Source organism: Ranitomeya imitator, chromosome 5, assembly GCF_032444005.1.
Source record: "Ranitomeya imitator isolate aRanImi1 chromosome 5, aRanImi1.pri, whole genome shotgun sequence".
Taxonomy (NCBI): domain Eukaryota; kingdom Metazoa; phylum Chordata; class Amphibia; order Anura; family Dendrobatidae; genus Ranitomeya; species Ranitomeya imitator.
In genome coordinates, this window is record NC_091286.1 from 513,045,850 (window position 1) to 513,323,613 (window position 277,764).

A 277,764-nucleotide genomic window follows, 5' to 3' on the forward strand; every position below is an offset into this window, starting at 1 on the left:
ACCTGATGGGCACACAAGTATGCGCCAGTATGGGTACTAAGAGCCTTTCCACATAATAATGAAATATTTTAAAAATGTCATAGAACATAACAATATACATAGTTATTAGTAGTGTATAGTTCATAGGTTTCGTCAAACTCAATCTGACAGGTGCCCCGCCCCCTATCAAAGTGTATCAAAGTGTGTAACCCCTCCCCTCCCCTTGTCTGACGGCTGGTATCCAGCTGTCCCTCCTTGTTTGATTCCCCCTTTTGATATAGTTTAATATAGTTTAATTTGTTGTAGTTTTGATATTATTCCCGTATTTTGTGGAATAACACATGTTTATAATTATAGCCTAGTCGTGTATTTATTTTACACGTGGTTTATAACACCTTTCTCATTTGTTTTATAATAGATTTTATACGTATCCCCGAGTTTGATTCTGTAAGCTTTTGTTTTATTCACAGTGTATTCATATAGTGGAGAACTTAAAGCTGTTTATATGTGTCTCTACTGAACACTATGGTGAACATTAACTAAATGTTTATTTTCCCAAACAGAGAATCTGCTGTGGGTATTTGCAGTGTATTCATATAGTGGAGAACTTAAAGCTGTCTATTTGTTTTTGTAAATGGTGAACACTAACTAAATGGTGAACATTATCTAAATTAGGTTAACTGCGGTTCAGAGGTTCATAACACCTAGGTCAATTTATAGCACCTAGGTCAAGCAATTGTTGTTGTATTTGCGTACCCCATAAATGTTTATTCTCACAAACAGAAAAGTTATTGTGTCCTGAAGATGGCATCTGAGGTTATTTGTTTTTTGTATTAGCTTTCTCAGAAAACAGCTGTGTTATCTGAGGGTCAGATATTTTTGTACAAACTCATGCTGTTTGGTGATCTTTGTGAAGCAGAACTTTGTTTTATAACACATTTGTACTTGTATTGTACCTGGATTGATATTTGCTTTCTCTTTTTTGTGTCCTGAAGATGGCATCTGCAAAGTTATTTGTTATCTACTGAGGCCATTGCAAGTTGTGTTTATTCACATTGTAGCAGGTTTTATCCTTGTGGCTGCCTTATATACACAGAAGAGATATGCACCAATGTCACAACACAAGTTATAATATGACCCAATGTTACAACACAAGTAAGAAGCGGCGTGTTTTATACGAATAAAAACCAAAGACACGATATTGTAAAAAAAAAAAAATTTAAAAGATTTATTTCTCACGATAAAACAGCATCTCAAAGACATTTCAACACTATAAAAAATTCTTACAGAATATAAAAAGTAAAAACATTAAAATAGTACAATGAACAATTACACTTCTTACAAAATAATTAATATAGAGTTACAAGGCGAGTACAGCATTTTAGCCAGTACATTCTTTACATCGTGAGCCACATGGTTTGCAGCATCGGTAGAGACCTTATTTAGGTAGCAGAGTTCCACGTGTGGAACCTAAGGAAGGGGAATGTAAAGATTGAATTGTACGGGGAGCCGCCGCTAACTTCAGCGGTGTAGATACAGAGCGTGTCTCACTGTTGGTAATTTTTAATTCATCTAAAAGCTTCCTAGTAGCGGTATTACCCACAACTGTAGACGCCATATTTAGTTCGGCCATAGCCTGCATAAATGAATCCCAACTCGGCGGTAAATTTCTACTGTTCAGAGCATGGCTCTGCGTTGTACTACGTACCAAATCCAGTAAGTTAGGCCCTGGTATTACGGATCCTTTGAAAATAAATTCAGCATTATTATTCCATGCTGTGACATTTTTATTCTGCAGCAGCCTGTTTAGTAAAAATTCAGCATTCTTTTTATATCTTTGGTTTATATTATATTAGCTTTTTGTCATAGGTCAGGGATTTTTTTTTTTTGCACTTTATTAATATGCGGTTATTAGTCATTTAGGACTTATGTTATCATGTTTTTTGCACTTTATTAATATGCGGTTATTAGTCATTTAGGACTTATGTTATCATGTTTTTGCACTTTATTAATATGCGGGCCACATAGGTCAGTGATTTTTGCACTTTATTAATATGCAGGCCACATAGGTCAGTGATTTTTGCACTTTATTAACATACAACACACAAGAAATAGACATTTAGAACTTATTTATGTTATTATCTTTATGCACGTTGCCTGTGCTGTCTATAATTTGACTCTATCCTTGTTTTGTTGAAAATAACTGGACATACATAAGAAACCGGGCAATATATCTTTATAGAAATAACACTTCTGCACTCTTTGTGCATTTCTATCAGTTTTATTCATGCATTTATAACACACCATGTTTGATATTGGTAATTTGATTCTGGGAACACATTTTAAGTTACTTCTGCACATGTATTACTGTTTTTAGGCCATATAAATAGAAAATTATGTAGAAACCCAAAGTTTTGATAAGTGTATGAAAATACACCAATATTAACTATTTGTGCTATTTTAGGCGTAAATTTGTCCTATATGTATAGCAGTCAGGAGTTGGGGCGATGAAATATGTGTTACAAGCGTAGTGAATTGCAGATATATTCTACAGTGTATGTCATTTTGAGAAATGTGTGGCATAACCAATGTATACAGTAACAGGCGGAATGACTGAGTGTAATATTGCACTCAATACTGTGCAAAGGGTCTGAATACTTATGACCGTGTGATATTTCAGTTTTCTTTTTAATAAATTCGCAAAAAATCTACATTTCTGTTTTGTTCAGGCATGATGGCGTGCAGAGTGTACATTAATATATATATATATCTCAGAATGCAACTGAATAGTATTGCTAATTAGGCCATATAAATAGAAAATTATGTAGAAACCCAAAGTTTTGATAAGTGTATGAAAATACACCAATATTAACTATTTGTGCTATTTTAGGCGTAAATTTGTCCTATATGTATAGCAGTCAGGAGTTGGGGCGATGAAATATGTGTTACAAGTGTAGTGAATTGCAGATATATTCTACAGTGTATGTCATTTTGAGAAATGTGTGGCATAACTAATTACCTATTACGGCCACATTTCTATGCAGTGTATTTTAGAACCAGTGTTTCTGGCTGCAGACTGTAATGTGTAAGGTATTCTCATTTTTATATATTGTATTTTATAACACACCATGTCGTTTATATAATAATCACAGTTGTGTCTCTACAGGACAACGTGGCTTACAAAGACATTTCATTAATATAAGTGTGAAACTGACAGACAAGCACAGCTGTGTCTCTACAGGACATGCTGGTCACTAGACAGCCAGAGTTTCTGTGGGGGAGATATACTAACAGAGGTTCTGTTGACCCAATAAACCGGTGTAGAACGTACACAGAGAGCAACTTACAATATTTACTAAGGTAGCGGAAATGAGTTTACTGCAGTTATCAGAGCATTGTATTTTATTTGACAGCCACAAGTCACACAGGTCATGATGATAGTGTATCTGCAGCATGTTATTTGGAAATAAAGAAGCCTTTTTTGTATTCGCCCGCATTTTATATAAAATCTGCATAAAAAAATCTTCTTGGCTACACCAAAACACGTAAGAAACAAATGTATAACTTTTAGATCTACCGCATCCACAGATATTATTCCAGCGTTCTTTAATTCTACATTATTTTAGCACATATTAATTTCACAACTTTTATATGATATTTATAACACTCATTTTATATGAGTTTTCTAACACATTTTCACGGGAATATTATATATATATATTTTGTGTTTTGCGCAATTATTTGACACTGTAATTCGCATTTTATATAAAATATGCATAAAAAATCTTCACATTCTCACGGGAATATTATATATATATTTTGTGCTCTGCATCATTATTTGACACTGTAATTCGCATTTTATATAAAATCTGCATAAAAAATCTTCTTGGCTGCACCAAAACACGTAAGAAACAAATGTATAACTTTTAGCGCTGTCGCATCCGCAGATATTATTCCAGCGTTCTTTAATTCTATATTATTTTATCACATATTAATTTCACAACTTTTATATGATATTTATAACACATTCTCATTTATAAGGGATTTATAACACAATATTGTAAAATCATTTATTGGTTCGCGGCCTTACTAATATCCTTTGAAAATAAATTCAGCATTATTATTCCATGCTGTAACATTTCTATTCTGCAGCCTCCTGTTTAGTAAAAATTCAGCATTCTTTTTATATCTTTGGTTTATATTATATTAGCTTTTCGATAATCCCGGGAGTGCCATCTATCTAGCCCGAGTATTTTTGTTATCTCAAAAGGGTGTGACACAGTCCCATATATTATTCCAGCATTCTTTAATTCTACATTATTTTAGCACATTAATTTCACAACTTTTATATGATATTTATAACACTCATTTTATATGAGTTTTCTAACACATTCTCACGGGGATATTATATATATATATATACTGTATATATTTTGTGTTATGCACCATTATTTGACACTGTAATTCGCATTTTATATGCCGCTGCTTTTTCTTGTTTTTGTGTAAAAATCTCTGGCAGACAGGCACAGCTGTATCTCTACAAGACATGCGGGACACACCAGAGACATTGGAAATTGGGGGTTATAATGTCGAATTCAGAAAATAACCATTTTATATTGAATGACTAATGATTTCTATAGGCCTACTTTACTATGAAATTATGCATAAAAAATCTTCTTGGTTAACCCAAAACCGTAAGAAACAAACGCATAACTTTTAGCTCGAACACATCAGCATATATTATTACAGTTTTTTGCTGAATTAAAAATTATACAGTTATTTCATATTTTTGGGGCTTCATGACAGGAGAAATTATTGATAGAAACCCAGAGTTTTGATACGTGTATGAAAATACACCAATATTAACTATTTGTGCTATTTTAGGCACAAATTTGGTCTATATGCATAACAGGCAGGAGTTGGGGCGAAGAAATATGTGTTACATGCGTAGTGAATTGCAAATATATTCTGAAGTGTATGGCATTTTGAGAAATGTGTAGCATAACCAATTACCTATCACGGTCACTAGATGGCAGAATATCATATTAATTATACATTGGGGTTTACTTTTGGAAGCTTATAAAGGCGGTGTGTATGTGCACAGGATGACTTATTTTGTTTTTATAGTCACTAATATCCATATTAAATGACTCTTTAGCTTTATGAGTAAGAGACAACATACAAATAGAATCCTTTTCCCTAGTAGTTTTATATTCTATGTCTGATATATTTCTACACAAAGCTACAAAACTATTTTGTAGTTTATAATGTATCACAGTAGTTTCATGTGAAGTTACATCTTAGGTTCTGTTCAGACTATTGTAATATCTATAGCTTAAAATAGAGCCAAATAGCTACTTTCAAACACGGACATACACCATTGATTTTCGTCACAAATGGATCCAATATATCTCGTGTCACGGTTTATTTTTACCGCGTTGCGGTTTAAAGTTATAAGCATTTAAATAATAATTTTCTCATTAGATATGTGACTCGCGATATTTATTTGCTTAGGTTAGATCATTTTCAGTTTAACAATACATTTTATCACAAAAATGACCTTATCTGGGGCCCTAGAAACAACATAGCAGCATTAGTAAGCCCCTTTCTTTTTACATTATCAAGAATCCTTGGGTTAAGATAACGTCAGTTTATATGCATAAAGCATTTAATATAGTGCACCAAACATGATATGGTTTTTGATTTCTATGAACTGTCGCGGTCTAAAATGTAAGCGCACTATACACTATGTGTGTTGTGTGTGATGCATGTGTTGTATGTGTTCTGTGTGTTGTGTGTGTATGTGTGTTCTGTATGTTGTGTATGTATGTTTGTTGTATGTGTTGTGTGTTTTCTGTATGTTATGTGTGTTTGTTGTGTGTGTGTGTTTGCCTGCAGCCATCTCCTTTCTGTAATTCTCCTCTCTCTTTACAGCGCCATAAATCTATAATGGCCAATTCAATTACCCATATTTATATAGAAAAGGTAAAAATCACAACTGAGGAAGAAACCAGTAGTACATGAACAAAAGTAACACCCGGAAAATAAAATACTGTAAACAATAGTAAAACATTATATTCAATAAGTGTGTGATGCATGTGTTGTATGTGTTCTGTGTGTTGTGTGTGTGTGTGTGTATGTTTGTCGTGTGTGTTGTATGTGTTGTGCGTGTTTTGTATGTTATGTGTGTTTGTTGTGTGTGTGTTCTGTATGTTGTGTATGTATGTTTGTTGTATGTGTTGTGTGTGTGTTTTGTATGTTATGTGTGTTTGTGGTGTGTGGGTTCTGTGTTGTGTGTGTGTTCTGTATGTTGTGTATGTATGTTTGTTGTATGTGTTGTGTGTTTTCTGTATGTTATGTGTGTTTGTTGTGTGTGTGTGTTTGCCTGCAGCCATCTCCTTTCTGTAATTCTCCTCTCTCTTTACAGCGCCATAAATCTATAATGGCCAATTCATTTACCCATATTTATATAGAAAAGGTAAAAATCACAACTGAGGAAGAAACCAGTAGTACATGAACAAAAGTAACACCCGGAAAATAAAATACTGTAAACAATAGTAAAACATTATATTCAATAATATTCATATATTTAACCTTATATGATTTGTTCGCGACAGTTCATAGAAATCAAAAACCATATCATGTTTGGTGCACTATATTAAATGCTTTATGCATATAAACTGACGTTATCTTAACCCAAGGATTCTTGATAATGTAAAAAGAAAGGGGCTTACTAATGCTGCTATGTTGTTTCTAGGGCCCCAGATAAGGTCATTTTTGTGATAAAATGTATTGTTAAACTGAAAATGATCTAACCTAAGCAAATAAATATCGCGAGTCACATATCTAATGAGAAAATTATTATTTAAATGCTTATAACTTTAAACCGCAACGCGGTAAAAATAAACCGTGACACGAGATATATTGGATCCATTTGTGACGAAAATCAATGGTGTATGTCCGTGTTTGAAAGTAGCTATTTGGCTCTATTTTAAGCTATAGATATTACAATAGTCTGAACAGAACCTAAGATGTAACTTCACATGAAACTACTGTGATACATTATAAACTACAAAATAGTTTTGTAGCTTTGTGTAGAAATATATCAGACATAGAATATAAAACTACTAGGGAAAAGGATTCTATTTGTATGTTGTCTCTTACTCATAAAGCTAAAGAGTCATTTAATATGGATATTAGTGACTATAAAAACAAAATAAGTCATCCTGTGCACATACACACCGCCTTTATAAGCTTCCAAAAGTAAACCCCAATGTATAATTAATATGATATTCTGCCATCTAGTGACCGTGATAGGTAATTGGTTATGCTACACATTTCTCAAAATGCCATACACTTCAGAATATATTTGCAATTCACTACGCATGTAACACATATTTCTTCGCCCCAACTCCTGCCTGTTATGCATATAGACCAAATTTGTGCCTAAAATAGCACAAATAGTTAATATTGGTGTATTTTCATACACGTATCAAAACTCTGGGTTTCTATCAATAATTTCTCCTGTCATGAAGCCCCAAAAATATGAAATAACTGTATAATTTTTAATTCAGCAAAAAACTGTAATAATATATGCTGATGTGTTCGAGCTAAAAGTTATGCGTTTGTTTCTTACGGTTTTGGGTTAACCAAGAAGATTTTTTATGCATAATTTCATAGTAAAGTAGGCCTATAGAAATCATTAGTCATTCAATATAAAATGGTTATTTTCTGAATTCGACATTATAACCCCCAATTTCCAATGTCTCTGGTGTGTCCCGCATGTCTTGTAGAGATACAGCTGTGCCTGTCTGCCAGAGATTTTTACACAAAAACAAGAAAAAGCAGCGGCATATAAAATGCGAATTACAGTGTCAAATAATGGTGCATAACACAAAATATATACAGTATATATATATATATAATATCCCCGTGAGAATGTGTTAGAAAACTCATATAAAATGAGTGTTATAAATATCATATAAAAGTTGTGAAATTAATATGTGCTAAAATAATGTAGAATTAAAGAATGCTGGAATAATATATGGGACTGTGTCACACCCTTTTGAGATAACAAAAATACTCGGGCTAGATAGATGGCACTCCCGGGATTATCGAAAAGCTAATATAATATAAACCAAAGATATAAAAAGAATGCTGAATTTTTACTAAACAGGAGGCTGCAGAATAGAAATGTTACAGCATGGAATAATAATGCTGAATTTATTTTCAAAGGATATTAGTAAGGCCGCGAACCAATAAATGATTTTACAATATTGTGTTATAAATCCCTTATAAATGAGAATGTGTTATAAATATCATATAAAAGTTGTGAAATTAATATGTGATAAAATAATATAGAATTAAAGAACGCTGGAATAATATCTGCGGATGCGACAGCGCTAAAAGTTATACATTTGTTTCTTACGTGTTTTGGTGCAGCCAAGAAGATTTTTTATGCAGATTTTATATAAAATGCGAATTACAGTGTCAAATAATGATGCAGAGCACAAAATATATATATAATATTCCCGTGAGAATGTGAAGATTTTTTATGCATATTTTATATAAAATGCGAATTACAGTGTCAAATAATTGCGCAAAACACAAAATATATATATATAATATTCCCGTGAAAATGTGTTAGAAAACTCATATAAAATGAGTGTTATAAATATCATATAAAAGTTGTGAAATTAATATGTGCTAAAATAATGTAGAATTAAAGAACGCTGGAATAATATCTGTGGATGCGGTAGATCTAAAAGTTATACATTTGTTTCTTACGTGTTTTGGTGTAGCCAAGAAGATTTTTTTATGCAGATTTTATATAAAATGCGGGCGAATACAAAAAAGGCTTCTTTATTTCCAAATAACATGCTGCAGATACACTATCATCATGACCTGTGTGACTTGTGGCTGTCAAATAAAATACAATGCTCTGATAACTGCAGTAAACTCATTTCCGCTACCTTAGTAAATATTGTAAGTTGCTCTCTGTGTACGTTCTACACCGGTTTATTGGGTCAACAGAACCTCTGTTAGTATATCTCCCCCACAGAAACTCTGGCTGTCTAGTGACCAGCATGTCCTGTAGAGACACAGCTGTGCTTGTCTGTCAGTTTCACACTTATATTAATGAAATGTCTTTGTAAGCCACGTTGTCCTGTAGAGACACAACTGTGATTATTATATAAACGACATGGTGTGTTATAAAATACAATATATAAAAATGAGAATACCTTACACATTACAGTCTGCAGCCAGAAACACTGGTTCTAAAATACACTGCATAGAAATGTGGCCGTAATAGGTAATTAGTTATGCCACACATTTCTCAAAATGACATACACTGTAGAATATATCTGCAATTCACTACACTTGTAACACATATTTCATCGCCCCAACTCCTGACTGCTATACATATAGGACAAATTTACGCCTAAAATAGCACAAATAGTTAATATTGGTGTATTTTCATACACTTATCAAAACTTTGGGTTTCTACATAATTTTCTATTTATATGGCCTAATTAGCAATACTATTCAGTTGCATTCTGAGATATATATATATATTAATGTACACTCTGCACGCCATCATGCCTGAACAAAACAGAAATGTAGATTTTTTGCGAATTTATTAAAAAGAAAACTGAAATATCACACGGTCATAAGTATTCAGACCCTTTGCACAGTATTGAGTGCAATATTACACTCAGTCATTCCGCCTGTTACTGTATACATTGGTTATGCCACACATTTCTCAAAATGACATACACTGTAGAATATATCTGCAATTCACTACGCTTGTAACACATATTTCATCGCCCCAACTCCTGACTGCTATACATATAGGACAAATTTACGCCTAAAATAGCACAAATAGTTAATATTGGTGTATTTTCATACACTTATCAAAACTTTGGGTTTCTACATAATTTTCTATTTATATGGCCTAAAAACAGTAATACATGTGCAGAAGTAACTTAAAATGTGTTCCCAGAATCAAATTACCAATATCAAACATGGTGTGTTATAAATGCATGAATAAAACTGATAGAAATGCACAAAGAGTGCAGAAGTGTTATTTCTATAAAGATATATTGCCCGGTTTCTTATGTATGTCCAGTTATTTTCAACAAAACAAGGATAGAGTCAAATTATAGACAGCACAGGCAACGTGCATAAAGATAATAACATAAATAAGTTCTAAATGTCTATTTCTTGTGTGTTGTATGTTAATAAAGTGCAAAAATCACTGACCTATGTGGCCTGCATATTAATAAAGTGCAAAAATCACTGACCTATGTGGCCCGCATATTAATAAAGTGCAAAAATCCCTGACCTATGTGTTCAGCATATTAATAAAGTGCAAAAACATGATAACATAAGTCCTAAATGACTAATAACCGCATATTAATAAAGTGCAAAAAACATGATAACATAAGTCCTAAATGACTAATAACCGCATATTAATAAAGTGCAAAAAAAAAAAATCCCTGACCTATGACAAAAAGCTAATATAATATAAACCAAAGATATAAAAAGAATGCTGAATTTTTACTAAACAGGCTGCTGCAGAATAAAAATGTCACAGCATGGAATAATAATGCTGAATTTATTTTCAAAGGATCCGTAATACCAGGGCCTAACTTACTGGATTTGGTACGTAGTACAACGCAGAGCCATGCTCTGAACAGTAGAAATTTACCGCCGAGTTGGGATTCATTTATGCAGGCTATGGCCGAACTAAATATGGCGTCTACAGTTGTGGGTAATACCGCTACTAGGAAGCTTTTAGATGAATTAAAAATTACCAACAGTGAGACACGCTCTGTATCTACACCGCTGAAGTTAGCGGCGGCTCCCCGTACAATTCAATCTTTACATTCCCCTTCCTTAGGTTCCACACGTGGAACTCTGCTACCTAAATAAGGTCTCTACCGATGCTGCAAACCATGTGGCTCACGATGTAAAGAATGTACTGGCTAAAATGCTGTACTCGCCTTGTAACTCTATATTAATTATTTTGTAAGAAGTGTAATTGTTCATTGTACTATTTTAATGTTTTTACTTTTTATATTCTGTAAGAATTTTTTATAGTGTTGAAATGTCTTTGAGATGCTGTTTTATCGTGAGAAATAAATCTTTTAAATTTTTTTTTTTTTACAATATCGTGTCTTTGGTTTTTATTCGTATAAAACACGCCGCTTCTTACTTGTGTTGTAACATTGGGTCATATTATAACTTGTGTTGTGACATTGGTGCATATCTCTTCTGTGTATATAAGGCAGCCACAAGGATAAAACCTGCTACAATGTGAATAAACACAACTTGCAATGGCCTCAGTAGATAACAAATAACTTTGCAGATGCCATCTTCAGGACACAAAAAAGAGAAAGCAAATATCAATCCAGGTACAATACAAGTACAAATGTGTTATAAAACAAAGTTCTGCTTCACAAAGATCACCAAACAGCATGAGTTTGTACAAAAATATCTGACCCTCAGATAACACAGCTGTTTTCTGAGAAAGCTAATACAAAAAACAAATAACCTCAGATGCCATCTTCAGGACACAATAACTTTTCTGTTTGTGAGAATAAACATTTATGGGGTACGCAAATACAACAACAATTGCTTGACCTAGGTGCTATAAATTGACCTAGGTGTTATGAACCTCTGAACCGCAGTTAACCTAATTTAGATAATGTTCACCATTTAGTTAGTGTTCACCATTTACAAAAACAAATAGACAGCTTTAAGTTCTCCACTATATGAATACACTGCAAATACCCACAGCAGATTCTCTGTTTGGGAAAATAAACATTTAGTTAATGTTCACCATAGTGTTCAGTAGAGACACATATAAACAGCTTTAAGTTCTCCACTATATGAATACACTGTGAATAAAACAAAAGCTTACAGAATCAAACTCGGGGATACGTATAAAATCTATTATAAAACAAATGAGAAAGGTGTTATAAACCACGTGTAAAATAAATACACGACTAGGCTATAATTATAAACATGTGTTATTCCACAAAATACGGGAATAATATCAAAACTACAACAAATTAAACTATATTAAACTATATCAAAAGGGGGAATCAAACAAGGAGGGACAGCTGGATACCAGCCGTCAGACAAGGGGAGGGGAGGGGTTACACACTTTGATACACTTTGATAGGGGGCGGGGCACCTGTCAGATTGAGTTTGACGAAACCTATGAACTATACACTACTGTTATTGATACATATTATTTATTTACATTATTGTTCTTAAGCAAAGAACCGTTGTTGTGGCATTTGCCACAACACGCAAAGTTGTCGTCTGATGTCTTTCATCCCTCCCCTCATAAGCATGTTCATGGATCCTGTGTAACTGTACCTTAAATAACAAGAATTGTCAAGAGCTGGTGAGTGCAGCCATTTTTTGTTCTTTCTTACTATTATTTATTAATTGTATTATTCTTACATTTGAATAAATAAAGTATATATGGATTCTAGACTCCCGATTCTTTAGAATCGGGCTGCCATCTAGTATATATATATTTGTACAAATCATTACATGCGGCCTCACGCCCCGCTCCTGAGTGATGGCGGCAATGCCGGGTATTACCATGCAAGACTCGGACGTATTTCTCGCATGTGTGATCCCGGCCTCATTCTCATTTGCAGATGGAAAGACGAGAAGTAATGGAATGAAAGTGAACAGGAAGTGATACATATTAGATTGGAAAAAACTTTTTGAGAGTGATCAATGAGTGGAACAGGCTATCATTTGAGGTGGTGAGTAGTGATGGAGTATATTCATTGCTCAGGTTTTCCCGAGCACACTCGGGTGGTCTCTGAGTATTTGTGACTGCTCGGAGATTTAGTTTTCGTTGCTGCAGCTGCTAGACAGCTTGAATACATGTGGAAATTCCCTAGCAACCCCCATATGTACTCAGGCTGGCTAGCAGCTGTAAAACATGCAGCCAGCATCAACAAAAGCTAAATCTCGAGCACTCACAAATACTCGGAGACCACCCGAGCATGCTCAGGAAAACCTGAGCAACGAGTATACTCGATCACCACTAGTGGCGAGTTTGCCTTCATTTGAGGTCAACAGAGGCTGCACCGACATCTGTCTGAGATTGTTTAATGAATCCTGCTCTACATTGAGCAAGGGGTTGGACACTAACCCTTGAGGTGCTTTCCAACTCTGCGATTCTTTGATAGTCATGGACAAAGGCAGTTGACAAATTCTACAAAGAACTCATGGCTGAAAGTCCAAAAGTTCCCTCTGAAAACTGTGCGGAGGTGGGGTCATCCTTTTTGGTGGAGATTTTCAACAAATCTTTCCTGTTGTACCACATGGCAGAAGAACAGAAATAATTTAAGCATGCATGAAGAACAGCAATTGCTGGAATATTCAAGTCCTCAAATTGGATCAAAACATTCATAGCCAAGGAGGACAATGACCCTGAAAAACATCAAGGCTTTTCCCAAAGTTTGGAGATGGATAACTTCAAGAACCAGGACTTGAGGAAAGTATCTTTGAAATTCTTTCCATTTGCATTGAAAACTGATGTATTGCGGATGCCGAAAGCATTGCAAACTCTGCAATCATAACTCCAAAAATCCAATATTCACATGAACTGAATGAAAGTTTTCCAAGACAAATTCGGTCTGAATTTAAATGCTACATGATTCAATTCAGCAAGACACTGGAAATGATGAGGAAGCAGCAAATGGAGTTCTTAAACACCTTAACTCCTGGCGATATTCCTCCTCAGACTAAATTTACAAGTTAGTGCCGTATTCATGAGCAACCTTAACTCAACAAGAGGTCTTTGCAATGGCACCAGAATGGTTGACAAGCAAATTGGGTTAAAATTCATTGACTAAAACCATAGCCAGACCATTTAAAAAGGTACAAAGGTATTAATTCAGAGAGTTATTCTGGCATCAACCGACCCTGATCTTCCTTTTACTTTAAAACTAAAAAAACAGTTTCTCTTAAGACTTGCTCACGCTATGATCATCAACAAAAGTCAAGGGGAAACATATGCCTACTGAATCCACTATTTGCCACATCCAGCCTTCGGCCATGGCCAACCTGGTTTCCCGTTTAAGAACAAAATCTTTAGAGCAAGTCAAGGTAAAAGTTTTCACTACTGAACAAGGCAGCTTAAAATGAACCTGCCAGCAGGATTTTGCTCATTAATCGGTATAACAGTGCCAACCTAACAGTGTCTGTAGTTTAAACTGATACCTTGGTTGATTAAATTGATTAAAGGTTAACAGCCTTATTTCTGGTTACAGTTTCCCTTTAACATAGCACACAAATGTACCAATAAAAATGCTTGTCAACCAGGTGTAGAACAGGTTTAATAGCTAGCACAATATATAGCCTGTGTATAATTGCAGTATCACCTATACAATGTATATACAGCAGTCAACGTACCTTATACAGGTAAAGCTGCAACTGCTGTATACACATTAAAAAGGTTTCTCTCTTGGCACTCACCCTGATCGCTGAGATTGAGGGGGGAGGGGAGAGGAAGGATGAAGAGCTGCAGCCTTGCCAGCGCATGCAAGCAAGAACACGCGCACACAGGGGCTTAATTCAAAAGTTTTAAAAGGCCAGCGGCCAACTTTGCACCTCAGAGCCACCAGCTAACTGGGCAAATGTCAGACTTGGTAGATTGCCAGTTGTGGCCTGTGTGACATTCTCAAATGAACTTTTGTCTCCACTTTCATTGCATGCCAATGGAAGAGGTTTTCCTCTCCTGTACAGCTAGTACACATTACATTTACAAGCCAATGTAAAAAAGTTTTTGCCCTTGTTTTCTTAGTCATACAGCTTCTTCAGGTTTCTTTAGGAACTGAGGATTGATCCATTCTAGTAGTCTCCAAATATAGTTAAGCGATAGCCATGCTACCCATGTGATAATTACTTTGATTTCAAATGGATAATGTCAAAAACAATTTAATGGCAAATGAATACAGTCGATTTGAAAAGACAGTTTGAGAAAAACAAGACATAACATTTATGGCTCTCAGGTTTCAGTAGGTAGAATTGACACGTAATACATTCAAAAGTTGAATTATTTTTGGAAGACTTGTCACAAATTAGTATCGAGCCAGTGTAAGTAATTTTCTACTATTCGATCTGCTATAGAAAGAGTGAATGGTTCGGTGTTCATTAAAAGTATACCATGGAAGGCACTGTCATAATTTTCATGTACTACATGTACACCAGCATTTCTAAGTCGGGATACATACATAAAGCCATCATCTCTAAGCACATCATACATGCACGTGATTACATATGTCAATGGCAGACCAGTTAACTTTTCATCTTCTGCCAACAAAGGAGATGCTCTAACATCCAAGAGTCCTGGATACTTTTTCACAAACAACGAATTCTGGTTGTCAGGCATCTGGTACACATGATTCTTTTTTAGATCTCCTGGCAATAAAGTGCTCCAGTTTACATATTTAAATAAGTGAGCATATTGAGATGGAATATGCTCGTTGGCCATCATGGCATCAAACAGCGATCGATCCGTAGTGTAGTATTCACTCCAGAAGCGGACCATCAGTGTCTTCGGCAGTATTGGCATGTAGGCATTTTCTTTATAAGATGGAGTATTTAAATCAAGGCTTTGGAGAACTGGGTATATTAAAACTTGAATCTTGAGATTCACCTTGACTTCTGGGTCATGAAGCAGCTGTAAAAATCAAATTCATATTTAAATAAATAAACACCTTTCTGCTTAGGAGTCAGCAAGTATTTCATGACGTGGAGTCTACATGTTTAATTTTTACAATGGACATTGATATACTTATAGGAGATGCAGATTACATTGAAACATTTCTATCTATTCTGTACGGATGAGAAAAACTCACTATGACAGGCAGTTTTACATCCTTTCTATATACAGAGTGGGCAATTTATATGGATACACCTAAATAAAATGGGAATGGTTGGCGATATAAACTTCCCGTTTGTGGTACATTAGTATATGGGAGGGGGAAAACTTTTCAAGATGGGTGGTGACTAGGGTTGAGCGACTTTTAGTTTTTTAGGGTCGAGTCGGGTTTCGCGAAACCCAATGCAAGTCAATAGGGGAGCATAGTCGGCAGTGAGTGGAGGCCAGGAAAACACCTACAGTGCCCATTTTAATGGCAAAAACATCCATTCTTGTTACTGAAGCTTGTCAATCTTAATTTACCTTATAATAGTTAGGCATTGGAAATTGGGGGTCATTTGGCTAAAGTTGTGGGTGGTAGGGCTGGTTCAAGTATTTAGTGGGCCCAAGAAATCTGGACCATGTCACGGCAGTGGAGCAGGGAGAGGTAAGTATTTCAACTTTGCAAGTGCTGTGATCCTGAGCAAGCAGGGGGGGCCCACTCGGCATTGGCACTGGCACAGGGCCCCTCAAAGTACGGCGGTGTGTTTGCACGGCGGGGGCGCCTCCCACCGGCAGCGACACTTTTGCGTACTATGAGGGGCCCTGTGCCAGTGACGTCGCCAATGAGTATCCCCCCCCCACCTGATGAAGGAACCTGCACTTTCATGTGCACCTTCCTCTTTGTCCCCGTGTAAGGTGGTATGGTATGCAGGAAGGGGAACCTGACTTTCAGCAGGGTCACATTCTGGCTGTGTAGCATGCACGGGGAATGTAGCATTCTGGGTACCAGCAGACTCATCACTGGCTGGGCAATGGGCAGGATAAGGAGGAAACACAGGTATAGGCCCAAAGAATAAAGTGGGCTAAATGCAGTTCAAAATTGGTAACAGGACTAACCAGGGGGCATTGCTTTGTTCAGTGGAGTACAACTGTAATGAGACACAGTGAGTAGGCCCAAATCAGTAAGTAGGCTAAATGCAGTTCAAAATTGGTAACAGAAGTAAACAGGCGCGGCACTGGTTTGTTCAGTGTAGGAGAACATCAAGGAGCGGCTGACACCGTTAGTAGGGCCAACAAAACAAGTAGGCCAAATGCAGTGTTATATTAAAAACAATTTAATGAGAGCCTGAAGATAGAAGTTAGGGAAAGGCAACCTGGAGAACACCTTGGAGCGGAAGACACCGTTTGTAGAACCGAGACCCAACTTGCAGGCCTAATGCAGTGTGGTTTTAACAACTACTTAACAAGAGCTTCAAGATAGAAGCGAGGGAGAGGCAACATAGAGAACACCTTGGAGCGGAAGACTCAGTTTGTAGACCACAACGACACTTGTGGCCCCAATGCAGTTTTATAATTCTGACAAGCTGAAAATCAGCCTTTTTTTTTTTTTTTTTTTTTTTAAATAGAGGACAGCTGTATTAAGTGGCGCAGACAGACACTGCTAGTAGGCCTTACACCACAAAGTAGGCTCACTGCAGGTTGAATAAAGTTACATGGGTACACGGTCGGCATTGGTGTGCTCAGCGGAGGACAAATGGAAGGAGGGACCGCAAACAGACTTTGAATTATTTTAGGCCTACTAAGTCTGTCTGCGGTCCCTCCTTCAAATAGTCCTCCGCTGACCACACCAATGCTGCCTGTGTACCCCTGCAAGATAAAAAAAATTAGGCTCAATGCAGTTTGAATTATTTTAGGCCTACTAACTGCATTGAGCCTAATTTTTTTTTTATCTTGCAGGGGTACACAGGCAGCATTGGTGTGGTCAGCGGAGGACGATTGGAAGGAGTGTCTGCCACAGTTAGTACTCCCAAAAAATAAATAGATGTTAATGTCTCGCAAAACAACAAAACCAAAAAACAAAAGGGTGGCATACTTAGGTAGAGGGGTGGGCTCCTCTGCTGAGTTTCAGACATAGTAATTTGGCACTAAGTATTTACTGGTGTCAATATAGGACACTGACCCTGACTATTTTAACTAGCATCATACATGTCAACAAATTGGTATTGTCAGTGCCAGGCATTGAAGGATGTCAGCGCATAGACTAAACATTGGTGGAGCTGTGAGATAATTGTGCAAGTGGTAGAGCAGTGTTTGAGCTGGGGGGGAAACTTGTGGCCGGCGGTACAAGCCCAGGGCCCCTCATGTTACAATGCTGTGTCTGACGTTGGGTGCGCGCCACCGCCAGAGACACTTTATTGTACTATGAGGGACCCAGTGGCAGTGCCATCGACCAAAAGCGGGCACACCCACCTCTTCAGACAAACGGCACTCTCACGGGTGCTTGCGCCAATTGGCGAGAACACGGCCCCGTGGGGGGAGTTAGCGCATTTAGGGAGGTGTAAACATGTCGTATGCTGGACAAACAGCTGCTGCAGATTAAGAGATTGGAACAGTCAGTAAGACCAGTCCACAAGCAAGACCTTTTTATAGGAAAACTAGGTGTCAGCTGGGAAAGGTGGGGCAAAATAATTCGAAATCCATGAGTGGTTCATTTTAATGAAGGTTAGATCATCAACATTTTGGGTAGCCAGACGAGTCCTTTTTTCGGTCAATGTTGAACCAGCAGCACTGAATACTCTTTCTGATAGCACACTAGCTGCTGAGAAAGCAAGCTCCTGCAAGGCATATTCTGCCAATTCAGGCCAGGTGTCTATTTTGGATGCCCAGTAATCAAATGAGAATGACGGTTGAGGGAGAACATCGATAAGGGATGAAAAATAGTTAGGAGACAACATTTGTCCAGTATGGTTACTGTCACTTTGAATTGATGCTGCAGTACCTGTCCTGTCTGCGGTCATTGCGAAATCACTCCACAACCTGGTCAGAAAACCCCTCTGTCCAACGCCACTTCTGATTTGTGCACCTCTAACACCTCTGGTCTGCTGCCCCCTGCAGCACGTGTGAGAACGATCACCGGCGCTGTGTGCTGGGAATGCCTGAATCAAACGGTCTACTAGAGTTGCTTGTTTGGTTGCTAATATTTGTTCGAGGTTCTCATGTGGCATGATATTTAGCAATTTGCCTTTATAGCGAGGATCAAGTAGGCAGGCCAACCAGTAATCGTCATCGGTCATCATTTTATTAATGCGTGGGTCCCTTTTGAGGATACGTAAGGCATAATCCACCATGTGGGCCAAAGTTCCAGTTGTCAAATCTGCGGTTGTGCTGGGTTGAGGGGCAGTTTCAGGCAAATCTACGTCACTTGTCTCCCTCAAAAAACCTGAACCCGGCCTTGCAATGCCACCAGTTTCTATTGGCCCCGGAGAAGCTTCCTCATTCAAAAAATACTCATCCCCATCATCCTCCTCCTCTTCGCCCGCTACCTCATCCTGTACACTGCCCTTACCAGACAATGGCTGACTGTCATCAAGGCTTTCCTCTTCCTCGGATGCAAACGCCTGCTCCTTTATGTGCGTCAAACTTTGCATCAGCAGACGCATTAGGGGGATGTTCATGCTTATTATGGCGTTGTCTGCACTAACCAGCCGTGTGCATTCCTCAAAACACTGAAGGACTTGACACATGTCTTGTACCTTCGACCACTGCACACCTGACACCTCCATGTCTGCCATCCTACTGCCTGCCTGTGTATGTGTATCCTCCCACAAATACATAACAGCACGCCTCTGTTCGCACAGTCTCTGAAGCATGTGCAGTGTGTAGTTCCACCTTGTTGCAACGTCAATGATTAGGCAATGCTGGGGAAGGTTCAAAGACCGCTGATGGTTCTGCATACAGCTGGAGTATACGGGCAAAGGGCGGATATGCATGCAAAGTCTGCGCACTTTGAGGAGCAGGTTGGGTAACCCCGGATAACTTTTCAGGAAGCACTGCACCACCAGGTTTAAAGGTGCGAGCCAGGCAAGGAATGTGTTTCAGTTGGGAAAGGGCTATGGCAGCCATAAAATTCCTTCCGTTATCACTCACTACCTTGCCTGCCTCAAGATGTACAGTGCCCAGCCATGACTGAGTTTCTTTCTGCAAGAACTCGGACAGAACTGTGTGTGTTGTCGCCCAAACACTTCATTGCCAATACAGCCTGCTGACGCTTGCCACTAGCTGTCCCATAATGGGACACCTCGTGTGCAACAGTGGCAGCTGCGGATGGAGTGCTCGTACGACTGCGGTCTGTGGACGAGCTCTTGCTTCTGCAGGAGGACGAACGCCTACAGCCAACTGTTTCCTAGACCGTGGGCTAGGCAGAACTGTCCCAATTTTGCTGTCCCCTGTGGACCCTGCATCCACCACATTAACCCAGAGTGTCATGATGGACACGTAATGTCCCTGGCCATGCATCTATTATCAGGTGCACCTTTGTACTCACAGATTGCCTGAGTGCATGGACGATGCGGTCTTTTACATGCTGGTGGAGGGCTGGGATGGCTTTTTTCGAAAAGTAGTGTCGACTGGGTAGCTCGTAGCGTGGTACAGCGTAGTCCATCAGGGCTTTGAAAGCTTCGCTTTCAACTAACCGGTAGGGCATCATCTCTAACGAGATTAGTCTAGCTATGTGTGCGTTCAAACCCTGTGTACGCGGATGCGAGGATGAGTACTTCCTTTTCCTAACGAGAGTCTCATGTAGTGTGAGCTGGACTGGAGAGCTGCAGATCGTGGAACTAGTGGGGGTGCCGGTGGACATGGCAGACAGAGGGTTGGAGATGGTATTCTTGCTGATTCCCTACATGCAGTGTTTCCTACTACGAACCTGGTGATTCCCTTACTGCTTTGGCCTGGCGACGAAACCTGCACATTTACTGCAGGTGGTGCGGGAAATGGTGGGCTTACAGTGAGGGAAGGGATGTAGCGTTGCTGACTAGCTTCATTTGCCGAGGGTGCTACAACCTTAAGGGACGTTTGGTAGCTAGTCCAGGCTTGCAAATGCATGGTGGTTAAGTGTCTACGCATGTAACTTGTATTTAGACTTTTAAGATTCTGACCTCTGCTTAAGGTAGTTGAACATTTTTGACAGATGACTTTGCGCTGATCATTTGGATGTTTAAAAAAAATGCCAGACTGCACTCTTTCTACTATCGGATACCTTTTCAGGCATTGCAGACTGAGCTTCTTTAACCGGATGGCCTCGCTGTCCTACAACTTGTTTTTGGTTTTGCCACGCGTTTTTGGCCAGATACGGGCCCAGCTGATGGAACCTGTTGCGATGTTGATGCCTGCTGCGGCTCCTCCTTCAGAGCTATTGCCGCCTACACACTGTTCCCCCAATGACTGCCAATCGGGGTCAACAACTGGGTCATCTATGACCTCCTCTTCTATCTCGTGTGCAACTTCGTCTGTGTCACCGTGTAAGCCGGTGGTATAGCTTTCGTGACGGGGCACCATAGTCTCATCAGGGTCTGATTCTGGATCAGTACACTGCGAGGGCAATGTTCTGGTCTGAGTCAAAGGAACAGCATAGTAATCTGGCTGTGGCTGTGCATCTGTGCACTCCATGTCCGATTCAACTTGTAATGGGCATGGCCTGTTAACTGTTTAACTTTCTAACCCAGGAACGGTATGTGTAAAGAGCTCCATGGAGTAACCCGTTGTGTCGCCTGACGCATCCTTCTCTGTTGTTCTTGGTGAAGACGACAAGGAAGCGACTTGTCCCTGACTGTGAACATCCACTAACGACGCGCTGCTTTTACATTTAGAAGTTTCAGAAGAGGAGGCGAAAGAGCTAGAGGCTGAGTCAGGAAGGAAAGCCAAAACTTGCTCTTGCTGCTCCGGCTTTAAAAGCGGTTTTCCTACTCCCAGAAAAGGGAGCGTTCGAGGCCTATGTAGCCAGACGACAAACCTGGCTCAACAACTCGAGACTTAGGTGCTATTTTGTTTTTCCCACGACCACCTGATGCTCCACCACCATTACCAGCTGGCAATGACCACCCAGGGCCACGACCTCTTCCACCAGACTTCCTCATTGTTTGCAAAACGTAACCAAACTAACGGTATTTGTTACTGTAAAACCAGTTACAAGGTGAACTCAAACTTCTGTTGGATTTATATATCCCTTTATAGGTGGGTGAGACTGCAGGGAAAATCAGGCCCAATGTATAACAGGACACAGCTTCAGTGGCAGACAGATATGCCACTAACAGGACTGACGCTGATGCAGACACTACCAATAAAAATCTCCCCCTTTTTATTTTTCTGGGAGAATATTGAAGAAATGTGGCCCACTCTTATACAGTATATGTTCTCTGGCACAAAATTAGAGACAGATGCCACACAGCACTGGGAATGAGGCAGAATTGCCAATCTTAATCTCCCACTATTTTTTTTTTCTGGGATAATTTAAAAAAAAAAAAAAAAAAAAAACCTGGCCCACTATTACACACTAGGTTTAATGTGGCACACAATTAGAGACAGATGCCACACACAGCACTGGGGCAAAATTGCCAATCTTAATCTCCCACTATTTTTTTTTTTTTATTTGTGGGAGAATTGGCAAGAAATCAGGCCCACTGTTAGACTGTATGTTTTCTGTGCCAGAAAATGAGACACAGATGCCACACACAGGATTGCCACTGATGCAGATTTGCCAATTTTCATCTGCATTTTTTTTTTTCTTCAGGGAGACTAGTGAATAAATCTGGGCCACTGTATTAGAGTATATTTTCTGTGGCAGAAAGTGGCTTGAAGAGATGTAACGAAAAAAAAAAAAAAGTGACTGTCCTACAATTACTATCTCCCTGCAGTAATCTCAGCAATGTACGGCAGGCAGCAATAGGAGTGGACTGCTGCACAAAAAAGTCAAAAGTGTGGACAAACAAACAAGATAGCTGTGCAGAAAGGAAGGAGCAACAAGATTTGTGCTTTGAAAAAAGTAGGTGGTTTGCACAGCAGTGTACAAACAGCAATGCAGCTATCAGGGAGCCTTCTAGGGCAGCCCAACGAGCTACAGCGCTGAGGAAAAAAAAAAAAATGTAGCCTCCACTGTCCCTGCAAACAAAAGGTGGTGTTGGACAGTGGAAATCGCTACAGCACAAGCGGTTTGGGGGTTAATGTACCCTGCCTAACGCTATCCCTGCTTCTGACGAAGCGGCAGCAACCTCTCCCTATGCTCAGATCAGCAGCAGTAAGATGGCGGTCGGCGGGAACGCCCCTTTATAGCCCCTGTGACGCCGCATAAAGCAAGCCAATCACTGCAATGCCCTTCTCTAAGATGGTGGGGACTGAGACCTATGTCATCACGCTGCCCACACTCTGCGTCCACCTTCATTGGCTGAGAAATGGCGGTTTTCGCGTCATTGAAACGCGACTTTGGCGCGAAAGTCGTGTACCGCATGGCTGACCCCACACAGGGATCGGGTCGGGTTTAAACCCGACTTTGCCAAAAGTCGGCGACTTATGAAAATGACCGACCCATTTCGCTCAATCCTAGTGGTGACTATGGCAGCCATTTTGAAGTCGGCTATTTTAGATCAAACTTTTATTTTTTCTAGTGGGAAGAGGGTCATGTGACACAAACTTATGAGAATTTCACATGGAAAGCAATGGTGTGCTTGGTTTTAACGTCACTTTATTATTTCATGAATTATTTACAAGTTTATACCACCTATAAAATGTGTTCAAAGTGTAGCCCATTGTGTTGGATTGTCAGCATCATTGACCGCGTCATTTAACAAGTCCTTCCAGCCAGAAATGCGTGCAGCGGTGACCCCCGTCATGCGATCAGAGGGTCATTGGCACATGTGCATAACCAGTGGTCTCCTTGAGACCTCTATGGTTGTCAGATTGCTATGAGCGCCACGCTGTGGTTAGCACTCCTAGCAATGCAGTAATTCTGCTACATAAGGGTGATCTGAGCTGATTAAGTTGTGACAGCTTATAGCCTCCCAAGGAGGCTATTGAAGAATGCCAAAAAAAAAAATAGACTAACCTGATCGCTCAACAGTGTAGTGATAAAAAGTATATATACACTAAAGCCAACGGTGTTGTTCAAAAGTGCAACTCGTCCCGCAAAAAATAAGCCCTCACATGACCATATTGATGGAAAAAATAAGAAAAGTTATGGCTCTCGGAAGGAGGGGAGTGAAAATACAAAAACAAAAATACTCTGGGTCATTAAGTGGTTAAAATGTCAAAATACTTAAAATGGTGCAGAGAGTGGGCCAAAAGGGAAAATAAATTAACATACTCGTGTACAAGCAGTTTTTCAGCCCTTTTTTGTGCTGAAAACACCCCCTCGGATTATACACTAGTCATTGTCCCAAAAAAGACAGCGGGGGGGAATGTGAGCGGCAAAGCAGCATTTGACAGAGTAAGGAGCCGGCAGCTGCGGCCAAAGCCTTGTGCCCGCTGCTAAAGAGAAATGAATGTTCACTGCAGTGGCAGAATATTTATTTCCCTTATAGAGCGCACAGCTACAGCCACAGAAACTGGCTTCCAGCAGCAGCTGGCCTAGCTTGGGTGCCACCTCATTAAGGTAATGAATATTCACCCGACTACTCCCAGAGGCGTGGAGCATGCATACAAGGACATGAATGGGGGCCTATTTTTTAATTTTATTTATTTTTTTTAATTCTTAGGAGGTCCATTTTCTTTTGGTGTTGAATAAGGGTACCGTCACAGTGTGCCATTTTGATCGCTACGACGGTATGATTCGTGACGTTCCAGCGATATCGCTGTGTCTGACACGCAGCAGCGATCAGGGATCCTGCTGAGAATCGTACGTCGTAGCAGATCGTTTGGAACATTCTTTCGTCGCTGGATCTCCCGCTGTCATCGCTAGATCGGTGTGTGTGACACCGATCTAGCGATGCGTTCGCTTGTAACCAGGGTAAACATCGGGTTACTAAGTGCAGGGCCGCGCTTAGTAACCCGATGTTTACCCTAGTTACCAGCGTAAATGTAAAAAAAACAAACAGTACATACTTACATTCCGGTGTCCGTCAGGTCCCTTGCCGTCTGCTTCCCGCACTCACTGACTGCCGGCCGTAAAGTGAAAGCAGAGCACAGCGGTGACGTCACCGCTGTGCTTTCACTTTATGGCCGGCAGTCAGTGAGTGCGGGAAGCAGACGGCAAGGGACAGATACCGGAATGTAAGTATGTACTTTTTGTTTTTTTTTACGCTGGTAACCAGGGTAAACATCGGGTTACTAAGCGCGGTCCTGCGCTTAGTAACCCGATGTTTACCCTGGTTACCGGGGACTTCGGCATCGTTGGTCGCTGGAGAGCTGTCTGTGTGACAGCTCTCCAGCGACCACACTACGACTTACCAACGATCACGGCCAGGTCGTAGTGTGACGGTACCCTAACATTCAGACCAACATTTCAGAAAGGTTTTGCAGTGAGCATCTCTTCCCCCTGACTAGTCCTGCCTTGGATCTTCTGACCACACCTGCACGGCAGGACTGTTATGCAGGTTGTCAATCACACAAAGATGAATGAAGAATCTGAAGCAGAACTAGTGCTAAGAGGAGACCCGACTCCTTTGTACATGTGAAATCCTTATGTACACCACTATATTAGCAGAACCAACATCCGAGAAAGCAAATATGAAGCAACATAGCCATAAAATTAGTCAAATTTTATTAGAACATATATCAAAATACAGAACAACAAGTTTATAAAAACTGGGGTAGAAAATATGCAAAAGAAATAACCACCGTAAGGAAAAATATAAGGCGAATGCCAAATATACAGAAATAATTAATGAAAAAATAATTCATAAAAAAAGTCACCAAATATGATAATCTGCGCGTACTAGACTACTATCAAACATGGCAAAGGCCTATGTCGCGCAAAAGTGAAAAAAGAAGAAGAAAAAAAAGAAGAAAAACCGGCATGCTAATTAGTCCTATCAGACAGTATTCACCTGGAGCATATGCAGTGCAATTAGAAAAATGGAAATCCTCTATAGTAAACCAAAATTGGTTAAAAAATACGCTACAAGAAAGTATATCAAAGTATATGATAGGAAAAACACTCCTAGGAAGACTGGGGCCATCCTCAAGAAATCTCCAAAAAATGCTTTCTCCTGCATAGAAGTCAGTGCCCGCAGCAAAAAAACATGGTATTAAACCTATGTCTATGATGTAACCAGATGGCTTAAAAAGTGCATGCAACTGAGCAAAAACCTCTAGGAATGATAGGATGGAAACCCATCTAAGCTCCAACTCATATATGCTAAATGTGCAATGATACAACAAATGGGGAATTAGCAGCCATAATAATTACCCAACGGTGGTAGCAGCAACCCGACGCGCGTTTCGCGTGTAGCTTCGTCCAGGGATGAGTACATTTTTTTATTTGTGGGAGAATTGGCAAGAAATCAGGCCCACTGTTAGACTGTATGTTTTCTGTGCCAGAAAATGAGACACAGATGCCACACACAGGATTGCCACTGATGCAGATTTGCCAATTTTCATCTGCATTTTTTTTTTTCTTCAGGGAGACTAGTGAATAAATCTGGGCCACTGTATTAGAGTATATTTTCTGTGGCAGAAAGTGGCTTGAAGAGATGTAACGAAAAAAAAAAAAGTGACTGTCCTACAATTACTATCTCCCTGCAGTAATCTCAGCAATGTATGGCAGGCAGCAATAGGAGTGGACTGCTGCACAAAAAAGTCAAAAGTGTGGACAAACAAACAAGATAGCTGTGCAGAAAGGAAGGAGCAACAAGATTTGTGCTTTGAAAAAAGTAGGTGGTTTGCACAGCAGTGTACAAACAGCAATGCAGCTATCAGGGAGCCTTCTAGGGCAGAGGAGACCCGACTCCTTTGTACATGTGAAATCCTTATGTACACCACTATATTAGCAGTTTGGGATAGTTTGATGATCTGACAACCCATTAGTTTTAAGAATCCCTGACAGACTTCCCCATTATATTGGGCAGTATCAGCAAAACCTTTTGATTTCAAATCTTCCATTTAAAGCTAAAAACAATCAATTTCTACAACAAAATTCCAAATCAAATACTGATTCTTTAAAAAAAATTTGCAGTGACCTCCAAGAGAAAACTTCTATACGACTTAAGGTCCTCAAATCGATTAATTATTTTCTTACTTTGATCCACACAGATCAGTAATACTGTTCAGTGTGCATAAGGTCATGGCAAAAAAAACAAAAAACTGAACAAACGAACAATATACACAGTATAAAGATATTCGAGACTAAAAATTGGCAAATCGTATATTAACATTCATACCATTTGTGCTAAAGCTGCAGCTAGATTTCCTCCAGCGCTGTCTCCAGACGCGGCTACTCGATTAGGATCTACAGAATACTTTTCTAGAACATTCTCCTGCAGAAAGAACTTTGCTGCATTGTACACATCATCAAACTGGATTGGGAAATGAAATTTTGGTGCTAGGCGGTAGCTGTGAAGGAAGAAGTCATATTAAGTACAACCTGGACCTTCAGAAAATAAAAGCAAAAAAAGCATTTTCATATTTCTTTAAGGCTGCCGTCACACTAGCAGTATTTGGTCAGTATTTTACATCAGTATTTGTAAGCCAAAACCAGGAGTGGAACAAATAGAGGAAACTTCTAATAGAAACATATGCACCACTTCTGCATTTATCACCCACTCCTGGTTTTGGCTTACAAATACTGATGTAAAATACTGACCTAATACTGCTAGTGTGACGGCAGCCTAAGCTGAAAAAAAATATAAAAAAAATTCTAAAGCTAGCATTGTTAGTATAATGCAGATGTGCATGTCATTAGTAGTTATATAAACTAGATAAATACTGTAGGAAAATAGCACAGCAAACCATGGAGAGAAACCTTTATATTAAAAAAAAAAAAAAAGAAGGATTGATCCAGATACTGGTCCTACACACCTCACTCAGGTGAGCACAATGCCTGTAGAAGCTCTAATGGTTGCTACTGCCTTACTACTCAATGATCAACTCTGTCAGGATGCTTGCTAGTTTAGAAAAGGCCTGAGCAAGCCGTACCCCTCCCCCCACGGCATAGGCGAAGGCCTGCATGACAATGGGGGGAGAGGGGCAGGAATTATGGTAATGAGCGGGGGGAAGGTTCTGGCCTGAGTGGGTTTATGGGAAGATAGGGGAGGGATCTGTCACTTCCCGCTCTTTGAGGATTGCGAGCAGACATACCTGAAATGTCTGGCGCGGCCGCGATCCTCGAGGGCCTCAGGGCGGCAGCAGCGTTACATCCCCCTGGTTGGCTGCAGGCGCAGGTGGCCCACATCATGTTGGATGGTGCAGGGCCGTCCGGCGCTGCCGTTCCGACCGGCAGTGCGGTGCCGCTGGAGCGGTGGTCTCGGAGGACGCAGCCCTCCCGAGCGCCTTTCACCTGACTCTGGTCCATGAGCCCCCCGAAGGCACAGGAGCCCCTCCCGGGACCCTCCAGGCCAGGCGCCAGTAAGATCAGCGGCTGTGCGGCCCCGGCCTGGGAGGAATCTATCTTCCGGTCGGGGCTCAGCGGAGGTGGCGAGGCCTACACCTTGCAGTTCAGCGGGGGCGGGGCTTCGGCGCGCCGGGCAGCGCTTGGGGCCTGTTTGAGCGGTAGGCCGCAGCGGTGAGGCTCCTGCCGTGTGGCCTGCCTCGGCCACATCTGGGAGCATGGCAGTTACGGCAAGTGACGTGGGGGCGGGTGGCCCGAGGCTGGACGGATCCGGGCTGGCTCTATCTTCAGCGGCAGGGACCTCTCCTGCATCATGTCGGCAGGACAGCGTAATGGCGGCGGGAGCAGACACGAGCTGGTGCGCTGCCAGCTCATCCACGCAGGCACCGTTCCCATCGGGAAGACAGAGTCTGGGCCCCCTACCTGCCGTGCCTGTACCTGGCAGGATGACCTCCTGGGGGGTTCACCATCGGCTGGATTCGGGCGGATCTTTCGTGGACGCGGCGAGCCAGGGACATCTGGATGCCAGCACTTTGTCTGGGGGGGGGGGGGGGGGGGGGGACTACAGATCCCTTGCAGCCCGGTGAGTATATGTCTATGTCGGGTCTTTGTACACCTAATTTGGCATCGCCCGCTTTCATGAGTAGTTGGGGGGTTGGTAGTGTCGAAAGGGTCGCGGGCGATGCGGGTTCAGGGGGGGTTCGTGAGCTTTTGGGTAGCGTGCAGGATTTGTTATCCAGGTTGGAGCAGGGTATGGCCGCTCAGACATTTAGGGGCTTGGTTGAGCCCACAAGAGGGGGCTTTTGGGGCAGTGGTGGCCCCAGTAGCGGCGCCTGCACCAATATCTGTCTCAGTGCAGACGGAGAAGGAGAAAGTGTAGGGTGCATTTAGAGGATAGGGCTCATGGCAAAGTTTATGTGTGTTTCGAGGGCCCTTTAAGGGTGCATCTTAAAAAGGAAGTTAAAGAAAAGATTGCAATGGATGAATATGTTGAAATATTTTCATTATTTCCGTTAGAGAAATTTAATTTGGATAAGAAGAAGAAGGATGAGGGTAAGAAGGAGGATGAGGAAAAGCGGCGGTGGCGCTTGATTCCTCAGACGTTTGCTAACTGGCTGCAGGCCTTTGCCATTCTGGCTAGCGTGATTGGAGAAAAGGCGCCCGAGAATTGCTCGGGTTTGTTCTGTTACTTGGATTCTATTAGTGAGGCTCATAGGGTTTATGGTGGTCAGGCGTGGCTCAGGTATGACGAGCAGTTCAGGCAGAGGAAAGTGGTTCGGCCGGCAATTCGCTAGGATCAGAAAGATATTGGGCTATGGTTGCGAATGATGGCGCAGTACAAGTTCGGCCATCCCTTTCACGGAGGGGCCGGAAGTTCCAGCCAGGGTTTTCAGACCGGTGCCTCAGGGTCCTCTAGTTCCGTTAGTCAAGCAGGGGGTCAGAATTGGGGGTCTGCTGGCAGTTTAACGAAGGTCAGTGTAGATTTGGGGTTAACTGCAAGTTTAAACACTTGTGTTCCCATTGCAGCGGCTCCACACATGGGGCGGCAAAATGTTTTAAAAAGGGTAGAGGGAAGACAGGAAGCGGTAATACCCATGGGGATGACACCGGTGAGCTGGGAAAAGATGGTCCTCTATCCAAGTAGGTATCCAGATAGGGAAAAAGCGGAGTTATTGTTGTCGGGTTTTCAAGAGGGTTTTGTAATCCTGGCTCCTCCGTTTGATGTTCCTTGTGTTAGGAAGAATTTGCGGTCGACTTTGTTACACGCCGATGTGGTTTCCGAAAAGTTGCAAAAGGAGGTTGTGTTGGGTTGGATGGCGGGCCCGTTTGAGGCACCGCCTTTTTTGGATTTGGTAGTTTCCCCTTTGGGGGTTGTGCCTAAAAAAGGGGAAGGGAAATTTCGTTTGATTCAGCATCTGTCTTATCCCAGAGGTATGTCGGTTAATGACGGGATTGACCCTGGGCTTTGCTCGGTGGTTTACGCTTCGTTTGACATGGCGGTAGAATGGGTTCAAAAATCCGGAAAAGGGGCTCTGCTAGCTAAGACAGATATAGAATCCGCCTTCCGTTTGTTGCCGGTTCATCCAGATAGCGTTCAGCTGCTGGGTTGTTTTTGGGAGGATCGCTTCTTAGTTGATAGGCGTTTGCCTATGGGGTGTTCGCTATCCTGCGCGTTGTTCGAGGCGTTTAGTTCCTTTTTGGAGTGGGTGGTTCATGATGTTTCGGGTTGTGATTCTGTCATTCATTATCTGGATGACTTTTTGTGTGTCGGCCCGGCTGGGACTGACCGTTGTAAAACGATTTTAAGAACAATTGAATGGGTGGCGCATCGCTTTGGAGTAAAACGGAGGGCCCGAGTACGTGTTTATCTTTCGTTGGTATTGTAATTGACACCATTCAGTGGGAGTTCAGGTTGCCCATCGACAAGGGCTTGTCGTTTGCGTAAGTTGGCATTAAAGGAGTTGCAATCGCTCCTTGGAAAGCTAAATTTTGCTTGTCGAGTTATGCCTATGGGCAGGGTTTTTTCTAGGCGATTGGCCATGGCTATTGCAGGAGTTCATGCTCCTCATCATTTTGTGCGTTTGTCAGCTGAGCATAAAGAGGCTTTGGCGGGGTGGAGTAGTTTTTTGCAGAACTATAATGGCTGGTCGTTGTTACAGGAGGGAGTGGTTGATAACGAGTCGTTGGATTTGTTTACGGACGCAGCCGGGGGGGGGGGTCAGGCTTTGGTGCATATTTTCAGGGGCAATGGTGCGCAGCAACGTGGATTTCTTCTGGCTTGGTTCGGAATATCGCATTTTTGGAAATTTTTCCTATCTTGGTGGCAGCAGGTTTTTCAGAACAGGCGTGTTCGCTTTTAATGCGACATGGGGGTGGTTTGTGCGATAAACAATCTGTCAGCTTCGTCACCCCCTGTTGTGCGGGTGTTGAGACAGTTTGTCTTATCGTGTTTGAATTTGAACGCGCATGTAACTGCGACGCATGGTCCTGGTGCTCATAATTCCATTGCTGACGCAATCTCTCGTTCACATCTCGAACGTTTTCGGTCACTGGCTCCGGATGTGGAGGTCGTTGGGTTGGAATGCCCTGCAGAACTTTGGCTTGTGGTGTCCGAGACGCAGAGGCGTTGATCAAGTAGTCGTTGGCTCCCAGAACGTGGGAGGCCTACCAGGCTACTTGGCTGGATTGGGTGGAGTTGTTGCGGGCTGCTGGGTGTGGGCCGAGTGAGCAGGAGCAAGCTGGGGTGTTGTGGTCTTGGTTGAGTCGGGGAGCTGCAGCGGGTTGGTCTCCTGCGAAGGTGTCACGTGCTATGTCAGCTTTGGCATTCGGTTTTAAATTACGTGGTCAATCGGATTTAACTAAGATCTTTCTGGTGAAGCAAGCGGTAAAGGGGTTTTGGCGGCGGCCACAGCGCATGGATGCCAGACGTCCCGTGTCTTTCAGCTTGTTGGAAGGATTGGGCGGGGTTTTGCCTTCGGGCTGTGTGTCGGGTTTTGAATTGTGTTTATTCCGGTTAGCTTTTTCTTTAGCCTTTTTTGGGGCATTGCGGGTTGGTGAGTTGGTTTCACCTAGTAAGAATGTTATGGGAGGTTTGTTGGCTCGCGACGTATTTTTATCTGCAGGCAGGGTCGAGTTGTGGCTGTGGCGGTCTAAGTCTGATCAGGAAGGTAGGGGCAGCAGGATCGTGTTAGGTTCGGTGCCGGGGTCGGTTATGTGTCCGGTTGCCTGTTTGGTGAATTTTTGGGAATTGCGGCCTAGTCGTGACCGGTCGTTATTATGCCATAGGGATGGTTCCTTGTTGTCCCAGTATCAATTTACGGTGATTTTTAGAAAAGCAATTGGGTTGCTGGGTCTCGATGAGGATTGTTTTGCTCCTCACTCTTTCAGGATTGGGGCAGCAATGGAAGCAGCGTTGGGGGATTGGGGATTCCGGCAATTCAGCGCATTGGTAGGTGGCGTTCTGATAGATATTGGAGCTACGTGCACCCGTAAATTTAGGTGCATTTGGCAGGTGTGGGCGGTATGGACGCTGGTACAGTTGTGTTGATTTTGAGTTTTCTGCTTTGTGCTTTTTCAGGTTCCCCTCCTTTGTTGGTGTGGATCTCCGGCCATTCGTACATCCATTGGGGAGCGCAGCGTGCCGACGTGTGGAACAAATGGAGGCAATTGGGTTTTGATCGAGGTGGCGGTAATTCATTGGTTGGGTTTTAGGGGGTTGGTATGGCGGAGAGTTTTAAAAGAAATTAATGACAGTGTCCGGTTGGACAGGGCTCCAGATATTTTAGCGTTGCACGTCGGGGGTAATGACTTGGGTGCCCGACCCTTTAGGGATTTGATAAAAGACATTAAGCAGGACTGTTTGCGTTTGTGGGTCCTGTACCCCGGTTTGACCATTGTGCCACGAAGACGATGGAGGAACATGAGGTCATTGGACAAGTTTAACAAAGCCCGGCTAAAGGTTAATCGGGCGGTGTCCGGTTTTGTGGCCAGGAATGGAGGCGTGGCGGTGCGGCATTTTGAGCTGGAAAAAGGCGAAGGGACTTTTTGGTTGGCTGATGGGGTCCATTTGATCGCGGTAGGAATGGACTTTTGGGCCCTCGCTATTCAGGATGGGCCATATTTCTTCGGAATGGTGGGGTCTCGGGCCTTTGAGGGGTTCAAAGGGCCTCTTGTTGTGGCGGCTGGGGGGAGTCCTGGGAGTTGGTAAAAATTGGTTTTGGGATCCATTTTGGCATATGGCTCCTCTGTTTTGGTGTTGGTATCTTTTGAATCTAGTGAATGGTGGTTGGGGAGTTCCGGCAGGGGTGGCCGGATCTCCTGGGATTTTTAACCGTGAACAGAACCCTCGTTTGGGTTTTTTGGTGCTTCCGAGCCAGGGTTTGTACGGCTGGGAGTAAAGTTGGTGTTATGTACGTTCACGGTATGGCTTGTCAATCACCAGATTCTTGGGGCTCCTAGGACTCCTTCTAGCCTTTAAAATGTTATTATTGCTTTGTTATCAATCTATTTATTGTTATGTTTTAATAAAAAGGCTACTGTGGCCTATATCATTCCAAAGAATTACAGTGGTCGTGTTTTAATTGGGTATAGGAATGATAGCTATTAGGCCACGGGTGGGGAAAGAGGGTTGGGGGTGGGTTACCGTTAAAGACTACACCGTCGACAATACCAGGGTCATGAGCTGCACTAACTGGTACATTGAACTGGCATCTTTCTCAAGTGTCCCAGTTGGCAGTTTAGATGTGTTGTGAACAGGGGGTGAACCTAGCCTCTCTGCTGCCTGAGGCAAACAGCAAAATGGTGCCCCCTCCCCTCCCCCCCCCCCCCCGTAGTAAATTTTTAAAATTGGTAGACAAATCTGGTTCATACTGATTTATATCGATCCTGTAAAACTGAGTACAATAGTGGACACTTTTTTCTATTTATCTAAATTAAAGTGTCCAGACACAAGGATGTCATCACACACACATACAAAAACCTCACAGAAGAATCCAGAAGAAGAGTCATTCATGGCTATGGCAGGCTTGGCACAAGCATACAGACAATGCTGGCTGCAGAGTGGTGGCAGTCCTGCATTTTTATTGCTCAGGAGGCAGCACTGATTGCCAACCTATTATCTCTGGCACACACCTACAGAACTCTGGGCAGCTGCAATGTGGTTGCTGCCTGGCACTAACTAGTCAGACATATCCACCATGCAGCATCGTGCACACACCACATGCAACGACTTGCAGTCTGAGCATCAACAAGCCACTAAGCTGGTAAAATGGTACGTCTTCCCAACAGACCATGCCTCCTTCTCCTGAAACACTTCGCTCCGGACAGGTCTGTGTGTGGTGCTTGTGATTGGCTAATAGCAGGGGCCTTCCAGTTGTGAGTAAGGGATGTGGGAGTGGGAAGAGCTCCACCGATAAGCCACCGCTTGTGAAGGGAAACACTTGAGCGATTACTTGGGGAGGTATAATGGAGACTAAAAAAAAAATCCATACCTATGATGGGTATAACTCTCCTGGGACGCAGCTATGATGGGGATAACTCATTGGTCAGAGCTATGATGGGAACAGAATAATGTGGCACAGCTGTGATGGGGACAGATTAATGGAGAATATTGATTAGCGAATATACTCGTTACTCGAGATTTCCCGAGCATGCTCGGGTGTCCTCAGAGTATTTTTTAGTGTTTGGAGATTTAGTTTTCCTCACCTCAGCTGAATGATTTTACATCTTAGCCAGCATAAGTACATGTGGGGGTTGCCTGGTTGCTAGGGAATCCCCACATGTAATCACGCTAGCTAAGAGATGTAAATCATTCAGCTGAGGAAAACAATCTCCGAGCACTAAATACTCAGAGGTCACCCGAATGTGCTCGAGAAATCTCGAGTAACGAGTATATTTGCTCATCACTAATGGAGAAGTGCTGCGACCGGGACAGAGTAATGAAGGCATTTGAAGGTACACAGGCTCACTTGTCACATTGTGAATATATAGAATCTTTGTGCACTTGTGTTACACTCACGACTATTTAACATACAGTCCCAGATGGTCTAGTATTACAGCTCAGTCCTATTTATTGCTCAAAGGCCAGAGTCACACGAGCATATAAGTATTACATGGCTGAATGCTATGTGATAAATCACATAGCACTTGGCCCAGTGTTATCCCATGTTGCAGCTCAGAACCGTGATTTTCTCGATTCAGGAAAACAGAACAATCGCTGCATACTGCTATTGGCACCGACACTCGGCTCACTCACACCCACACATGTCTATGGATGCATGTGAAACAGACTGCACTCGGATGTCATTCCAGTGCAGTCCGATATACGTCGAGACAGGTAATGGAGGAGATGAAGGAATTACTTTTCCCGTCACCTCCGCTGCTGTGCTCCGATCCAGTCATGCGAGAGCATCGGAGCACAGAGCACTTCACATTACGCTTGCAGCAGAGCTGGAGCTGAGGGTCTTTGGTATATCGCATCCAGTGCTGTCGTATCAGATGTTATACGCTTGTGTGATTCCAGCCTTAGTTGTAGTACCACAAAAAGTTACTACTTTACACAGAGAGGGGTCTCGTAGATAATGAAGATGAAGCTGGGCTCGCAATAGTGCTACGGTCTGGTCCAAAGTGGCCACATTAGCTATATTTTGCCTCTATGGGAAAAATGTGCACAGAAAATTTAGCATATCTACAAGAAAAATTGACATGGGTGCGAATTTGAAGCACGCACTGCAGGTCAGTTTACACGGTATAAAAAAGCCCACTGGGCAGGAGATTTTTATATGGTAAATCCCATCCACATTGATGAACTGTAAGATGCTGCATTTTTCATGCAACAAAAACTCACCAAAATCTCATCGTGGACACGGAGCCTAAGGCCGCAGTTTTCCCCCCATTGTGAGACATTGGATGAGATATGCCAAAGACCCTCGGTTCCTGCCCTGCTGTGAGCGTGATCCGAGTGTCAGTGCTCTGTGCTCCGACACACTCATGAGAGAATCACCGCACTGAAGCAGAGGAGACAGAAAATAATTTCTCCGTCTCCTCCATGGCCTGACTCGGTGTATGTCGGATTGCACTGGTGTGGTAACTGAGTGCAGTGTGAGGTTTCACTCAGACTTGTACGGGGTGCGAGTGAGCAGAGCACGCTGCCAATTACAGCATGTTGCCATTGTTCTATCATGCCGAATCAGCATGAGGAGAAAAAATAAATTATAAAATATATCTATAATATAACGGTGGGAGCGTCACTCTGTCCGAAGCCTTTATAGACTTCGCAAGCGCGACGCACCGCACCTGCGTAGTCTGGACCAGAGTGACGCTGCCGAACTTACTTACCCCCCCCCTCCATAATATACCGGCCATGGGGGCTCCACACACCCGCGTATCCCCCATAATATAGCGGACATGGGGGCTCCACACATCCCTGCATCCCCCCCTAATATACCGGCCATGGAGGCTCCGTGCTCTGCAGCTCCAGTCAGGGTAGCTGCAGAGCCCAGCGGAGCTCCAGGACCTTCCATGATGTCACCACAGGCATGTGACCAGTGATGCGAGTGGGCGGAGTCAGTCCTCGCTGTGCTGGCTGCAAGCGTGCTGTATCTATTATAGCCAGCGCCGCACTCAGGCAGTAAGTACAGCCGCCCCAGCACAGCCACAGCCGCCCCCAGCACAGCCACAGCCACGCACAGCCGCCCCCAGCACAGCGACGCACAGCCGCCCCCAGCACAACCACGCACAGCCGCCCCCAGCACAGTCACAGCCACGCACAGGTGCCCCCAGCACAGCCACGCACAGCCGCCCCCAGCACAGCCACAGCCACGCACAGGTGCCCCCAGCACAGCCACGCACAGGTGCCCCCAGCACAGCCACGCACAGGCGCCCCCAGCACAGCCACGCACAGGCGCCCCCAGCACAGCCACGCACAGGCGCCCCCAGCACAGCTGCTGCCACGCACAGCACAGCACAGCCGCCCCCAGCACAGCCACGCACAGCCGCCCCCAGCACAGCCACGCACAGCCGCCCCCAGCACAGCCACGCACAGCCGCCCCCAGCACAGCCACGCACAGCCGCCCCCAGCACAGCCACGCACAGCCACCCGCACTCGGCTGAAGAGCCGGAGAGAGAAAGATGGGAGCAACATATGGCAGAATGGAAAAAGGAACAGGCAGAATGGGTGCAGCACATTACAACAGAATGGGGACACAGGATGGGAACAGCACATGACAGAATGGTTGCGCACCATGGGTGCAGCACATGACAGAATGGGGGTGCAGGATGGGAGCAGCATATGACAGAATGGGGGCACACACATGACAGGATGGGGACGCAGGATGGGAGCATATGACAGGATGGGGACGCAGGATGGGAGCATAGGACAGGATGGGGACACAGGATGGGAGCATAGGACAGGATGGGGACGCAGGATGGGAGCATAGGACAGGATGGGGACGCAGGATGGGAGCATAGGACAGGATGGGGACGCAGGATGGGAGCATAGGACAGGATGGGGACGCAGGATGGAGCAGCACATGACAGGATGGGGGTGCAGAATGGGAGCAGCACATGACAGGATGGGGGCGCAGGATGGGAGCAGCACATGACAGGATGGGGGCGCAGGATGGGAACAGCACATGACAGGATGGAGACCATATACTAATATAAATGCTCGCCACCCCAGCGTAGAACGGGTTCAATAGCTAGTATATATATCTGAACTGCTCTGCCGCATAGAACACTGGGCTGAGTGGTATTTGATAAAGTCACATGGCACTACCCCCCACGTTGTTTGCTTGAAAAAAAAAAAAAAAAAACCTGCCTTATTCACTCCGCAGATTCATCATATGTATACTATAGATCTATATAATTTAGGTTTTTTTAACCTTCGTCAGGCTGCATAATTTTACAACGTTAACAGGCTGCAAAGGTACAATTGTACCTTCATATATATATATATATATATATATATATTGAAATTTGGCCAATATATTCTGGACCAAAACTGCAGAGATGTCACGAAATTTCAGCCCTCTACGGCTTTTCGAAAAAAAAAAAAAAAAAAGTTATTTCAATTTTAAAAATGGAATAGTTACAATTGTACCTACTCAGCCGGACGAAGGTTAACCCCTTCAAGAAGCAGCCCTTTTTCGTTTTTGCTCCCCTCCTTCCCAGAGCCATAACTTTTATTTTTCCGTCAATATGGCAATATGAGGGCTTGTTTTTTGCAGGACAAGTTTTACTTATTAACATCACTACTGGTTTTACCATGTCTTGTACAAGAAAATGGGAAAAAAAATTCCAAGTGCGGTGAAATTTCAAAAAAAAGTGCAATCCCACACTTTGTTTGGTTTTTTTGCTAGGTTCACTACATGCTAAAACTGACCTGCCATTATGATTCTCCAGGTCATTACGAGTTCAGACACCAAACATGTCTAGGTTATTTTTTATCTAAGTGGTGAAAAAAAGTTCCAAACTTTTCTAAAAAAATATAATAAATAATTGCGCAATATTCGATTCCTGTAGCGTTTCCATTTTTTCGGTATCTCTGGTCGGGTGAAGGCTTACTTTTTGCATGCCGAGCTGACATTTTTAATGATACCACTTGTGCGCAGATATGTTTTGTTCGCCTGTTATTACATTTTAATGCAACGTCGCGGTGACAAAACAAAAAAAAAAAAAAAAAAAAAAAACTTAATTCTGGCGTTATGGGTCTATATGATAGAAAATACCCAAGTGTGACACCATTCTAAAAACTGCACCCCTCAAGGTGCTCAAAACCACATTCAAGAAGTTTATTAACCCTTCAGGTGTTTCACAGGAATTTTTGGAATGTTTAAATAAAAATTAACATTTAACTTTTTTTCACACAAAATTTATTTCAGCTCTAATTTGTTTTAGTTTACCAAGGGTAACAGGAGAAAATGGACCACAAACGTTGTTGGACAATTTGTCCCGAGTACGCAGATAGCCCATATGTGGGGGTAAACCACTGTTTGGGCGCATGATAGAGCTCGGAAGCGAAGGAGCGCCATTTGACTTTTCATTGCAAAATTGACTGGAATCGAGATGGGACGCCATGTTGTGTTTGGAGAGCCCCTGATGTGCCTAAACATTGAAACCCCCCATAAGTGACACCCTTTTGGAAAGTAGACCCCCTAAGGAACTTATCTAGAGGTGTGGTGAGCACTTTGACTCAACAAGGGCTTCACAGAAGTTTATAATGCAAAGCCGTAAAAATAAAAAAAATTCACACAAAAATTATTTTTTAGCCCCCAGTTTTGTATTTTCCCGAGGGTAACAGGAGAAATTGGACTCCATAAGTTGTTGACCAATTTGTCCTGAGTGCGCCGATACCCCTTATGTGGGGGGGGAACCACCGTTTGGGCGCATGGGAGGGCTCGGAAGGGAAGGAGCGCCATTTGGAATGCAGAATTAGATGGAATGGTCTGCAGGCGTCACATTGCGTTTGCAGAGCCCCTAATGTACCTAAACAGTAGAAACCCCCCTACAAGTGACACCATTTTGGAAACTAGACCCCCCATGGAACTTATCTAGATGTGTTGTGAGAACTTTGAACCCCCAAGTATTTCACTACAGTTTATAACGCAAAGCCGTGAAAATAAGAAATTTTTCCCACAAAAATTATTTTTTAGCCCCCAGTTTTGTAGTTTCCCAAGGGTAACTGGATAAATTGGACAACAACCTTTGGGGTCCAATTTCTCCTGAGTAAGCTGATGCCCCATATGTGGGGGTAACCCACTGTTTGGGTGCACGGCAGAGCTCAGAAGGAAGAGAGCACCATTTGACTTTTTGAGCGCAAAATTGGGTGTCTTGTTTGGAGACCCCATGATGTACCTAAACAGTGGAAACCCCCCAATGCTAACTCCAACCCTAACCCCAACACACCCATAACCCTAATCCCAACCCGATCCATAATCCTAATCACAACCCTAACGATAATCACAACCCTAACCCCAAAACAACCCTAATGTCAACCCTAACCATAACCCTAATCAATACCCTAAATCCAACACACCTCTAAACCTAATCTCAACCCTAATCTCAAACCTAACCCTAATCCCAATACACCCCTAATCCCAACCCTAACCTTAACCCTAATCCCAAGTGTAACCCTAATGCCAACCCTAATCCCAACTTTAGCCGCAACCCTTGCCCCAACCCTATCTTTAGCCCCAACCCTAAGGCTACTTTCACACTTGCGTCATTTGGCATCCGTCGCAATCTGTCGTTTTGGACAGAAAACGGATCCTGCAAATGTGCCCGCAGGATGCGTTCTTTGCCCATAGACTTGTATTGCCGACGGATCGCGACGGATGGCCACACATCGCGTCCATCATGCACTGGATCAGTTGTGTTTTGGCGGACCGTCGGCACAAAAAAAAACGTTCAATGTAACGTTTTTTTGTACGTCGCATCCGCCAGTTCAGACCGCGCATGCGTGGCTGTAACTCTACCCCCTCCTCCCCAGGACAGACTGGGCAGCAGATGTGTTGAAAAACTGCATCCGCTGCCCACGTTGTGCACAATTTTCACAAAGTGTGTCGGGCCGACGCATTGCGACGGCCCCGTACCGACACAAGTGTGAAAGAAGCCTAACCCTAAATTTAACCCCAACTTATCCCTAAATTTAGCCCCAACCCTATCCAAGTTTAGCCCCAACTGCTCCACCTGCTGGCCGGCAGAATATGGCGGGCGCACTGTGAATGCACCCGCCATTTTCTTACCAGATGAAGCCGGTGGGCAGGAGAGGACGCAGGGACACCGGTAAGTATGATAGGGTCCCCGAATCCCCCTATTTCTCTGTCCTCTGATGTGCGATCACATCAGAGGACAGAATTACATTGCTTTTTTTTCCGATCGCCGGTAAACAGTTAATTACCGGCGATCGCAAAATGGGTTGGTAAAAACCAACCCCGATCGTGTTCTTTGGGGTCTCAGCTACCCCCGGCAGCTGAGACCCCAAAGATCCTCTGGGTGCCAGCCGGCGGGAGCACTGCGCATGAGCCCGCTTTTTTTTATTGGCCGGAACTTGATGGCGGCGCCCATCGGGAGCCACGAAGAGTACCGGGGAGACTGTTGAGTATTGGGGGGCTATTGGGGACCCCATTTCTCTGTCCTCTGATGTGCGATCACATCGGAGGACAGAAATTAAATAGGAAATAGTGTTTTTTGTTGGTTTTTTTTTTTGCGATCGCCGGTAAACTGTTAATTACCGACAATCGCAACCCAGGGGTTGGTGAAAAAAAAACCCGAATCATGTTCTCTGGGGTCAAGGCTACACCCAGCAACTGAGACCCCAGAGAAAATCCGACTCTGGGGGGCGCTATTCACTTTTTCCACAGCGCCGTTAATTAACGGCGCTATGGTTTAAGTACCCTTAACTGCCGCCGTTAAAAAGCGTATCGGTGGTCGTTAAGGGGTTAAATAGAAAAATTTAGATATTACAAAATGTTTTCTTCCATCTATTTCTGAAGACTAGAAGAATAGACAAAACTATTAACTATTGTTTAGGTATTGTTTGATCCTCTTCTTCAGTTTTTATACTTCAATGCAATTTCAAAATTTGTTAATAAGTCAAATTGTTGACTTTGTACTTCAACGTGATCCAGGATCAAAAGTCTGTTGCACATATTTGATGTGGGGCACAAGGTCATAGTATGAGGCAAGGCACAAACTAACAATGGAAGCTTGAGAACAGCACAGTACCTACTTCATTGACACAATTACTGCATTCAGTTTATGTGCAGATTGTTTTGATAGAAGATCATATGGCTTCATAGCTGCAAGACATCAAAACAAGGAACTTGATTAATTCTTCATGTGAGGGAATTGCAGAAGAGTTTACTATATTTGTAGACATAAAAGCATCCTCAGGATGCAATGCAGGTTAAATTATATAGTAAAGAGAGAAGAATGGATTAAAAAGCTGTCAATCCAGAAAATCGACAATTTTGAATAATTTTATATTCCAAATCAAATTGCAAACATTGTAGCAGCCACATAGTGGAATCCTAATATCTGGTGTGGAAATGTGGGCTTCACTTAATGTTTTGCAGTCATGACTAGTGATCGAAGTGATATATTCGGATTCTGGAAAATCTGCATGAATAATTTGCGTGTTCGTACAGAATAATGAATCCAATGCAAGTCAATGGGAAGGCCGAATATTTTTCCGCTGGACCCAAACAGGTCTGGGGGCACGAGAGAAAAGCTGAAATGGATGAGCATTGAAACTAAAAGGGAACAGCATGGAGAAGATGCCTACGTGCCTTTGACTCATATGGTATTGCGCCAGTTTCAGATTTTTGAAAAGACCTACCAAACCAAAAATATATGAAAAGGGGGAAAAAAAAAAAAGTGCGAAGAAACCCAATTTCCTTCATACACTGTGTGCAGAATTATTAGGCAAGGTGTATTTTGATCACATGGTACTTTTTATACATGTTGTCCTACTCCAAGGTGTTCAGGCTTGAGAGCCAACTACCAATTAAGTAAATCAGGTGATGTGCATCTCTAATGAGGAGGGGTGTTCTAATGACATCAAAACCCTATATAAAGGTGTGATTAATTAGGCAACTTCCTTTCCTTTGGCAAAATGGGTCAGAAAAGATTTGACGGGCTCTGAAAAGTCCAAAGTTGTGAGATGTCTTGCAGAGGGATACAGCAGTCTTGAAATTACCAAACTTTTGAAGCGTGATCACCGAACAATCAAGCGTTTCATGGCACACAGCCAACAGGGTCGCTAGAAGGAGCAAAATAACTGCCCATGAATTGAGGAAAATCAAGCGTGAAGCTGCCAAGATGCAATTTGCCACCAGTTTTGCCATATTTCAGAGCTGCAATGCTACTGGAGTAACAAAAAGCACAAGGTGTGCGATACTCCGGGACATAGCCAAGGTAAGGAAGGCTGAAAAACGACCACCCTTGAACAAGAAACATAAGAAAATGTCAAGACTGGGCCAAGAAATATCTTAAGACTGACTTTTCAAAGGTTTTATGGACTGATGAAATGAGTACTGATCCAGCCTCTGGCGCATCAAGAGTCAAAGGGCAGAGAGCTCCACTTCAACTCAGATGCCAGCAAGGTGGAGGTGGGGTACTGGTATGGGCTGGTATCAAAGATGAACTTGTCAGACCTTTTTGGGTTGAGGATGGAGTGAAGCTCAACTCCCAGATCTACTGCCAGTTTTTGGGAGACAACTTCAAGCAGTGGTACAGGAAGAAGTCGGAGCATTGTCCTGCATGAAAATCATGTTTTTCTTGAATGATACCATCACATGCATCCAACTACTCCACAGTGTGGCTGGCCAGTAAAGGGCTCAAAGAAGAAAAAAAATAAGGACATGGCCCCCTTGTTCACCTGATCTGAAACCCATAGAGAACCTGTGGTCCCTCATAAAATGTGAGATCTACAGGGAGTACACCTCTCGGAACAGTGTCTGGGAGGCTGTGGTGGCTGCTGCACGCAATGTTGATCTACAAACAGATCAAGCAACTGACAGAATCTATGGATGGAAGGCTGTTGGAGTGTCATCATAAAGAAAGGTGGCTATATTGGTCACTAATTTTGGGGGTTTTAGTTTTTGCATGACAAATGTTTATTTCTAAATTTTGTAATAAACAAGTGAGATGGGAATATATTTGGTTTTTATTAAGTTGCCTAATAATTCTGCACAGTAATAGTTACTTGCACAAACAGATATCCTCCCAAGATAGCCAAATCTAAAAAAAACCCACTCCAACTTCCAAAAATATTTAGCTTTGATATTTGTCTTTTGGGTTGATTGAGAACATAGTTGTTGATCAATAATAAAAATAATCCTCTAAAATACAACTTGCCTAATTCTGCACACAGTGTAATTACATGTACATAATGTTGGGGGAGCTGTATGAGCAATATCAGTAAGTTAGAATTCTTTTGGTGTCTGGTAGAATCTAATTAAATTATAAATACAGTGCATTCAAGAAAGGGCCTGCATTGTGTCAGTCTGGCAGGCCTGAAACCCATGTTGAGAGCATGTATAAGCCTCATTTTACTTGGAAACAGCCTCCTCAAGGGAAAGACAGGAGTGCGATTGACCAATATGCACAAGCCTACGCACTTCTGTAAACTACCCAAGCAAGCAGAATGTATCTTTTGCATGGTTTGATATACAAGGGAGTAATTACAGGATATGTCCCACTCCCAGAGAATGATGAGGTGTGTGGAGCGTATTACTTTGTGTACAGAAACTGGCCAATATCCCACCACTTTTTTTGTAAGGATCAAAATTTAGAAAATGTAAGGGAAGGGACAGGTTAAGAAAGACAAATGTCTTGGTCAACAATGGTCAATGTCCAGCATCAGACAATGTAAATTGCTAATGAATATGTATGCGCCAACTAACAATTTGTTAACAGATGTATGCTGACAAGGGACAACTGAACACTGTGCTGGGACAATGAACTAGATGTGGTTTCTGACTGGCGTGTCTGTACAACTGCAGGTTGTGGATTGGAGGCCTCAGCGCCTCCTTCCTGCACAGCAGAGTGGGAATGGCCACACAGGGGAAGGGCCAGTGGTGTAACAGTCAGACACATTTTGTACCCAGGTGTTCAGCTCACCTACTGGGTGCTGCATAAATGAGTAGGATATAGCGTGTGCTAACAAAAGTATTGTGTCAAATTTCCCTTTATGAAGGAATGTGTGGGTAAGATTTTTTAACTAGCAATATATTATACATCATACATATAGGATTTATTATGTCCAGCAAATATTGGGTTGCTGTTCTTGGAATAGCTTTGCGTTACTTGGCACCAAATGGCATCTAGTCCTTTTTTTGCACCTTTAACTTGTTTTGTTGTAATAAGTTTAGTTTGTTATTTTTATTAAGTACCTTTTGTTACCAGTGTATTAAATATTTTGGTGACATAGGCTGACTCTTCTAAAATTGATTTCATTCACCATGTCTTCATTTTCCGTTGGCAGGAGTGTGCACCTATCCTTTATGATTGCACCTGCCGAACTAAAAACCTGCTCAGATAACACTTGTGGCAGGGCAAGGCAGCACCTCCAAGGTGTACAAAGAGTGGTTGGGGAATAGTTAAAGGGCACTAAAGAATCAGGAAGGACGCTGGTATAGTCACGTAGTCCTTCACCATCTTTGTCAACTCCTCCCTCCTTGACAGTCACACCCACAAATAGCCCTTGCTAATGTGACAGTTTCATGAACATTGCCCAGTTGGTGGACCCCCCCCCCTACTTAGTTGCACCTGGTGATTATGACCCTCCCCTGTAATCCTTGGGGGGCAAAAAGCCAGTACCTCTGCCACCAGCATAGTCTGATGGTAATCTTGAGCAAGTGTTACACTATAGTCCACTGGCATGCATGCATTGAAAGTGGCACGCCTGCCTCTGACAGATGTAAATATCTCCTTGTACTTACTGTGGGTCAAGAAAAGTGCACAGCCAGTATTTCATGGTGGACAAAAAGGTCTCATGCGAGGGTCTTAGGAAAGCCATCTGAACATGAACTCTGACTCTTTGTAGTCTGCCACACATGACAAACGTTCAGTGTCCTCACCAGGAATACTAACCATCCTCTCCTCCTCATGATGCACAGCCTCATCCTCCTCTTGAGGCAATCCATGCTTGACAGGCATGGAGCTAGGATTGGGTGTCCCCTCTGTAGCACAGAGCAAAAAAATTGTTCTTCCTCCTCCAGTTTCTCATCACCCAATGTTGCCTGATATTGTGTGAGGCTGGGTTGTGTGGTATCAGCCTCTGTACAAATCTCTCTTCATAGCCACCTGCTCGGCATTCAAAGCTTTCTCTTTCAGATTCTATAGCAAACGTTTTAATAGACAGAACAGTGCAATGGTTACGCTTCTAATAGCATCATCAGCGCTCACCATCTTGGTGCAGTACTCAAAGTTTTGAAGAACCACCCACATAGGTCAGCGATACACACCTATTCGGCATTTGTTCTTTGGGGTCTGAGTTACTCTGATGGGCATTGAGATGTTGGAATTCTGAGACAGCCCTCTGCTGCACACTAAGCCTTGCCAACATATGGAAAGTTGAATTCCAGTGTGTGGGCAGGTCACAAATCAGTTGGTGACGAGGCAAATTAAAGTGTTGCTGCAGCAAAGCTAGACTGGCAAACGCCTGAGATGACTTCCGAAAATGTCCGCTGACATGACGTACCTTGGCAAGTAGGTCAGGCAAGTCAGGGCAGGTTTTTAAAAGCCACTGAACAACAAGTTCAGCACATAGGTCATGCATTGGAACGGGTAACAGCTTGCCAAGCTTTATATCCATCACCAAGTTCCACCCATTATTGCACAAAACCAGACCTGATTGGAGGTTCAGCAGGGAGTGCCACCTATTGGTCTGTTTTTGTCCCAGGAGAATAGATGATGAAGATGAAGAAGATTAAGATGAAGGTGAAATTTTATGGCGACAAATGGAAATTAGGCCCGCTATTCTTGGTGTGGATAAGATGTGTGATATCCCAGCCTCTGACTGAACACTGACTGTCCCAGACAACCTGGCTAACTCAGGGAAATGTATCATCCCTGTACACAAGAACTTGTCCATGTGTCTGTTGGGCAGATCTTGGCTAATATTGTGTAACATGATTATTAGTGATGAGTGACTATACTCGTTGAGATTTCCAGAGCACGCTCAGGTGACCGAGTATTTTTATGTGCTCTGAGATTTAGTTTTCCTCACCTCAGCTGAATGATTTACATCTGTTAGCCAGCTTGATTACATGTGGGGATTCCCTAGCAACCCGTCAACCCCCACATGTACTTATGCTGGCTAACAGATGTAAATCATTCAGCTGCAGCGATGAAAACTAAATCTCTGAGCACTAAAAAAATACTCTGAGTTCACCCGAGCGTGCTCAGGAAATCTCGAGTAATGAGTATATTCACTCATTACTAGTGCCTATGTAACGTGAGGACGGCACACTGGGAAAAATAGTGACAGCTGGGAATAGAGTTCTGTAGGGCTGCCACCACCAACAGGTTGTAGAAAGGCTCAGTTCCCACAAGTTGAAATGGCAACATTTCCAGAGCTGGCAATGAGACAACATGGGTGTTTAGCATTTGGGCCTGTGGGTGGGTGGGTGGCTGGATATTTCTGCTTTCTAGTAAATGTCTGTGGCAGGGACAACAAAAGTGGATGTGGTTGCTGGACTGTTGTGTGTGCAACCATTGGTTTTGGGCAGGAGGCATCAGCACTTGCTTCTTGTTCAGCAGTTTGGGAAGGGGCAATGGTTTGACCCTCACACAGATTTGGTACCCAGTCATGCCACCCACCTACTGGGGTGCTTGGCTGTGATTATGCTTTTGCATGCTGGTGGTGCTCAGGTTGGCAATGTTCTTGCCCCTTAGCTTTGTTTGGAAGATGCTGCAAATTAGTTTTATCTGAAGGACTTTCAGGAAAAAAACAAAACTGCCAGATCAGGGAACAACACACCCTTGGCCTGTTGGAGAGTTGACAAAGTTCATTTTAGGGCAAGCCACTACCTCTTCCCCATTTTCTTGCCATGGATCCTTCCCTCTACACTGCTTTGCTCGCTAGGCATGCCAGATTGAGGAATTGACAGATGTGGTTGAGGCCACTGATCCAATCTGATCCACCTTCTGAGCTGCCATTTGCGGCTGATTTAATCGCAACTGTGCCTCATTCTCCACTGCTTCAGACAAATGACTTTCCAATGTGCCTTTCTCCTGGCCTTGGCAGCTTAAATGTTTGGGCATCACTGCACTATCTCCTCATGACCCTCCAATGGTGCACGTTGAGAGACCTGACAAATCACAAGGGAACGTAAAGAGTTCCACAGAGTAGCCAGGGTCGCGGTTACAACAGGGGTCAGTATTGGGCCCTCTTTTTAACATAATTATTAATGACCTTGTAGGGGGCATTCAGAGCAGAATTTCAATATTTGCAGAGGACACTAAACTCTGCAGGGTAATCAATACAGAGGAGGACAATTTTATATTACAGGATGATTTATGTAAACTAGAAGCTTGGGCTGATAAATGGCAAATGAGCTTTAATGGGGATAAATGTAAGGTCATGCACTTGGGTAGAAGTAATAAGATGTATAACTATGCGCTTAATTCTAAAACTCTGGGCAAAACAGTCAATGAAGACCTGGGTGTATGGGTGGATGACAAACTCATTCAGTGGCCAGTGTCAGGCAGCTGCTACAAAGGCAAATAAAATAATGGGATGCCTTAAAAAGAGGCATAGATGCACATGAGGAGAACATAATTTTACCTCTATACAAGTCACTAGTTCGACCACACTTAGAATACTGTGCACAGTTCTGGTCTCCGGTGTATAAGAAAGACATAGCTGAACTGGAGCGGGTGCAGAGAAGAGCGACCAAGGTTATTAGAGGACTGGGGGGTCTGCAATACCAAGATAGGTTATTACACTTGGGGCTATTTAGTTTGGAAAAACGAAGACTAAGGGGTGATCTTATTAGCAATCGGCTAAGAGTCAGGATCAGCTTTCTTCTGTGAAAAAGATATATGTTGACAACAGGAAGTTTACTGTATAAAATTTGATCACTTACTTGCACTTCCTAAGCACCATCCACCACCATGAATGTAGAGAATTGCTCTTCTCAATGTGTTGGATTTCCCTTTAGGTATATACAACCGAACTGGAACATCGCTAAACACAGTGTCCGTGACAATAACGTGGTCATCTGATATGGGCTCTGTGTGTTCAGCGTAGGTTAAAAGCATCATAACATCCATGTAGTGCTTCACTCCGAACATCTCTGCGAAGGTACTCTGTGATTGAGATACAAATGTCCAAACAGTATGAGCGAGATGTAATATAAAAACACCATCACAAGAGGAACCGTAGCCACTGCAGGCGATATGTGCAATATACAGCAGCTGGAATGTATTTGGACACTTAGTCTACTCTAGAGCTCAATTCCCCATTAGAGATTTTTCCTGGAGTTAACAGGATATTTGGCTTCATTCTAGATAATGACATGAAAGTGTTAAGGAATTTTGTGGCCAATTTTTTCAGTTTGCTTCTGAAGCTGGCTCATTTAGGATTTCTCCAAATCCCACCATCTGCAAGGTGTTTGTATGTTCTCCCTGTGATAACATGAGCCCATGTATCACTTGTCCTGTACATCTGTAAGTAACTGACTGTTTAAGACTGTTTATATAACCCTAAATAGTGAAAAGAAACCTGTAACGATGAAGATGCAGTCCAATCTTCAGGCACCATGTTATAGAGCAGGAGGAGCTCAGTAGATTTATATTATGTGAGAAAATATTCACTATAAGCCGTTTTAATCTTCTGCTCTGGGATTTTAGATCCATTGGGGGCATTTATCAGTGATTTACTGACGTCTCTGTAGGAATACATACAAACAAAGCTAATAATAAACAATCTACTATGGTAAGTGCAATATAGAGAAGTAACAGGAAACAATATTGCTAAAATAATATCTTTAATTATCAATCACATAGAAATAAGCTAAAAACACAGGGCAAATACAAAGAAAGCCATCAGTCACTGATTGGACTGAATACCACAAAGAGCAGAGAATTAAATTATTAAAGTACACGCCATATTAAATATTCTCACTAAACTATACATCGTTTTACTCAGCCCTCCCTGCTCTATAACATGGTGTCTGCAGATTCGACTGCATTTTCATGGTGCCAGGTTCTCTTTAACCCCTTCATGACTCAGCCTATTTTGACCTTAATGACCTGGCCGTTTTTTGCAATTCTGACCAGTGTCCCATTATGAGGTAACTTAGGAACGCTTCAACGGATCCTAGCGGTTCTGAGATTGTTTTTTCGTGACATATTGGGCTTCATGTTAGTGGTAAATTTAGATCAATAAATTATGCATTTGTGATAAATACGGAAATTTGGCGAAAATTTTGAAAATTTCGCAATTTTCACAATTTGAATTTTTATTCTGTTAAACCAGAGAGTTATGTGACAAAATAGTTAATAACTAACATTTCCCACATATATACTTTACATCAGCACAATTTTGGAAACAAAATTTTTTTTTGCTAGGAAGTTATAAGGGTTAAAATTTGACCAGCAATTTCTCATTTTTACAACGAAATTTACAAAACCATTTTTTTTTTAGGGACCACCTCACATTTGAAGTCAGTTTACGGGGTCTATATGGCTGAAAATACCCAAAAGTGACACCATTCTAAAAACTGCACCCCTCAAGGTGCACAAAACCACATTCAAGAAGTTTAACCCTTTAGGTGCTTCACAGCAGCAGAAGCAACATGGAAGGAAAAAATGAACATTTAACTTTTTAGTCACAAAAATTATATTTTAGCAACAATTTTTTTGATTTCACAATGGTAAAAGGAGAAACTGAACCACGAAAGTTGTTGTCCAATTTGTCCTGAGTACGATGATACCTCATGTGTTGGGGTAAACCACTGTTTGGGCGCACGGGAGGGCTTGGAAGGGAAGGAGCGCCATTTGACTTTTTGAATGAAAAATTGGCTCCACTCTTTAGCGGACACCATGTCACGTTTGGAGAGCCCCCGTGTGCCTAAAAATTGGAGTTCCCCCACAAGTGACCCCATTTTGGAAACTAGACTCCCCAAGGAGCTTATCTAGATGCATAGTGAGCACTTTAAACCCCCAGGTGCTTCACAAATTGATCCGTAAAAATGAAAAAGTACTTTTTTTCACAAAAAAAAATTATTTTAGCCTCATTTTTTTCATTTTCACATGGGCAACAGGATAAAATTGATCCTAAAATTTGTTGGGAAATTTCTCCTGAGTACACCGATACCTCACATGTGGGGGTAAACCACTGTTTGGGCACATGGTAAGGCTCGGAAGGGAAGGAGCGCCATTTGACTTTTTGAATGAAAAATTATCTCCATCGTTAGCGGACACCATGTCGCGTTTGGAGAGCCCCTGTGTGCCTAAACATTGGAGCTCCCCCACAAGTGACCCCATTTTGGAAACTAGACCCCCCAAGGAACTTATATAGATGCATATTGAGCACTTTAAACCCCCAGGTGCTTCACAGAAGTTTATAACGCAGAGCCATGAAAATAAAAAATAATTTTTCTTTCCTCAAAAATGATTTTTTAGCCTGGAATTTCCTATTTTGCTAAGGGTAATAGGAGAAATTGGACCACAAATGTTGTTGTCCAGTTTGTCCTGAGTACGCCGATACCCCATATGTGGGGGTAAACCACTGTTTGGGCGCACGGCAGGGCTCGGAAGGGAAGGCACGCCATTTGGCTTTTTAAATGGAAAATTAGCTCCAATCATTAGCGGACACCATGTCACATTTGGAGAGCCCCTGTGTGCCTAAACATTGGAGATCCCCCACAAATGACCCCATTTTGGAAACTAGACCCCCAAAGGAACTAATCTAGATGTGTGGTTAGGACTTTGAACCCCCAAGTGCTTCACAGAAGTTTATAACGCAGAGCCATGAAAATAAATACGTTTTCTTTCCTCAAAAATAATTATTTAGCCCAGAATTTAATTTTTCCAAGGGTAACAGGAGAAATTTGACCCCAAAAGTTGTTGTCCAGTTTCTCCTGAGTACGCCGATACCCCATGTGTGGGGGTAAACCACTGTTTGGGCACACGTCGGGGCTCGGAAGGGAAGTAGTGACTTTTGAAAAGCAGACTTTGATGGAATGGTCTGCGGGTGTCACGTTGCGTTTGCAGAGCCCCTGGTGTGCCTAAACAGTAGAAACCCCCCACAAGTGACCCCATTTTGGAAACTAGACCCCCCAAGGAACTCATCTAGATATGTGGTGAGCACTTTGAACCCCCAAGTGCTTCACAGACGTTTACAACGCAGAGCCGTGAAAATAAAAAAATCATTTTTCTTTCCTCAAAAATGATGTTTTAGCAAGCATTTTTTTATTTTCACAAGAGTAACAGGAGAAATTTGACCCCAATAATTGTTGCGCAGTTTGTCCTGAGTATGATGGTACCCGATATGTGGGGGTAAACCACTGTTTGGGCACACGTCGGGGCTTGGAAGTGAGGGAGCACCATTTGACTTTTTGAATACAAGATTGGCTGGAATCAATGGTGGCGCCATGTTGCGTTTGGAGACCCCTGATGTGCCTAAACAGTGGAAACCCCTCAATTTTACCTCCAACACTAACCCCCCCACACCCCTAACCCTAATCCCAACTGTAGCCATAACCCTTATCACAACCCTAACCGTAACACACCCCTAACCACAACCCTAACCCCAACACACCCCTAACCCTAACCACAACCCTAATTCCAACCATAACCCTAAGGCTATGTGCCCACGTTGCGGATTCGTGTGAGATTTTTCAGCATTTTTGAAACATCCGCGGGTAAAAGGCACTGCGTTTTACCTGCGGATTTACCGTGGATTTCCAGTGTTTTTTGTGCGGATTTCACCTGTGGAGTCCTATTGAGGAACAGGTGTAAAACGCTGCGGAATCCGCACAAAGAATTGACATGCTGCGGAAAATACAACGCAGCGTTTCCGCGTGGTATTTTCCGCACCATGGGCACAGCGGATTTGGTTTTCCATAGGTTTACATGGTACTGTAAACCTGATGGAACACTGCAGCGAATCCGCAGCGGCCAATCCGAGGCGGATCCACTGCCAAATCCGCACCGTGTGCACATGGCCTAATTCTAAAGGTATGTGCACACGCTGCAGAAAACGCTGCGGATCCGCAGCAGTTTCCCATGAGTTTACAGTTCAATGTAAACCTATGGGAAACAAAAATCGCTGTACACATGCTGCGGAAAAACTGCACGGAAACGCAGCGGTTTACATTCCGCAGCATGTCGCTTCTTTCTGCGGATTCCACAGCGGTTTTACAACTGCTCCAATAGAAAATCGCAGTTGTAAAACTGCAGTGAAATACGCAGAAAAACCACGGTAAATCTGCCATAAATCTGCAGCGGTTTAGCACTGCGGTTTTATCAAATCCGCTGCAGAAAAATCCACAGAGGACCAGAATACGTGTGCACATACCGAAACCCTAACCCTAGTTCTAATCCTAACCCTAACCCTAGCCCTAGTTCTTACCCCAACCTTAGTGGGAAAAAAAAAAAAAAAAAAACTTTATTTTATTATTGTCCCTACCTATGGAGGTGACAAAGGTGGGGGGGGGGTCATTCAGTATTTTTTTTTATTTTGATCACTGTGATAGGTTTTATCGCAGTGATCAAAATGCACTTGCATGCGCCCGCCATTTTGGAAGATGGCGGCGCCCAGGAAAGAAGACGGACGGACCACAGGAGGCTCGGTAAGTATGATGGGGTGTGGGGGGGGGAGGGAGCACGGGGGGGGTGGATCGGAGTATGGGGGGGTGGATCGGAGTGCAGGGGGGGGTGGTTGGAGCATGGGGGGTAGGATTGGAGCACGGGGGTGAGCGGACAAGAGCACGGGAGGGAGCGGACAAGAGCACGGGAGGGAGCGGACAGGAGGACGGAGGGGAGCGGAGCTGTGTAAAGGACAGATCGGTGGCTTGGGGGGGGCACATCAATGTTTCCAGCCATGGCCGATGATATTGCAGCATCGGCCATGGCTGGATTGTAATATTTCACCAGTTTTTTTTAGGTGAATTACAAATCGCTCTGATTGGCTGTTGAAAGTGAAACTGCCAATCAGAGCGATCGTAGCCACGGTGGGGGTGAAGCCACCCCCCCTGGGCTAAACTACCACTCCCCCTGTCCCTGCAGATCGGGTGAAATGGGAGTTAACCCTTTCACCGGATCTGCAGGGATGCGATCATTCTGTGACACAGCATATGCGTCACAGGTCGGATTGGCACCGACTTTCATGACGCATACGCTGTGTCACAGGTCGGGAAGGGGTTAACCCCTTCAAGTCGCGGCCCTTTTTCATTTTTGCGTTTTCGCTTTTCACTTCCCTCCTTCCCTGAGCCATAACTTTATTTTTCCGTCAATATGGTCATGTGAGGGCTTATTTTTTGCAGGACAAGTTGTACTTTTGAATGACACCATTGGTTTTACCATGTCTTTTACTAGAAAACGGGAAAAAAATTCCAAGTGCGGTGAAATTGCAAAAAAAGTGCAATCCCACACTTGTTTTTTGTTTGGCTTTTTTGCTAGCTTCACTAAATGCTAAAACTGACCTGCCATTATGATTCTCTAGGTCATTACGAGTTCATAGACACCTAACATGACTACGTTATTTTTTATCTAAGTGGTGAAAAAAAAATTCCAAACTTTGCTAAAAAAAATAAATGAATAAAGTGCCATTTTCCGATACCCGTAGCGTCTCCATTTTTCGTGATCTGGGGTCAGGTGAGGGCTTATTTTTTGCGTGCCGAGCTGATGTTTTTAAAGATACCATTTTTGCGCAGATACGTTCTTTTGATCGCCCGTTATTGCATTTTAATGCAATGTCGCGGCGACCAAAAAAACGTAATTCTGGCGTTTCGGATTTTTTTCTCGCTACGCCGTTTAGCGATTAGGTTAATGCTTTTTTTTAATTGATAGATCGGGCGATTCTGAACACGGCGATACCAAATACGTGTAGGTTTGGTTTTTTTTTATTGTTTTATTTAGGATGGGGCGAAAGGGGGGTGATTTAAACTTTTATATTTTTTTCACATTTTTAAAAACATTTTGTTTTTACTTGTGCCATGCTTCAATAGCCTCCATGGGAGGCTAGAAGCTGGCATAGCCTGATCGGCTCTGCTACATAGCAGCGATCATCAGATCGCTGCTATGTAGCAGAAATGCAGGTGTGCTGTGAGCGCCGACCACAGGGGGGAGCTCACAGCAGACCTGCATCAGTAACCATAGAGGTCTCAAGGACCTCTATGGTTACCTTCCTGATGCATCGCCGACCCCCGATCATGTGACGGGGGTCGGCGATGACGTCATATCCTGCCGCCCGGCCGGATGCGGTAGTTAAATGCCGCTGTCTGTGTTTGACAGCGGCATTTAACAGGTTAATAGCGGCGGGTGAATAGCGATTTCACCCGCCGCTATTGCGCGCACATGTCAGCTGTACAAAACAGCTGACATGTCGCGACTTTGATGTGGGCTCACCGCTGGAGCCCACATCAAAGGGGGATTCACGGCATGCGCAGTACTAGTACGGCGCATGTCGTGAAGGGGTTAAGGTCATTTGTTTCAATTTTTATGTATATTTTACACGCACCATGCATGTTAAAGACGCACTCCCAAAGTTTTTTTCTGATCATCGTCATATATTGCAATCATGTATTAAGGCACTGTACTTACACTTGCTCATTTTCCACCCAGTTAATTCTATTTTTCCAGTAGGTCTATGACATCGCATGATTAAAAACTGACTAGCTGAATCCTTCTAAGTGAAGAAACCGGAAGTCTTCTCCCTGCATGAGCCCTCCCTCTTCAACTCCTGACCCAGCTGCTCCACTCCTCTCCCCCCGACCACTAGGGATTTTCCAGTCATAGTATTGTAGTTCTAGGGATGACTCATGCAGAGAAGAGACTTCCTGTTTCTACATAGATCTTAGATACAGTGCCATAAAAATTTTTACTGCAATATATTAACCCCTTAACCAGAGGTATTTTCATTTGTTTTGCAACCCTTCTTCCCAGAGCCATAACTTTATTTTTTGGTCAAAATGGTTATATGAGGACTTGTTTTTTTGCGGGACAAGTTGTACTTTTGAAAAACTTCATTGGCTTTAACATAAGTACTGGAAAATGGGGGGAAAAAAATTCCAAGTGTGGTGAAATTGCAAAAATACTCCAATTCCACAGGTTTTTTTTTTTTTTTTAAACCCCTTAAGCCCCAAGGGTGGTTTGCACGTTAATAACCAGGCCAATTTTTTACAATTCTGACCACTGTCCCTTAACCCTGCTGTTCTGTTGGTCAAAAATGACCGACTTTGAACTTCAATATTCTTTAAAATATTCAAGATGCGGCTCTGAAACCCGTGGCCGACCGACCCATCCTCATTTAAGTCAATCAACCACAAGTTTCAGAACCGCATCTTGAACACCCCAAAAAATACCAAAGTTCAAAATAGGTCTCCCCAGACCGAACAGAACAGCAGGGTTAATGAGGTTATAACTCTGGAACGCTTCAATGGATCCCAGTGATTCTGACATTGTTTTCTCGTGACATTGGGCTTCATGATGGTGGTAAAATTTCTGATATTACCTGCATTTATTTGTGAAAAAAATAGAAATTTAGTGAAAAATTTGAAAATTTTGCAGTTTTCCAACTTTAAATTTTTATGCCCTTAAATCACAGATATGTCACACAAAAATACATAAGTAACATTTCCCACATGTCTACTTTACATCAGCACAATTTTGGAACCAACATTTCTCTGTGTTAGGGAGTTATAAAGGGTTAAAAGTTGACCAGCAATTTCTCATTTTTTACAACACTTTTATAGGGGACCACATCACATTTGAAGTCATTTTGTGGGGTCTATATGATGGAAAATAACCAAGTTTGACACTTCTAAAAACTGCACATCTCAAGGTACTCAAAACCACATTCAAGAAGTTTATTAACCCTTCAAGTGTTTCACAGGAATTTTTGGAATGTTTAAAAAAACAACGAACATTAACTTTTTCACAAAAAAAAAAAAAATTTGAAACAACTTGGAGCTGAATTATTTTACCAAGGGTAACAGGGGAAAAAAAAAAAAAAAAAAAAAAGAACCCCAAAAGTTGGCGTACTCAAGACAAATTGTACAATGATACCCCATATGTGGGGGGAAGCCACCGTTTGGGCACATGGCAGAGCTCGGAAGGGAAGGAGCGCAATTTGACTTTTCAATGCAAAATTGACTGGAATTGAGATTGGACGCCATGTTGGGTTTGGAAAGCCCCTGATGTGCCTAAACATTGAAACCCCCAACAAGTGACACCATTTTGGAAAGTATACCCCCTAAGGCCGGTTTCACACGTCAGTGGCTCTGGTAAGTGAGGAAACTGTCACCTCACGTACCGGAGACACTGACTCAAGTAGACACATTGAAATCAATGTGTCTCTGCACATGTCAGCGTGTTTTCACGGACCGTGTGTCCGTGTGCAAAACACGGAGACATGTCAGTGTTTGTGGGAGCGCACGGATTACCCGGACCCATTAAAGTCAATGGGTCTGTGTAAAACACGTACCGCACACGGATGCTGTCCGTGTGCAGTCCGTGTGCCGTGCAGGAGACAGCGCTACAGTAAGCGCCGTCTCCCCCATGTGGTGCTGAAGCCGCCATTCATATCTTCTCTCCAGCAGCGTTCGCTGGAGAGAAGATATGAATATTTTTTTTTTCATGTTTAAAATAAAGATCCCTGTCCCCAACCCCCTCCCACCCCCTGTGCGCCCGCCCGCTGTTAATAAAATACTCACCCGGCTCCATCGCAGCGTCCTCTCCGCACCCTCTCCTGCATGAGCACTCACATGGTGCCACCCATTACAGTCATCCTATGGGAGGTGGAGCCGCATATTCATGACTGTAATGGGCGGCAAAAGCGTGACCGCTCATACAGGAGAAGGTGAGATGCAGAGAGGACGCTGCGAGGGAGCCGGGTGAGTATTTTATTAACAGCGGGTGCACAGGGGGTGGGAGGGGGGTGGGGACAGGGATCTTTATTTTAAAAACACGAAAAAAAATAATGGATTTTTCATATCTTCTCTCCAGCGAACGCTGCTGGAGAGAAGATATGAATGGCGGCTTCAGCACCAGATGCAGGGGACAGCGCTTATCTCTAGCGCTGTCTCCAGCACGCTCCGTGTGGTACCCAGTCGGCATACGTGTGCCACACGGATGGCCTACGTGAGCTCACGGACATACTGACAACTCCGGTACCGATTTTTCTGGTACCGGAATTATCTGGACGTGTGGGACAGGCCTAAGGAACTCATCTCGATGTGTGGTGAGCGCTATGAACCCCCAAGTGTTTCACTACAGTTTATAATGCAGAGCCATGAAAAAGAAAAAAAAAAAAAATAGTTTCTCCACAAGTTTAGTACTTACCCAAGGGTAACAAGACAAATTGGACAACAACTTTTGGGGTCCAATTTCTCCTGAGTATGCGGATATCCCATATGTGGAGAGGGGAGAACCACTGTTTGGGCACATGGCAGAGCTCAGAAGAGAAAGAGCGCCATTTGGAATGCAGACTTAAATGGATTGGTCTGCAGGTGTCACGTTGCATTTGCAGAGCCCCTGATGTACCTAAACAGCAGAAACCCCCCCCCACAAGTGACCCCATATTGGAACCTAGACCCCCCAAGGAACTTATCTAGATGTGTTGTGAGAACTTTGAACCCCCAAGTGTTACTACAGCTTATAATGCAGAGCAGTGAAAAAAAAAAAGATTTAAAAAAAATTATAATTTTTTCCCAAAAATGGTTTTTTTTAGCCCCACAAATTTTTATTTTCCCAAGGATAACGAGAGATTGGACCCCAAAAGTTGTTCAATTTGTCCTGAGTACGCTGATACCCCATATGTTGGGGTAAACCCCTGTTTGGGCACACGGGAGAGCTCGGAAGGGAAGGAGCACTGTTTTACTTTTTCAATGCAGAATTGGCTGGAATTGAGATCAGACGCCATGACGTGTTTGGAGAGCCCTGATGTGCCTAAACAGTGGAAAACCCCAACTGTAACCAAAACCCTAACCCAAACACACCCCTAACTTCAACACACCCCCAACCCTAACTTTAGCCACAACCCTAACCCCAACCGGAAATTGGAAATACATGTTTTTAATTTTATTATTTTTCCCTAACTAAGGGGGTGATAAAAGGATGGTTTGATTTACTTTTACAGCGGGTTTTCAGCGGATTTTTATGATTGGCAGCTGTCACACAAAGACTTTTTATTGCAGAAATTATTTTTTTTGTGCGTCTCTACATTTTGAGAGCTATAATTTTTCCTCATTTTGGTCCACAGAGTCATGTGAGGTCTTGTTTTTTTGCGAGACGAGCTGATGTTTTTATTGGTATCATTTTCGGGCACGTGACATTTTTTGATCACGTTATTTTATTCCGATTTTTGTGAGACAGAATGACCAAAAACCAGCCATTCATATGAAGTGTGTGTGTGTGTGTGTGTGTGTGTGTGTGTGTGTGTGTGTGTGTGTGTGTGTGTGTGTGTGTGTAGTTTATACCATTCCATGTTTGGTAAAATTGATAAAAGCAGTTTTATTCTTTGGGTCATTACGATTACAGAGATACCTCATTTATCTAATTTATTTTATGTTTTGTTGCTTGTATATGATAAAAACTTTTATAGAAAAAAATATTTTTGCATCGCTTTATTCTGAGGACTAACTATTTTTTCACTGATGCTGTATAGTGGCTCGTTTTTGGGGGGACAAGATGACGTTTTCAGCAGTACCATGGTTATTTATATCAGTCTTTTTGATCGTGTGTTATTTCACTTTTTGTTCGGCGTATGATAAAGTGTTTGCCTAGTTTTATTTTTTTTACTGTGTTCACTGAAGGGGTTAACTAGTGGGACAGATTTATAGGTCAGGTCGTTACGGAGCGATACTAAATGTGTACTTTTATTGTTTTTATTTAGATAAAGAAATGTATTTATGGGAACAAATTTTTTTTACACATTATCACATTGTCCCAGAGGGACTTCACATTATAGTGACAGGTCACTGATCTGGCGCTTTGCAGAGCACTGTCAGATCAGCGGTCTGACGTGCACTGCTCCAGGCTTACAGCCACCTCCCTGCAGGACCCGGATGTAGCCTCGTGGCCATTTTGGAGCACATCGCCTTGTACTGAGGGTCTCAGGGAAGCCTGCAGGGAGCCCCCTCCCGGAACGCTGCAATCATTTTTGATCGCAGTGTGTTGGGGGTTAATGTGCCGGGGGTGGTCCGTGACTGCTCCTGGCACAGTGCCGGATATCAGCTGCGATAGTCAGCTGACACCCGGCCACCATTGGCCGCGCTCCCCCCGTGAGCACGGCCGATTGCATATGACGTATTATCCCATCACTGGGAATTAAGTCTTAATTCACCTCGATGGGATAGTAAGTCATATGGGATTAAGGGGTTAAACACCATGTTCACCAAATGGTAAAATGGACCTGCGATTATAATTTTCCATGTCATTATAAGTTCATAGAAACCAAACATATAGGTTCTAATAAATATATATATATATATATATATATATATATATATATAGAAAAAAAATGCAATGATCAGAATATTGAATATACACAAATTGGGTCGAAAACAAAAAACTTTTTTTTTTAAAGAGATTCTGAACATGACAATACCAACTATGTATGTTTGATTTTTTTTAATGGTTTTATTTTGAATGGAGGGGGGGGGGGTGATTTGAACTTCTATTTTTTAATTTGTACAAGTTTTTACTTTGCATGTTTCAATAGTCTCCATGAAAGACTAAAAGTTGCAGTACTTTGATCAGCTCTGCTACATACAGGTAATGATCAGATCGCCTGCGTGAGAGCGGAAATGTTCACTTGCTATGAGCCCTGACCACCAGGAAGTGCTCATAGCAATTCGGCTATGACAACCATAGAGGTCTACAGGAGACCTCTGGTTGTCATGCCGACCCATCAGTGACCCACGATTAATTGCCGGGGGGGGGGGGGGGGGGGAAGTGGGGTGTCACCGATGGGCGGGATTTCTGGCACGCTTCCGGAAAGTACAAGTTAAGTTTAACTAGTTAGCAGGTTGATCAGGATTCCAAAACAACCGACATGTGTTGGGAAAGATGTGGGCTTAGTGTGGGAGCCCACATCAAAGGGAGGAATTCCGAAGTGGGCGTACTATTACGCCCAACGATGGAAAGGGGTTTGGGGGATAATTGATAAGCGTTCAAAAAAAATAAATAAATAAAAAAAAAAAAAACAGGATAAATTCTTGTTCAGACATTAGTGTTTCAAATGTGTGCTCAGTGTTTTTTACAGAAGGAAGACTAAGGCTAGGGTCACATTGCGTTAGTGCAATCCGTTTAGCGCTAGCGGATTGCGCTAACGCAATGTTTTTAAAGGGTCGCGTTTCGGGGTCGCGTTAACGTCCCCGCTCTCGCAGATCCCCGATCTGCGAGAGCGGGGAACGGACCTCGGGCGCGCCGTGGACGCTGCAAGCAGCGTCCGAGGCGCGCTACAAAAGACCGGCGCGTCGCTAGCGCGTGCCGAAAATGACACGCGCTAGCAATGCACTGGTACATTGCGGGCAATGGGAGTGCTAACGGACGCGTTGCATGGCGTTAATTTCGCCGTGCAACGCTGTCCGTTAGCGCTCTGACCAAAACGCAATGTGACCCCAGCCTTACACATTACAGTCCATCTTCATAAGATAAGATTAGATAAACACTGACACTAGGACAAGTTTTTAAGACATGAAAAATCACATCCATCTGAATGAGAACCAAGTCATAATTATGACAAATGAGATACTTGCCTTCGTTAGAGATATACAGTTAGGTCCATATAATTGGACAGAGACAACATTTTTCTATTTTTGGTTATAGACATTACCACAATGAATTTTAAGCAAAGCAATTCAGATGCAGTTGAAGTTCAGGCTTTCAGCTTTCATTTGAGGGTATCCACATTAAAATTGGATGAAGGGTTTAGGAGTTTCAGCTCCTTAACATGTGCCACACTGTTTTTAAAAAGGGACAAAAAGGTAATTGGACAGATTCAATAACTAAATAAAACATTAATTTTTAGTGCTTGGTTGAAAACCCTTTGTAGGCAATGACTTCCTGAAGTCTTGAACTCAGGGACATCAACAGATGCTGCGTTTCCTCCTTTTTGATGCTCTGCCAGGCCTTCACTGCGGTGGTTTTCCATTGCTGTTTGTTTGTGGGCCTTTGTCTGAAGTTTAGTCTTTAACAAGTGAAATGCATGCTCAATTGGGTTGAGATCAGGTGACTGACTTGGCCATTCAAGAATATTCCACTTCTTTGCTTTAATAAACTCCTGGGTTGTTTTGGCTTTATGTTTTGGGTCATTGTCAATCTGTAGTATGAAATGACGACCAATCAGTTTTGCTGCATTTGGCTGGATCTGAGCACACAGTATGGCTCTGTATACCTCAGAATTCATTCGGCTGCTTCTGTCCTGTGTCACATCATCAACAAACAATAGTGACCCAGTGCCACTGGCAGCCATGCATGCCCAAGCCATCACACTGCCTCCGCCGTGTTTTACAGATGATGTGGTATGCTTTGGATCATGAGCTGTACCACGCCTTTGCCATACTTTTCTCTTTCCATCATTCTGGTAGAGGTTGATCTTGGTTCCATTTGTCCAAAGAATGAACTTAACTATGCTGGCTTTTTTAGATGTTTTTTAGCAAAGTCCAGTCTAGCCTTTTTATTTTTGATGCTTTTGAGTGGCTTGCACTGTGCAGTGAACCCTCTGTATTTACTTTCATGCAGTCTTCTCTTTATGGTAGATTTGGATATTGATACGCCGACCTCCTGGAGAGAGTATTGTTCACTTGGTTGGCTGTTGTGAAGGGGTTTCTCTTCACCATGGATATTATTCTGCGATCATCCACCACTGTTGTCTTCCGTGGGCACCCAGGTCTTTTTGCATTGATGAGTTCACCAGTGCTTTTCTTCCTCAGTATGTACCAAACTGTAGATATTGCCACTCCTAATATTGTAGCAATTTCTCAGATGGGTTTTTTCTGTTTTCGCAGCTTAAGGATGGCTTGTTTCACCTGCATGGAGAGCTCCTTTGACCGCATGTTTACTTCACAGCAAAACCTTCCAAATGCAAGCACCACACCTCAAATCAACTCCAGGCCTTTCATCCGTTTAATTGAGATTGACATAATGAAGGGATTACCCACACCTGTCCATGAAAGCCTTGAGTCCAATTACTTTTGGTCCCTTTAAAGACAGGATGGCACATGTTAAGGAGCTGAAACTCCTAAACCCTTCATCCAATTTTAATGTGGATACCCTCAAATGAAAGCTGAAAGTCTGATCTTCAACTGCATCTGAATTGTTTTGTTTAAAATTCATTGTTGTAATGTCTAACCAAATTTAGAAAAATGTTGTCTATAACTGTATTTTCACAAAATTTTTCCAATGTCACTAGAAAATGCACATAAGTGTAAATATTATTCGCTCTGATACATAAGGCACCTACTTTGATATCGGAAGCACATGCTATAAATCTGTTAAGGCTATGTGCACACATTCAGGATTTCTTGCAGAAAATTCCTGAGAAAAACCTGAAATTTTCTGCAGGAAATCTGCAAGCATTTTTTGCGCGTTTTTTGGTGCATTTCTGGACATTTCCCAATGCATTTTATAGTGGGAAATCCACAAAAACAACCCGCCAAATTAATGAACATGTTGCTTTTACCACGATGCGTTTTTTTCATGGAAAAAAACCGCATCATGTGCACAAAACATGCGGAATTCATTCTAAATTATGGGATGCATATTGTATGCTTTTTTGTGGTTTTATAGCGTTTTTAATCGCGACAAAACAGAATGTGTGCACACAGCCTAAAGGTCCCCATACACTGATAGTTGTTGGTTAAACAAGTAAAAAAAAAAAAAATCTTTGCCTTGCAAACACATCATCTGACTCTTCTGTACCAGGAACACTTGCTCTGGTGAGTGGTCCTGTGGTCTGGCAAAAGCCCTCAGACATTTCTGCTACTTAAGGTACCGTCACACTGAGCGACGCTGCAGTGATATAGACACCGAGCCGATCGCTGGAGTGTCGCTGTTTAGGTCGCTGTAGAGACGTCAAACACAGGAACTCCAGAACGATGCAGGAGCGATCCAGTGACGCAACGACGACTCACTTATCGTTCTCGCTGGTTGTTAGCTCCATGTAAAACATTGCTGGCATCATTGCTTTTGATGTCAAACAGGACGATACACGCCGACCAAATAAAGTTCTGGACTTCTAGCTCTGACCAGCGATGACACAGCGGGATCCAGATCGCTGCTGCGTGTCAAAAAACACAACGAGATCGCTATCCTGGACGCTGCAACGTCACGGATTGTTGTCGTTCTTGTTGTAAAGTTGCTGAGTGTGACGGTACCTTTACAGAACAAAGGATAAGCAGTCCATAATCAGGTGTGCAACACCTCATTTTTTCTCTAATAATTCAGCCTCCATACACATTAGACTCAGTCAAACCTATTAATAAAATCAGCAGGATAAGTGTTTATGGAGGCGTCAAGTACCAAACTCGCAGCAGAGACCCTTGCTCAAGCTCTACAGGTAAATGAGCTACATCACATGAAGTGAAAAATAGAATTATTCTTACCGTTAATTCGGTTTCTAGGAACCTTCCACGACGGCATATGGAGGTTGTCTCTTTGCACTAATGGGGAACAGGAAACACAGAGGTTTAAAAGGACCTCCCACCTTCCAGTGACTTACAACTGAAACCATAGCACCGGTTTACCTTCTGAATCCCAGAACTAGTCCATGAATATGTATCGGGTGGGAAATTAGTGCAGTCATGGAAGGTTCCTAGAAACCGAATTAACGGTAAGAATAATTCTATTTTCTCTAGTCACCTTCCACGACGGCATATGGAGGAATACCAACCAATTTGGCACTAGGAAGGGACAACGGCCTGGAGAACTTTACGGCCGAAGACTAAGTCCTTATTGGACAATACATCTAATCTATAATGTTTAGAGAAGGCATGGAGTGAAGACCACGTTGCTGCCCTGCAGATCTGCTCCGGGGATGCACCTGCTCTTTCTGCCCAGGAGACTGACGTAGATCTTGTTGAATGGGCCTTGATCCCTACTGGAGGTATTTTGTTTTGAGCAAGGTAGGCTTCCGTTATGGCTTTTTTTGATCCATGTAGCAATGGTACTTTTAGCTACTTTTTTCCCCTTACTTTGCCCAGAGAGATGGACAAAGAGGTTATGATCGATTCTGAAAGCACGGGTCTGATCTAAGTATTGTAGCAGAATACGTCGGACATCCAGAGTGTTAAATCTTCTTTCTTCCAAGTTTGCAGGATTATGGCAAAAGGTCGGTAGAACAATCTCTTGGGAACGATGAAAGTCAGAGACTACCTTCGGAAGAAAAGAAGGATCTAGACGAAGTACTATTGAGTCATCTCTCACTAGAAGATACGGCTCTCTTATAGATCAGGCTTGTAGTTCACCCACTCTTCTAGCCGAAGTTATGGCTACCAAAAACACAGTTTTATAGGGAAGATTTTGAAGAGAGCAGGAGGACAAAGGTTCAAAAACATTGAACTTTAGGAAGGCAAAGTTTGAACAGCTTAGAGATGCCCTTAATCTGGTAGACTGGGACAATATCCTCAGAAATGAGAATACAGATAATAAATGGGAAATGTTTAAGAACATCCTAAATAGGCAGTGTAAGCGGTTTATACCTTGTGGGAATAAAAGGACTAGAAATAGGAAAAACCCAATGTGGCTAAACGAAGAAGTAAGACAGGCAATTAACAGTAAAAAGAAAGCATTTGCACTACTAAAGCAGGATGGCACCATTGAAGCTCTAAAAAACTATAGGGAGAAAAATACTTTATCTAAAAAACTAATTAAAGCTGCCAAAAAGGAAACAGAAGCACATTGCTAAGGAGAGTAAAACTAATCCCAAACTGTTCTTCAACTATATCAATAGTAAAAGAATAAAAACTGAAAATGTAGGCCCGTTAAAAAATAGTGAGGAAAGAATGGTTGTAGATGACGAGGAAAAAGCTAACATATTAAACACCTTCTCTACGGTATTCACGGTGGAAAATGAAATGCTAGGTGAAATCCCAAGAAACAATGAAAACCCTATATTAAGGGTCACCAATCTAACCCAAGAAGAGGTGCGAAACCGGCTAAATAAGATTAAAATAGATAAATCTCCGGGTCCGGATGGCATACACCCACGAGTACTAAGAACTAAGTAATGTAATAGATAAACCATTATTTCTTATTTTTAGGGACTCTATAGCGACAGGGTCTGTTCCGCAGGACTGGCGCATAGCAAATGTGGTGCCAATATTCAAAAAGGGCTCTAAAAGTGAACCTGGAAATTATAGGCCAGTAAGTCTAACCTCTATTGTTGGTAAAATATTTGAAGGGTTTCTGAGGGATGTTATTCTGGATTATCTCAATGAGAATAACTGTTTAACTCCATATCAGCATGGGTTTATGAGAAATCGCTCCTGTCAAACCAATCTAATCAGTTTTTATGAAGAGGTAAGCTATAGACTGGACTACGGTGAGTCATTGGACGTGGTATATCTCGATTTTTCCAAAGCGTTTGATACCGTGCCGCACAAGAGGTTGGTACACAAAATGAGAATGCTTGGTCTGGGGGAAAATGTGTGTAAATGGGTTAGTAACTGGCTTAGTGATAGAAAGCAGAGGGTGGTTATAAATGGTATAGTCTCTAACTGGGTCGCTGTGACCAGTGGAGTACCGCAGGGGTCAGTATTGGGACCTGTTCTCTTCAACATATTCATTAATGATCTGGTAGAAGGTTTACACAGTAAAATATCGATATTTGCAGATGATACAAAACTATGTAAAACAGTTAATACAAGAGAAGATCGTATTCTGCTACAGATGGATCTGGATAAGTTGGAAACTTGGGCTGAAAGGTGGCAGATGAGGTTTAACAATGATAAATGTAAGGTTATACACATGGGAAGAGGGAATCAATATCACCATTACACACTGAACGGGAAACCACTGGGTAAATCTGACAGGGAGAAGGACTTGGGGATCCTAGTTAATGATAAACTTACCTGGAGCAGCCAGTGCCAGGCAGCAGCTGCCAAGGCAAACAGGATCATGGGGTGCATTAAAAGAGGTCTGGATACACATGATGAGAGCATTATACTGCCTCTGTACAAATCCCTAGTTAGACCGCACATGGAGTACTGTGTCCAGTTTTGGGCACCGGTGCTCAGGAAGGATATAATGGAACTAGAGAGAGTACAAAGGAGGGCAACAAAATTAATAAAGGGGATGGGAGAACTACAATACCCAGATGGAGAACTACAATACCCAGATAGATTAGCGAAATTAGGATTATTTAGTCTAGAAAAAAGACGACTGAGGGGCGATCTAATAACCATGTATAAGTATATAAGGGGACAATACAAATATCTCGCTGAGGATCTGTTTATACCAAGGAAGGTGACGGGCACAAGGGGGCATTCTTTGCGTCTGGAGGAGAGAAGGTTTTTCCACCAACATAGAAGAGGATTCTTTACTGTTAGGGCAGTGAGAATCTGGAATTGCTTGCCTGAGGAGGTGGTGATGGCGAACTCAGTCGAGGGGTTCAAGAGAGGCCTGGATGTCTTCCTGGAGCAGAACAATATTGTATCATACAATTATTAGGTTCTGTAGAAGGACGTAGATCTGGGGATTTATTATGATGGAATATAGGCTGAACTGGATGGACAAATGTCTTTTTTCGGCCTTACGAACTATGTTACTATGTTACTATGTTAAAAGGCGGGCCTGTAAGACCTTGGAGCACCACATTAAGATCCCATGGGGGAACTATGATCTGTTTTCTAGGATTCATCCTAGTTGCAGATGTTTAGAACCTTTTGATCCAGCGATGACCTGCCAGATCTTGATCAAAAAAGGAGCTAAGTGCCGAGACCTGGACCTTGAGAGTACTGGGTCTAAGACCCATTTCTAAGCCTTTTTGTAAAAAAATCTAAAATGTTGGGTATATTGGGCTTGAGAGGGTCTGGAAGGTTAGGCAAACAAAACGACGAAAACTTTTTCCAGATTTTGTTGTAGATGGCGTTGGTTACTGGCTTTCTCGATTTTTGGAGCGTAGCTATGACAGGGTCCGATAGTCCTTTTGCTTTCAAGACTTGGGCTTCAGTAACCACGCCGCTAAGTTCCAGTTCTGAGGGTCTGCGTGGAGAATAGGACCCTGAGAGAGGAGATGGTTTTTTAGAGGTAACATTACCGGTCCATCCACTTGTAGTTGGATGATCAAGTTGAACCAACTTCTTTTGGGCCAAAAAGGAGCTTTCAGGATAGTCTGAGTCCCTTCTATTTGTATCTTCCTTAGAACTTTTGCAAGGATTGGGATTGGTAGAAATGCATAGGCAAGCTGGAAGTGCAAATCTTGGACTAGGGCATCCACTCCTCTGGGATTGCCTCTTGGGTTCAAGGAAAAAAAGGTTTTGACTTTTGCGTTCTGGTGAGAGGCAAAGGTCGACCTCTGGAAGACCCCACTTTTGTACTAGCATGTTGAACGTTTGAAGATCCAGGCTCCATTCGCCAGGATGAATGTCCTGGCGACTCAGGTAGTCTGCTTGAATATTTGCAGTCCCTTTTAGGTGAATTGCCATCAGGGACAGTAAGTGTTTTTCGGCCCAATAAAAAATTTGAGCGGAGATCTTTTTCAAACTGAGGAATTTTGTACTGCCCTGGTGCTTTGATATGAGCCACCGTGGTCATATTGTCCTTATAGATCTGGACATGTTGACCAGAAATCTGACGGCTTGCTGCTAACAGGGCCTCTTCCACAGCTTTGAGCTCTCTGAAATTTGACGATTTCTCGCTAATTGACTGGTTCCAAAGACCTTGGTAAGGAACGTGATTTATTATGGCTCCCCAGCCCCTCCTGCTGGCATCTGTCTTGATCGTGGTTAGCGGAAGCTGAATCCAGCTCACACCCTTCAGGAGGTTTCTGGAATTCATCCACCATGTTAAGGATGCTTTCACTCGACCGGGTGTGTGAATCCTTTTTGTTAGAGTGCCAGGTCGACCATCCCACCTGTCTAGAATGTGGGTTTGGAGAATTCTCGAGTGAGCTTGAGCCCAAGCCACCGATTGTATGCAGGCTGTCATGGAGCCTAAGAGACATTCCTTCTCGAAGAGTAGGAAATCTCGTCTCCTTGAATCTTCTGACTTTTGCTACTAATGGTAGCCTGTGATCGTCTGGGACATCTGTTTTGTTGAGTCCAGAACCACACCCAAGAACTTTCTGTTTTTTGAGGGTTGAAGCTGAGATTTCTTCATGTTTGGAATCCAACCCAGAGACTTCAATATCTCCAAAGTGGTTGACACATGGGACATCAGGGTCATCTCGGTGGGGGCTACTATCAGGAGATCGTCCAGGTAGGGCACTATACAGACACCTTGACTCCGGATAAATGACACGGCCTCTGCCATGATCTTGGAGAATACTCTTGGTGCTGAGGAAATGCCGAAGGGAAGGACTCCAAACTGATAGTGCTCCACTCGATGACTCCCGTGTATCGCAAACCTGAGGTATTTTCTGTGTCTCGGGTGGATAGGAATGTGAAAATATGTGTCCTTTAGGTCGATGGTTGCCATAAAGGAGTGATGTCCTATCAGAGGAATTGCAGATCTTACAGACTCCATCTTGAACTTGCGATATTTCACGAGTTGGTTTAGACCTTTTAGGTTTATAATAATTCGTACATCCCCTGAGGGTTTGGGTACTAAGAATAGCCGGGAATAATGTCCTTTTCCCTGTTCCAGATGTGGAACTGGGGAGATCACATTTGATTCCATAAGATCCCTGAGACCCAATGTCAACAAATTGTGATCTCTTGAGGTCGGAAGGGTAGTAACTTTTAGACCCTGAGGGGGGAAGAGATTAACTCGATCAATAGGCCCTCCTTGATGACATTGAGGACCCAGTGGGAACTGGTGATATTTTCCCACTGACCCACATATTTTGAGAGTCTCCCCCCTACCGGGTCGGAGTCATTGCTTGTCCTGTTGGGACTGTTGCTGCTGCTGCGGGGGGACAAAAATATTTTTCCCTCTACCCTTTGCGTAACTCCACCTGCCGGTTTTGCCTTTCCCTCTTGCTTGAGGGGGCTGAGACTGTGGGGCACGAAAAAACCGTTTCCTCGGTTGTTTTTGCTCCGGGAGTGCCTTTTTCTTGTCAGTAGCCTTGTCAAGAATATCGTCTAAGGCCGGACCGAAAACAATCTCCCTTAAAGGGTATAGCACACAATTTGGCCTTTGAGGTGATATCACCGCTCCATATTTTAAGCCAGAGGGCTCTTCTAGCAGAGTTGGAGAGTACGAGAGATCTGGCGGCCACTCTAACGGATTCTAGAGAAGCGTCAGCCAGAAACCCAGAGGCTCTATGCAGGATGGGAAGTGAATCTAATAATTCACCTCTTGGGGTACCCTGAGATATATGAGACTCCAATTTCTCCAACCAGCAGGAGAGGGCCCTGGCAACACAAGTGGAAGCGACATTGGCCTTAAGGATAGACGTAGAAGTTTCCCAAGACTTTTTTAGGAGGCTTTCAATCTTTCTGTCCATAGGATCCTTTAATTGTGAGGAATCCTCAAAAGGGAGTGCTGTTCTTTTGGCGACTCTAGCCACCTGCACATCAACTTTAGGAATGTCCAATTTGATAGTTTCGCCCTCTAGAGGAAATCTATGCTTCATTTCTGAAGGGGTACTGAGGCGTTTCTCAGGCTGTTCCCATTCCTGATCAATCATACTAACAATGTTAGCATGCACCAGGAACCCCACTCTCTTCTCCGATCTGAGCCCACCAAACATCTGATCCTGTACGGACTGTGGTTCATATTCCTCTTCTAGGCCCATAGTATTACGGACAGCAGATACTAGATCCTCAATGTAATCTGAGGAAAAGAGGTATTTCCTGACCTCAGCTTTAGGTGATACACGATCTTCCCAGCCCACAGAAGAAGTATGGGAGAGGTCTGAATCAGAGTCCGATTCAACCACCTGAATTTTTCTCTTTTTAGCTGGGGAATGTGGTGGCGGAGGCGTAGGTGGAGGTGGAGGAGTAAGAGCTGCTAACGAAGATTGCACTTCCTGTTTTACTAAGGAGCGAATTTCATCCAGCAGAGATGGTTGCTTAAGCTTTTACAATCCTGTCAGTACATGGCTGGCAGAGCTTTTTGTCCCAGTTAGGAGGGAATTTAGTAGAACAGACTGGGCACTTTTTAATAGCGGCTTTAGGGGCAGACTTTTCTCCCTGAAATGAAAAGGGAGAGAGGAGTGAGGACACTAAACCCCCTATAGGTACTACCTCCCGGATCCTATCTCTGCAAAACACTCACTGTAGCAGGGGTAGCGCTGGGCTCCGCAGACGCAGGGCACAAGGAACCATCCATACTGGGGAAATAGCCTTACCTCAGTGGTGGTTCAGCAGGGTTTAAGAACGCTGTCCTGCACCTGCCTCCAGCAATCAAGAGTTCCCCCTCCCCCTCCAGGATCCATGTGAGGGGACGCCATTAGTCTGACACGCCGGCCGGCGATCCCGGAAGAACCGGCTTCCAGAGGTATGAAGGACCGGAAGTGACGCGCGAGACCGCCGACGTCACATCCGGAACGCGAGCAGTCGATGGAGGGGGAGAACGCTGGGCAGCTCATGGAGGAGCCCGGTGAGGGATCCCAGGCCTGCTTTGCCCTCGTGGGGGCGCGGGAAGGCCGGGAGGGGGTCCCGAGGCACCTGCAAGAAGGACGACGGGAGCAGCAAAAGGAGGAGGCGGAACGCGACCACAGCTGCCCGGCTCTGACAGGCAAAGCCTGCATAAAAGGTACCGCAGTCGCCGGCCACTACAGCAGATGGAGACCTCTCCCTGTCCCATGGGGAACAGGAAAGACACTGGCAGGTGGGAGGTGAGAGGTCCTTTTAAACCTCTCTGTTTCCTGTTCCCCATTAGGGCAAAGACACAACCTCCATATGCCGTCGTGGAAGGTGACTAGAGAAAACAATATCCACAGAACCTCATGCATGAGACAAGGATGACTTCGAAAAAAAAAAAATTATAGCTTTCAAATCTAAATTGAAATCAGAGCCAAATCTGGACAATAAATATCAGCAATGAATGCTCACATACAAGCCAATAAGAGGCCATAGAATAGTTACTGTGTACCACATGTCAAGTACACAAGATGACAAAGAAAATGCATTAATAAGTATTGCTGCACTCAGCAAGCCATCCAATCTGACCCAAAATGTGCCATTTAAAATACAGGAATAAATACAGAAAATAGGTATTAAGCTTACCGTTAATTATGTTTCCAGGAGTCCATACTGACAGCACCCTGGAGGACGTCCTCCTCCCCTTGCTGGGACAGGAAACACACGAGAGTTTAAAAGGTCATGTCCCACCCCCAATCCTCAGTGTTGTAACAAGAACCTCCACATGGAATGCAGAAAAAAGATTTATTTAATGATAGTGTTGAGCATTCAGATACCGCAAGTATCAGGTATCGGCCGATATTTGCGGTATCGGAATTCCGATACAGAGTTCTGATATCGGGAATTGGTATCGGGATGAAGATTCATGTGTAAAATAAAGAATAAAAAAAAAAAAAAAAATATTGATATACTCACCCTCGGACGCGCCCTGGTTGTAACCGCTGCAACCGCCATGCATCCGTTCCCAAGAATGAGCGCGTGAGGGACCTTCGATAACGTCGCGGCTTGTGATTGGTTGCGTGAGCAGTCACGCGACCAATCGCAAGCCACGACATCATCGAAGGTCCTTCACGCGCTCATTATTAGGAACGGAAGCATGGCGGTTGCAGCGGTTACAACCAGGGCGCGTCCGAGGGTGAGTATATCAATATTTTTTTTTTTTATTCTTTATTCTTTATTTTACACATGAATATGGATCCCAGGGCCTGAAAGAGTTGTAATCGGATATCGGTATCGGCGATATCTGATATTTTTCGGATATCGGCCGATACAATCCGATACTTTCAAATATCGGAAGGTATCGTTCAACACTAATCATAAATAGAACATATTACATCATATGTCATATGATATAAGACATTCCTGACAAGAGACATATTACATCATATGCCAGAAACGTGATACACCATATGCCAGGGTTACACTGCAACATGATATAAATATTACCAGGGAGGGAACTACCAGTGCTGTCAGTATGGACTCCTGGAAATATAATTAACGGTAAGCTTAATATCTATTTTCCAGGACGTCCCTCCTGACAGCACCCTGGAGAGTACCAAATCACCTCATCAGGGTGGGATTACCGCTTGGAGAACCTTTCTCCCAAATGCAGTATGTTGACCAGACAAAACATCAAGCTTATAGTGTTTACAAAAGGTGTTGGCGTTAGCCCATGTTGCCGCCTTACAGATCTGCTCAAGAGAGGAGCCTGCCCTCTCAGCCCAGGAAGTAGCCATCCCTCGAGTAGAATGTGCATGGAGACCCTTTGGAGGAGGGAGCCCTTCTGACTGGTAAGCCTCAGATCACTGAAGTGCGATAGAGGCCTTCTTTCCCTTATGCTTTCCTCCAAATAAAATGAATAAATTTGGGTCAATGCGCCATGAGTTGCTGGCTGCCAGGTAGTCAAAGTGCCTGTCTGACATCGAGAGAATGGAGAGCTTTTTCTTTTTCGTTAGCCGGGTTATTACAAAAGGACGGTAACAACTTCCTGATTTCTATTTTTAACCGTTCCCATTTTTGGAATAAAAGAGGGATCCAATCTAAGGATTAGACCATCTTCTCTAATCTGAAGGTACGGGTCCCTAGTGCACAGGACTTGAATTTCCCCCACCCTTTTAGCCATGGTAATCGCCACTAAGAATGCTGTTTTACGAGTGAGGACTGGAATGGGCATATTATCGGCCAAGGCGTAGATGTTTTTACAAAGGAACTTGAGGACCAGATTAAGGTCCCAGGACGGCGACAATTGTCTAATGGTGGGGCCCAACCTCTGGGTGGCTCTGATAAAGCTAACTATACACGGGTGGGATGCTAGGGGATAGTTGAAAAGAAAAAAAAAAAGCTAAAGGTACCGTCACACTAAGCGACGCTGCAGCGATACCGACAACGATCCGGGTCGCTGTTTGGTCGCTGGAGAGCTGTCACCGCTCTGCTTTCCGGCCGCTGTGCTTACACAGGGCAGAGAAGCAGAGCGCCGAGGGACAGACAGCGGAAGGTAAGTATGTAGTGTTTTTTTTTTTTTTTACTTTTACGCTGGTAACCAGGGTAAACATTGGGTTACTAAGCACGGCCCTGCGCTTAATAACCCGATGTTTACCCTGGTTACCAGCAAAGACATCGCTGAATTGGCATCACACACGCCGATTCAGCGATGTCAGCAGGAAGTCCAGTGACGAAATAAAGTGCTGGACTTTCTGCAGCGACCAACGATATCACAGCAGGATTCTGATCGCTGCTGTGTGTCAAACAGAGATATCGCTAGCCAGGACGCTGCAACGTCACGGATCGCTAGCGATATCGTTTAGTGTGACGGTACCTTAAGTGTCGAGATCTGCACTTTCAAGGTGCTTGGTTTGAGACCTTTGTCAAACCCAGCCTGCAGGAAATCTAGAATTCTGGGTAAGTCGGGAGTGCCTGCCGTAACCTCAGACCTTCCACCCTCCAGACAGAAATGTTTCCAGATTTTAAAATAAATTGCCGATGTTACTGGCTTCCTGCTGGATTTAATAGTAGCCATCACGTGAGCCGATAGCCCTCTTGCCTTCAGGATGTTCCTTTCAGGATCCATGCTGAGAGATGGAGATTCTCTGGGTTCGGGTGGTACACCGGACCCTGGTGGATTACATCTGCCCTGAGAGGAAGCTCTTCTACTGGGCTCTGGATTGCCAGATCCACTAGGAGAGAGAACCAGCTCCTTCTCGGCCAAAATGGGACAATCAAAATGACTCGGGCTCGATCAGCTTTAATTTTTCTGATAACAGCTGGAATCAGTACTAGAGGTGGGAATGCGTACGAGAGGGGTTCCATCCTTTCCTGGCTCAGACCATCTATCCCTTCCGGGAGATCGAGGGTTCAGCGAGAAGAATCTTGAGACCTTTGAGTTTCTCCTGTTTGCAAATAGGTCTATACTGGGAGTTCCCCAGCGAAGATATAGATCCTGGAAGATTTTCTGATTGAGTTCCCACTCTGTTGCAAACACCCGTCTCCTGCTCAGATAGTCTGCTATGACATTCTGAGAAACTTCTAAGTGAGTTGCCGAAATGGATAGGACCGAATTTTCTGCCCAACAAAATATTCTTCCCGCCAGCTCTTGAAGCGGATGGTGTCTTGAGCCTCCCTGATGCTTCAGGAAAGACAGTTGTAACGTTGTTGGACAGTATCCTGATATGGCAATGTTTGAGGGTGTGTCAGTTCCTTCTTAACACCTCCCAGACAGCATACAACTCTTTGAAGTTGGAGGAGCTGTGAACAACATCTGCTGGGCACCTCCCCTGTAGGATCCTGCCTTTTAGATGGGCTCCCCAGCCCCAGGCGCTGGCATCTGTAGTTACTACTACATAGGGATCGGTAGACCACAACACCCCGACTCTTAGCTTCTCTGGTTGTTTCCACCAGAGGAGAGATCTTCGTACTGGATACGTCAGCCTTAAAGTACTGTCCAGAGAAGACTGACGATGGTCCCATTTGGAGAGGATTAACCTTTGCAGAGGTCTTGAATGGAACTGTGCCCATCTTATACACGGTATTCAAGCAGTCATCAGGCCTAGTACTCTCATGGCCGTCCTTATTGATGCTCTGCATTCTAATAGGAGCCGGAACTGGATTGCCTCCAGCTTGTTCTCGGGTAACAGGGACATCCTGTTTCTTGAATCCAGACATACTCCCAGGAAGATATTTTAGCATTACGGAGTAAGGTCGGATTTCTGCCAGTTTATGATCCATCCTAACTGCTCCATCACTGATACAGTTCGGTTCCTGTGATCTGACCATCTCTGGCGTTCTTGCGACCAGGAGAAAAATCGGCGAGATATGGGACTATTTTGATCCCCTGGTTTCTCAGGAAAGCGACAATTTCTGACACCAGCTTTGTAAACCCACGAGGTGCTGAGGCAAGCCCGAACGGAAGGCATTGGAACTGGTGGTGACTAGGGTTGAGCGACCTTGACCTTTTTAGAGTCGAGTCGTGTTTCGCGAAACCTGACTATCTTAGAAGTCGAGTCGAGTGGAATCGGCCGATTATGGCGAAAAGTCGGGTATCGCCCGAAACACGAAACCCAATGCAAGTCAATGGGGGAGCATAGTCGGCAGTGAGTGGAGGCCAGGAAAACACCTACACTGCCCATTTAAATGGCAAAAACATCCATTCTTGTTACAGAAGCTTGTCAATCGTAATTTAGCTTATAATAATTGGAAGGCATTTGAAATTGGGGGTCATTTGGCTAAAGTTGTGGGGGGTAGGGCTGGTTCAAGTAATTAGTGGGCCCAGTAAATCTGGACCACGTCACGGCAGTGGAGCAGGGAGAGGTAAGTATTTCAACTTTGCAAGTGCTGTGATCCTGAGCAAGCAGGGGGGGCCCACTCGTTGGCATTGGCACTGGCACAGGGCCCCTCAAAGTACAGCGGTGTGTTTGCACGGCGGGGGCGCCTCCCACCGGCAGCAACACTTTTGCGTACTATGAGAGGCCCTGTGCCAGTGACATCGCCAACTAGTATTCCTCCCCCCACCTGATGAAGGAACCTGCACTTTCATCTGCACCTTCCTCTTTGTCCCCGTGTAAGGTGGTATGGTATGCGGGAAGAGGAACCTGACTTTCAGCAGGGTCACAATCTTGCTGTGTAGCGTGCACGGGGAATTTTGCGTTATGGGTCAATGTACCAGCAGACTCATCTATCACTGGCTGGGCAATGGGCAGGATGAGGAGGAAACACAGATATAGGCCCAAAGAATAAAGTTGGCTAAATGCAGTTCAAAATTGGTAACACAGGACTAACCAGGGGGCATTGCAGTGGAGGACAACTGGAATGAGAGGCTGACACAGAGAGTAGGCCCAAATCAGTAAGTAGTCGAAATGCAGTTCAAAATTGGCAACCGTAGTAAACAGGCGGCACAGCTTTGTTCAGTGGAGGAGAACAGCAAGGAGTGGCAGACACCGATAGTAGGCCCCAAACCAACTAGTACGCCAAATGCAGTTGTTCCATTTAACCACAATTTAATGAGCGCCTGAAGATAGAAGTTCAGGAAAGGCAACCTGGAGAACACCTTGGAGTGTAACACCATCTCTCTACACCCCATACCCAATTTGTAGGCCTAATGCAGTGTAGTTTCCAACAACTACTAAACGAGAGCCGGAAGATCGAAGCTCAGGAAAGGCAACCTGGAGAACACCTTGGAGTGGAACACACCATCTCTCTACACCCCATACCCAATTTGTAGGCCTAATGCAGCGTCGTTTCCAACAACTACTAAACGAGAGCATGAAGATCAAAGCAATGGAGAGGAAACCTGGGGAACACCTTGGAGTGGAACACACCATCTCTCTACACCCCATACCCAATTTGTAGGCCTAATGCAGTGTAGTTTCCAACAACTACTAAACGAGAGCATTAAGATCAAAGCCAATGCGAGGAAACCTGGGGCACACCTTGGGGAGGCAGACACCGTTAGTAGGCCCTACCAAAGTTGTACCCCCAATGCAGTTTTAAAATTCCTAGAGGCTGAAAACAAGACTATTGACGCTCAGCTTTTTTCAAAGGAACACAGCTGAACTGAGTGGCGCAGACAGACACAGGTAGTAGGACTTAAACCAAAAGTGTGGCTCACTGCAGCTTAAAAAAGTTACTGGGGTACACAAGCAGCAGTGCTCTGGGCAGTGGAGGACAATTTCAATAGTGGACCGCAGACAGACTTTGTATGCCTACTATTAAAAAAAGGATGCTCTATGCAATTAAAAATAGGTTCCAGGGGTCCACGGGCAGCAGTGGTGTGGTCAGTGGACGAGTATTGGAAGGAGGGACCGCAGACAGGCGTAGTAGGCCTAACATAACAAAATTAGGCTGTAGACACTGTAAAATTGGTTCCAGGGGTACACGGGCAGCAGTGGTGTGGTCAGTGGAGGCCTAGTGGAAGGAGGGACCGCAGACAGGCTTCGAAGGCCCAACATAAAAAAATAGGGCTGTTGGCAATTTAAAATTGGTTCCAGTGGTACAAGGGCAGCAGTACAATGGTCAGTGGAGGCCTAGTGGAAGGAGGGACCGCAGACCGGCTTCGAAGGCCTAACATAACAAAAATGTCAATACAATGGTATTGTCAGTGGCAGGCATTGAAGGATGTCAGCGCATAGACTAAACATTGGTGGAGCTGTGAGATAATTTTGCAAGTGGTAGAGCACTGTTTGAGCTGGGGGGGGGGGAAACTGTCTTGTGGCCGGCGGTACAGGCCCAGGGCCCCTCATATTACAACGGTGTGTCTGACGTTGGGTGCGCACCACCACTGCCAGAGACACTTTATTGTACTATGAGGGACCCAGTGGCAGTGTCGTCGACCAAAAGCGGGCACACCCACCTCTTCAGACAAACAGCACTCTCACGGGTGCTGGCGCCAAGTGGCGATACCACGGCCCCGTGTGGGGAGTTTGGCCATTTAGTGAGGTGTAAACATGTCGTATGCTGGACAATCAGGTGCAGAAAATTACGAGATTGGAAAAGTCATTCAGAATAGTCCACAGGCAAGACCTTTTCATAGGAAAGCTAGGTGTCAGCCGGGCAAGGTGGGGCAAAAGATTTCGAAATCCAGTTGTGGTTCATTTTAATGAAGGTTAGATCATCTACATTTTGGGTAGCCAGACGAGTCCTTTTTTCTGTTAGTATTGAACCTGCAGCACTGAATACTCTTTCTGATAGGACACTAGCTGCCGGGCAAGCAAGCTCCTGCAATGCATATTCTGCCAATTCTGGCCAGGTGTCTAATTTGGATGCCCAGTAATCAAATGGGAATGACGGTTGAGGGAGAACATCGATAAGGGATGAAAAATAGTTTGTAACCATACTGGACAAATGTTGTCTCCTGTCACTTTGAATTGATGCTGCAGCACCTGTCCTGTCTGCGGTCATAGCAAAATCACTCCACAACCTGGTCAGAAAACCCCTCTGGCCAATGCCACTTCTGATTTCTGCCCCTCTAACACCTCTGGTCTGCTGGCCCCTGCAGCTCGTGTGAGAACGATCACGGGCACTGTGTGCAGGGAATGCCAGAAGCAAACGGTCAACAAGAGTTGATTGTTTGGTTGCTAATATTATTTCCAAGTTGTCATGTGGCATTATATTTTGCAATTTGCCTTTATAGCGAGGATCAAGGAGGCAGGCCAACCAGTAATCGTCATCGTTCATTTTAGTAATGCGTGTGTCCCTTTTGAGGATACGCAAGGCTTAATCCGCCATGTGGGCCAAAGTTCCAGTTCTCAAATCTGCGGTTGTGCTTGGTTGAGGGGCAGTTTCAGGCAAATCCACGTCACTTGTGTCCCTCCAAAAACCAGAACTCGGCCTTGCCGCGCCAACAATTTCCAGTGGCCCCGGAAAAGCTTCCTCATTAAAAATATAATCATCCCCATCATCCTCCTCCTCTTCGCCCGCTACCTCGTCCTGTACACTGCCCTGGCCAGACAATGGCTGACTCATCAAGGCTTTCCTCTTCCTCAGCTGCAGACGCCTGATCCTTTATGTGCGTCAAACTTTGCATCAGCAGATGCATTAGGGGGATGCTCATGCTTATTATGGCGTTGTCTGCACTAACCAGCCGTGTGCATTCCTCAAAACACTGAAGGACTTGACACATGTCTTGAATCTTCGACCACTGCACACCTGACAACTCCATGTCTGCCATCCTACTGCCTGCCCGTGTATGTGTATCCTCCCACAAAAACATAACAGCCCGCCTCGGTTCGCGCAGTCTCTGAAGCATGTGCAGTGTTGAGTTCCACCTTGTTGCAACGTCTATGATTAGGCGATGCTGGGGAAGGTTCAAAGAACGCTGATAGGTCTGCATACGGGTGGAGTGTACGGGCGAACGGCGGATATGTGAGCAAAGTCCACGCACTTTGAGGAGCAGGTCGGATAACCCCGGATAACTTTTCAGGAAGCACTGCACCACCAGGTTTAAGGTGTGAGCCAGGCAAGTAATGTGTTTCAGTTGGGAAAGGGAGATGGCAGCCATGAAATTCCTTCCGTTATCACTCACTACCTTGCCTGCCTCAAGATCTACAGTGCCCAGCCACGACTGCGTTTCTTTCTGCAAGAACTCGGACAGAACTTCCGCGGTGTGTCTGTTGTCGCCCAAACACTTCATAGCCAATACAGCCTGCTGACGTTTGCCAGTAGCTGCCCCATAATGGGAGACCTGGTGTGCAACAGTGGCAGCTGCGGATGGAGTGGTTGTGCGACTGCGGTCTGTGGACGAGCTCTCGCTTCTGCAGGAGGACAAGGAGGAGGAGGAGGAGGAGGAGGGGGTGCGAACGGCTACAGCCAACTGTTTCCTAGACCGTGGGCTAGGCAGAACTGTCCCAAACTTGCTGTCCCCTGTGGACCCTGCATCCACAACATTCACCCAGTGTGCCGTGATGGACACGTAACGTCCCTGGCCATGCCTACTGGTCCATGCATCTGTTGTCAGGTGCACCTTTGTGCTCACAGATTGCCTGAGTGCATGGACGATGTGCTCTTTAACATGCTGGTGGAGGGCTGGGATGGCTTTTCTGGAAAAAAAAAAAGTGTCGACTGGGTAGCTCGTAGCGTGGTACAGCGTAGTCCATCAGGGCTTTGAAAGCTTCGCTTTCAACTAACCGGTAGGACATCATCTCTAAAGAGATTAGTCTAGCTATGTGGGCGTTCAAACCCTGTGTACGCGGATGCGAGGCTAAGTACTTCCTTTTTCTAACCATAGTCTCATGTAGGGTGAGCTGGACTGGAGAGCTGGAGATCGTGGAACTAGCGGGGGTGCCGGTGGACATGGCAGACTGAGAGACGGTGGGAGATGGTATTGTTGCCACCGGTGCCCTAGATGCAGTGTTTCCTACTACAAAACTGGTGATTCCCTGACCCTGACGGCTTTGGCCTGGCAAAGAAACCTGCACAGATACTGCAGGTGGTGCGGAAAATGGTGGCCCTACACTGCCGGAAGGGATGTTGCGTTGATGACTAGCTTCATTGGCCGAGGGTGCTACAACCTTAAGGGACGTTTGGTAGTTAGTCCAAGCTTGCAAATGCATGGTGGTTAAATGACTATGCATGCAACTTGTATTGAGGCTTTTCAGATTCTGCCCTCTGCTTAAGGTAGTTGAACATTTTTGACAGATGACTTAGCGCTGATCAATTGGATGTTGTTTAAAAAAATGCCAGACTGCACTCTTTCTAGCATCGGATACCTTTTCAGGCATTGCAGACTGAGCTTTAACCGGATGGTCACGCTGTCCTCCAACAGGTTTTGGCTTTGCCACGCGTTTTGGGCAAGATACAGGCCCGGCAGATGGAACCTGTTGCGATGTTGATGCCTGCTGCGGCCCCTCCTCCGCTTCAGAACTGCTGCCGCCTGCACCCTGTTCCCCCAATGGCTGCCAATCGGGGTCAAGAACTGGGTCATCTATTACCTCTTCTTGTAGCTCGTGTGCAACTTCGTCTGTGTCACCGTGTCGGTCAGTGGTATAGCGTTCCTGATGGGGCAACATAGTCTCATCAGGGTCTGATTCTTGATCATTACCCTGCGAGGGCAATGTTGTGGTCTGAGTCAAAGGACCAGCATAGTAGTCTGGCTGTGGCTGTGCATCAGTGCACTCCATGTCAGATTCAACTTGTAATGGGCATGGACTGTTAACTGCTTCACTTTCTAAGCCAGGGACGGTATGTGTAAAGAGCTCCATGGAGTAACCCGTTGTGTCGCCTGCTGCATTCTTCTCTGTTGTTGTTTTTGCTGAAGAGGACAAGGAAGCGACTTGTCCCTGACCGTGAACATCCACTAACGACGCGCTGCTTTGACATTTACCAGTTTCACGAGAGGAGGCAAAAGAGCTAGAGGCTGAGTCAGCAAGATAAGCCAAAACTTGCTCTTGCTGCTCCGGCTTTAAAAGCGGTTTTCCTACTCCCAGAAAAGGGAGCGTTCGAGGCCTGTGTAGCCAGACGACGAACCTGGCTCCACAGCTCCAGAATTAGGTGCAATATTTTTTTTCCCACGACCACCTGATGCTCCACCACTACCACTACCCTCATTACCAGCTGACAATGAACGCCCCCGGCCACGACCTCTTCCACCAGACTTCCTCATTGTTTTAAAAACGTAACCAAACTAACGGTATTTGTTGCTGTCACACAACTTACACGGTGAGCTATAACTTCAGTATGATTTAGCTACCCCTTTACAGGTGGGTGAGACCACAACGAAAATCAGGCACAATGTTACACACTGTTTTTGGTGGCACCAAATGAGAGAGATGCCACACACGCCACGCAGGACTGTCACTGAAGCACAAATGTAAATATTAATCTCCCACTTTTTTTTTTAATTTTTTTTTTTTTTTTCAGGAAGAATTTAGAAACCAAATAACATAAAATGATTTTTCCAATGACAATTTAGAAACCAAATAAAAAAAAAAAAAAAAAAAAAAAGGCTTTCTATGCTCCACTGAGTGAGAGATGCCACACACAGGAGTCAGGAGTGGCACACAAGCCCTGAGGCCAATATTTTTCTCCCACTGATTGATGTAGTGATTTTCAGGTAGATTTTAGAACCCAAATCAAGCAAAAAAATAAATAGGCTTTCTATGGCCCACTGAGTGAGATGGCACAGACAGGGATGGCACTCTAGCAGAAATGCCAATCTTAATCTCCCACAAAAAAAAAAAAAAAAAGGAACTGTCCTTCAATTACTATCTCCCTGCAGTAATCTCAGCCAGGTATGGCAGGCAGCAATAAGGAGTGGACTGATGCACAAATTAAATAAAAAGTGTGGACAAACAAACAAGATAGCTGTGCAGAAAGGAAGGAACAAGAGGATGTGCTTTGAAAAAAGCAGTTGGTTTGCACAGCGGCGTACACACAGCAATGCAGCCATCAGGGAGCCTTCTAGGGCAGCCCAATGAGCTACAGCGCTGAGGAAAAAAAAAAATGTAGCTTCCACTGTCCCTGCACACCGAAGGTGGTGTTGGACAGTGCAAATCGCTACAGCACAAGCGGTTTGGTGGTTAATGGACCCTGCCTAACGCTATCCCTGCTTCTGACGAAGTGGCAGCAACCTCATCCTAAGCTCAGATCAGCAGCAGTAACATGGCGGTCGGCGGGAACGCCCCTTTATAGCCCCTGTGACGCCGCAGACAGCAAGCCAATCACTGCAATGCCCTTCTCTAAGATGGTGGGGACCAGGACCTATGTCATCACGCTGCCCACACTCTGCGTTTACCTTCATTGGCTGAGAAATGGCGCTTTTCGCGTCATTGAAACGCGACTTTGGCGCGAAAGTCGCGTACCGCATGGCCGACCCTGCACAGGGGTCGGATCGGGTTTCATGAAACCCGACTTTGCCAAAAGTCGGCGACTTTTGAAAATGAACGACCCGTTTCGCTCAACCCTAGTGGTGACAGGTCCTGGATGGCAGCACCACTGCAAACCTCAGAAGCCTCTGAGATGAGTGGTGGACGGGGACCTGATAATAGGCACTCTTCAGGTCGAGAGTGCACATCACGGCACCCCGATCTATAAGGAGAATTGCTGAGCGTATGGACTCCATACGGAACCTCTTGTACCTGACCCAGGCATTTAGAGGTTTCAGATTTATTATTGTGCGAGAGTCGCCGGATGGTTTTGTTATGGGAAAAAAAAAAAAAAAGAGGAGTAGTGACCCTGGCCTATTTCTAGTGGTGGCACCGGAATTATTACTTCTGAGGAAAGCATATCCTTTAAGTATCATCATGGGAGAATCTCGCATAACCATCGTGGGCGCGATGAATCTGTCTGGTGGAGGGGAGTAAAGTTCGATCCTGTAGCCTTCTGACACCGTCCGAAGGACCCACTGATTTTGAGTGACCCGTGCCCAATTTACCACAAAGTGGCGAAGCCCTCCCCCGATAAGAGTGGCGTCATTGCGTCTTAGATTTAGAGGAGGGGCTGAAGAAGAAACTCCTGTTCTTATTGCCCTGGCTACGGGAACCTCCATTGAATCCTCTACTGGATCTACCCCCTCTGTAATCGGGCTGTCTCCTGAAGGGAAAACCTCTCCGAAAGGACTGAGGCCTTTTAGGCTTGTCCTCAGGAAAACCCTTCTTATCAGAGGCCAACTCTAGAATAGTGTCTAGTGAAGGACCAAATACCCTTGCTCCTTAGAAGGGAATTGAACATAACTTGGTCTTAGAGGCATTATCCCCTGACCATGATCTTAGCCAGACTGCCCTCCTAGCTGCGTTGGATAATGAACCACTTCTAGCTGAGAACCTGACAGATTCAGCTGTCATGTCAGATAGAAAGGCCGTGGCAGATTTCATGATAGGGAGAGAGCTTAGAATATCAGACCTTGGGGTTTTATTGGATAGGTGCTCTTCCAATTGACCCATCCATAGATACATAGACCGAGCTACTGAGGTAGCTGCTATGTTAGTCTTAATTAGGGCTGTGGAAGATTCCCAGGCCCTCTTTAGCAGTATGTCAGCTTTTCGATCCATGGGACCGCGCAGATTTGATGAGTCCTCGAATGGTATGGCTGTCTTTTTGGCAACCTTTGCCACCGGAACATCTACTTTGGGTATTTCTTCCCATAGTTTGACTTCTTCCGGCTCAAAAAGGTAGACGAGCTTTGAAGTCTTTAGATAATACCAGCCGACGTTTTGATTCCTTCCACTCCTCCAGAATCATGGCCTTGATATGCTCACTAACTGGGAATACCGTCTGCCTACGTGACATGAGACCCCCAAACATCAGGTCCTGCCTGGATTGAGGTTTAGATGTCTCTTCTATTTGCATTGTGCTCTGCACAGCCTGCAAAAGATCATTCGTCTCCTCCGCCTGGAAGAGGTATTTCCTCTGGTGATCCTGACTCCCTGAAGGAAGTTCACCCTCTTCTTCTGAGACATAGTCCTCGGAGTCAGAATTATCCTCAGAACTATACACCGGCTCTCTGAGGTCTCGCTCCCGTCTGGCTCTTGCGGCTGGGAACGGGGCTGGATTTCTCCACAATACTGGACAAAGAAGCCTGAACCTCTTCACTTATTAGGGACCTCATTTCAGACAAGAGTGCCAGCTGTTCGTCTCTCATAACCTTAGATGTGCAATCTGCACACAAGGCTTTTATATCAGTGTCCGGAAGTTTCACGTTACATAACGGACATCTACTGGTTTTCCCGGAGGCCTTGCCAGACTTTTTAGCTTGACCAGAGGGGGCAACAGGGGTTTCCTTATCCTTAAAGGACATAAGGTAGGGAGTAAGTAATGGGTATACACCTGCGTGCAGATAGGGAGGACTGCGCTATGCGCACTCACCCCTTCCTCTGCTGGCATGTTTCCTTCCATGGTCCGGTGTAGCAGGTCCCCGCAGCTCTCCACGCTAGACAGGAGCGCTTCAGCTGCTGTGCGTTCCACGCTTGGCGGGCACACACTTCCCCCGCTCTTACAGCGTCACCGGAAGTGACGGTAGCGGATGCCGCGAAACCGGAAGTGACGCGGTTCCCTGGAACTTCCGCCCGAAGATGCCGTGCAGGATGCCGTACCACGCTGGACACCGCAAAATCCTGCCGCCTGGAACCGCATCCGCAGCCGAGAGCCTCCCACCGGGAGGAGCGGCTGTCACCAGGAGCTTCGCCACTCCTGGTCTTTGGAGCAGAGGGACCCCCCTCTGGAGGGTTTCTGCCCTGAGCCTCTTGACAGGGGGAAGGATATTGGCAAGCCGCACGATCCCCCTGAGCTCCGGTAAGCTGCGCAGCTTCTCTCGTGCCTCCCTTGCAGGGACAGGAAAAACACTGAGGATTGGGGATGGAACATGACCTTTTAAACTCTCGTGTGTTTCCGGTCCCAGCAAGGGAAGGAGGATGTCCTCCAGGGTGCTGTCAGGAGGGACGTCCTGGAAAATAAAAAAAATAAATAATTAAGAACAAGAGGGGACAGAAGCAAATTTTTTTTTTTTTTTTTTTTTTTTAAAGACTCATTGAAAAAAAGTGGGCTAAAAAAAAAAAAAAAAAAACCACATTCTACCCAAACATAAATTTTAAAAAATAAAATATCAAGTACACAAAAAAAAACCCTATGCTTTTCTATCATAAAAAAAAAAATGGAATAAAATACGATCAAAAAGATGAATGTCCATAAAAATTGTATTGCTGAAGATATCTTATCCCTTAAAAGCAAGCAGTCAAAATTCCATCAGGGAAAAATAAAAAAAATAAAAGTTGTAGCTCTCAGAATATAGTGTAAAAGTAAGTGATGGTAATCGCACTGGCCCAATGAATAAAGTAGTCTAAGCATTTATACCACACAAGGAACGGCATAAATAAATAAAATCAGTTCTTGACCAACAATTATTTTGTCCATTTTGCATCCCAAAGATTGCAATAAGGCTCTGTTCACATTTATGCTGCGCTGTACGCTGAGCAATTATGCGATGCCCACGAGGGCCGTGAGGTACTTGGAAGTGAGCCAGACCGTTCTTTGGGGGTGTGGGGGGGGGGGGGTAGGGGTGGTTAGTCACAGGGCCGTGACCCAAATTCATGGCCCTGGGTGTGCAACAGAATAGAAGGAAAAAAAATAAACAAATTATGCAAAGGGAAGTTTTATGGGATTGAATTGTGACACCACCCGTGGTGTTCGGCTAGAGATGTCTGTTGTAGTACAGGGCAGGTGACAGTAAAATAATTCTGAGGACACAACGGGGGTGCAGTCTACACTTTACTCAGTTTTAAGAAACAATTACCAGCAGGGTGCCGTGTCCTCCAGGACAGTGGTCCAGCAAGCTCTAAGGTAGTTGGATGCTCTTTTCCGGGACCCCCTTGTGTACATGCCCAGGTCGTCTCTCTGCGCTGGCTCACACCTTCCTGCCCTGTACCTTACACAGTGTCCCAAGCCAGCAGCCTCAGGTCCTGTCACGCAACAACCTCCTGGTACCCTTGACCCTTAATAGCTGCCTTTTCAGTGATTGTGTGTAGATTTGGCTTTTCTCCATACAGATACTCCAGCCTCCGGTTCACTAGCCGAGTCTCTCCACTAGTCTGGGACCGGTCCTGTTATGATAAGGTAATTCAGTACCACAATGGACATAGAGGTCAGAGCACATACAGTGACCTGACAATAACCCAAAAACATAGAACGAGCTCTGAGACGTGGGAACTCTGCTGACCGCAATCCCTAATCCTCTCCAACCACACTAGAGGCAGCCGTGGATTGTGCCTAATGCTCCCTATGCAACTCGGCACAGTCTGAGAAACTAGCTAGCCTGAAGATAGAAAATAAGCCTACCTTGCCTCAGAAATACCCCAAAGGAAAAGGCAGCCCCCACATATAATGACTGAGTTAAGATGAAAAGACAAACGTAGAGATGAAATAGATTTAGCAAAGTGAGGCCCGACTTTCTGAACAGAGCGAGGATAGGAAAGGTAACTTTGCGGTCAACACAAAACCCTACAAAAACCACGCAAAGGGGGCAAAAAGACCCTCCGTACCGAACTAACGGCACGGATGTACACCCTCTGCGTCCCAGAGCTTCCAGCAAGCAAGAAAAAACAAATAGACAAGCTGGACAGAAAAAAAACAGCAAACAAAATAGCAAAGCGGAACTTAGCTATGCAGAGCAGCAGGCCACAGGAACGATCCAGGAGGAAAACAGGTCCAATACTAGAACATTGACTGGAGGCCAGGATCAAAGCACTAGGTGGAGTTAATAGAGCAGCACCTAACAACTTCACCACAACACCTGAGGAAGGAAACTCAGAAGCCGCAGTACCACTCTCTTCCACCAACGGAAGCTCACAGAGAGAATCAGCCGAAGTACCACTTGTGACCACAGGAGGGAGCTCTGCCACAGAATTCACAACACGGTCCCCACTGTGACCTGGTCCCTGCACCGGATTACGGTCAGAGTGGATTTTGGTGCCAAGGGTGGATTCTTCACTTCCCTGGCCCCTAGGACCCCTTCAAGAGCTCTTAATTTCTCTTTAACTCCCACTACTTCACATAGTCTCTACCTAGTTCTCACTCCAGCCCGAAATAGGGCCCTCCCTAAATAGGGTCCACCCAGATACCCTGGCCTTGAATGGTGTGGTGTTGGATGCTAGTGTGCGGGTACTGGTTGGTGCCCCCTCCTTACCCGGGAGTCGGGTACCTCTGGCTGAGGTGCAATACCTCTGGTGACTGGACCCTCAGGGGCACCACCCTTGCACCCATGTTTTTATGCAAATTTCTGAAATACATGATTCATGCATAAACCCCTGCTGAAAACAGTGCCTTCATCTGTTTTATTATAAGCTATGAATGCTGCCTGGCCTATGATGATGTGCCAGTGTCCATCTTTTTAGGTGTGCATAAAAAAAGTGTTGTCAGTTACAGTAAAAAATATTCCCAATAAAATCTTCAAAAAAAAAAAAAAAAAAAAAAACCACCACAAAAGCAAGTCCTTGCTCAAGTCTATCATTGCTCGTATTAAGGCTCTGGAAAATGAATATGGCGCATCACCAAACAAAACAAATTCTGCTCTCCCAAAACCCAAATGCCTCAGCCACACATTTCTGTAGCGTTGAAAGCCCGTCTAATTTACTGGTACATGTTTTTAGACGCACAAGCTGGGCATAACAGCAGATTTGCCATTTTCCACTGCTGCTTGTTTCTGGAAAACACCCATGGGGTCAAGTCACCACTATACCTGTAGATCTACTCATTTTGGAATTTAATTTCCAAAATGGGGTCTCTTAAGAGGAGTATTCTTCTCTTAGCACTTACGGGCTGTGTAAATGGAGTGTGCAAACTACTCTAAGAAAATTTGCTCTCCAGGAGGCAAATAGCACTCCATCCTTCGAGTCACGTGTGGATAAGCAGTACTGTACTGCCACATGAGGCATTTCCATGTTCAGCAGAAATTGTGGGACAAATTTTGGTGCCATTTTTTAACCAATTACCTCATGTGGAAATGAATAATCTGGAGCCAAAACTAAATTTGTGGTAAAAAAAAAAAATGTAATTTTTCTTCACTGCCCAAATGGTAAAAAAAAAAAAAATATATATATCATGGTGTCAATATGATCACTTCCCTTAGAGGAAATCATTGAGATGTGTAGTTGGTAAAGTGGGGTTACTTATGGGGCAGTTCAGCTAGTGTTCTCAGGGGTTTTCCTAGTGGGTCAGGGCACCTGCAAACCATAACAGTAAAATCTGCACTATAGTGTGACGCGCCTTCCCTTCTGAACTTTGTTCTGTACCTCAAAAACTGGGATTAGACTTTCCGGTTATTAGGTTTCCATAATTCCATCCTGACCACACCATGGAGGTAGTCATTCTTTCAGGGGCAGGAAACCTGAGGTTGAAAGGCCGTCCCACTCACCTCCTTCAGTGCTTTTGCCAAGTACCATATCAGGATTGATGCAACTTATGTTTTACTAAATTCCCATACAATCTTAAATCACAGTAGTAATAGGAAATCAGGGAGGGAACGAACCATGCTGTCAGGATGGACTCCTGGAAACAATGGTAAGTTCAATCTCTGTTTTCCAGGACGTCCCTCCAGAGAGCACATGATAAATACTAAAGTACCTACTTCTAGGGTGGGACCACTGCCTGGAGAACTATTCTTCCAAAAGCGGTTTGTTGACCTGACATCAAATTTAAAATAAGGCGCTTCTTTTGGTTTTTAGGAGGTTGACCAAAAGGAGAGCAAAACCATTTCCTGATTTATGTTCTGGGCAAATACTACCTTTGGCAGAAAAGCTGGATCAAATATAAAGACTATCCAATCATTCACAATCTGAAGATATGGATCCTGGATCGACAGAGCCTATATCTTCCCCATTCTTTTGGTGGAGTTAATGGCTACTAAAAATTCTGTTTAAAATGTTAAGCATTTCAAGACTGTCCTTTTTGGGCATGTAAGGGAGCTTACATAGGGCATTAAGAACTAAGTGTAAGTCCCATGGGGCACAGATCTTATAGTGGATCTTAGCCTCTATATTGCTATAGTGAACCTGCTCACACACGTGAGAGGCTAGGGGGATGACAGAAGAACTCAGCTCTTCGTGTTATCTGGAAATTTAGTGTGCTGGTCAAACCTGACTTGTAGGTAATTAATATTTTAGGCGTATCCAGTTGGGAGGTGTCTTTGTAAGAACTGCCACCCTCCAAACAATCTTTTCCAGATTGTTATTAATTGCGAGGTGACCCTCTTTCTACTTGCATGGTTTTTAGTTATCACCTGATCAGACAGTCCCCAGGACCTTAGGATGTTCCTTTCAGGATCCATGCCAACAGATGGAGTCTCCAGGTCGTGGTGAAAAGCTTGACCTTGATAAATTAGTTCTTTCCTCAGGGGAAGCAAGAGACTGGCTCTTCTAGGGCCATGATCTTTAGAAGAGGGAACCAACTTTTTTTTGGCTAAAGGGGATCTATTAGAAGCACCTTTGCCTGATCTTCCCGAGTACTCAAGATTAAGGCCTGGAGTAAAGGTGTAAGATAATGTCCTGCTCAAAACCTGGTTTAAAGAGTTGATACCTCCTGGGTTGTCCATGGGATTCAGAGTGTAAAACCAGTCTACCTTTGAATTTTACCCAAAAAAATATTTACTGACAAACCAGTCGTTGAATATTAATCAAATTTTATTTTTAAAAAAGGACATAACACAACAAATAACACTTTTTTATAAAAATCAATATATATCAATATTAATTTTTAAAAAGAATGAATGAATAAAAATGCAATAAGTATGTGAGGGGGCCAGGGCACGCCAAGTCTGATTGGTAAAAAATAAAACACAACATCAATTAAGTATACATAATCAAAGAAGAAACCTATATAATCAATATAATAATTACACGGCTGAAAAAACAAGTTAATATATTCACACAATGAAACACCGTAAAATTATAAATATTAAATAAATAATATTTCATGTGATGATAAAAAACAATATCTATATTAATCTATACACCTGATCACTGCCTATGAATTTTATATAATTGGTAACATGATGTAAAGAGGTAATATCATTAAAGGAATAAAAAAATATATATAAAAAATAGAATAAAAAAAATATATATGTGTATAAAGTGAGAAAATATGTAAAAAATTATGTAAACACAATTAATAAATATTATTGAAATTATATGTAAAACTAACAAAATATCAAAAAGTGATGAAGCATATAAAATATTAGGATGTTTTGTCAGTAAATATTTTTTTGGGGTATATTTCTTATGAGTAATACCGTATTTACTAAATTGGTTATATTTTGAATATTTGGTAATTCTTTTCTATATAGGATTTATTTACCTTTGATTTCTTCCTGGTTGAGAACAGGTCTATTTGAGGAAGTCCCCAGTGCTGACAACTGCTGGAACAACTCCCCATTTAATTACCACTCAGTAGGGCACATCTTCCATCTGCAACCTTGTTCTGGGATCCTTCCAGATGAACAGCTGAGATTAACACTGTCCTTTCTGCCCAAGTGAAGATTCTTGAGGACAACTCCTGAAATGAACGATGCTTCATGCTTCCCTAGTGTGGTAGGAAAAATAAATAAGATATACTGTTGTCATGTTGTCCGACATGATATTTTTGTAATGACCTTCAGCAATGATCAATTCTGTCTTAGAGAATCCCATACTGCATAGAGCTCCCTCTAATTTGAAGACTGGGACTGGATCTCTGAAGACCAAATCGCCTGAAGTATATTCCACTCCAGATGTGCTCCCCATCCTTCCTTGCTGGTGTCCATGGTAACCTTAATGCAGGGAAAATCAATACATGGGATTCCCAACCAAAGGTTCTTGGGGATAGTCCACCAAAGCAAGGATTTGCTTAATGCTAGCAAACAGGGATAAGGACATCTCCGTTGAGCATTTGCCATCTGTCCTAGAAGACCATTTCCTGCAGTTCCCTGGAGTGGAACTGGCTCCAATGGACACAGGGAATGCACAATGTCAGAATGCCTAGTATCTTCGGTGCTGTCCTGACTGAACAGCGGTTTCCCAAAAACAACTGGACTCATTACGGTCTTACGCTTTTCTGCCTGTAAAAAGGTAACCCCCCCCTCCCCCAACAAGAATACCTTTCTTGGCCCTGGCACCAAATCTGATTTTTTTTTATATCCTATATATTCCAATGTTGAGCTAGGCCTCTTCATGTGGACCTGAAGTTCTACCGAGTTGGGTACTAGCAAGAAGACGGTAAGGGATTATAATTATGCCCATCTTTCTTAAATAGACCATGATATCTGTGATTAGACCTGGGGATCTGAGGCCAGGCCAAAAGGAAAACACTGAAATTGTCATTGTCTCCTTAGACCTAAACCCGAGCCAAAAAAGGGAAATTAAACCCCTCCCATCATTGTGGTAGTGCCACCTGCGCAAGTTCCCTGTCCCTGGGACTGGGAGGGCCTAAGCCTCTGAAAGGGTCGAAAGTTTCTAGCGCTAATGTTTAGGGAATCTTTATCCAAAGCAGTCTCTAAAATCTCACAAAGACAGCCTGAATAATTGCAACCATGCACAAGGAATAGAGCAAAGTTTATTTTTCGATGAATTGTCCCTTACCATGTCTTCATCCAAATGGCTTGGCAGGCCACGTTGGATAAATAAACTATTCCAAGCAGTGACAGATTGCGTGGATGCAGCTGCCATAAACCCTGTGGCTGCTTTCATTTGTGGGAGGGAAGCTAGGATGTCCTCCCTAGGTGTCTTGTAGATCGGGCAACAGGAAGAACATTTAAGCAACAAGAACATGAATCTGCTACGATGGTGACGGCTATGTGGATTCTCATTATCGCCGATTATGCTTCCCAGGCTCTTATTCGAAAAGTTGTCTGCTCTCCTATCCATCGGCTCCCTACAGCTTGAAGAGTCTTCAAATCATATTGAAGTCTTTTTAGTCACTTTAGTGACTGGTACATCAATCTTAGGGATTGCTTCCCAATTCTTATCCTCAGGCTCAAGAAAGGGTAACCGAATCCTGAAATCACTGGGTATGACCAGCTGTTTCCACATCCTCCCATTCTAGGATCATTACACAGATATGCTTATTTACTGGAAGCACCCTATGCTTTTGGGATCTGACCCTCAAACATTTCATCCTGGATTGACTCTGGCTTCTGATCGTCCTCCACCTGCATAATATTCCTGACTGCCCAAATGAGCTCATCAGTATCCTCCAAGGAGATTAGATATATTTTACTCACATCTGGGGGTTTTGAGACTGTTCTCCTGGTCCAAGCCTATAGATTAGATTGTAGCTCTTTGTCCGAGCTCAACTCCATTTCTCATCTTGGTCTTTTAGCCCGCAGACCTGGTTTGAGAGTCTGGAGGAATGAAGCTACAGATAGAGGCCTGAATATCTCCTCAAATCATGGACCTCCTTTGTAATAGAAATGTTGGCTGTTCATCCCTCACAATTTTAGTGGTGCAGCCTTCACATAACAGGTTTCCATAGGCTTCGGGCAATATTATGTTGGAAATTGGGCATCTTTGGCTTCCAAGAGGCATTGGCCGACCTCTTTGGTTTAGGGAGTGATGTAGCAAGAATTTCCTTTTCCTGAATTGTAACAAGGAGAGGGGAGAAGACTAACAGTATTCTGCATAGCTAGTGAACCTGTATTTATTTCCTACTCACCATGCAGTCCTGGCCGTCTTACCCTGCCTGCTTCTTCCATCGTGTCCTGAATGTGTGCAGTGTGACCCCATTAGACAAAGGCAGTGTTCTTATTACACAGTCTTCAGCTGTTCCGGGCACAGTGCGCGTTCTACAGTGGAATGTGGAAGGGAGATGCTGGAGTGTCCCGTTAAGTCAACGCATATGCGCCCATCCATTATGTCGCATGGCTGCCTGGAAAATGCAAATCACCGGCTAGCACTGTAGCCGAGAGCCCCTTTGCAGGGAAGTGGCTTGAAACCCAGAAGCTCTTCTGCTCTACTGGTTTTTGACTGAGGGACCCCAACTTTCAGGGTGCTGGCAGCAGATCTCTTGACAGGGGGAAGGAGAGGATGAACTGCCGATCCCCATGGGCCCAACTCAAAGTCTGATCCTCTTCTTCAATGTCACCTCTCATGTGTCCTTACAGGGGCCTTTTAACCTCTAGTGCGTTTCCTCTCCCTGAAAGGAAAAGCATGACCTCCATGTTGCTGTCATGTTGGACATTCTGGAAAGTAGTTTGACCACATGTGGTTTCTGTATACTCAGGAGCAAAACGAACCATATAGTTTGTTGTACAATTTCTCCTGTTACCTTTGGGAAAAATAAATGTGTGTCAAAACCAACATTTGAGGGGGAAAAAAAAAAAAAAAAAAAAAAAAGTCACAGTTCAACGTCAAACTTTTGTGGAGCATCTGGGGATTCGATGTGCTCACCACTTATCTAGATACATTTCTTCAGAGGTCTAGTTTTCAAAATGGGCTGAATTATTCCAGCAAATTTTGCACTAAAAAGTTGAATTGTGCTCCTTCCCTACCGAGACCCTGCCATGCGCAAAAAGGAGTTTTCACTCTACATACTGGGTATCATACTTAAGAGTAACTACATAAATTATATTGTGCATTTTCTCATGTCACTTGAGAAAATGCAAAGTTCGGGGCCAAATTGAAGTTGTGGTGCAAAAAAGTAAAATGATAATTTTTCCTTCCACATTGCATTAATTCTAGTGAAGCACATGAAGGGTTAATAAAATTATTCAAGGTGACTGAAGGGTGCACTTTAGGTAACTTTCTGTAACAGGCCCCCCCCCCAAAAAAAAAATCACTTTAAATGGGGTCCTTAAAAAATAAACACATTTCAAAAATTGGGCTGATGTTAAGTAGACATGTGAATTTTATTAACCATTTTATTAGAAGGTTGAAAATTGAGACACTCCAAATTTCCATGTTTCAGAAATAAATGCAAGGCATAGCAAACATTTTACAACTTTTATGGGGTACATACAATATGTTAAAAAAATAAAAATAAAAAAAAATCTCACAATCAGTGGTATTCATTGAAGCTTTCCAGAGTTATGACAGTGTTATTGGTCAGAGTTGTAAAATTTGGCTTAGTCGTGAAAGTGAAAGCAGGCTGGGGGGAGGGGGAGGGGGAGGAGAAGGAGTTAGAACACATCACTAGATTTTTCCTCATATAAAAATGTATTACCACCACCATTAGAGACACTTTGAACCCCTTAGTGACATAGCCAATTTTTGCAATTCTGACCACTCACTTTATGAGGTTATAACTCTGGAACGCTTTAACGGATCCCGCTGTTTCTGAGATGGTTTTTTCGTGACATATTGTACTTTATGTTAGTGGTAACATTTCTTCGATATTACTTGCAATTATTTATGAAAAATTGGAAATATGGCAAAAAAATTTTTGCAATTTTCAAACTTTGTATTTTTATGCCCTTAAATCAGAGAGATGTCACGAAAAATACCGTATATACACTAAATTATAAGCCGACCCGAGTATAAGCCACCCCCCTAATTTTGCCACAAAAAATATCTGGGAAAAACTTATTGACTCGAGTATAAGCCTAGGGTAGGAAATGCAGCAGCTACCGCTGAATTTCAAAAATTAAAATAGATGCTCCATACCGTTCATTATTGCCCCAAAGATGCTCCATATAAAGCTGTGCCATATATAGTGCTTTGCACCGTTGATTATTGCCCCATAGAAAGCTGTGCAATATATAATGCTGCTGCAATAAAAAAAAAAAATAAATAAAAATACTCACTTCTCTTCGCTCATGATGCCGGCGCTTTCAATATTTACCTGCACCTCGTATGGCTCTGTCTCCAGCACTGACGCTCAGCAGAGGGCACGCACTGACTACGTCACTGCGCCCTCTGACATGAGAGTCACTGCCATAGGATGATGAAGACGGAGCCGCACCGGAACGAGGAGCAGTAAATATCGCAGCGCTCCCCTCCCCGTATTCTTACCTGCTCCTGGTGCGGTCCCTGCAGTCCCTGCTTCTTCCAGCGCAGCATTTTCTTCCTGTATTGAGCGGTCACAGTTACCGCTCATTGCAGACATGAATATGCGGCTCCACCTCAATGGGAGGTGGAGCCGCATATTCATGACTAATGAGCGGTACCATGTGATCGCTCAGTACAGGAGGAAGCTGCAGCGCTGGAAGAAGCAGGGACTGCACCGAGAGTAGGCAAGTATAACTCCCCCTCCCCTGCCGACCCCCGGGTATGACTCAAGTATAAGCCGAGAGGGGGACTTTCAGCCCCCCCAAAATGGGCTGAAAATATCGGCTTGTACTCGAGTATATAGAATATATTAACTCCTTAATGACCAGAGGTATTTTCATTTGTTTTTGCTACCCTTCTTCTCAGAGCCATAACTATTTTTTGGTCAAAATGGTTACAAGAGGAATTGTTTTTTTGCGGGACAAGTTGTACTTTTGAACGACTTCGTTGGCTTTAACATATGTACTGGAAAATGGGGGAAAAAAAATCCAAGTGTGGTGAAATTGCAAAAATACTCCAATTCCACATTTTTAACCCCTTAAGCCCCAAGGGTGGTTTGCACGTTAATGACTGGGCCAAATTTTACAATTCTGACCACTGTCCCCTTATGAGGTTATAACTCTGGAACGCTTCAATGGATCCCGGTGATTCTGACATTGTTTTCTCGTGATATATTAAGCTTCATGATAGTGGTAAAATTTCTGATATTACCTGCGTTTATTTGTGAAAAAAAAAAATGGAAAGTTGGTGACAAATTTGAAAATTTCGCTGTTTTCCAACTTTGAATTTTTATGCCCCTAAATCACAGATATGTCACAAAATACATAAACATTTCCCACATGTCTACTTTACATCAGCACAATTTTGAAACAAAATTTGTTAGGGAGTTAAGGGTTAAAAGTGGACCAGCAAATTCTCATGTTTACAACTTTAAATTTTTTTTTTTTAAGATTACATCACATTTGAAGTCATTTTGAGGGGTCTATATGATAGAAAATAACGAAGTGTGACACCATTCTAAAAACTGCACCCCTCAAGGTGCTCAAACACACATTCAAGAAGTTTAACCCTTTACGTGTTTCACAGGAACTGAAACAATGTGGAAGGAAAAAACAAAACATTTAACTTTTTGCAAACATTTTAATTCAGAACCTTTTTTTTTTTATTTCACAAGTGTAAAAACAGAAATTTAACCATACATTGTTGTGCAATTTCTCCAGAATACGCCGATACCCCATATTGTGGGGGTGTAAGAGAGTGAACTGTAGTCCCACTGAGAGGGCACTAGGACCCTGTGGTTTTTGCCTGCTGCAGCAGAGGACAGACCCTGCAAAACTCCCTGAGACAATGTGTGCTGGGGGGTGGGGTCTGGTGTCTTGTGTGTAAAGTGAAACAAGGAAGTGAGAGCTGAGAGAGAAAGGCGGGAAGAAAAGGCAGAAGCTGCTGTGATATCTTAACAAGAGACTGTGTGTGGATTTACTGCGAGTGTGTTTGGAGGAAAAGAAGCTTTTGAGAGACTTTTGTTGCTAACGTTTCCTGGAGAAGAGCTAACCCTTTATCTAAGAAAAGACTGAGACTTTACTAAAAACCCAGTATGTATTTGGAAGTCTGGATTCCCTGTGCGTTGAGTGGAGAAACAAGTCTGGGCAGACTGCTGATACAGAGACGGACGGGTTGTCGTGGAAGCATTCCTAGGAGCTACAGAAGCAGAGACTACATCGTGAGATCACTAACTAAGTCCCCGGCGTTTGGGCTCGGCATCGGCCGACAAGACAAGAGGAGCTTGCTGTAACTTATTGGCGCTGAAGATATGGACTGGCTGCAGCCTGTGCGGATTCCTGCCTGAGAGGAAATCCATCTCAGGATACGGTACCATAGTTATAGATACCCGGGTATCTCTGCTCAGAGTGTTTAATTGTTACTTTAGAGGTGTATCTTATATTAGAGTTGTGTAAGTTATACTCAGTGTGCCGTTCCAGGGGCTCCCTTGATAACACTACATTCAATTTACACTTGTTTCCTGTTTTTTGTTGCCCTGTTAGGTAAATTTCTTACTAGTCTGTTGTAGTATACAGTTCTCAGGAGACCTTGGAGTGGCACAGTGATTTCAGCTGCTGCTGAGCTAGTGTATCTTTGGGGTGCATCTGCCTTAATATTCTCCATATTACCTTTATTATTTTGCTTGAGTAAATACCGTTGGAGATTTCTGCCTTGGTCTTGGTTTGTGACTCACTGGATCTTATTCGGACCTCTGGTCATTACAGGGGTAAACCACTGTTTGGGTGCATCGCAGAGCTTGGAAGTGAAGGAGCGCCGTTTGACTTTCAATGCAGAATTGGCTGGAATTGAGATTAGATGCCATGTCACATTTAGAGAGCCCCTGATGTGCCTAAACAGTGGAAACCCCCTACAAGTGACACCATTTTGGAAACTAGACCCCTTAAGGAACTTATCTAGATGTGTGGTGAGCACTTTGAACCCCCAAGTGCTTCACATAAGTTTATAACGTAGAGCCGTGAAAGTAAAAAAAAAAAAAAAAAAAAACGCAATCTGATTTTTAAATCAGACTATTAGTCCGATTTAATCATAATTGGGAGCGAGCCCTAACACACCCATCACCTGAAATTGGCTCACTGCAATGATTGAAACTTGATTCGGGGTTATTATTGGAATTCTAGATTTCTAGATTTTTATTTATATACCCAGCAAGAGGAAATGTGCAGGCATTTTAATACATCAATCTGTTCAACTCCAATCTTCATTCAGGGCAGTAAAGCTGGTTTCATACATTAAGGACACATTCACATGTTGAGTATTGGGTGGCTGACATGTCAGCACTTAAAAACCAAAACCAGGAGTGGGTGATCAATGCAGAGATGGTGATGTGTTTCTATTATACTATTCCTCTTAGGCCAGTTTCACACATCAGTGTCTCTGGTACGTGTGGCAAGTTCTCACGTACAGAGACCCTGACACACGTAGACCCATTGAAATGAATGGGTCTATGCACATTTGTTTTCACGGACTGCATGTCCATGTGCACAACACGGAGACATGTCAGTTTTCACATGGACCACAAGACGTGCCACACGGAGAACAGTGCACACCGTCCTCTGTGTGCACGGATGACCACTGGTGAAGTAGTGCTACTGTAAGCCGCTGTTCCCCAGCAGCTGGTGCTGAACGCAGCTTTCATCCATTCTCCCCCACTATGCCTGTGAGCAGGGGAGAAAGAATGAATGACCGTATGTGGGGTCTCCCTTCATTTTTAAACTCACCCTGCAACACTCTGCAGCCCGCAGCTGCCCAGAAAAGGCACATCTATTAGATGGAGTTTTGCTGGGTTTTTCCCCATTTGCCCTGTAGCAGTGGCTAGCGGGGTAATGGGGAGTTAGTCATCTTCCTATTGTAAGGTGACATTAGGCCAGTCTTAGTAATGGAGAGGTGTCAAGAAACCTCTCCATTACTAATCCAATAGTTAGAGGGTTAAACAAACACCACAGTAAGAATAAAGTCTTTATGAAATCATACACCAGTTTTGTCAACTTTATACTGGTAATCCCTGCAAAATAAATAAAAAAAAAAAAAAAAAAAAAAAAAAAATTTATATATATATATATATATATATATATATATATATATATATATATATATATATATATATATATATATATACACACATATACATACATACATACATACACCCACCCTTGTTTTGCAGTCCGTCAGTCCCATACTGTAATCCATATCCAGGGGATACAGTTTACAACCGGGAGCGGTGCCAATGCAACCAGCCTGGCTGTTAACAACTGGGGAATTAATGATAAGCAGAGGGCACAGGCTCACTGCCAGCATGAACTCCTGTGACCTCAGGACCGTGGGAGAATGCAAGTGATGAGGTCACTGGCAGAGCTTGAACTGCTGTGACCTCATCACTTGCATTCTCCCACAAACTGAGGTCACAGGAGTCCATGCTTGCAGTGAACAAAGACTCTGATGTTAGAGCTAGTTACTGGAGCTTGTGCTCATCATTCATTCTTCCCTGCACATGCTGCTCACCGGCCGAGCAGATGACAGCCGCATTCAGCACCAGCTCTTACAAGTAGCTCTAATTCCACAGCGGCCATCCGTGTGGTACTGATGTGGCACACGGTTGCCACATGTGTAGGAGGGTGGCTCTGTTATGGACAGTAAGGAACACGCTGTTACTTTAAGAGACTGCACCCCCTTGTCTGGCAGGATGCCATGTTCTGCTTCTCCCCTGGGATATACTGTGTGAATGAACTGGACTGTGCAGATGTCAGGGGTGGAGTCTGAACATTGTGTGTGAGCTGAGGCTGCTGCAGAGAGAACTTTGTGCTTATAGCTGAAAGAGAGGAGCCCCGGCCTGTAACGGAGTGGACTTGTGAGATTTCAGACTTTTCTGGGTGCAGCGAGCGTGGCTGTCCAGTGTTAGTTCGAAGAGCCACGAAGATACAGAGAAAGGGATTTTACAGTTTGTAGGAGCACCTAGAGGACCCCAAAGCAAGGATAAGACAATGTTTCACAGAGCTGGCAGAAAGCCATGTGCACCACTCTACTAGATTCTACGGGGCCCCCTGGGACTGGATCCGAGTCCCCAACGTCACCGTGAGTTTCCCGTTTTGTGCACGTCAGGGCCTAGTGTAAGCTTCAATAGTCAGAACACGGCAGCCGTGTGGCCCTCTTAGTAAAGGCCAGGGAGGTTATATGTAGAGTAGCATCATTCTTTGCTTATTGTTTCATTTACTTGTGTGACATATTGAGTCTGTAACAGTTGGAGCACTGCTATTTTACGGACAAGCTAAAGAATATAACTCTTGTAAATTATCTTTTGCCATTGCATAACCCTGTTTGCAATCTTCCTCATCCACTTCATTCTTTGCCATCCAATAAGCCTACCCTTTGTTTGCACCTCATCTTGTGTACAGTAGTCTTCCTGCACTGTGGTGGTCCCCCGGCCATTGCTTCACACGTGTGCCGCATGTTGTACACACGGACACTGATATCTCTGGTGCCGGAAATATCAGGACGTGTGAAACCAGCCTTACTGTTCCATTCCTGGTTTTCACTGATATACTGTATGCGAGATACAATACTGATGTGAAATACTGAACATGGTCTAAGAGAATCACCTCCAACGTTCTATACCTGCAGATTTAGTAGTACAGTGGCTTTCTACGCATGCGCATACTTCCCTTTACTCAGTATGGGGGTCACATTACTGTATGCTGCTTCTGGTCTCAGTCACCTGAAAACCTGATGGTCCTTTCAGATCATTTAGGCCATGTTCACATGTTCAGTATTTGGCCAGTTTACCTCAGTATTTAGGGTATCTGCACATGTCAGGATTTCTGCCAGAAATCTGCATACTTTTTTGCGTGGTTTTTCCAAATGCATAGAATAGTGGAAAAAAAAAAAAACGCAAAATTAACCCCTTCATGACCCAGCCTATTTTGACCTTAAAGACCTTGCCTTTTTTGCAATTCTGACCAGTGTCCCTTTATGAGGCAATAACTCAGGAACGCTTCAACGGATCCTAGCGGTTCTGAGATTGTTTTTTCATGACATATTGGGCTTCATGCTAGTGGTAAATTTAGGTCAATAAATTATGCGTTTATTTTTTATAAAATGGAAATTTGGCGAAAATTTCGCAATTTTCACAATTTGAATTTTTATTCTGTTAAACCAGAGAGTTATGTGACACAAAATAGTTAATAAATAACATTTCCCACATGTATACTTTACATCAGCACAATTTTGGAAACAAAATATTTTTTTGCTAGGAAGTTATAAGGGTTAAAATTTGACCAGCGATTTCTCATTTTTACAACGAAATTTACAAAACCATTTTTTTTTTAGGGACCACCTCACATTTGAAGTCAGTTTACAGGGTCTATATGGCTGAAAATACCCAAAAGTGACACCATACTAAAAACTCCACCCCTCAAGGTGCTCAAAACCACATTCAAGAAGTTTATTAACCCTTCAGGTGCTTCACAGCAGCAGAAGCAACATGGAAGGAAAAAATGAACATTTAACTTTTTAGTCACAAAAATTATATTTTAGCAACAATTTTTTTGATTTCACAATGGTAAAAGGAGAAACTGAACCACGAAAGTTGTTGTCCAATTTGTCCTGAGTACGCTGATACCTCATATGTGGGGGTAAACCACTGTTTGGGCGCACGGCAGGGCTTGGAAGGGAAGGAGCGCCATTTGACTTTTTGAATCAAAAATTGGCTCCACTCTTTAGCGGACACCATGTCACGTTTGGAGAGCCCCAGTGTGCCTAAAAATTGGAGCTCCCCCACAATTGACCCCATTTTGGAAACTAGACCCCCCCAAGGAACTTACCTAGATGCATATTGAGCACTTTAAACCCCCAGGTGGTTCACAAATTGATCCGTAAAAACAAAAAAGTACTTTTTTTTTCACAAAAAAATTATTTTAGCCTCATTTTTTTCATTTTCACATGGGCAACAGGATAAAATTGATCCTAAAATTTGTTGGGCAATTTCTCCTGAGTACACCGATACCTCACATGTGGGGGTAAACCACTGTTTGGGCACATGGTAAGGCTCGGAAGGGAAGGAGCGCCATTTGACTTTTTGAATGAAAAATTATCTCCATCGTTAGCGGACACCATGTCGCGTTTGGAGAGCCCCTGTGTGCCTAAACATTGGAGCTCCCCCACAAGTGACCCCATTTTGGAAACTAGACCCCCCAAGGAACTTATATAGATGCATATTGAGCACTTTAAACCCCCAGCTGCTTCACAGAAGTTTATAACGCAGAGCCAAGAAAATAAAAAAATAACTTTTCCTTCCTCAAAAATGATTTTTTAGCCTGGAATTTCCTATTTTGCCAAGGGTATTAGGAGAAATTGGACCCCAAATATTGTTGTCCAGTTTGTCCTGAGTACGCTGATACCCCATATGTGGGGGTAAACCACTGTTTGGGCGCACGGCAGGGCTCGGAAGGGAAGGCACGCCATTTGGCTTTTTAAATGGAAAATTAGCTCCAATCATTAGCGGACACCATGTCACGTTTGGAGATCCCCCACAAATGACCCCATTTTGGAAACTAGACTCCCAAAGGAGCTAATCTAGATGTGTGGTGAGGACTTTGAACCCCCAAGTGCTTCACAGAAGATAATAACGCAGAGCCATGAAAATAAAAAAAATTATTTTCTCAAAAATGATCTTTTAGCCTGCAATTTTTTATTTTCCCAAGGGTAACAGGAGAAATTTGACCCCAAAAGTTGTTGCCAGTTTCTCCTGAGTACGCCGATACCCCATGTGTGGGGGTAAACCACTGTTTGGGCACACGTCGGGGCTCAGAAGTGAAGTAGTGACTTTTGAAATGCAGACTTTGATGGAATGGTCTGCGGGCGTCACGTTGCGTTTGCAGAGCCCCTGGTGTGCCTAAACAGTAGAAACCCCCCACAAGTGACCCATTTTAGAAACTAGACCCCACAAGGAACTTATCTAGATATGTGGTGAGCACTTTGAACCCCCAAGTGCTTCACAGACGTTTACAACGCAGAGCCGTGAAAATAAAAAAATCATTTTTCTTTCCTCAAAAATGATGTTTTAGCAAGCATTTTTTTTATTTTCACAAGGGTAACAGGAGAAATTGGACCCCAGTAATTGTTGCGCAGTTTGTCCTGAGTATGCTGGTACCCCATATGTGGGGGTAAACCACTGTTTGGGCACATGTCGGGGCTCAGAAGTGAGGGAGCACCATTTGACTTTTTGAATACAAGATTGGCTGGAATCAATGGTGGCGCCATGTTGCGTTTGGAGACCCCTGATGTGCCTAAACAGTGGAAACCCCTAAATTCTACCTCCAACACTAACCCCAACACAACCCTAACCCTAATCCCAACTGTAGCCGTAACCCTAATCCCAACTGTAGCCATAACCCTAATCACAACCCTAACCCCAACCCTAATTCCAACCCTAACCCTAAGGCTATGTGCCCACGTTGTGGATTCGTGTGAGATTTTTCAGCATCATTTTTGAAAATCCGCGGGTAAAAGGCACTGCGTTTTACCTGCGGATTTACCGCGGATTTCCAGTGTTTTTTGTGCGGATTTCACCTGCGGATTCCTATTGAGGAACAGGTGTAAAACACCGTGGAATCCGCACAAAGAATTGACATGCTGCGGAACATACAACGCAGCGTTTCCGCACGGTATTTTCCGCACCATGGGCACAGCGGATTTGGTTTTCCATAGGTATACTTGGTACTGTAAACCTGATGGAACACTGCTGCGGATCCGCACCGTGTGCACATAGCCTAATTCTAAAGGTATGTGCACACGCTGCGGAAAACGCTGCGGATCCGCAGCAGTTTCCCATGAGTTTTCAGTTCAATGTAAACCTATGGAAAACAAAAATCGCTGTAGACATGCTGCGGAAAAACTGCACGGAAACGTTCTGCAGCATGTCGCTTCTTTCTGCAGATTCCACAGCGGTTTTACAACTGCTCCAATAGAAAATCGCAGCTGTAAAACTGCAGTGAAATGCGCAGAAAAACCGCGGTAAATCTGCCATAAATCCGCAGTGGTTTAGCACTGCGGATTTATCAAATCCGCAGCGGAAAAATCCGCAGAGGACCAGAATACGTGTGCACACACCGAAACTCTAACCCTAACCCTACCCCTTACCCCAACCTTAGTGGAAGAAAAAAAAAAAAAAAATCTTTATTTTATTTTATAATTGTCCCTACCTATGGGGGTGACAAAGGGGGGGGGTCATTCAGTATTTTTTTTATTTTAGGTTTTATCGCAATGATCAAAATGCACTTGAAACAAATCTGCCTGCTGGCAGATTCGGCGGGTGCACTGCGCATGCGCCCGCCATTTTGGAAGATGGCGGTGTAAGAGGGTGAACTGTAGTCCCACTGAGAGGGCACTAGGACCCTGTGGTTTTTGCCTGTTGCAGCAGAGGACAGACCTCCCAGAGACAATGTGTGCTGCGGGGTGGGGTCTAGTGTCTCGAGTGTAAAGTGAAAGTAGGAAGTGAGAGCGGAGAGAGAAAAGGCGGGAAGAAAAGGAGAAGCTGCTGTGAAGTCTTAAAAAGAGACTGTGTGGATTTACTGCAAGTGTTTTTGGAGGAAAAGAAGCTTTTGAGAGACTTTTTGTTGCTAACGTTCCCCTGGAGAAGAGCTAACCTTTTGTTTAACTCTGTGAGAGACTTGTGTTGCTAACGTTTCCTGGAGAGGAGCTAACCCTTTATCTAAGAAAAGATGGAGACTTTGCTAAGAACCCAGTACGAATTTGGAAGTCTGTGGATTCCCTGTGCATTGAGTGGAGAAACAAGTCTGGGCAGACTGCTGATACAGAGACGGACGGGTTGTCGTGGAAGCATTCCTAGGAGCTACAGAAGCAGAGACTACATCGTGAGATCACTAACTAAGTCCCCGGCGTTTGGGCTCGGCATCGGCCGACAAGACAAGAGGAGCTTGCTGTAACTTATTGGCGCTGAAGATATGAACTGGCTGCAGCCTGTGCGGATTCCTGCCTGAGAGGAAATCCATCTCAGGATACGGTACCATAGTTATAGATACCCGGGTATCTCTGCTCAGAGTGTTAAATTGTTACTTTAGAGGTGTATCTTATATTAGAGTTGTGTAAGTTATACTCAATGTGCCATTCCAGGGGCTCCCTTAATAACACTACATTCAATTTACACTTGTTCCTGTTTTTAGTTGCCTGTTAGGTAAATTTCTTACTAGTCTGTTGTAGTACACAGTTCTCAGGAGACCTTTGAGTGGCACAGTGATTTCAGCTGCTGCTGAATTAGTGTATATTTGGGGTGCATCTGCCTTAATATTCTCCATATTACCTTGATTAATTTGCCTTTGAGTAAATACCGTTGGAGATTTCTGCCTTGGTCTTGGTTTGTGACTCACTGGATCTTATTCGGACCTCTGGTCATTACAGCGACGCCCAGGAAAGAAGACCACGGACGGCTCGGTAAGTATGATGGGGTGGGGGGGGGGGGAGCACGGGGGGTGGGGTGGATCGGAGCACGGGGGGGTGGATCGGACTGCAGGGGGGGTGGTTGGAGCACGGGGGGGTGGTTGGAGCACGGGTGTGAGCGGACAAGAGCATGGGGGGAGCGGACAGGAGGATGGAGGGGAGCGGAGCTGTGTAAAAGGACAGATCGGGGGGGCGATCGGTGGGGTGGGGTGGGTGCACATTAGTGTTTCCAGCCATGGCCGATGATATTTGAAGACACAAAAGAGAATAGTAAAACCAAAAACACTCAGTTTGAAAAAATGTTGCAGTAATCCGCAAGTGCTAGTAAAAGATGTAAAAAACAGGGTATTTGGTTGATACGTTTTTTGCAAAAAATGTATACTAAGCTGCTCTACCAATCTTCACGGCCATGGCTGGATTGTAATATTTCACCAGTTTTTTTAGGTGAATTACAAATCACTCTGATTGGCAGTTTCACTTTCAACAGCCAATCAGAGCGATCGTAGCCACGGGGGGGTGAAGCCACCCCCCCTGGGCTAAACTACCACTCCCCCTGTCCCTGCAGATCGGGTGAAATACGTACGCTACTCACCTGGTAGCAGTGTTTTTCAGGAGCCATGACAGCACAACGAGAGAGGGGATCCGCCCTTCAGGGACAGGAAACCTACAGACATAAAAAGGGCGGTACCTCTCTCCCACGTCAGTTTTGTTTCCAGAGCATGAGAGGACCACCTTGGTTAATAACACAGATGCAGTATATACATAAATACTTTTTATTATGCAAGTGAACATAAACTAACTCAAGATTAACAGGGTGTTGCATCATCCAAAAATATAGGGTAGGGAATCTAAGGGTGCTGTCATGGCTCCTGAAAAAACACTGCTACCAGGTGAGTAGCGTACGTATTTATTCAGTCGCCATGACAGCACAACGAGAGACTTTCAGAGACGAAAGATTTAGGGGGGGATAATAGCTTCTAGCACTCTTCTCCCAAACGTAAGGTCTGAGGAACTACCCAGATCTAATCTGTAATGTCTAAGAAAGGTAGAAGGGGAAGACCATGTGGCCGCCTTACATATGTCTTCGATTGACACTTCTGACCTCTCCGCCCAGGAAGATGCCATGGCCCGCGTGGAGTGTGCCTTTATACCATCTGGAACTTCGTTGCCACCTGCGGTATAAGCGAGAGAGATCGCCTCCCTAATCCATCTGGCTAGAGTGTTTTTAGATACTCTAAGACCTTTCCTTACCCCCTGATAACTCTTTATTTGTAGCCTCTCTTTTTTCCAGGAATTTGAAACTAATATATTTAAGGAGGCATCTCCTCACATCTAAGCAATGGAATTTACGTTCTTTATCGTTAGTAGGGTTGGAGCAAAAGGAGGGTAGGACTACCTCCTGAACCCTGTGAAATTTAGACGCAACTTTAGGCAGATATAGGGGATCGGGTTTCAATATGACCCTATCCTCCCTAACCTGCATGTATGGGGGATGTCTGGAGAGTGCCTGCAGATCACTAACCCTTCTAGCAGATGTGAGCAACTAACAGGGCTGTTTTGATTGACAGGATCTTCAGAGGAATAGTATCAATGGGCTCGAATGGGGCTATCGTCAGGGCTGAGAGTACCAAATTTAGGTCCCATGGGACTAACCTTTGTTTAATAATTGGTCTAGACCTGGTGACTGCTTTAAAGAATCTAGAAATCCAGTGATTACTGGCTAAATTAAGATTATATAATGCTCCCAGCGCTGACACCTGAACTCTAAGAGTACTTGTGGCCAAGCCCATTTCCAGGCCTTTTTGTAAAAATTCAAGAATCTGGTTAATACATGGTTCTTGGTCAATTTGAGCCCCAGAAAAGGATAAAAATTTTCTCCATACTCTCACATAAATGCCTGTTGTAGATGGTTTCCTACTTTTAAGGAGAGTATTAACCAGATTCCGAGAGAATCCTTTCCCCCTCAGTAAGGACCTCTCAAGTTCCATGCCGCTAGGTGTAAGTTGGCTACTTGAGGATGGAGGATTGGTCCCTGGGAGAGCAGATCTGGTAGCTCTGGAAGAACCCATGGTTGGCAGACAGACATCTTCCTCAGCCAAGGAAACCAAGCCCTCTTGGGCCAAAATGGAGCTATCAAGATTACCCGGGCCTTGTCCTCCCGAATCTTCCTCAGGACTAGGGGAATCAGATTTAGAGGGGGAAAGGCATACGCGAGCCTGAAGTGCCAAGATATCAGCAGAGCGTCCACACCGTATGGGTTGTCTTTTGGATTTAGGGAACAGAATTGGAGTAATTTCTTGTTCTCTCTGTTGGCAAAAAGGTCTATCTCCGGACAACCCCATAACTGGATGATCTGACTGAAAATGGCTGGATTTAACGACCACTCCCCCTGTCTGAGCATGTTGCGGCTTAGATAGTCGGCTTTGGTGTTGATACTTCCTTTTATATGAAGCGCCGTCAGGGAGAGAAGATGTACTTCGGCCACCTGAAAGATATGATTTGCGACCTCCATCAATGTACTGGATCGCGTGCCACCTTGACGATTAATGTAGGCCACAGTTACCCGATTGTCTGACAAAAGCCTGACGTGTCGACCCTGTAGGGGTACAAGGAATCTATTTAAGGCATGTTTTACTGCCAACAGTTTTCAAGTTGGAGGAAGAGTCGTGTTCAGACTGAGACCATAGTCCCTGAACCCAATCCTCCCCTAAGTGAGCCCCCCACCCTTTGGGGCTAGCGTCCGTAGTCAACACCCTAGATACGTGATTTATCCAAGGGACCCCCCTGTGCAGATTTGAAGTGTGAGTCCACCAACCCAGCGAATGTACAGTCTCCGTAGAAAGTGTGAATTTACTGTCGAGGTGAGCATTTAGACGACGGGAATTGTGTAACACGTCCCACTGTAAAGCCCTTGTGTGGAACTGTGCCCAGAGAACTGCCGGGATGCAGGATGTAAGAGAACCCAAGATTGACATCGCACTCCTGACTGATACTAAGGGATTATTTATTGCCCTTGTGACCAACTGCTTAATCTTATTAACTTTTGCGTCCGGCAGGCGACATTCCTGCTGACTAGAGTCAATAACATATCCTAGGAATTCCTGTATTTTTAGGGGCTGAAGGCGCGATTTTTTTATATTGATCATCCAGCCCAATTTGTGTAACGCATCCATGACTTTCTGTAGTTGGTCTGTGCAATGCGACTCAGAATGACCCACAATTAGCAAATCATCCAGGTACGGGACTATTAATATATCCTGTTCATGCAAGTGCGCCATAACCTCCACCATGATTTTTGTGAACACCCTGGGTGCAACTGCGACTCCGAACGGAAGTGCCTGATATTGAAAGTGTTCTACTGTGCCAGCTAGTGAAACCGCCACCCTAAGAAATCTCTGATGATCAATATGAATTGGTACATGGTAATAGGCGTCTTTGAGATCTAAGACAACCATAAAACAGTGGTGAAAGTAATTTTATTGCTGTCTTGACCGACTCCATTTTGAAGGAGGGTATGAACAGAAAATTATTCAGGCCTTTTAAATTAATAATGGTGCGATATGAACCATCGGGTTTTTTGACCAGGAACAGAGGGGAATAAAACCCCCTACCTTCCTCGCCTGCAGGGACTTTGACTAGAACATTCTTCTGTTGGAGCTCCCGGACCTCAGACTCCAGCGCCAACTGCTCTGTAGAGGAGGAACGAACAGGTGTTAACATAAATTTGTCCCGAGGAGTATGGTGGAAGTCTAAGGTTAGGCCTTTCTCCACAATGCCTAGAATCCATGGATTGTTTGTAATCCACACCCAGGCTGGGTAGAAGGCCGAAAGCCTACCCCCCACCTGGTCCGCTAGTCATTGTGGTTTCTTGACCTCTCGTGAAGGATTAAACATAAATCCTCTACCCCTCCTTCTGCTGTTGTCATATCTAGTAGATTCTCTGTTGGAGTCTCTATATGGTCTTCTGCGGTTGGACCATCCTCTATTATAGTCCCGTCTGTAGAAGGGTCTTCCTAGGAAGGGAAAGCGTTTCTTACTATCCCCTGCTTTTTCCAATAGCTCGTCTACGACTGGTCCGAACAAGTGAGCTCCTTCACAAGGAATGCTACATAATTTTGTTCTAGCTTGTAAGTCCCCTGGCCAGCATTTTATCCATAGTGCTCTCCTGGCTGCATTGGATAATGCCGAGGACCTGGCGGCCAACCTGACTGAATCTGCTGAAGCATCTGAAAGGAAGGCTGTGGCATCCTGGATTGTGGGCATAGAGGACAATATTTCCGACCTAGGGACTTTATCTCTGAGCTGATCTTCGAGGTGGCCCAACCATACCATCAAGGATCGAGCGGTACAAGTGGCTGCTATGGCTGGCCTCAAGGACCCCGCTGAAGTCTCCCAAGCTCCTTTAAGGAAGATGTCGGCTTTCCTATCTAACGGGTCTTTCAAATTCCCCAAGTCGTCGAAGGGGAGAGACGACTTTTTGCATGCCTTAGCGACTGCTGCATCCAGCTTCGGGACTTTATCCCATGAGGACGAAGCCGCTTCTTCAAAGGGATACCGTCTTTTAAAGGCTGGCGGAAGCGACCCCTTCCTTTCTGGTTTCTTCCATTCTTTTGAGATTAACGATTTGATCTTGTCAATCACTGGAAAGGCTCTTCGGGATTTTCGCTCAATACCCCTGAACATAACATCCTGAATGGAACATTCCGACTGGGTATCTATCCCCATTGTGCTGTTAACTGCTTTGACCAGATGGTTAACCCTCTCTAGGGACAAACAGGCTCGAGCAGACTCCTGATCCTCAGAGGAGGAAGTAGACGGAAGAGACCCTGAGCTTAGCTCACCCGAGTCCGAATCTACCTCAGATAAAGGGGGATGACCTTTTAGCTTCTGCTCCCCGAGACTTGGATCTCTCGGCACCTTTAATTTCCTGTCTCACCATCTCTCTTATCGTAGAGGTTAGATCAGGCGCCTCCTCCTCCAATAAACGTTGAACACATTTTACATAACTTCCTCAAATGCCCATCTGGAAGCGGCTCTGCACATTCGGCACACTGCCTATGTTTGGCTTTGGACAAACTTTTCCTCCCCTGATAGAGGAAAAAAGACAAGGGGAACACAATCATCACTAAGTGGACTTTCACGAAGCTCACTTACCCCGTCCAGTAATGAGTGGTACTGTAGATGGGGGGTCCTTCGTAGCCGGCAAATCCTTACGGCCTGAGGACTTTGGTATAGAGATCCGTGCCTCCTTAGCTCCACCAGCGCGGCTACTGCCACTAGACCGACGCTGGGAGCTTCTACGAGGCTTATCTGACTGCTGCTGCGGCGGCTCCTGCTGCTGCTGGCTGGTAGTTCCTTCTGGCGACTCCATTATGGAATGGGTGAGGAACTCTGACCAGCTTGCCGCATTAAATACCCCCAAGGTACCGCCCCCGGATGGGGGCCAGCAGGGAATCCCAGGTGGTCATTAGACCGTCTGCCGCTGTGCTGCGCTACCCCTCCCTGAAGCCCAGACCGTTCCCGCAGCTGGGCGCCGCCATTAGCCAGAGATGACGCTACTGCGCATGCCCAGCCGCGCCATCCGGACACGCCCCCTTCAGGACGCGGCGGCGGCGCCAAGCCGACACGCGGACCAGGACGCCAGCAGACCCCCCGGACCAATGCCGCGTCCCCGCCCGGACCAGCGTGACCCCCGGGCGAGTAGCCAAGCACCTCTACATAGGTATGAGCTGCGGACGTCCGAGAAGCTAGCCTATGCCAGAGGCTGCTTCCTCCTGCTGTCACCTACACCGCGCAGTGCCCCTGCCGTGTGGTGCTTCCTGTCCCCTGGACGGGCCGAGGTAGGGGACCCCCGCTACCTGTACCGGGCCGCCAGGAGTGGGGAGTTTTCTTACTTCGACCCTCTTGTCAGGGCCTGTCTGCAAGAGGTTCCGCTGTCAGGGACAGGAAACCAAACTGACGTGGGAGAGAGGTACCGCCCTTTTTATGTCTGTAGGTTTCCTGTCCCTGAAGGGCGGATCCCCTCTCTCGTTGTGCTGTCATGGTGACTGAATAAATGGGAGTTAACCCTTTCACTGGATCTGCAGGGACGCGATCATTCTGTGACAGCATATGCGTCACAGGTCGGATTGGCACCGACTTTCATGACGCATACGCTGTGTCACAGGTCGAGAAGGGGTTAATGAACATGCTGCTTTTACCGTGATGCGTTTTTTCGCGGAAAAAAAAAAACGTATCATGTGCTCAAAAATTGCAGAATGCTTTCTAAATGATAGGATGCATATGTCTGCGGTTTCTAATGCGGTTTTATCGCGAAAAACGCTGAACGTGTGCACAGCCTTAAATGCCAGAACCTGGTGTAGAGCAATTACAGGAAAAGTGTATAGTTGAAACATGTCACCACTTATTATTTGTAAGCCAAAAATCAGGAGTGGGTGAAATACATGGCAACACAAGACCCATTCATACAAATAAAAGACCAGACAGTTTGGAAGAAATGGCCGTGATTTATTTTGGGTTCCTCAAGTCAAACACACCACTTTTAAATAAAATTAAACTCATAAAATGTCCAAAGCTTAACCACCATAAAACCAATCCACCCAATAAAGGTTGATTTTCCCACAAATAAATGAATCACGACAGGGTAAATAGAATTATTCTTACCGTTAATTCGGTTTCTAGGAGCCTTCCACGACAGCCACAGGAGGATGACACCATGAGGAGAATCTCTTCCAAATTTTGCTATATATAGCATTGGTGACAGGTTTTCTAGATTTCTGTAAAGTAGAGATTACTGACTGATAGACCTTTAGCTCTTAGTACCTGGGCTTCAATAGCCAGGCTGCCAGCTTGAATTTTTGCGGTTCCGGATGGTAAAAGGGGCCCTGGCAGAGTAGATCCTCTGATGTTTGAAGAAAGACTGGACCATCCACCTTCAGTTCTCTGATGAGGTGATACCAGCTCCTCTTTGGCCATGCCAGAGCTACTAGGATAGTCGGGACCTGATACCCTCCGGAAGATCCGAGACTCTTTGCAAGCAAAGGTATTGGAGGAAACACGTACGCTAGATGGAACCTCCATGTATGAGCAAAGGCGTCTACTCCTTGAGACCTGTCTTTGGGGTCTAGAGAGAAGTAGTTCTCGACCTGTGCATTCTGGCTTGACGCTAGAAGATCTATGTCGGGGAGTCCCATGTGTCCGTCAACATTCTCAAAACGTCCGTCTTCAGGCTCCATTCTCCTGGATGTAAATCATGACGACTTAGGAGATCCGCATGAATGTTTACGGACCCTTTGAGGTGTATTGCTGATAGTGAAAGGAGAGGTTTCTCTGCCCAGCAAAAAAATAGAATTATTCTTACCGTTAATTCGGTTTCTAGGAACCTTCCACGACGGCATATGGAGGTTGTCTCTTTGCACTAATGGGGAACAGGAAACACAGAGGTTTAAAAGGACCTCCCACCTTCCAGTGACTTACAACTGAAACCATAGCACCGGTTTACCTTCTGAATCCCAGAACTAGTCCATGAATATGTATCGGGTGGGAAATTAGTGCAGTCATGGAAGGTTCCTAGAAACCGAATTAACGGTAAGAATAATTCTATTTTCTCTAGTCACCTTCCACGACGGCATATGGAGGAATACCAACCAATTTGGCACTAGGAAGGGACAACGGCCTGGAGAACTTTACGGCCGAAGACTAAGTCCTTATTGGACAATACATCTAATCTATAATGTTTAGAGAAGGCATGGAGTGAAGACCACGTTGCTGCCCTGCAGATCTGCTCCGGGGATGCACCTGCTCTTTCTGCCCAGGAGACTGACGTAGATCTTGTTGAATGGGCCTTGATCCCTACTGGAGGTATTTTGTTTTGAGCAAGGTAGGCTTCCGTTATGGCTTTTTTTGATCCATGTAGCAATGGTACTTTTAGCTACTTTTTTCCCCTTACTTTGCCCAGAGAGATGGACAAAGAGGTTATGATCGATTCTGAAAGCACGGGTCTGATCTAAGTATTGTAGCAGAATACGTCGGACATCCAGAGTGTTAAATCTTCTTTCTTCCAAGTTTGCAGGATTATGGCAAAAGGTCGGTAGAACAATCTCTTGGGAACGATGAAAGTCAGAGACTACCTTCGGAAGAAAAGAAGGATCTAGACGAAGTACTATTGAGTCATCTCTCACTAGAAGATACGGCTCTCTTATAGATCAGGCTTGTAGTTCACCCACTCTTCTAGCCGAAGTTATGGCTACCAAAAACACAGTTTTATAGGGAAGATTTTGAAGAGAGCAGGAGGACAAAAGGTTCAAAAGGCGGGCCTGTAAGACCTTGGAGCACCACATTAAGATCCCATGGGGGAACTATGATCTGTTTTCTAGGATTCATCCTAGTTGCAGATGTTTAGAACCTTTTGATCCAGCGATGACCTGCCAGATCTTGATCAAAAAAGGAGCTAAGTGCCGAGACCTGGACCTTGAGAGTACTGGGTCTAAGACCCATTTCTAAGCCTTTTTGTAAAAAATCTAAAATGTTGGGTATATTGGGCTTGAGAGGGTCTGGAAGGTTAGGCAAACAAAACGACGAAAACTTTTTCCAGATTTTGTTGTAGATGGCGTTGGTTACTGGCTTTCTCGATTTTTGGAGCGTAGCTATGACAGGGTCCGATAGTCCTTTTGCTTTCAAGACTTGGGCTTCAGTAACCACGCCGCTAAGTTCCAGTTCTGAGGGTCTGCGTGGAGAATAGGACCCTGAGAGAGGAGATGGTTTTTTAGAGGTAACATTACCGGTCCATCCACTTGTAGTTGGATGATCAAGTTGAACCAACTTCTTTTGGGCCAAAAAGGAGCTTTCAGGATAGTCTGAGTCCCTTCTATTTGTATCTTCCTTAGAACTTTTGCAAGGATTGGGATTGGCAGAAATGCATAGGCAAGCTGGAAGTGCAAATCTTGGACTAGGGCATCCACTCCTCTGGGATTGCCTCTTGGGTTCAAGGAAAAAAAGGTTTTGACTTTTGCCTTCTGGTGAGAGGCAAAGGTCGACCTCTGGAAGACCCCACTTTTGTACTAGCATGTCGAACGTTTGAAGATCCAGGCTCCATTCGCCAGGATGAATGTCCTGGCGACTCAGGTAGTCTGCTTGAATATTTGTAGTCCCTTTTAGGTGAATTGCCATCAGGGACAGTAACTTTTTCGGCCCAATAAAAAATTTGAGCGGAGATCTTTTTCAAACTGAGGAATTTTGTACTGCCCTGGTGCTCGATATGAGCCACCGCGGTCATATTGTCTGAATAGATCTGGACATGTTGACCAGAAATCTGATGGCTTGCTGCCAACAGGGCCTCTTCCACAGCTTTGAGCTCTCTGAAATTTGACGATTTCTCGCTAATTGACTGGTTCCAAAGACCTTGGTAAGGAATGTGATTTATTATGGCTCCTCAGCCCCTCCTGCTGGCATCTGTCTTGATCGTGGTTAGCGGAAGCTGAATCCAGCTCACACCCTTCAGGAGGTTTCTGGAATTCATCCACCATGTTAAGGATGCTTTCACTCGACCGGGTGTGTGAATCCTTTTTGTTAGAGTGCCAGGTCGACCATCCCACCTGTCTAGAATGTGGGTTTGGAGAATTCTCGAGTGAGCTTGAGCCCAAGCCACCGATTGTATGCAGGCTGTCATGGAGCCTAAGAGACATTCCTTCTCGAAGAGTAGGAAATCTCGTCTCCTTGAATCTTCTGACTTTTGCTACTAATGGTAGCCTGTGATCGTCTGGGACATCTGTTTTGTTGAGTCCAGAACCACACCCAAGAACTTTCTGTTTTTTGAGGGTTGAAGCTGAGATTTCTTCATGTTTGGAATCCAACCCAGAGACTTCAATATCTCCAAAGTGGTTGACACATGGGACATCAGGGTCATCTCGGTGGGGGCTACTATCAGGAGATCGTCCAGGTAGGGCACTATACAGACACCTTGACTCCGGATAAATGACACGGCCTCTGCCATGATCTTGGAGAATACTCTTGGTGCTGAGGAAATGCCGAAGGGAAGGACTCCAAACTGATAGTGCTCCACTCGATGACTCCCGTGTATCGCAAACCTGAGGTATTTTCTGTGTCTCGGGTGGATAGGAATGTGAAAATATGCATCCTTTAGGTCGATGGTTGCCATAAAGGAGTGATGTCCTATCAGAGGAATTGCAGATCTTACAGACTCCATCTTGAACTTGCGATATTTCACATGTTGGTTTAGACCTTTTAGGTTTATAATAATTCGTACATCCCCTGAGGGTTTGGGTACTAAGAACAGCCGGGAATAATGTCCTTTTCCCTGTTCCAGATGTGGAACTGGGGAGATCACATTTGATTCCATAAGATCCCTGAGACCCAATGTTAACAAACTGATCTCTTGAGGTCGGAAGGGTAGTAACTTTTAGACCCGGGGGGGGGGGGGGGGGGGAAGAGATGAACTCGATCAATAGGCCCTCCTTGATGACACTGAGGACCCAGTGGGAACTGGTGATATTTTCCCACTGACCCACATATTTTGAGAGTCTCCCCCCTACCGGGTCGGAGTCATTGCTTGTCCTGTTGGGACTGTTGCTGCTGCTGCGTGGGGACAAAAATATTTTTCCCTCTAACCTTTGCGTAACTTCACCTGCCCGTTTTGCCTTTCCCTCTTGCTTGATGGGACCGAGACTGTGGGGCTGTGGGGCACGAAAAAAAATTGTTTCCTCGGTTGTTTTTGCTCCGGGCGTGCCTTTTTCTTGTCAGTAGCCTTGTCAAGAATATCGTCTAAGGCCGGACCGAAAACATAATCTCCCTTAAAGGGTATAGCACACAATTTGGCCTTTGAGGTGATATCACCGCTCCATATTTTAAGCCAGAGGGCTCTTCTAGCAGAGTTGGAGAGTACGAGAGATCTGGCGGCCACTCTAACGGATTCTAGAGAAGCGTCAGCCAGAAACCCAGAGGCTCTATGCAGGATGGGAAGTGAATCTAATAATTCACCTCTTGGGGTACCCTGAGATATATGAGACTCCAATTTCTCCAACCAGCAGGAGAGGGCCCTGGCAACACAAGTGGAAGCGACATTGGCCTTAAGGATAGACGTAGAAGTTTCCCAAGACTTTTAGGAGGCTTTCAATCTTTCTGTCCATAGGATCCTTTAATTGTGAAGAATCCTCAAAAGGGAGTGCTGTTCTTTTGGCGACTCTAGCCACCTGCACATCAACCTTAGGAATGTCCAATTTGATCGTTTCGCCCTCTAGAGGAAATCTATGCTTCATTTCTGAAGGGGTACTGAGGCGTTTCTCAGGCTGTTCCCATTCCTGATCAATCTACTAACAATGTTAGCATGCACCAGGAACCCCACTCTCTTCTCCGATCTGAGCCCACCAAACATCTGATCCTGTACGGACTGTGGTTCATATTCCTCTTCTAGGCCCATAGTATTACGGACAGCAGATACTAGATCCTCAATGTAATCTGAGGAAAAGAGGTATTTCCTGACCTCAGCTTTAGGTGATACAGGATCTTCCCAGCCCACAGAAGTATGGGAGAGGTCTGAATCCGAGTCCGATTCAACCACCTGAATTTTCCTCTTTTTAGCTGGGGAATGTGGTGGCGTAGGTGGAGGTGGAGGAGTAAGAGCTGCTAACGAAGATTGCACTTCCTGTTTTACTAAGGAGCGAATTTCATCCAGCAGAGATGGTTGCTCAGCTTTTACAATCCTGTCAGTACATGGCTGGCAGAGCTTTTTGTCCCAGTTAAGAGGGAATTTAGTAGAACAGACTGGGCACTTCTTTTTAATAGCGGCTTTAGGGGCAGACTTTTCTCCCTGAAACAGAAAGTGAGAGAGAGGAGTGAGGACACTAAACCCCCTATAGGTACTACCTCCCAGATCCTATCCCTGCAAAACACTCACTGTAGCAGGGGTAGCGCTGGGCTCCGCAGACGCAGGGCACAAGGAACCATCCATACTGGGGAAATAGCCTTACCTCAGTGGTGGTTCAGCAGGGTTTAAGAACGCTGTCCTGCACCTGCCTCCAGCAATCAAGAGTTCCCCCTCCCCCTCCAGGATCCATGTGAGGGGACGCCATTAGTCCGACACGCCGGCCGGCGAACCCGGAAGAACCGGCTTCCAGAGGTACGAAAGACCAGGAGTGACGCGCGAGACCGCCGACATCACTTCCGGAACGCCAAGCCATCGATTGAGGGGGAGAACGCCGGGAAGCTCATGGAGGAACCCGGCGAGGGATCCCAGGCCTGCTTTGCCCTCGTGGGGGCGCGGGAAGGCTGGGAAGGGGTCCCGAGGCACCTGCATAGCAGGACGACGGGAGCAGCAAAGGAGGAGGCGGAGCGCGACCATCAGCTGCCCGGCTCTGACAGGCAAAGCCTGCATAAAGGTACCGCAGTCGCCGGCCACTACAGCACCTGGAGACCTCTCCCTGTCCCATGGGGAACAGGAAAGACACTGGCAGGTCCTTTTAAACCTCTCTGTTTCCTGTTCCCCATTAGGGCAAAGAGACAACCTCCATATGCCGTCGTGGAAGGTGACTAGAGAAATTCTGTTTGATATTGCTCTCAAATGGTTGAACTTCGGACTCCCCTGGTGTTTTAAATGCGCTACAGTCGTCATACTGTCTAAGTAGACTCTGACATGTTGACCTATGATGAGACTGCTGGCTGCCAGAAGGGCCTTCTCCACTGCCATCAATTCTCTGAAGTTGGAGGAATTGGAGCTTTCTCTCTGATTCCAGTGACCCTGGAATGGGATTTGCGAAACCACTGCTCCCCAACCTTTTTGGCTGGCATCTGTTGTCACTTACCAGCGGATCTTGTATCCAGTCCACTCCTTTTAGCAGGTTTGTTTGGATCGCCCACCACGTTAACGAGGCTTTTACCTTCCCTGGAGTGTAGACTCTTCTGTTCAGGAAATTTGGATTTTTGTTCCAGTTTCCTAGGATGTGTGCCTGCAGAATTCTGGAGTGGCTTTGAGCCCACTGGACTGATTGTATACAGGCCATCATCAACCCCAGAAGAGACATTGCAGTCCGCAGAGTCGGAGACCGTTGTTTCTTGAAATCTAGGACCTTGGATATCCGGTTCCTCTGGTAGAAAAGATTTTTGATTTTCCGAGTCCAAAAGGACTCCAAGGAATTTTATCACCTTTGATGGTAATAGTTGAGACTTCTTTAGATTGGGTATCCAACCCAAAAGCTGTAAGATGTTCAGACAGTTTTGGAAATTCTCTGAGAATTTCAGCGGAAGGACCAATTATTAAAAGGTCATCCAAGTACGGCACTATAGCGACGTCTTGGTTCCTGATATGAGCTACAGCCTCCGCCATGACTCTGGAAAAAACCCTTGGGGCCGAGGAGATCCCGAAGGGGAGAACGTTGTACTGGAAATGTAGGATTTTTTGATTGAATTGGACCACAAATCTTAGGTATTTCCTGTGGCGAGGATGCATTGGAATACGGAAATAGGCATCCTTGAGGTCTATTGTTGCCATATAGGAATGAGGAGCTATCAGAGGGATGGCTGTTTTTACTGACTCCATTTTGAACTTGCGGTAAGTAATGTGTTTGTTGAGAGCTTTTAGATTAATTATGATCTGAGCTTGCCCGGAAGGCTTTTCTTACCATGAAGATACGGGAATAGTGTCCTTTCCCTTGCTCGTTTACCGGGACCACGGAAATAGCTCTCGAGTCTAGTAAGTCCTGTATTCCTGCCATCATCAGTTTTTGAGTCTCCCGAGATGACGGGGAGGTGACCCTTAAGATCCTGGGAGGAGGCGCATCGAACTCTATCAGAAGACCCTGTTGAATGACACTCACTATCCAAGGGCTGTTGGAGATATTCTGCTAACTGAACGAAGTTCGAAAGCCTCCCCCCTACCGGATCGGAGTCATTGTTTTTCTTGTTGTGTTTGTTGGGGAATAAGGATGTTTTTAGGTTTCCCCTTGGCATAACTCCACCTCCCAGTTTTCCCTTTACCCTGGGAGGGGAAGGGATATCGAAAAAAACGCTTCCTGGGAGGTCTCGGTTCAGGAAGAGTTTTCTTTCTGTCCGTGGCTTTTTCCAGGATGTCATCTAATGAGGGCCCAAACACATAGTCACCCTTAAAGGGAATGGAACAAACTGTATCTTTGAAGTGACATCCCCACTCCACATTTTTAGCCAGAGAGCTCTTCTGGCTGAATTTGTCTGGCCTAGAGATCTGGCGGCCACACGGATGGATTCTAGTGAGGCGTCTGCAAGGAACCCAGTTGCTCTATGTAAAATAGGCAAGGAGTCCAACACTTCTTCTCTGGGGGTACCCTGAGAGATGTGGTTTTCTAGCTCTTCTATCCAGCAGAAGAGAGAGCGGGCCACGCAGGTGGATGAAATGTTTAATCTGAGGGCCAAGGTAGAAGTTTCCCAGGATTTTTTGAGAAGGCTCTCAATCTTCCTATCTAAGGGGTCCTTTAACTGGGAAGAATCCTCGAACGGCAGAGCTGTCTTTTTAGCCACTCTTGCCACCTGAACATCTATTTTGGGGATGTTCCCTTTGAATCCTCATCTAGAGGAAACCGATGTTTAAAGTCTGAAAGAGTAGTTAGCTGTTTCTCAGGCAGTTCCCACTCATTATTGATCATGTCTATAACGCTCTTATGTACGACTGACCCGGAATATTCCTGGATTTTCCTCTTTTTGGGAAGTGATGGACCAGGTGAGGACGGTGGTGGTGGTGGAGGGGGGGCAAGTGTGGCCAAAGAGGTTTGGACCTCTTGTCTAACCAGGGAGCAAATTTCTTCAATTAAAGAAGGGTGTTCCGCCCGGACTACTTTATACGTACAAGGTTGGCACAACTTTTTCTCCCAATTTAAGGGCATTTTCACATTACAGGTAGCGCATTTGCGTTTAGTAACGGTTCTAGGGCCAGGCTTGACTCCCTGAAATTAGAGGAAGTGGTGTAAGAAGGTATACTTAAAACTACCTTTAAACGGGACCCATCTCTGCCGCACTTACTGGGGCTTGAGGAGCGCTGGGCTCTGCAGCTGCAGGGCAAGACGAATCCATGCTTACAGCATGCTTACCTGAGACGTCTTCGCAGCTTATATAGAAAATAAGACTGCACCAGCGTGTGGCACTTAGCCACCCCTCCCCCTCCGGGGTCCTAGGCAGACGTGCGAGGGTGCAGCGTGCCTCACGCCGTTCGGTAGTCCATAAAGCTGGACAGGATATTGCTCCTATGCAGGAGCGCCGACCCGGAAGTAGAATCACCACATGACTCCCAGGTCGCCGAACAGCGTGCACAGGAGGTGGAGACGCCGGAGAGCTCAGGGAGGCCTCCAGGATGGGCTCACCAGTCCGCTTAACCCTGCAAGGGGAGCGCAGGAGGACCGGGAATGCGGTCCCGAATCCAGAAGAGACGGGGAGCATGAAGCCCTGGGGGCCCGACCACCAATGCCCGGCAAAGAAATATAAGAGGTACACTGCAGAGCCGGCCGCGCAGCGCACCAGGAACCTCTCCATGCCCCATGGGGAACAGGAAAGACACTGGTAAATGGGAGGTGGTTTTAACCTCTTGTGCTTCCTGTCCCCCATTAGGGTATGGAGACAACCTCCTGTGGCTGTCGTGGAACTCTGCTAGAGAAATATAGCATAAGGGTGGGAGGGATCTTCAGTTTCTTAACACACCATGTGAGGAAAAACCGTAACAGGGCTTTTTATAGCCCGCCAATAGTCACACAGACCAATGAAAAGCTGTTAAAAACGACGCCAAAGAACTGGCTTGAACCAGATCTAACTGCTCGTGGTGCTAAAAATACCACAGCTCCTTGCCTCAAAAAGATGTACAACATACAGTTAATAAACAAAACTCCAATATTAATTCCTCAGGGCCTGTGTTTCCATGAGACCCCCTATAATGCTTTTATCATGTACGGAGGAAGGCTGTCATGAGGTAAAAATAAATCTGACCAAATACTGAATGTGTGCACATGGCTGTAGGCTCTTTGACAGTAGTGAAGCTTGCCTTGATTTAGGACTGTCCAGCTGGATACAAGATGGTTGGGAGACATGTTTTAACTCTTTAAAAGTTGATATAAATGTTATGCTTATGTGTGTTTGATAAAAGTTATGGATTGAGTTGAGAAAAATTCCATTCGTTTTTTTTATTTTGGTGTTCCTTGTTAGAAAGTTATGTTTGCCATTCATACATGTAGGTGTGATGTGCATAAGCATGCTTGTGCATTTTTCGTACATGAATGTGCGTATATATATTCAGAAGAAGCATAATGGTGAGCGGTGCAGAGAGTCTGTACAGGGGCCTTTGCTCCATGGCCCAAGAGATAATAAAAGCCCTTCTTCTAAGCCAATCTGTAATAAAGTATCTAAGGTTGGTAGATTGCTGAAGTTATCTACACAATGTGCTAGCGGAGCTCAAAGGGGGGGGGAAATAATCTGTATTTTATTAATGTGTAAATGTCTGGCTTGTGTGTAAAAAGGCTAAACCGCATCCAAGACTTCTCCCGTGCTTCCCCCATAATCTGGAACCCTCTACCCCAACACAGACTCTCACCTACCATAGAAACCTTCAAAATGAACCTGAAGACTTCCCTCTTCCGACAAGCCTACAGTCTGCAGTGATCCTGAACAGCCGCACAACCTGCCCTACCCTCTCCTAGTGATTTATCACCCATCACCTTCAAACTGAGCCCTCGAGGGCAGGGTCCTCCCTCCTTATGTACCCATGTGCCTTGTTTTTTGCTCATGCTTAATGTATTTGTCTATATTTGCCCCGTATTAACATGTAAAGCGCCATGGAATAAATGGCACTATAAAAATGTATAATAAAGCAATAATTGTTTAACGCAGGGCAGGAAAAGCGCAAAAGGCCCTTGTGCGCGAATTGAGTTTGAGCCTTACCATCCTGAAAAGGAATATTCACTTAATTTTTTTGTCCTCAAAGACTTGTGTTAGGAAAAAAAATTATTAAATGTACTGGGATTTGTTTCCTTTGGTGATTTTTTTTTAGTCAATCCAAAAGGTTAAATCTGAATATTTAAGGTTAGTCCGGACCGTTAGCTAAAAATGGATTCCAAAATATACAGTATATTTCAATCTCCAAATGTTGGGGTGACATTTCAACGGAGAAGAGTTGGAAACAGGACTACAGGAGGCTGCACTCAATAAATGCACAGGTTTTTGTAATATTTTAATATTTTCTAAAATTAGTTAACCCCTTCAGATGGATTTACAGCATGGGACGAGACTGATCGGAAGGTATGGGATATTGTTTTTTATTTTACAGAATGAGGGACTTCAGGTGGATTAGCAGTATAATAAAATATTATAAAAACCTTTGTATTTATTTCATTAAAAGACTTTGTAATAATGTGTGTTTTTAACATTTCATACTATTGGATTAATAATGGATAGGTGTCATAATTGACACCTCTCCATCACTAATATGGTTTAATGTCACTTTAAAATAGCAAAGTGACATTAACCCTTCATTACCCAATATCCCACCACTACACAGGAATGGGAAGAGTGGCCAAGTGCCAGAATAAGCGCATCTTCCAGATGTGCCTTTTCTGGGGTGGCAATAACCATGGACCCTCTCCAGGCTATTAATATCTGCCCTCAGTCACTGGCTTTACCATTCTGGCGGAGAAAATTGCGCGGGAGCCCATGCCAATTTTTACCACGATTTAACGCTTTAAAATAGCTAGAGCGCCCAAATTTTGCACACACTACTAACAGTAGTGTGGAATATACAAAAAAAAAAATATATGAGATTGTTTACTGTATGTAAACCATGTCTCATACGTTGGGTTTGGAAAGGACATAGCAAAAGCCGGCAATTGAATTACCAGCTTTTAAGCCATCTAGCGCTGTATGAAATCTTAATAAAATTATATATTTATATATAATCTCCCTATACTATGTAGATATTTATCTTAGCTATTCTATTCTAACCTGTCAGTGTGATTTTACTGTACACCTCACTGAATTGCCGGCTTTTCGCTAGAACACCGCTGCGTATTTCTCGCAAGTCACACTGTTGGTCCGTGTGTAATCCGTATTTTCAGCACCTCTTACGTCTGTAAAACACGCTAGTGTGAGGCCGGCCTAGTACTTGGTTGCACAACCATTAGCCAAAATAACTGCAACCAACCACTTCCGGTAACGATCAGAGTTTCTTACAATGCTCTGCTGGAATTTTAGACCATTCTTCTTTGGAAAACTGCCCCAGGTCCCTGAGATTTGAAGGGTGCCTTCTCCAAGCTGCCATTTTTAGATCTCTCCACAGGTGTTCTATGGCAGAGGTCCCCAACTCCAGTCCTCAAGGCCCACCAACAGGTCATGTTTTCAGGATTTCCTTTGCATTGCACAGGTGATGCAATTATTACCTGGGCAAGACTAAGGAAATCATGAAAACATAACATGTTGGTGGGCCTTGAGGACTGGAGTTGGGGACCCCTGTTCTATGGGATTCAGGTCTGGACTCATTGCTGGCCACCTTCGAAATTTCCAGTGCCTTCTCAAACCATTTTCTAGTGCTTTTTGAAGTGTGTTTTGGGTCATTGTCCTGCTGGAAGAGCCATGACCTCTGAGGGAGACCCTGCTTACTCACACTGGGCCCTATATTATGCTGCAAAATTTGTTGGTAGTCTTCAGACTTCATAATGCCATGCACATGGTCAAGCAGTCCAATGCCAAAGGCAGCAAAGTAACCCCAAAACATCAGGGAACCACCGCCACGTTTGACTGTAGGAACTGATCTTTTCTTTGAATGCCTTTTTTCTCCTGTAAACTATGTTGATGCCTTTGCCCAAAAAGCTCTACTTTTGTCTCATCTGACCAGAACATTCTTCCAAAACGTTTTAGGCTTTTTCAGGTAAGTTTTGGCAAACTCCAGCCTGGCTTTTTTATGTCTCGGGGTAAGAAGTGGGGTCTTCCTGGTCTCCTACCATACAGTCCCTTTTCATTCAGATGCCGACGGATAGTACGGGTTGACACTGTTGTACCGTCGGACTGCAGGGCAGCTTGAACTTGTTTGGATGTTAGTCAAGGTTCTTTATCCAACATCCGCACAATCTTGCGTTGAAATCTCTTGTCAATTTTTCTTTTCCGTCCACATCTAGGGAGGTTAGCCACAGTGCCATGGGCTTTAAACTTCTTGATGACACTGCGCACGGTAGACAGGAACATTCAGGTCTTTGAAGATGGACTTGTAGCCTTGAGATTGCTCATGCTTCCTCACAATTTGGTTTCTCAAGTCCTTAGACTGTTCTTTGGTCTTCTTTCATTGCTCCATGCTCAATGTGGTACACACAAGGACACAAGACAGAGGTTGAGCCAACTTCAATCCATGTCAACTGGCTGCAAGTGTGATTTAGTTATTGCCAACACCTGGTAGGTGCCACAGGTAAGTTACAGGTGCTGTTAAAAACACAAATTAGAGAAGCATCACATGATTTTTCGAACAGTGCCAATACTTTTGTCCACTTTGGTGTGGAATTATATCCAATTTGGCTTTAGGACAATTCGTGTTTTTCATTTAAGACAAATTAAATGAAGATAACAAAGAATGTGTTTGCAATCCTTTTCAGGAAGAAAATGAGTATTATCTGACAGAATTGCAGGGGTGTCAATACTTTTGGCCACAACTGTAGAAATAAAACTTAGAGAACCTTTCAGCAGGATTTTGCCATTTTTCATTTACATCATGAGTATGGGTGCTGAGTGCGCAAGAAATATGTAGATGTTCTTATCTATGGCTTAATGATGCATATGAAGAGTTTAACGCCTTACCGACATCGGGTGTAAAAGTACGCCAATGTAGGTGTCCCCCTGCTTTGATGTGGGCTCCAGGGGTGAGCCCACATCTTTTCCGGGACATGTCAGCTGTTTTGAACACCTGACATTTGCCCGCAGCAGCCGTGGGTGGAATTGCGATCCACGTGCAGCTATTAACTAGTTAACCCCTTAATCCCATATGACGTACTATCCCGTCAAGGTGACCTGGGACTTAATTCCCAGTGACGGGATAGTACGTCATATGCGATCGGCCGCGCTCACGGGGAGCGCGGCCGAGTGTCAGCTGCCTATCGCAGCTGACATCCGGCACCATGTGCCAGAAGCGGTCACCGACCGCTCCCGGCACATTAACCCCCGGCACACCGCGATCAAAGATGATCGCGGTGTGCCGGCGGTGCAGGGAAGCATCGCGCAGGGAGGGGGCTCCCTGCGGGCTTCCCTGAGACGATCGGTACACGGTGATGCACTCACCGTATACCGAGCGTCTTCTCCCTGCAGTCCCCGGATCCAAGATGGCCGCGGGGCTGCATCCGGGTCCTGCAGGGAGCACTTCCGGGTCAGGATCAGGCTGCAGCTTTAATCCTGCCCGGCTGTATGTCAGATCACCGATCTGAGTGCTGTGCACACTGTCAGATCGGTGATCTGTGATGTCCCCCCTGGGACAAAGTGAAAAAAAAAAATAAAAAAAATTCCTAAATAAAGGAAAAAAATATATATTATTCCCATAAATAAATTTCTTTATCTAAAAAAAAAAAAAAAAAAAATCAATAACAGTACACATTTAGTATCGCCACGTCCGTAACGACCCAACCTATAAAACTGGCCCACTAGTTAACCCCTTCAGTGAACAACGTAAGAAAAAAAAAAAACCCGAGCCAAAAAAACAACGCTTTATTATCATAACGCTGAACAAAAAGTGGAATAACACGCGATCAAAAAGACGGATATAAAATAACCATGGTACCGCTGAAAACGTTATCTTGTCCCGCAAAAAACGAGCCGCCATGTAGCATCATAACCAAAAAAATAAGAAAAAGTTAGTCCTCAGAATAAAGCGATGCCAAAATAATTATTTTTTCTATAAAATAGCTTTTGTCGTATAAAAGCGCCAAAACATAAAAAAAATAATATAAATGAGGTATCGCTGTAATCGTACTGACCCGAGGAATAAAACTGCTTTATCAATTTTACCAAATGTGGAACGGTATAAATGCCTCCCCCAAAAGAAGTTCATGAATAGCTGGTTTTTGGTCATCCTGCCTCACAAAAAAAAAAAAGTCGGAATAAAAAGCGATCAAAAACTGTCACGTGTCCGAAAATGTTACCAATAAAAACGTCAACTCGTCCCGCAAAAAACAAGACCTCACATGACTGGACCAAAATATGGAAAAATTATAGGTCTCAAAATGTGGAGACTAGAGTTGAGCGACCTTGACCTTTTTAGAGTCGAGCCGGGTTTCGCGAAACCCGACTATCTCAGAAGTCGGGTCGAGTGAAATCGGCCGATTATGACGTAAAGTCGGGATCGACCGAAACACGAAACCCAATGCAAGTCAATGGGGCAGCATAGTCGGCAGTGAGTGGGGACCAGGAAAACACCTTGAGTGCCCATTTTAATGTCAAAACCATCCATTCTTCTTAATGAAGCTTGTCAAGCGTAATTTACCTTATAATAATTGGAAGGCATTTGAAATTGGGGGTCATTTGGCTAAAGTTGTGGTGGGTAGGGCTGGTTCAAGTAATTAGTGGGCCCAGGAAATCTGGACCACGTCACGGCAGTGGAGCAGGGAGAGGTAAGTATTTCAACTTTGCAAGTGCTGTGAACCTGAGCAAGCAGGGGGGGCCCACTCGTTGGCATTGGCACTGGCACAGGGCCCCTCAAAGTACAGCGGTGTGTTTGCACGGCGGGGGCACCTCCCACCGGCAGCAACACTTTTGCGTACTATGAGAGGCCCTGTGCCAGTGATGTCGCCAACTAGTATTCCTCCCCCCACCTGATGAAGGAACCTGCACTTTCATCTGCACCTTCCTCTTTGTCCCCGTGTAAGGTGGTATGGTATGCGGGAAGAGGAACCTGACTTTCAGCAGGGTCACAATGTTGCAGTGTAGCGTGCACGGGAAATGTTGCGTTATGGGTCAATGTACCAGCAGACTCATCTATCACTGGCTGGGCAATGGGCAGGATGAGGAGGAAACACAGATATAGGCCCAAAGAATAAAGTGGGCTAAATGCAGTTCAAAATTGGTAACACAGGACTAATCAGGGGGCATTGCAGTGGAGGACAACTGGAATGAGAGGCTGACACAGAGAGTAGGCCCAAATCAGTAAGTAGTCGAAATGCAGTTCAAAATTGGCAACCGTAGTAAACAGGCGGCACAGCTTTGTTCAGTGGAGGAGAACAGCAAGGAGTGGCAGACACCGATAGTAGGCCCCAACCCAACTAGTGGGCCATTAACAACTACTTAACGAGCGCCTGAAAATGGAATTTCAGGACAGGAAACCAGGAGAACAGCAAGGAGTGGCAGACACCGATAGTAGGCCCCAAACCAACTAGTACGCCAAATGCAGTTGTTCCGTTTAACCACAATTTAATGAGAGCCTGAAGATAGAAGTTCAGGAAAGGCAACCTGGAGAACACCTTGGAGTGGAACACACCATCTCTCTACACCCCATACCCAATTTGTAGGCCTAATGCAGCGTAGTTTCCAACAACTACTAAACGAGAGCCGGAAGATCGAAGCAATGGAGAGGAAACCTGGGGAACACCTTGGAGTGTAACACACCATCTCTCTACACCCCATACCCAATTTGTAGGCCTAATGCAGCGTAGTTTCCAACAACTACTAAACAAGAGCCGGAAGATCGAAGCTCAGGAAAGGCAAACTGGGGAACACCTTGGAGTGGAACACACCATCTCTCTACACCATGGAAGGGCTGATTCTTAGGAAGGAAGGCTGTCGGAAAGAAGCAGGGCGCGTCCGAGGGTGATTATATTCTTATTAGGTATATACTCACCCTCGGACGCGCCCTGCTTCTTTATTTGTAATGAATGTTTATTTGCAATGTGGTTTTGACTTACTCTATTTTTTTGGTAAATAATGATTTTATTATTTTCATTGTTTTGCATCTTCTTGGCAATAATATAAAGAAGACGCAACAGGACAACACTCGGTGGATGCCATATCTGTGTTTTAAATTGAAAAAAACTTTCAGTTAACTACTTGCAGGAGAAAGTTATTGTAGCTGGTGGCCATTTTTAGTACTGTACCAGATTTTTGTTGTATGTGTTTGTTTTTAATGTTAAAATGTCTGCATTTGATATTTCTCCAGTATTTTCTTTTTTATAAGCAAAATACTTATTTTTCTATTTTCTGATGTTGGTTCCAGGGGTACACGGGCAGCAGTGGTGTGGTCAGTGGAGGCCTAGTGGAAGGAGTGACCACAGACAGGCATCGAAGGCCTAACATAACAAAAATGTCAATACAATGGTATTGTCAGTGGCAGGCATTGAAGGATGTCAGCGCATAGACTAAACATTGGTGGAGCTGTGAGATAATTTTGCAAGTGGTAGAGCACTGTTTGAGCTGGGGGGGGGAAACTGTCTTGTGGCCGGCGGTACAGGCCCAGGGCCCCTCATATTACAACGGTGTGTCTGACGTTGGGTGCGCACCACCACCGCCAGAGACACTTTATTGTACTAGGAGGGACCCAGTGGCAGTGCCGTCGACCAAAAGCGGGCTCACCCACCTCTTCAGACAAACTGCACTCTCACGGGTGCTGTCGCCAAGTGTCGATACCACGGCCCCGTGTGGGGAGTTTGGCCATTTAGTGAGGTGTAAACATGTCGTATGCTGGACAATCAGGTGCAGAAAATTACGAGATTGGAAAAGGCATTCAGAATAGTCCACAGGCAAGACCTTTTCATAGGAAAGCTAGGTGTCGGCCGGGCAAAAGATTTCGAAATCCAGTTGTGGTTCATTTTAATGAAGGTTAGATCATCTACATTTTGGGTAGCCAGACGAGTCCTTTTTTCTGTTAGTATTGAACCTGCAGCACTGAATACTCTTTCTGATAGGACACTAGCTGCCGGGCAAGCAAGCTCCTGCAATGCATATTCTGCCAATTCTGGCCAGGTGTCTAATTTGGATGCCCAGTAATCAAATGGGAATGACGGTTGAGGGAGAACATCGATAAGGGATGAAAAATAGTTTGTAACCATACTGGACAAATGTTGTCTCCTGTCACTTTGAATTGATGCTGCAGTACCTGTCCTGTCTGCGGTCATAGCAAAATCACTCCACAACCTGGTCAGAAAACCCCTCTGGCCAACGCCACTTCTGATTTCTGCCCCTCTAACTCCTCTGGTCTGCTGGCCCCTGCAGCTCGTGTGAGAACGATCACGGGCGCTGTGTGCAGGGAATGCCAGAAGCAAACGGTCAACAAGAGTTGATTGTTTGGTTGCTAATATTAGTTCCAAGTTCTCATGTGGCATTATATTTTGCAATTTGCCTTTATAGCGAGGATCAAGGAGGCAGGCCAACCAGTAATCGTCATCGTTCATTTTAGTAATGCGTGTGTCCCTTTTGAGGATACGTAAGGCATAATCCGCCATGTGGGCCAAAGTTCCAGTTCTCAAATCTGCGGTTGTGCTTGGTTGAGGGGCAGTTTCAGGCAAATCCACGTCACTTGTGTCCCTCAAAAAACCAGAACCCGGCCTTGCCGCAACACCAATTTCCAGTGCCCCGGAAAAGCTTCCTCATTAAAAATATAATCATCCCCATCATCCTCCTCGTCCTCCTCTTCGCCCGCTACCTCGTCCTGTACACTGCCCTGGCCAGACAATGGCTGACTGTCATCAAGGCTTTCCTCTTCCTCAGCTGCAGACGCCTGATCCTTTATGTGCGTCAAACTTTGCATCAGCAGATGCATTAGGGGGATGCTCATGCTTATTATGGCGTTGTCTGCACTAACCAGCCGTGTGCATTCCTCAAAACACTGAAGGACTTGACACATGTCTTGAATCTTCGACCACTGCACACCTGACAACTCCATGTCTGCCATCCTACTGCCTGCCCGTGTATGTGTATCCTCCCACAAAAACATAACAGCCCGCCTCTGTTCGCGCAGTCTCTGAAGCATGTGCAGTGTTGAGTTCCACCTTGTTGCAACGTCTATGATTAGGCGATGCTGGGGAAGGTTCAAAGAACGCTGATAGGTCTGCATACGGCTGGAGTGTACGGGCGAGCGGCGGATATGTGAGCAAAGTCCACGCACTTTGAGGAGCAGGTCGGATAACCCCGGATAACTTTTCAGGAAGCACTGCACCACCAGGTTTAAGGTGTGAGCCAGGCAAGGAATGTGTTTCAGTTGGGAAAGGGAGATGGCAGCCATGAAATTCCTTCCGTTATCACTCACTACCTTGCCTGCCTCAAGATCTACAGTGCCCAGCCACGACTGCGTTTCTTTCTGCAAGAACTCGGACAGAACTTCCGCGGTGTGTCTGTTGTCGCCCAAACACTTCATAGCCAATACAGCCTGCTGACGTTTGCCAGTAGCTGCCCCATAATGGGAGACCTGGTGTGCAACAGTGGCAGCTGCGGATGGAGTGGTTGTGCGACTGCGGTCTGGACGAGCTCTCGCTTCTGCAGGAGGACGAAGAGGAGGAGGAGGGGGTGCGAACGGCTACAGCCAATTGTTTTCTAGACCGTGGGCTAGGCAGAACTGTCCCAAACTTGCTGTCCCCTGTGGACCCTGCATCCACCACATTTACCCAGTGTGCCGTGATGGACACATCCTCTGCTTAAGGTAGTTGAACATTTTTGACAGATGACTTAGCGCTGATCAATTGGATGTTGTTTAAAAAAATGCCAGACTGCACTCTTTCTAGCATCGGATACCTTTTCAGGCATTGCAGACTGAGCTTTAACCGGATGGCCACGCTGTCCTCCAACAGGTTTTGGCTTTGCCACGCGTTTTGGGCAAGATACGGGCCCGGCAGATGGAACCTGTTGCGATGTTGATGCCTGCTGCGGCCCCTCCTCCTCCGCTTCAGAACTGCTGCCGCCTGCACCCTGTTCCCCCAATGGCTGCCAATCGGGGTCAAGAACTGGGTCATCTATTACCTCTTCTTGTAGCTCGTGTGCAACTTTGTCTGTGTCACCTTGTCGGTCGGTGGTATAGCGTTCGTGATGGGGCAACATAGTCTCATCAGGGTCTGATTCCTGATCAGCACCCTGCGAGGGCAATGTTGTGGTCTGAGTCAAAGGACCAGCATAGTAGTCTGGCTGTGGCTGTGCATCAGTGCACTCCATGTCAGATTCAACTTGTAATGGGCATGGACTGTTAACTGCTTCACTTTCTAAGCCAGGGACGGTATGTGTAAAGAGCTCCATGGAGTAACCCGTTGTGTCGCCTGCTGCATTCTTCTCTGTTGTTGTTTTTGCTGAAGAGGACAAGGAAGCGACTTGTCCCTGACCGTGAACATCCACTAACGACGCGCTGCTTTGACATTTACCAGTTTCACGAGAGGAGGCAAAAGAGCTAGAGGCTGAGTCAGCAAGATAAGCCAAAACTTGCTCTTGCTGCTCCGGCTTTAAAAGCGGTTTTCCTACTCCCAGAAAAGGGAGCGTTCGAGGCCTTGTGTAGCCAGACAACGAACCTGGCTCCACAGCTCCAGAATTAGGTGCAATATTTTTTTTCCCACGACCAGCTGATGCTCCACCACTACCACTACCCTCATTACCAGCTGACAATGAACGCCCCCGGCCACGACCTCTTCCACCATACTTCCTCATTGTTTTAAAAATGTAAACAAACTAACGGTATTTGTTGCTGTCACACAAATTACACGGTGAGCTATAACTTCAGTATGATTTAGCTACCCCTTTACAGGTGAGTGAGACCACAACGAAAATCAGGCACAATGTTACACACTGTTGTTGGTGGCAACAAATGAGAGAGATGCCACACGCAGGACTGTCACTGAAGCACAAATGTAAATATTAATCTCCCACTGTTTTTTTTTTTTTTTTTTCCAGGGAGAATTTAGAAAACAAATAAAACAAAAAAAGGCTTTCTATGGCCCACTGAGTGAGTGATGATGCACACAGGAGTCAAGAGTGGCACACAAGCCCTGAGGCCAATATTTTTCTCCCACTGATGTAGTGATTTTTTCAGGTAGATTTTAGAACCAAAATCAAGCAAAATAATAAATAGGCTTTCTATGGCCCACTGAGTGAGAGATGACACAGACAGGGATGGCACTCTAGCAGAAATGTCAATCTTAATCTCACAAAAAAAAAGCAAAACAGGGAGTGTCCTTCAATTACTATCTCCCTGCAGTAATCTCAGCCAGGTATGGCAGGCAGCAATAAGGAGTGGACTGATGCACAAATTAAATAAAAAGTGTGTACAAACCAAAAAGATAGCTGTGCAGAAAGGAAGGAACAAGAGGATTTGTGCTTTGAAAAAAGCAGTTGGTTTGCACAGCGGCGTACACACAGCAATGCAGCTATCAGGGAGCCTTCTAGGGCAGCCCAATGAGCTACAGCGCTGAGGGGGAAAAAAAAAAAAAAAAAATGTAGCTTCCACTGTCCCTGCACACCGAAGGTGGTGTTGGGCAGTGGAAATCGCTACAGCACAAGCGGTTTGGTGGTTAATGGACCCTGCCTAACGCTATCCCTGCTTCTGACGAAGCGGCAGCAACCTCTCCCTAAGCTCAGATCAGCAGCAGTAACATGGCGGTCGGCGGGAACTCCCCTTTATAGCCCCTGTGACGCCGCAGACAGCAAGCCAATCACTGCAATGCCCTTCTCTAAGATGGTGGGGACCAGGACCTATGTCATCACGCTGCCCACACTCTGCGTTTACCTTCATTGGCAGAGAAATGGCGCTTTTCGAGTCATTGAAACGCGACTTTGGTGCGAAAGTCGCGTACCGCATGGCCGACCCCGCACAGGGGTCGGATCGGGTTTCATGAAACCCGACTTTGCCAAAAGTCGGCGACTTTTGAAAATGAACGACCCGTTTCACTCAACCCTAGTGGAGACGCAAAAACTTTTTTGCTATAAAAAGCGTCTTTTAGTGTGTGACGGCTGCCAAACAAAAATCCGATAAAAAAAAACGCTATAAAAGTAAATCAAACCCCCCTTCATCACCCCCTTAGTTAGGCTAGGTTCACATTGCGTTAATGGGTTAACGCTAACGGACAGCGTTGCACGGCGAAAATGTCACAATTAACGCCGTGCAACGGGTCCGTTAGCACACCCATTGACAGCAATGTGATTTTCGGGTGTAGCGCATTGCTAGAGCGTGCCATTTTCGGCTCGATCTTTCAGAGCGGGGACGTTAACGCGACCACTAAACGCGACACCTAAAAAGACATTGCGTTAGCGCAATCCGCTAGCGCTAAACGGATTTCCCTAACGCAATGTGAACCTAGCCTTAGGGAAAAATAATAAAATTTAAAAAAATGTATTTATTTCCATTTTCCCATTAGGGCTAGGGCTAGGGTTTGGATTACATTTACGGTTGGGATTAGAATTAGGGGTGTGTCAGGGTTAGGTGTGTGGTTAGGGTTACAGTTGGGATTAGGGTTAGGGGTGCGTTTGGATTAGGGTTTCAGTTATAATTGGGGGGGTTTCCACTGTTTAGGCACATCAGGGGCTCTCCAAACACGACATGGCGTCCGATCTCAATTCCAGCCAATTCTGCATTGAAAAAGTAAAACCGTGCTCCTTCACTTCCGAGCTCTCCCGTGCGCCCAAACAGGGGTTTACCCCAACATATGGGGTATCAGCGTACTCAGGACAAATTGGACAACAACTTTTTCGGTCCAAGTTCTCTTGTTATCCTTGGGAAAATAAAAATTTGGGGGGCTAAAATAATTTTTGTGGGAAAAAAAAAGGATTTTTTATTTTCACGGCTCTGCGTTGTAAACTGTAGTGAAACACTTGGGGGCTCAAAGTTCTCACAACACATCTAGATAAGTTCCTTGGGAGGTCTAGTTTCCAATATGAGGTCACTTGTGGGGGGTTTGTACTGTTTGGGTACATCAGGGGCTCTGCAAATGCAACGTGACGCCTGCAGACCAATCCATCTAAGTCTGCATTCCAAATGGTGCTCCTTTCCTTCCGAGCTCTGCCATGCGCCCAAACAGTGATTTACCCCCACATATGGGGTATCAGCGTACTCAGGACAGATTGTACAACAACGTTTGGCATCCATTTTATCCTGTTACCCTTGGTAAAATAAAACAAATTGGAGCTGAAATAAATTGTGTGAAAAAAAGTTACCGTATATACTCAAGTATAAGCCGACCCGAGTATAAGCCGACCCCCCTAATTTTGCCACAAAAAACTGGGAAAACTTATTGACTCGAGTATAAGCCTAGGGTGGAAATGCAGCATTTACCGGTGAATTTCAAAAATAAAAATAGATCATTATTTCCCCATAGCTGTGCCATATAGTGCTCTGCACCGTTCATATTTCCCCATAGGTGTGAACCATATAGTGCTCTGCACCGTTCATTGTGCCCCCTAGCTGTGCCATATACGGTGCTCTGCACCGTTCATTGTGCCCCATAGATGTGCCATATACGGTGCTCTGCACCGTTCACTGTGCCCCATAGCTGTGCCATATACGGTGCCCTGCACCGTTCACTGTGCCCCATAGATGTGCCATATATGGTGCTCTGCACCGTTCACTGTGCCCCATAGCTGTGCCATATACGGTGCTCTGCACCGTTCACTGTGCCCCATAGCTGTGCTATATACGGTGCTCTGCACCGTTCACTGTGCCCCATAGCTGTGCCATATACGGTGCTCTGCACCGTTCACTGTGCCCCATAGCTGTGCCATATACGGTGCTCTGCACCGTTCACTGTGCCCCATAGCTGTGCTGTGCCATATACGGTGCTCTGCACCGTTCACTGTGCCCCATAGATGTTCCACATAAATTTGTGCCGCCGCTGCCGCAATAAAGAAAAAAAAAAACACATACTCACCTCCCTTGATTGCAGCTCCCGGCGTCTCGTTCCGGCGCCTCCATCTTCCCGGCGTCTCTGCTCTGACTGATCAGGCAGAGGGCGCCGCGCACACTGTATGCGTCATCGCGCCCTCTGCCTGAACAGTCAGAGAGCGCAGACGCCGGGAAGATGGAGGCGCCGGCCGGGAAGATGGAGCGACGCCCGGCGGCTGGAACGCGGACAGGTGAATATGCTATACTCACCTAGTCCTGGCGATCCTCGCGCTGTCCCCTCCCGTCTTCGGTGCCGCAGCTTCTTTCTCTATCAGCGGTCACCGGCACCGCTGATTAGAGGAATGAATAGGCGGCTCCGCCCCTATGGGAGGTGGAGCCGCTTATTCATTTCTGTAATGAGCGGTCCCACGTGACCGCTGAAGAGAGGAAGAAACTGCAACGCCGAAGCCCGTGGGACGGCAGGGACAGCGCGAGGATCGCTGGGACTAGGAAAGTATACCTCAGCGCCCTCACCCCCTCACCCGCCGACCCCACCGCTACCGTGACTCGAGTATAAGCCGAGGGGGGCACTTTCAGCCCAAAAATTTGGGCTGAAAATCTCGGCTTATACTCGAGTATATACGGTAAATATTCATTTTTATTTAAACATTCCAAAAATTCCTGTGAAACACCTGAAGGGTTAATAAACTTCTTGAACGTGGTTTTGAGAACCTTGAGGGGTGCAGTTTTTAGAGTGGTGTCACACTTGGGTATTTTCTATCATATAGACCCCTCTAAATGACTTCAAATGAGATGTGGTCCCTAAAAAAAAAAAAAAAAAAAAAAAAAAAAAAAAGGGTGTTGTAAGAATGAGAAATTGCTGGTCAACTTTTAACCCTTATAACTCCCTAACAAAAAAAAATTTTGGTTCCAAAATTGTGCTGATGTAAAGTAGACATGTGTGAAATGTTACTTATTAAGTATTTTGTGTGACATCTCTGTGATTTAAGGGCATAAAAATTTAAAGTTGGAAAATTGCGAAATTTTCTAAATTTTCGCCACATTTCTGCTTTTTTCACAAATAAATGCAAGTTATATCGAATAAATTTTACTACAACCATGAAGTACAATATGTCACGAGAAAACAGTGTCAGAATCACCGGGATCCGTTAAAGCGTTCCAGAGTTATAACCTCATAAAGGGACAGTGGTCAGAATTGTAAAAATTGGCCCGTCATTAACGTGCAAACCACCCTCGAGGCTTAAGGGGTTAAATGACACTGTCAAACTGATAGCAGCATGTAAAAAAAAAAAAAAAAAAAAATCTCACTTCCAGCCATTGGCCTGGAAATATATGCACCAGTGCCTCCTTCACATGATCAGGGGTCATCGGTATAACAACCAGAGGTCTCCTGGAGACATCTATGGTTGTCAGTGCCAGATTGCTATAAGTGCCACCCAGTGGTTGGTGCTCATAGCAAGTCAGTATATCTGCTACATAGGGGCGATGTTCAGATCTCCTCTATGTAGCACAGCAGATGAGAGTTGTGCCAGCTTCTAATCTCCTATGGAGACTATTGAAGCATGGCAAAATTTAAAAAAAAGTTTAAATATAAAAAGATAGAAGTATTAACCTGATCGCTAAATGGTGTAGCAATAAAGTTAAAATGCCAGAATGTCATTTTGGTCACTGCAACAATTAAAATGCAATAACGAGGGATCAAACGTCTCTGCACCAAAAAAAAAAAAAAAAAAAAAAAAAAGACAGGTTTAGTGTCTATGAAATTGTAATGACCTGGAGAAACCTAGTTGTGGCCAAAAGTATTGACACCCCTGTAATTGTCAGATACTCAGTTTCTTCCTGATAATGCAAACAAATTCTTTGTCATCTTCATCTAGTTTGTCTGAAATGAAAAAACAATTGTCCTAAAGCCAAATTGGATATAATTCCACACCAAAGTGGACAAAAGTATTGGCACTGTTCGAAAAATCATGTGATGCTTCTCTAATTTGTGTTTTTAACAGCACCTGTAACTTACCTGTGGCACCTACCAGGTGTTGGCAATAACCAAATCACACTTGCAGCCCGTTGACATGGATTAAAGTTGGCTCAACCTCTGTCCTGTCGACTAATATTCAAACAAGTTCAAGCTGTCCTGCAGTCTGAGGGTGCAACAGTGTCAGCCCGTACTATCCATCGGCGTCTAAATGTAAAGGGACTGTATGGTAGGAGACTCAGGAAGACCCCACTTCTTACCCCGAGACATAAAAAAGGCAGGCTGGAGTTTGCTTAAACTTACCTGAAAAAAGCCTAAAACGTTTTGGAAGAATGTTCTCTGGTCAGATGAGACAAAAGTAGAGCTTTTTGGGCAAAGGCATCAACAAGGAGTTTACAGGAGAAAAAAAAAAAAAAAAAAAAAAAAAAAAAAAAAAAGAGGCATTCAAAGAAAAGAACACGGTCCCTACAGCCAAACATGGCCGAGGTTCCCTGATGTTTTGGGGTTGCTTTGCTGCCTCTGGCACTGGACTGCTTGACCGTGTGCATGGCATTATGAAGTCTGAAGACTACCAACAAATTTTGAAGCATAATGTAGGGCCCTGTGTGAGAAAGCTGGGTCTCCCTCAGAGGTCATGGGTCTTCCAGCAGGACAATGACCCAAAACACTTCAAAAAGCACTAGAAAATGGTTTGAGAGAAAGCACTAAGGTGGTCCAGACCTGAATCCCATAGAACACCTGTGGAGAGATCTAAAAATGGCAGCTTGGAGAAGGCACCCTTCAAATCTCAGGGACCTGGGGCAGTTTTCCAAAGAAGAATGGTCTAAAATTCCAGCAGAGCATTGTAAGAAACTCTGATGGTTACCGGAAGCGGTTGGTCGCAGTTATTTTGGCTAAAGGTTGTACAACCAAGTATTAGGCTGAGGGTGCCAATACTTTTGTCTGGCCCATTTTTGGAGTTGTATGAAATGATCAATGTTTTGCTTTATTCTCTTTTGTGTTTTTTCGTTTAAAATTAAGTGAAGATCATACCAAAGATTTTTTTTTTACAATTTCACCACACTTAGTTTTTCCCCTGTTTTCTGGTACACGGCATGGTAAAACCAATGGTGTGGTTCAAAAGAACAACTCCTCCTGCAGAAAATAAGCCCTCACATGGCCATGTTGATGGGAAAAAAATATATATATCTCTGGGAAGGAGGAGATTGATAAACAGCTTTTTTCAGTTGTGTATTTTGTGTTAATATACAAATGAAGTTGAAAGATTTTACACCATTGTTAAAATTACTGTTTATTATTTTGTTTTCTTCAGTGTAATAATTTTTATACTTCGATTATGTATTCACTTCCCAAAGACTGCCTTTACTTATCTCTGCTTTTGTCATTAATTATTGAAACCAGATAGTTTGTCTGACTCAAATTCAAGAGTTTTGTTCTCATGCTCTGTGGCCTATTGTCACTACGTAAATAGGGAAAAGAGCCTTGCACTGTCCCTAGGGCTGGGACCTTATCTATTCCGAGTGTACCTCTAGAGATGGTGGTTTGGGCTACCAGCCTTCATGCCGCATAGGCAGCATCAATAGTAAAAAGTTGGGGGACACAGGGTTAATAGCGGCGGTAATGGAGTGGGTTACCGGCAGCATAACGCGATCCGTTACTGCCAGCATTAACCTCTGTTAGCGGAGGCTGGAGGAGAGTATGAGGGTGAGAGGCACTGACTGCGGGGAGTAAGAAGCGGCCATTTTCTTCCGGACTGTACCCATCGCTGATTGGTCGTGGCTGTTTTGTCGCGACCAATCAGCGACTTAGATTTCCTTGACAGAGAGGCTGCGACCAATGAATATACATGACAGACAGAAAGACAGACGTAAGTGACCCTTAGAATCGGGCCAAAATCTAGTCTATATATAATTGTCTAACGCATCGGGTATTCTAGAATATGCATGTCCCCGTGGTATATGGACAATGATGATTCCAGAATTCGCGGCAGACTGTGCCCGTCGCTGATTGGTCGAGGCAACCTTTATGACATCGTCGCCATGGCAACCATTGACATCATAGTCGCTGTGCCCGTTGCTGATTTTTGAGTTTTTATCCTTTTATTACCTTGCATGAAATTTAAAGAGTAGAGAGAGATATATATCTATATACACACACACCACGTATACTCGAGTATAAGCCGAGATTTTCAGCCCAAATTTTTGGGCTGAAAGTGCCCCCCTCTGCTTATACTCGAGTCACGGTAGCGGTGGGGGTCACCGGTGGGGGGGGGGGGGGGGGTGTCGGCGGGTGAGGGGGAGAGGGCGCTGAGGCATACTTAACTAGTCCCAGCGATCCTGGCGCTCCCCCTGCTGTCCCACGGTCTTCGGGTGCTGCAGCTCTTCCCCTCATCAGCGGTCAGGTGGGACCGCTCATTAGAAAAATGAATATGGACTCCACTCCCGTAGGGGTGGAGCCGCATATTCATTTCTCTAATCAGCTGTAACGGTGATCGCTGAGAGGAAGAGGCTGCGCGGCACCGAAGACAGCTGTGTGGGAGGAGCCGGACGCCGGGACCAGGTAAGTATGTCATATTTACCCATCCCCGTTCCACACGCTGGGCGTCGCTCCATCTTCCCGGCGTCTCTCCGCTCTGACTGCAGGTCAGAGGGCACGATGACGCATATAGTGTGCGCACCGCCCTCTGCCTGATCAGTCAGTGCGGAGAGACGCCGGGACCGGACGCTGGGAGCTGCAAGCAAGAGGTGAGTGTTTTTTTTTTTTTTTTCAATTGCAGCAGCAGCAGCAATGGCTCAGCTTTCTATGGTACATCAATGGGGCAATAATGAACGGTGCAGAGCATTGTATATGGGGCACAGCTTTATATGGAGCATCTATGTGGCAATAATGAACTGTATGGAGCATTATATGTGGCACATTTTTATATAGAGTATCTTATGGGCCCATCATGAACTGTATGGAGCATTATATGGGGCTCCTGATTCAATATGGATATTCAAAAACACTTAACCTACTGATGTCTCTATTAATTTTACTTTTATTGGTATCTATTTTTATTTTTGACATTAACCGGTAGCTGCTGCATTTTCTTATACTCGAGTATATACAATATATATGTTTGTCTAAGGGTCTGTGTCTGTCTGTGTCTTGGAAATCCCGCGTCTGATTGGTCAATCAGCGACGGGCACAGCAACGATGATGTCATAAAGGACGTAGACATCCCACGCTTCTGATTCAGCGACGGGCACAGTATCGACGTAGATGTCATAATGGTTGCCTTGGTGACGATGTCATAAAGGTTGCCTCGACCAATCAGCGACGGGCACAATCTGCCGCGAATTCTGGAATCATCATTGTCCATATACTACAGGGACATGCATATTCTAGAATACCCGATGCGTTAGATTGTGGCCTGATTCTATCTATATAATTTTTTTTTTTCTTCCTTTTTAGCTCTGTTCCCATGGGGTGTAAACTTTGCACAATTTGAATAGAGGTAATTATGAAAAATATTTGTTAAAAGACCACATGGCTGGAACAAACTAGCAGGTGTTAATCAACAGTGAACAAACCTAAACAGGCCTGGGAGAGTCCAGGATCTATTCTTAGGAATAATGAGAAGACTAGATTAGCCATTATGGTCTTCTGCCATCAACATTCATGGTTTCTGTATTTATATAGACAAATCATAACAAATAGCCAAATTAAACAATTTCTGCAGTTAATTTATCAGTCTTGTTTTCACATATAAAAATGATGATAACCATACTATCTGTAAAATGCACAGGTTGTCTAAGTTCTCACTCAGGGTTTTTTTTTTTTTTTTGGGGGGGGGGGGGGGGGGAGGGAAGGTATTAAGGCCCCTTCACATTAAGCGACACTGCAGCGATACCGACAACGATCCAGATCGCTGCAGCGTCGCTGTTTGGTCGCTGGAGAGCTGTCACACAGACCGCTCTCCAGCGACCAACGATGCCGGTAACCATCGGGTAACTAAGCGCAGGGCCGCGCTTAGTAACCCGATGTTTACCCTGGTTACCATCCTAAAAGTAAAAAAAAAAAAAAAAAAAAAAAACAGTACATACTTACCCAACGCTGTCTGTCCCCGGTGCTCTGCTTCTCTGCACTCCTCCTGTACTGGCTGTGAGCACAGCGGCCGGAAAGCAGAGTGGTGACGTCACCGCTCTGCTTTCCGGCTGACCGACGCTCACAGCCAGTACAGGAGGAGTGCAGAGCACAGCGCCGGGGACAGACAGCGGTAGGCAAGTATGTAGTGTTTGTTTTTTTCACTTTTAGGATGGTAACCAGGGTAAACATCGGGTTACTAAGCGCGGCCCTGCGCTTAGTTACCCGATGTTTACCCTGGTTACCAGTGAAGACATCGCTGGATCGGTGTCACACACGCCGATCCAGCGATGTCCACGGGAGATCCAGCGACGAAATAAAGTTCTGGACTTTGTTCAGCGACCAACGATGGCACAGCAGGGGCCTGATCGTTGGTCGCTGTCACACATAGCGATTTCCTTAACGATATCGTTGCAACGTCACCAAAAGCAACGATATCGTTATGTGTGAAGGTACCTTTAGTCTTGGACACTGTAGTTTTATCATGCAGTTACAGCAAAGTGGATGGGATGTATAGAAATCTCATGTCCACTCTCTTTTTGTACTGTAAAAGTGATTGTTGCATTTTTTAAAACAGTATACTCCATAGAAATGGAGTTTTACATTTGGATTTTCCCTATTGAATTACATTTAAAGGTAGAAAATCCACAGGTAAAAGTGCACATGTTTCTCAGGCTGGTTTTGCACAGATTTCCAGCACTGGAATAACCTGGTACTGGAGCTATCCTTGTGTAATACTTGCGGCACATGTGTGGCAACCGTGTGCCACATCAGTACTATACAGACAGCTGCCGGGGAGAAGCGCTACAGTAAGTGCTGCTCCCCAGCGGCAGGTGCTGAAGACCGCTGTCATCTTTTTACCCTGCTTTGCCGCTGATGAGTGCTAGCAGAGCAGCATGATGAGTTATATTAAAGTCAGAATGATGACAGCAGGTGGGGGCTTATGGGACTTCCTGCCATCATCTGACACCTGCTGCCGCTAATAACTGACAGCAGGAGCAGATTGGGGGGTATTGGTCAGCCGCCGGTGATCTAACTAAGTAAGTGAATGAACACCTGGTGTGGGTTCCCCCATATTTTTCTTTAACCAACCAGACAAAACTCACAGCTGGGCGCAACCCTCAGCTGACAGATTCAGCAAGGTTGGGTTATCAAGAATAGAGGGGAGGCCACCATGCTGTTCACCTGCTCTTGCTGTCACTAACGGCAGCAAGTGTCAGATTGAGTAAGAATCCCAAAAGTCCCAACCTGCTGTCATCATTCTGACTAGAATATAACTCATTCTCCTATGATCGCGCCGATTGCCAGCAGAGCAGAATGATTAGAGCTGTCATTAGCACCTGCTGCCGAGGAACAGCGCTTACTGCAGCGCTTCGTCCCCGGTGCTGATGCGTGTTACTCGAATAACATCAATTTGTGTTCTCCGTGTGTGGGATGTTTTACACCCCCTGAGGAAGATCATACTAAATGTGCGTTGGGGTGCAGGGAAGCACTGCCAGACCCTGCAGCAATACGTTGGACTCTGTATTTGGACTCCCACTACAATAGGTAATTTAAAATAAAAAATAAAGTAGGCTTTTCATACTTGTTAAAGGATTTCTTGACAGGATCTTACATTGACAATCAGTGGCGTAACAACTGGGGTCGCGGCTGCGACTGGGCCCGCAGTGTTTTCAGGGCCCGCCCAGTCCAGCAAACAAGTAGCAGGGGAAACAAAGGAGACAAGTCACGCACGCATCCTGCTGGCCACGCCCACAGCTTCCCCAGACTTCCAGCAGTGTGCGGCGAGTGGGCGTGTCCGTGAAGGACATGTGACCTAGCAGAAGGGCTGGGCGTGTCACTGACAAGCTGGAGAGATGGAAGGCAGCAGCTGGAGAGTGAAGTGCAGTCACAGCTGTAAAGTGCTGCTTACACCTGACACCTACCTGTTCTGTGCACACAGGACCTGTGCTGAGGTCACAGGAGGGGAGGAGTCAGGGGTCACATGATTAGAGGCCTCAGTGTATGCAGGACTCTGTTGTGCTTGATTGTCATGGTGCTGAATGTGGGGATGTTTATGTAACAGAGCCGTGTGTACGAGGTGAGCGGATTCGTGTATCTATGGGGTGTATGGAGCGGAGCCGCGTGTGTACGGGGTGTATGGAGCAGAGCCGTGTGTGTACGGGGTGTATGGAGCAGAGTCGCGTGTGGACAAGGTGTAAGGAGCGGAGCCGCGTGTGGACAAGGTGTAAGGAGCGGAGCCGTGGGTACGGGCTGTAAATTTCCGAGTCGGGAAGAATGGTACATGGCTGTGGGCAGAGCCCAGCATGTGCACTGTCGGGGAGTATTGCGTGTACTCACCAGCATCAGAATGTGCAGTGCGCATGCTCCGGAGCCAACCAGTACACCCAATACACTCCCACACTGCACAGGTCTGGAAATGACGCACTGCAGCATCATACCACGAAGAAACAGCGCACAGATTTCAAACACCGGGAGTGTGCTTAGAATTAGAGCGAGGGAGGACATATTACTATAGGGACATGTTAGTTATAAAATCATTTTTCTCAGCGAGTACAGGGCAGTATTAGGTCAGACTATACAACATTGCAACACAATTATAGTGTGCAAAATGAATAGGGAAAATGAAGGTCGGTGGGAAATATTTTGGCGCGGGGGGGCCCCCTCCATTTGAAAGTTTGCATCGGGGCCCCTCACTTTGTAGTTACGCCACTGTTGACAATCTATAAATATGGCCACTTGTACCCCTCTTTCATGCTGAAGTCTTAAGAGACTGTTGAGTATATTAAGTTTGGGAATTTATTTTTTTAACTATATACCTGTTGATATGCAAATTGAATACTGTCCAGTATAGTCCACATGGACATTTATGCCAAAATTATATGAAGTTTCTTCTGGCAGCTCTTCCTTCGCACAAGAGGCATCTTGTTAATATTTATAATAGTTTGTGTTTTAAGAATATTCATAAAATAATGTAACTTTTAAATGAACACATTTTTTGTAAGTGGTTATTTTAGTATGCCCCTGGTAGTGTAATTGCTTTAGGTCATACTGTTGGCTTTTAGATTAGCTATAGCGCCATGAGTTAAGCTTATTGATTATATTTCGCACCGTAGACAAGTGAACATCAAAATCTTTGGAGATAGACTTGTAACCTTGAGATTGAGATTTTTTAACAATATTGGTTCTCAAGTACTCAGACAGTTCATTGGTTCTCCATGCTCAATGTGGGACACGCAGACACAATGGATATGTGTATAACAAAGTATGTGTTATGGCACTATTCTGTGAGAAACTTCATGTTCTGAAACCATTTCAAGGGTGGCAACTTTTTTTTGGACATGACTGTACATCAGATTAGCGATATATAATTTTACATTTTTTTAATCCGATAGTGGTTCAGTGCTGATACAAGATCGTCAGTCGGAAAAAATAAAATATATATATATATATATATATATATATATATATATATATACATACAGCATGCTGCGATTTCACTCTAACATCGGATGCCACTGATCCATTTAAGTCTAGCGGTGCGTGGAACACATCGGACTGCACTCAGATGACATTTGAATGCAGTTTGACTTCAGGTGACTCACAGAATGGAGACGTTTGTCTCCATCTTCTCATAATGTGTTATGGTTCTCACTTGAGAGAATCCGATCACATTATGCTGACGCTGAGCAAACTTGGATCAGAGATTGATTTGTGTCAATTGCATAATCTACCTGATTCTCTGATGACAATCTACAGCCATCCAAATAGTGCTATTGTAATCTAAACCTTGATAGAAATCTGAATATATTGGGTGAGGTCATAACTCTCTACTGTCATAAGCCTGGAGAAGGGCATGTACTGTGGCCCATACACAGGAATGATCACTATTAAAACATCTTACCATTATCACTAGTGATGCATGCTTTTATGGTCATAGTGTCCAAGGTTTCCAAAAATACCTCCAACCACATATGGAGTATGGCATCTCCACAGTGAATCCCCTCTCCAGTATCACCCCATGTGTATAGTACAGAATGCGAGTGCCACCACCACAGTACAATACCCCCACACCATGGTGCACCTAAAGTGGTAACATAGTACGAGATCCTTATAGTCTCATCCAGAAACACATAGTAAGATGGCAAGTCAGTATAAATGGCCCCATGCTGCTCAGTACTCTGCAGTGTGAATACTGAGGCTTCACCACAGCAGTCACAGGTCCAGAAAAGTAATAAATCCAGGATCATTTTAATAGGTATATTTGCATATTTATCAGCAGACACCATTAGTAACATTAGGGTCAAGTGATATCAGGGAGATTACAAATTCTTATCAGAAATAAAGCCCCAGACAAGATCCCATAAAATATATTACCGTATATATGCAGCGCCCCAGAGTCCTGGTCGTTGCAGTAGTGTCGCTCTGCCACTAAGGGGAGTGATGTTATGTCTGATTGCACTAAAGGAGTTCACCTGACCAGGTATCACAGTCACACATTACACTTCACACTCTGGCCACCAGGGGGAGCAAAAGGCAATATGTATTAGGCCACTCCTCACATTCTGGTAAAACTGGGGGTCGGATAGGAAGTTAGGGAAGAACACAGCCTGGGAGAGCTGCAGGGAGGACCTCTCAGGGGTGGGTTCCTGGCAGGTGCCTAGCAGAAAGGACAGAACGTGACGGAGCTGCGCCTGCACTACCTTGCGGCGGCATCCTAAGAAAGGACACGAAAAGAAGGATATTGTGGAGAAGTGAGAAACGAGATCAAGCACAAAGGAGAGCCAGTAGGAGTTGTGCCCGGAGAACGGCAACATCCTACTGAGGCGTGTAGCCGGAACACCGAGGAAGTAACTGACTCCAAGCATTACTTCAAATACCGCAGGGCAGTTGATTATAGGTTGGCTGTCTACCATACATCACCTAAGAAGACTTAGGGGGCAAGCGTGGAGAGGGGCGTCTCTAGGGTCCCAGAATAGCTCCGAGCCTTCCCATCAAACGGGTGCGTCCTATCCAGAGAAAAAGAAAGTTGTGAGGACTATCCCGAATGCTCAGCAGGGAAGAACTACAACACACAGTCGCTAGTGGTAGGCACTGATTTCCACCTGCAAAGGGAACTCTGGATGTGCCTTCGGACCGGCCGGTCTCAGCCACCCCAGTTAGCAGTGCTCTGGATTGAGGATCCCGAAGTCTTCAGTAAAAAGGTAAAGAGAATGCAACCCTGTGTCCTCGTTATTAACTGCGCCTCACACCATCACCACCTACACTACTGGGAAGCCCTGGGGATACACTTCACCTGTGGGAAGGTATACCATCTAGCTGCCATCACATCACCCCAGTGGACCCCAAGCAGCATCGGTCACCCTGACCGAATACCACAGGTGGCGTCACAAAACCTTAGCCGACTTTCATCACCCCTTTTATTGGACGCCCCTTAGCAGGGTCACGGACCGGGTCCAGCCACCGTGACAATCCTTGAACGGATACAGCGAGGACCGGTACTGAGTAACCCGCAGCCCTGCGTCTGGGGGCGCTCTATATACGTGAGTATAAGCCGAGATTTTCAGCCCAAATTCATGTGCTGAAAGTGCCCCTCTCGGCTTATACTCGAGTCACGGTCGGCGGGTGAGGGGGAGAGAGCGCGTTGCATACTCACCTAGTCCGGGCGCTCCCCCTGCCTGTCCCATGGTCTTCGGTGCCGCAGCTCTTCCCCCTGTTCAGCGGTCATATGGTACCGCTCATTAAAGTAATGAATATGGACTCCACTCCCATAGGGGTGGAGCTGCATATTCATTCCTCTAATGAGCGGTAACAGTGACCACTGACAGAGGAAGAGGCTGTGGCACCCGGAGACCAGCTGCCTGGGGGAAGGAGCCAGGGACGCCGGGAGCAGGTAAGCATCTCCGTTACCTGTCCGCGTTCCACCCGCCAGGCGCCACTCAGTCTTCACGTCCTCTTGCAGTGACTTAAGATCAGAGGGCGCGATGACATACTAGTGTGCGCACCACCCTCTGCCTGAACAGTCAGTGCGGAGAGACGCCGAGACGGGACGCTGAGGAGCTGCAAGCAAGAGAGGAGAGTGTCGTTTTTTTATTGCAGCAGCATTATATATGGCACAGCTTAATGTGGAGCATCTATGGGGCCATAATGAACGGTGCAGAGCATCTATTTTTATTTTTGAAATTCACTGGCAGCTGCTGCATTTTCCACCCTAGTCTTATACTCGAGTAAATAAGTTTTCCTAGCTTTTTGTGGCAAAATTAGGGGGGAAGGGTGGGGTAGGCTTATACGGTATATATTTTCTCTCCCCTAGGTAATACAAGCTTCAGAGTAAGCCATCAAAATGAGTGGTCCAAATTTTGTTGATTTTTTTTTTTTTTTAATGAAATAAGTCAGTGAGGAGGATAAGCAGAGACTAGTTAGTATCATGGTACTCGGCGAGCACTTCAGGGATTTTTCTGTGGGAGCTTGGGTCTCCGCCTTTAAGTTTTGGCTTTTTGTTTTATACTGCACACGTTGCGGATTTTGCTGCGGATCTGCAGCTGATTTCCATGTGTTGTACAGTACCATGTAAACTTATGGAAAACAAAATCCGTAGTGCACAAGCTGCAAAAAAAGCCACGTGGAAATGCAGCAGTGTTTTTTCTACAGCATGTTAATTCTTTGTGCAGATTCCGCAGCGGTTTACACCTGCTCCTCAATAGGAATCCGCACAAAAACCGCTGTAGGTCTGCGGGTAATCAGCAGTGCTGTTTACCTGTGGATTTTGCAAAAACAGTGCGGAAAAATCTGCAACATGTGCACATAGCCTGAAAGCGCCAGTGAACATGCAGGGATTGTCATGCACCAATACCGCAGCCATTTTTTGTTGTGGCATTACAGTGATTTGATGATGTGCTGCTAGCCAGTCTATAAGACCTGATGCTGCCCTGCGCATTCTGCACTGGACTCAGCTAGTGTAGGGAAAGCTGATGCTGAGATGGGTCAGATTTGTTCATTAGTTAGTGTGGGTCTATTGTTCAGCCTTACCTGCACACAACCTCCGAAACTCAAAGATCTCCTTCTCTAGCCCCTTCTTATCTCCTCTTCCAACAAAGGCATACAAGATTTCTCCCACGAATCACCCAAACTCTGGAACCCTCTACCACAACAGACTCTCGCCTACCATCGAAACCTTCAAAAAAAGAACCTGAAGACCCACCTCTTCCGACACCTCTTCCGATAAGCCTACAACCTGCAGCAACCACCGATTGACCAAACTGCTGAACAACCAGCTCTATCCTCACCCATTCTTTGTTGATTGTGAGCCCTCGTGGGTAGGGTCCTCTCCTACTGTACCAGTCATGACTTGTATTGTTTAAGATTATTGTACTTGCTTTTATTATGTATACCCCTCACATGTAAAGCACCATGAAACTCCACAAATCGACAGTCATTTTTAGGGCCAATTCAGGGGTATATAGATTGCAGTGCTAAGCAGGCAGGGAAGTCTATGTGCACATATCTACATCAGTACAAGGCATGCAGGCACTGTATGTGAATATATAGGTCTCACTGCATACATCAAAAGGCTCCATGCATATGTACAGTATATGATAAAGAGAAAAACACCGGATTACGTACCGGTAATGCTCTTATAGAGCCATGACAGCACCCACTTGAGAGGGGATCCGCCCCTAGGAACAGGAAACCCTATGGAGAGATAAAAGGGGCGTTCCCCCTCGCTCCCACAGTTGGGTTACAGAGATTGCGAGGAACCGCCCACCAGATTTTAGTAGGTCATTCAATATCATCATTTATTATTAGTTAGCTCAAGTAAGGCTAACTACAAGAACCAAACACCCTTAACCGTGCTCCTAAATAAAAAAAACTTATAAGGGTGGGAAGTAAAGGGGTGCCGTCGTGGCTCTATAAAAGCATTACCGGTACGTAATCTGGTGTTTTCTCTTCGCCATGACAGCACCCACTTGGGAGACTTTCAGAGATAGTCATTTGGGAGGGATCACCGTGTTAAGAACTGATCTACCGAAGGACAAGTCAGATGAGGAAGACAAGTCTAATCTATAGTGATTATAGAAGGTAGTAGGAGAAGACCAGGTTGCGGCCTTACATATCAGTTCTATTGGAACCTCCGCTCGTTCAGCCCAGGATGATGCTATCGCCCGGGTGGAATGTGCTTTTACAGTCTCAGGCGGATTCTCCCCTTTGGATGAATAGGCCAGACAGTGCATCCCGAATCCACCGAGTTAAAGTACCCTTCGTGAATCCAGCTCCTTTTCTATGACCCTGGAAGGAAGCAAAGAGCCCTGCTCTTCCTCCAGGCACTGGTCCTATCTAAATAGGCCATTATGGCTCTTCTCACATCTAATGTGTGGTATTTTTGTTCTTCCTGATTTGTAGGGTTATAGAAGGAAGGAAAATTTCTTGCGATCTGAAATTTAGTGCATACTTTGGGTAAGAATGAAGGGTCTGTCTTTAGGACAACTCTATCTGGAAATATTGACATACAGGCACTATCGATAGTATCAGCGAGAAGAGTAAGTGACATAAAGGGAGGATCTAAGGCGACAAGAAGAGCTGTCTTGAGGGAGACATGTTTTATGTGAGCTGAATGTAGTGGCTCAAAAGGGTGGTCTGTTAGAGCTTCGAGGACTAAATTAACATCCCAAGATGGTACGTGGGGAATTTGAACTGTCTGACCTCTGGCATGCTGCAACAAACCTGGCTACCCACTTGTTACCTGCAATATCGTGACCATATAAAGCACCAAGTGCAGAAATGTGTACTTTTAGGTACTGACTGCCAGACCTAAATCGCGCCCTTTTTGAAGAAATTTTAAAATCATAGGAATATGAATTTCGTTTGACAGGGCCGTCGGGTAGAGGTTTAGAAATTTTTTCCACACTTATATAGATGGAGGTAGTGGATTTTTTTCTACTTAACAGCAGAGTGTCAATCACTTTGTTTGAAAAACCTCTCATCTTTAGCAGCTGCCTCTCAAATTCCAGGCTGTTAACCGTAGACCCTTCACATGAGTGGTTGAAGGGGCCCTGGAAAAGAAGATCCTGATCCTCCGGGAGAATCCATGGGTCTGAGATTGACATGGCTCTCAGCCAGGAAAACCATGGCCTCTTGGGCCAAAACGGAGCTATTAAGATCACATTTGCTCTGTCCTCCCTTATCTTCCTGATCGCCGTTAGACGTAGTATCAATGGGGGAAAGGAATATGCTTTCCGGAATGCCCATGGCACTTGTAGGCGAAGATATCTGGATTGTCGGATCGGAACAATGAAGCAAACTTTTTGACTTGCCTGTTGTGTCTTGTCGCAAAAAGGTCTATTTCGGGAGTGCCCCATTTTTTTTTACTATCATGAACAAAAAGATACGACGACTGAGAACCCACTCTCCTTGGTGGAGGGTGTGGCGACTGATGAAATTTGCCTTTGAATTGTCAATTCCTCTCACATGCAGTGCTGATAAGGATAGAAGGTGCTCCTCTGCTATGGCTAGAGTGTCGTCGGCTAGACATGAGAGCTTCTGATCTTGTTCCCCCTTGGTGGTTTATATATGCAACTGCTGTCATGTTGTCTGAAAGGATTCTTGTATGCGTTCCGTGTAGCTGCGGAAGGAATTCAGATAAGGCATGATAGATAGCCTTCAGCTCTTTTTTATTAGAAGAATCATCCGATTCTCTAAGAGACCACAGACCTTGCACTATTTGATCTCCTAAGTGTGCTCCCCAATCACTAGGACTGGCATCAGTGAAGATAGTTTTTGAAGGTTTAACCGCCCAGTGAACCTCACTGGTAAAATGATTCGGATCTAACCACCAGGTAAGAGATTATAACATGTCTGTTAGTCGTTTTTCTTTACCATCTAACCGGCCCTGTAATCTCTTCCTCCTGTAGTATTGTATACTGTAATTTTCTACTATGGAATTGGGCCCACGGAACAGCTGGAATACATGATGTGAATGAACCAAGAAGGGACATACTTTCTCTTAGGGAAATTAGGGGGTTGTTAATCACCGATTGTATCTTGTTTATAATTGCCATTTGTTTAGATTCGGGAAGAAAGCACCTTTGATTTATAGAATCTAGAATAAGTCCTAGATATGTTTGATGAGTTGTGGGGGACAATCTGGATTTTTCCCAGTTTACTAACCACCCCAATTCCTGCAGGGACGAAATTGAATCAAATAAACGTTGATGGCATTGAGAAAGGGAGTTCCCGACTATCAAAAGGTCATCTAAATATGGTATTATGAGGGTGTCTTTTAACCTCAAATATGACATTACTTCTGACATTAATTTTGTGAAGACTCTAGGGGCTATCGATAGTCCAAAGGGAATCGCTGTATATTGTTAATGCCGTATTTGATCTTTGATCATAACTGCCACCCGTAGATATTGTTGATGCTCAATGAAGATTGGAATATGGTAATATGCATCTTTAAAAGGTCAAGAACTGCCATGAAGCAATGGGGAAACAAAAGCTTTGTAGTTGACTGTAATAGATTCCATTTTAAAAGTTTGGTTCTCTAAGAAGACATTTAGTCTCCCAAGGTAAATTGTTCTAAATGATCCGTCTGGTTTCGAAATCAAAAATAAAAGGGGAATAAAAACCCCTTCCTTTTTGATGAAAAGGGACTTCCACTAATACTCCTTTGGACAGGAGAGTTATTATTTCCTGCTCTAAGGCCTCTTGTTGTGATTGAGACCTTAAGGAAGTCAATAAAAATGAGTCCGGAGGGACTCGGGTAAATTTTAATTTTAGACCCGTAGTTATAAGGCTAGTTGACCACGGATTGGAAGTTATTGCCAGCCATTGTGTAGAGAAAAAAAAAAAATAGAGAAAAAAAAAAAACAAAAAAAAAAAAAAACCACCACCAACGGGTAGATTTGTCCTAACTGGGTTTATCCTCAGGTTTAAAATGGAGTTTTCAGAAAAAAGCTCCTTTTTGTTTTAAGTCTTTTTTAGCCCAGCGGTTCTGGCTTTTAAAGTCCCGTCTTCTGTTAAACATGAGCTTTCGGAACGCTCTCCTATAGGATGGAAGATAAGTGTTATTGGGGAACCCCTTCTTCCTCTCACCCGCTTTGGTAAGTATTTCATCCAACTTAGTACCAAATAGGTACTCACCCTGGCATGGCAGACCACATAGCTTAGACTTCGTTTGGGGGGGGGGGGGGGGGGGACTCCTTTCCACCCCTTTAGCCACAAAGCGTTGGTCAGACCTGCCGAATTGGCTGCTAATCATATAGAATCAGCTGAAGAATCCGCTAAAAAGGCAGTAGCTCCTCTAATCAATGGTATGGAAGAAATGAATTTATCCCAGGAAAGGCCACCTTTCAATCCTTCTAAATCATTCAACCAGACTAGCATGGACCTTGCAGTGCATGTAGCCGAAATAGCTGGTCTGAAAGCTCCTGTTCAGGATTCCCATGCCCTTTTTAAAAGGGAATCAGCATTCCGGTCAAGCGGAGTCTTGCAAAGATCCCGAATCTTCTACGGGCAGTAAAGATTTCCTAGAAGTGGATGCCACTGACGCATCTACCTTCGGGGCTTTTGACCATGTGGAGAAATCCTCATCATTAAAGGGATAGCGTCTTTTTGACGAAGACGGAAACCCTCTTTGTCCCTGGCTTTCCCATTCTTTTTTGACTAGATCCTTTATTGCTGGAATAACTGGAAAAGAAGGTCTTTTTTTTCAGACAGGCCAGCAAACATCACGTCCTGTGGCGTTTTAAGGGTTTTTGTATCTTCAATACCCATGGTGTTACATACTGATTTGACTAAATTGTCAATACTGTCTGTGGGAAAGCATATTTCCTGCTCGCCTTCTGAGGAAATAAACTCTTAGGAACCCTCCGAATCTTTATCTTCAACATCAGAAGATTGTTCAGACCTAGGAGAATTATATCTTTTCCTACTCCGGAATTTTATCCGAGCTTCGAAAGGCTCGTAATTCTTCCCTAATCACACTCCTTATATCCTCTGACCTTACTGAAGACTCCTCACGTAAGGTGGATTCGATGCATGACTGGCACAGCTTCTTTAAATAAGTATCCGGGAGCGGCTGAGAACATAAAGCACATTGCTTATGTTTGGATTTCCCTGTTCTTTTTGCCTAGGGAATTAGATAAAGAGGGATGTATAATCAGCCTAATAGAGTATACAAGACACTCACCAGTGAAGCTGTTATCACAGTATCGGCTGAAGAGGAGGAGACGGAGGCAGATGGAGGAGCCGACCGGTCCGATCTCTTTTCCCTGGTGCTCTTAGAAGATCTGCGGCTGCTGCTTGTCCGGCTACCAGGCGTAATAGCGGTTACTTTGGATGAAGCCAACGCTGTGTCCTGGGGAGATGCCATGATGGATGCCGGGTATCGGCGCCGGCATCCTTTTGTAATGGGGGCCACCATCTTCTTCCTGCCGCACCTGGAAGTGACCACTACATCCGGGTTGCGGCTATGCAGTATGCGCCTGCGCCTCCACCAGCGTTCGCGCAGGCTCCGTCCTCCTCCTGTATCACCCCGGAAGTTGTGGTAATACTTCCGGGGTACAATATACCGGGCCACACGCTGCCTGTACGCCACCGAAGATGGCATCACAGGATTCCCTTACCGCAGTGATCTGGTCCCTGCAGGTCGGCTGGATGGACTTCCGTGAGCCAGGCGACTCCCCGACCCTGGCCTCACGGTACCTGCCAGCAGAGGGGGGGGAAGCTGTCACAGGACCCCCGATGCTGCTTCCAGCTCTGGAGCCCTTGTCGTCCCTATAAAAGGTAAACTGCGCAAGCGGCATCCAGGCTGGGCATCCTCTTCTCTCCAGGTGTCTCCCGTAGGAACAGGAAACCAACTGTGGGAGCAAGGGGGACCGCCCCCTTTTTATGTCTCCATAGGGTTTCCTGTTCCTAGGGGCAGATCCCCTCTCTCAAGTGGGTGGTCGTGGCGAAGAGAAAATATAAATAAATAAGCAGCACCACCTGTATACCAGTATACACAGTCTTTGCTAGGTGTGATACGGAGCCCTCCTACGGACCTCGGGTGCTCGCATGGAAAAAAAAAATTATATATATATAACCATCCAAGTTAGAGAAAAAAAATAAATAAATAAACCCACTGACTGACCCGTAGAAGTTCTATACTCAGAGCGAAACAGCTGTCATCAGCACCTGCACACCCTTGTTCATCATGCACCCGAGCCATGAAAACTCTGCTTTTATCATGTCTGAATAAAGGAACCACATGACTTCAAGGACTGGCGAGTGCTGCCGCATTGTTTTTCTGTAACATGGATATAGATTATACACACACACACACACACCTAGCTGCAGTTATCTGTGGTTAGGATTTTTTTTGCACTTTATAATTTTATTACAAAGCAATCAATAGTCCCCTTTTTTTCTACATTTATTTGCTTGGTCACACTAGACTGCAGCCAGGTTATTTTTATACAATAGCGTTAAAATCTAACAATTTAAAAATGGGTTTGTCACAGGCATCAGATTTAGTTCGCAGAAAATTCTGGCCTTTTTTGGTACTATAGTATTTTTTGGACTCCATTTTGCTGAACAAAAAAAAAAAAAAAAAAAAAAACCTTCAGCTGGCCCCAAAATATTTAGCTACAGTTTATCACTGATTTGTACGGCAAATGCATTGCACTAAATATTTTACAGTTTAAGCACTCATTTTTATTTTTTGTCAGCTCACTAATTGACAAATTTGGTGGGCCCAAAAGATAAATAAAATTCAAGGCCACATTTTGATCAGTGTTCTCTCCATCAGATGCCCGGTCTGTGGTCTACAAATAATTGCTTTTCAGGCATACATAACACTTTTTTGGCGTTGTGTCAACCTACTTCATGACAGTAATTTTCTTTTCAAAAAATATACAGAGGGCATATATTGAACATTGTGGTTTCTCTGTTAGACACCCATCTGTGGGTTAAAACTGTTGCATTTGAGTGCTCCTTTGAACTCGTTTTGGTGTGTATTACCCTAGTTATTTATAAATTTTGTAAAAATAAAATACCAACATTCCATTGAAATAAATCTGTTTTTTCAGCACTGATCACTTATGAGTTATCAAAATTAATCCATTTGTATTGAACTTTTAAAATATTCCTGTAGTCCATTTAAAATGGGCAAGGGGGACGGGAAGTGGACGTGATGCTGATGCTGTGCATCCAGAGGACGAGGCTGTGGCCAAGCTGAAAGTGGGCCACAAGAAAGACCCATATCTTCTCGCTCGACCTTCCTGTCCAAGTTTCTAGGGGACCGCAGCACACCACTATTGAAGCCTTAGCAGTGTGAAACGGTTGTTGGTGGGGTAGCGGATAATGCTTCAACGTACCCATTGATGAGCGAGCACTAAAATGCTCGGGTGCTCGTTGCTTGGGTCGAGCAGGTATGTATACTTGGGTACTCAGCCAGAACAAATGAGCCTAATGTAAATATCTATGGGAGACCCGAGTATTTTGACCGCGATCCCCCCAGGGGTCCTTTTAAAGACAAAAAAAAAAAAAAAACCCCACACCACTCTAAAATGAAACCAAAACGGATTTTGCCGGGAAATATGTTAAGGTACATCCTTTGCAGGTTAACCATTTGCCTGTAAGGCCAAATATTTAACCCCAGACAGAAAACTTCCTCCCCCACTTAGGCTTAGTTCAGACACAGCATTTTTGAAGCGTTATTCAACTAACATTGCTTTTAACCACTACAAATGCATTCACTGGGAAAGGTCATTGTAACATTTAATAACCCTAGCTGGCTAATGTGGTGTGACAGAAGCAGACTCATCTTGTTTCATTTATGAAGGATTGACTCTTAGTCACAGACTATTTTTACTGGTGCATCAGGTGGCATTAATCTTCTTAAAGGGCCATTATTAAACAGTGTCTCCTAAACTGTTGTAGCCTATGCTGTGAATTACGATGCACCACAATACCCCTTTCATAAGATGTCTAGGAGGACCTCCTGGGAGAAAAAAAAAAAAAAAAAGTTGCATTGAATGCAAGGCCTGCCCTCCTATCAATTCATATGCACCCCAATAAGCCTTTGAACCCATATACTGGATGGGCCCATGCAAATCCACTTCACAATTTTACTCCATGTTTTACACATTGGTAGCAAGGCCAGCCCTGCTGCATAGTCATATGCACCCCATTACACATTGGAACATTGGAACCCACATACTGGATGGGCCCAGGAATATCCACTCGTATTTTTTAATGGTATGATGGTTCCCTCTTTGCAGAATTATTTACAGGAGAATTTGGCAATTTTTTTGCCATGTTTTTAACACTAAGGTTGAGATACGGCTTTAAATAAGGGTAATACAAGGCAATTTTATTGCAAACTACAAAATTCATGGAATAGTATGATTGAATAGTGCGAGTGCGTACACTTTTGTATGTGTTAACATGCACAGGTTAATAAGTACATATGAGGATTAACTACATACATTATACTTAGACCACCATCAAGGGGCTTTTAACCCCTTAGTGACAGCCAATTTGGTACTTAATGACCAGGCCATTTTTTGCAATTCTGACCACTGTCACTTTATGAGGTTATAACTCTGGAACGCTTCAACGGATCCCGCTGATTCTGACATTGTTTTTTCGTGACATATTGTACTTCATGTTAGTGGTAACATTTCTTCGATATTACTTGCGATTATGAAAAAAAATGGAAATATGGCGAAAATTTTTAAAATTTTGCAATTTTCAAACTTTGTATTTTTATGCCCTTAAATCAGAGAGATATGTCACGAAAAATAGTTAATAAATAACATTTCCCACATGTCTGCTTTACATCAGCACAATTTTGGAAACATTTTTTTTGTTACGGACCACATCACATTTGAAGTCATTTTGAGGGGTCTATATGAAAGAAAATAATGAAGTGACACCATTCTAAAAACTACACCCCTCAAGGTTCTCAAAACCACATTCAAGAAGTTTATTAACCCTTTACGTGCTTCACAGGAACTGAAACAATGTGGAAGGAAAAAAATGAACATTTAACTTTTTTTTGCAAACCTCTTAATTCAGAACCTTTTTTTATTTTCACAAGTGTAAAAACAGAAATGTAACCATAAATTTTGTTATGCAATTTCTCCTGAATACTCCAATACCCCATATGTGGGGGTAAACCACTGTTTGGGCGCACCGCAGAGCTTGGAAGTGAAGGAGTGCCGTTCTACTTTTTCAATGTAGAATTGGCTGGAATTGAGATTGGACGCCATGTCGCGTTTGGAGAGCCCCTGATGTGCCTAAACAGTAGAAACCCTCCACAAGTGACCCCATTTTGGAAACTAGACCCCCCAAAGGAACTTATCTAGATGTGTGGTGAGAACTTTGAATGCCCAAGTGCTTCACAGAAGTTTAGAATGCAGAGTCGTGAAAATAAAAAATATTTTTTTTCCACAAAAAAGATATTGTAGCCCCCAAGTTTTTATTTTCACAAGGGTAACAAGAGAAATTGGACCCCAGAAGTTGTTGTCCAATTTATCCTGAGTACGCTGATGCCCCATATGTGGGGGTAACCCACTGTTTGGGCGCACGGCAGAGCTCAGAAGGGAGGGAGCACCATTTGACTTTTTGAGCGCAAAATTGGCTGTCGTGTTTGGAGACCCCCTGATGTACCTAAACAGTGGACACCCCCCAATTCTAGCTCCAACCCTAACCCCAACACACCCCTAATCCCAACCTGATCCATAATCCTAATCACTAACCCTAACCATAACCACAACCCTTACCCCAAAACAACCCTAATGTCAACCCTAAATCCAACACACCCCTAATCCTAATCTCAACCCCAACCCTAATCCCAAGCGTAACCCTAATGCCAACCCTAACCCTAATACCAACCCTAATCCAAACCCTAACCCTAATCCCAGCTCTAACCCTAACTTTAGCCCCAACCCTAGCCCTAACTTTAGCCCCAACCCTAAGGCCACTTTCACACTTGCGTCGTTTGGCATTCCGTCGCAATCCGTCGTTTTGGACAAGAAACGGATTCTGCAAATGTGCCCGCAGGATGTGTTTTTTGCCCATAGACTTGTATTGCCGACGGATCGTGACGGATGGCCACACGTCGCGTCCGTCGTGCACTGGATCAGTTGTGTTTTGGCGGAGCGTCGGCACAAAAAAAAACGTTCAATGAAACGTTTTTGTACGTCGCATCCGCCATTTCTGACCGCGCATGCGTGGCCGTAACTCCGCCCCCCTCCTCCCCAGGACATAGATTGGGCAGCGGATGCTTTGAAAAACTACAGCTGCTGCCCACGTTGTGCACAATTTTCACAACGTGCGTCGGTATGTCGGGCCGACGCATTTCGACGGCCCCGTACCGACGTAAGTGTGAAAGAAGCCTAACCCTAAATTTAGCCCCAACCCTAACCCTAAATTTAGCCCCAACCCTAGCCCTACCCCTAAGCCTAAACCTACCCCTAATTTTAGCCCCAACTGCTGTTCTCCTGCCGGCAGATGGAGACAGATGGCGGGCGCACTGGGCATGCGCCCGCCATTTTCTTCTGCCGGCGGCCAGGAGGAGCAGCAAGAGGATCCAGGGACCTAGGAGAGTATGCTAGGGTTCCCGAATCCCCCTATTTCTCTGTCCTCTGATGTGCGATCACATCGGAGGACAGAGAAATTAAAAAGAGATCGCTTTTTTTTTTTTTTTTGCGATTGCCGGTAAACGGTTAATTACCGGCGATCGCAAATGCGGGGTGGGTTAAACCCCCCCCCCGAATCATTGTTCTCTGGGGTCTCTGCTACCCCCGGCAGCCGAGACCCCGGAGAAAATCGGCCTCTGGGGGGCGCTATTGACTTTTTCCACAGCGCCGTTAATTAACGGCGTTGTGGTTTAAGTGCCCTTAGCGGCCGCCGTTAAAAGGCGTATCGGCGGTCGCTAAGGGGTTAAACATCATCTGTCTGGAATATCAGAAGCAACACCAAGACAGAGAACCCCTGGGAGATTACCTATACTGCATGGGCATCCCAAATTATTCAGGTATCAGCACACTGTACATGTACCCCAGTTTTGGCATCTGTCTTAGTGTAAATCAATATACAAGACCAGAGAAACATGACCATGTAGTAACTCCTGCGCAATCTTGCCTTGCACAGGAGTCTACTATGGAGGACAGAGAATGAACTTCAATCCAATATTGCAGCCAGCGGGTAAGGAAAGGGTGAATCAAACACCCGAAAACTCCGCCTCTATGGCTGAAAATTCTTCCCTCCAAATTCAGGTGACAGAGTCCCTTTAACCTCATGGTTCAACGTTTACTCAAAAGCTACCCGGAGCTGCTAGTGAAAGTACGCCGCCTGTCTGCCCATTTTAGAAAGTCAGCTACAGCCGCCCTTGCAGATTCCAGCTGACCAACTGGTGTGTGATGTCCCCACGCATTGTAACAGATTTGTGAGCAGACAAAGGCAGTTGTTGACTACCAGCATCAACAAGGTCATCGTTATTCAGTTCAGACTCCACACAAGACCTCAGGAGTGGACATGGATGTCTGACATATCCATCATCCTACAAAACTGATGACTGCAACATGGTGAGTGGCGATGACACCATAGTTAGCATCACCACCTCACTTCCCTGCATTCTGAAAACCTCTCTGCTCACAATTAAAGAGGGTGCATTTCAGGCAGAGCACGAGGACATGGAGCAAGGAACCATACAGGATGATTACACATTGCTTGCCTGAGGAGGTGGTGATGGCGAACTCAGTCGAGGGGTTCAAGAGAGGCCTGGATGTCTTCCTGGAGCAGAACAATATTGTATCATACAATTATTAGGTTCTGTAGAAGGACGTAGATCTGGGTATTTATTATGATGGAATATAGGCTGAACTGGATGGACAAATGTCTTTTTTCGGCCTTACTAACTATGTTACCATGTTACACAGCCTAGTCTCATGTTGTCCCAACGTGGATTGGTAGACATGAGGAAGAGCAGGACCGACTTTCATACGCCATAGTCGGTGCTACAAGAACAGCTTTCATACTGTCTGTTTAGCGTGGAATGCCTGAGGACAGGGAGGAGGACAGCATGGTCAGTCATCCAGTTAGTGGGGACATGGAAGTCTTGCCTCTTATTCTGGCACGCATGGCTGACTGTTGCGATGCATTTCCCCCGTGACCCTTGCATTATCAACATTTTTGTTGACACTCATTAGGCTATGTGCACACATTGCGGATCCGCAGCCATTTTCCATGCATTGTACAGTAACATTTAACCCCTTCATGACCCAGCCTATTTTGACCTTAACCCCTTTACCCCCAAGGGTGGTTTGCACGTTAATGACCAGGCCAATTTTTACAATTCTGACCACTGTCCCTTTATGAGGTTATAACTCTGGAACGCTTCAATGGATCCTGGTGATTCTGACATTGTTTTCTCGTGACATATTGTACTTCATGACAATGGTAAAAATTATTTGATAGTACCTGCGTTTATTTGTGAAAAAAACGGAAATTTGGCGAAAATTATGAAAATTTTGCAATTTTCCAAATTTGAATTTTTATGCAATTAAATCACAGAGATATGTCACACAAAATACATAAGTAACATTTCCCACATGTCTACTTTACATCAGCACAATTTTGGAACCAAAATTTTTTTTTGTTAGGGAGTTATAAGGGTGAAAAGTTGACCAGCAATTTCTCATTTCTACAACACCATTTTTTTTTTTAGGGACCACATCTCATTTGAAGTCATTTTCAGGGGTCTATATGATAGAATGGTGTCACACTTGGGTACTTTCTAAAAACTACACCCCTCAAGGTGCTCAAAACCATATTCAAGAAGTTTATTAACCCTTCTGGTGCTTCACAGGAATTTTTTGAATGTTTAAATAAAAATGAACATTTAACTTTTTTTCACAAAAAATTTAATTCAGCTCCAATTTGTTTTATTTTACCAAGGGTAACAGGAGAAAATGGACCCCAAAAGTTGTTGTACAATTTGTCCTGAGTATGCCAATACCCCACATGTGGGGGTAAACCACTGTTTGGGCGCATGGCAGAGCTCGGAAGCGAAGGAGTGCCATTTGACTTTTCAATGCAAAATTGACTGGAATTGAGATGGGACGCCATGTTTCGTTTGGAGAGCCCCTGATGTGGCTAAACATTGAAACCCCCCACAAGTGACACCATTTTAGAAAGTAGACCCCCTAAGGAACTTATCTAGAGGTGTGGTGAGCACTTTGACCCACCAAGTGCTTCACAGAAGTTTATAATGCAGAGCCGTAAAAATAAAACTAAATTTTTTTCCCACAAAAATTATTTTTTTAGCCCCCAGTTTTGTATTTTCCTGAGGGTAACTGGAGAAATTGGACCCCAAAATTTGTTGCCCAATTTGTCCTGAGTGCGATGATACACCATATGTGGGGGGGGAAACCACTGTTTGGGCACATGGGAGGGCTCAGAAGGGAAGGAGTGCCATTTGAATGCAGACTTAGATGGAATGGTCTGCAGGTGTCACATTGCATTTGCAGAGCCCCTAATGTACCTAAACAGTAGAAACCCCCCACAAGTGACACCATTTTGGAAACTAGACCCCCTAAGGAACTCATCTAGATGTGTTGTGATAGCTTTGAACCCCCAAGTGTTTCACTACAGTTTGTAACGCAGAGCCGTGAAAATTAAAAAAAAAAAAAATCTTTCCCCCCCAAAATTATTTTTTAGCCCCCAGTTTTGTATTTTCCCGAGGGTAAGAGGAGAAATTCGACCCCAAAAGTTGTTGTCCAATTTGTCCTGAGTATGCCGATACCCCGTATGTTGGGGGAAACCAACGTTTGAGCGCATGGCAGAGCTCGGAAGGGAAGGAGCGCCATTTGGAATGCAGACTTAGATGGAATGGTCTGCAGGCGTCACATTGCATTTGCAGAACCCCTAATGTACCTAAACAGTAGAAACCCCCCACAAGTGACCCCATATTGGAAACTAGACCCCCCAGGGAACTAATCTAGATGTGTTGTGAGAACTTTGAACCCCCAAGTGTTTCACTACAGTTTATAACGCAGAGCCGTGAAAATAAAAAATCTTTTTTTTCCCTACAAAAAATATGTTTTAGCCCCGAGTTTTGTATTTTCCCAAGGGTAGCAGGAGAAGTTGGACCCCAAAAGTTGTTGTCCTATTTGTCCCGAGTACGCTGATACCCCATATGTTGGGGTAAACCCCTGTTTGGGCACACGGGAGAGCTCGGAAGGGAAGAAGCACTGTTTTACTTTTTCAACGCAGAATTGGCTGGAATTGAGATCGGACGCCATGTCGCGTTTGGAGAGCCCCTGATGTGCCTAAACAGTGGAAACCCCCCAATTATAACTGAAACCCTAACCCTAATCCCAACAGTAACCCTAACCACACCTCTAACCCTGACACACCCCTAACCCTAATCCCAACCGTAAATGTAATCTAAACCCTAACTAACTTTAGCCCCAACCCAAACTGTAGCCCTAGCCCTAACCCTAGCCCTAACCCTAACGGGAAAATGGAAATAAATACATTTTTTTAATTTTTCCCTAACTAAGGGGGTGATGAAGGGGGGTTTGATTTACTTTTATAGCGGGTTTTTTAGCGGATTTTTATGATTGGCAGCCGTCAACCACTGAAAGACGCTTTTTATTGCAAAAAATATTTTTTGCGTTACCACATTTTGAGAGCTATAATTTTTCTATATTTTGGTCCACAGAGTCATGTGAGGTCTTGTTTTTTGCGGGACGAGTTGATGTTTTTATTGGTAATATTTTCGGGCACGTGACATTTTTTGATCGCTTTTTGTTCCGATTTTTGTGAGGCAGAATGACCAAAAACCAGCTATTCATGAATTTCTTTTGGGGGAGGCGTTTATACCGTTCCGTGTTTGGTAAAATTGATGAAGCAGTTTTATTCTTCGGGTCAGTACGATTACAGCAACACCTCATTTATATCATTTTTTTATGTTTTGGTGCTTTTATACGATAAAAACTATTTTATAGAAAAAATAATTATTTTTGCATCGCTTTATTCTCAGGACTATAACTTATTTATTTTTTTGCTGATGATGCTGTATGGCGGCTCGTTTTTTGCGGGACAAGATGACGTTTTCAGCGGTACCATGGTTAGTTATATCTGTCTTTTTGATCGCGTGTTATTCCACTTTGTTCGGCGGTATGATAATAAAGCGTTTTTTGCCTCGTTTTTTTTTTTTTTCTTACGGTGTTTACTGAAGGGGTTAACTAGTGGGCCAGTTTTATAGGTCGGGCCGTTACGGACGCGGCGATACTAAATATGTGTACTTTTATTGTTTTTTTTATTTAGATAAAGAAATGTATTTATGGGAATAATAATTTTTATTTTTTTTTTTTTCATTATTTTGGAATATTTTTTTTTATTTTTTTACTTTGTCCCAGGGGGGGACATCACAGATCAGTGATCTGACAGTTTGCACAGCACTGTCAGATCACTGATCTGACATGCAGCGCTGCAGCCTTCACAGTGCCTGCTCTAAGCAGGCTCTGTGAAGCCACCTCCCTCCCTGCAGGACCCGGATCCGCGGCCATCTTGGATCCGGGGCTGGAGGGAGCAGGGAGGGATGTGAGACCCTCGCAGCAACGCGGTCACATCGCGTTGCTCCGGGTGTCTCAGGGAAGCCCGCAGGGAGCCCCCTTCCTGCGCAGTGCTTCCATGCACCGCCGGCACATCGCGATCATCTTTGATCGCGGTGTGCCGGGGGTTAATGTGCCGGGGGCGGTCCGTGACCGCTCCTGGCACATAGTGTCGGATGTCAGCTGCGATAAACAGCTGACACCCGGCCGCGATCGGCGGCGCTCCCCCCGTGAGCGCTGCCGATCGCATATGACGTACTATTGCGTCCTTGGGAAGTAAAGCCCACCCCACATGGACGCAATAGTACGTCTAATGGCAGAAAGGGGTTAAAGACCTTGCCGTTTTTTGCAATTCTGACCAGTGTCCCTTTATGAGGTAATAACTCAGGAACGCTTCAACGGATCCTAGCGGTTCTGAGATTGTTTTTTCGTGACATATTGGGCTTCATGTTAGTGGTAAATTTAGGTCAATAAATTCTGCTTTTATTTGTGATAAAAACGGAAATTTGTCGAAAACTTTGAAAATTTCGCAATTTTCACATTTTGAATTTTTATTCTGTTAAACCAGAGATATGTGACACAAAATAGTTAATAAATAACATTTCCCACATGTTTACTTTACATCAGCACAATTTTGGAAACAAAATTTTTTTTTTGTTAGGAAGTTATAAGGGTTAAAATTTGACCAGCGGGGGGCGTGGCTTCGGTGCTGATGGAGAAGCACCTGTGAAGAGGGAGCTCCTGGGGTTTTGTCCCATTTAAGCTACTTTCATCGCATTCAGGAGACCCCCATGCCACACAGACCGCTTTCAACTTCAGCTGATTCATCAGAGACCCCCTCCAACTAAGTTCTGGAGCAAAAATTCCACATTTAGGGCTCCCAAGCCCCAAAGCTGCACCAGCTCATCTAGGCCTCAGGCCTGCCGCCCAGTGGATTCATCCGCGCTGTTAGGAGGAATCTCTGCCTCCTGTACCCAGGGATAAACTCCCCCAGCGGACTCATCCTACCCTTCCAGGGTCCCCACGACCGACCCCCGGACACAGGAGCAAACAAAAGTAAGGCTCAGACCATTTGGACCCCAGCACCAGCCAAAGCCTGCAGCCAAAGTAGTCCCCTCTCCCGGGCTTGCAGAGCCGCCGGAGATCCGCCCTCAGCGACCGCTAATTGCGGGCAGGGAGAGCGGAGCTGCAGCGGCGTCTACATTCAACACACAGAAGGCCGGCCGGCTTCCCCGGCAGAAGACAGCATCCACCCCCAGAAGACCAGCTCCGGAGCTTCGGCGGTGGAAGAAGACAGAAGTCTCCCTCCACGCCGGGAACAGCACCGCCGGGACTCCACCACCAGCGCCTGTCAGGCGCCGACTGATAGTGCAGAGCCGCAGCGGCGGCGATCTCTCCCCCTGCAGCGACGGCCAGAAGTTCTCCCGGCCGACGCTCCCGAAATAGGAGACCCGGACCGCACACACAAGGAGGCAGGTACCGGAGCTCCGGTCTCAGACGGGGACCCGAAGCTCCGCCCCTGCATCGCAGGCTCTGCCGAGGACTTTACCGGCGACTGAGAAGCTGAGCTGAGCGGCGCTGATAGATACGGAGCCGCAACAGCTCCGTGACAGGTAACCGCTCCAGCTCCTGATCCCTCCTGATCCCCCCGCACTGAGCACAGACACGCTAAGCCGCCCCTTCACTCTGGTGGCTCGGCTACTAGCTGTGCCCCAGCTATAAGGGAACCGCTCCATACCCTCATAAGCCAACTGGTATCCCCTGGAGCACAGCCCTGGTGGGGCACCGGTTCGATCCCCCTTCACTCCTCCTTTCTAAACACTAAGCCTCCCTACAAGCACAAAAACTCCCCATAACCAGAGGACATTATTATCCCTCATTACAATCGTCCACTTAATAAATAAAGTATTAAACAAACAGTAAACTAAAGACTCAAGATCCCATAATAGCTGCCTATAGAAAGTAGTCCCGGCAACACCATCCAGGAATTCATACGCAGGGGCCATTTTGTTGTTTGTTCCCTAGACTGACAGAGAGCAATAGCTCTAAATCTCAAGCTCAGTTAAAAAAAAAAAAAAAAAAAAAAAAAAAAAAAAAAAAAAGCCGGATTACGTACCGGTAATGCTCTTTTAATGAGTCCACGACAGCACCCCACATGAGAGAGAGGGATCCGCCCATAGGAACAGGAAACCTACAGAATAAAAGGAGGCGGTCCCCTCTCCTCCTCAGTTTAGTTACAGAGTATAAAAAGGGGAACCGCAAAAGTGTTAGTATTCATTCTTATTCAGTCACATAAATTTCTTAACTCTATACAACCATTATTTGTGACCTTAAAGGAAAGAGCTGTGCATAATTTAGGGAGGGTAATACATGGGTGCTGTCGTGGACTCATTAAAAGAGCATTACCGGTACGTAATCCGGCTTTTTACCCTTCGCCACGACAGCACCCCACATGAGAGATTTTCAGAGAGTCATTATTTGGGTGGGATTACTGTATTAAGAACAGCTCTACCAAAGGTCAGATCAGAAGACGTGGACAGATCAAGTCTATAATGGTTGTAGAAGGTAGAAGGTGTAGACCAAGTTGCAGCCTTACATATTAAATGGATCGGTACATCTGCTTGTTCCGCCCAGGAGGAAGCCATGGCTCGTGTTGAGTGCGCTTTTATACCCACTGGAGGAATCTCGCCTTTTGACGTATAGGCCAAGCAGATAGCCTCTCTGATCCACCGAGATATGGTAGCTCTCGTGACCCCATGTCCTTTCTTGTGGCCCTGAAAGGAGATAAACAGAGCCCTACTCTCCCTCCATGTCTGACACCTTTCTATATAAGTCAGGATGGCTCTTCTGACATCTAAGGTGTGGAACTTATGATGTTCTGGAGTTACAGGTGAATCAAAAAAGGAAGGGAGAAATATTTCTTGTGACCTGTGGTAGGTGGACGCTACCTTAGGGAGGTATGAGGGGTCTGGTTTCAGGACTATCCGATCATGAAATATCAGTAAGAAAGGTGGGTCTACTGATAGGGCCTGGATGTCACTAACCCGTCTAGCTGAGGTTAGGGCTACTAGTAAGGCTACTTTATATGTTAGGATTTTTAAAGGTATTGAATCTAATGGTTCAAATGGAGAGCTTGTTAAGGCCTCTAATACTAGATTTAAATCCCACGGAGGTAGACGGGGAATATGGACCGGTTTACTACGTTCACAAGATTTTATGAATCTGGAGATCCACCTATTAGCTGCTATATTGCATCCATATAGGGCTCCTAACTCCCGCGACTTCCGGGTTAGACGCGCCGCTCTCACCACCATGCGGCCGCCAGAGGCTATTAAGCCGGCCGCTGCAGCGCGCGCGTCCTCACAGTGCCGGCCGGACCTACGGTGACCGGACCCGGACCGTGGATGTTTGGCCAGACGAGGGGGGAGGCTGCAAGCAGGGGCTCCCCCGCCGCTGCTTCTGGTACCGCAGCCCCTGCCGTTCCCACAGAAACCGGCGCAGGCGGGTGCATGGCCCAGGGATCCTCTTCATCTGTAGGTAAGCCGGGTCCCTGTAGGAACAGGAAACCTAAACTGAGGAGGAGAGGGGACCGCCTCCTTTTATTCTGTAGGTTTCCTGTTCCTATGGGCGGATCCCTCTCTCTCATGTGGGGTGCTGTCGTGGCGAAGGGTAAAATTTAACCTGTCTAGAGTCTCTCACAGTATTTTCCCCTCTGACCTTTTGTAATAAGAAGCAGTATTTCCTACACTAACAGATAACTAAGGGGAAAAGGTTGAAATTCAGTGCCATTGTATCCAACTCTAATACTCTAAAATAAATTTCAGCCAAGGCACTAACGGCTTCTACACCTCTTATCTGCTAAAATGAGCGGCACTAAACCCAAAGGAAAAACCGCCATGTCCGCGCCACTAAGATCCCAATACAGCCAAAAACAGGAAAAAACCCTAAGTCGCAGAGACCAGGAAAAAACCAGGCATAATTCCTTCACATCTCCTAGGCCCAGATCCAGATCCCCTAGGAGAGACCTACCTAACCTTCTAGAATACGAGTCTTTTTGCAAATCTCCAACCAGTAAACCTTCCCCAACAAAAATGGACTCATCGTCTAGCCTAAAAAGATCGAACCCAGGCGCAATAAGCGAGAAGTACACATCCACAGGAAATTACTCAGAAGTAGAAGACGAGATTGACTCTAGTGACACTTCTCCTAATCCAGCCCCCATGAAGAGCAAAATTAAATACGACAACCCAGGCCCCTGCGTAAGCTCTAATCCACCAGACTACGAAAATTTACTTGACAGATTAGCATCTAAAATGGACGAAAGATTAAATATCGCCGTCAAAACACTAAAGACGGAAATGGATATTAACTTCCAAAAATACTGTGACAAATTAGATGACAAATTAGACAACATAGACAGACAACTATCCAAACATGAGGAAAGGATCAACAGGCTTGAACACAGGTCATCAATCTCATTTGACGAATTTGACCGAGTTAGCACTGAATTGAAAAACTTACGCTCCAAGATGGCCGATTTGGAGGACAGAAGTAGAAGGAATAACTTAAAGATCAGGGGAATCCCTGAAGACGTGCCTCAAGACCAGTTATCTCAACATATAAAAGGCATATTTAAATCAGCCTTGCCTGACCTATCAGACTTAGACCTAACAATTGACAGGGCCCACCGTCTGCCAAAACCTCCTAAAGTCCCAGCTGATTTACCAAGAGACACCATTCTCAAAGTTCATTTCTTCAAGACTAAAGAAGCCATTCTCTCTTACCTGAGGGAGAAAAAATCATTCCCAGACCCTTACAAAAATCTGAAGGTTTTTCCCGATTTTTCCAAAGACACCCTGGAGGGTCGCAGAGAGTTCAGGCCTGTCACATCAGCCCTCCGCGACAAAGGCATAAAATATAGATGGGGCTTCCCGCTCAAACTTCTTGTTTCCTTTCGGGAAAAAATCATCCCGATCTATTCGGTCGAGGAAGGAATGGACTTCGTCAGATCACTGAGCCGTTGATCGTTTATATTATACATATGTGGTTAAGCTCTATTGTAAGGGGTCTCCTTTTTCCCTCATCATATTTTGGGACAAACCCCTTAATCCCGCCCACGTGCACTAACCCCCTTTCTTCTTCTTTTAGGTAGTTCTGTGGACCTACCAGTTCTGTTCTAATTTTTCTTCTCACTAGGTACCCACCAAGTTTCGGCTGATTTGTAGATATACTAGAGAAGAGTTCTATTCAGGTCTCTGTATTACCGTTTCGATCTATGCTTGTTTCCTCCTAGGTTACATCAGTTCTTGTGGTTCTACTTGTAAAAATGTCATTTAAGATAATCTCCTACAATGTTAGAGGGCTGAATAGCCCACAAAAAAGACATGCTTTGTGGAGAGAGTTGATCAGCCTTCAGACTGACATTGCATGCTTACAGGAGACAAAATTCCTGGCGGGGAACCACCCCTACTTTAATCGTAGCTTTTCTCATATTTTTGAGGCCTGTAACTCCAGCAAAAAAGCGGGGGTGATTACCCTGATCAGGAATAGTGTACCTTTCGAGTTCATTGAGGAATATGCTGATCCAAAAGGTAGGTACCACATCCTGATATGTAATATTAATGGCCAAGAATGCACCATAATTAACACATACGCCCCAAATAAAAACCAGATTAGCTTTCTGTCCAAGCTCCTGAAAAAAAATCAATAAGGTTAAGAAGGGTAACCTCATCTTCCTAGGTGACTTTAATACCATCCCTGACAAAACGCTTGACTCTTCCTCTGGCTTGAGACCAGCCTCAGAGGCTCTGAATTGGTGGCTGGATAAAAATGAGCTCTATGACACCTGTAGATGTCTTAACTCCACATCAAGAGAATACACTCATTTTTCTTCGGTCCATCATTCAGCATCCAGGATTGACCTGATGTTATCTGACATTTTCTCTCTCGAAAAATTCAAAAAGGTGGACATAGGGGACAGGACACTGTCGGATCATTCCCCTGTCACTGCAGAAATTAGCCTTGGCCCCTCCCTAAAAAACTCTAAAGCATGGAAATGCAGCTCATTTATCATACATGATCCCATCCACGCGACAACGATCCGTAATAATATCTCCCACTTTTTCAATGAAAACCCTCCAGAAATCACTAACCCCGCAACCAATTGGTGCGCCCACAAAGCGGTTATTAGAGGCACCCTAATAAGCATATCCTCTAAAATAAAAAGGGAAAAAAGAGCAAAAATCCAAAATCTTCTAAAAGACATTCGTGACCTGGAAAAATCTTTAATTAGCCTCCCTTCCCCCTCATCCAAACTCCAAACTGACTTAAACTCCCTTAGGCAAAACCTAAGATCCCTCCTGTTCTCACCTTACGAAGCAGCCCTCAATTCCTCCAAATTCAAGGTATATTCCTCCCTGAACAAGCCAACCAAATATATGGTAAATAGAATTAAAAAAATTTAGAATTCACAACAAAATTAACAGAATTTCTTCCCTCTCTGATAATTCCACCTTGTCTCATCCCCAAGATATAGTTAATGAATTTTCCAAATACTACTCTAAATTATATAACCTAAATCTAGACCCATCAACACCCCCACCAAAAGATTCGGACATCAAAGCCTATCTCGCCAAAGTCAACCTTCCTTCCCTTACAAAGGAAGAAATTGAATCCCTATCGGCCCCTTTCTCCTCTTCAGAAGTTGAAGAGGCCATCAACCACCTTAAATCGCAAAAATCCCCAGGGCCAGATGGCTTTTGTAATTCTTACTACAAAGCCTTCGCAACAAATTTAATACCTCACCTGGTAAAATTATTTAACTATGCATCCAATTCAGGTTCCTTTCCTCCAGAAATGCTGGAGGCCTCAATCGTCCTTATCCCAAAACAAGCGGCCAACCCTATGGCCACTAGTAGTTATAGGCCTATATCCCTTCTGAACTCAGACACCAAATTGTTCTCAAAAATTCTGGCCAATAGACTTAGCGTTATCCTCCCCAGACTAATAGTCAATGATCAAATGGGGTTCATAAAAAATAGGCAACCTGCTGACGCCACCAGAAGGATTTTGAACCAAATTAAACTCGCTAATAAATTCAAAACCCCTACAGTTTTTGTTTCCTTAGACGCTGAAAAGGCCTTTGATCGTATAGATTGGAACTTCCTCAAACACACCCTCAAAAAATTTGGGTTTAACGACAAACTTATTTTCTCACTCATGACATTATATCAAGGCCCTACAGCTAAAGTCACCTGCAACAACCATATCTCTGACCCCTTCCATATCAACAACGGCACTAGACAAGGTTGCCCCCTATCCCCTTTGCTCTTTAATTTGGCTCTCGAACCTCTGGCTGAAAGCATTAGACAAAATTCTTCCATTTCAGGCATACTTACCAATAAACGTCACCATAAGCTAAGCTTATTTGCAGACGACATAATTTTAACTCTAACCAACCCTGTTGTCTCCACTACAGAAACTATCAAAGAACTCGAAAAATTTGCATCCCTTTCCAAATTCAAAATTAACGGTTCAAAATCCAACATCCTACCCATCCACCTCAGCAAAAAGGATACCAACTCCTTAAAAAACGTAATATCATTCAAGTGGTGCAATGAAGAATTCTCATACTTAGGGATCATAGTTAACAAAAACCTTGATAAGACTGCCTCCTCAAATCTGGGGAAGATAGATGAAATACTTAAAAAGGATTGCACCACTTTTAATGATAAAAGTTTGTCCTGGTGGGGGAGAAATCTAACAATTAAGATGTTTACCCTACCAAAAATTTTGTATATCCTGAGATGTATCCCCCTTCCTATCCCCACACCTTCCTTGTTGAAGATCCAATCAAAGCTAAATAAATACATTTGGAATGATAAAAAGCCCAGAACAAGTACCAGGTCCCTTTACAAGACAAAAATCCACGGAGGAATGGATCTCCCAAATATTATGGCCCACTATAATACACTCCTACTTAAACAAAGCTCGCCCTGGTGGTCAGACCAGAGCGAGCCTGCATGGCTCGACTTGGAGGAAGAGATTAATGGAAGAAAACCCCTTAAATCCATCATCCTCAAAGCTATTTCCAGTTCCCACAACAAAACACATAACCACCCAATTTTTCAGGCGATCTCCCTCGCTTGGTTTTCAACTCTAATAAAGGGGAATAATACTCAAAGCAGCCCCACTCATCCCAAATTACCCTTGTCACTTGTCTACTCAATTTTGAATCTTCCCCTACCCCCTATATGGGCCGACTTAAAAATTCAAACAATTGGCGATATTTACACTGGGTCTAAACCCATGGACTTCAGTTCACTAAAAAGTAAATTTAATGCCCCCTCATCTCTTTTCTTTGAATATATGATACTGAGGGAAAACCTAAGCATGTTTCTCAACCTCAAACTGAAATTCTCGGAGTCTTCTTCAAAAATTCTATCCAATCCAAACCACTCTATTTTCTGGAGTCACAAGTTCATTTATAATACTTTCAATAAAGATGAATCATTGGTCAAAAGCGCAGCTTTCATAACCTGGGAAAAATCCTTAGGTCTCTCCGCCTCCATAGACGATTGGGAGGAGGCCTTTTCGGCATCTTACCAATCTACAATTTCAATGTCCCTTCTGGAGTCGCACTTCAAGGTGTGCTCCAGGTGGTACTACACCCCAGCAAGACTGTCCCACATCAGCCCATCCAACTCCCCCTTATGTTGGAGAAACTGTGGTCATAAAGGTGACCTTCTACACATTTTTTGGAGCTGCCCCACTGCGGCCCTCTTTTGGCTGGAAATCTCTTCAATCATCTCTAAATTGTCAGGTTCCCTTTTCACACTCTCCTCACAACTAGCCCTTCTCTCCTTGGACACCAACCTTGTTGACAGATCCTTACTGCGTATAGTCTTGCATATCTGTCTGGTTGCAAAAAAATCCATTGCATGTCATTGGAAAAAGGCCACTCTGCCCAACGCAGCTTTTGTCATCAAGCTCATGATGCAACACAGAGAGCTAGAGCTCAAATTTGCCTTACTCAATAATGAATTTGGCAGATTTTACCAAAAATGGCATATATGGGAGCAGCATTATCCTCCTTGAACAACCAACATTCTCAAATTGGTTTATGTCTACATAACTGTTCACAAGATCTTCTCTCTCCTTCCCTTCCCACACTAAACTTCGATTTTGCAGCTGTAAATGTTGGATATCTACAAGTTCTCTTACAAGGGTCGTCCCCTTGTATTGTTTAGATACATCGATGTTGATTCGTATTCTGCCTATTTGCCTTCAAGGGCTGCGTCCCTTGCATTACTCTTCGTTGAATTGTTACTATTCTTCAAAGTTTTTGTCTTGTATTGTCTTTGCCCTCCCTTATTTCCCTATCTCATATCCCCTCCCTCCTCCCTCCCTCCCCCTCCCTTTCTATTCCCCGCCCCTCCTCTCCAGGTCAAGACACAAAATTCCAATAAAGTTCTTTGGAAAGAAAATGTAAAAAAAAAAAAAAAAAATTTGACCAGCGATTTGTTATTTTTACAACGAAATTTACAAAACCATTTTTTTTTTTAGGGACCACCTCACATTTGAAGTCAGTTTGAGGGGTCTATATGGCTGAAAATACCCAAAAGTGACACCATTCTAAAAACTGCACCCCTCAAGGTACTCAAAACCACATTCAAGAAGTTTATTAACCCTTCAGGTGCTTCACAGCAGCAGAAGCAACATGGAAGGAAAAAATGAACATTTAACTTTTTAGTCACAAAAATTATCTTTTAGCAACAATTTTTTTATTTTCCCAATGGTAAAAGGAGAAACTGAACCACGAAAGTTGTTGTCCAATTTGTCCTGAGTACGCTGATACCTCATATGTGGGGGTAAACCACTGTTTGGGCGCACGGCAGGGCTTGGAAGGGAAGGAGCGCCATTTGACTTTTTGAATGAAAAATTGGCTCCACTCTTTAGCGGACACCATGTCACGTTTGGAGAGCCCCCGTGTGCCTAAAAATTGGATCTCCCCCACAAGTGACCCCATTTTGGAAACTAGACGCCCCAAGGAACTTATCTAGATGCATAGTGAGCACTTTAAACCCCCAGGTGCTTCACAAATTGATCCGTAACAATGAAAAAGTACTTTTTTTTCACAAAAAAATTTTTAGCCTCAATTTTTTCATTTTCACATGGGAAACAGGATAAAATGGATCCTAAAATTTGTTGGGCAATTTCTCCTGAGTACAACAATACCTCACATGGGGGGGTAAACCACTGTTTGGGCACATGGTAAGGCTTGGAAGGGAAGGAGCGCCATTTGACTTTTTGAATGGAAAATTATTTCCATCGTTAGCGGACACCATGTCGCGTTTGGAGAGCTCCTGTGTGCCTAAACATTGGCGCTCCCCCACAAGTGACACCATTTTGGAAACTAGACCCCCCAAGGAACTTATCTAGATGCATATTGAGCACTTTAAACCCCCAGGTGCTTCACAGAAGTTTATAACGCAGAGCCATGAAAATAAAAAATAATTTTTCTTTCCTCAAAAATGATTTTTTAGCCTGGAATTTCCTATTTTGCCAAGGATAATAGGAGAAATTGGACCCCAAATATTGTTGTCCAGTTTGTCCCGAGTACGCTGATACCCCATATGTGGGGGTAAACCACTGTTTGGGCGCACGGCAGGGCTCGGAAGGGATGGCACGCCATTTGGCTTTTTAAATGGAAAATTAGCTCCAATCATTAGCGGACACCATGTCACGTTTGGAGAGCCCCTGTGTGCCTAAACATTGGAGATCCCCCAGAAATGACACCATTTTGGAAACTAGACCCCCAAAGGAACTAATCTAGATGTGTGGTGAGGACTTAGAACCCCCAAGTGCTTCACAGAAGTTTATAACGCAGAGCCATGAAAATAAAAAAATAAAAAATATATTTTCTCAAAAATGATATTTTAGCCTGCAATTTATTATTTTACAAAGGGTAAAAGGAGAAATTTGACCCCAATAGTTGTTGTCCAGTTTCTCCTGAGTACGCTGATACCCCATGTGTGGGGGTAAACCACTGTTTGGGCACACGTCGTGGGGTCAGAAGGGAAGTAGTGACTTTTGAAATGCAGACTTTGATGGAATAGTCTGCGGGCGTCACATTGCGTTTGCAGAGCCCCTGGTGTGCCTAAACAGTAGAAACCCCCCACAAGTGACCCCATTTTAGAAACTAGGCCCCCCAAGGAACTTATCTAGATATGTTGTGAGCACTTTGAACCCCCAAGTGCTTCACAGATGTTTACAACGCAGAGCCGTGAAAATAAAAAATCATTTTTCTTTCCTCAAAAATGATGTTTTAGCAAGCATTTCTTTATTTTCACAAGGGTAACAGGAGAAATTGGACCCCAGTAATTGTTGCGCAGTTTGTCCTGAGTACGCTGGTACCCCATATGTGGGGGTAAAACACTGTTTGGGTGCACGTCGGGGCTCGGAAGTGAGGGAGCACCATTTGACTTTTTGAATACAAGATTGGCTGGAATTAATGGTGGCGCCATGTTGCGTTTGGAGACCCCCTGATGTGCCTAGACAGTGGAAACCCCTCAATTCTACCTCCAACACACCCCTAACCCTTATCCCAACTGTAGCCGTAACCCTAATCACAACCCTAACCCCAACCCTAATTCCAACCCAACCCTAGCCCTAAGGCTATGTGCCAACGTTGCGGATTCGTATGAGATTTTTCAGCACCATTTTTGAAAAATCCGCGGGTAAAAGGCACTGCGTTTTACCTGCGGATTTACAGTGTTTTTTGTCCGGATTTCACCTGCGGATTCCTATTGAGGAACAGGTGTAAAACGCTGCGGAATCCGCACAAAGAATTGACATGCTGCGGAAAATACAACGCAGCGTTCACGCGCGGTATTTTCCGCACCATGGGCACAGCGGATTTGGCTTTCCATATGTTTACATGGTACTGTAAACCTGATGGAACACTGCTGCGGATCCGCAGCGGCCAATCCGCACATAGCCTAATTCTAAAGGTATGTGCACACGCTGCGGAAAACGCTGCGGATCCGCAGCAGTTTCCCATGAGTTTACAGTTCAATGTAAACCTATGGGAAACAAAAATCGCTGTACACATGCTGCGGAAAAACTGCACGGAAACGCAGCGGTTTACATTCCGCAGCATGTCATTTCTTTCTGCGGATTCCGCAGCGGTTTTACAACTGCTCAAATAGAAAATCGCTGTTGTAAAACCGCATTGAAATGCGCAGAAAAAACATGGTAAATCCGCCATAAATCCGCAGCGGTTTAGCACTGCAGATTTATCAAATCCGCAGCGGAAAAATCCGCAGGGGAACAGAATACGTGTGCACATACCGAAACCCTAACCCTACCCCTAGTTCTTACCCCAACCTTAGTGGAAAAAAAAAAATAAAATTATTTTTTTTATTGTCCCTACCTATGGGGGTGACAAAGGGGGGGGGGGATATAACCTATCTCAGTGATCAAAATTCACTCTGGAACGAATCTGCCGGCCGGCAAATTCGGCAGGCGCACTGCACATGCGCCCACCATTTTGGAAGATGGCGGCGCCCAGGAAAGAAGACGGACGGTCCCCGGGAGGCCAGGTAAGTATAAGGGGGGGGATCAGGGCACGGGGGGGCGTCGGAGCACGGGGGGGGGTGGACCGGAACACGGGGGGGTGGATTGGAGCACGGGGGGTGTGATTGGAGCATGGGGGGGAGCGGGCAGGAGGACGGGGGAGCGGAGCACAGGACCGAGGGGAGCAGACCGCAGATCGGGGGGGCGATCGGAGGAGTGGAGTGGGTGCACATTAGTGTGTCCAGCCATGGCCGATGATATTGCAGCATCGGCCATGGCTGGATTGTAATATTTCACCAGTTATAATAGGTGAAATATTACAAATCGCTCTGATTGGCTGTTGAAAGTGAAACTGCCAATCAGAGCGATCGTAGCCACGAGGGGGTGAAGCCACCCCCCCTGGGCTAAACTACCACTCCCCCTGTCCCTGCAGATCGGGTGAAATGGGAGTTAACCCTTTCACCCGGCCTGCAGGGACGCGATCTTTCCATGACGCATATGCTGCGTCATGGGTCGGAATGGCACCGACTTTCATGACGCAGCGTATGCGTCAAGGGTCGGGAAGGGGTTAAACATATGGAAAACAATCTGCAGTGCACATGCTGCGGAAAAAAAAAAAAAAAAAAAAAAAGTGCGGCAACGCAGCGTTGTTTTTTCCGCAGCATGACAATTCTTTGTGTGGAATTCCGCAGCATGACAATTCTTTGTGTGGATTTCCGCAGCGGTTTACACCTGCTCCTCAATAGGAATCCGCAGGTGTAAAACCGTGGGTAATCCACAGCATGGTTTACCTGCGGATTTTGCAAAAAGTGTGGAAAAAGCCACACAATCCGCAACCTGTGCACATAGCCTTACTGGTTTGTGACACTTCTAGACCCACGTTACAAGGAGCACTTTCAATCTCTTCTTCCAGAGGCAGACAGGTGTCCTAAAATGGTGCAGTACTAGAGGGCCCTTGTAGTGGAATTACTAGAAAAAAATAAATAAAAAATTTCCATCTGAGAAAGCTGGCAGCAGACGTCAGTTTGTTGTACAACCAAGGAGTACAGGCGAGAAAGATGTACAATGGCAAAGTTATGGGACAGTTCAGACCCTCCCATCGGGCTGGCACAGAGGCAAGGGGTGCTGTCACAAGAAGTGCAATGTTTGGGAAGATGCTGAGGGAGTACTTTGCTAATCGTACAAACATCCTCCGTGATTCCTCTATGCCTTTTAATTATTGGGTATCCAAGCTGGACACGTGGCATGAACTGGCTCTCTACGCCTTGGAGGTCCTGGCCTGCCCTGCTGCTAATGTTCTGTCAAAGCGGGTTTTTAGTGCCGCTAGTGGAATTATAACGGATAAGCGCATCCGCCTGTCAACTGAAAATGTTGACAGGCTAGCTCTTATATAAAAATGAACAAGAGCTGGAATGGGCAAGACTTCTGTACACCACCAAATGAAAACAGCAAAACAACCTCAAATATATTGTCTTTTTTGGGGAGATGTATCTTCATGCACCTCTTCACAACCACACATGGGTATATGCTTTCTGATTTTGTCTATTTGGTGATCTGCTTTATCCACAGCCACTTGAAAACCAGGGTGAGCGTATTCTGTGATGCAAAAGTCACTCAATTTTTGTGCAAGGGTGTTTATGATGCCCGTAAATACCAGAAATAAAAATGTTGTACCCCACAGGGGGAAATGTTTGTTAGCCTATAGACTTAACCCCTTCCCGACCCATGACACCACGTAGGCGTCATGAAAGTCGGTGCCAATCCGACCCATGACGCCTATGTGGCGTCATGGAAAGATCGCGTCCCTGCAGATCGGGTGAAAGGGTTAACTCCAATTTCACCCGATCTGCAGGGACAGGGGGAGCGGTAGTTTAGCCCAGGGGGGGGGTGGCTTCACCCCCTCGTGGCTACGATCGCTCTGATTGGCTGTTGAAAGTGAAACTGCCAATCAGAGCGATTTGTAATATTTCACCTATTATAACTGGTGAAATATTACAATCCAGCCATGGCCGATGTTGAAATATCATCGGCCATGGCTGAAAATACTAATGTGCCCCCACCCCACCGATCGCCCCCCCCCCCCCCCGTGGTCCCCCCCCCACCATACTTACCAATCCAGCCGGGGTCCCGTCCGTCTTCTCCCTGGGCGCCGCCATCTTCCAAAATGGCAGGTGAATGCGCAGTGCGCCCGCCGAATCTGCCGGCCGGCAGATTCGTTCCAAAGTGCATTTTGATCACTGAGATATAATCTCTCAGTGATCAAAATAAAAAAAAAAAAAAATAATAAATGACCCCCCCCCCCCCCCCATAGGTAGGGACAATAAAAAAATAAAGAAATTTTTTTCCCACTAATGTTAGAATAGGGTTAGGGTTTCGGTATTGTGCACACGTATTCTGGTCCTCTGCGGATTTTTCCGCTGCGGGTTTGATAAATCCGCAGTGCTAAACCGCTGCGGATTTACCGCGTTTTTTTCTGCCCATTTCACTGCGGTTTTACAACTGCGATTTTCTATTGGAGCAGATGTAAAACCGCTGCGGAATCCGCACAAAGAAGCGACATGCTGCGGAATGTAAACTGCGTTTCCGTGCAGTTTTTCCGCAGCATGTGTACAGCGATTTTTGTTTCCCATAGGTTTACATTGAACTGTAAACTCATGGGAAACTGCTGCTGATCCGCAGCGTTTTCCGCAGCGTGTGCACATACCTTTAGAATTAGGCTATGTGCACACTGTGCGGATTTGGCTGCGGATTGGCCGCTGCGGATTCGCAGCAGTGTTCCATCAGGTTTACAGTACCATGTAAACATATGAAAACCCAAATCCGCTGTGCCCATGGTGCGGAAAATACCGCGCGGAAACGCTGCGTTGTATTTTCCGCAGCATGTCAATTCTTTGTGCGGATTCCGCAGCGAATTACACCTGTTCCTCAATAGGAATCCGCAGGTGAAATCCGCACAAAAAACACTGGAAATCCGCAGGTAAAATGCAGTGCCTTTTACCCGCGGATTTTTCAAAAATGGTGCGGAAATATCTCACACGAATCCGCAACGTGGGCACATAGCCTTAGGGTTAGGGTTGGAAGTAGAATTGAGGGGTTACCACTGTTTAGGCACATCAGGGGTCTCCAAACGCAACATGGCGCCACCATTGATTCCAGCCAATCTCGTATTCAAAAAGTCAAATGGTGCTCCCTCACTTCCGAGCCCTGACGTGTACCCAAACAGTGGTTTACCCCCACATATGGGGTACCAGCATACTCAGGACAAACTGCGCAACAATTACTGGGGTCCAATTTCTCCTGTTACCCTTGTGAAAATAAAAAAATGCTTGCTAAAACATCATTTTTGAGGAAAGAAAAATGATTTTTTATTTTCACGGCTCTGCGTTGTAAACGTCTGTAAAGCACTTGGGGGTTCAAAGTGCTCACCACATATCTAGATAAGTTCCTTGGGGGGTCTAGTTTCTAAAATGGGGTCACTTGTGGGGGGTTTCTACTGTTTAGGCACACCAGGGGCTCTGCAAACGCAACTTGACACCCACAGACCATTCCATCAAAGTCTGCATTTCAAAAGTCACTACTTCCCTTCTGAGCCCTGACGTGCGCCCAAACAGTGGTTTACCCCCACATATGAGGCATCGACGTACTCGGGAGAAATTGCCCAACATATTTTATGATTTATTTTATCCTACTGCCCATGTGAAAATGAAAAAATTGAGGCTAAAAGAATTTTTTTGTGAAAAAGTACTTTTTCATTTTTACAGATCAATTTGTGAAGCACCTGGGGGTTCAAAGTGCTCACTATGCATCTAGATAAGTTCCTTGGGGGGTCCAGTTTCCAAAATGGGGTCACTTGTGGGGGAGCTCCAATTTTTAGGCACACGGGTGCTCTCCAAACGTGACATGGTGTCCGCTAAAGAGTGGAGCCAATTTTTGATTCAAAAAGTCAAATGGCGCTCCTTCCCTTCCAAGCCCTGCGCCCAAACAGTGGTTTACCCCCACATATGAGGTATCAGCGTACTCAGGACAAATTGGACAACAACTTTCGTGGTTCAGTTTCTCCTTTTACCATTGGGAAAATAAAAAAATTGTTGCTAAAAGATAATTTTTGTGACTAAAAAGTTAAATGTTCATTTTTTCCTTCCATGTTGCTTCTGCTGCTGTGAAGCACCTGAAGGGTTAATAAACTTCTTGAATGTGGTTTTGAGTACCTTGAGGGGTGCAGTTTTTAGAATGGTGTCACTTTTGGGTATTTTCAGCCATATAGACCCCTCAAACTGACTTCAAATGTGAGGTGGTCCCTAAAAAAAATGGTTTTGTAAATTTCGTTGTAAAAATGACAAATCGCTGGTCAAATTTTAACCCTTATAACTTCCTAACAAAAAAAAAAATTTTGTTTCCAAAATTGTGCTGATGTAAAGTAAACATGTGGGAAATGTTATTTATTAACTATTTTGTGTCACATATCTCTGGTTTAACAGAATAAAATTTCAAAATTTTTGCCAAATTTCCGTTTTTATCACAAATAAACGCAGAATTTATTGACCTAAATTTACCACTAACATGAAGCCCAATATGTCACGAAAAAACAATCTCAGAACCGCTAGGATCCGTTGAAGCGTTCCTGAGTTATTACCTCATAAAGGGACACTGGTCAGAATTGCAAAAAACGGCAAGGTCTTTAAGGTCAAAATAGGCTGGGTCATGAAGGGGTTAAAGTATGTGAAATATTAAATACCAGCAGTTTTTTTGAGTTATAACAGCTGATTGCTCGGAGGTGTAGAGATGGGATCCCCAATGATTAGATTAGACTTATGGGAATTGCCGTTACAAAATCTTTTATTTTTGGGATTTACAATCTTTTTAAGACAATTAGGAAGCTTGCAATACCTTAAGAGATAAATGCATCACATATATCTGCACTTGGTCTCACAACAATTCTGTGTATTTATTAAAATTCTAAAATGACTTCTAAGTTCTCATATTCTGTGATCTCCGATATCTACTATTTCTACAAAGCAGGATACACTTTTCTGACTGTTGTTGGAGTCATGGTCATGAAGGGGTTAATGTATGGGCATTCCAAGTATAGGTGAAGCGCTCCTTTTTAATGTGACTTTTTATTTAATGAGACCCTCCTTCACGTTTCTTCCCAGAGGGATTGTGGTGCAAATTACAGCCAGCAACAACATGAACTTTTGCTTCATGTGGCCATCCAGTACGTGGTTTCAAAGGGTTACTGGGGTGCATGTAACGGAGACAGGCCAGGCCGTGCATTCAATGCAACATTTTTTCTCAGGAGGCCCAAAGTACGTCTCGTGAAAGGTGTATTGAGTGCGTCATAATTTTTGGAAGCCCAGCCACTCAATGCATAGTCAATAACAGTAAAGGAGACCCACTGTAATGGCCCTTTAAGAACATTAATGCCATCTGATGCCCCTCGTAAAATAGGCTCTGTGAGGCCGGGGTCACACTAGACCGTAATACGGACGAGTGCAATGCAAAAAAAAAAAAAAAAAAATCGCATAGCACTCGCCCCAATGTTAATCTATGGGGCAGCTCCCATCATCCGATATTTTCTCGGCCGTATTCAGGATCCGAGTGAAATCGCAGCATGCTGCGATTGTCAGCGTTTCTCGGCCGAGAATCGCTAATGAAAGTCTATGGGGGTGAGAAAAAAATAGCACAGCACACGGACCATCAGTGTGACTTGCGAGAAATTCTCAGGCATTGGGCAGGTGACAGGAAAGGCTCAGCCATTATTTGCTCATTTTGCAAGTGTGTGAGAAAATCTCACCATACGGATGCCATACGGATGTCACACGGATCATTTGGTGCGAGAAAATCGCATCCTCGCACTGCACACGGATCACTGTTTTGGTAACATTTGTGCGATTCTCGTACGTCATAAACGGACCATTTTTTTATACGTTGTGTGTGTCCCCGGCCTGACTAAGAGTCCCTCCTTCATAAACGAAACAAAAACGCGGTAAAGATGCTGAGGTTGCCTATAGACACATTGGGCTTGGTGGTCCACCCAAAAGTTGTCACATTCTAGGAAGGGGCAGAAGTTTGTAATCAAACTAGTGGTAAAATTAAATAAAGCAGCGCGAGTAGAGAGGGAATGCTAGAGTCTCATTTAAAGCATATTAGATAAGAGAATAAATTACTGCATTAAATAGACATTTAGAATTTAATCAATGTGCATTTCATACTTCCCCTTTGACCCCACTGTTTTCTATAGATTTTTAGTATTTCATTAGCAGGCACCTCTGGAGACAGCATTGTGATGCTGGCCTGAATGTCAGGACAGTGCCTGTAAGTGTCCGGATCCAAAAAGGAATAAGAACTTACAGAACTCAGGATTATTATTATTATTATTATTATTTTTTTTTTTTTATTTTTTTTTTTTTTTTAAATTAAAAAACACGCATATCTGAGATAGATAGATATCCAATACATTCTAAGGATTTGGCAAGTCTTACAAGTTTTTTTTCCACTGTTAAAAATGCATATTCCAGAGTGGTGAGCGATCAATGCTCATGTGTCAAGGGAAATTATTAATAAAAAAATAGCAGTATAGTGAGCTAAAGTTTTCTTAGAAAGACTACTGTTTAAGTCATTAGGTGAATTGTAATCAGCCTTTGCTATTGTCTCCACTTCTGGCTAGAAAATCTTGTTTTGTTTTTATTTTAGCTCTGGATGGTTACATAAGGAGAAGTGGCCATCTGTGTGCAGCTCTGTAAGAAAGTGACGTTACATTACAAAAGGTGATATAACATATTGGGACATAGCAACTAGATTTCCTACCAACTATCATGTTCGTGCAGTATTTATAAATCCTCCTTGCAGGCACTAGAATATTCACATTCTATAAGCATTCAGAAGCTGCTGAAAACACAAACATATCAAGATAGCAATTAAAAAAAAGGGGGGGAAAAGTAAATATCTTACCAAATGCCCAAGACTTCTAAAAGTTGCATCAATCAACATAACTTTCCATTTCTCCTCCATGTTATCTGGTAAAGGTTCATAAATATAATATGCCAGCAGCAGGGGCAGAAGCACAAAGCACAGGGATTTCCATGCCATGACTAACAACAGTATCCACTTCTGTCAAGTGATTGAATCTTCCTTGCACTGACTCTTATAAGTCAGCAGCAGACACTGATAGGTCCAAGCTATTAACTTTGGGCTGAGCCCATTCCTAATCTGATCTCCTCTGCAGTCTTTAAAGAGAAACTGCATTCAGTGCCTCCTATATACCTCAAACAGGAAAATACAATCTGATTCCTTTCCTTGGAAAAGAGCCAAAATAAGACTATACAATGTGTGTACAATGTGGGAATGTCAAATAGTTTAATACGTATTTACATAGATAACTATGACTTGACTATACATTAATATATAATCTATTAATTTTACAAAGTATATTTACTTGACTATTTAAGCCCCCAGTGTTCCATCATGACTACTTCGGTGGGCCACCAGGATCACTCACTTATATTACAAAACAAACTGCGATACAGAAAAAAAAGTCTAGACTGTAAAATGCTATGTGCAATACAGAACCACCAGCTTGTCCACAATTAGAATATAGACCTGAATACCAAGTTTTATAATAGCACAGGCAAGCTCACATAGAAGCCTGTATCAGGGGAGCAACATGGATTAGTATCAAGGTTCAAGCATGAATATAAACCAGACAGCCCTAAACAAACAAAATAAGCCATAAGAAATACATGATGTAATAGCAATAAGTATCACCAATGGAAGACCCTTTTGTGTATTAACCCAAACACCCAATATGGATTGCTGCGCAGCACAGTTTCATCAGGGAAGTTGTTTGAGGAAAGTGTGTCAGTTGGGTATATATACAGTGGGTACGGAAAGTATTCAGACCCCTTTATATTTTTCTCTTTTTGTTTCATTGCAGCCATTTGGTAAATTCAAAAAAGTTCATTTTTTATCTCATTAATGTACACTCTGCACCCAATCTTAAAAAAATAAAAACTGAAATATCACATGGTCATAAGTAGGGTTGAGCGAAACGGATCAGACAATTTAAAAAATTGCCAACTTTTGGCAAAGTCAGGTTTCGTGAAACCCAACCCGATCCCACTGTGGGATCGGCTATGAGGTCGGCGACCTTCGCGCCAAAGTCGCGTTTCGTATGATGCTTTAAGCACAATTTCACAGCCAATGAAGGAGCACGCAGCGTGTGGGCAGCGTGATGACATAGGTCTCGGTCCCCACCATCTTAGAGAAGGGCATTGCAATGATTGGCTTGCTTTCTGCGGCATCACAGGGGCTATAAAGGGGCGTGCACTCCGACCGCCATCTTACTTCTGCCGATCTGAGCATAGGGAGAGGTTGCTGCAGCTTCATCAGAAGCAGGGATATACTTAGGGAGGGAAGATTAACCCCCAAACCGCTTGTGCTATAGCGATTTCCACTGTCCAACACCACCTTTTCTTTGCAGGGACAGTAGAGTTTTTCTTTTGGTGCATCAGCTCTGTAGCTTATTAGGCTGCATTCTAATGGTACCGTCACACTAGACGATATCGCTAGCGATCCGTGACGTTGCAGAGTCCTGGCTAGCGATATCGTCCAGTGTGACAGGCAGCAGCGATCAGGCCCCTGCTGTGCTGTCGCTGGTCGGGGAAGAAAGTCCAGAACTTTATTTCGTCGCTGGACTCCCCGCAGACATCGCTGAATTGGCGTGTGTGACACCGATTCAGCGATGTCTTCACTGGTAACCAGGGTAAACATCGGGTAACTAAGCGCAGGGCCGCGCTTAGTTACCCGATGTTTACCCTGGTTACCATAGTAAAAGTAAAAAAAACAAACAGTACATACTTACCTACAGCCGTCTGTCCTCCAGCGCTGTGCTCTGCACTCCTCCTGTACTGGCTGTGAGCGTCGGTCAGCCGGAATGCAGAGCGGTGACGTCACCGCTCTGCTTTCCGGCCGCTGTGCTCACACAGACAGTACAGGAGGAGAGCAGAGCACAGCGCTGGAGGACAGACGGCTGTAGGTAAGTATGTACTGTATGTTTTTTTTACTTTTAGGATGGTAACCAGGGTAAACGTCGGGTTACTAAGCGCGGCCCTGCAATTAGTTACCCGATGTTTACCCTGGTTACCGGCATCGTTGGTCGCTGGAGAGCGGTCTGTGTGACAGCTCTCCAGCGACCAAACAGCGACGCTGCAGCGATCCGGATCGTTGTCGGTATCGCTGCAGCGTCGCTAAGTGTTACGGTACCTTAAGGCTCCCTGATAGCTGCATTGCTGTTTGTACGCCGCTGTGCAAACCAACTGCTTTTTTAAAAGCAAAAATCCTGTTGCTTCTTTCTGCACAGTTCTCTTGTTTCTTTGTTCACACTCTTTTGTGTGCAGCAGTGCTTTTTATTGCTGCCATACTTGTCCTTTGATCATTGTAGGGAGATTGAAATTCTACTACAGCCCTTGTATTTTTGCTATATCTGCCAGCCACGTTCTGCCTTGTACATTGTGTAGTGTAATAGACAGGGCCTGTTTTTTCCTGCAGTCTCCCCCACAAAAAAAGGGAGCTTTAAATTGCCACTAAGTGGATCTACGTGAGTTCTGTTTGGCATATATCTGCCAGCCACGTTCTGCCTTGTACATTGTGTTGTGTAATACACAGGGCCTGTTTTTTCCTGCAGTCTTCCCGCCAAAAAAGGGAGATATAAATTCTCCAAAAGTTAATATACACCTTCTACCTTGTTTAACAGTAGCATATAACGGTTGTTATTTTGGTAACATTTCCGCAAAAATGATTAAGTCTGGTGGAAGAGGCCGTGGGCGGTCGTTGGGAAAAGCAAGATAGCACCAAAGACTCGAGGTGTTGCGGCAGCGTCATCGTCTGGCTACACAAGGCCTCGAAGGCTCCCTTATGTGGGAGTTGGAAAACAGCTTTTAAAGCCGGAGCAGTAGGAACAAGTTTTGGCTTTAATTGCTGACTCAGCCTCTAGCTCTTTCACCTCCTCTTCAGAAGCTTCGAAATCTAAACCCAGCGATTCTTCAGGCAACACTACACTTTACTCCATGGAGCTCTTTACACATACCGTGCCTGGGTTAGAGAGGGAAATTGTTAAAAGCCCATTACAGGATGAATCGGACATGGAGTGCACAGCCACAGCTTGATTGTTATGCTGTTCCTTTGACTCAGATCACTACTTTGCCCTCGTAGTGTACTGAGCCCGAATCTGACCCTGATGAGACTATGGTCCCCAGTCCCGAACGCTATAGCACCTTACACGGTGACACAGAGGACGGTGCACATGACATTGAAGAGGAGGTGATAGATGACCCAGTTGTTGACCCAGATTGGCAGCCATTGGGGAAAGAGGGTGCCGCTGCCTGTAGCTCAGAAGCGGAGGAGGATGATCTTCAGCAGCCATCTACATCGCAAAGCTGTCATCTGGCAGGTCCGCATCAGGCCCAAAACGTGTGACAAACCACAACAGGTGTAGGACAGCGTTGCAATCCGGTGACAGTAGCACGGCGTGGAAAGCCTGAAAAGGTATTCCATAGTAGGATGAGTGCAGTGTGGCAATTTTTTAACCCCTTTACCCCCAAGGGTGGTTTGCACGTTATGGACCGGGCCAATTTTTACAATTCTGACCACTGTCCCTTTATGAGGTTATAACTCTGGAACGCTTCAACGGATCCCGGTGATTCTGACATTGTTTTCTCGTGACATATTGTTCTTCATGATAGTGGTAAAATTTCTTTGATATTACCTGCGTTTATTTGTGAAAAAAACGGAAATTTGGCGAAAATTTTGAAAATTTCGCAATTTTCCAACTTTGAATTTTTATGCAATTAAATCACTGAGATATGTCACACAAAATACTTAATAAGTAACATTTCCCACATGTCTACTTTACATCAGCACAATTTTGGAATTTCGCAATAAAAACTCTATAAATCCGGTAAAAAATGCTAACATTATGCATCCTATCTTTTAGAATGCATTCCGCATTTTTTGTGCAGATGTAAGCATTTTTTTCCGCAAAAAAAACGCATTCTGCAAAAAGAACGGACATGCTCATTCTTTTTGCGGATTTTTTGCGGATTCCATAGCAAAAATGACATTCAGGAAAAAAAAAAAACGCAAAAAATCCGCAAAAAATCCGCGCAAAAAACGCGCAAAAAACGCGCAAATTCCGCAAGAAATCCGCGCAAAAAAACGCGAATTTCTGGCAGAATTCTCAGGATTTTGTCAGGAAAAAAACCTGACGTGTGCACATACCCTTAAAGTTGACCAGCAATTTCGCATTTTTTCAACACCATTTTATTTTAGGGACCACATCTCATTTGAAGTCATTTTGAGGGGTCTATATGATAGAAAATTCCCAAGTGTGACACCATTCTAAAAACTGCACCCCTTAAGGTTCTCAAAACCATATTCAAGAAGTTTATTAACCCTTCAGGTGTTTCACAGGAATTTTTGGAATGTTTAAATAAAAATTAACATTTAACTTTTTTTCACAAAAAATTTACTTCAGCTCCAATTTGTTTTATTTTACCAAGGGTTACAGGAGAAAATGGACGCCAAATGTTGTTGTACAATTTGTCCTGAGTACGCAGATACCCCATAAGTGGAGGTAAACGACTGTTTGGGCGCATGACAGAGCTCGGAAGCGAAGGAGCGCCATTTGACTTTTCAATGCAAAATTGACTGGAATTGAGATGGGACGCCATGCTGCGTTTGGAGAGCCACTGATATGCCTAAACATTGAAACCCCCCATAAGTGACACCATTTTGGAAAGTAGACCCCCTAAGGAACTTATCTAGAGGTGTGGTGAGCACTTTGACCCACCAAGTGCTTCACAGAAGTTTATAATGCAGAACCGTAAAAATAAAAAAATCATTTTTTTCCACAAAAATTATCTTTTCGCCCCCAATTTTATATTTTCCCAATGGTAAGAGAAGAAATTGGAATCAAAAAGTTGTTGCACAATTTGTCCTGAGTACTCTGATACCCCATATGTGGAGGTAAACCACTGTTTGGGTGCATGGGAGAGCTGCATGAAGCCACCTTTTTTTATTTTGGGCCTCTGTCTGTCTGTCTGTCTGTCTGCGCCACACATTACAACTGTCCCCCCCTGAAACAAGCTAGGCCGCCTGGTTAGTCCTGCTAGCAGTTTTAAACTGCATGAAGCCACCTTTTTTTTTTTTTTATTTTAGGCCTCTGTCTGTCTGTCTGTGCCACACATTACAACTGTCCCCCCCTGACACAAGCTAGGCCACCTGGTTAGTCCTGGTAGCAGTTTTGAACTGCATGAAGCCACTTTTTTTATTTTAGGCCTCTGTCTGTCTGTCTGTGCCACACATTACAACTGTCCCCGCCCCCCCCTGAAACAAGCTAGGCCACCTGGTTAGTCCTGCTAGCAGTTTTGAACTGCAGGAAGCCACTTTTTTTATTTTAGGTCTCTGTCTGTATGTCTGTCTGTCTGTCTGCGCCACACATTACAACTGTCCCCCCCTGAAACAAGCTAGGCCGACTGGTTAGGCCTGCTAGCAGTTTTGAACTGCATGAAGCCACCTTTTTTATTTTAGGCCTCTGTCTGTCTGTCTGCCTGCGCCACACATTACAACTGTCCCCCCTGAAACAAGCTAAGCCGCCTGGTTAGTCCTGCTAGCAGTTTTGAACTGCATGAAGCCACCTTTTTTATTTTAGGCCTCTGTCTGTCTGTCTGCCTGCGCCACACATTACAACTGTCCCCCCCTGAAATAAGCTAGGCCGCCTGGTTAGTCCTGGTAGCAGTTTTGAACTGCATAAAGCCACCTTTTTTTATTTTAGGCCTCTGTCTGTCTGTCTGTGCCACACATTACAACTGCCGCCCCCTGAAGCAAGCTGGGCCACCTGGTTATTCCTGCTAGCAGTTTCGAACTGCATTTAGCCACCTTTTTTTATTTTAGGCCTCTGTCTGTCTGTCTGTCTGCGCCACACATTACAACTGTCCCCCGCTGAAACAAGCTAGGCCACCTGGTTAATCCTGCTGGCAGTTTTGAACTGCATGAAACCACCTTTTTTAATTTTAGGCCTCTGTCTGTATGTCTGTCTGTGCCACACATTACAACTGTCCTCCGCTTAACAAAGCTATGCCGCATGTGTACTACTCAAACAAATTTTGAACTGACATTAGCCTAATTTTTATATTTTAGGCCTACTTTGTCTGTCTGAGCCACTTATTACAGTTGTCCTCCGCTGAACCAAGCTATGCCGCCTGTGTACTCCTGTTACCAATTTGGAACTGCATTCAGCCAACTGTTTTATTTTAGGACTACTCAGTCTGTCTGAGCCACTTATTACAGTTGTCCTCCTCCGCTGAACCATGCCGCCTGTGTACTCCTCTTACCAATTTAGAACAGCATTTAGCCTACTTACTGACAGTTAGGTCCATATATATTTGGACAGCGACAACATTTTTCTAATTTTGGTTATAGACATTACCACAATGAATTTTAAACAAAACAATTCAGATGCAGTTGAAGTTCAGACTTTCAGCTTTCATTTGAGGGTATCCACATTAAAATTGGATGAAGGGTTTAGGAGTTTCAGCTCCTTAACATGTGCCACCCTGTTTTTAAAGGGACCAAAAGTAATTGGACAATTGACTCCAAGGCTATTTCATGATCAGGTGTGGGCAATCCCATAGTTATGTCATTCTCAATTAAGCAGATAAAATGCCTGGAGTTGATTTGAGGTGTGGTGCTTGCATTTGGAAGGTTTTGCTGTGAAGTAAACATGCGGTCAAAGGAGCTCTCCATGCAGGTGAAACAAGCCATTCTTAAGCTGCGAAAACAGAAAAAACCCATCCAATAAATTGCTACAATATTAGGAGAGGCAAAATCTACAGTTTGGTACATCCTGAGAAAGAAAGAAAGCACTGGTGAACTCCTCAATGCAAAAAGACTTGGGCGCCCACGGAAGACAACAGTGGTGGATGATCGCAGAATAATCTCCATGGTGAAGAGAAACCCCTTCACAACAGCCAACCAAGTGACCAACACTTTCCAGGAGGTCGGCGTATCAATATCCAAATCTACTATAAAGAGAAGACTGCATGAAAGTAAATACAGAGGGTTCACTGCACGGTGCAAGCCACTCAAGCATCAAGAATAAAAAGGCTAGACTGGACTTTCCTAAAAAACATCTAAAAAAGCCAGCACAGTTCTGGAAGAACATTCTTTGGACAGATGAAACCAAGATCAACCTCTACCAGAATGATGGAAAGAGAAAAGCATGGCAAAGGCGTGGTACAGCTCATGATCCAAAGCATACCACATCATCTGTAAAACACGGCGCAGGCAGTGTGCTGGCTTGGGCATGCATGGCTGCCAGTGGCACTGGATCACTAGTATTTATTGATGACGTGACATAGGACAGGAGCAGCAGAATGAATTCTGAGGTATTCAGAGACATACTGTGTGCTCAGATCCAGCCAAATGCAGCCAAACTGATTGGTCGTTGTTTCATACTACAGATGGACAATGACCCAAAACATAAAGCCAAAAGCAAACATTAAAGCAAAGAAGTGGAATATTCTTGAATGGCCAAGTCAGTCACCTGATCTCAACCCAATTGAGCATGCATTTCACTTGTTAAAGACTAAACTTCAGACAGAAAGGCCCACAAACAAACAGCAACTGAAAGCCACCGCAGTGCAGGCCTGGCAGAGCATCAAAAAGGAGGAAACACAGCGTCTGGTGATGTCCATGAGTTCAAGACTTCAGACAGTCATTGCCAACAAAGGGTTTTCAACCAAGTACTAAAAATGAACATTTTATTTAAAATTATTGAATCTGTCCAATTACTTTTGGCCCCTTTAAAAACAGGGTGGCACATGTTAAGGAGCTGAAACTCCTAAACCCTTCATCCAATTTTAATGTGGATACCCTCAAATGAAAGCTGAAAGTCTGAACTTCAACTGCATCTGAACTGTTTTGTTTAAAATTCATTGTGGTAATGTCTATAACCAAAATTAGAAAAATGTTGTCTCTGTCCAAATATATATGGACCTAACTGTATTTGTGCCTAGTAACTGTGTCAGACTCTCACAACAGTTGTCCTCCACCGCTGAACACAGCAATGCCGCCTCTGTAGTCCTCTTACCATTTGTGAACTGAATATAGCCTTCTTTTTTATTTTAGGCCCACTCAGTGTGTCAGAGCCACTAATTACACTTGTCCTCCTTCGCTGAACCATGCTATGCCGCCTGTGTACTCCTCTTACCAATTTTGAACTGCAATTAGCCACCTTTTTTAATTGTGGGCCTACTCTGTCTGTCTGAGCCACTTACTACAGTTGTCCTCCGATGAACAAAGCTATGCCGCCTGTGTATGGATCGGTACCGGGCCTCTCTGGTTCGGTTCTGAGGCTGTCACGGTGGCTAGACCCGGTCTAAGGGGCGTCCAATAAAGGTGGTGCAGTCTGTCAAGGGTTCGTGACGCCACCTGTCGTGTTCGGTCAGGGTGACCGACGCTGCTGTGGGTGTTATGGCTGGCAATCAGGCAACACAGCGTGCAGTAATCAGCGCACATACAGAGATCTGGCAATAACCAAAAACAATAGGACGAGCTCTGAGACGTGGAATCTCTGTAGACTGCAGTACCTGATCTATCCTCACACAACTATAAGCAGCAGTGGATTGCGCCTAACAACTACCTATGCAACTCGGCACTGCCTGAGGAGCTGACTAGCCTGAAGATAGAAATACAAGCCTGACTTACCTCAGAGAAATACCCCAAAGGAATAGGCAGCCCCCCACATATAATGACTGTTAGCAAGATGAAAAGACAAACGTAGGAATGAAATAGATTCAGCAAAGTGAGGCCCGATATTCTAGACAGAGCGAGGATAGCAAAGAGAACTACGCAGTCTACAAAAAACCCTAAAACAAAAACCACGCAAAGGGGCAAAAGACCCACCGTGCCGAACTAACAGCACGGCGGTGCACCCCTTTGCTTCTCAGAGCTTCCAGCAAAAGTTAAAAGCAAGCTGGACAGAAAAAACAGAAAACAAACTAGAAGCACTTATCTAGCAGAGCAGCAGGCCCAAGGAAAGATGCAGTAGCTCAGATCCAACACTGGAACATTGACAAGGAGCAAGGAAGACAGACTCAGGTGGAGCTAAATAGCAAGGCAGCCAACGAGCTCACCAAAACACCTGAGGGAGGAAGCCCAGAGACTGCAATACCACTTGTGACCACAGAAGTGAACTCAGCCACAGAATTCACAACAGTACCCCCCCCTTGAGGAGGGGTCACCGAACCCTCACCAGAACCCCCAGGCCGACCAGGATGAGCCACATGAAAGGCACGAACAAGATCTGGGGCATGGACATCAGAGGCAAAAACCCAGGAATTATCTTCCTGAGCATAACCCTTCCATTTGACCAGATACTGGAGTTTCCGTCTAGAGACACGAGAATCCAAAATCTTCTCCACAATATACTCCAATTCCCCCTCCACCAAAACAGGGGCAGGAGGCTCCACAGATGGAACCATAGGTGCCACGTATCTCCTCAACAACGACCTATGGAATACATTATGTATGGAAAAGGAGTCTGGGAGGGTCAGACGAAAAGACACCGGATTGAGAATCTCAGAAATCCTATATGGACCAATAAAACGAGGTTTAAATTTAGGAGAGGAAACCTTCATAGGAATATGACGAGAAGATAACCAAACCAAATCCCCAACACGAAGTCGGGGTCCCACACGGCGTCTGCGATTAGCGAAAAGCTGAGCCTTCTCCTGGGACAAGGTCAAATTGTCCACTACCTGAGTCCAGATCTGCTGCAACCTGTCCACCACAGAATCCACACCAGGACAGTCCGAAGACTCAACCTGTCCTGAAGAGAAACGAGGATGGAACCCAGAATTGCAGAAAAATGGAGAGACCAAGGTAGCCGAGCTGGCCCGATTATTAAGGGCGAACTCAGCCAACGGCAAAAATGACACCCAATCATCCTGGTCAGCGGAAACAAAACATCTCAGATATGTTTCCAAGGTCTGATTGGTTCGTTCGGTCTGGCCATTAGTCTGAGGATGGAAGGCCGAGGAGAAAGATAGGTCAATGCCCATCCTACCACAAAAGGCTCGCCAGAACCTCGAGACAAACTGGGAACCTCTGTCAGAAACAATATTCTCAGGAATGCCATGTAAACGAACCACATGCTGGAAGAACAAAGGCACCAAATCAGAGGAGGAAGGCAATTTAACCAAGGGCACCAGATGGACCATTTTAGAAAAGCGATCACAGACCACCCAAATGACCGACATTTTTTGAGAAACGGGAAGGTCAGAAATGAAATCCATCGAAATATGTGTCCAAGGCCTCTTCGGGACCGGCAAGGGCAAAAGCAACCCACTGGCACGTGAACAGCAGGGCTTAGCCCTAGCACAAATTCCACAGGACTGCACAAAAGCACGCACATCCCGTGACAGAGATGGCCACCAGAAGGATCTAGCAACCAACTCCCTAGTACCAAAGATTCCTGGATGACCGGCCAGCACCGAACAATGAAGTTCAGAGATAACTTTACTAGTCCACCTATCAGGGACGAACAGTTTCTCGGCCGGACAACGATCAGGTTTATTAGCCTGAAATTTCTGCAACACTCTCCGCAAATCAGGGGAGATGGCAGACACAATGACTCCTTCCTTGAGGATACTCGCCGGCTCAGATAACCCCGGAGAGTCGGGCACAAAACTCCTAGACAGAGCATCCGCCTTCACATTTTTAGAGCCCGGAAGGTATGAAATCACAAAAACAAAATGAGCAAAAAATAACGACCAACGGGCCTGTCTAGGATTCAAGCGCTTGGCAGACTCGAGATAAGTCAAGTTCTTATGATCAGTCAATACCACCACGCGATGCTTAGCACCCTCAAGCCAATGACGCCACTCCTCGAATGCCCACTTCATGGCCAGCAACTCTCGATTGCCCACATCATAATTACGCTCAGCAGCAGAAAATTTCCTGGAAAAGAAAGCACATGGTTTGAACACTGAGCAACCAGAACCTCTCTGTGACAAAACCGCCCCTGCACCAATCTCAGAAGCATCAACCTCGACCTGGAACGGAAGAGAAACATCAGGTTGACACAACACAGGGGCACAGCAAAAACGACGCTTCAACTCCTGAAAAGCTTCCACGGCAGCAGAAGACCAATTAACCAAATCAGCACCCTTCTTGGTCAAATCGGTCAATGGTCTGGCAATGCTAGAAAAATTACAGATGAAGCGACGATAAAAATTAGCAAAGCCCAGGAATTTCTGCAGACTTTTTAGAGATGTCGGCTGAGTCCAATCCTGGATGGCCTGAACCTTAACCGGATCCATCTCGATAGTAGAAGGGGAAAAGATGAACCCCAAAAATGAAACCTTCTGCACACCGAAGAGACACTTTGATCCCTTCACGAACAAGGAATTAGCACGCAGTACCTGGAAAACCATTCTGACTTGCTTCACATGAGACTCCCAATCATCTGAGAAGATCAAAATGTCATCCAAGTAAACAATCAAGAATTTATCCAGATACTCACGGAAAATGTCATGCATAAAAGACTGAAAAACAGATGGAGCATTGGCAAGTCCGAACGGCATCACCAGATACTCAAAATGACCCTCGGGCGTATTAAATGCCGTTTTCCATTCATCTCCCTGCCTGATTCTCACCAGATTATACGCACCACGAAGATCAATCTTAGTAAACCAACTAGCCCCCTTAATCCGAGCAAACAAGTCAGAAATCAATGGCAAGGGATACTGAAACTTAACAGTGATCTTATTAAGAAGGCGGTAATCAATACACGGTCTTAGCGAACCATCCTTCTTGGCTACAAAAAAGAACCCTGCTCCCAATGGTGACGACGATGGGCGAATATGTCCCTTCTCCAGGGACTCCTTCACATAACTGCGCATAGCGGTGTGTTCAGGTATGGACAAATTAAATAAACGACCCTTAGGGAATTTACTACCAGGAATCAAATCGATAGCACAATCACAATTCCTATGCGGAGGTAGGGCATCAGACTTGGACTCTTCAAATACATCCTGAAAGTCCGACAAGAACTCTGGGATGTCAGAAGGAATGGATGACGAAATAGACAAAAATGGAACATCACCATGTACTCCCTGACAACCCCAGCTGGTTACCGACATAGAGTTCCAATCCAATACTGGATTATGGGTTTGTAGCCATGGCAACCCCAACACGACCACATCATGCAAATTATGCAGTACCAGAAAGCGAATAACTTCCTGATGTGCAGGAGCCATGCACATGGTCAGCTGGGCCCAGTACTGAGGCTTATTCTTGGCCAAAGGTGTAGCATCAATTCCTCTCAACGGAATAGGACACCGCAAAGGCTCCAAGAAAAATCCACAACGTTTAGCATAATCCAAATCCATCAGATTCAGGGCAGCGCCTGAATCCACAAACGCCATGACAGAATACGATGACAAAGAGCACATTAAGGTAATGGACAAAAGGAATTTGGACTGTACAGTACCAATAACGGCAGAGCTATCGAACCGCCTAGTGCGTTTAGGACAATTAGAAATAGCATGAGTAGAATCACCACAATAGAAACACAGTCTGTTCAGACGTCTGTGTTCTTGCCGTTCTACTTTAGTCATAGTCCTGTCGCACTGCATAGGCTCAGGTTTACTCTCAGGCAGTACCGCCAGATGGTGCACAGATTTACGCTCGCGCAAGCGACGACCGATCTGAATGGCCAAGGACATAGACTCATTCAAACCAGCAGGCATAGGAAATCCCACCATTACATCCTTAAGAGCTTCAGAGAGACCCTTTCTGAACAAAGCCGCTAGTGCAGATTCATTCCACAGAGTGAGTACTGACCATTTCCTAAATTTCTGACAATATACTTCTACATCATCCTGACCCTGGCATAAAGCCAGCAGATTTTTCTCAGCCTGATCCACTGAATTAGGCTCATCGTAAAGCAATCCGAGCGCCAGGAAAAATGCATCAACATTACTCAATGCAGAATCTCCTGGTGCAAGAGAAAACGCCCAGTCCTGTGGGTCGCCGCGCAAAAAAGAAATAATAATCAAAACCTGTTGAATAGGATTACCAGAAGAATGAGGTTTCAAGGCCAAAAATAGCTTACAATTATTTCTGAAGCTCAGGAACTTAGTTCTGTCACCAAAAAACAAATCAGGAATCGGAATTCTTGGTTCTAGCATCGATTTCTGATCAATAGTATCTTGAATCTTTTGTACATTTACAACGAGATTATCCATTGAGGAGCACAGAGCCTGAATATCCATGTCCACAGCTGTGTCCTGAAGCACTCTAATGTCTAGGGGAAAAAAAAGACTGAAGACAGAGCTAAGAAAAAAAAATGATGTCAGGATTTCTTTTTTCCCTCTATTGGGAATCATTGGCGGGCTCCTTGTACTGTTATGGCTGGCAATCAGGCAACACAGCGTGCAGTAATCAGCGCACATACAGAGATCTGGCAATAACCAAAAACAATAGGACGAGCTCTGAGACGTGGAATCTCTGTAGACTGCAGTACCTGATCTATCCTCACACAACTATAAGCAGCAGTGGATTGCGCCTAACAACTACCTATGCAACTCGGCACTGCCTGAGGAGCTGACTAGCCTGAAGATAGAAATACAAGCCTGACTTACCTCAGAGAAATACCCCAAAGGAATAGGCAGCCCCCCACATATAATGACTGTTAGCAAGATGAAAAGACAAACGTAGGAATGAAATAGATTCAGCAAAGTGAGGCCCGATATTCTAGACAGAGCGAGGATAGCAAAGAGAACTATGCAGTCTACAAAAAACCCTAAAACGAAAACCACGCAAAGGGGCAAAAGACCCACCGTGCCGAACTAACAGCACGGCGGTGCACCCCTTTGCTTCTCAGAGCTTCCAGCAAAAGTTAAAAGCAAGCTGGACAGAAAAAAACAGAAAACAAACTAGAAGCACTTATCTAGCAGAGCAGCAGGCCCAAGGAAAGATGCAGTAGCTCAGATCCAACACTGGAACATTGACAAGGAGCAAGGAAGACAGACTCAGGTGGAGCTAAATAGCAAGGCAGCCAACGAGCTCACCAAAACACCTGAGGGAGGAAGCCCAGAGACTGCAATACCACTTGTGACCACAGAAGTGAACTCAGCCACAGAATTCACAACATGTGGGGTCCGCTGGGAGTGATGGAATTGCAGCTGGATAGTATACCTTCCCACAGGTGAAGTATGTCCCCAGGTAGTGTTGAGTGATACCGTCCGATATTTGAAAGTATCAGTATCGGATGGTATCGGCCGATATCCGAAAAATATCGGATATCGCCGATACCGATATCCGATACCAATACAAGTCAATGGGACACAAATATCGGAAGGTATCCTCTATGGTTCCCAGGGTCTGAAGGAGAGGAAACTGCCCTGGGATCCATATTCATGTGTAAAATAAAGAATAAAAATAAAAAATATTGATATACTTACCCTCGGACGCGCCCTGGTTGTCACCGCTGCAAACGCCATGCTTCCCTTTCTAAGAATGAGCGCGATAGTGGATAGTGGATAGTGATGGTGTGAGGAGCAGGCAATAACGAGGACACAGGGTTGCAGTCTCTTTACCTCTTTACTGAAGACTTCAGGATCCTCAATCCAGAGCACGTTTAACAGGGCTATCAGAGACAGGCCGGTCTGATGGGCACTTCCAGAGTTTCCCTCGCAGATGGAAATTGTTGCCCACCACTAGCGCCTGTGTGTTGTAGTTCTACCCTGTTGAGCATTCGGAATAGTCCTCACAACTGCTGTTCTCGTTTCGTTCGTTCTCTACAGCTCTCTTTCTCTCGTTAGTTCCAGATGTTGCTAGTTTCTCGTCCCCCAATATGTTTTGGCTAGGACGCACCCGTATGACGGCAAGGCTTGGAGGTCTTCCGGGACCCTAGAGACGCCCCTCTCCCAATGTTGCCCCCTATGTCTTCTTAGGAAATTTAAGATAGACAGCTAACCTATAATTAACTGTCCTGCGGAGTTTGAAGTAAGGCCTGAAGTCAGTTACTCCCGCGGTGTTCCGGCCACCAGCTACGCGCCTCAGTAGGATGTTGCCTCGGTCTCACGGCACGACTCCTACTGGTACTCCTTTTTGCTAGATCTCGTTTACACTGTTCCACAATATCCTTTCTTTCTTGTCTCTTTCAAGGAGGTGCAGGCGCGGTTCCGTAACGTTCTGTTCGCTAGGCACCTGCCAGGTTCCCACTCCTGACAGTGACCCCCACTGTGTCTTCTCCCTGCAACACCCCCTGCCACGGGATGTTGCCTGAATCCAACCCAGTCAGCTTCTGACTAAGTTCCTATCCAACCCCTAGTTTTACCAGTGTGAGGAGGGGCCCAATAAATAAAGCCTTTTGCTCCCCCTAGTGGCCGGAGTGTGAAGTGTAATGTGTGCTGGTGATACTTGGTCAGGAGAATTCCTTCAGTGCCATCAGACGTACCATCACTCCCCTTAGTGGCAGAGTGTCATACTGCAACGACCAGATCTCTGGGGCGCTGCATGTACTCCACTTACAAATTTTGAACTGCATTTTGCCTACTTACTTATTTAGGCCTAATAACTGTGTCTGCCTCCCATTACAGTTGTCCTCCACTGAACAAAGCTGAGCCTCAATTTTCATCCGGTGTCAGATATTAAACTGCATTTGGCCTACTTCTTTGGTTGGGCCTACTAACTGTGTCTGCCGCTGCTTGTTGTTCTCCTCCACTGAACAAAGCTGAGCTTCAATTTTCAGGCTTTCAGCCTATGTCAAATATTAAACTGCATTTGGCCTACTTGTTTGGTTGGGCGTACTAACGGTGTCTGCCGCTGCTTGGTGTTCTCCACTGAACAAATCTGAGCTTCAATTTTCAGGCTTTCGGCCTATATCAGATATTAAATTGCATTTGGACTACTTGTTTGGTTGGGCCTACTAACGGTGTCTGCCGCTGCTTCCTTTTCCCAACTGAACAAAGCTGAGCTTCAATCTTCAGGCTTTCGGCCTATTTCAAATATTAAACTGCATTTGGCCAACTTGTTTGGTTGGGCCTACTAGCGGTGTCTGCAGCTGCTTGCTTTTCTCAACTGAACAAAGCTGAGCTTCAATCTTCAGGCTTTCGGCCTATATCAGATATTAAACTGCATTTGGCCTACTTGTTTGGTTGGGCCTACTAACGGTGTCTGCGGCTGCTTGCTTTTCTCAACTGAACAAAGCTGAGCTTCAATCTTCAGGCTTTCGGCCTATATCAGATATTAAACTGCATTTGGCCTACTTGTTGGGTTGGGCATACTAGCGTTGTCTGCCGCTGCTTGTTGTTCTCCTTCACTGAACAAAGCAGTGCCGCCTGTTTACTCCTGTTACCAATTTTGAACTTCATTTGGCCCACTTTATTACTTGGGCCTACTAACTGTGTCTGCCACTCATTACAGTTTTCCTCCACTGAACAAAGCTATGCCGCCTGTTTAGTCCTGTTACCAATTTTGAACTGCATTTAGCCTACTTTATTCTTTGAGACTTTATCTGTGTTTCCTCCTCATCCTGCTCATTGCCCAGCCACTGCTAGATTAGTCTGCTGGTACATTGACCCAGACCACTACATTCCCCTTGCACTCTACACAGACAGAATCTGACCCTGCTGAAAGTCAGGTTCCCCTTCCCGCATACTATACCACCTAACACAGGGACAAAGAGGAATGTGCAGATAAAAGTGCAGGTTCCTTCATCAGGTGGGGGGGCATACTCATTGGTGACGTCACTGGCACAGGGCCCCGCATAGTACGCAAAAGTGTCTCTGCCGGTGGGAGGCGCCCCCGCCATCAAACACACTGCCATACTTTGAGGGGCCTTGTGCCAGTGCCAATGCGAACAAGTGGGCCCCCCCTGCTTGCTCGGGATCACAGAACTTGCAAAGTTTTAATACTTACCTCTCCCTGCTCCACCGCCGTGACGTAGTCCACGTTTCCTGGGCCCACGAAAAACTTGAACCAGCCCTACCCCCCCACAACTTTAGCCAAATGACCCCCAAGTTTCAATGATTAACTATTATTATAAGGTAAATTAAGATTCACAAGCTTAAGTGACAAGAATTGATGTTTTTGACATTACAATGGGCACTGTAGGTGTTTTCCTGTCCTCCACTCACTGCTGACTTTGATTCCCCATTGACTTACACTAGCTTTCGTGTTTCGGTCGATCCACGACTTTTTGCAATAATCGGCCGATTTCACCCGACCCGACTTTTGACAAAGTCGGGCTTCGCGAAACCCAACTCGATCCTAAAAAAGTAAAAGTCGCCTCAACCCTAGTCATAAGAAGTGATGAGCGAGCATACTTCGTAATGCTTGGTACTCACCCGAGCATTACTGTACTGACTGGCTGGTTGCACAGCGTAATCAGGTCTATATCAGATCTGGCGCCGCCTTGCTCAGCACAGTCACCTCCGGAATCACCAGTGTAGGCAGATTTGCTGCGGCGATAGGGAAAGAATAGGTGGTGTATCAGTTACTGTGGGTATACCAGGGGTGGATTAAGGGTAGCCAGGGCCCCGGGCCGGGTTTTGGTTCAGTCTCCCCCAAAAAAAGGGAGATTTAAATTCTCAACAAGTTTATATACACCTTCTACCTTGTTTTACAGTACCATATAACGGTTGTTATTTGGGTTAGATTTTCCAAAAAATGAGGAAGTCTGGTGGAAGAGCCCGTGGGCAGTGGTTACCAGCTGGTACTGATGGTGGTGGTGGTGGTGGTACATCTGGTGGTAGTGGCAAAAGCACAATAGCACCTAAGGCTGGAGGTGTTGAGCCAGCGTCATCGTCTGGCTACACAAGGCCTTGAAGGCTCCCTAATCTGGGAGTAGGAAAACAGCTTTTAAAGCCGGAGCAGCAGGAAAAAGTTTTGGCTTTCCTTGCTGACTCAGCCTCTACCTCTTTCATCTCCTCTTCAGAATGTTGATGATCTAACCTTCATTAAAATGAACCAATCATGGATTTCAAATTATTTTGCCCCACCTTTCCCTGCTGACAAGTAGCTTGCCTGAAAAATGTCTTTCTTTTGGCCTCCTCTTACTGACTTCTCCAATTCCTCCATTTGCAGCTGCTGAATGTCCACCATAGGCCATTTTTATACCTCCCTAAATGGGCTGACTCCCCCCACAGGGCCGTGGTTACCACCTGGCGCAAGCACCCGTGCGAGTGCCGTTTGCCTGGACAGGTGGGTGTACCCACTCTTTGGTGACGGCACTGGCACAGGGTCCCTCATAGTACAATGAAGTGTCTCTGATGGTGGTGGTGCACAACCAACGTCAGACACATCGTCGTAATATGAGGTGCCCTGGGCTAGTACCGCCGTCCACGAGAGAGTGTTCCCCCCTGCTCAAACAGTGCTCTACGACTTGCAATACTTACCTCTCCCTGCTACACCACTGTGTAGTCTGTGCTGTTAAATCCTTCAATGGAACTGCCAATGCAAATTTGTTGAAATGATAGATGATAGTTAAAATATACAGGGGCCCTGGCCTCCATTTAGACCAGTTAATACTTTGCTCCTACTACCACAACTTTAGCCAAATTTTTCAATGCCCAGTTTTCAATGCCTAACTATTATTATAAAGTAAATTAAGATATTGACAAGCTCAAGTAATAAGAATTGATGTTTTTGGCTTTAAAATGGGCACTGTAGGTGTTTTCCTGTCCTCCACTCACTGCCGACTTTGATTCCCCATTGACTTGCATTGGGTTTCGTGTTTCAGTCGGCCCCCGACTTTTCGCAATAATCGGCTGATTATACCCGAGCCGACTTTTGACAAAGTCCGGTTTTGCGAAACCCGACTCGATACGAAAAAAGTAAAAGTCACTCAACTCTACACAGGATCTCTGTATATAGTATACAGTGTATAGTGTCAGTGTAAGGGTAACACTGACTCACCAGTGACGTCTCTAAGTGAAGTCCTTCATCTTTCATCCAGCACAGACTGCCGTCACTTCATCCAGCCAGGGCTCGTCTCTGCAGGAAATAACACAGTTATTTCGAGCTCCACTTGCAGAACACATTACTTAATTTTTCCCAACTTCTACTTTACACCACATGAAGAAAAAGAGGCAACATAGTGTCACTCTACACAGTAACAGGACCTCTCCCCCATTTAAAACAGTGTCCTCAAAAAATAAAATAAATACATCACTGCAGTAATAATATCCCTTATTTAGCCCCTATGTATGATAATAATAAAATCCCCCATCCTGGCCCCGTATATCTCATTCCTGGCTCCAGCCATTTGTTCTCCCCATCCTGCCCTCATGAGTATCCATTCTGCCCCATATGATCTCCTCATCCTGCCCCATCAGTCTCCATCGTATCCATCCTGTCCCATGATCCTGCACGATCTGTCTCCAATCCTGCCCCATCTGTCTCCAATCCTGCACCCAGTGTGTCCAGCATCTCTGCCCCCAGTGTCCAGCATCTCTGCCCTCAATGTCCAGCATCTCTGCCCCCAGTGTCCAGCATCTCTGCCCCAATGTGTCCACCATCTCTGCCCCCAATGTGTCCAGCATCTCTGCCCCCAGTGCCCAGCATCTCTGCCCCCAGTGCCCAGCATCTCTGCCCCCAATGTCCAGCATCTCTGCCCCCAGTGTCCAGCATCTCTTACCCCAATGTGTCCAGCATCTCTGCCCCCAGTGTCCAGCATCTCTGCCCCCCCAGTGTCCAGCAACTCTGCCCCCAGTGTCCAGCACCTCTTCCCCCAGTGTCCAGCATCTCTGCCCCCAATGTCCAGCATCTCTGCGGCATCTCTGTGGCATCTCAGGCCTATATTGAACTGCTTTTGCTCTATGTTACTCTTCTCCAATCATGCCTGATATCTACATTCTGCCCATGTCTCCAATCCTGCCCCATCTGTCTCCAGTCCTGCCTCCAGTGTGTCCAGCATCTCTGCCCCCAGTGTCCAGCATCTCTGCCCCCAATGTGTCCAGTATCTCTGCCCCCAGTGTCCCGCATCTCTGCCCCAATGTCCAGCATCTCTGCCCACAGTGTCCAGCATCTCTGGCCCCAGTGTCCAGCATCTCTGCCCCCAGTGTCCAGCATCTCTGCCCCCAATGTCCAGCATCTCTGCCCCCAGTGTCCAGTGTTGTGAATTCTGTTGTCGAGCTCCCTCCTGTGGTCATGAATGGTAATTCGGCTGGTTCAGTCCATGGGCTTCCTCTGGTGGTTGTGAGTGGGGCTGCGGCTTCTGAGTTTCCTTCCACAGGTGACGAGGTTAATTCGTTAGCTGGCTGCTCTATTTAACTCCACTTAGATCATTGCTCCATGCCACCTGTCAATGTTCCAGTATTGGTCTTGTTCACTCCTGGATCGTTCTTGTGACCTGTCTTCCAAGCAGAAGCTAAGTTCCTGCTTGTTTTTCTCTTGTTTGCTGTTTTTCTGTCCAGCCTGCTATTTTGTTTTTTGTCTTGCTTGCTGGAAGCTCTGGGACGCAGAGGGAGCGCCTCCGCACCGTGAGTCGGTGTGGAGGGTCTTTTGCGCCCTCTGCGTGGTCTTTTTGTAGTTTTTTTGTGCTGACCGCAAAGTTGCCTTTCCTATCCTCAGTCTGTTCAGTAAGTCGGGCCTCACTTTGCTGAATCTATTTCATCTCTGTGTTTGTAATTTTCATCTTTACTCACAGTCATTATATGTGGGGGGCTGCCTTTTCCTTTGGAGAATTTCTCTGAGGCAAGGTAGGCTTTATTTTTCTATCTTCAGGGCTAGCTAGTTTCTTAGGCTGTGACGAGTTGCATAGGGAGCGTTAGGAGCAATCCACGGCTATTTCTAGTGTGTGTGATAGGATTAGGGTTTGCGGTCAGCAGAGATCCCACGTCTCAGAGCTCGTCCTATATTATTAGTATCTATCAGGTCATTCCGTGTGCTCTTAACCACCAGGTCCATTATTGTCCTAACCACCCGGTCATAACAGTCCAGTATCTCTGCCCCCAATCTGTCCAGCATCCTGCTTCCAGTGTGTCCAGCATCTCTGCCCCTAGTGTCCCGCATCTCTGCCCCAATGTCCAGCATCTCTGCCCCCAGTGTCCAGCATCTCTGCCTCCAATGTGTCCAGCATCTCTGCCTCCAGTGTCCAGCATTTCTGCCCCAATGTCCAGCATCTCTGGCCCCAGTGTCCAGCATCTCTACCCCCAGTGTCCAGCATCTCTGCCCCCAATGTCCAGCATCTCTGCCCCAGTATCCAGCATATCTGCCCCCAATGTGTCCAGCATCCTGCCTCCAGTGTGTCCAGCATCTCTGCCCCCAATGTCCAGCATCTCTGCGGCATCTCTGTGGCACTTCAGGCCTATATTGAACTGCTTTTGCTGTATGTTACCCTACTTCTTGACACTATTTTCCTGTAAAAAAAAATAAAAATACAGGCCACATATTTTACAGTCTGCTAACTCCGTGACACGCCTCTTCTTTCTGTGGGCTAAAAATTGTGGCATTTCAGGCCTAATTGAACTGTTTTTGCTGTGTGTTACCCTAGTTCTTGACACTATTTTCCTGTAAAAAAAAATAAAAATACAGGCCACATATTTTACCATGTGGTATCTCTGTCACATGCCTCATCTATCTGTGGTCTAAAAATTGTGGCATTTCAGGACTATATTAAACTGTTCTTGCTGTTTGTTACACTAGTTCTTGTCACTATTTTCCTGTAAAAAAATATTCAGTTCACATAGTATTTTACAGTGTGGTATCTCCGTCACACACTTCATCTATCTGTGGGCTAAAAATTGTGGCACGTCAGGCCTATATTAAACTGTTTTTGCTGTTTGTTACCCTAGTTCTTGACACTATTTTCCTGTTAAAAAACAGGCCAAATATTTTACAGTCTGGTATGTCCGTCGCACGCTGCTTCAACTGTGAGCTAAAAATTGTGGCATTTCAGGCCTATTTTGGACTGTTTTTGCTTGTTGTTACCCTAGTTCTTGACACTATTTTCCTGAAAAAAAATACAGGCCACATATTTCACAGTGTGTTATCTCCGTCACACGCTTCATCTATCTGTGGGCTAAAAATGGTGGTATTTCAGGCCTATATTGAACTGTTTTTGCTGTTTGTTACCATAGTTCTTGACACTATTTTCCTGTAAAAAAAATAAAAATATAGGCCACATATTTTACAGTCTGGTATCTCCGTCACATACTTCATCTATTGGTGGGCTAAAAATTGTGGCATTTCAGGCCTATATTGAACTGTTTTTGCTGTTTATTACCATAGTTCATGATACTCTTTTCCTAAAAAACAAAGGACACATATTTTACAGTGTGGTATCTCCATCACACACCTCATCTATTTCTTTGCTAAAAATTGTGGCACTTCAGGCCTATATTAAACTGTTAATGCTGTTTGTTACCCTAGTTCTTCACACTCTTTCCCTGTAAAAAAAAAAATACAGGCCACGCATTTTACAGTCTCATATCTCCGTGACATGCCTCATGTATCTATGGGCTAAAAATTGAGGCATTTCAGGCCTACATTGAACTGTTTTGCTGTGTGCTGTCCTGGTTAGTGACACTATTTTGTTGTAAAAAAAAATACAGGCCACATATTTTACAGTGTGGTATCTCCGTCACACGCGTTATGTATTTGTGGGCTAAAAATTGTGGCATTTCAGGCCTAATTGAACTGTTTTTGCTGTGTGTTACCCTAGTTCTTGACACTATTTTCCTGTAAAAAAAAATAAAAATACAGGCCACATATTTTACCGTGTGGTATCTCTGTCACATGCCTCATCTATCTGTGGTCTAAAAATTGTGGCATTTCAGGACTATATTAGTAACATAGTAACATAGTAACATAGTTAGTAAGGCCGAAAAAAGACATTTGTCCATCCAGTTCAGCCTATATTCCATCATAATAAATCCCCAGATCTACGTCCTTCTACAGAACCTAATAATTGTATGATACAATATTGTTCTGCTCCAGGAAGACATCCAGGCCTCTCTTGAACCCCTCGACTGAGTTCGCCATCACCACCTCCTCAGGCAAGCAATTCCAGATTCTCACTGCCCTAACAGTAAAGAATCCTCTTCTATGTTGGTGGAAAAACCTTCTCTCCTCCAGACGCAAAGAATGCCCCCTTGTGCCCGTCACCTTCCTTGGTATAAACAGATCCTCAGCGAGATATTTGTATTGTCCCCTTATATACTTATACATGGTTATTAGATCGCCCCTCAGTCGTCTTTTTTCTAGACTAAATAATCCTAATTTCGCTAATCTATCTGGGTATTGTAGTTCTCCCATCCCCTTTATTAATTTTGTTGCCCTCCTTTGTACTCTCTCTAGTTCCATTATATCCTTCCTGAGCACCGGTGCCCAAAACTGGACACAGTACTCCATGTGCGGTCTAACTAGGGATTTGTACAGAGGCAGTATAATGCTCTCATCATGTGTATCCAGACCTCTTTTAATGCACCCCATGATCCTGTTTGCCTTGGCAGCTGCTGCCTGGCACTGGCTGCTCCAGGTAAGTTTATCATTAACTAGGATCCCCAAGTCCTTCTCCCTGTCAGATTTACCCAGTGGTTTCCCGTTCAGTGTGTAATGGTGATATTGATTCCCTCTTCCCATGTGTATAACCTTACATTTATCATTGTTAAACCTCATCTGCCACCTTTCAGCCCAAGTTTCCAACTTATCCAGATCCATCTGTAGCAGAATACTATCTTCTCTTGTATTAACTGCTTTACATAGTTTTGTATCATCTGCAAATATCGATATTTTACTGTGTAAACCTTCTACCAGATCATTAATGAATATGTTGAAGAGAACAGGTCCCAATACTGACCCCTGCGGTACCCCACTGGTCACAGCGACCCAGTTAGAGACTATACCATTTATAACCACCCTCTGCTTTCTATCACTAAGCCAGTTACTAACCCATTTACACACATTTTCCCCCAGACCAAGCATTCTCATTTTGTGTACCAACCTCTTGTGCGGCACGGTATCAAACGCTTTGGAAAAATCGAGATATACCACGTCCAATGACTCACCGTGGTCCAGTCTATAGCTTACCTCTTCATAAAAACTGATTAGATTGGTTTGACAGGAGCGATTTCTCATAAACCCATGCTGATATGGAGTTAAACAGTTATTCTCATTGAGATAATCCAGAATAACATCCCTCAGAAACCCTTCAAATATTTTACCAACAATAGAGGTTAGACTTACTGGCCTATAATTTCCAGGTTCACTTTTAGAGCCCTTTTTGAATATTGGCACCACATTTGCTATGTGCCAGTCCTGCGGAACAGACCCTGTCACTATAGAGTCACTAAAAATAAGAAATAATGGTTTATCTATTACATTACTTAGTTCTCTTAGTACTCGTGGGTGTATGCCATCCGGACCCGGAGATTTATCTATTTTAATCTTATTTAGCCGGTTTCGCACCTCTTCTTGGGTTAGATTGGTGACCCTTAATATAGGGTTTTCATTGTTTCTTGGGATTTCACCTAGCATTTCATTTTCCACCGTGAATACCGTGGAGAAGAAGGTGTTTAATATGTTAGCTTTTTCCTCGTCATCTACAACCATTCTTTCCTCACTATTTTTTAAGGGGCCTACATTTTCAGTTTTTATTCTTTTACTATTGATATAGTTGAAGAACAGTTTGGGATTAGTTTTACTCTCCTTAGCAATGTGCTTCTCTGTTTCCTTTTTGGCAGCTTTAATTAGTTTTTTAGATAAAGTATTTTTCTCCCTATAGTTTTTTAGAGCTTCAATGGTGCCATCCTGCTTTAGTAGTGCAAATGCTTTCTTTTTACTGTTAATTGCCTGTCTTACTTCTTTGTTTAGCCACATTGGGTTTTTCCTATTTCTAGTCCTTTTATTCCCACAAGGTATAAACCGCTTACACTGCCTATTTAGGATGTTCTTAAACATTTCCCATTTATTATCTGTATTCTCATTTCTGAGGATATTGTCCCAGTCTACCAGATTAAGGGCATCTCTAAGCTGTTCAAACTTTGCCTTCCTAAAGTTCAATGTTTTTGTGACTCCCTGACAAGTCCCCCTAGTGAAAGACAGGTGAAACTGTACAATATTGTGGTCGCTATTTCCTAGATGCCCGACCACCTGCAGATTTGTTATTCTGTCAGATCTATTAGATAGTATTAGGTCTAAAAGTGCTGCTCCTCTGGTTGGATTCTGCACCAATTGTGAAAGATAATTTTTCTTGGTTATTAGCAGAAACCTGTTGCCTTTATGGGTTTCACAGGTTTCTGTTTCCCAGTTAATATCCGGGTAGTTAAAGTCCCCCATAACCAGGACCTCATTATGGGTTGCAGCTTCATCTATCTGCTTTAGAAGTAAGTTAACTGCCCAGTCATAGCTTTCATCTAACCATGTCTCGGTTATTCCCACTATGTCAAAGTTACCTGTAGATATTTCTGCTTCTAGTTCTTCCATCTTGTTTGTCAGGCTTCTGGCGTTTGCGAGCATGCAGTTTAGAGGATTTTGTTTTGTTCCAATCTCCTCACTGTGGATTGTTTTAGAAATGTTCTTACCTCCCTTCTGAGTATGTTTTCCTGGGTCGTCTTTGTTCGAGTCTAATGTTTTTCTTCCCGTCCCCTCTTCTTCTAGTTTAACGCCCTCCTGATGAGTGTAGCGAGTCTTCTGGCGAATGTGTGTTTCCCAGGTTTGTTGAGGTGTAGTCCGTCTCTGGCGAGGAGTCCATCATACCAGTAATTCACACCGTGGTCCAGGAATCCAAATCCTTGTTGTCTGCACCATCATCTTAGCCAGTTGTTTGCATCAAGGATCCTGTTCCATCTCCTGGTGCCATGCCCGTCTACTGGAAGGATAGAAGAAAAAACTACCTGTGCATCCAGTTCCTTTACTTTCTTCCCCAACTCTTCAAAGTCCTTGCAGATTGTCGGTAGGTCCTTCCTTGCCGTATCATTGGTGCCAACATGTATCAAAAGAAATGGGTGGACGTCCTTGGAGCTGAAGAGCTTTGGTATCCTATCGGTCACATCCTTGATCATCGCACCTGGAAGGCAGCATACTTCTCTTGCAGTTATGTCCGGTCTGCAGATGGCTGCTTCGGTGCCTCTCAGTAGTGAGTCTCCCACCACCACCACTCTTCGTTGCTTCTTGGCTGTACTTTTTGCTGTCACTTGTTGCTGTGTGCCCTTTTCTTTTTTGCTTGCTGGTATTGCTTCATTCTTAGGTGTGCCATCTTCATCCTCTACAAAGATTTGATATCGGTTCTTCAGTTGTGTGGTTGGTGATTTCTCCATGGTCTTCTTGCTTCTTTTGGTCACATGCTTCCACTCATCTGCTTTTGGAGGTTCTCTGACACTTTTTGCACCTTCTGTGACCAGTAGAGATGCTTCTGTTCTGTCTAGAAAGTCTTCATTCTCTTTGATGAGTTTCAAAGTTGCTATTCTTTCTTCCAGACCCCGCACCTTTTCTTCTAAAAGGGCCACTAGTCTACACTTCTGACAGGTGAAATTGGATTCTTCTTCTGGTCGATCTGTGAACATGTAGCACATGCTGCAGCTCACCATGTAGGTTGTCACATCTGCCATGTTGCTCCTAGATCCTGCTGACTTGCTGTGTGTTTTCCTTCTTGTGTAATCTACTCAGCCAAGCTCTCTTGCAATAATGTCCTACAGGCAAAAATTGGTGATGCTTTCGAAGCAGCTGGTCCCGGCTGTACCCAACGATCTTCTAGCTTAGGGAGACTTCACTTCTCCCAGAAGGCACCTGGAATATGCAAATTAGCCTCCTGAAGCTTGAATCCCTGGTTTGGTGATGCTTTCGAAGCAGCTGGTCCCGGCTGTACCCAACGATCTTCTAGCTTAGGGAGACTTCGCTTCTCCCAGAAGGCACCTGGAATATGCAAATTAGCCTCCTAATATTAAACTGTTCTTGCTGTTTGTTACACTAGTTCTTGTCACTATTTTCCTGTAAAAAAATATTCAGTTCACATAGTATTTTACAGTGTGGTATCTCCGTCACACACTTCATCTATCTGTGGGCTAAAAATTGTGGCACGTCAGGCCTAAATTAAACTGTTTTTGCTGTTTGTTACCCTAGTTCTTGACACTATTTTCCTGTTAAAAAAAAGGCCACATATTTTACAGTCTGGTATGTCCGTCGCACGCTGCTTCAACTGTGAGCTAAAAATTGTGGCATTTCAGGCCTATTTTGGACTGTTTTTGCTTGTTGTTACCCTAGTTCTTGACACTATTTTCCTGAAAAAAAATACAGGCCACATATTTCACAGTGTGTTATCTCCGTCACACGCTTCATCTATCTGTGGGCTAAAAATGGTGGTATTTCAGGCCTATATTGAACTGTTTTTGCTGTTTGTTACCATAGTTCTTGACACTATTTTCCTGTAAAAAAAATAAAAATATAGGCCACATATTTTACAGTCTGGTATCTCCGTCACATACTTCATCTATTGGTGGGCTAAAAATTGTGGCATTTCAGGCCTTTATTGAACTGTTTTTGCTGTTTATTACCATAGTTCATGATACTCTTTTCCTAAAAAACAAAGGACACATATTTTACAGTGTGGTATCTCCATCACACACCTCATCTATTTCTTTGCTAAAAATTGTGGCACTTCAGGCCTATATTAAACTGTTAATGCTGTTTGTTACCCTAGTTCTTCACACTCTTTTCCTGTAAAAAAAAAAAATACAGGCCACGCATTTTACAGTCTCATATCTCCGTGACATGCCTCATGTATCTATGGGCTAACAATTGAGGCATTTCAGGCCTACATTGAACTGTTTTGCTGTGTGCTGTCCTGGTTAGTGACACTATTTTGTTGTAAAAAAAAATACAGGCCACATATTTTACAGTGTGGTATCTCCGTCACACGCGTTATGTATTTGTGGGCTAAAAATTGTGGCACTTCAGGCCTATATTGAACTGCTTCTACTGTCGGTTACCCTAGTTCTTGACACTATTTTCATGTAAAAAAATAATAATACAGGCTACATATTTTACAGTCTGGTATCTCCGTGACACGCTTCATCTATCTGTCGTCTAAAAATTGTGGCATTTCAGGCCTACATTGAACTATATTTGCTGTGTGCTACATTGGTTAGTGACACTATTTTGCTGTAAAAAAAAATACAGGCCGTACATTTTACAGTGTGGTATCTCCGTCACATGCCTCATCAATCTGTGGACTAAAAATTGTGGCATTTCAGGTCTCTATTCAACTGTTTTTGCTGTTTGTTACCCAAGTTCTTGACACTATTTTCCAGTAAAAAAAAATACAGGCCACATATTTTACAGTGTGGTATCTCCGTGACACGCTTCATCTATCTGTGGGCTAAAAATTGTGGCACGTCAGGCCTATATTAAACTGTTTTTGCTTTTTGTTACCCTAGTTCTTGACACTATTTTCCTGTTAAAAAAAGCCCCCTATTTTACAGTCTGGTATCTCCGTCGCACGCTTCATCTATCTGTGGGCTAAAAATGGTGGTATTTCAGGCCTATTTTGAACTGTTTTTGCTGTTTGTTACCCTAGTTCTTGACACTATTTTCCTGTAAAAAAACAAAAATATAGGCCACATATTTTACAGTCTGGTATCTCCGTCACATGTTTCATCTCTTCGTGGGCTAAAAATTGTGGCATTTCAGGCCTATATTGAACTGTTTTTGCTGGTTGTTACCCTAGTTCATGATACTATTTTCCTATAAAAAACAAAGGAAACATATTTTACAGTGTGGTTTCTACATCACACACCTCATCTATTTCTTTGCTAAAAATTGTGGCACTTCAGGCCTACATTGAACTATATTTGCTGTGTGCTACATTGGTTAGTGACACTATTTTGCTGTAAAAAAAATACAGGTCGTACATTTTACAGTGTGGTATCTCCGTCACACGCCTCATCTATCTGTGTGCTAAAATTTGTGGCATTTCAGGCCTCTATTCAACTGTTTTTGCTGTTTGTTACCCAAGTTCTTGACACTATTTTCCTGTAAAAAAAATACAGGCCACATATTTTACAGTGTAGTATCTCCGTTACATACTTCATTTATCTGTGGGCTAAAAATTGTGGCATTTCAGGACTATATTAAACTGTTCTTGCTGTTTGTTACACTAACAGTGCCTAGTGAAAGGACTATAAACATAAGGATGAATGACCTTGGGGAGATCAAAACATCCAACACCGCGGAGACACCATCACGTGTTTATCAACGGAGTGATCCAGAACACTGCCCCCATCCCTTATGGGAAATATACAAATGTATGTAGAAAAGCCGCGGAGACACCATCACGTGTTTCTCAACGCAAGCAATAAATAGCCAGGTCCCCCGAGGTCATTCATCCTTATGTTTATAGTCCTTTCACTAGGCACTACTCCTAATAGCCAGTTTCCTACTCCACACTCAGGAGGGGCAAATACCCTGAAAAAGCTGTCTGTGGATGGATACCATGTTTTGGTATAGGTTGTTTTCCTTTATAAATGCTGCCCTTCCCGTAGTTGTTCCTTCCCGGTGAAAGACCTCTCTATTTATTGCTTGCGTTGAGAAACACGTGATGGTGTCTCCGCGGCTTTTCTACATGCGTAAAATAAAAAAGTAGGTTAAATGCAGTTCAAAATTGGTAACAGGAGTACACAGGCGGCATTGCTTTGTTCAGCGGAGGACAACTGTAATGAGAGGCTCAGACAGACTTAGTAGGCCTAAAATAAAAAAGTAGGCTAAATACAGTTCAAAATTGGTAACAGGAGTACACAGGCGGCATAGTTTTGTTCTGTGGAGGACAACTATGAGGAGTGGCTGACACAGTTACTAGGCCCAAATAAGTAAGAAGGCTAAATGCAGTTCAAAATTGGTAACAGAAGTACACAGGCGGCATTGCTTTGTTCAGTGGAGGACAACTGTAATAAGTAGCTTAGACAGACTTAGTAGGCCTAAAATAAAAAAGTAGGTTAAATGCAGTTCAAATTTGGTGACAGGAGTACACAGGTGGCATTGCTTTGTTCAGTGGAGGACAACTGTAATAAGTGGCTCAGACAGACTTAGTAGGCCTAAAATAAAAATGTAGACTAAATGCAGTTCAAAATTGGTAACAGGAGTACACAGGCGGCATTGCTTTGTTCAGTGGAGGACAACTGTAATAAGTGACTCAGACAGACTTAGTAGGCCTAAAATAAAAAAGTAGGCTAAATGCAGTTCAAAATTGGTAACAGGATTACACAGGCAGCATAGCTTTGTTCAGCGGAGGACAACTGTAATGAGAGGCTGACACAGTTACTAGGCCCAAATAAGTAAGTAGGCTAAATGCAGTTCGAAATTGTTAACAGGACTAAACAGGCGGCATTGCTTTATTCAGAGGAGGACAACTGTAATGAGTGGCTGACAAAGTTAGTAGGCCAAAATAATAAAGTGGGCTAAATGTCTGCCAAAAAATTGTTCATAAATAAAAAGGTGGCATAGCTAGGTACAGGGGTGGGCTCCTCTGCTGAGTAGCAGACAGTGGAAGTTGGCGCAAAGTATTAACTGGTCTAAATGGAGGCCAGGGCCCCTGTATGTTTTTACTATCATCTATCATTTCAACAAATTTGTATTGGCAGTGCCATTGAAGGATTTAACAGCACCGACTACACAGTGGTGGAGCAGGGAGAGGTATCTTTTGCAAGTAGTAGAGCACTGTTCGAGCTGGGGGGAACACTCTCTCGTGGACGGCGGTACTTACACAGGGCCCCTCATATTACAACGGTGTGTCTGACGTTGGTTGTGCACCACCACCATCAGAGACACTTCATTGTACTATGAGGGACCCTGTGCCAGTGCCGTCGCCCAAGAGTGGGCACACCCACCTGTCCAGGCAAACGGCACTCGCACGGGTGCTTGCGCCAAGTGGTGACCATGGCCCTGTGGGGGGAGTCAGCCCATTTAGGGAGGTATAAAAATGGCCTATGGTGGACATTTAGCAGCTGCAAATGGAGGAATTGGAGCAGTCAGTAAGAGGAGGCCAAAAGCAAGACATTTTTCAGGCAAGCTACATGTCGGCAGGAGAAGGTGGGGCAAAATAATTTGAAATCCATGATTGGTTCATTTTAATGAAGGTTAGATCATCAACATTCTGGGTAGCCAGACGTGTCCTTTTTTCAGTTAGTATTGAACCAGCAGCACTGAAGACTCTTTCTGATAGCACACTAGCAGCAGGGCAAGCGAGCTCCTGTAATGCATATTCTGCCAATTCAGGCCAAGTGTCTATTTTAGATGCCCAGTAATCAAAGGGGAATGACCTGTGAGGGAGAACATCGATAAGGGAGGAAAAATAGTTTGTAACAATACTGGACAAATGCTGTATCCTGTCATTTTGAATCGATGCAGCAGTACCTGTCGTGTCTGCGGTCATTGCGAAATCACTCCACCACCTGTTCATAAAACCCCTCTGTCCAACGCCACTTCAGATTTGTACACCTCTAACACCTCTGCCATGTTGCCCCCTACAGCTCGTGTGAGAACCATCACCGCCGCTGTGTGCTGGGAATGCCTGAACCAAACGGTCTTCAAGAGTTGCTTGTTTGGTAGCCAATTTTTGCTCAAAGTTCTCATGTGGCAAGATATTTTGTAATTTTCCTTTATATCGTGGATCCAGGAGGCAGGCCAACCAGTAATCGTCATCGGTCATCATTTTGATAATGCGGGGGTCCCTTTTTAGGATACGCAAGGCATATTCAGCCATGTGGGCCAAAGTTCCAGGTGTCAATTCATTGCTTGTGCTGGGTTGAGGAGCACTTTCTTGCAAATCAACATCACTTGTGGCCCGCAAAAACCCTGTACCTGACCTTGCAACGCCACCAGTTTCTATTGCCTCCTGAGAAGCATCCTCCTCCCATAAATATTGATCCCCATCATCCTCCTCCTCCTCTTCACCCGCCACCTCGTCCAGGAGAGTTCTCTGAGCAGACAATGGCTGACTGTCATCAAGGCTTCCCTCCTCAGACGCCTGCTCCTTAATGTGCGTCAAACTTTGCATCAGCAGATGAATTAGTGGGATGCTCATGCTTATGATGGCATCGTCTGCACTTACCAGTTGTGTGCATTCCTCAAAACACTGAAGGACTTGACAGAGGTCTTGTAGCTTCGACCACTGCACACCAGACAACTCCATGTCTGCCATCCAACTGCCTGCCCATGTATGTGTATCCTCCCACAAATAAATGACAGCACGCCTCTGTTCGCACAGCCTCTGAAGCATGTGCAGTGTGGAGTTCCACCTTGTTGCAACGTCGACTATTAGGCCGGTGCTGGGGAAGATTCAGCGATCGCTGATGGTTCAGCATGCGGCTGGAGTGTACGGGCGACCGGCGGATGTGTTAGCAAAGTCTTTGCACCTTCAGGAGCAGGGCTGGTAACTCCGGATAATTTTTCAGGAAGCACTGCACCACCAGGTTCAAGGTGTGAGCCAGGCAAGTTATGTGTTTCAGTTCTGAAAGGGCTATGGCAGCCATAAAATTCCTTCCGTTTTCACTGACTACCTTGCCTGCCTCAACATGTACACTGCCCAGCCATGACTGAGTTTCTTGCTGCAAGTACTCAGCCAGTACTTCCGCGGTGTGTCTGTTGTCACCCAAACACTTCATTTGTAGCACAGCCTGCTGACGCTTACCACTAGCTGTTCGATAATGGGACACCTTGTGTGCAACCAGGGGTGGATTAAGGGTAGCCAGGGCCCCGGGCTGTTCAGACACTGTGGGCCCCCCCCAGTCATGTGACGGGGGGTCATGTGACGGGGGGTCATGATATACCCGAACCAGATTGTTCCAGAAAAATGGCCGGGCCCTACTCTACTGTAACCTATTAAATATTTGTTAAAATCTGCAATACAATTTAGGTATATTTTGACCAATAATATCACATACAAGGAACAAATACCACCGCACCATGACCAGACCACAAATTACAACCACAGTGATCGAATAATATCACATACAAGGAACACATACCACCGCACCATGACCAGACCACAAATTACAACCACAGTGATCGAATAATATCACATGCAAGGAAAAAATACCCCCGCACCATGTCAAGACCACATATTACCACCACATAGTGACCAAATAACACATACAAGGGACAAATACCACAACACCATTTCCAGACCACATATTACCACCACATAGTGACTGGATACTAGAATACTGATCAGTGATAAAAAAAACAACACAATACTATCACCATAAGTGCCAGTATTCACAGGAGATCTGTACTTAGTATGCAGTGTCTGTGTAGAGGTAATACAGAGATCACTGGTGGTATTATACACAGGAGCTCTGTATATAATGTATAGGTAATACAGTGATCACTGGTGACATTGTACACAGGACCTCTGTATATAGTATACAGTGTATAGTGTCAGTGTATAGGTAACACTGACTCACCAGTGACGTCTCTAGGTGAAGTCCTTCATCTTTCATCTAGCACATACCACCATCATTTCTTCCAGCCAGGACTCGTTTCTGCAGGAAATAACAGTTATCTCGAGCTCTGCTTGCAGAACACATTACTTAATTTTTCACAACTTCTACATTATACCACATGAAGAAAAAAAGGCGATATAGTGTCACTCTGAACAGTAACAGGACCGCCCCCCATTTAAAACAGTATACTCAAAAAATAAAATAAATATATCACTGCAGTAATAATATCCCTTAATTAGCCCCTATGGTAATAATATTCCCCACCCTGGCCCCGTGTGTCTCATTCCTGGCTCTAGCCATATGTTCTCCCATCCTGCACTCATGAGTATCCATTCTACACCATATGATCTCCCAATCCTGCCCCATCTTTCTCCATCGTATCCATCCTGCCCCATGATCCAATCCTGCCCCATGTCTTTCATTCTGCCCCGGGTCTCCAATCATGCCCCGTGTCTACATTCTGCCCATGCCTCCAGTCCTGCCCCCAGTGTGTCCAGCAATCTGCCCCAGTGTGTCCAGCATATTACCCCCAGTGTGTCCAGCATATTGCCCCAGAGTATCCAGCATTGCCCCCAGTGTGTCCAGCAATCTGCCCCAGTGTCCAGGAATCTGCCCCAGTGTCTCCAGCATATTACCCCCAGTGTGTCCAGCAATCTGCCCCAGTATGTCCAGCATTGCTATCAGTGTGTCCAGCAATCTGCCCCAGTGTCTCCAGCATTGTCCCAGTGTCTCCAGCATTGCCCCAGTGTCTCCAGCATTGCCCCAGTGTCTCCAGCAATCTGCCCCAGTGTCTCCAGCATTGCCCCAGTGTCTCCAGCATTGTCCCAGTGTCTCTAGAATTGCCCCAGTGTCTTCGAGCATTGCCCCAGTGTGTCCAGCAATCTGCCCCAGTGTCTCCAGCAATCTGCCCCCGTGTCTCCAGCATTGCCCAGTGTGTCCTCCAGCATTGCCCCCGTTAGTTGATCAAAAAACAAAACAAAATAAAAAACAAACAAACAGAGTCTCCTCACCTGACCGGCGCTCCAGCGGCGAGCTCCCTCTAGCAGCGCACACTCGCCGGCAACTGACGATGATGTCAGACGCCGGCGACGTGTGCGCTGCGGCCAACTTCAGCTGCCAGCCTCCAATTGGCTGGCGGCTGTTGTTAACTATTGACGTGCGGGCATGCGCCCGCATGTCAATAGGAAACCGCCACAGCACCATAAGGGGCTCGGTGAGCAGATGAGAAGGGGCCCGATGCGGGCCCCCTCTCTCTGTCCACCGTGTCCGGGGGCACATAAATGCCGTCGCTGGGCACAGTCACACTCAGGCGGATTAGCAGAGGGTCAATCTGTGCGGTAGCCCAGGGCCCCCCCACACCACTGGGCCCTGGGCTACCGCCCCCATTGACCCTCTGATAATCCGCCCCTGTGTGCAACATTGGCAGCTGCGGATGGAGTGGTCGTGCGACTGCACTCTGTGGACAAGCTTTCGCTTCTTGAGGAGGAGGAGGGGTGGAGAACGCCTACAGCCAATTGTTTCCTAGACCGTGGGCTAGGCAGAACTGTCCCACTATGGCTGTCCCCTGTGGACCCTGCATCCACCACATTAACCCAGTGCGCCGTGATGGATACGTAACGTCCCTGGCCATGCCTACTGGTCCATGTATCTGTTGTGAGGTGCAGCTTTCTACTGACTGATTGCCTCAGTGCATGGACAATGCGGTCTTTGACATGCTGGTGGAGGGCTGGGATGGCTTTTCTCTCAAAGAAGTGTCGACTGGGTAGGTCATAGCGTGGTACTGCGCAGGCCATCAGGGCTTTGAAAGCTTTGCTTTCAACCCACCGGTAGGGCATCATCTCTAATGAGATTAGTCTAGCAATGTGGGCGTTCAAACCCTGTGTACGTGGATGAGAGAATGAGTACTTTCATTTCCTAACGAGAGTCTCTTGTAGGGTGAGCTGGACTGGAGAGCTGCATATGGTGGAACTAGCGGGGGTGGTGGTGGACATGGCAGATTGAGAGAGGGTTGGTGATGGTATTCTTGATGTTGGCCTACATACAGTGTTTCCTACCAAGAACCTTGTGATTCCCTGACTGCTTTGGCCTTGCGATGATACCTCCACATTTGCTGCTGGTGGTGTCCTAACCGGTGGGCTTACAGTGAGGGAAGCAATGTAGCCTTGCTGACTATCTTCATTCTGAGCATGTGCACCAACGGAACGGGACGTTTGGTAGTTAGTCCAGGCTTGCAAGTGCATGCTGGTTAAATTTCTAAACATGCACGTTGTATTTAAATTTTGGAGATTCTTCCCTCTGCTAAAGGTCTTTGAGCATTTCTTACAGATACCTTTGCACTGATCATTCGGATCTTGGTTTAAAAATTCCCACACTGCACTCTTCCAACTATGGAATACCTTTTCAGGCATTGCACGCTGTGCTACTTTCACCGGATGGCCATGGTGTACTAAAACTCTTTTTGGTTTTGACAAACGTTTTTGGCCAGATACGGGCCTGCCAGATGAAAGCTGTTGCGATGTATATGGCTGCTGCGGATCATCCTCCTCCGCTTCTGAGCTACTGGCAGCGGCACCCTCTTCCCCCAATGGCTGCCAATCTGGGTCAACAACTGGGTCATCTATCACCTCCTCTTCAATGTCATGTGCACCTTCCTCTGTGTCACCGTGTAAGGTGCTATAGCGTTCGGGACGGGGCACCATAGTCTCATCAGGGTCAGATTCTGGCTCAGTACACTGCAAGGGCAATGTAGTGATCTGAGTCAATGGAACAGCATAATAATCTAGCTGTGGCTGTGCATCTGTGCACTCTATATCCAATTCATCTTGTAATAGGCTGTTAAAAATATCCCTCTCTAACCCAGGCACGGTATGTGTAAAGAGCTTCATGGAGTAAACTGTAGTGTCACCTGCCGCATCCTTCAATTTTGGTTTGGGTGAAGGACACAAGGAAGCGACTTGTTCCTGACCGGGAGCATCCACTGATGACTCGCTTCTTTTATATTTGGAACTTTCTGAAGAGGAGGCGAAAGAGCTAGAGGCTGAGTCAGCAAGGAAAGCCAAAACTTTTTCCTGCTGCTCCGGCTTTAAAAGCTGTTTTCGTACTCCCAGATAAGGGAGCCTTCAAGGCCTTGTGTAGCCAGAAGATGACGCTGGCTCAACACCTCGAGCCTTTGGTGCTATTTTGCTTTTCCCACTACCACCAGATGCTCCACCACCACCACCACCATCAGTACCAGCTGCCAACGACCGCCCACAGCCTCTTCCACCAGACTTCCTTATTTTTGGAAAAATCTAACCAAAATAACAACCATTATACTGTAAAACAAGTTAGAAGGTGTATATAAACTTGTTGAGAATTTAAATCTCCCTTTTTTGGGGGGAGACTGCACCAAAACTCAGGCCCAGTGTATTACACTACACAATGTAAGTGGCAGAACGTGGCTGGAAGATATACAACAAACTAACAGAACTGACGTAGATCCACTTAGTGCCAATTTAAATCTCCTTTTTTTGGAGGGAGACTGCAACAAAACTTAGGCCCAGTGTATTACACTACACAATGTAAGTGGCAGAACGTGGCTGGAAGATATACGACAAACTAACAGAACTGACGTAGATCCACTTAGTGCCAATTTAAATATCCCTTTTTGGAGGGGAGACTGCAACAAAACTCAGGCCCAGTGTATTACACTACACAATGTAAGTGGCAGAACGTGGCTGGAAGATATACGACAAACTAACAGAACTGACGTAGATCCACTTAGTGCTAATTTAAATCTCCTTATTTTTGGGGGTAGACTGCACCAAAACTCAGGCCCAGTGTATTACACTACAAAATGTAAGTGGCAGAACGTGGCTGAAAGATATACGACAAACTAACAGAACTGACGTAGATCCACTTAGTGCCAATTTAAATCTCCCTTTTTTGGAGGGGAGACTGCACTAAAACTCAGGCCCAGTGTATTACACTACACAATGTAAGTGGCAGAAGGTGGCTGGAAGATATATCAAAAAACACAAGGGCTGTAGTACAATTTCAATCTCCCTACAATGATCTCAGGACAAGTATGGCAGCAATAAAAAGGACTGCTGCACACAAAAAGTGTGGACAAATACACAAGATAACTGTGCAGAAAGGAGCAACAGTATTTTTGCTTTTAAAAAAGCAGTTGGTTTGCACAGCGGCGTACAAACTGCAATGCAGCTATCAGGGAGCCTTATAAGCCAGCCTAATAAGCTACAGAGCTGATGCACAAAAATATAATCTCCACTGTCCCTGCAAAGAAAAGGTGGTGTTGGACAGTCGAAATCGCTACAGCACAAGCAGTTTTGGGGCTTAATCTTCCCTCCCTAACTATATCCCTTCTTCTGATGCAGCTGCAGCAACCTCTCCCTATGCTACGATTGGCAGAAGTAAGATGGCGGTCGGAGTGCACGTCCCTTTATAGCCCCTGTGACACCACAGAAAGCAAGCCAATCACTGTAATGCCCTTCTCTAAGATGGTGGGGACCGAGACCTATGTCATCACACTGACCACACTCTGCGTCCTCCTTCATTGGCTGAAAAATGGTGCTGAAAACGTCATATGAAACGCGACTTTGGCATGCTGATCGCCGACCTCATGGTCGATCCCACACTATTATCGGGTCGGGTTTCATGAAACCCAACTTTGCCAAAAGTCGGCGATTTTTGAATTTGTCCGATCCGTTTCGCTCAACCCTACTCTCGACCGATCCACTTGAAGCGTGGCAAGATGAGATCACATGTGGCGATGCCCAAATATTTGAGCAGCCATGACCACACGAAGGCAACAGTGGGATCGTGTCACAAGAGGTGGACGATGATGAGACACAATTGCTAGAAAGTCAGGAGGAGGACCAGGGTGTGAAAGTGGAAGATGAGGTGGTGGATGATATAGTACCTGACTCAACTGGCAGGAGGGCATGCTGAGCAAGGAAAGAAGACGATAACCCCAAACTGGCCATTTGCACCACCTGCCATGCCCTCATCAGCAGGGTTAGCAAAACTATCAGCCTGACCACCACCAGCAGGATCAAGCACATGGCAGCAAAGCACTCAACTTTGTGTGCCGAACCCCAGGGTCCAGGAACAGTGTCTGCAGGTGACATCACTGCTTCTTCCGCTATTGTGCGTGGATGCCAATCCCCTGTCTATGCCTGCAATGATGCCTCCTGCCCTGCATCTGTCTTTGCACACACTCAACTAGCACCATCATCAAGCAGGTCCATGGCCTTGTCCCAGCGCAGCATTCAGTTGAAAATACCCCAGTCCTTGGAATGCAAGTGCAAATATGCAGCCAACACCCCACAGGCAACAGTACTCAATTCACACATTTCTCATCCACTTCCACTTGAAATGTTGCCTTTTAGGCTTATCTAGATGGAAGCTTTCTGCAACCTGATGGCGGAGGCCGTCCCAAGATACTCGGTCCCCAGCCACCACTATTTCTCCCAGTGCGCCGTCCCCACATTACAGAAGCATATGTCCCACAACATTAGCAGTGCCCTCAACAATGCTGTTACTAGGAAAGTCCTCCTAACCACATACATGTGGACAAGTGCTTGTGGGCAGGGACGGTAAATCTCGCTGATGACACACTGGGTTAACATAGGGAAGCCGGGACCCAGTTGGACCTTGGAATGGAACATGTCCTCACGACGCTGAGAATTGTGGGCCCTTCGTCAATCAGGTTTGCCCCCATAGTCTAGAGCTCCTGCACCTCCTCCTCTTCTTCAGCCTCCATCTCCAAAATGACCGCATCATTCACAAGCTGGAAGCACTGCAGCACTGCCTCAGTTAAGCGGCAACAGGCTGTGATGAAGCTAATATGATTAGGTGAAAAACCGCACAATGCTGAAGAGTTGTGAACAGCTCTGAAAGAGCAGCCAGATCTGTGGCTGACAAAGTTGAACCTACAGCCAGGCATGGTCGTGTGTGACTATGGCCAAAACCTGGTGGCGGGTCTGAGGTTATGCGAGCTCACACATGTCCTCCCATACCTGTCCCACGTGCTTAATCTCGTTGTTCAATGGTTTCTCCAAACCTCCCCGGATTCTGGATCTGCTTGTGAATGTACGCCGTCTGTGTGCCCATTTTATAAAGTCAGCTAAAGCTTCAGCCGCCATTGCCGTGCTTCAGCAGCGTTTGCAACTTCCGGCTCACTGACTGGTGTGTGATGTCACCATGTGTTGGAACTCTACACTGCATATGTTGGAAAGGATTTGTGAGCAGAGGAGGGCAGTTGTTGACTACCAGCATCAACAAGGCTGTCGATATTCATTTCAGACTCCACACATAAGACCTCAGGAGTAGCGTTGAGCGAAACGGATTGGACAATACCCAGATAGATTAGCGAAATTAGGATTATTTAGTCTAGGAAAAAGATGACTGAGGGGCGATCTAATAACCATGTATAAGTATATAAGGGGACAATACAAATATCTCGCTTAGGATCTGTTTATACCAAGGAAGGTGACAGGCACAAGGGGGCATTCTTTGCGTCTGGAGGAGAAAAGGTTTTTCCACCAACATAGAAGAGGATTCTTTACTGTTAGGGCAGTGAGAATCTGGAATTGCTTGCGTGAGGAGGTGGTGATGGCGAACTCAGTCGAGGGGTTCAAGAGAGGCCTGGATGTCTTCCTGGAGCAGAATAATATTGTATCATACAATTATTAGGTTCTGTAGAAGGACATAGATCTGGGGATTTATTATGATGTTATATAGGCTGAACTGGATGGACAAATGTCTTTTTTCAGCCTTACTAACTATGTTACTATGTTACTATGTTACAATTTAAAAAATCGCCGACTTTTGGCAAAGTCGGGTTTCGTGAAACCCGACCCGATCCCACTGTGGGATCAGCCATGAGGTTGGCGATCTGCACACCAAAGTCGCGTTTCTTATGACGCTTTAAGCGCCATTTCTCAGCCAATGAAGGAGGACGCAGAGCGTGGGCAGCGTGATGACATAGGTCTCGGTCCCCACCATCTTAAAGAAGGGCATTACAGTGATTGGCTTGCTTTTTGCGGTGTCACAGGGGCTATAAAGGGGCGTGCACGCTGACCGCCATCTTACTTCTGCCGATCTTAGCATAGGGAGAGGTTGCTGCAGCTTCATCAGAAGAAGGGATATAGTTAGGGAGGGAAGATTAACCCCCGAATCTGCTTGTGCTGTAGCGATTTCCACTGTCCAACACCACCTTTTCTTTGCAAGGACAGTGGAGTTTTTCTTTTGGTGCATCAGCTCTGTAGCTTAGTAGGCTGCATTATAAGGCTCCCTGATAGCTGCATTGCTGTGTGCACGCCGCTGTGCAAACCAACTGCTTTTTTAAAAGCACAAATCCTGTTGCTCCTCTCTGCACAGTTCTCTTGTTTCTTTGTCTACACTCTATTGTGTGCAGCAGTCCTTTTTATTGCTGCCATACTTGTCCTTTGATCATTGTAGGGAGATTGAAATTGTACTACAGCCCTTGTATTTTTTAATATATCTGCCAGCCATGTTCTGCCACTGATATTGTGTAGTGTAATACACTGGGCCTGTTTTTTTTATGCTTTCTCCCCCCCAAAAAAGGGAGTTTTAAATTGCCAAAAAGTTTCTATACGTCAGTTCTGTTTGTCGTATATCTGCCAGCCACGTTGTGCCACCTACATTGTGTAGTGTAATACACAGGGACAGTTTTTTGCTGCATTCTCCCCCCCAAAAAAAGGAGTTATAAATTGCCAAAAAGTTTCTATACCTCAGTTCTGTTTGTCGTAAATCTGCCAGCCACGTTGTGCCACTTACATTGTGTAGTGTAATACACAGGGCCTGTTTTTTTGCTGCATTCTCCCCCCCCAAAAAAGGGAGTTTTAAATTGCCAAAAAGTTTCTATACGTCAGTTCTTTTTGTCGTATATCTGGCAGCCACATTCTGCCACTGACATTGTGTAGTGTAATACACAGGGCCTGTTTTTTTGCGGCATTCTCCCCCCCCAAAAAAAGGGAGTTTTAAATTGCCAAAAAGTTTCTATATGTCAGTTCTGTTGGTCGTATATCTGGCAGCCGCGTTCTGCCACTGACATTGTGTAGTGTAATACACTGGGCCTGTTTTTTTGCTGCATTCTCCCCCCCAAAAAAGGGAGATTTAAATTGCCCACAAGTTTCTATACATCAGTTCTGTTTGTCGTATATCTGCCAGCCATGTTCTGCCACTGATATTGTGTAGTGTAATACACTGGGCCTGTTTTTTTTATGCTTTCTCCCCCCCAAAAAAGGGAGTTTTAAATTGCCAAAAAGTTTCTATACGTCAGTTCTGTTTGTCGTATATCTGCCAGCCACGTTGTGCCACCTACATTGTGTAGTGTAATACACAGGGACAGTTTTTTGCTGCATTCTCCCCCCCCCCAAAAAATGGAGTTTTAAGATGTCAAAAAGTTTCTATACGTTAGTTCTGTTGGTCGTATATCTGCCAGCCACGTTCTGACACTTACATTGTGAAATGTAATTCACAGGGCCTGTTTTTTTGCTGCTGCATTCTCCCCCCAAAAAAGGGAGTTTTAAATTACCCACAAGTTTCTATACGTCAGTTCTGTGGGTCGTATATCTGGCAGCCACGTTCTGCCACTGACATTGCATAGTGTAATACACTGGGCCTGTTTTTTGCTGCATTCTCCCCCCCCAAAAAAGGGAGAGTTAAATTGCCCACAAGTTTCTATACGTCAGTTCTGTTTGTCGTATATCTGGCAGACACGTTCTGTTACTGACATTGTGTAGTGTAATACACAGGGCCTGTTTTTTGCTGCAGTCTTTCCACCAAAAAAAGAGAGATATAAATTCTCCAAAAGTTGATAAATACCTTCTACCTTGTTTAACAGTACCATATAACGGTTGTTATTTTGGTAAAATTTCCCCAAAAAATGAGGATCTGGTGGAAGAGGCCGTGGGCGGTCATTGCCAGCTGGTACTGATGGTGTTGGTGGTAGTGGAGCATCTGGTTGTACTGAGAAAAGCAAGATAGCACCAAAGGCTCGAGGTGTTGAGCCAGCATCATCGTCTGGCTACACAAGGCCTCGAAGGCTCCCTTATCTTGGAGTTGGAAAACAGCTTTTAAAGCCGGAGCAGCAGGAACAAGTTTTGGCTTTCCTTGCTGACTCAGCCTCTAGTTCTTTCGCCTCCTCTTCAGAAGGTTCGAAATCTAAAAGCATCGAGTCGTCAGTGGCTGCTCCTGGTCAGGAAAAAGTAGTTTCCTTGTGTCCTTCACCCAAAACAAAAGCGAAGGATGCTGCAGGCAACACTACACTTTACTCCATGGAGCTCTTTACGCATACCGCACCTGGGTTAGAGAGGGAAATAGTTAAAAGCCCATTACAAGATGAATCGGACATAGAGTGCACAGATGCACAGCCACATCTAGATTATTATGCTGTTCCATTGACTCAGATCACTACATTGCCCTCGCAGTGTACTGAGCCAAAATCTGACCCTGATGAGACTATGGTGCTCAGTCCCGAATGCTATAGTACCTTACATGGTGACACAGAGGACGGTGCACATGACATTGAAGAGGAGGTGATAAATGACCCAGTTGTTGACCCAGATTGGCAGCCATTGGGGAAGTTGGTGCTTCTGCTAGTAGCTCAGAAGCTGAGGAGGATGATCTGCAGCAGCCATCTACAACGCAAAAGCTGTCATCTGGCAGGCCCGTATCAGGCCAAAAACGTGTATCAAAAACCACAGCAAGTGTAGAACAGCGTGGCCATCCGGTGACAGTAGCACAGTGTCCATAGTAGGACGAGTGCAGTGTGGCAATTTTTTAACCAAGATCCGAATGATCAGTCCAAAGTTATATGTAAGAAATGCTCCAAGACCTTTAGCAGAGGGAAGAATGTTCAAAATTTAAATACAACGTGCATGCCTAGACATTTAACCAGCAGGCACTTGGAAGCATGGACTAACTACCAAACGTCCCGTACCGTTGGTGCACCTGCTCATATTGAAGCTAGTCAGCAACGCAACATTGCTTCCCTCACTGGAAGCCCACCGGTTATGACACCACCAGTAGCAAATGTGTAGGTATTGTCGCAAGGGCAAAGCAGTCAGGGAATCACAAGGTTCTTAGTTGGAAACACTGTAGGTAGGCCCACATCAAGAATACCATCACCAAGCCTCTCTCAATCTGCCATGTCCACCACCACCCTCGCTAGTTCCACCATATGCAGCTCTCCAGTCCAGCTCAGCCTACAAGAGACTCTCGATAGGAAAAGAAAGTACTCTTCCTCTCATCCACGTACACAGGGTTTGAACGGTTACATTGCTCGACTAATCTCGTTAGAGATGATGCCCTACCGGTTGGTTGAAAGCGAAACTTTCAAAGCCCTTATGGCCTACGCAGTACCACGCTATGACCTACCCAGTCGACACTTCTTTGCCAGAAAAGCCATCCCAGCCTATCCACGAACATGTCAAAGAATGCATTGTCCATGCACTGAGGCAATCGGTCAGTAGAAAGGCGCACCTCACAACAGATGCATGGACCAGTAGGCATGGCCAGGGAAGTTACTTGTCCATCACGACACACTGGGTTAATGTGGTGGATTCAGGGTCCACAGGGGACAGCCATAGTGGCACAGTTCTGCCTAGCCCACGGTCTAGGAAACAGTTGGCAGTAGGCATTCGCCCCCCTCCTCCTTCTCCTTCTCCAGAAGCGAAAGCTTGTCCACAGAGCGCAGTCGCACAACCACTCCATCCACTGCTGCCAGTCTTGCACCCGAGGTGTCCCATTATTGAACAGCTTGTGGTAAGCATCAGCAGGCTGTGCTACAAATGAATTGTTTGGGCGACAACAGACACACCGCGGAAGTACTGGCTGAGTTCTTGCAGCAAGAAACTGAGTCATGGCTGGGCAGTGTACATGTTGAGGCAGGCAAGGTAGTCAGTGATAACGGAAGGAATTTTATGGCTGCCATAGCCCTTTCAGAACTGAAACACATACCTTGCCTGGCTCACACCTTGAACCTGGTGGTGTAGTGCTTCCTCAAAAATTACCATGATTTACTAGCTCCTGAAGGTGTGCAGACTTTGCTCGCACATCCGCCGGTCGCCCGTACACTCCAGCCGCATGCTGAACCATCAGCGATTGCTGAATCTTCCCCAGCACCGCCTAATAATCGACGTTGCAACAATGTGGAGCTCCACACTGCACATGCTTCAGAGGCTGTGCGAACTGAGGTGTGCTGTCATGTATTTGTGGGAGGATACACATACACGGGCAGGCAGTTGGATGGCAGACATGGAGTTGTCTGGTGTGCAGTGGTCGAAGCTCCAAGACCTCCGTCAAGTCCTTCAGTGTTTTGAGGAATGCACACGGCTGGTCAGTGCAGACGACGCCATCATAAGCATGAGCATCCTACTAATGCGTCTGCTGATGCAAAGTTTGACGCATATCAAGGAGCAGGCGTCTGCAGCCGAGGAGGAGGGAAGCCTTGATGACAGTCAGCCATTGTCTGCTCAGGGAAGTCTCCGGAACGAGGTGGCGGGTGAAGAGGAGGAAGAGGAAGATGGGGATGAATATTTATGGGAGGAGGATGCTTCTCAGGGGGCAATAGAAACTGGTGGCATTGCAAGGTCAGGTACAGGGTTTTTGCGGGCCACAAGTGATGTAGATTTTCAAGAAAGTGCTCCTCAACCCAGCACAAGCAGTGAATTGTCACCTGGAACTTTGGCCCACATGGCAGAGTATGCCTTGCGTATCCTAAAACTGGACCCCCGAATTATCAAAATGATGACCGATGCGGCGATGACAATTACTGGTTGGCCTTCCTCCTGGATCCACGATACAAAGGAAAATTACAAAATATGCCACATGAGAACTTTGAGCAAATACTGGCTACCAAACAAGCAACTCTTGTAGACCGTTTGGTTCAGGCATTCCCAGCACACAGCGGCGGTGATGGTTCACACACGAGCTCTAGGGGGCAACATGGCAGAGGTATTAGAGGTGCACAAAGCCAAAGTAGCATTGGACAGAGGGGATTTATGACCAGGTTGTGGAGTGAATTCGCAATGACCGCAGACACGACAGGAACTGCTGCATCGATTCAAAGTGACAGGAGACAGCATTTGTCCAGTATGGTTACCAACTATTTTTCCGCCATTATCGATGTTCTCCCTCACAGGTCATTCCCCTTTGATTACTGGACATCTAAACTAGACACCTGGCCCGATTTGGCAGAATATGCATTACAGGAGCTCGCTTGCCTAGCTGCTAGTGTGCTATCAGAAAGAGTCTTCAGTGCTGCTGGTTCAATACTGACTGAAAAAAGGACACGTCTGGCTCCCCGATATGTTGATGATCTAACCTTCATTAAAATGAACCAATCACGGATTTCAAATTATTTTGCCCCACCTTCCCCTGCTGACACGTAGCTTGCCAGAAAATTGTCTTGTTTTTGGCCTCCTCTTACTGACTGCTCCAATTCCACCATTTGCAGGTGCCGAATGTCCACCATAGGCCATTTGTATACCTCCCTAAATGGGCTGACTCCCCCCACAGGGCCGTGGTCACAACTTGGCGCAAGCACCCGTGTGAGTGCCGTATGCCTGGAGAGGTGGGTGTGCCCACTCTGGGGCGACGCCACAGGCACAGGGTTCCTCATAGTACAATGAAGTGTCTCTGACGGTGGTGGTGCACACCCAACGTCAGACACACCGTCGTAATATGAGGGACCCTGTGCCAGTACCGCCGCCCACGAGAGAGTGATCCCCCCAGCTCGAACTGTGCTCTACCACTTGCAAAACTTACCTCTCCCTGCCCCACCACTGTGTAGTCTGTGCTGTTAAATCTTTAAATGGCACTGCCATTACAAATTTGTTGCAATGATAGATGATAGTAAAAATATACAGGGGCACTGGCCTCCATTTAGACCAGTTAAAGGGTTCCTGTCACCTGAATTTGGCGGGACTGGTTTTGGGTCATATGTGCGGAGTTTTCGGGTGTTTGATTCACCCTTTGCTTACCCGCTGGCTGCATGCTGGCCGAAATATTGGATTGAAGTTCATTCTCTGTCCTCCGTAGCACACGCCTGCGCAAGGCAAAATTGCCTTGTGCAGGCATGTACTACGGAGGACAGAGAATGAACTTCAATCCAATATTGCGGCCAGCATGCAGCCAGCGGGTAAGGAAAGGCTGAATCAAACACCCGAAAACTCCGCCCATATGACCCAAAACCAGTCCCGCCAAATTCAGGTGACAGGTTCCCTTTAATACTTTGCGCCAACTACCACTGTCTGCAACTCTGCAGAGGAGCCCACCCCTGTACCTCGCTATGCCACCAGTTTATTTATGAACAATTCCTTGGCAGACATTTAGCCCACTTTAGTATTTTGGCCTACTAACTGTGTCAGCCACTTATAACAGTTGTCCTCCTCTGAGCAAAGCTATGCCACCTGTGTACTCCTGTTACCAATTGTGAACCGCATGTAGCCTACTTACTTATTTGTGCCTAGTAACTGTGTCAGCCTCTCATAACAGTTGTCCTCCCACGCTGAACCAAGGTAGGCCGTCTGGTTGTTCCTGCTAGCAGTTTTGAACTCCATGCAGCCACCTTTTTTTATGTTAGGCCTCTGTCTGTCTGTCTGTCTGCGCCACACATTACAACTGTCCCCCGCTGAAACAAGCTAGGCCGCCTCGTTAGTAATGCTAGCAGTTTTGAACTGCATTTAGCCACCTTTTTTATTTTAGGCCTCTGTCTGTCTGTCTGCGCCACACATTACAACTGTCCCCCGCTGAAATAAGCTAGGCCGCCTGGTTATTCCTGCTAGCAGTTTTGAACTGCATGAAGCCACCTTTTTATGTTAGGCCTCTGTCTGTCTGTCTGACTGTCTGTCTGCGCCACACATTACAACTGCTTCCCGCTGAAACAAGCTAGGCCGCCTGGTTAGTCCTGCTAGCAGTTTTGAACTGCATTTAGCCACCTTTTTTTATGTTAGGCCTCTGTCTGTCTGCGCCACACATTACAACTGTCCCCCGCTGAAACAAGCTAGGCCGCCTGGTAATTCCTGCTAGCAGTTTTGAACTGCATTTAGCCACCATTTTTATGTTAGGCCTCTGTCTGTCTGTCTGCGCCACACATTACAACTGTCCCCCGCTGAAACAAGCTAGGCCACCTGGTTAGTCCTGCTGGCAGTTTTGAACTGCATTTAGCCACCTTTTTTTTATTTTAGGCCTCTGTCTGTCTGTCTGTCTGCACCATATATTACAACTGCCCTCTGCTGAACAAAGCTATGCCGCCTGTGTACTACTCAAACAAATTTTGAACTGACATTAGCCTACTTTTTATATTTTAAGCCTACTCTGTCTGTCTGAGCCACTTATTACAGTTGTCCTCCGCTGAACCAAGCTATGCCGCCTGTGCACTCCTCTTACCAATTTAAAACAGCATTTAGCCTACTTACTTATTTGGGCCTATTAACTGTGTCAGACTCTCACAACAGTTGTCATCCACCGCTGAACCCAGCAATTCGCCTGTGTACTCCTCTTACCAATTGTGAACTGAATATAGCCTTCTTTTTTATTTTAGGCCTACTCTGTGTATCATAGCCACTAATTACACTTGTCCTCCTCCGCTGAACCATGCTATGCAGCCTGTGTACTCCTCTTTCAAATATTGAACTGCAATTAACCACCTTTTTTATTTTAGGCCTACTCTGTCTGTCTGAGCCACATATTACAGTTGTCCTCCGCTGAACAAAGCTATGCCGCCTGTGTACTTCACTTACCAATTTTGAACTGCATTTTGCCTACTTACTTATTTAGGCATACTAACTGTGTCTGCCTCCCATTACAGTTGTTCTCCACTGAACAAAGCTGAGCCTCAATTTTCATCCGGTGTCAGATATTAAACTGCATTTGGCCTACTTCTTTGGTTGGGCCTACAAATGGTGTGTGCCGCTGCTTGGTGTTCTCCACTGAATAAAGCTGAGCCTCAATTTTTATCCGGTGTCTGATATTACACTGCATTTGGCCTACTGGTTTCGTTACGCCTACTTATGGTGTCTGCCGCTTCTTGCCTTTCTCCTCCACTGAACAAAGCTGAGCTTCAATTTTCATCCTGGTTAGGATATTACACTGCATTTGGCCTACTGGTTTGGTTACGCCTACTAACGGTGTCTGTAGAGGAGCTGCGGAGACACCATCACGTGTTTCTCAACGCAGGCAGTGAATAGCCAGGCCTTTCCCCGGGAAGGAACAACCAAGGGAAGGGCAGCATCCAATAAAGGAAAGCATCCAATAAAGGAAAACCACCTATGCCAAGCATGGTATCCATCCACAGACAGCTGTTTCGGGGGTAGTGTTCTGGATCACTGCGTTGAGAAACACGTGATGGTGTCTCTGCAGTGTTGGATGTTTTGGTCTCCACGAGGTCAATCATCCGTGCCTTTTATAGACTTTCTACTAGGCACTGCTCCTGATAGCCAGACAGAGAACACACAACCGAACAAATGCCCAAAAATAAATTAAATTCAAAATAAATTTATTTATACAAAAATATATACCAATTGGTAGGGGGAAAAGAAACCAAAAGAGAGGCACAACAACAAGGAGACAGGGCAACATACAATCCTGCACTGGTAGAATAATGGCGGAAGAAAAAATATATAATAAATATAAAGCCAACCACAGAATTGAATGATTATATATATATACTGTATATATACACAAAAATATGTAGAAAAAATATATATATATAATTATAAAAAGATATGTATATATATATATATATATATATATATATATATATATATATATATATATATATATATATGTATGTTATATGACCGCACTCAACAAAATTAAATAATGAAAAAATGAAAAAATAAATGAATGAAAAAATGGGTGGTACACCTTTAAGAGAGACCCAAAGGGGTTAATATAATGTCTATAGCGGTAGGATGTGTAAAACCCAGTACTAGAAAATGTGGAAATGTGCGGCTACATATAATATATACTAATATACTTAAATATTAGTAAGGGGTACAGGGAGCTGCTGCATAGATCAGGAGACACTGTAACGTGTAACACATCGAGTAAATAATGTTATTACTGCAAATAGCAAAATAGAGTGTCTCAAAGCAGGCTATAAATGTAATGCTGCCCTCCTCCTGGATGTGCCAGTCCCCGACGCGCGTTTCGGCGTCAGCCTTCGTCAGTCCCCCTGACGAAGGCTGACGCCGAAACGCGCGTCGGGGACTGGCACATCCAGGAGGAGGGCAGCATTACAGGTATAGCCTGCTTTGAGACACTCTATTTTGCTATTTGCAGTAATAACATTATTTACTCGATGTGTTACACGTTACAGTGTCTCCTGATCTATGCAGCAGCTCCCTGTACCCCTTACTAATATTTAAGTATATTAGTATATATTATATGTAGCCGCACATTTCCACATTTTCTAGTACTGGGTTTTACACATCCTACCGCTATAGACATTATATTAACCCCTTTGGGTCTCTCTTAAAGGTGTACCACCCATTTTTTCATTCATTTATTTTTTCATTTTTTCATTATTTAATTTTGTTGAGTGCGGTCATATAACATACATATATATATATATATATACATATCTTTTTATAATTATATATATATATTTTTTCTACATATTTTTGTGTATATATATATATATATATATATATATATATATAATCATTCAATTCTGTGGTTGGCTTTATATTTATTATATATTTTTTCTTCCGCCATTATTCTACCAGTGCAGGATTGTATGTTGCCTGGTCTCCTTGTTGTTGTGCCTCTCTTTTGGTTTCTTTTCCCCCTACCAATTGGTATATATTTTTGTATAAATAAATTTATTTTGAATTTAATTTATTTTTGGGCATTTGTTCGGTTGTGTGTTCTCTGTCTGGTTATATATATTTTTCCGATTTGTCCTCCTTATGTCCATCTTGGGATACATATAATATACACACACATTGGGCATATTATTGAGTTACTAAAGTACTTATGTATCCCTTGCTCTGAGTTTTTCATTTATTCATTTACTGCTCCTGATAGCCAGTTTCCTACTTCACACTGATGAGGGGCAAAAACCCCGAAATAGCTGTCTGTGGATGGATACCATGCTTGGCATAGGTGGTTTTTCCTTTATTGGATGTTTTCCTTTATTGGATGCTGCCCTTCCCTTGGTTGTTCCTTCCTGGGGAAAGGCCTGGCTATTCACTGCCTGCGTTGAGAAACACGTGATGGTGTCTCCGCAGCTCCTCTACATGCATTTGCATATTTGAGGGCAGTGTTCTGGCTCACTGCGTTGAGAAACACGTGATGGTGTCTCTGCGGTGTTGGATGTTTTGGTCTCCACGAGGTCAATCATCCGTGCCTTTATATACTAACGGTGTCTGCCGCTCCTTCCCTTTCTCCTCCACTGAACAAAGCTGAGCTTCAATTTTCATCCTGGTTAGGATATTACACAGCATTTGGCCTACTGGTTTGGTTACGCCTACTAAAGGTGTCTGCCGCTGCTTGTTGTTCTCCTTCAACTGTACAAAGCTGAGCTTCAATTTTCATCCTGGTTAGGATATTACACTGCATTTGGCCTACTGGTTTGGTTACGTCTACTAACGGTGTCTGCCGCTCCTTGCCTTTCTCCTCCACTGAATAAAGCTGAGCTTCAATTTTCATCCTGGTTAGGATATTACACTGCATTTGGCCTACTGGTTTGGTTACGCCTACTAACGGTGTCTGCCACTGCTTGTTGTTCTCCTTCAACTGTACAAAGCTGAGCTTCAATTTTCATCCTGGTTAGGATATTACACTGCTTTTGGCCTACTAGTTTGGTTACGCCTACTAAAGGTGTCTGCCGCTGCTTATTGTTCTCCTTCAACTGTACAAAACTGAGCTTCAATTTTCATCCTGGTTAGGATATTACACTGCATTTGGCCTACTGGTTTGGTTACACCTACTAACGGTGTCTGCCGCTGCTTGTTGTTCTCCTTCAACTGCACAAAGATGAGCTTAAATTTTCATCCTGGTTAGGATATTACACAGCTTTTGGCCAACTGGTTTGGTTACGCCTACTAATGGTGTCTGCCGCTGTTTGTTGTTCTCCTTCAACTGCACAAATATGAGCTTCAATTTTCATCCTAGTTAGGATATTACACTGCATTTGGCCTACTGGTTTGGTTATGCCTACTAATAGTGTCTGCCGCTCCTTGGATTTCTCCTCCACTGAACTAAGCTGAGCTTCAATTTTCATCCTGTTTAGGATATTACACTGCATTTGACCTACTGGTTTCGTTACGCCTACTAATGGGGTCTGCCGCTCCTTGCATTTCTACTCCACTGAACAAAGCTGAGCCTCAATTTTCATCTTGTTTCGGATGTTGAACTGCATTTGGCCTACTTGTTTGGCTGGGCCTACTAACAGTGTCTGCTGCTGCTTCTTGTTCTCCTCCACTGAATAAAGCAGTGCCGCCTGTTTACTCCTGTTACCAATTTTGAACTGCATTTAGCCTACTTTTTTATTTCAGGCCTACTAAGTGTGTCTGCCACTCATTACAGTTGTCCTCCACTGAACAAAGCAATGCCGCCTGTTTAGTCCTGTTAGCAATTTTGAACTGCATTTAGCCAAACCAATCTAATCAGTTTTTATGAAGAGGTAAGCTATAGACTGGACCACGGTGAGTCATTGGACGTGGTATATCTCGATTTTTCCAAAGCGTTTGATACCGTGCCGCACAAGAGGTTGGTACACAAAATGAGAATGCTTGGTCTGGGGGAAAATGTGTGTAAATGGGTTAGTAACTGGCTTAGTGATAGAAAGCAGAGGGTGGTTATAAATGGTATAGTCTCTAACTGGGTCGCTGTGACCAGTGGGGTACCGCAGGGGTCAGTATTGGGACCTGTTCTCTTCAACATATTCATTAATGATCTGGTAGAAGGTTTACACAGTAAAATATCGATATTTGCAGATGATACAAAACTATGTAAAGCAGTTAATACAAGAGAAGATAGTATTCTGCTACAGATGGATCTGGATAAGTTGGAAACTTGGGCTGAAAGGTGGCAGATGAGGTTTAACAATGATAAATGTAAGGTTATACACATGGGAAGAAGGAATCAATGTCACCATTACACACTGAATGGGAAACCACTGGGTAAATCTGACAGGGAGAAGGACTTGGGGATCCTAGTTAATGATAAACTTACCTGGAGCAGCCAGTGCCAGGCAGCAGCTGCCAAGGCAAACAGGATCATGGGGTGCATTAAAAGAGGTCTGGATACACATGATGAGAGCATTATACTGCCTCTGTACAAATCCCTAGTTAGACCGCACATGGAGTACTGTGTCCAGTTTTGGGCACCGGTGCTCAGGAAGGATATAATGGAACTAGAGAGAGTACAAAGGAGGGCAACAAAATTAATAAAGGGGATTGGAGAACTACAATACCCAGATAGATTAGCGAAATTAGGATTATTTAGTCTAGAAAAAAGACGACTGAGGGGCGATCTAATAACCATGTATAAGTATATAAGGGGACAATACAAATATCTCGCTGAGGATCTGTTTATACCAAGGAAGGTGACGGGCACAAGGGGGCATTCTTTGCGTCTGGAGGAGAGAAGGTTTTTCCACCAACATAGAAGAGGATTCTTTACTGTTAGGGCAGTGAGAATCTGGAATTGCTTGCCTGAGGAGGTGGTGATGGCGAACTCAGTCGAGGGGTTCAAGAGAGGCCTGGATGTCTTCCTGGAGCAGAACAATATTGTATCATACAATTATTAGGTTCTGTAGAAGGACGTAGATCTGGGTATTTATTATGATGGAATATAGGCTGAACTGGATGGACAAATGTCTTTTTTCGGCCTTACTAACTATGTTACTATGTTACTATGTTACTTTATTATTTAGGCCTATATCGTTGTTTCCTCCTCATCCTGCCCATTGCCCAGCCACTGCTACATGAGTCTGCTGGTACACTGTCCCAGACCACTAAATTCCCCTTGCACTCTACACAGCCAGAATCTGACCCTGCTGTAAGTCAGGTTCCCCTTCCCACATACTATACCACCTTACACGGGGACAAAGAAGAAGGTGCAGATGAAAATGCAGGTTCCTTCATCAGGTGGGGGGGCATACTCGTTGGCGATGTCACTGGCACAAGGCCCTCATAGTACGCAAAAGTGTCTCTGCCGGTGGGAGGCGCCCCCGCCTTCAAACACACCACCGTACTTTGAGGGGCCCTGTGCCAGTGCCAATGCAAATGAGTGGGCCCCCCTTGCTCAGGATCACAGCACTTGGAAAGTTGAAATACTTACCTCTCCCTGCTCCACCGCCGTGACGTAGTCCGCGTTTCCTGGGCCCATGAGAAACTTGAACCAGCCCTACCCCCCATAACTTTAGCCAAATGAGCCCCTGTTTTCAATGCCTAACTATTAATATAAAGTAAATTAAGATTGACAAGCTTAAGTAACAAGAATTTATGTTTTTGACATTAAAATGGGCACTGTAGGTGTTTTCCTGTCCTCCACTCACTGCCGACTTTGATTCCCCATTGACTTACATTGGGTTTCGTGTTTCGGTCGATCCCCGACTTTTCCCTATAATCGGCCAATTTCACCCGACCCGACTTTTGACAAAGACGGGTTTCGCGAAACCCGACTCGATCCGAAAAAAGGAAAAGTCTCTCAGCCCTATTGAGTACATTTGATTATGCGCGACATACGCGATTTACGTGAATAACTACTGAACTACAAATAGAGTTGATCATTTTTTTGGCAAACTTTCTTCAGGACATTGAGCTGATCATTTTGAGTACTAGTGGTCCAGGGTACCTCTTTTCAAATTGAACGTATGTTCGATTGAGTACGTTTGATTATGCGCGACATAAGCAATTTAGGTGAATAACTTCTGAACTACACATAGAGTTGATCATTTTTGGGCAAATATTAATCAGAATTTTGAGCTGGTCATTCTGAGTACTAGTGGTCCAGGGTACCTCTTTTCAAATTGAACTTATGTACGATTGAGTATGTTTGATTATGCACGACATAAGCGATGTACGTGAATAACTTCTGAACTACACATAGAGTTGATCATTTTTGGGGGCAAATATTATTCAGCACATTGAGCTGGTCATTTTGAGTACTAGTGGTCCAGGGTACCTCTTTTCAAATTGAACTTATGTACGATTGAGTACGTTTGATTATGCGCGACATAAGCGATTTACGGGAATAACTTCTCAACTACACATAGTGTCATTTTTTTGGCAAATTTTATTCAGGACATTGAGCTGGTCATTTTGAGCACAAGTGGTCCAGGGTACCTCTTTTCAATTTGATCTTCTGTACGATTGAGTACATTTGATTATGCGCGACATAAGCGATTTACATGAATAACTTCTGAACTACACATAGAGTTGATCATTTTTTGTGCACATATTATACAGGACTAGGGTTGAGCGACTTTTACTTTTTTAGGGTCGAGTCGGGTTTCACGAAACCCGACTATCTCAAAAGTCGAGTCGAGTGAAATCGACAGATTATCGCAAGTCAATGCAAGTCAATGGGGAAGCATAGTCGGCAGTGAATGGAGGCCAGGAAAACACCTACAGTGCCCATTTTAATGGCAAAAACATCCATTCTTGTTACTGAAGCTTGTCAATCTTAATTTACCTTATAATAATAGCTAGGCATTGGAAATTGGGGGTCATTTGGCTAAAGTTTTGGGGGGTAGGGCTGGTTCAAGTATTTAGTGGGCCCAGGAAACGTGGACCACGTCACGGCAGTGGAGCAGGGAGAGGTAAGTATTTCAACCTTGCAAGTGCTGTGATCCTGAGCAAGCAGGGGGGGCCCACTCGTTTGCATTGGCAGCGGCACAGGGCCCCTCAAAGTACAGCGGTGTGTTTGCACGGCGGGGGCGCCTCCCACCGGCAGCGACACTTTTGTGTACTATGATGGGCCCTGTGCCAGTGATGTCGCCAATGAGTATCCCCCCCCACCTGATGAAGGAACCTGCACTTTCATGTGCACCTTTCTCTTTGTCCCCGTGTAAGGTGGCATAGTATGCGGGAAGGGGAACCTGACTTTCAGCAGGGTCACATTCTGGCTGTGTAGCGTGCAAGGGGAATGTAGCAGTCTGGGTCAATGTACCAGCAGACGCATCTAGCACTGGCTGGGCAATGGGCAGGATGAGGAGGAAACACAGATACAGTATAGGCCCAAATAATAAAGTGGGCTAAATGCAGTTCAAAATTGGTAACAGGACTAACCAGGCGGCATTGCTTTGTTCAGTGGAGGACAACTGTAATGAGAGGCTGACACAGTGATTAGGCCCAAATCAGTTAGTAGGCTAAATGCAGTTCAAAATTGGTAACAGTAGTAAACAGGCGGAACTGCTTTGTTCAGTGGAGAACAGCAAGGAGCGGCAGACACCGTTAGTAGGGCCAACAAAACTAGTAGGCCAAATGCAGTGTTATATTAAAAACAATTTATCGAGAGCCTGAAGATAGAAGCTCAGGAAAGGCAACCTGGAGAACACCTTGGAGCGGCAGACACTGTTAGTAGGCCCCAACCAAACTAGTAGCCCCAATGCAGTTTTTAGATTAAAAACTATTAAACAAGAGCCTGAAGATAGAAGCTAGGGAGAGGCAACCTGGAGAACACCTTGGAGCGGCAGGGACGGTTAGTAGGCCCCAACCAAACTAGTAGCCCCAATGCAGTTGTTAGATTAGAAACTATTTAACGAGAGCCTGAAGATAGAAGCTCAGGAAAGGCAACCTGGAGAACACCTTGGAGCGGCAGACACTGTTAGTAGGCCCCAACCAAACTAGTAGCCCCAATGCATTTGTTAGATTAAAACCTATTTAATGAGAGCCTGAAGATAGAAGCTCAGGAAAGGCAACCTGGAGAACACCTTTGAGCGGCAGTCACCATTTGTAGAACCCAACCAAACTTGTAGCTCCAAAGCAGTTGTTAGATTAAAAACTATTTAACGAGAGCCTGAAGATTGAAGCTCTGGAAAGGCAACCTGGAGAACACCTTGGAGCTGCAGACACCGTTTGTAGAACCCAACCAAACTTGTGGCCCCAATGCAGTTTTCAGATTCCGATAGGCTGAAAACCTGACAACTGCAGCTCAGCTTTTTTAAGAGGAGGACAGCTGTATTGAGTGGCGCAGACAGACACTGGTAGTAGGCCTTACACCACATAGTTGGCTCAATGCAGGTTTAAAAAAGGTTACAGGGGTACACGGGCAGCATTGGTGTGGTCAGCGGAGGACAGTTGGAAGGAGTGACCGCAGACTGACTTAGTAGGCCTAAAATAAAAAAAATAAGCTCAATGCAGGTTTAATTATGTTGCAGGGGTGCACAGGCAGCATTGGTGTGGTCAGCGGAGGACAATTGGAAGGAGGGACCGCAGACAGACTTACTAGGCCTAAAAAAAACACATTAGGCTCCATACAGGTTCAATTATGTTGCAGGGGTGCACAGGCAGCATTGGTGTGGTCAGCGGAGGACAATTGGAAGGAGTGACCGCAGACAGACTTAGTAGGCCTAAAATAAAAAATTAGGCTCAATGCAGGTTTAATTATGTTGCAGGGGTGCACAGGCAGCATTGGTGTGGTCACCGGAGGACAATTGGAAGGAGGGACCGCAGACAGACTTAGTAGGCCTAAAAAAAAAACATTAGGCTCAATGCAGGTTCAATTATGTTGCAGGGGTGCACGGGCAGCATTGTGTGGTCAGCGGAGAACAATTGGAAGGAGGGACCTATTGTGAATTCGGCTTTTGGCCTCCCTCCGGTGGTTGTAGATGGTAATGCAGTTGGGCCTGGACTGCAGGACTGGACAGGTGTATCTGCTAATTGCAAAGCTGACTGGCGTATTTAGCTTTGCAGGACTCATTAGTCCCTGCCAGTTGTCAATGTTCTATTGCCAGTAATGGTTCTCTGCCTGGCCTCTCCTGCCTGCTGCCATTTCAGCTAAAGATAAGTGTCTTATTCTTTTTCTTAAGCTCACAGGCTGTGTGTCTATTTTTTCGTGCTGTTCTTAGTTTCTATTTTGTTCCAGCTTCGACTGTCCTGTTGTTTTCTCAGTCTGGTTGGATTCGCTGGAGTTGCAGATATACTCTCCACACCTTTAGTTAGGTGGTGGAGTTTTTGTATTTTTCTGCTGTGGATATTTTGTAGATTTTGTGCTGACCACTCAGTATCCTGTACTATACTTCCCTATCTAGGTAGAAGTGACCTCCTTTGCTAAATCTGTTTTCTGCCTGCGTGTGTCTTTTCCTCTCCTACTCACCGTCATTATTTGTGGGGGGCTGCCAATACTTTGGGGGTCTACTCTGAGGAAAGTCAGTTTTCCTATTTTCCATCTTTAGGGATAATTAGTCCTCCGGCTGTGTCGAGGTGTCTAGGTCTGGATAGGTACACCCCACGGCTACATCTAGTGTCTGTGATAAGTTCAGGGTTAGCGGTCTGTATAGTTACCACTACTCCAGCGAAGGTTTTTTCATGTTGTTCCAAGGCCACCAGATCATAACAGGGACCACAGACAGACTTAGTAGGCCTAAAAAAAACATTAGGCTCAATGCAGGTTCAATTATGTTGCAGGGGTGCACAGGCAGCATTGGTGTGGTCAGCGGAGGACAATTGGAAGGAGGGACCGCAGACAGACTTAGTAGGCCTACAAAAAAAACATTAGGCTCAATGCAGGATCAATTATGTTGCAGGGGTGCACAGGCATCATTGGTGTGGTCAGCGGAGGACAATTGGAAGGAGTGACCGCAGACAGACTTAGTAGGCCTAAAATAAAAAATTAGGCTCAAAGCAGTTTTAATTATGTTGCAGGGGTGCACAGGCAGCATTGGTGTGGTCAGCGGAGGACAATTGGAAGGAGTGTCTGACACAGTTAGTACTCCAAAATAATAAATAGATGTTAATGTCTCGCAAAAAAAAAAAACAGGTGGCATGCTTGGGTACAGGGGTGGGCTCCTCTGCTGACTTTCAGACATTGTTATTTGGCACCAAGTATTTACTGGTGTAAATGTAGGACAGGGCCCCTGAATATTTTAATTAGCATCATACATGTCAACAAATTGGTATTGTCAGTGCCAGGCATTGAAGGATTTCACCGCATAGACTAAACAGTGGTGGAGCAGTGAGAGATAATTTTGCAAGTGGTAGAGCACTGTTTGAGCTGGGGGCGACACTCTCTCGTGGCCAGCGGTACTGGCCCAGGGCCCCTCATTTTACAACGGTGTGTCTGACATTGGGTGCGCACCACCACCACCAGAGACACTTCATTGTACTATGAGGGACCCTGTGCCAGTGCCGTCGCCCAAAAGTGGGCACACCCACCTCTTCAGACAAACGGCACTCTCACGGGTGCTTGCGCCAAGTGGTGACCATGGCCCGGTTGGGGGAGTCAGCCCATTTAGGAAGGTGTAAACATGTCGTATGCTGGACATATAGCAGCTGCAAATTGAGAAGTTTAAACAGTCAGTAAGACCAGTCCAAAAGCAAGACCTTTTTACAGGAAAGCTAGGTGTCAGCTGGGAAAGGTGGGGCAAAATAATTAGAAATCCATGAGTGGTTCATTTTAATGAAGGTTAGATCATCAACATTTTGGGTAGCCAGACGAGTCCTTTTTTCGGTCAGTATTGAACCAGCAGCACTGAATATTCTTTCTGATAGCACACTAGCTGCTGGGCAAGCAAGCTCCTGTAATGCATATTCGGCCAATTCAGGCCAGGTGTCTATTTTGGATGCCCAGTAATCAAATGGGAATGATGGGTGAGGGAGAACATCGATAAGCGAGGAAAAATAGTTAGTAACCATACTGGACAAATGTTGTCTCCTGTCACTTTGAATTGATGCTGCAGTACCTGTCCTGTCTGCGGTCATTGCGAAATCACTCCACAACCTGGTCAGAAAACCCCTCTGTCCAACGCCACTTCTGATATGTGCACCTCTAACACCTCTGCCCTGTTGTCCCCTGCAGCTCGTGTGAGAACCATCACCGGCACTGTGTGTTGGGAATGTGTTATGGCTGGCAATCAGGCAACACAGCGTGCAGTAATCAGCGCACATACAGAGATCTGGCAATAACCAAAAACAATAGGACGAGCTCTGAGACGTGGAATCTCTGTAGACTGCAGTACCTGATCTATCCTCACACAACTATAAGCAGCAGTGGATTGCGCCTAACAACTACCTATGCAACTCGGCACTGCCTGAGGAGCTGACTAGCCTGAAGATAGAAATACAAGCCTGACTTACCTCAGAGAAATACCCCAAAGGAATAGGCAGCCCCCCACATATAATGACTGTTAGCAAGATGAAAAGACAAACGTAGGAATGAAATAGATTCAGCAAAGTGAGGCCCGATATTCTAGACAGAGCGAGGATAGCAAAGAGAACTATGCAGTCTACAAAAAACCCTAAAACGAAAAACCACGCAAAGGGGCAAAAAGACCCACCGTGCCGAACTATCAGCACGGCGGTGCACCCCTCTGCTTCTCAGAGCTTCCAGCAAAAGACAATAGCAAGCTGGACAGAAAAAAACAGAAAACAAACTAGAAGCACTTATCTAGCAGAGCAGCAGGCCCAAGGAAAGATGCAGTAGCTCAGATCCAACACTGGAACATTGACAAGGAGCAAGGAAGACAGACTCAGGTGGAGCTAAATAGCAAGGCAGCCAACGAGCTCACCAAAACACCTGAGGGAGGAAGCCCAGAGACTGCAATACCACTTGTGACCACAGAAGTGAACTCAGCCACAGAATTCACAACAGTACCCCCCCCTTGAGGAGGGGTCACCGAACCCTCACCAGAACCCCCAGGCCGACCAGGATGAGCCACATGAAAGGCACGAACAAGATCTAGGGCATGGACATCAGAGGCAAAAACCCAGGAATTATCTTCCTGAGCATAACCCTTCCATTTGACCAGATACTGGAGTTTCCGTCTAGAGACACGAGAATCCAAAATCTTCTCCACAATATACTCCAATTCCCCCTCCACCAAAACAGGGGCAGGAGGCTCCACAGATGGAACCATAGGTGCCACGTATCTCCTCAACAACGACCTATGGAATACATTATGTATGGAAAAGGAGTCTGGGAGGGTCAGACGAAAAGACACCGGATTGAGAATCTCAGAAATCCTATACGGACCAATAAAACGAGGTTTAAATTTAGGAGAGGAAACCTTCATAGGAATATGACGAGAAGATAACCAAACCAAATCCCCAACACGTAGTCGGGGTCCCACACGGCGTCTGCGATTAGCGAAAAGCTGAGCCTTCTCCTGGGACAAGGTCAAATTGTCCACTACCTGAGTCCAGATCTGCTGCAACCTGTCCACCACAGAATCCACACCAGGACAGTCCGAAGACTCAACCTGTCCTGAAGAGAAACGAGGATGGAACCCAGAATTGCAGAAAAATGGAGAGACCAAGGTAGCCGAGCTGGCCCGATTATTAAGGGCGAACTCAGCCAACGGCAAAAATGACACCCAATCATCCTGGTCAGCGGAAACAAAACATCTCAGATATGTTTCCAAGGTCTGATTGGTTCGTTCGGTCTGGCCATTAGTCTGAGGATGGAAGGCCGAGGAGAAAGATAGGTCAATGCCCATCCTACCACAAAAGGCTCGCCAGAACCTCGAGACAAACTGGGAACCTCTGTCAGAAACAATATTCTCAGGAATGCCATGTAAACGAACCACATGCTGGAAGAACAAAGGCACCAAATCAGAGGAGGAAGGCAATTTAACCAAGGGCACCAGATGGACCATTTTAGAAAAGCGATCACAGACCACCCAAATGACCGACATTTTTTGAGAAACGGGAAGGTCAGAAATGAAATCCATCGAATATGTGTCCAAGGCCTCTTCGGGACCGGCAAGGGCAAAAGCAACCCACTGGCACGTGAACAGCAGGGCTTAGCCCTAGCACAAATTCCACAGGACTGCACAAAAACACGCACATCCCGTGACAGAGATGGCCACCAGAAGGATCTAGCAACCAACTCCCTGGTACCAAAGATTCCTGGATGACCGGCCAGCACCGAACAATGAAGTTCAGAGATAACTTTACTAGTCCACCTATCAGGGACGAACAGTTTCTCGGCCGGACAACGATCAGGTTTATTAGCCTGAAATTTCTGCAACACTCTCCGCAAATCAGGGGAGATGGCAGACACAATGACTGCTTCCTTGAGGATACTCGCTGGCTCAGATAACCCCGGAGAGTCGGGCACAAAACTCCTAGACAGAGCATCCGCCTTCACATTTTTAGAGCCCGGAAGGTATGAAATCACAAAATCAAAACGAGCAAAAAATAACGACCAACGGGCCTGTCTAGGATTCAAGCGCTTGGCAGACTCGAGATAAGTCAAGTTCTTATGATCAGTCAATACCACCACGCGATGCTTAGCACCCTCAAGCCAATGACGCCACTCCTCGAATGCCCACTTCATGGCCAGCAACTCTCGGTTGCCCACATCATAATTACGCTCAGCAGCAGAAAATTTCCTGGAAAAGAAAGCACATGGTTTGAACACTGAGCAACCAGAACCTCTCTGTGACAAAACCGCCCCTGCACCAATCTCAGAAGCATCAACCTCGACCTGGAACGGAAGAGAAACATCAGGTTGACACAACACAGGGGCACAGCAAAAACGACGCTTCAACTCCTGAAAAGCTTCCACGGCAGCAGAAGACCAATTAACCAAATCAGCACCCTTCTTGGTCAAATCGGTCAATGGTCTGGCAATGCTAGAAAAATTACAGATGAAGCGACGATAAAAATTAGCAAAGCCCAGGAATTTCTGCAGACTTTTTAGAGATGTCGGCTGAGTCCAATCCTGGATGGCCTGAACCCTAACCGGATCCATCTCGATAGTAGAAGGGGAAAAGATGAACCCCAAAAATGAAACTTTCTGCACACCGAAGAGACACTTTGATCCCTTCACGAACAAGGAATTAGCACGCAGTACCTGGAAAACCATTCTGACTTGCTTCACATGAGACTCCCAATCATCTGAGAAGATCAAAATGTCATCCAAGTAAACAATCAAGAATTTATCCAGATACTCACGGAAAATGTCATGCATAAAAGACTGAAAAACAGATGGAGCATTGGCAAGTCCGAACGGCATCACCAGATACTCAAAATGACCCTCGGGCGTATTAAATGCCGTTTTCCATTCATCTCCCTGCCTGATTCTCACCAGATTATACGCACCACGAAGATCAATCTTAGTAAACCAACTAGCCCCCTTAATCCGAGCAAACAAGTCAGAAATCAATGGCAAGGGATACTGAAACTTAACAGTGATCTTATTAAGAAGGCGGTAATCAATACACGGTCTTAGCGAACCATCCTTCTTGGCTACAAAAAAGAACCCTGCTCCCAATGGTGACGACGATGGGCGAATATGTCCCTTCTCTAGGGACTCCTTCACATAACTGCGCATAGCGGTGTGTTCAGGTACGGACAAATTAAATAAACGACCCTTAGGGAATTTACTACCAGGAATCAAATCGATAGCACAATCACAATTCCTATGCGGAGGTAGGGCATCAGACTTGGACCCTTCAAATACATCCTGAAAGTCCGACAAGAACTCTGGGATGTCAGAAGGAATGGATGACGAAATAGACAAAAATGGAACATCACCATGTACTCCCTGACAACCCCAGCTGGTTACCGACATAGAGTTCCAATCCAATACTGGATTATGGGTTTGTAGCCATGGCAACCCCAACACGACCACATCATGCAAATTATGCAGTACCAGAAAGCGAATAACTTCCTGATGTGCAGGAGCCATGCACATGGTCAGCTGGGCCCAGTACTGAGGCTTATTCTTGGCCAAAGGTGTAGCATCAATTCCTCTCAACGGAATAGGACACCGCAAAGGCTCCAAGAAAAATCCACAACGTTTAGCATAATCCAAATCCATCAGATTCAGGGCAGCGCCTGAATCCACAAACGCCATGACAGAATACGATGACAAAGAGCACATTAAGGTAATGGACAAAAGGAATTTGGACTGTACAGTACCAATAACGGCAGAGCTATCGAACCGCCTAGTGCGTTTAGGACAATTAGAAATAGCATGAGTAGAATCACCACAATAGAAACACAGTCTGTTCAGACGTCTGTGTTCTTGCCGTTCTACTTTAGTCATAGTCCTGTCGCACTGCATAGGCTCAGGTTTACTCTCAGGCAGTACCGCCAGATGGTGCACAGACTTACGCTCGCGCAAGCGACGACCGATCTGAATGGCCAAGGACATAGACTCATTCAAACCAGCAGGCATAGGAAATCCCACCATTACATCCTTAAGAGCTTCAGAGAGACCCTTTCTGAACAAAGCCGCTAGTGCAGATTCATTCCACAGAGTGAGTACTGACCATTTCCTAAATTTCTGACAATATACTTCTACATCATCCTGACCCTGGCATAAAGCCAGCAGATTTTTCTCAGCCTGATCCACTGAATTAGGCTCATCGTAAAGCAATCCGAGCGCCAGGAAAAATGCATCAACATTACTCAATGCAGAATCTCCTGGTGCAAGAGAAAACGCCCAGTCCTGTGGGTCGCCGCGCAAAAAAGAAATAATAATCAAAACCTGTTGAATAGGATTACCAGAAGAATGAGGTTTCAAGGCCAAAAATAGCTTACAATTATTTCTGAAGCTCAGGAATTTAGTTCTGTCACCAAAAAACAAATCAGGAATCGGAATTCTTGGTTCTAGCATCGATTTCTGATCAATAGTATCTTGAATCTTTTGTACATTTACAACGAGATTATCCATTGAGGAGCACAGAGCCTGAATATCCATGTCCACAGCTGTGTCCTGAAGCACTCTAATGTCTAGGGGAAAAAAAAGACTGAAGACAGAGCTAAGAAAAAAAAATGATGTCAGGATTTCTTTTTTCCCTCTATTGGGAATCATTGGTGTGGCTCCTTGTACTGTTATGGCTGGCAATCAGGCAACACAGCGTGCAGTAATCAGCGCACATACAGAGATCTGGCAATAACCAAAAACAATAGGACGAGCTCTGAGACGTGGAATCTCTGTAGACTGCAGTACCTGATCTATCCTCACACAACTATAAGCAGCAGTGGATTGCGCCTAACAACTACCTATGCAACTCGGCACTGCCTGAGGAGCTGACTAGCCTGAAGATAGAAATACAAGCCTGACTTACCTCAGAGAAATACCCCAAAGGAATAGGCAGCCCCCCACATATAATGACTGTTAGCAAGATGAAAAGACAAACGTAGGAATGAAATAGATTCAGCAAAGTGAGGCCCGATATTCTTGACAGAGCGAGGATAGCAAAGAGAACTATGCAGTCTACAAAAAACCCTAAAACGAAAACCACGCAAAGGGGCAAAAAGACCCACCGTGCCGAACTAACAGCACGGCGGTGCACCCCTCTGCTTCTCAGAGCTTCCAGCAAAAGACAATAGCAAGCTGGACAGAAAAAAACAGAAAACAAACTAGAAGCACTTATCTAGCAGAGCAGCAGGCCCAAGGAAAGATGCAGTAGCTCAGATCCAACACTGGAACATTGACAAGGAGCAAGGAAGACAGACTCAGGTGGAGCTAAATAGCAAGGCAGCCAACGAGCTCACCAAAACACCTGAGGGAGGAAGCCCAGAGACTGCAATACCACTTGTGACCACAGAAGTGAACTCAGCCACAGAATTCACAACAGGAATGCCTGAATCAAATGGTCTACAAGAGTTGCTTGTTTGGTTGCCAATATTTGTTCAAGGTTCTCATGTGGCATGATATTTTACAATTTCCCTTTATAGCGTGGATCCAGGAGGCAGGCCAACCAGTAATCGTCATCGGTCATCATTTTGATAATGCGGGGGTCCCGTTTTAGGATACACAAGGCATAATCCGCAATGTGGGCCAATGTTCCAATTGTCAATTCACTGCTTGTGCTGGGTTGAGCAGCACTTTCGGGCAAATCAACGTCACTTGTCTTCCTCAAAAACCCTGAACCTGGCCTTGCAATGCCACCAGTTTGTATTGCTCCCTGAGAAGCTTCCTCATCCAAAAAATATTCATCACCATCATCCTCCTCGTCCTCCTCCTCTTCGCCTGCCACCTAGTCCAGTGGACTTCCCTGACCAGACAATGGCTGACTGTCATCAAGGCTTCCCTCGTCCTCGGCTGCAGACGCCTGCTCCTTTATGTGCGTCAAACTTTACATCAGCAGATGCATTAGGGGGATGCTCATGCTTATTGTTGTGTTGTCTGCACTAACCAGCAGTGTGCATTCCTCAAAACATTGAAGGACTTGACACAGGTCTTGTAGCTTCGACCACTGCACACCTGACAACTCCATGTCTGCCATTCAACTGCCTGCCCGTGTATGTGTATCCTCCAACAAATACATAACAGCACCTCTGTTTGCACAGCCTCTGAAGCATGTGCAGTGTGGAGTTCCACCTTGTTGCAACGTCGATGATTAGGCGATGCTGGGGAAGTTTCAAAGATTGCTGATGGTTCTGCATACGTCTGGAGTGTACGGGCGAACGGCGGATGTGCGAGCAAAGTCTTTGCACCTTCAGGAGCAGGTCGGGTAACCCCGGATAACTTTTCAGGAAGCAATGCACCACCAGTTTTAAGGTGTGAGCCAGGCAAGGAATGTGTTTCAGTTGTGAAAGAGCTATGGCAGCCATAAAATTCCTTCCGTTATCACTCACTACCTTGCCTGCCTCAAGAAGTACACTGCCCAGCCATGACAGAGTTTCTTGCTGCAAGAACTTGGACAGATCTTCCGCGGTGTGTCTGTTGTCGCTCAAACACTTCATTGCCAACACAGCCTGCTGACGCTTGCCACTAGCTGTTCCATAATGGGACACCTCGTGTGCAACAGTGGCAGCTGCGGATGGAGAGGTCGTGCGACTGTGGTCTGTAGACGAGCTCTCGCTTCTGCTGGAGGACGAGGAGGAGGGGGGGCAAACCCCTACAGCCAACTGTTTCCTAGACCGTGGGCTAGGCAGAACTGTCCCAATAGGGCTGTCCCCTGTAGACCCTGCATCCACCACATTAACACAGTGTGCCGTTATGGACACGTAACGCCCCTGGCCATGCCTACTGGTCCATGCATCTGTTGTCAGGTTCACCTTTTTACTCACAGATTGCCTGAGTGCATGAACAATGCGGTCTTCTACATGCTGGTGGAGGGCTGGGATGGCTTTTCTCGAAAAGAAGTGTCAACTGGGTAGCTCGTAGCGTGGTACAGCGTAGTCCATCAGGGCTTTGAAAGCTTCGCTTTCAACTAACCGGTAGGGCATCATCTCTAACGAGATTAGTCTAACAATGTGGGCATTCAAACCCTGTGTACGTGGATGAGAAGATAAGTACTTCCTTTTCCTAACGAGAGTCTCTTGTAGGGTGAGCTGGACTGGAGAGCTGCATATGGTGGAACTAGCGGGGGTGCCGGTGGATATGGCAGACTGAGAGATGGTTGGTGATGATGGTATTCTTGCAGTTGGCCTACATACAGTGTTTCCTAACATGAACCTGGTGATTCCCTGACAGCTTTGGCCTTGTGACGAAACCTCCACATTTGCTGCAGGTGGTGTGGTAAACGGTGGGCTTACAGTGAGGGAAGGAATGTAGCGTTGCTGACTAGCTTCATTGTGAGAGGGTGCAACAACGTTAAGGGAAGTTTGGCAGTTAGTCCAGGCTTCCAAGTGCATGGTGGTTAAATGTCTACGCATGCAACTTGTATTTAGATTTTTAACATTCTGACCTCTGCTGAAGGTCCTTGAGCATTTCTTACAGATGACTTTGCACTGATCATTTAGATCTTGTTTAAAAAAGTGCCAGATTGCACTCTTCCTACTATCGGATACCTTTTCAGGCATTGCACACTGAGCTACTTTAACTGGATGGCCACGCTGTCCTCAACTGTTCTAGGTTTTGACACACGTTTTTGGCCAGATACGGGCCTGCCAGATGCAAGCTGTTGCGATGTTGATGCCTGCTGCGGCTCCTCCTCCTCCGCTTCAGAGCTACTTCCAGCTGCACCCTGTTCCCCCAATGGCTGCCAATCGGGGTCAACAACTGGGTCATCTATGACCTCCTCTTCTATTTCCTGTGCACCTTCCTCTGTGTCACCGTGTAAGCCGGTGCTATAGCGTTCGTGACGGGGCTCTATAGTCTCATCAGGGTCAGATTCTGGATCAGTACACTGCGAGGGCAATGTTGTGATCTGAGTCAAAGGAACAGCATTATAATCTGGCTCTGGCTGTGCAACTGTGCACTCCATGTCCAATTCATCTTGTAATGGGCATGGCCTGTTAACAATTTCCTTTACTAACCCAGACACATTATGTGTAAAGAGCTCCGTGGAATAACCCGTTGTGTCACCTGACGCATCCTTCTTTGTTGTTCTGGGTGAAGAACACAAGGAAGCGACTTGTTCCTGACCAGGAACATCCACTGACGACGCGCTGCTTTTACATTTTGCACTTTCCGAAGAGGAGGCGAAAGAGCTGGAGGCAGAGTCAGCAAGGAAAGCCAAAACTTGTTCCTGCTGCTCCGGCTTTAAAAGCGGTTTTCCTACTCCCAGAAAAGGGAGCGTTCGAGGCCTTGTGTAGCCAGACAACGAACCTGGCTCAACAACTCGAGACTTAGGTGCTATATTGCTTTTCCCATGACCACCTGATGCTCCACCACCACTACCATCATTACCAGCTGGCAATGACCGCCCACGGCCACGACCTCTTCCACCAGACTTCCTCATTCTTGGAAAAATGTAACCAAACTAACAAACGTTACATGGTACTGTAAAACCAGTTAGAAGGTGTATGCAAACTTGTTGTGAATTTAAATCTCCCTTTATAGGTGTGTGAGACTGCAGGGATAATCAGGCCCACTGTATTACAGTACACAGCTTCAGTGGCAGACAGTGGCTGACAGATATGCCACTAACAGGACTGACGCAGATACACACACTGGCAATAAAAATCTCCCTTTTTTATATGGGAGACTAGTGAATAAATCAGGCCCACTGTATTACAGTATAGTTTCTGTGGCAGAAAATGACTGACAGATACCACAGACAGGACTGGCACAGTTGCACAGATTTGCCAATATTAATCTCCCCTTTTTTATATGGGATACTAGTGAATAAATCAGGTCCACTGTATCAAAGTATAGGTTTCTGTGGCAGAAAATGACTGACAGAGATACCGCAGACAGGACTGGCGCAGATGCACTGATTGGCAATATAAATCTCCCTTTTTAGGTGTGGGACAGTGCAGAAAAATACAGGCCCACTGTTTTACACTACACAGTTTCAGGGGCAGAAAGTAGCTTGAAGATTATATATATATATATATATATATATATATATATATATAAAGGGACTGTACTACAATTACTATCTCCCTACAATAATCTCAGAAAAGTATGGCAGGCAGCAATAAAAAGGACTACTGCACACAAAAGTGTGGACAAACAAACAAGATAGCTGTGCAGAAAGGAAGGAGCAACAGAATTTGTGCTTTGAAAAAAGCAGTTGGTTTGCACAGCGGCATACAAACAGCAATGCAGCTATCAGGGAGCCTTCTAGAGCAGAGGTCCCCAACTCCAGTCCTCAAGGCCCACCAACAGGTCATGTTTTCAGGATTTCCTTAGTTTTGCCCAGGTAATAATTGCATCACCTGTGCAATGCAAAGGAAATCCTGAAAACATGACCTGTTGGTGGGCCTTGAGGACTGGAGTTGGGGACCTCTGTTCTAGAGCAGCCCAATAAGCTACAGAGCTGATGAAGAAAAATCTAGCCTCCACTGTCCCTGCAAAGAAAAGGTGGTGTTGGACAGTGGAAATCGCTACAGCACAAGCGGTTTGGGGGTTAATGCCTGCCTAACACTATCCCTGCTTCTGACGAAGCTGCAGCAACCTCTCCCTATGCTCAGATCAGCAGCAGTAAGATGGCGGTCGGCGTGCACGCCCCTTTATAGCCCCTGTGATGCCGCAGAAAGCAAGCCAATCACTGCCATGCCCTTCTCTAAGATGGTGGGGACCAGGACCTATGTCATCACACTGCCCACACTCTGCGTCCACCTTCATTGGCTGAGAAATGGCGCTGAACGCATCATATGAAACGCGACTTTGGCGCGAAGATCGCCGACCGCGTGGCCGATCCCACGCTGGGACCGGGTCGGGTTTCATGAAATCCGACTTTGCCAAAAGTTGGCGACTTGTGAAAATGACCGATCCGTTTTGCTCAACCCTATTCAGGACATTGAGCTGGTCATTTTGAGTACAAGTGGTCCAGGGTACCTCTTTTCAAATTGAACTTATGTACGATTGAGTACGTCTGATTATGCGCGACATAAGCAATTTATGTGAATAACATCTGAACTACACATAGAGTTGATCATTTTTTGGCAAATATTATTTAGGACACTGAGCTGGTCATTTTGAGCACTAGTGGTCCATGGTACCTCTTTTCAAATTAAACTTATGTACGATTGAGTATGTTTGATTATGCGCGACATAAGCGATTTACGTGAATAACTTCTGAACTACACATAGAATTAATCATTTTTTGGCAAACTTTATTCAGGACATTGAGCTGGTTATTAAGAGCACTAGTGGTCCAGGGTAGCGCTTTTCAATTTGATCTTCTGTACGATTGAGTACGTTTGATTATGCGCGACTTAAGCGATTTACATTAATAACTTCTGAACTACACATAGAATTGATCATTTTTTGGCAAATATTATTCAGGACATTAAGCTGGTCATTTTGAGTACTAGTGGCACAGGGTACCTCTTTTCAAATTAAACTTATATACGATTGAGTACGTTTGATTATGCATGACATAAGCGATTTACGTGATTAACTTCTGAAATACACATAGAGTTGATCTTTTTTGGCAAACTTTATTCAGGACATTGAGCTGGTCATTTTGAGTACTAGTGGTCCAGGATACCGCTTTTCAAATTGAACTTATGTACGATTGAGTACGTTTGATTATGCGCGACATAAGCGATTTACGTAAATAACTTCTGAACTACACATAGAGTTGATAATTTTTGGTGCACATATTATTCAGGACATTGAACTGGTCATTTTGAGTACTAGTGGGCCAGGGTACCTATTTTTCAATTTAACTTATGTACGATTTAGTCTGTTTGATTATGCGTGACATAAGCGATTTACGTGATTAACTTCTGAACATAGAGTTGATCATTTTTTTGGCAAGCATTATTCAGGACATTGAGCTGGACATTTTGAGTACTAGTGGTCCAGGGTACCTCTTTTCAAATTGAACTTATGTACGATTGAGTGCGTTTGATTATGCACGATATAAGCGATTTACGTGATTAACTTCTGAACTACACATAGAGTTGATCATTTTTTTGGCAAATATTATTCAGGACATTGAGCTGGTCATTTTGAGTACTAGTGGTCCAGGGTACCTCTTTTCAAATTGAACTTATGTACGATTGAGTGCGTTTGATTATGCGCGACATAAGCGATTTACGTGAATAACTTCTGAACTACACATAGAGTTGATCATTTTTTGTGCACATATTATTCAGGACATTGAGCTGGTCATTTTTAGTACTAGTGGTCCAGGGTACCTCTTTTCAAATTGAACTTATGTACGATTGAGTATGTTTGATTATGCACGACATAAGCGATTTACGTGAATAACTTCTGAACTACACAGAGTTGATCTTTTTTTGGCAAACTTTATTCAGGACATTGAGCTGGTCATTTTGAGTACTAGTGGTCCATGGTACCTCTTTTCAAATTGAACTTATGTACGATTGAGTATGTTTGATTATGCGTGACATAAGCGATTTACGTGATTAACTTCTGAACATAGAGTTGATCATTTTTTTGGCAATTATTATTCAGGACATTGAGCTGGACATTTTGAGTACAAGTGGTCCAGGTACCTCTTTTCAAATTGAACTTATGTACAATTGAGTACGTTTAATTATGCGTGACATAAGCAATTTACGTGAATAACTTCTGAACTACACATAGAGTTGATCATTTTTTGGGGCAAATATTATTCAGGACATTGAGCTGGTCATTTTGAGTACTAGTGGTCCAGGGTACCTCTTTTCAAATTGAACTTATATACGATTGAGTGCGTTTGATTATGCGCGACATAAGCGATTTACGTGAATAACTTCTGAACTACACAGAGTTGATCTTTTTTTGGCAAACTTTATTCAGGACATTGAGCTGGTCATTTTGAGCACTAGTGGTCCAGGGTAGCTATTTTCAATTTGATCTTGTGTACGATTGAGTACGTTTGATTATGCGCGACATTAGCCATTTACGTTAATAACTTCTGAACTACACATTGAGTTGATCATTGTTTTTTTGGCAAATATTATTCAGGACATTGAGCTGGTCATTTTGAGTACTAGTGGTCCAGGGTACCTCTTTTCAAATTGAACTTATATACGATTGAGTACGTTTGATTATTCGTGACTGTCACGCTCACGCCCTGACTGGTGGGCGTGAGCTCGGGGGGTTTGTGGCCCCACTTTGCCACAAACCAGACTACCCTGGAAGGGGCGTGACTATGACAGCTGCCTGGGTTTTCACTGGAGCCTCTGATGGTGAGGACAGGCTTGTGCAGCAGGCAGCTGCCAGGTGCTACTCCAGGGTGGTGTCTGGCTGTGGCTGCTGATCCTACTTGGGAGGCAGGAACACCAGGATTGGTGCGGGCATTAGGCAGGACTGGCAGAAGAGCACGGCTGGAACACAGACGAGTAGGCTGGCACGGCTGAGACAGGGCTGGCAGAAACACGGCAGAGAACTCAGGGCTGGCAGAGACACGGCAGGAAACAGGACTAGCTAGGACAGCAGGAACACAGGACTGGAAGGCAGGGCAGGAACGGCAGGACTGGCAGGAACACAGGATTGGGAGGCACTGTAGAGAACACAGGACTGGAAGGCAGGGCAGGAACGGCAGGACTGGCAGGAACACAGGACTGGTTGATGTGGTGTATGAATCAGGCTGCTTTATTATGCGTGACATAAGTGATTTACGTGATTAACTTCTGAACATAGAGTTGATCATTTTTTTGGCAAGTATTATTCAGGACATTGAGCTGGACATTTTGAGTACAAGTGGTCCATTGTACCTCTTTTCAAATTGAACTTATGCACGATTGAGTGCGCTTGATTATGCGCGACATAAGCGATTTACGTGAATAACTTCTGAACTACACAGAGTTGATCTTTTTTTTGGCAAACTTTATTCAGGACATTGAGCTGGTCATTTTGAGCACTAGTGGTCCAGGGTAGCTATTTTCAATTTGATCTTGTGTACGATTGAGTACGTTTGATTATGCGCGACATTAGCCATTTACGTTAATAACTTCTGAACTACACATTGAGTTGATCATTGTTTTTTTGGCAAATATTATTCAGGACATTGAGCTGGTCATTTTGAGTACTAGTGGTCCAGGGTACCTCTTTTCAAATTGAACTTATATACGATTGAGTACGTTTGATTATTCGTGACTGTCACGCTCACGCCCTGACTGGTGGGCGTGAGCTCGGGGGGTTTGTGGCCCCACTGTGCCACAAACCAGACTACCCTGGAAGGGGCGTGACTATGACAGCTGCCTGGGTATTCACTGGAGCCTCTGATGGTGAGGACAGGCTTGTGCAGCAGGCAGCTGCCAGGTGCTACTCCAGGGTGGTGTCTGGCTGTGGCTGCTGATCCTACTTGGGAGACAGGAACACTAGGATTGGTGCGGGCATTAGGCAGGACTGGCAGAAGAGCACGGCTGGAACACAGACTAGTAGGCTGGCACGGCTGAGACAGAGCTGGCAGAGACACGGCAGAGAACTCAGGGCTGGCAGAGACACGGCAGGAAACAGGACTAGCTAGGACAGCAGGAACACAGGACTGGAAGGCAGGGCAGGAACGGCAGGACTGGCAGGAACACAGGATACACAGGACTGGTTGATGTGGTGTATGAATCAGGCTGCACTCAGATGACACCCGAGTGCAGTCCTATTGTGAGAGTGATGAAGGAACAGGTAGGGACCTGTTCACACAGGAGGTGCAGGAAAGGAAACAAGCAGAAAGGAATGAGGTATGAAGAAACAGGTAGGGACCTGTTCACACAGGAGGACCAAGTAACAAGTAGAAGGTGGAACTAAGAAAAGAGAAGGAGAAGGCAGAGCCAAGAGCGGAGACGCTGGAGGCGGAGCCAAGAGCGGAGACACTGGAGGCGGAGCCAAGAGCGGAGACGCTGGAGGCGGAGCCAAGAGCGGAGATGCTGGAGGCGGAGCCAAGAGCGGAGATGCTGGAGGCGGAGCCAAGAGCGGAGACGCTGGAGGCGGAGCCAAGAACGGAGACGCTGGAGGCGGAGCCAAGAGCGGAGACGCTGGAGGCGGAGCCAAGAGCGGAGACGCTGGAGGCGGAGCCAAAAGCAGAGACGCTGGAGGTAACGCCAAGAGCGGAGATGCTGGAGGCGGAGCCAAGAGCAGAGACAGAGCCAAGTGCAGAAACACAGGAGGCGGAGCCAGATAGTACCGCAAAGAGCGGAGCCAGATAGAACCGCAAAGAGCGGAGCCACAGAGCAAAGCCAGAGAGTGCGAAGCAAGGTCTGAGTGCAGAGCCGTAAGAGTGCGGAGTGTAAGCAGACAGAAAACACAAGGAAAGAAAGCAAGGAAGGAAGCCACAGAAAAGGAGACCGAGAAAAGACAAAGTACGGACAAGGCAATAGAACAAGACACAGGGACAAAGACACAGGGACCAGGATATTCTGCCTCCTGGAGGGCGGACTACAAGAACAAGGCAAAAGCACAGAGAAATGCTCAGAGGGAGTAACTCAGAACAAGGCCAGGCAAACTCAGCAGCTAAACACTAACTGAGCTAACACATTGCACAGGCCCAGACCACAGGGTGGAGCTGCACTATATACAGGAGGCCTCTTGGTAATTGGTCAGGAACTGATTGGACAGGTGCACCTGATTCCTATAAGAACCAGAGAGTTCAGGCGCCGGCCCCCTATACACATAGCCATGAGGCATGCAGAGAGCAAAGACACAGAACATGGAGCTGGCATTAAAGAGAAAGCACATCATGGCCTGGAGCAGTGGGTAAGATTGTGTGAGAGATGTGAGGCCATGCTGTGATGCCAGCAGAGTTGTTACAGTGACATAAGCGATTTACGCGATTAACTTCTGAAATACACATAGAGTTGATCTTTTTTGGCAAACTTTATTCAGGACATTGAGCTGGTCATTTTGAGTACTAGTGGTCCAGGATACCGCTTTTCAAATTGAACTTATGTACGATTGAGTACGTTTGATTATGCGCGACATAAGCGATTTACGTATATAACTTCTGAACTACACATAGAGTTGATAATTTTTGGTGCACATATTATTCAGGACATTGAGCTGGTCATTTTGAGTACTAGTGGGCCAGGGTACCTCTTTTTCAATTTAACTTATGTACGATTTAGTCTGTTTGATTATGCGTGACATAAGCGATTTACGTGATTAACTTCTGAACATAGAGTTGATAATTTTTTTGGCAAGTATTATTCAGGACATTGAGCTGGACATTTTGAGTACTAGTGGTCCAGGGTACCGCTTTTCAAATTGAACTTATGTACGATTGAGTACGTTTAATTATGCGCGACTTAAGCGATTTACGTTAATAACTTCTGAACTACATACAGTTGATCATTTTTTTAAGCAATTATTATTCAGGACATTGATATGTTCATTTTGAGTACTAGTGGTCCAGGGTACCTCTTTTCAAATTGAACTTATGTACGATTGAGTTTGGTTGATTATGCGTGACATAAGCGATTTACGTAATTAACTTCTGAACTACATATAGAGTTGATCATTTTTTTGGCAAGTATTATTCAGGACATTGAGCTGGACATTTTGAGTACAAGTGGTCCATGGTACCTCTTTTCAAATTGAACTTATGCACGATTGAGTGCGTTTGATTATGCGTGACATAAGCAATTTACGTGAATAACTTCTGAACTACACATAGAGTTGATCATTTTTTGGGGCAAATATTATTCAGGACATTGAGCTGGTCATTTTGAGTACTAGTGGTCCAGGGTACCTCTTTTCAAATTGAACTTATGTACGATTGAGTACAATTAATTATGCGCGACTTAAGCGATTTACGTTAATAACTTCTGAACTATATAGAGTTGATCATTTTTTTGGCAAACTTTATTCAGGACATTGAGCTGCACATTTTGAGTACAAGTGGTCCAGGGTACCTCTTTTCAAATTGAACTTATGTACGATTGAGTGCGTTTGATTATGCGCGATATAAGCGATTTACGTGATTAACTTCTGAACTACACATAGAGTTGATCATTTTTTGTGCACATATTATTCAGGACATTGAGCTGGTCATTTTTAGTACTAGTGGTCCAGGGTACCTCTTTTCAAATTGAACTTCTATACGATTGAGTACGTTTGATTATGCACGACATAAGCGATTTACGTGAATAAATTCTGAACTACACAGAGTTGATCTTTTTTTGGCAAACTTTATTCAGGACATTGAGCTGGTCATTTTGAGTACTAGTGGTCCATGGTACCTCTTTTCAAATTGAACTTATGTACGATTGAGTATGTTTGATTATGCGTGACATAAGCGATTTACGTGAATAACTTCTGAACTACACATAGAGTTGATCATTTTTTTGGCAAATATTATTAAGGACATTGAGCTGGTAATTTTTAGTACTAGTGGTCCAGGGTACCTCTTTTCAAATTGAACTTATGTACGATTCAGTACGTTTGATTATGCGCGACATAAGCGATTTACGTAAATAACTTCTTAACTACACATAGAATTGATAATTTTTGGTGCACATATTATTCAGGACATTGAGCTGGTCATTTTGAGAACTAGTGGGCCAGGGTACCTCTTTTTCAATTTAACTTATGTACGATTTGGTCTGTTTGATTATGTGCGACATATATAAGCAATTTACGTGAATAACCCAGGACCACAAGTAGTCAAAATAAACATCTCAAAGTCCTGAATAAAATTTTGCCCAAACAATATCCACTCTATGTATAATTCACCATACATGAAAATCTAATAGCTAACTAATAACTAATAGCTAACTGCAGACTAACTTGAGACCGGTGCAGATTTTCCCCTGAGCTGCAGTGGACTACAATTCGAAGGGACCCTTGTTTCAGTCAGATGACACAGCCTGGATTGGATGAGGAGGGACTTGGAGGGAGGAGCTTGGCAGAAAGTGAAAGCAAGAGTTCAGAGAAAGGAAAGAGCGTGACAACTTGCTGGGAGAGACTGAGCATGGGGATTTGCATGCCGCTACGCTGCAGTGTTGCTGTCCCCTCGGATATACCAATGCTGCTGGAGAGAACACGACTTTTGTTTACCCTCTGAAGCAAGTTACATCAAGAACTTGGAGAGTTCTTCCGGCACTCCCACCATATAAAGAACTGAATCCGGCCGCTCCCAGCCGGTGTCCAGAGACCCATCCGACCATTGGAGACGCTTAGTGAGTGCCCTTCTGAGACTTGTGGTTCTACAGCGCTATTTACAGTGAGTACACCACAGCCCAGACTATTGCCCTTACTATTCATTTAAGTGCAAACTGTTCTAATTTGCACGCCAACATCCACGGCAACTGGGCCCCAACGTTTGGACTGCGTTAAAGGGAACCTGTCACCCCGTTTTTTGAGATTGAGCTATAAATACTGTTAAATAGGGCCTGCGCTGTGCGTTACTATAGTGTATGTAGTGTACCCCGATTCCCCATGTATGCTGAGAAATACATTACCAAAGTCGCCGTTTTCGCCTGTCAATCAGGCTGGTCTGGTCAGGTGGGCGTGTTCACAGCGCTCTTTTCTTCCCCAGCTTTCCGTTGGTGGCGTAGTGGTGTGCGCATGTCCAGAGTTCCGACTTCCCTGCGCCCACGTGAAGACACAGCGCGCGATCTGCGCTGTAATCCCTTGCATCGGTGGGGGCGGCCATCTTCCTGTGGCCGCGCGTGCGCAGATGGAGTACTCTGCTGCACGGGGCTTCAGGAAAATGGCCGCGGGCAGCCGCGCGTGCGCATTAGAGATCGCGGCGGCCATTTTCCCAAAGCCGAGTTTGCATCTCGGCTTTGGGAAAATGGCCGCCGCGATCTCTAATGCGCACGCGCGGCTGCCCGCGGCCATTTTCCTGAAGCCCCGTGCAGCAGAGCACTCCATCTGCGCACGCGCGGCCCCAGGAAGATGGCCGCCCCCACCGATGCAAGGGATTACAGCGCAGATCGCGCGCTGTGTCTTCACGTGGGCGCAGGGAAGTCGGAACTCTGGACATGCGCACACCACTACGCCACCAACGGAAAGCTGGGGAAGAAAAGAGCGCTGTGAACACGCCCACCTGACTAGACCAGCCTGATTGACAGGCAAAAACGGCGACTTTGGTAATGTATTTCTCAGCATACATGGGGAATCGGGGTACACTACATACACTATAGTAACGCACAGCGCAGGCCCTATTTAACAGTATTTATAGCTCAATCTCAAAAAACGGGGTGACAGGTTCCCTTTAAACCAGAAGAGACAAAAAACCCTGCTACGTTCTGCTTGCAGGGTGGAAGTAGAATTAGAGTGTGAGGTGTATATGAGTTTGACAGAGCACAGTTACTTGTCTTGCATGTTATTCTTTTAAATCCATCTAATTTATGCTGCATAGCAATAAATCCTGTTAAACTGTTTTACTCCTGATCCCTGTGAGTGTGTACTGAGTGTGGCAGGGGCTTCCCGAGTCAGCCCCTGGCAGAAGATAATAGTCCTTCTACAGTGCCAGAGGGAGAGCTCCAATCAAGATTCGGGTGGAGGCACTGCGCTCTGGACAGGTGAGACCCCCCATAACACCCAGTGTACCGTGGTAGCCCTAAAGGGGTGTTACATTTATGTATGGTATGGGCACACCGTGCTTATCTCATTGACAAGCAATTGCTCTTAAATGTTTCTATTTTTCTGTGCTGCCTTAATGCCTTGTTATTGTCACGTTTATTCTTGATCTAATTATAATGTGAGAACATGCATATATACCCGTGCACTGGTTCTTGTGCTCCCTGTCTGTGTGTATGTGTGCACCCTGCTCCCATCACCCTTGCTGGCTTTCGGTGTCTCAGCATGGTGATTGGAATCCAGCATTTCCTACTACAGCCAGTGGGCATCATGGCGACACATGCATCACTTCCAGCCAGGGATATCACTTCATTTTATTGAAGTCACTGCAAATGCAAATTCCAAGACAGTGTCTTAAAAAAAAAAAACATTGCTGGATATTGTGGAAATTGAGGTATGTGCATGTGCTGCTGACTCTAGCACCATTTTATTTAAGTATTGAACTTCAAAATTAAAGGGAACCGGTCACCAGCAGTAATGCTGTTAACCTGCAGTTAATATGCAGATTGACAGCATCATTATACTGCCTGGCGCCAGCATACAGTCAGATGCAATGGGGAGAAAACTAACTTTATTCTCCCCACCAGCATTCAGAGTTGCTGCTGTAACTGCAACCCCAGTCCTGACTGACACTGGTTCTACATTGAAGCCAGCTGTCAGACCCGGGAACATGGTTACAGTCACCGCTCTATATACTTATAGTTGTGACAGAAGGGGCACCGCCCCCCATGACTGAAATGGAATGCTAGTGGGATGAATAAAAAGTTCATTTTCTTCCCTGTTATGACCTGGTGGTCAGGACAATAATGGACCTGGTGGTTAAGAGCACACGGAATGACCTGATAGTTACTGATAATAAGGACGAGCTCTGGGACGTTGGAACTCTGCTGACCGCAATCCCTAAACCTATCAAACACACTAGAAATAGCTGTGGATTGCGCCTAACGCTCCCTATGCAACTCGGCACAGCCTAAGAAACTAGCTAGCCCTGAAGATACAAAAATAAAGCCTACCTTGCCTCAGAGAAATTCCCCAAAGGAAAAGGCAGCCCCCCACATATAATGACGGTGAGTAAAGATGAAAATACAAACACAGAGATGAAATAGATTTAGCAAAGTGAGGCCCGACTTACTGAACAGACCGAGGATAGGAAAGGTTACTTTGCGGTCAGCACAAAAACCTACAAAAAGACCACGCAGAGGGCGCAAAAAGACCCTCCGCACCGACTCACGGTGCGGAGGCACTCCCTCTGCGTCCCAGAGCTTCCAGCAAGCAAGACAACAAATTAAATAGCAAGCTGGACAGAAAAATAGCAAACCAAAGAAATACAAGCTGGAACTTAGCTTCTGATGGGAAGACAGGTCACAAGAACGATCCAGGAGTGAACAGACCAATACTGGAACATTGACAGGTGGTATGGAGCAAAGATCTAAGTGGAATTAAATAGAGCAGCAGCTAACGAATTAACCTCGTCACCTGTGAAACTCAGAAACACCCACCAGAGGAAGTCCATGGACAGAACCAGCCGAAGTACCATTCATGACCACAGGAGGGATCCCGACAACAGAATTCACAACAGTACCCCCCCTTGAGGAGGGGTCACCGAACTCTCACCAGAGCCCCCAGGCCGACCAGGATGAGCCAAATGAAAGGCACGAACCAGATCGGCAGCATGAACATCAGAGGCAAAAACCCAGGAATTATCTTCCTGACCATAACCCTTCCACTTGACCAGGTACTGGAGTTTCCGTCTCGAAACACGAGAATCCAAAATCTTCTCCACCACATACTCCAACTCCCCCTCAACTTACACCGGGGCAGGAGGATCAACGGATGGAACCACAAGCGCCACGTATCTCCGCAATAACGACCTATGGAACACATTATGGATGGCAAAAGAAGCAGGAAGGGCCAAACGAAATGACACAGGATTGATAACCTCAGAAATCTTATACGGACCAATGAAACGAGGCTTAAACTTAGGAGAGGAAACCTTCAGAGGAACATAACGAGACGACAACCAAACCAAACACGAAGTCGGGGACCCACACAGCGCCGGCGGTTAGTGAAACGTTGAGCCATCTCCTGGGACAATGTCAAATTGTCCACCACATGAGTCCAAATCTGCTGCAACCTATCCACCACAGTATCTACACCAGGACAGTCTGAAGACTCAACCTGCCCTGAAGAGAAACGAGGATGGAAACCAGAATTGCAGAAAAACGGCGAAACCAAAGTAGCCGAGCTGGCCCGACTATTAAGGGCGAACTCAGCCAACGGCAAAAAGGACACCCAATCATCCTGATCAGCAGAAACAAAGCATCTCAGATATGTTTCCAAAGTTTGATTAGTTCGTTCGGTTTGGCCATTTGTCTGAGGATGGAAAGCCAAGGAAAAAGACAAATCAATGCCCATCCTAGCACAAAAGGATCGCCAAAACCTTGAAACAAACTGGGAACCTCTGTCAGAAACGATGTTCTCCGGGATACCATGTAAACGAACCACATACTGGAAAAATAATGGCACCAAATCAGAGGAGGAAGGCAATTTAGACAAAGGTACCAAATGGACCATCTTAGAAAAGCGATCACAAACCACCCAAATGACCGACATCTTTTGAGAGACGGGGAGATCCGAAATAAAATCCATAGAAATATGCGTCCAGGGCCTCTTCGGGACCGGCAAGGGCAAAAGCAACCCACTGGCACGAGAACAGCAGGGCTTAGCCCGAGCACAAGTCCCACAGGACTGCACAAAAGAACGCACATCCTGCGACAAAGACGGCCACCAGAAGGATCTAGCCACCAAATCTCTGGTACCAAAGATTCCAGGATGCCTGTTATGAACTGGTGATTCAGAACCACAATGGACCAGGTGGTTACGAGCACAGAAAATTACCTGATAGTTGCTAATCACATAGGACGAGCTCTGAGACGTGGGAACTCTGCTGACCGCAATCCCTAATCCTATCACACCACACTAGAGGTAGCTGTGGAGCGCTCCTGACCAGACTTAGGCGCCTCGGGCACAGCCTGAGAAACTAGCTAGCCCTGAAGAAAGAAAAACAAGCCTACCTTGCCTCAGAGAAATTCCCCAAAGGAAAAGGCAGCCCCCCACATATAATGACTGTGAGCAAAGATGAAAACACAAACACAGAGATGAAATAGATTTTAGCAAAGTGAGGCCCGACTTACTAAATAGACCGAGGATAGGAAAGATAGCTTTGCGGTCAGCACAAAAACCTACAAACAACCACACAGAGGGCGCAAAAAGACCCTTCGCACCGACTAACTGTACGGAGGTGCTTCCTCTGCGTCCCAGAGCTTCCAGCAAGCAAGACAAACCAATATAGCAAGCTGGACAGAAAAAATAGCAAACAAAAGTAACACAAGCAGAACTTAGCTTATGCAGGGCAGACAGGCCACAAGAACAATCCATGAGAGAGCAATACCAATACTGGAACATTGACTGGAGGCCAGGAACAAAGAACTAGGTGGAGTTAAATAGAGCAGCACCTAACGACTTAACCTCGTCACCTGAGGAAGAAAACTCAGAAGCCGCTGCCCCACTCACATCCACCAAAGGAAGCTCATGGACAGAACCAGCCGAAGTACCACTCATGACCACAGGAGGGTGCTTGACCACAGAATTCACAACAGTACCCCCCCTTGAGGAAGGGTCACCGAACCCTCACCAGAGCCCCCAGGCCGACCAGGATGAGCCAAATGAAAGGCACGAACCAGATCGGCAGCATGAACATCAGAGGCAAAAACCCAGGAATTATCTTCCTGACCATAATCCTTCCACTTAACCAGGTACTGGAGTTTCCGTCTCGAAATACGAGAATCCAAAATCTTCTCCACTATATACTCCAACTCCCCCTCAACCAAAAGCGGGGCAGGAGGATCAACGGAAGGAACCACAGGTGCCACGTATCTCCGCAACAATGACCTATGGATTACATTATGGATGGAAAAAGAAGCTGGAAGGGTCAAACGAAAAGACACAGGATTAAGAACCTCAGAAATCCTATACAGACCAATGAAACGAGGCTTAAACTTAGGAGAGGAAACTTTCATAGGAATATAACGAGACGACAACCAAACCAAATCCCCAACACGAAGTCGGGGACCCACACAGCGCCTGCGGTTAGCGAAATGTTGAGCCTTCTCCTGGGACAATGTCAAATTGTCCACTACATGAGTCCAAATCTGCTGCAACCTATCCACCACAGTATCCACACCAGGACAGTCCGAAGACTCAACCTGCCCTGAAGAGAAACGAGGATGGAAACCAGAATTGCAGAAAAACGGCGAAACCAAAGTAGCCGAGCTGGCCCGATTATTAAGGGCGAACTCAGCCAAAGGCAAAAAGGACACCCAATCATCCTGATCAGCAGAAACAAAACATCTCAGATATGTTTCCAAGGTCTGATTGGTTCGTTCAGTTTGGCCATTTGTCTGAGGATGGAAAGCCGAGGAAAAAGACAAATCAATGCCCATCCTAGCACAAAAGGCTCGCCAAAACCTCGAAACAAACTGGGAACCTCTGTCAGAAACGATGTTCTCCGGAATGCCATGTAAACGAACCACATGCTGGAAAAACAATGGCACCAAATCAGAGGAGGAGGGCAATTTAGACAAGGGTACCAAATGGACCATCTTAGAGAAGCGATCACAAACCACCCAAATGACCGACATCTTTTGAGAGATGGGGAGATCCGAAATAAAATCCATAGAGATATGTGTCCAAGGCCTTTTCTGGACCGGCAAGGGCAAAAGCAACCCACTGGCACGAGAACAGCAGGGCTTAGCCCAAGCACAAATCCCACAGGACTGCACAAACGAACGCACATCCTGCGACAGAGACGGCCCCCAAAAGGATCTAGCCACCAAATCTCTGGTACCAAAGATTCCAGGATGACCAGCCAACACCGAACAATGAACCTCAGAGATAACTCTACTCGTCCATCTATCAGGGACAAACAGTTTCTCCGTCGGGCAACGGTCAGGTCTATTAGCCTGAAATTTTTGCAGCACCCGCCGCAAATCAGGGGAGATGGCAGACAAAATTACCCCCTCTTTGAGAATATCCGCCGGCTCAGGCAAACCCGGAGAGTCGGGCACAAAACTCCTATACAGGGCATCCGCCTTCACATTTTTAGAGCCCGGAAGGTACGAAACCACAAAGTCAAAACGGGAGAAAAACAGCAACCAACGAGCCTGTCTAGGATTCAACCGTTTGGCAGACTCGAGATAAGTCAAGTTCTTGTGATCAGTCAAGACCACCACGCGATGCTTAGCTCCTTCAAGCCAATGACGCCACTCCTCGAATGCCCACTTCATGGCCAGCAACTTTCGATTGCCAACATCATAATTATGCTCAGCAGGCGAAAACTTCCTGGAAAAGAAGGCACATGGTTTCATCACCGAGCCATCAGAACTTCTTTGCGACAAAACAGCCCCTGCTCCAATCTCAGAAGCATCAACCTCAACCTGGAACGGGAGCGAAACATCTGGCTGGCACAACACAGGGGCAGAAGAAAAATGATGCTTCAACTCTTGAAAAGCTTCCACAGCAGCAGAAGACCAATTGACCACATCAGCACCCTTCTTGGTCAAATTGGTCAACGGTTTAACAACACTAGAAAAATTATTGATGAAGCGACGATAAAAATTAGCAAAACCCAGGAACTTTTGCAGACTCTTCAGAGATGTCGGCTGAGTCCAATCATAAATGGCCTGAAATTTAACAGGGTCCATCTCGATAGTAGAAGGGGAAAAAATGAAACCCAAAAATGAAACCTTCTGAACACCAAAGAGACACTTTGACCCCTTCACAAACAAAGAATTCGCACGCAGGACCTGGAATACCATTCTAACCTGCTTCACGTGCGACTCCCAATCATCCGAGAAAACCAAAATATCATCCAAGTATACAATCAGGAATTTATCCAGGTACTCTCGGAAGATGTCATGCATAAAGGACTGAAATGTGATTGCTCCATACTGCACTGCAGCAGCACATCTCCACCAGGGGGTGCTGGATAAGGAAAGGAGGCTGCACACACAGCACAGCTACACTGAACAATAACACAGGTGTCACAGGTAATGAAAGGGACATGAAACAAGCCAAGGTCATACACGGAGATAGCAGCACGGTACAGAAGGGGCGAGCAGAGAATCGTCGGGGGCAAGCAAGATGTCAGAACCTACCGGGAACGTGTTAACCAAAACGTGAGGCGTAAGACAGAGTCGGGGTACAGGCCAAAGGTCAGAGCAAGTAACAAACGGGTGCAGTCAGTCAGAGGCAAAGAGGAACACTTAGAACAGGGATCCAGGTCAGGAGCTCAATCAGTGCAGGATGAACTTATAGCTGACACTGGCCCCCAGGCTGCAGAGGACTTAAATAACACAGCCAGCTCCAGGGTGAGGCAGAGAGGATTAACTCCCACATGACCAGTCCAGAGACAAGAGAGCTGAACATAATCTCAGAACTGGATCATGACATGAAATACAGATGGAGCATTGGAAAGCCCGAATGGCATAACCAGGTACTCAAAATGGCCCTCGGGCGTATTAAATGCTGTTTTCCATTCATCGCCCTGTTTAATACGCACAAGATTATACGCACCACGAAGATCTATCTTGGTGAACCAACTAGCCCCCTTAATCCGAGCAAACAAATCAAACAGCAGCGGCAAGGGGTACTGAAATTTGACTGATTTTATTTAGAAGGCGGTAATCAATACAAGGTCTCAAAGAACCATCCTTCTTGGCCACAAAAAAACCCTGCCCCCAATGGCGACGACAACGGGCGAATATGACCCTTCTCCAAGGATTCCTTTACGTAACTCCGCATAGCGGCGTGCTCAGGTACAGACAAATTCAACAGTCGACCTTTAGGAAACTTACTACCAGGAATCAAATCAATAGCACAATCGCAATCCCTATGCGGAGGTAGGGCACTGGACTTGGGCTCATCAAATACATCCCGGTAATCTGACAAGAACTCTGGGACCTCAGAAGGGGTGGATGATGAAATAGACAGAAAAGGAACATCACCATGTACCCCCTGACAACCCCAGCTGGACACAGACATTGATCTCCAATCCAATACTGGGTTGTGGACTTGTAGCCATGGCAAGCCCAACACGACCACATCATGCAGATTCTGCAACACCAAAAAGCGAATATCCTCCTGATGCGCAGGAGCCATGCACATGGTCAGTTGGGTCCAATACTGAGGCTTATTCTTGGCCAAAGGCGTAGCATCAATTCCTCTCAATGGAATAGGATGCTGCAAGGGCTCCAAGAAAAACCCACAGCGCCTAGCAAATTCCAAGTCCATCAAATTCAGGGCAGCGCCTGAATCCACAAATGCCATGACAGAATAGGATGACAAAGAGCAGATCAAAGTAACGGACAAAAGAAATTTCGACTGTACCGTACCAATGGTGGCAGACCTAGCGAAACGCTTAATGCGCTTAGGACAATCGGAGATAGCATGAGTGGAATCACCACAGTAAAAACAGAGCCCATTCCGACGTCTATGTTCTTGCCGTTCAGCTCTGGTCAAAGTCCTATTACATTGCATAGGCTCAGGTTTATGCTCAGATAATACCGCCAAATGGTGCACAGTTTTACGCTCACGTAAGCGTCGGTCGATCTGAATGGCCAAAGACATAGACTCATTCAGACCAGCAGGCATAGGAAATCCCACCATGACATCCTTAAGGGCTTCAGAGAGACCCTTTCTGAAAATTGCTGCCAGAGCACATTCATTCCATTGAGTGAGCACAGACCACTTCCTAAACTTCTGACAATATATCTCTACCTCATCCTGACCCTGACACAGAGCCAGCAAGATTTTCTCTGCCTGATCCACTGAATTAGGTTCATCATAAAGCAACCCGAGCGCCAGAAAAAACGCATCAATATCACATAATGCAGGATCCCCTGGCGCAAGGGAAAATGCCCAGTCTTGAGGGTCGCCACGTAATAAAGAAATAATGATCTTTACTTGTTGAACTGGGTCACCAGAGGAGCGGGGTTTCAAAGCCAGAAATAGTTTACAATTATTTTTGAAATTCAGAAACTTAGCTCTATCTCCAGAAAATAACTCAGGAATAGGAATTTTAGGTTCTAACATAGGATTCTGAACCACTAAATCTTGAATGTTCTGTACACTTATAGTGAGATCATCCATCAAAGAGGACAGACCTTGAATGTCCATGTCTACACCTGTGTTCTGAACCACCCTGATGTAAAGGGGAAAAGAAAGACAAAACACAGTGCAAAGAAAAAAAAATGGTCTCAGAACTTCTCTTTTCCCTCTATTGAGAAGCATTAGTACTTTGGGCCTCCAGTACTGTTAAGACCTGGTGGTCAGGATAATAATGGACCTGGTGATTACGAGCACAGAAAATGACCTGATAGTTGCTAATCACATAGGACGAGCTCTGAGACGTGGGAACTCTGCTGACCGCAATCCCTAATCCTATCACACCACACTAGAGGTAGCCGTGGAGCGCTCCTGACCAGACCTAGGCGCCTCGGGCACAGCCTGAGAAACTAGCTAGCCCTGAAGATAGAAAAACAAGCCTACCTTGCCTCAGAGAAATTCCCCAAAGGAAAAGGCAGCCCCCCAAATATAATGACTGTGAGCAAAGATGAAAACACAAACACGGAGATGAAATAGATTTCAACAAAGTGAGGCCCGACTTACTAAATAGACCGAGGATAGGAAAGATAGCTGTGTGGTCAGCACAAAAACCTACAAACAACCACGCAGAGGGCGCAAAAAGACCCTCCGCACCGACTAACGGTACGGAGGTGCTTCCTCTGCGTCCCAGAGCTTCCAGCAAGCAAGACAAACCAATATAGCAAGCTGGACAGAAAAAATAGCAAACAAAAGTAACACAAGCAGAACTTAGCTTATGCAGGGCAGACAGGCCACAAGAATCCAGGAGAGCGCAAGACCAATACTGGAACATTGACTGGAGGCCAGGAACAAAGAACTAGGTGGAGTTAAATAGAGCAGCACCTAACGACTTAACCTAGTCACCTGAGGAAGGAAACTCAGAAGCCGCAGCCCCACTCACATCCACCAAAGGAAGCTCATGGACAGAACCAGCCGAAGTACCACTCATGACCACAGGAGGGAGCTTGACCACAGAATTCACAACAGATGCCCAGCCAACTCTGAACAATGAATCTCAGAGATAACTCTACTAGTCCATCTATCAGGGACAAACAGTTTCTCCGCTGGGCAACGGTCAGGTCTATTAGCCTGAAATTTTTGCAGCACCCGCTGCAAATCAGGGGAGATGGCAGACAAAATTACCCCCTCTTTGAGAACACCCGCCGGCTCAGGAACACCCGGAGAGTCAGGCACAAAACTCCTTGACAGGGCATCAGCCTTCACATTCTTTAAGCCCGGAAGGTACGAAACCACAAAATCAAAACGGGAGAAAAATAATGACCATCGAGCCTGTCTCGGATTCAACCGTTTGGCAGACTCAAGATAAGTCAAATTCCTGTGATCTGTCAAGACCACCACGCGATGCTTCTCTCCTTCCAGCCAATTACGCCACTCCTTGAATGCCCACTTCATGGCCAACAATTCACGATTACCAACATCATAGTTACGCTCAGCAGGCGAAAACTTTGGCTTCATCACCGAGCCCTCAGAACTTCTTTGCGACAAAACAGCCCCTGCTCCAATCTCAGAAGCATCAACCTCAACCTGAAACGGAAGCGAAACATCTGGCTGGCACAACACAGGGGCAGAAGAAAAACGACGCTTCAACTACTGAAAAGCCTCTACAGCCGCAGAAGACCAATTGACCACATCAGCACCCTTCTTGGTCAAATCAGTCAACGGTTTAGCAACAGTAGAAAAATTAGCGATGAAGCGCCGATAAAAATTAGCATAGCCCAGGAACTTTTGCAGGCTCTTCACAGATGTCGGCTGAGTCCAATCGTAAATGGCCTGGACTTTAACAGGGTCCATCTCGATAGTAGAAGGGAAAAAAATGAACCCCAAAAATGAAACCTTCTGAACTCCAAAGAGACACTTTGACCCCTTCACAAACAAGGAATTTGCACGAAGGACCTGGAACACCATTCTGACCTGCTTCACATGAGACTCCCAATCATCCGAAAAGACCAAAATATCATCCAAATACACAATCAGGAATTTATCCAGGTACTCTCGGAACATGTCATGCATAAAGGACTGAAATACTGATGGAGCATTGGAAAGCCCGAATGGCATAACCAGGTACTCAAAATGGCCCTCGGGCGTATTAAATGCTGTTTTCCATTCATCGCCTTGTTTAATACGCACAAGATTATACGCCCCTTTAAAACGAGCAAACAAATCAGACAGCAACGGCAAAGGATACTGAAATTTGACTGTAATTTTATTATGAAGGCGGTAATCAATACAAGGTCTCAAAGAACCATCCTTCTTGGCCACAAAAAAGAACCCTGCTCCTAACTGTGATGACGACGGGCGAATATGGTCTTTCTCCAAGGATTCCTTTATATAACTCCACATAGCGGCGTGTTCTGGCACAGATAAATTGAACAATCGGCCCTTAGGAAACTTACTACCAGGAATCAAATTAATTGCACAATCGCAATTGCAATGTTTAAGAACATCCTAAATAGGCAGTGTAAGCGGTTTATACCTTGTGGGAATAAAAGGACTAGAAATAGGAAAAACCCAATGTGGCTAAACAAAGAAGTAAGACAGGCAATTAACAGTAAAAAGAAAGCATTTGCACTACTAAAGCAGGATGGCACCATTGAAGCTCTAAAAAACTATAGGGAGAAAAATACTTTATCTAAAAAACTAATTAAAGCTGCCAAAAAGGAAACAGAGAAGCACATTGCTAAGGAGAGTAAAACTAATCCCAAACTGTTCTTCAACTATATCAATAGTAAAAGAATAAAAACTGAAAATGTAGGCCCCTTAAAAAATAGTGAGGAAAGAATGGTTGTAGATGACGAGGAAAAAGCTAACATATTAAACACCTTCTTCTCCACGGTATTCACGGTGGAAAATGAAATGCTAGGTGAAATCCCAAGAAACAATGAAAACCCTATATTAAGGGTCACCAATCTAACCCAAGAAGAGGTGCGAAACCGGCTAAATAAGATTAAAATAGATAAATCTCCGGGTCCGGATGGCATACACCCACGAGTACTAAGAGAACTAAGTAATGTAATAGATAAACCATTATTTCTTATTTTTAGTGACTCTATAGCGACAGGGTCTGTTCCGCAGGACTGGCGCATAGCAAATGTGGTGCCAATATTCAAAAAGGGCTCTAAAAGTGAACCTGGAAATTATAGGCCAGTAAGTCTAACCTCTATTGTTGGTAAAATATTTGAAGGGTTTCTGAGGGATGTTATTCTGGATTATCTTAATGAGAATAACTGTTTAACTCCATATCAGCATGGGTTTATGAGAAATCGCTCCTGTCAAACCAATCTAATCAGTTTTTATGAAGAGGTAAGCTATAGGCTGGACCACGGTGAGTCATTGGACGTGGTATATCTCGATTTTTCCAAAGCGTTTGATACCGTGCCGCACAAGAGGTTGGTACACAAAATGAGAATGCTTGGTCTGGGGGAAAATGTGTGTAAATGGGTTAGTAACTGGCTTAGTGATAGAAAGCAGAGGGTGGTTATAAATGGTATAGTCTCTAACTGGGTCGCTGTGACCAGTGGGGTACCGCAGGGGTCAGTATTGGGACCTGTTCTCTTCAACATATTCATTAATGATCTGGTAGAAGGTTTACACAGTAAAATATCGATATTTGCAGATGATACAAAACTATGTAAAGCAGTTAATACAAGAGAAGATAGTATTCTGCTACAGATGGATCTGGATAAGTTGGAAACTTGGGCTGAAAGGTGGCAGATGAGGTTTAACAATGATAAATGTAAGGTTATACACATGGGAAGAGGGAATCAATATCACCATTACACACTGAACGGGAAACCACTGGGTAAATCTGACAGGGAGAAGGACTTGGGGATCCTAGTTAATGATAAACTTACCTGGAGCAGCCAGTGCCAGGCAGCAGCTGCCAAGGCAAACAGGATCATGGGGTGCATTAAAAGAGGTCTGGATACACATGATGAGAGCATTATACTGCCTCTGTACAAATCCCTAGTTAGACCGCACATGGAGTACTGTGTCCAGTTTTGGGCACCGGTGCTCAGGAAGGATATAATGGAACTAGAGAGAGTACAAAGGAGGGCAACAAAATTAATAAAGGGGATGGGAGAACTACAATACCCAGATAGATTAGCGAAATTAGGATTATTTAGTCTAGAAAAAAGACGACTGAGGGGCGATCTAATAACCATGTATAAGTATATAAGGGGACAATACAAATATCTCGCTGAGGATCTGTTTATACCAAGGAAGGTGACGGGCACAAGGGGGCATTCTTTGCGTCTGGAGGAGAGAAGGTTTTTCCACCAACATAGAAGAGGATTCTTTACTGTTAGGGCAGAGAGAATCTGGAATTGCTTGCCTGAGGAGGTGGTGATGGCGAACTCAGTCGAGGGGTTCAAGAGAGGCCTGGATGTCTTCCTGGAGCAGAACAATATTGTATCATACAATTATTAGGTTCTGTAGAAGGACGTAGATCTGGGTATTTATTATGATGGAATATAGGCTGAACTGGATGGACAAATGTCTTTTTTCGGCCTTACTAACTATGTTACTATGTTACTAATTCCTATGAGGAGGTAGGGCACTGGCTTTGGGCTCATCAAATACATCCCGATAATCCGACAAAAACTCTGGAACTTCAGAAGGAGTGGAAGAAGAAATAGACAAAAATGGAACATCACCATGTACCCCCTGGCAACCCCAGCTGGACACAGACATAGATTTCCAGTCAAATACTGGATTATGAACCTGTAGCCATGGCAACCCCAAAACGACCACATCATGCAGATTATGCAACACCAGAAAGCGGATATCCTCCTGATGTGCAGGAGCCATGCACATGGTCAATTGGGTCCAATACTGAGGCTTATTCTTGGCCAAAGGCGTAGCATCAATTCCTCTCAATGGAATAGGATACTGCAAGGGCTCCAAGAAAAAACCACAGCGCCTAGCATGCTCCAAGTCCATCAAATTCAGGGCAGCGCCTGAATCCACAAATGCCATAACAGAATAGGATGACAAAGAGCAAATCAGAGTAACAGGCAATAGAAATTTAGACTCTACCGTACCAATGGTGGCAGACCTAGCGAACCGCTTAGTGCACTTAGGACAATCGGAGATAGCATGAGTGGAATCACCACAGTAAAAACATAGCCCATTCCGACGTCTGTGTTCTTGCCGTTCAGCTCTGGTCAAAGTCCTATCACATTGCATAGGCTCAGGCCCATGCTCAGATAGTACCGCCAAATGGTGCACAGCTTTATGCTCACGCAAGCGTTGATCGATCTGAATGGCCAAGGACATAGACTCATTCAGACCAGCAGGCATGGGAAACCCCACCATGACATCCTTAAGGGCTTCAGAGAGACCCTTTCTGAAGATTGCTGCCAGGGCACATTCATTCCACTGAGTGAGCACAGACCACTTTCTAAACTTCTGACAATATATCTCCGCTTTATCCTGACCCTGACACAGAGCCAGCAAGATTTTCTCTGCCAGATCCACTGAATTAGGTTCGTCATAAAGCAATCCAAGCGCCAGGAAAAACGCATCAACATCACGCAATGCTGGATCTCCTGGCGCAAGGGAAAATGCCCAGTCTTGAGGGTCACCAAGTAACAAAGAAATAATGATCTTTACTTGTTGAACAGGGTCACCTGAGGAGCGAGGTTTCAAGGCAAGAAACAATTTACAATTATTTTTGAAATTCAAGAACTTAGATCTATCACCAAAAAACAAATCAGGAATTGGAATCCTAGGCTCTGACATCGGATTCTGAACCACAAAATCTTGAATGTTTTGTATCTTTGTAGTGAGATTATCCATCCAAGAGGACAGACCTTGAATGTCAATGTCTACACCAGTGTCCTGAACCACCCAGAGGTAAAGGGGAAAAAAGAGACAAAACACACTGCAAAGAAAAAAAAATGGTCTCAGAACTTCTCTTATCCCTCTATTGAGATGCATTAGTACTTTGGGCCACCTGTACTGTTATGACCTGGTGGTCAGGACAATAATGGACCTGGTGCTTAAGAGCACACGGAATGACCTGATAGTTACTGATAATAAGGACGAGCTCTGGGACGTGGGAACTCTGCTGACCACAATACCTAAACCTATCAAACACACTAGAAATAGCCGTGGATTGTGCCTAACGCTCCCTATGCAACTCGGCACAGCCTAAGAAACTAGCTAGCCCTGAAGATAGAAAAATTAAGCCTACCTTGCCTCAGAGAAATTCCCCAAAGGAAAAGGCAGCCCCCCACATATAATGACTGTGTAAGATGAAAATACAAACACCGAGATGAAATAGATTTAGCAAAGTGAGGCCCGACTTACTGAACAGACCGAGGATAGGAAAGGTTACTTTGCGGTCAGCACAAAAACCTACAAAAAGACCACGCAGAGGGCGCAAAAAGACCCTCCGCACCGACTCACGGTGCGGAGGCGCTCCCTCTGCGTCCCAGAGCTTCCAGCAAGCAAGACAACAAATTAAATAGCAAGCTGGACAGAAAAATAGCAAACCAAAGAAATACAAGCTGGAACTTAGCTTCTGATGGGAAGACAGGTCACAAGAATGATCCAGCAGTGAACAGACCATTACTGGAACATTGACAGGTGGCATGGAGCAAAGATCTAAGTGGAGTTAAATAGAGCAGCAGCTAACGAATTAACCTCGTCACCTGTGAAACTCAGAAACACCCACCAGAGGAAGTCCATGGACAGAACCAGCCGAAGTACCATTCATGACCACAGGAGGGAGCCCGACAACAGAATTTACAACACTTCCCATTGCATTTGGCTGCATGCAGGATACGGGCGATCTCCAACGCCATTTTATTGAAGACATTGTACATGCGAATTTGCAGACTTTTTTAAACTAAGAAAAGTGCTGTATAGCATAGAGTATGTGCATGCGCTGAGTCCGGTGCCATGTTATTGAAGCATTGTAAAGGGAACCTGTCACCAGAAATAACGCTGTTAACCTACTGATATGGAATTAATTTGCAGGTTAACAACATTATGCTGCTTGGTGCCTTCACATGGGGAAGGGGGGAAAAGAACTTTATTCTACCTGCCATTATTTGGTTTCCACCATGGGGGCAGCGTCAGTTGAGTAACTGCTGGAATTATACAGAGTGGCGCTGACTGACACTTGTTCTACATTGAGGCCAGCTGTCAGTCAGGACTGGGGTCACGGTTAAAGCGGTTGCTCTGTATACTCAAAGTAGTGACCGAATTGGCAATGCCCTCATTACTGAAACTGAATGCTGGCAGGGAGAATAAAATTTGTTTTCTCCCAGCTGCATTCAGCTAGGCGCAGGGCACCATCATAATGCTGCTAACCTGCAGATGTGGTTAATCTGCAGGATAACAGTCTTATTTCTGGTGACAGTTTCTCTTTAACATAGCACACAAATGTACCAATAAAAATGCGTGTCAACCAGGTGTAGAACAGGTTTAATA

At 44.8% G+C, this 277,764-nt stretch overlaps 1 protein-coding gene across 2 annotated transcripts; it reads right to left on the minus strand.

Annotated features, from left to right (window-relative positions):
- Positions 1 to 14,939: 14,939 nt before the first annotated feature.
- On the minus strand, positions 14,940 to 183,843 carry LOC138638294 (arylacetamide deacetylase-like). Of its 2 annotated transcripts, XM_069727496.1 has the most exons (6): positions 183,572 to 183,843; positions 63,980 to 64,036; positions 48,290 to 48,512; positions 41,425 to 41,494; positions 27,031 to 27,202; positions 14,940 to 15,700 (listed from the first exon to the last, which is right to left on the minus strand). In XM_069727496.1, exons 1-6 carry the CDS (start codon positions 183,707 to 183,709, stop codon positions 15,092 to 15,094), a joined length of 1,269 nt encoding a protein of 422 aa, XP_069583597.1. In that variant the 5' UTR covers positions 183,710 to 183,843; the 3' UTR covers positions 14,940 to 15,091. The 2 variants fall into 2 exon arrangements, with proteins under 2 accessions (XP_069583597.1, XP_069583598.1); XM_069727497.1 differs by lacking the exon at positions 63,980 to 64,036 and having other exon boundaries at positions 183,572 to 183,837.
- Positions 183,844 to 277,764: the final 93,921 nt, after the last annotated feature.

Excerpts from the sequence above, each read along its gene's own strand:
- LOC138638294 (XM_069727496.1), bottom strand. The coding sequence starts at position 183,709 with ATGGCATGGAAATCCCTGTGCTTTGTGCTTCTGCCCCTGCTGCTGGCA. Across the intron at positions 64,037-183,571 it reads TTAGAAGTCTTGGGCATTTG|TGCAAAGAGACAACCTCCAT; the intron begins GTAAGATATTTA and ends GTTCCCCATTAG. Across the intron at positions 41,495-48,289 it reads ATGGTGCTTAGGAAGTGCAA|CTATGAAGCCATATGATCTT; the intron begins GTAAGTGATCAA and ends GATGTCTTGCAG.